The sequence below is a fragment of the Cylas formicarius genome, unplaced genomic scaffold (genome assembly GCF_029955315.1).
Source record: "Cylas formicarius isolate icCylForm1 unplaced genomic scaffold, icCylForm1.1 PGA_scaffold_8__14_contigs__length_24414737, whole genome shotgun sequence".
Taxonomy (NCBI): Eukaryota; Metazoa; Arthropoda; class Insecta; order Coleoptera; family Brentidae; genus Cylas; species Cylas formicarius.
The window spans coordinates 18,657,727-18,946,084 of NW_026844361.1; the positions used below are offsets into that span (position 1 = coordinate 18,657,727).

General features: G+C 34.4%; 6 protein-coding genes across 19 annotated transcripts; 2 read left to right on the forward strand and 4 right to left on the reverse strand.

Annotated features, from left to right (window-relative positions):
- Positions 1-968: 968 nt before the first annotated feature.
- On the reverse strand, positions 969-3,493 carry LOC132706762 (ubiquitin carboxyl-terminal hydrolase MINDY-3 homolog). The gene is made up of 7 exons (XM_060678279.1): positions 3,089-3,493; positions 2,893-3,029; positions 2,379-2,838; positions 2,192-2,329; positions 1,680-1,839; positions 1,469-1,628; positions 969-1,411 (listed from the first exon to the last, which is right to left on the reverse strand). The coding sequence occupies exons 1-7, from the start codon at positions 3,192-3,194 to the stop codon at positions 1,268-1,270; spliced, it is 1,305 nt and encodes a 434-aa protein (XP_060534262.1). The 5' UTR covers positions 3,195-3,493; the 3' UTR covers positions 969-1,267.
- A 236-nt stretch (positions 3,494-3,729) lies between these two features.
- LOC132706761 (uncharacterized) lies at positions 3,730-9,788 on the forward strand. Of its 6 annotated transcripts, XM_060678276.1 has the most exons (7): positions 4,790-4,852; positions 4,918-4,950; positions 5,328-5,643; positions 6,827-7,140; positions 7,472-7,666; positions 7,728-8,249; positions 8,305-9,788. In XM_060678276.1, the coding sequence occupies exons 3-7, from the start codon at positions 5,340-5,342 to the stop codon at positions 9,424-9,426; spliced, it is 2,457 nt and encodes an 818-aa protein (XP_060534259.1). In that variant the 5' UTR covers positions 4,790-4,852; positions 4,918-4,950; positions 5,328-5,339; the 3' UTR covers positions 9,427-9,788. The 6 variants fall into 6 exon arrangements, with proteins under 6 accessions (XP_060534258.1, XP_060534257.1, XP_060534261.1 ...); XM_060678275.1 differs by lacking the exons at positions 4,790-4,852; positions 4,918-4,950 and adding an exon at positions 3,730-4,158 and having other exon boundaries at positions 5,325-5,643; XM_060678274.1 differs by lacking the exons at positions 4,790-4,852; positions 4,918-4,950 and adding an exon at positions 3,730-4,158.
- A 118-nt stretch (positions 9,789-9,906) lies between these two features.
- Positions 9,907-17,185, reverse strand: LOC132706760 (lysosomal cholesterol signaling protein). Its single transcript, XM_060678272.1, has 12 exons — positions 17,020-17,185; positions 16,828-16,959; positions 16,481-16,770; positions 16,108-16,430; positions 14,866-14,987; positions 14,637-14,802; positions 14,336-14,575; positions 14,078-14,277; positions 11,948-12,084; positions 11,363-11,889; positions 11,004-11,305; positions 9,907-10,414 (listed from the first exon to the last, which is right to left on the reverse strand). Exons 2-12 carry the CDS (start codon positions 16,905-16,907, stop codon positions 10,222-10,224), a joined length of 2,580 nt encoding a protein of 859 aa, XP_060534255.1. The 5' UTR covers positions 16,908-16,959; positions 17,020-17,185; the 3' UTR covers positions 9,907-10,221.
- A 304-nt stretch (positions 17,186-17,489) lies between these two features.
- LOC132706759 (anillin) lies at positions 17,490-28,736 on the forward strand. Of its 3 annotated transcripts, XM_060678269.1 has the most exons (19): positions 17,490-17,707; positions 17,773-17,974; positions 18,026-18,259; positions 18,320-18,507; positions 18,571-18,861; positions 19,868-20,518; positions 23,061-23,226; positions 23,319-23,493; positions 23,916-24,012; positions 24,070-24,207; positions 24,273-24,488; positions 25,489-25,608; positions 25,666-25,786; positions 25,847-26,014; positions 26,074-26,312; positions 26,373-26,546; positions 27,967-28,161; positions 28,217-28,389; positions 28,449-28,736. In XM_060678269.1, exons 1-19 carry the CDS (start codon positions 17,690-17,692, stop codon positions 28,546-28,548), a joined length of 3,666 nt encoding a protein of 1,221 aa, XP_060534252.1. In that variant the 5' UTR covers positions 17,490-17,689; the 3' UTR covers positions 28,549-28,736. The 3 variants fall into 3 exon arrangements, with proteins under 3 accessions (XP_060534252.1, XP_060534251.1, XP_060534253.1); XM_060678268.1 differs by having other exon boundaries at positions 17,773-18,259; XM_060678270.1 differs by having other exon boundaries at positions 17,773-18,259; positions 19,934-20,518.
- Positions 28,737-29,169: 433 nt separating this feature from the next.
- Positions 29,170-34,564, reverse strand: LOC132706658 (guanine nucleotide-binding protein subunit beta-like protein 1). The gene is made up of 4 exons (XM_060678125.1): positions 34,304-34,564; positions 33,385-33,745; positions 31,506-31,776; positions 29,170-30,376 (listed from the first exon to the last, which is right to left on the reverse strand). Exons 1-4 carry the CDS (start codon positions 34,451-34,453, stop codon positions 30,199-30,201), a joined length of 960 nt encoding a protein of 319 aa, XP_060534108.1. The 5' UTR covers positions 34,454-34,564; the 3' UTR covers positions 29,170-30,198.
- A 671-nt stretch (positions 34,565-35,235) lies between these two features.
- Positions 35,236-241,448, reverse strand: LOC132706014 (zinc finger protein CKR1-like). 7 transcript variants are annotated; one of them, XM_060677055.1, is made up of 13 exons: positions 241,162-241,448; positions 178,515-179,460; positions 104,694-104,919; positions 75,764-75,957; positions 48,406-48,556; positions 46,608-46,775; positions 45,880-46,050; positions 45,677-45,823; positions 45,394-45,569; positions 44,937-45,095; positions 44,700-44,889; positions 44,497-44,549; positions 44,306-44,387 (listed from the first exon to the last, which is right to left on the reverse strand). In XM_060677055.1, the coding sequence occupies exons 2-12, from the start codon at positions 179,118-179,120 to the stop codon at positions 44,521-44,523; spliced, it is 2,217 nt and encodes a 738-aa protein (XP_060533038.1). In that variant the 5' UTR covers positions 179,121-179,460; positions 241,162-241,448; the 3' UTR covers positions 44,306-44,387; positions 44,497-44,520. The 7 variants fall into 7 exon arrangements, with proteins under 7 accessions (XP_060533035.1, XP_060533037.1, XP_060533032.1 ...); XM_060677052.1 differs by lacking the exon at positions 44,497-44,549 and having other exon boundaries at positions 35,236-44,387; positions 75,773-75,957; XM_060677054.1 differs by lacking the exon at positions 44,497-44,549 and having other exon boundaries at positions 35,236-44,387; positions 48,406-48,538.
- Positions 241,449-288,358: the final 46,910 nt, after the last annotated feature.

Genomic DNA, 288,358 nt, shown 5'->3' on the forward strand with positions numbered 1-288,358 from the left:
CAGACCTGAGACATTAATTAGTAACTATAAATATTCTTTCTCAAAAACGCAACCCTGCTTTTGCACAAACATCCAAAGGACGGCAACGTGGCTAACCACAGGCAGCAAGTTTTCGATTTTTCAGTGAACTCGAAAGCAATTTTTCTTCTTCTGTTGCCACATTTTCAATTACCATTTCTTTGATAATTGTCCATTGCAAATATTTTCCAAATTTCTGGAGGTTTGTACCTTTTCTAACTGTATTTTTCTTAATATTGGTAACTGGTGACAATTAATATTGTAGCTTTGACGCGATTTGAAAGAAAGAAAATAGGAGCGATAAAATAACATTTTTAATACTTTGGTTTTTATAGGTTTCAGTGATGAGCCTCTTCCAAAAATTCGATTGCTGACGAGACGGCGTGCACTAAAACACAATAGAGAGTGCTAGGTTTATGTGCTAGAGATATGTCTTCCTTAAAGATACAAGAACATGGAAAAGCTAAGTTTGTTTTTTGTAAATAAAAGTATATTTAAAACATGGTTCGTTTTTTTCTCATTTGTTAAAAAAGATAAACAAATTATTTCCCTTAAAAAACATGCTTTAACATGAGTTGTCTTTTTTTAAGTCAATCCTTTTGAGCAAACTCAATTCCCTTCATCTAAGTCTATTGAGGTGCAACTTTCATTGTGAATAAAAACAATTTTACCGTTTAATATAATTTCCTGGTCAAATCGAACAAATATACAACCTGGTGGCAATCACAGTTAAAATTTCTCCATCTAGTCTACTACTACCCATCGTCTTATGCTTTGTTTCTGTCCTAAAAATTAGGATCATAGTAGGCGCCGAGCTTTAGTTTTATCATTTTTTGTAGGTTATGTGGAGTACTTTTTATTTTTATAATTTTTCTGTTCGCCAACTTCATTGGCGCGCGAGGTTTACAAAAAATGTAGCAATAAAAAAAAACACTTTAATTGGTTAACAGGACGAAGCAATCTGCTCGCTTCAGATAATACCACAAGTTTAAAGCTCTACAGGTAAATATATATAAAAAATAAAATTAATAAATTACTAATATTAAATGCAATTTCAAGATGTAAGTACAGGGCGATTTGGGAAGTGATACTCATATTTATCTAACAGGGGAAAACTGGTGGGGGCAATCTAAGTGATCAGGAAATATTTTTTTGAAAACCTAAAAATAAAATCAAACGACCCTGTAAATTACTAGTTATTATAAACAAGCTGACGAAATTATGCGAATTTGTTGATAAAGTGAACATATCAGTTCAAAGATGGCGTCGCGTCAGTCCAGTTCACTTCGATGTTTGGCCATTTTGTCTGGAGCACTGTTAGCATCGGATTCGACTCGCACACGGATTTTATGTCAGATTCGAGCAAAATGGCGGCGCCTATATGGTATTGAACCTGCAACAAGGCAGAGGCAATGAACATTTCATGTTGCTCGCTTAGAATAAACCTAACCTGTCCATTGATGTTACTTTGCGCTAAGCCATTATAATGAACCAAAGTGAATAAATCCGGAGTAGACCACTCTTCCCTCGGAAAGAACTCTTCCATAAAGGCGTTTAACAAAATTATCCCTAAACTTTCACTATCTAATTTCTTTTTCATTATATTTACACTGAAAACAAACTCTGAAGTGTAATGTCAAGGCAAAATCCATTTTACTTACTATTCGGGTTCGCTAACTAACTCTAAAGCACTTAGAACGTCCTGAAGTTTATCGGAACTGATGAAGTTATTCCCATCGGGATCAAAACTTTTAAATATCCTACGCGCCTGCTCGCTTTTTGTCTCAGGACTGACCAATTTTCTTTCATCACTAAACAATACTAAAATACACACACAAAAACACCATATGCTAATCAGTTAGCAGGTCTGCGGACATGACCTCAAATTAAATATAATAATAATAATATTAAATAACACCCTTTTTTTAGTAAGAGATCTATGAAATGTAAAATCTAAGTAGAAATTGAGTTTATTATGCTCTTTTACTGACTGAAAACAAAATGGCAGAAGATTATTACAGCTTATGAAATTGTTATGAAAACATTTCATTGTTAACAATAGTCTATTTTATCTATCTGCTTGTTAAAGTTTAGAATTAAATATTCTACTTATTAAAATGGCTACTTCTTAATACCTACACAACTACTACAATTATTAAATAATATATAATACCTGTTAAGTGAGTATCAGATGCCAGCACCCATACTGGATGTATGGGATTCTTGTAAAAAGATCCCACAGTGCAAAACCTATGATACTCCATGATGGTTATAAAACCAACTTGGCTCTGCTTTTCTATACCCTTGAGCTCTAAAAAGGAACGAGTCAATTAAATCACATTACAAGCCATAATACCCACTTAAGCCTCCCACGTCCTGGTAATGATCCCAAACATATGTGCTGGCCCTGCCTGTTATCATGAGATTTATGAGGGATTGACTACCATATCCGTAAGTCTCATCAATTAATGGCTCCTGGCTATCACATTCAGATTTCACCTGTTGCAAGCCCCTCGATAATATCACAGAATACAAGAACAAAAGAACACCAAATCGACCGTTCAGTTTCTTGATATTGTCAAAATAATACTTGGTGACTTCGGCCAAGGTTTGAAAACACAAAACTTCTAGGTCTGTATGAAATTGATTAGGATCCAGAGGCTCAGATAGCTCAATATTTTCGTTTTTATCCCCGTTAAGTTCGGTACTGGAATCAGAAACATTTTCTAAGTGCACTACACAAAAGTTACCATTATTGCATTGTCCTAAGATTTCACTTAAGGCATTTACTAGTATTTTAGTTTGAACATCGGGGCCAACCTACAAAACAAACGATTGACTAACTATGCAAACTGTTTCTTATGGTAGCCATACTTTTTCTCGGAATAGGAGACCATTATACTCCAGAAGCAAATTCTTAATGATAAATGCTTGAACGGGGGCCAATATAGCACACGGTCCCCCTTCCGCCTGCTCCAAAGCGCTTTTTTCATTTGTACTAAAGTAAAACCCTAAAAATAATTTAGAAGTAGAACAAACGTTCCCGTTTAAAATTTGCGGTAATACTAACCTTGTGACCATCTACGGAAAATGTCGTGCTTGATTTCAGCCCCCCACAAAAGATTTCGCAAAGCTAGTAATTCCTGGTCTACAACGGAGGGCAAAGTTTCCGCCATAATTTATAATTCTAAAGCTATTTTTCATAAATTTTCTTCCAACATAAAATAACTAGGTTAAAACAAATTGACATTTTTCCGATTAAAGCGCCATCTCACAAAGCAATTCTGATGAATGTCATCCAGTACCAACACAATAAAAAACGAAATAAAGATTTAAAAACTTTTTTGTTTCTTTTAAATGACAATGCATAAAAGGACTTTAATCATTGAAACCGGTGACATGTGACGTTACAAAAACGTCTGCTTTAAATCGCTTTCTGGTGAAAGAGATAAAATTTATTTTTAAAAACTATGAAGAGCGAATTAATCATAACTGAGCAACAAAACGAATGGATTTAGTAGCAACATTTTTAAATAATACCGCCTCAATTCCTTTTGCGTCACATAAAAAATCAGCTTCTATCGATTTCGTCTATTTTTAGGGAGGGCCAATAAAACAGCAGTTCTCAAAATAATAATTCCCTAATAATTAAAAATAGATCTTGGATTATAGATAAAAGACCAAAAATTATGGCGGCTTTATTATTGCCTCGGTAAATTATTGCTGCGAGAGGCTAAAATGAGGTACAATAAAACACGTATCTAATAGCTAATAGAAATTATTCAATCTTTACTAGAAATTGTTTGATTACTATCAATAAGCGATATTGTGTCAGGATCTGTTTCACATTTTAAGTCGCAAAGACATAACAGACAAGTGATAAAGTGAATTATAACTTTGTATTATTCGCAAACATTGAAAGATCGTTTGGGTACCGCTGATAGACTTGTTCCGCGAACTATTCCGATCGGTTTACCATCGCGTTTTCCTGAAGAATTTTGGAAAATCGTGTTTGTTTATGTGTTTGTTTGCCATGTAGTCTAAATCCGGAGCCTTCCTGGCTGTCCAAACTATCCCAACTCGATTTGCTTCCCATACCTAAAGGACTATCTTGGTTTCAGTCGCAAAAACAGAGGTTGGGTAAGGTTATGTTAAGGAACCTAGTTTAATTTCTCTGCTATGGATGCAATTTAGCACTTTGTGTAAGAAAAACCATCGTCACTTCGTCCGAATAAGAAACGCAACAACTCTCGTTGCAGTCGTGTTGGCTGTTGTGTTTATCAAATTTGTTTATCTGTACCTTGAGAACGATTGTTTTGGATTCGCTGGAATGATATTCCAGTGTCTAATAGTCCCAGATTATTTTTATGCTTGACGTTCTAAAGCTCTAGCTAGAGGACTTCTAAATATTGTTAATTCCTAGTTCTACCTCTAACATGCGTAATACAATGTGCGTGGCCAATGGAAACTTGTATCGTATCACGTAAATATCGGTTCGGTATTCGTCTTTATTAAGGGCCAAGTGTCACAGTGCCAACAAAAATGGCCGCGGACCCTGGCCACAAAAAATCACGGAAATCCAACTTTTCTCCGGAAGAAATCGACACTCTGGTGTCGAACGTGATGCAAAATCAGGACGTGTTGTGCGGCCAAAACAGCAAAATATTCGGTAACAAAGAATTGCGCGATTCGATATGGAACTACGTTTTAGAAGAGGTGAATAAGGTGTCTCTAGAGCGACGTACTTTGCAGGAAGTGAAAAATAAATGGAAAAAATGCCATCACCTAGTAAAACAGGCCGAATTGTTAGACAATTCGATAGACGATGAATTAGGTACGTGTGATCGGACCGCATTTCGTTCTGCCAATTTTAAGTTTTTGTTTTATTTTGTTCGACAGTGAACGTTTGGGGACCGCTGGAGTATTTTCAAGGTTTGAATAATTTCGCATAGTATTATTTATTTTCGTCTCATAAATCTACGCATTAAAGCGAATAAACTTTTAGACGACATTTAATATTATCCGCGAAAATTATAATGTACGAGAAATTTCCTCTTTTAATCTTTTTGACGTACATAAATGACACAGTTCATACTTTGGTCGGTTGGTGCTGGTGGTTTGTTTATTCTAATTCCTAGCTTGTCAAATTCCTGAAATGATTGGTGTTTACGCGGAATGGTATTTAACTAATGGCGGCCGTATATACAGGGTGGTCACCAATAACTTACTAAATATTGTTGCAATTTCATCCATTGCGGGGAAATAAGCAAATATGCTCCCTGTTTTTTAACTGGATGTCTCTCTAGCAGTATTTCGGGAATATGAAGCCAAAAAAGCATCGAACCAATGGGCCAACGAGGCAGGCGACCGTATTTGGTCGCATGGTGGCCCAATACGAGCCTTCTTTCAAAAAAGCGGTTATATTATACGCGGAGCAGAAGAGTACCAGTGAGGCAAAAAAACGTTACGGGATTAGCGAATCCAATATAAGAAGATGGCGCAGGTTGAAGGCTCAAATTCTAGAGAAAGCTTCCCAGGCAGTGAGAAGATCGGCCAGAGTTACTACGCATAAAGCGAACGACTTTTGCGAAGACGATAGCCTTGATAACTCTAATAACAGTTTAGGTATCACAGCTATATTTGTGTTTTATTTGCGTCAATATATTTTTCCTGTAGTTTCTGTTTTGCAAATATGAACATAGACAAAAGGATATATGAATTTACGTCTCTCAAAAAATTTCTCGTTTATACGGCGTTTTTCTATAAAATATCCAAAATTAAATAACCATAAATTATTATTTTTTTAATTATATCATCCTATCGAATTGAACCAATCACAAAGCCGCAATTTAAATGAATAGTGCATAGTACCTACTAAGTGAATTTGTTTTCTTCATGTTAAGAAACTATCTCTTTCAAAATATAATTGCATCCAATTTTTGAGGAAAATTTGTGAATAACGGATGAGCGTCATTAAAAACTCCATTTGGACAACATCAAAAGAAATGGTTGTTTTTTTTAAATTTAATTGATATTATATTTTTTTAATTTTTCTCTTCTAGTTATTATAGTAACAAAATATAGAACATACACAATAGGTTTTGTAGCTACCTTATAGTTATTAGATGATATAGCGGCCCGACTATGGTTAAAATTGATGCGTCTTAGGCAGCTATGATATTTTCGTGGAGGTAGTATTTCATCTAAACAGCGATATCCACACACTTGCCTCCGTTTTACCTGAATATTTAATGGGATCTGGGCACATTTTGAGAAAATACTGCTGTAAAGTTTCCGTATCCAAATTTATTGACATTGTCAATTGTCAGCGGCCATGTTGATTGTTGACTACCGCAAGGTCATTGGGTAAAAACCAAATTTTAAATCTTTCGGATGCGCGTGATAAGTGGGCTCCAAAAGTGTTTTTATATTTGCTTCACAAGTTCTTGTATTATCAGCATAGACGGACCGTGCATATCTTTAGTAGCTATAGGCGGGGTTTTCTCTATATGTTATTCTTGTCATATCACAGAATGTAAAAGTGTTATCGGCGTTAGTTATGTCATCTGCAAGACTTTGGTTAGTTTACACTTTTTTTTGCAATTTTGTATTTAATTCTTCTTTGGACTTCAAGAATCGTTTTAACAAATCTTACCAAATCCCTTTAATTTTGGTGTCGATTTTGCCTTTAATTATGCTCTTTCTATCATTTACCAGGAGTCATAGTAAAGATTTATTTAAAAGAAACTACGTCAACATTTAATTGTTTTTTTTTTAATGGAGGACGAGAATGTTTGAAAATTTTCAGATTCCATGCCTCTGCAGCAACGACTCTCCCAGTCAGCCCAGCCCGACCCTCAACCAGGTGCGTCGCAACAGCAAGAACCCGTTTTGCAGAGTCAGCCCCTGTCGCCTACCAAGTTGAAGGTCACCAGACAAGCGGCCAAGCCACAGCTCCCTCTTCCGAAAATTACCTCACCACAACCGCCCAACGAGGAGGTCTGCTTGAGGTGGAACAGTCACCACACAAATATGCAGGCAGCGTTCCCTAGTTTGCTCCTGAAGGAGCAGTACGTCGATGCAACTTTGGTAGCAGAGGGCAAAACTTTAAAGTGTCACCGGGTGAGCACGGAACAACGCAAACAAGGGGGTTAACTCGGTCCACGTAAAAAAAAAACACTCACCTCCACACTCTTTTAGCAATAGAATGGGGTTTTGTAAGGTAAAGTGGTCCATATCCAAACAATTGTTTTATAAAAACTGTCTCGTTGATACAAGTAATCTATTAAAAATTTGCTTCGTTTAATTTTAGCTTTTAATGCAAAAAATGGCATATTTGTTTTTTAAATACAATAAAACAAAACAGGTTATTCAAATGTATGCCAGAGGTTTTTGGAGTTTCTTAAAAATGGTTTGGTTGGTTGGAAATTGAAGGGATTTTCGTCTTCCTTAGATGATACTGTCGTCGTGCAGTCCGTATTTCGAGGAAGTTTTGAGCGGCATCAGCCCGATCCAGCATCCTGTTCTTTTCATGAAAGACATCCCGTTCTGGATACTAAAGGCACTGTGCGATTTCATGTACGCCGGCGAGGTTCACATATTCCAGAATAGGTTGGAAGAGTTGCTAAAGGTAGCCGAGGCTTTGAAGGTGACCTTTTCAAAAATCTCAACCCCTCATAATCGAAGTTGTAATATCATCCCGATTTCAGATTAAAGGTCTGGCCGGCAGGCCTCATACCAAAGACGATCCCAATCCATCTCCGATCGTAGCGACCGTAAAAGAAGAAAAGGACCCCATGACGCAACCGGCCGTGCTTAAACAGAAAGATCTGAAAGAACCGAAAGACGAGAAAGAAAAAAAACGGGAGGACAAAAAGGTTAAGCTGTACAACCTTACCAAGGCGGAACTTCCAAAATTGTCGCCCAAACCATCGACCTCGAGGAGTCCCGCGAAATCCAGTTACCCGCACTCGCCGAAGAAGTTCGACAGGAATAAGAGCAGTCAACACTCCGATATTCTTAAGGAAAAGGAAAAAACGCCACTGAAGAAGGGCGACATGATCGACCCTTTGGACCTTTTGGAACCCGTCTACGAGGAAATTACAAAGGAACCGCCGCCGTTATTGAAACCCGCCATACCTTTGAAGCTTAGAGAAGTCAAGCATGTGCCCATTAAAAGGAATATAGGTAAAAAGGTGAAGAAGAGAAGATACGTCGAAGATCGGGAGGAGGTAAGATGACGGTTCCTTGCTTCGTAAATATTTCCGGTAAAATGACAAATTTCAGTCGCCGCCGCTGATGTTCCAGTCGAGGAAGGGGACGAGGTCGCGTCCCAACGTCAAAGTACCGAAGTTCTTCCATTCCCACTACGAGCCGCAAGCCAAGGAAACAGGCGACGCCCCCATAGTACGGGAGCCTCACACCGTCCAAAACGATCCCTTGATCCAAGTGGAGGACATCAAGGCGGAGCCGCTCGACGTAGAAGACACAATAATAGACGTCAGCGACAATATGGTCAGTTTCGATGACCAAGAAATGACGTCACACGAGGAAGAAATCATTGGCAACTACGACAGCCCGATCGTTAACATGAAGGGCTGCGATACGCCTACGCCGTTCGCAAAGATCAAACTGCTACCTCAGCCGGTCATCATGGATGTTCACACGGTGACTGAAAACGTCCAGGAGAAATTACTGCTAGCGTGCAACAAAGACAGCGTCAAGTTGGTAGACATCTCGAAGCTGGGCACGATAAACACTAGGCATGAGGACCCCCTGGACGGCTCCAACATTTTAATCAGCAACGTGCAAAGCGTGGTGGAAGACATCGCGGAAGTCGAAACAAGCGAACCTCTTAAAATTAGTTCAAACGAACTGGTCCATAATACGGAAAGCAACGCCAAATCGAATGGACTGAGTTTCCGGATAGAGAGCGTGGTGAGTGAATGTACTAATGAACTATCTCCCAGCAGCAGCCAGGAGACTGAAGTTTCCAAGGAAATTAAAGAAATGGAAAAGGAACTACCTCAGCTAGGCGGTGCCGAGCAACTTAGGGACGATGACGTGGGCGACATGATTCAATTGGAAGCACCAGGTCGAGAAGAGGAAACACCTACGACCGTTGAAGACGCCGGAGGTCTTATGATCGAGGCTATCAGTGAAAATTCAATCTCCCAAGGGGATACAAATGATGATGAGGATGCGAAGGAACCAGAAGGGGAGGAGAAGTCGGCGGTCAGCGACGAAAGTGTCTTGGAAGGTTTCGGGGAGGATGACGTAGTGATGAAGGGTGGTAATTCTGATAAGGGGACGGAAAAGACGTTGGAAATGATCGTTAATGACCTGAACGAAAGTCTGGGGGAGATGATGATGAAAGAGACCGACAGCTGCGTAAGCGAGACTTCGTAACTTGGGGGGGTGTGGTTTTCCAGGTGTTGTGTAAATAAAGGAATTTAAAGTCGATGTTAGGGCGTAGAACGTTCTGTTCGGTCGGTAAGTGTATATTTTTCTATTGTATATTTTCCACCTTTGGGGCAGCCAATTGTCGCTTGATTTTGGTGCGTCAGTATTACTCCGGATGTTTTTATTTAAACTTAGGATCTAAAAGTTGTTCAGTTTGTTTGTCGACTTGAACGTTGTAAATTAAAGGAGTTTTTTGAAGAACTGGCTCTGTTTATGTGAAATCTAATTGGTGACACGACTAAAAGCAGTTCAACTGATCTAACAGCACCCAAAGAGAATATAAACATATGACCCAAGCGTCGGCAAATAAAGGACTGTTGCAATTACCTTTAGGTATTCCACAAGGATTGGTGTTAAGGCCTGTTGGACCCAGTAAATAAAAGAGAACCTCTTCAATTATATAACATTTTTATTCGCACAACATTTTTCTGATTAACTCTATTGTCTGGATCAGACTTAACAACATTGGAAATAACTCTCATTGCGCATAGGGTGGCTGACACTATGCGCCCACGGTAACTTTTTCATTAAACTACGTAAGCGTTTTATATAACAACCGACGTTGCAAAAAAATAGTCTTTTGTGTTAAGTAATGTTCGATGTGGTTTATCTTTGAACTTAGCCTAATATTTACGTCACACATGCCTTAAAAAAATAATTTAAAATTCTGATTATCGCACTGATAAATAAAATCGAAAACGCTAAGAGACTATTGAAACTCGCTTGGAGGTCAAACGCCACCTAAACAAAAGTGTATAACAGACCTCTGTCGTAGAAATGGTACACTCCGTTAATGTGCTTCAAGACTTTGCCTTCGATAAGGTGTCTTCCGTAATTCACAGCCTCGACCCGGTCTCTCGCCAAACCGACCTCTACCATCCAGTCGACGAACCGTGTTCCGGTGAAGACGTTCTTATAAGTCTTCAGCCTCCATCTGGAATAAATAAAACCCGATAATAATTTTTTGTCCCTTTCGCGCACTGGACAAAACATTAAGCGCACGAAATACACGAGATACAGTTAACTCTTTGTTGCATGGATGTTGAAGAACGATAATGGTACGTTTGAACTACTTTTCGGTGATAATGGAAAAGAATGTTTGGGAAGTGAAGATCAATATTATGCACCTGTCAAAAAATTAACTACTACTCTACTAGAAGAAGGTTCCAAGATTGCTTTTTTTGCGTTTGTTAAGTTAATAATAAATATAAAAAATATTTAAATAAATAGAATAAATAAAACTTGAGATACAGTTGAACTACTTTGCTGCATCGACGTTGAACAGTTTTACTGATTATAAAGAACAATATAGTACATTTGAACTATTTTCGTTGCTAACGGAAAAGAATGTTTGGGAAGTGAAAATCGATATATTGCCCCTGCAAAAAAAATTAAATACTACTCTACTAGAAGAAGGTTTGAAGTTTCCTTTTTGCATTTTTTTAAATTAATAATATAAAATAAATAATAAATAAAATAATAGAATATTAGTTATTAGAAAACCATTAGAAAAAAACGCCCACCTCCGATCGGCGGCGATGGTTTGGCGGCAACTCTGCAGATGATGCGTCACGAATTGGTCGCACACGTGTTTAGTTTCGGCACCCAGCTCGTCCCAGGCGGGCAGGGACAAGGTGTTCGCCCCATACCACATCTTGCGCCAAAATTTGACGAGCGGCAGCACCACCTCTTTGGTATCCAACCCGAATATCACGAAAACTATGAAGCTCTGACCGAAGTTCAAAATGGCGTCCAAAAATGACAACTCCACGTATATGCCCGATATCTGCTCCATCACCAGCGTCCATATCGACAGAGCCAAGCCCTAAAGCCAGAGAAAAAGAAAAAATTAGCCGCAAACAACTGAGGTTACGAAATTTACCACGAACATCGAACACAGTAGCAAAATCAACAACACGATGTGCCTGAATATCTGCGGATCGTGCGACTCTGGGTCTTCTTCGATCGGTTCCAGGTCTTCATCGATCTGTTCCCGATACTGCCTCACCACGCCCTTGCACGTCTCCCGTTGTGGCCCCTCGCAACCAAACTTGGTGGGGCACAGCTCGTTCTGTTGCGGACTCATCGAGTTCAGAATCGACTCGGTGGAGGTTCGTTTGCTCTGGCCCGAAGTGTTCAACAGATCCTCGATGTCGACGACCTCCTTGTCTTCGGACTGACCTTCTTTTATGGTCGGCAGGCCACAGCATTTGGAAGTTTTTGTGCAGCTCACGCCGCTGTCCGAGCTGCAAGACTGGTTCGGGCTGACGTTGATCGACGTCGAAGACGCCGACTCGCCCTCTGACGTCAAGTTAGGGTCAAAGTCCGACGTTATATCGTTGACCAGGTCGAGGTACCTGCTGTAACGTCGGTGGTAGCGTTGGTGCAGGATTAGGCAACCCGCGGTCACTGAAAATTAATGAATAAATATTAGAATAGCGAGTCCTGAATATGTGGAAAGACTTACCCACAAAACATAATATGAGCAGGGACACGGATATTATCGCCTGCGGCGCGCCGTAAGCGAAGTTGGGATTGTCCTGGACGGACACCCTCGATGTCTTATCGAAAACTAGCAGAGCGGTACATGCAATAATTGGAACCCTTTAAGAAAAACATTATTTGGTGATGAAAACACCGTTAAATTTTCAAGAGGACTGTACTGATTTGAGTGCAACTACAAAACGTAACACCAATTTGCTACGCTTCGTAACATTTATTTTTTAAGTTCTGCCCCGACAGTGTTGCTCCTCTGATGTTCTAGACCAGAGTTGCCGACTCGTTCGCTCAAACAACTATCGGAAATGGAGAAATACGCAGGTCAGCACACCGCACACCTTTTTAGTTCAACAAATCGCCTAATTTTGCAAAACATACGTAAATGGTTATGAATATTTTGTTGACAAACTGCTTCGTTTAATTAGTACCAAGGAAAAATATCTTATCCGCTATAAAAGTCTCGGCAAAATAATTAAATCTGGGTTAAACTAATAAAAATATTAATAATAATAATAATTATTGAGATATTTTAAATTATTCTTCAAAATTTGGCCAAAAATTACTTTTTGCCAATATAGACTAATATACACTTCTACAGTTATATCTCAAGACTAAGTCTAGCTTATGATCTTACGATCACATATAGAATATTTATTTATTTATTGGAAAAAATTACAAACACTACATGCAAAGTTGAACAGTACACAAAATTATAACAAATAAATCTAATTAAAAAGAGCTTTCAAGTCTTTTACTGTGACGGCAAAAAGATTGATTGAAAGAACACAATACTTAATACTAATAAATTCAATTAATCTTGGTACATTTAAGGAGACATAGTTATTCAGTTTGTCCCTATACTATAGATTATTTTTTCAACAATATGGAGAAGGACGAAGGTATATAACGTATAAATTTCAAATTCTCAAAATTATAAATAAGCGAGATATTAAACTTTGAATATCGACCATCGATTTTCGGGCCGATTTTTGAAACCGATACGCGATTTCGAGGTGATTTCTCAAAACTGGATAAAATTCTGCATGGGGGGGTTTTAGAGGATGAGAAATTCGAATTTGTAATTATTTTTTGAAAGTATCGATAAATTATCGATGATTTATCGATATAACCCATTTTCCCGTATACCCTGCATTTATAATTTTTTTAAATTTTTTCAAATACTTACGTTGTTCTGGGAACGTTAAATTTTTTATCAAAGATAGAGGTCAATGAGGTCTATCTACAGATACCGTAAAATTCCCCCCAGCCCCTTCCATTTAAATATAATTAATTATTCTATATGAATTTGCAACCCTATGCAAAAACCGTTTCTGACGACAAACGGTATAACTTGTGGGAATCATTTTAGTATTCTTTAATAGAGGAAGGACCAAAGTATTTACCACATAAATTTCAAATTCTCCAAATTATAAACAAATAAGATATAAAACATTCAAAATTGATTATTGATTTTTAATTTCATTATCTAAGGGTATCTATTACAATTAAAATAATAATAATAATACAAATTTCGTTACTGGTAGAATAATAGCTTGTTTAGGGATTTTCGTAACTCCAACAAATGGACCTTAATTTGCTTTTCTAAATATTACAGGTAGATTCGAGTTTCAATTTAAAAAAATTATGCTGAATAAATAAATAAAATTCAATTGATTGCATTTAGGAATTTAGAAAAAAATTCTCAAGAAACAAAAAAGTTGAATTTAAAAAAAAAAATCAGTGGCGCACATTTTTGTGTAAAAAATATTCAATAGGGTGTCTCTTGGAACGCCACTTCAATTCATAGTCTTAATTAATCACAACAAACAAACAAAAATTTAAGTGAAAACTGCATTCTCGGACCCATTATAATTTTTTCACATAAAATCATCTCTTAAATTATTCAACCGTTATTTCTAGACATTGGATAAATATAAAAATTGCTAGTAAAAATTGAATCAGTTATTTATTTATTTTATCATTTAGCTTAGGACTTTTTTTCTGGTATATTGAGAAAGGTGTTTAACAGCTGGGTATCATCGGCATATGTAATCTATATAATAGATACAAGAGAGGTATTAGGACTGTGTGGACTTACCCCCACCCGGTGACGAAAAACGCCGGGAGCAGTTTGAGAACAAAACACAAACTTCGGCACTGCAAAAACAACAGGGTAATGGACAAGATGGCGGTCCACAACCTGGAACTGTAAACTCCGGCGGTGAAGAAGACGAACTGGACGTAGCGGTGCCTCGTCTGTATGACGTTCCACAATATCGCTCCTAAGCAGCTGACGAACTAAATACACGACATATTCTTCGATAGGGGGGCGCCAAATTCGACCTTAAGTACTCACGTGTGACACGACCAGACAGGCTGTGATCTTGTGCGGAATCTTGGCTATTTTCTTCGTCAGGACGAAAATCAAAACGACCCAGAAGCAGGCGACCACGCCCACAATGCTGACGTCAAATATGAACGAATCGAGCTGCTTTATGTACTCGGACGGGTCGCAGTTGGTCAGGGTTATCATTTTAGCCGACACAAACATCAGCGGAGCGCTGAGGAACGTGCATGCCACCATCGCGCTAGCTATCTGGAATAGATAACTTTCAAAATATAAAAGAAACATATTTTCGCTGAAACAGTTGACCTACCAAGTCTACATCGACCCCATATTGAGTGGAAAACACAAAAACTCCGGGTGCGGAGGGAAACGTGCCGTAGAAAAAGCCGTAAGTACTCAGATCCAACGTTTCGGATTTGTTGTAGCCTGCGTTCAGCAGGGTAATCATTTCCCTGGTGACCACAGGCAGGACGATCCTTGAAAAATTTAAAATGGAAAGTTGCGAGAATGGGCAGAAATCATATGGCGGCGGAGCTTACAATTTGGCCATGATTAATATGCCGGGAACGACAAGAGTAGCGCCCCGCAGTTGGTGTACTTTGCCTACCATCCGCAAGCCCAACAGGAACAGGGCGCTGGCTGAAAAAGCTGAACCCAAACCCTGCAAACGGCAAACCAATGTAAAAAAAATGTACCCTGTATATCTGGCGTGTAAGTAAATTTTGTGTTTGAGGGTTTCGTATATCATACAAGGTGCGACCAGACCAAGTAAAAATCTGGCAATTGTTACTAAAGATAAACTACTATGTCCAACTAATCGAAATATTTTAAATGCGACCTCCGTTTTTCTATCCCAAGATAGACAGAGACAGAGAGAGAGAGAGAAAAGTTAGACAGTGTGTTTCAAATTATAATGGTGAAACTTTAACAGCGTTTCAGCAGATAAAAATAAGTAAAAAATATTATATAAACTTGTGTTCTAAAATGCTTCATATCGGAGATACAGGGCGTTGAAATATTGCAAAAAATATCGTTTTTATTTTAAAAAAATCTCTTCTAGATTTTGCTTTCTAACTAAATTAATTATTAAGTTTTTGGTATAATTCCTGGAATCGTTTTACATACAAATTTGAACTTTACGAAAACGATTTGTTTTAGCCAAAAAATTGAAGAGACGTTTGTATTTAGAATTGAAGGTATCTAAATTTATAAACAAAATTGGGATAAACCATGAGGGCACCACTTTTTTTTTATTAAAACTGTCTCACGAAAGCCACTGCTTAAACAAAAAGCTGATTATCTATGGTATAAATTTGTTTTTATGTGGAAATAATACCTATTAAGTTTAAAAGCAATATCTAGAGAAAGAATTTAAAAATAAATTTCAGTTTTACGTACCACTTAAACATCTGAAATATCTTTTGCTAGCTTTGTTTAGTTATTATTTTTTTAAGCCGTTCAACATGTAGTGAAAAAAGTGTTCTCAAAAATTTAAACAATAATAAAGTAAAATTTAAAAAAAAAATGTAAAGAGGACAGAGAGAGAGCAGGGCTCTCTTTAAATCCGAAAATAAAATTGATTATGGACCCCTTGCAGAAGCAACGTCCCATTTTTCCGTAGCGAGTAAAACAAAATTGAAAATAAATGGGTAGAATTAAACTATCTACCTGGTCCAATTTTAAAAAGTAACATAACACTTATTATATTATAATTATAACCTTGTAATTCCAGATTTGATAAGAACAATAAAAATTTATGCAATTCATATTGGTAAACTTACATTCAGAATGCCAGCCAGATACAGGGGAACACTGTGCTTGAAAGCATAATTACCGATAATCCCTAATACAGTCATCAATATGATGGGATTTAAGAAAATATTTTTAGCGACGCTGACACCCATTTTACATCTTTCTTTGTGTAAGGCCATAGAGTCAGTCATGTCGCTATGTAACAACAGCTCGTCTGGTGCCACAGAGTGTCTTCTTTTACTAATTTCCATCAAAACAAATGATATGGGATTCAATATAGCCAAATTAATCGGCGCCATCAAATATAAGTAAGACGCATAGTCTGGGTGGGTGTTTTTATACAAAGCCGCCACTGAAACAATCAATTTATATGTGGAGTAATTCATTGAAAATCAGTTTTACCAATGGGATATCCTACAGCAAAGTCATTGCTTTGGGTGCAAAATATGCCAAAAATGCCAGCTCTACTTAAATTTACGGGTCTACCAACTAATAAGGTTACAACTATCACAGAAAAAAACACAATACTTTTCGAAATCAGTATGGATAAAAGAAATATCCAGTTCACAGCATGAAGGTCCAGCTCGGCAAGAGACATAAAAATTAGCGAGGGCAAGGCGAAAGTGCCAACGAACGTGTTTATACCCTTCGCCTCCGTTTCTGAGATTAGATTCGTTCTTCCGGCAAAATAACTACAATAAATGAATAATCACAAAAACGCGAGCTCTGGAGAGTATAAAAGAGCTCACCCGCAAATAATAATCGCAAAGCATTGCGACAGAGCCGGATAGAGATTCTCTATCGCTGCACCGACGAATTCCTTTTCCATAATTTAAGCGAATGGTTCCAGACTCCTCATATTAATATATTAGTTAATTAAACTACGAAAAAAAAAACTGTGGGAGTAAAAATCAATAGATAAACACAAAGCAAACCCAAACCTCTTTGGTATGCGATCGCATTTTTTATCACGAGTCTTTGTTATCTAGCTCAATTTTCGTTATGCTTTGTTGTAAATGTTGGACGATTAATTGCCATAATTTTCAAAATATAATTGTTATGACAGCAGTTTTTTTTGTAGGCATCATGTGTTTTAGGTTAGTCACGTATACCACCGCTTTTTATATTTTGCAGATTTCTCTAATACTGTGTTCGCCTACTGTGCAAGAGATGTCGCAACGCGCAGGCTTTAAGTTTAGAACTACAAATTTAGAATTATAATTAATTCGTGGCGGAATTAGTTACCGGTATATCCACGTCATCTAATTTAATCTTTATTTATTAAGTTAATCAATAACTAATTATTGAAGTTTGTCTAATTTGTTTGTCGCAACTAGCCACGTATTCACTAAGGTAACCTAAATAGAGTACTGGTACGCTACCTGGCGGCGACCGTTACAAAAATTATGAATTTTTGAAATAATCGTTGTCTTGTCGTTTACAAAGACGTTAAAAATAAACAAGCGTGGAAACGGTTAGATTTAACCTTAGCGCTTCGTTGGTTTATTTCAATTGAAATCACCGCAATAAGTTTCATGACTAGTTGACTCGAGACTTGCGGTTTTATTTCGTTTCACGGGCTAATTGAGGAATTAGAAAGTGTTGTTAAAAATGGATGCTTTCACGGAGGTACGTAATATGTTTGCTATTTTTCATTGTTTTCTCGTGATCTGATGCCTATCGTTCTTGATTAGAATATCCTAGCGAGGGCTAGGGAGCGTCAGCGACTCCTTCAGGGTTATTCTGGACAAGAAAATCCTACCCGCCTGAGGGATATAAATAAAAATACGTCTTCAGAGCCCAATCTCTCCGAAGTCATTTCATTACCTCGTAAAGAGGTAGCTTCTGACCCTAACTTACCTTCAAAACTAAGCCCTGTTGATTCTCCCAGTAAAGGTAACACTCCAAAGTTCTTTAGGCAAAATTCTTTAACCAAGGTTACATCAGATATGCCTAGCAGCCCTGCAAGTCAGGCAAAAACTTTAAATATACAGCGGGATAATTTTAATATGGAAATAAAGGTGACTTCGGCTGAGAATATTCGCGTACAAGTTGAAATTGAGGAACAGGATGATAGTATTGCAGATAGCAACATCAGTGATGCTGGCAGTCACTGCAGTGAGAGTGGCCTTAGAGAGGAGTCAAAAAATAGACTCAAGAGGCTAGGAAAATTGTACGCTGGTATGTTTTTGTTATTAAAAAGCTTTATGTTTAATATTTTGCCCTAAAATTCTTTTTAAGGTGGTGATGATGCTGACATTTCTTCCCCTATTCATAGAACAGAGGCGAAGTTTTATGAAGGTTTGGAAAATACACAAAGTGTTTCGACTAGCGATAAAATTGCTAACACAAAACCCAAGAAAGGGTTAAGCAGGCTTGCTGACCTTGCTGATAAAATAAATCATTGGGAAGATGATCTGAGTCACCCTGTAAGTACATATTCATAGTGTTATTGAAGTGAATATAAAAATAGGGCTGGCTTATTTTTCAAGGTTCCTCAGGCAGAGAAACAGGCGAGTTCATCGCGTAAAACCGTAAAAGCACCCGCTCCCCAACCCCCCATAAAATCTCCCTTGAAGAATCAGAAGTCAAAAGCACCAAGTCCTCCGATATTGAATTTGAGTCCTAAAAAGGACTCGGGCATTCCCACGGCGTCGGGGAGCCCTACAAAGGGCGCAAGAAGTCCTACAAAGAGTGCGGTAAGCCCTACAAAGGGCGATGCACAGTGCATTGGGGTCACACCAAAAAAATTGAACTGGGATAAGTCGGTGTTAGACAACTTGGTGAGATTTTTACTTTTTAGTTTTTTTCTTTATTTATTGCAAGTCTGTCAAGGTTATGTAATACATGCCGGGGGGTGGGGGGGTATTTGTCTGGTCATTATAATTTGTTGAGTTTAATTGTTGTTCATTTATCATATCATTTATATTTAAATAATTTCACCCAAGACTGAAATATGAAGGTTAGTAGTTCCCCTTCCACGCGGGAAATTATTGAAACCCCAGACTAACAGGTAGTCGTAAAAGACCCTTTTTAATTGCGGTAATTGCCCCTTATTGATCATTTTATGGTGATGAATGGAATGGAAAGTTCTACCCAGATTAAGAACTTTTAAAATTATTCTTAACATCACCACTGAAATTTCACTAAATGGTTATTGGCACTATGCAAATAGGATTTTATTAATAAAACAGGTCAAGCAAACTGTGAATTATCTTGTGGATTTAGATAGAATCAATATTGTATTATTTGCACCTGAAGAATGCCATTGATTTGCTTTCTCTACTCCCTTTGTTTGCTTCGGCTGCGAGCCCCTTCAGACATTTCGGGTCGTGACCCTCATGTCAGGGAATGGTTTGCAAAAATGGAAAAATTGTCATGGAAAAAGTATAGTGAGCAATAGCTTTGGTAAACTTTTTTACATACATTTGCATAGTGTATTATTAAAGTACCCTATATGATAAAATTTAATATAGAAATTTAACTAAACACACCAAAGAGTAAGCGAGAAAGGCAACACACCCAGCGTGGCCATTTTTACTTGTATAACTGATCCGCCATATAGCAACACCAACACCAGATAAATGTTGATCTTTTAAATGAAAGTAAAGCTGTTTTTTAAAGATTTTAATCATTTTAAATAATAACAAAAAGAATTACCACTCATGGCACACATTGTGAAATTTTTGGTTTTCATACATTGATAAGACGAAATATTTATAAACAAATGCATGCTCTGGGTTACGTCTCGGGACAAATAGACAAACTTTTGCGTTGCAATATTTGCAGGAATCGCAGGGCTTTTCACGTACGACCTCCTCTTCGCGCCTAGTGTACTCCTATAATGATTCGCAGGGGGGTTCGACTACCGCCCCGGGGGCACAGGCCGAGCAGAATCCTCAGTCAGTAACCAAGTCGGATGCCATAGCCAAACGGGCGGCCATGTTCGAATCGAAACCGACGAGTCCGGCGAAACCGCCCAGAGATCCCGCCATGTTGAGCGTGTCCGAACGTAAAGCGTTGTTCGAAAAGAACAAGGGCGGAGCCCTGGTGCCCAAAGCGGCTTTCGGCATGTCCGCCCCCGTCAAAGTAGACACGACCATGAAAGCATGCGAGAGCAAATTTATCGGGGCGCAAAAAGGCATTAATAAGGAGAACGAGCCGAAAGTGTCGGAGAAGAGGGTGATTTTCGAAAAATCGGACCCCGTCGTGACTCGAGGGACCTCGAAACCGAAGCAGCCGGCGCCGAAACCGCCTCCGCAGCCCGTGAATCACGCCACTACCGCCGTCGTTCACCAAGCGGGTGGCATCGCTAGCAAAATGGCCGCGCTCTTGGAGAACAAGTCCACGATATCCGAGGAGCAGATCGCGAACAAGATCAGGGAGGAGAGGCGCAAGGAGATGGACCTGTTGTTGAACCGCTTCAATAAAAACAAGGGGGTAGGTAACATTTGTTTTATTTTTTAAAACGTTTTTTTAATATTAATAAATGCCTTTTAAGACAATTCGAGCGATTTATAACAATAAAAATTTAAACTTTTTAGGGTCAGTATTTATATAAAAAAAATCCTATAAAAACTATAAACATTTGTACGATACGAAAATATTGTTGGCTTAAACTGAGTTTAACACACACAGACTACTGTTATACTATTTACAAATCTTCTGGATTCTTTGTACATCAGTTACACAAGTCTACAGTGATTTTGATATTTGCAAGCTGTTTTTGTATTTATTTTTAATGGGCCTTTTTCCAAAAAACGCTCTATCACGTTATTTTTTTTATTGCGTTCTATATCCTAAAATTGATTTTTATGAAATTAAATGTGATTTGGCAACACTGGATAATATTATATTTCTCTGCAAAGCAACAGAGTTGGCGCAGAAGCGTCAATACAGCGTTGTAACCTGCTTATGGGCAGTTTGGTAGGCGTGCTATTGTGTTCGCCGCTGTTGTCTTCGTCGTTGCATATTTCTAGTGTTCTAGAACGTATAGACATGGAAAGAAGAAGAAATAATTTTGCTTATATCTGTGGTAGTTATGTCATAATAAAGCAAAGGGAAACTTCTTTGCCACGCTGGCAAAAAGATAGAAAGAAATTTAATCTTTGGTGTTTCTATGGTATGGCGAGAACTTAGGAATCACAGTGATGATTGTTATTTTTGTTCGAGTAATGTTCAAGGATTGTGTATCCCAAACTTGACTCTGCTATTCGACCAGTTCCTCATGGACCATACGGCCCCAAAAGAACTAGGAAACGTCATATCGTCAAAATCAGAGAAATCTAATTCCGGCCAAGATGACTCAGATTTCACACAAGATTTCAGAGAACCCGAGGTGTTTAACCAGAGCAAATTAAATGATTTAATTAGAGATTTGCACCTTCCAAAGGAAGCATCCGAATTCTAAAAAAATAGAGCGTATGCAGCGTTAGACGGATAGGTTTTAAATTGGGAATGTCATTTGAGGAAATAAACTATGAGGAGATTATGAAGCTTTTGAATCTGACATCTTTAGAGAGTAGGAGTATATTTTTTGACATCTCTACATTGTACCAAATCCTTAATAACTTGATGGATGCACCAGATCTGGCATCTGTTGGTTTTCATATTTCTCCTATTCTCATATTTCACCTTTGAATCGAATGTGCAAGCTGGCAAATGTTTTACTCGCAAATAACGAGCGTATTGATTGATTTTTTGACTCTCTCAGTAGTTTCAATTGTAAAGTAAAGAAGACTATTTTTGTTTTGTTGTGTTGTTTGAATTAAGTATTACTACTATTTTTCTTATTTTTCTTAGGTTAAACTATATTGTAAATGCTAAATGCGGCAATAAAAATTTTTATTTTTTAAATTTTTCTTAGTCTCTAGGCTTCGTGATAAGCATTTAGTGGCGCCGAGCTTTTACCAGGGTCGCGAAAAAGTATTATGACAATATTTTACTCACTAAGGACCTCTAGTGTATTGCCTAGGAAATGTGTCGGATATAAAAGAATAATGGCGCCTGTTTATTGAACTGGCCTCGGTTCCCGTTGCACATTCAGTACATTTAAAAGAAACTTATGAAAATTTAGGACTTGTTTTGAAGAAAATAAACTGCGAAGAACATTAGTGGATGCTTTGTAGTGACCTTAAAGTGTGTCCTCCCTAGGACAACGGGGTTATACAAAATTTCCATCCTTTATTTGTGACTGGGATAGTCGGGCAATGTCTATCGGACTCAAATAGAATGGCCCTCTCGAACAAGTTTTATAATTGGTAGCAAAAATGTATTAAGGGATAGCTTAGTTGCCCCCAAAAAATTTTTACAGCCTTCTCTTCATATCATACTTGGCTTGGTGAAGCAGTTGGTTAAAGCCCTTGACAAAAATGGACAGTGTTTCATATTTCCCGAAATTTCCAGCCATATCTGATGTCAAGATAAAAGAAGGCATTTTTGTTTTCAAAACGCAATTATGGGTTAGTTTCTTGGGCACTCCAAGGACGAAAACTACGAAAGTATTGTTCAAAATTTGTTTTCACACATGAACTGTTTTCCTGAAAATCTTGGAGCAGTTAGCGAAGAATAGGGACACTAAGGAAATGGAACGGCGATACTAAGGCAAATGGAGCATAACGATGATGGCGGACTACTGCTGGATGTTACAACTGGATATGCCCTTAAAACACACAATGTCCGAACAACGCAGCTTTCTGACAAAAGGTCTTTTTTTAAGTAGGATTCCATTTATTTACTGATTCAAAGCATAAATTATTTTACAGATATTTTTTTCCTTTAATATTTGTAAAACAAACAACTTACCAAAAAAATCAGTTTCAAAATTAAAAAATCTGTCAAAAAGTTTACTTTTATAGACCTTTGTTATTGATGAATCGAAATTGCTCATGTTTCGCCAATCGTCACTAAATCGCCATTAAATTGTGTACAGTTTATTAAAAAAGGGTGTTGTTTTTCTTATTTTGATGATCCCGATTTGCAGACGATCGAGTCCGATGAAATCCGAGAGGTTTCCGATGAATCCGAACCGGACGACGATGCCGACGTCGTGGACGAACGTACCGCCATGATCAAGGAGAAACAACCGACGGTGGTGAAGAACGTACCAAAATCGGCGGAGAAGAGGAAGAGCGGCGACACCAACGGAGGTAAGGTTACCTGGAGGTGCTTTTTTACCAAATAATGAAACATTTTTGGAACCGCGATGGGCCGTTATAACTGAATGCGAATGTAATTCTAGCAAAAGCGGACAGTCCGCATGTAATCTCGGTCTTGGAGGACGTCAAACGGATAAAAGTATCTCCTCCAAAAGCCGGGAGATTGTATCCTAATTTGTCCGACATCGAGGGTACCACCACCGAAGCCGAAACCCGCTCGCCATCTCCCGACGACGATGATGACGAAAACAATACCAGGTGCGCCACTCTTACCGAATGGATATTATTTTGTTTGTGTTTGGCGTGACTTTTGTGGTGATCGTGTGGGTAGTAGGGGCTCCTTGTCTTAGTATTAACGTACCTATATCAGTATTAAGTGTCGAGATTTGTAGGCTAATGTTAAACATGTGTTTAGTTCCTCTTTCGTTGTCGTCTTTTTCATAGTTTTAGTTTCGAGTCTTTCCATTTTATGTGTGCGTACCTCGCCAGGCTACTTTTGGCTAGAATTAAGTTCCTTTTTTGCGTTTTGACGAGAACTTCCGCAAATAAACTTTGTTTTCTTAGTTGCAAACGCTTTTTTTCATCCCGTTCATCCTTGCATGCCTAACTCATCTCTCAGGCATCCCTAACACATGGCGAAACGTTTCTTTCCTGTAAAAACCCCACCCTAATTTTGACAGCGACGGGGATAACCGGTACGATTCGGACGACCCGAATACCAGTTTCGGGCGGGACATACTGCAGGCGGTTATCAAAAATCACGCGTCCCCCAAGCGGGTAAGTGTGCGGTACAAACGAACTACCGCGGGTGTTATTTTTGGCGTCTCATTGCAGTTGCCATACCCGGACAGTACCGGCAGCGAGAATTCCAGTCTCGCCTGCGAACTAGACGAAATTCTGGAAGAAATGGAGGACGACATGAGTAGCGCTGGACCGACGCCGCCCAAACAAGGGCGGCACGTTTCGCCTCCGGTAATTATAAATTCTCTCTAGACGGGGCGTTTTTTTTTTAATTTCAGTTTTTATGTTGGTTCCAGTCCCAGCATAGGGCGCAGCCTTCGAATTCGTTCCATTACAAGAGCTTCAATTCGTCGGTGTCGTCGGCAGGACCGAAAAACTCTAGCTTTCAGTCGCCGATGAAGACGGTTGTCAACACGCCCAGGCAGTCGACAGAGCTCCCTCTCGTGGTGGATGGCGACAACGTCATGTCGTTGACCCACACGGTCAGCTTTTACCGCAAACAGCAGAACGAGGTGAATATCTCGTCGATGTCGATGCGAGTAGTTCAAATGGACAAGTGTTGTTTTATCAAAATTTTTACCCTATATGAAGAGAAGCAACGAAAGCCCGAAAAATTGTATGAAAAAGCTTTAAAAACATGAAACCCAAGGTTTTGGTTACGCCTAACACATGGAAGCGCGTTCTTAATAAGCCTTCACTTTGGGATAGTAGGTGTGTGGTTGTTTCCATTTCTTCATCTGCATTCAGTTATTGCCTCAATTCCCATTAAGCGTAAATGCTTCTTAAGCCGGCAATTGCTCAGTAGGCTTAATATTATTCTTTCTTTTGTTCCATTCATCCATCCATTTCTTGATGGCTGATTTTTCAATGGGTTTAGTCATCCCCACTTTTGGGGCCGTCGTACGCTAGTCGACAGTGTCACTTTATTCTGACGACTTGTTATCTCATTTAAGGTCTTATGACAATCCAAGACTAAGATGTTATTTTGTTGTATTGCGAGCGTTCATTGCCGCTTGACTCTCGGTGCAGATCGCAGTTGGTTGATTAAAGTATTCTAGTGTGGTAATCTCTGCTTAGCACACTGTTACTAGCTTGTCCATTAGAATAGGAATTTGTATTTTAGTCCTGGGTTCATATATTTACTCCTTCTGTTTTTGTCTGTATACCAGATAATTGCTCGCGTTATGGGTGAGCCATTTTTCACCAGTAAAGGTGTCCACAGGCCTCTATCTTCCCGTAGAACCTGTCATGTTTGTTGCTGTGTCCACCAATTGTTGGCGACTAGTTTGCAGTAATCTCTATTCAAAGGACCTTGCTTCGCCTGTATTTCTGAAATATTCAGTAAGATCTTCAGCGCTGCAGTGGGCTGGTCTTTACACCCTACTCAGCTGCCTTGTCGCCCACCTACATGGTTTTGGGCCCACCAGACAACCGCTTCATAAGGTTATCATTGATCTTACTTAAATTTTTATTTTTATTTCTATCCTTGAAAAAAATCTTTACGCAACATAGGTTCACACACCGGCTCGTAGACAAATAGTGAGGCAACCGCCAATAGAAGAAACGTTAACAGAGTGTGGCGGTGGCGATAGCGACGAGATCCAACGCAAAATTAAAGATTTGCAAGACGAGGTACGCTCCGCCCCCTCCGTGAAGCACTCGCCTCGTTTACGTCTGGGTGTGTTTTAGGTTAACAAGCAGCAAAACATCATTTCGCAGACAAGCCAAGCGCTGAACCTGTGCAGCAGCACTCCCGAGTTTTCCGGCTCGACCGAGCAGGTGGAAGCTGAAAGAGTTCTCCTCGTGGCTAGTACGTGTCGGCCGTCTCTTCGAAGTCCCGCGTTTTTAACGTAAATTCCGTTGGTTTCAGCGCACAGACGTCAGGCCGCCCTCCACGAACTACAAAGGCTTAGGGTGGAGGGTACGCTCCGCCCCAGGAAGGAGCACTCGCAGGATTTGCCCCTGGAGAAGGGTACTCTGACCATCTCCAACATAGTGCTGCCGCTGCAGCAGAAATACGTCACGGCTTTGGCCGCAGGTGCGACCTGGTTTTTTCTTTTTTTAACGTTTGCCAGCGTCGATGTGTTCTTATTTCAGCTGGAGGCAAGGGTCACCACGTGGTATGCCTAATCAAATGCGGCGAGCAGGTGGCGTCCACCAAGCTCGTCTCGACCGTCGCCACGAGTTCGAAAAATCCCGATGTCGACCTGTACATCCCCGGTTCAGTGACGTTGAAAAATATTTACAGCGACTTTACCGTCACGTTCGAGGTGTACTGTCTGCAAGCTCACGAGGAGTGCCTGCCTCACGAGGTCAAGTACCACATTCACAAAAAGGTACACTTGAACTTGGGATAAATTAGTAGTTCTTCGACTGTTCGGGCATCTTGTTTACAGGGTTCCAAGGGCGTGACGACTCCGAAGAAGGGCAAGCAGGAGTCCAGGCTGCTCAGGCCTCCTAAGGAGTCGCCGGGAGGCCCACAAGCTGTCAGGACCTCGTCGTTCGCGATGATGGGCTACGTGGTGTTCTCGGTTCGGGCGGTCAACAAGAAGGTGTGGAGTTTGAACAACGTGAGTCGTGATATTAATTTATTTATTCAGATAGTCACAACAAGAGTCATTAATGACCATCTGATTGGTCACTGGTTACTATAGTATCGTAAAAAGCGTTAAAGAAAATAAATATTAATCAAGACAGAACAGTGCAGGAATATAGAACCAATCTTAGGTAACATTAATGTCACAATCAAAAAATTCTCTTAAGAAGAAGAAACTATAATTGAGCAATTGATAGGAAGGTGGTTTAAAACTTTGATAGGAGCATAGAAGCTGTTAGCTGGCGCCCGAATCATGATTCTTGACACCAGCTTCAATAACTGCTTCGATGTTCTTAACAAAAACCCCAGCATTAGCTATATAAATATAAGTCACTGTCATGATACCAAAATCCCTGAAAACCTTTCGACAGGAGGGTCCAGGTTTCTTAAAGCAAAAGGTTTGAATAATTCTCTTCTGCATAGTCAACACGTTATTAATTACCATAATTCAAACTTGACTTTAAAAAAATAATGTTTCGGTTAAAGAGACAAACAGTTGATAACCACAAACTTAAACTAAAATAATGTAAAAAATAAAATATAAGATAAAATATTAGTTTTAATTAAACTTCTGGATTCCTCCTGCGTCGGTTTTTGTTAAGTAGAACTTGCCGACGTTTCGCCAATCATCCTGTTGGCTTCTTCAGAGCTTGACTGAAACTGGCTCACATTTTACTCTGTACCTGCTTTTATATTGTTTGAGGGGGGCGGAGCTAAATGAGGGGCATAGACACCGTCTCGGTGACAGGTAAAAACTTGAGTCACAGTTAACATTGTTAAGTTTCTTATAGATTTCCATAGACTCGGATTTTTACTGGTAGAAGAATTGATTATGTGCAAGAATTTTAGCTTTATCGAATAAAATTAAAATAAGTTTTATCGAATCTTTCATGTTCTTAGAGCTTAGTTGATATTTTTCGTCTGGTCTCTCCAATATAATAATAATAATCCGCAACACACGAGTGGAGACTTCAAAGTCATGAGATTGCATAAGCATAAATCACCACAAATTATTAAAGATTTTATACCTATTTTTTGAAAATTTATTTTTCTCTAGGGGCTAATTTAAGCGTTAAGTATTTTTAGTGGTAATTTTTTAAGATGGTGTTATGCCCGTTTGTATTATTCGTCTGATTTGTGTGCCATTTGTATTTTTAATTTTGTTTTCTTATTATTTTTAAAAAATTTTCATTTTAGTGTTGATCCACGTTTAACCGATGCTTCCATTTTTGTTTTAGATTTAGCGTTTTATATATATTGTTTCTTTATTCAAATTTGCTCTTAATTTGATGCGCACATATTGATTTAAGAATTATAATAAAAAATAGTTGTTTTTGTTTGTTCTCAAATTTGACCCGCTATCACACGTGCCATCTCGCGTCTAATTTTCGCAGACGCCGTCGCTTAGTCCGCTGGAAGGTAGCGTGGAAATGAAAATAAGCTGCGAGCTGGCGGTATCGATCGAACACAGAGGCTTCCTGACGATGTTCGAAGACGTATCGGGCTTCGGGGCATGGCACAGGAGGTGGTGCCTGTTGAAGGGCCACTCGCTCAGTTACTGGAAATATCCGGACGACGAAAGAACGATGGTACCCTTTTCAAAGACCCCATCTACGACTTATTTAAAAGCGACGTTATTTCTAGGCCCCCATAGACACCATCGACTTGAGCGGGTGCGTGACGAAACACGTGGGGCCCGTCAGCCGCGACATCTGCGCAAGACTGCACACGTTTCTGTTGGAGAGGGAAAGGAGGGCGTATCCGCAGGACAAGGATTCGCTCGTGACGGTTTGCAAGGGGGACAAGACTGTGATAAGGTTCGTGGAGATAGAGAAAGTGAAATAAATAAAAATTAATGTGGAGGGGGGTGTTTTAGGCATTTGTTGTCGGCCGATACGAAAGAGGAAAGGATCGAGTGGTGTTACAAGCTGAACGCTGCACTGACGGCCATTCGGACATGGGGCAGTTCCCAATAGGTGCTCGTCTGTGACGTCACCGAAGCCAGCATTATGACATTTAATCCGCTTTTATTTTTATTAATTGAAGCATACGCAATTTTTTGTTAAACACAATATTAACTTATGACCTGAGTTTTTATACATTTGAAGATAATGTAATCATTTACCCTTACCTTTTATACAATTAAAGATTTTATTTAAACCAACAGATGCGTTTTTATTTCTAAAATGGGCTTTCCTCTTTTAGGATTTTCAGTAGTTCCAACCATTATCTATTCAACCATATTTACGCAATAACGAAACATTGAAATGTGCTGTCCAATATAGCGTAACCCTTTTATTTTTCTTTAAGTTGTTGATTGGCTCGGCATTACTTAACAGAAAACGTAAGTATGTTATTCTTACGCATATGTTCAAATCTATGGGTAGTTCTAATGTACCAGTCAAAGATTAACTATTTCTCTCAACATCCATTAAAATTAATCTTTTAATTCAAATTTAAAATTCAAGAATCAATCTTTGTGTTGGAATTCACATATCTTTTGAGGAAGTTCATTCAAATGTTTCTAAGTTTATATTGGACAGCTGATGGAATTTAAGGAGTGATAGCAGCAAAAAAAAAACATCAGACTATCCGGAAACGTTTTATTTTTTCATTACTTTACTAAGAATGGTATATAAAACTGTTTTTGAAAAAATATACGAATTTTTAATCCACTAAAATATCACAATTAAAAATCTTATGACAATTCAATAAAATTTGTAGTTCGCGAGCGAGAGCAAACTTACAAAACCTTGAAAGAAACGTTTAAATCTGGATCGATAGTCGTAAAAAAAACTCCAGAACATTATTTATTGTGTTTTATTCAAAATGGCAATTTTCTTTCAAAAATAGTTGTCTCGATGTTAACTTCCGAACTTTTCTACCTCGCTCGAGAACCACTTGGCATCATTTTTCTCGCAAAATAATTCCTCTCAGTCTAATGCGTAAATTCACTAAACAAACGATGATAATTTTTTTAAGAGACCGCATTCGGACGCAAAAAGTGTGAGAAAAAAGTTTACAAGGGAAAATCAAAAATTATGGGTGTCCCAAACACGCTCAATATTATTATCCTTTTGAATCAATCCCTAAAGTCTCCCACTGAGCCGAAATTTTTGACAGGAAACTTAAGAGGCGAGGGCTTCGAAAAGAAAGAGGGGAATTTTTTAAATTTTTGTGCGAAGATCGTTTAAATTTTTGTTGTTCAGACTAGAAAAATTCTCCTCAAGTTCCGTTCGGAAAAAGAAAGCGGGCGAAACTTGAAAAATCAGGTAAACGAAAAAACGGCAGAAAAAATATCCAGCCTCACTTTCTGCGCGACGCGAAATTCTTAAATGCACGGGGAAATGTGTTTCAAAAAAAAAAAAAAAATGGCGGAAAATTTTGTAAAAACCAAGAAACGCTACAAAGTGAGGTTAGTCCCTACGATTAATTGGCTTTCGAAAGAAAAGAAAAAAAAGTGGGGGAGGGGGTGTGGAATGGACGATTTCGTAAAATCCTCGCGTGGTGTCGAAGAAGGAAATTCCGCGCCAATGGAGAAAAGTCAGGAGGCGGGAAATGCCTCGCGAAATCGTACAAACCTAACTATACTATACCGACCGAACGGTAATGTGGTGACGAGCGTCTCAATAAGTGTAATTGTGGTAGACGTTCCACAGCGAAATCAGACCGTCCTCTCCGCTGGCTGCGATAATGTTCGAATCCCAAAGCCTGACTCTGTGCGGAGAAAACTGAATGTCGGATATCGCCTTCTTGTGTTCGGTCAGCACCACTAATGCCCTGAGAGTTTTCCATGAAAACACCCTGCAAATTTCAAAATGACACCCAAACGCTCTATTGCGTTTTTGTTCCTAACTAAATAGTTTTGGCACAAACTAAATAAGCCCGTAACTGTAGGGTCTATATTGACGAAAAATTTACTTTTATATACTACTATATAGAAAACTGTACCAGACCTACAACAAACAACAAATGTGGGATTTTAAAAAAATATTCTTTTAGTAAAATCGCAGCTGATGGAGCGAAGAATATGTAATTATTTAGTTAGGTTAGTTTAGTCTATATAGATATAGATAAAGATATAGAAACTCTCCCTATGTCAACAATACGGGAACCTATGAAGCAGCTATGAAAAAATTTTTGAGAAATTCGAGATCGTCAATAAGTTTTGATTGCAACAGTATTTTCTAAAATTATGCCTAGATTTCGCTAAATGTTCTGGGAAAACGAGTTAAATGTGTGGAAATCGCATTCTCTGCGAAAATATCACTGCTGAATGCGGCGCATCAATTTTGATTTTGATTGAATTCATGATTTGCTAGGAGTTCAAGAAAACAACCCTGTACAGTTTCTATCTCTCCTAAGGCACTTTCATACTCTGTAAGTGACTAGAAAGAGTAGCATTTAGGGTACACTAGATGAAATATAAAAGGTGTGACACATACATATTCTCAACAAAAAAATTATGCCAAACAAAACAAAATTTTTATAGATAAAAAATTAAAAAAAAATTGGAAGAATCTTTGCCCGAAACTAAATTTTATTTAGATTTAAAACGTTAAACCCTATTAAACAGTACCTCAACTATTTCATTTTCTCAAAAAAGTCACTATTGTTGAAAAATATGCAAAAACAATCAAACATGTCAGATATTTCAAAAATATTTGCAAAAATTTTGAACAGTTTGAAAACTAATCTATTTTTTTAATATTTTTATAAAAAAATGTTAATTTTGCCGGGTAAAGGCAAATGTTTGGGATCGTTCGTAAATTGATATATTACTTTCAATGCACAAACTATCCATAAGAATAAAATTTGTTCCAGAGGTAAGTAGAGTATATAATTTAATTATTTAATGATCATCTTCGAGGAAAAGTGAGGTTAAAAACTACCTAGCCCTTATCCGCATATCAAATAAGCCAAACCCGCTTACCTTAACCTTCCATCCCAGCCACCGGCAAACAACAACTTCCTATCCGGCCGAAACTTGACAACATTGCAACCCTGGTTGGTGAGGGCGAGTTCACACTTGAGTTCCATCCGGAGGCATTCAGGGTCGATGCCAAACACTTGCAGCGCATTCGACGCGTTTGCTACGACGCCACGGCAAGTGAATGGATCGAAAGTCAAAGACGTTAGGAATTCGTTAAGTTTGAGGTGGCCGCACTGCTTCTCGGTGTTGTAGTCAAATAATATTATGTCACCTAAGAAATACATGACTATCAAACAAAGAAAACTATTTTTCGGTCGCTTCATTTCTATCTTAAAATAAATTATTTATTATTCTTATTATTTATTAGAATATATGATACAAACTCATTTATTATGGGATGATACATTTTCTCAGAATCTGTTAAAAATATTTAAAAAACATAAAAGACAAAAGTTCTTTGTATTCATTTATACTTTTAAAATATTATATTACTACATATGCAGAGTATTTGTATTTGAAGTGACTTGACTGGAAGCCTTTGTCATATACTTGGAGTTGATTTCCTTATAGATACTTTAATGGTCTGTGCTGATATTTTAAAAATAAATAAACACAGGGTGATCCAGCACTACACAAAGTGACTTTGGAAATCAATGTTTGACGTATTTATGCCACCTAATATAGTCATTTTTTATTACAAGAAAATTGATCTTAAATCTATCAAATGTTTTTATAAAGCATGGAGAAAATAATAACAAATAAACCAAATTAAAAAGACACTTTATAATTTTGAATATTCAGAAAAAAATACGAATGTTGCATAATTTCTTGCACGGGGAAAATATCCCACTCATCCTCATTCTTGATAAAAATTCCGAACTTCGACTGTCAGTTTTTTGTCATCAGCCAACCATCCTTATAAATTTATATGCCTTATAATTATATGTAAGAGTCCTACAATTTTCAAAATTTTCATTTAACAGTACTTGTAGATTTTACTACATACAATATAGATATTTTTCAGCGAATGTCTAAATGGTTTTGATAAAATTTGTTCCATTTATAGATATTAAACAAATTTAAAAACTTTTGTGTTAATAACAAACTTAATTACCAGGCATGATGTCAAAGGACAGTAAATAGGTGCCATTTCTTCGTTGACTGCTTTTTTTTTCTGCCTGCCATGGGTCGCTATTATCTTCATAGCCCATCAAAAAACCTTTTATTGTTAAACTTTTTGGAAACCCTATATAAAGTCATTATTTGTTTCAAATCCCAGTTGCGATGAAAAATAAAAGTAGGTCGTTTTCAATTTGAAAAATTTACTTATTACGATTTTTTCATTCAAATTTTTGACGTTAGTTTTTGGCCACCCAGTATTTCTGAATTTTTAAATGTCAACGCATACCATTAAAGTAGATCCCGTTCTAAAAGGAAATCAACCAAAACTATATAACAAAGGCTCTCAGTCGGAAAAATCACCTGCAAATGTCACTTTTGACATATGATTCAAAATACATATGTCAGAAACTTTGAAACCTAAGGTTATATAAAATATGTCTAGAAAGTTTTGAGGAATTCAGAAATCTTTTAATATACAAAAAGGACCCTGTATTTATAGCAACATAATATTTTAAAAGTAGAACTGAATCCAAACAAGTTCAAGTTTTTTTTACATCTTTTACATAAGGTATCATCCCACAATAAACAGACCACATCCTAGAATTAAAATTGTTAAAAATTCACAATTTTTGAGCAATTAATTGTGGCAGAAGTTGTTGGTGTAAAACTGTTTAAATGTTCAACATGTTTGCATGTCCAAAATCAAAATTTTTGAGGAGAAATTGTTCACCTTAATTTTCAAAAAAATCGTACAAACCAGTTGCGTATCCAGCCAATAGAAACCGACCCCTTCTGATTTCGATCGGCTGAAGGCACATGACGTTGCCCAGTTTCTCTTTGTCAGGTACAAATTTCTTGACGTTTTCGAAATTATCAACGTCCACAACGTCGATAACGCTATTTTCGCCTGGCAGAATCAGTTGTTGGTTTTCCAGTATGACGCTCTTGCAAAATCCGCCGTAACATTGGAATGTCTTTTGTACTTTGTATCCCGTATTGTTTTCGATGGACCATAGCTTAACTAAACCGCTTTTCTCTTGCGTAATGATGTCGTACTCTACAGAATGGATGGTCTGGATTGATTCTCCCATGCGTTGTTTGTGTTGGAGACGATTTGTCTAAAAAAAAAAGCTCCATACAGCTAGAGGAGATATAGAGAGGCCCTGATAATAGAGGAACTTATGAAGCAACTACGAAAAAACTTTGAGAAGGTCCATTCAACATATGCAGGTGAGAGAAATTACGTTTCATTTTGGATGCCCCATTTTTTTCGCAGCTTTCTCAAAATGTGTCCAGGTCTTATTAAATCTTCATGCAAAAAGTAGGTGAAATGTAAAGGCATGTGTGGATGATCATTTTCATCTCTGGGAAAATATCATAGGCACCTGACCCCATCAATATTTATTGTAGTAGGGCCGCTATATTATCTAATAGCTATATGGTTCATTCTATTGACTAAGCGGCCTAAACTTATTTTAGAAAAATGTCTTTTTGTTATCGCTAAAAATGAAATTGACGTAGTTTTTCTTAAACAAAAAACATTGCGTGAATCAAATTTTACTGCGTTGTTTAGCTTTGGGTAGCACATGCGCCAACAGTTGACCGATGTAAACGTGCTTGGTACGATCGGAAAGGTCCCACGACTAAACACCTAACCGACAACAAAAACCACTTACTTCCAAGTCCCAAAAAAATACGTCTCCCTTTTCGGTGGCTGCCAGAAGTTGCGAAGTGTAGTCATTGTTTATTTTCGTAAAGGACATGCTGTGCACGTGTCCCATGTCTTGTTTGAGGCAAAAGACGGGGTCCGGTGGGAGCAGGGGCATCTCGCCGGCAGAATTTAGTTCTACTCAGCCGAAATCAACCTAAAAATTAACGGAGAAAGAAAAGTACGGTTCAAACTAAGCAGCGGCCATCGAGGGACTTGTTCCGGAGTCGGAATGTCAAAACATACGGCAGCAACAAAAACACGGAAGTCCGTGGCGCCATCTTTGGTTCTATGGTTTAGTCCTACAGTTTTCTTTCGTTCGAAACGGATGCTTCTTGCAGCGGACCATTCGGCAGGCGGAAATTTCAGATTTCCTATAGTCCCGCTGCCTGTGGATAAGAGCTGCAACTTAATCGTGTAGTTTAGAGGACGCCGCAAAAAAGTAACTGCGGCACCGCAATTGTTTGGGAAAATTCTTCCTCGCTCTTTTATTTCGCACTTATACTTCCAGAGTGCGCGCTTCTTCACGTCGTACTTTAGTTATATTCTGTGGATTTAGCTTTTATACGTCGAATTTTAGTTATATTCTGTGGATTCCATTAGCTTTTTCACATAATTGTAATTAGTTATGCGTTTATATTAAAATTTATATTTATGTTAACTGATTTTAATCCAACGTTAGCTAATTTAAATATTATAACAATAGAATTATTATCTTTACAAAATTATACATTACATTATACATTATAATGTTTACAAAAAAAGTTTAACACTTATTCAAATGTTTAACTGCCTTTATCTTTGAAAAGTTTCTTTGCTTCTCCTCGGACTTATTTTTCTTACTTAGTTCCCATCCCATCCCACCTTATACTTTCGGTTCGGAGAAATAAAACGCAAGTGTTAATTTTAATGATTGCTATTCCAGTAAATAGAATTAATACATTGTCACACATACATGTTTCATACATCGAATTTGATTTGATCTTTCAAATAAAAAACATTGCAACGTAATTCTTCTAAAACTTTTCACAATTTCGAATAACCTATATCTTACAAATTATTTTAAATTTTATTTTTTTTATCTCGCGTAATGCCTCGAATTTTCACAGTTGAATTCCGATCCTAACCTATATATAATTGCCGAAATTTACACGGACGGGGGGTACGCGGCCCGCCCGCGCCGCAGCCTCCGCCGCATTTTTTTTTTTCGAAAATACTTCGCCGAAATTTACACGCGGAAACTAATTTTGTACAATTTTTTGCGGGACGCGCGGGCGCGGGCGGGGCTCGCGCCGCCCCCCTCGACCGATCCCACGAATTTACAACCGATACGAACGAAAAAAAAAAAACGTAAATTTTTATTTTTGGCGTCGTCGCAAACGAGTGACCCATTCTTGCAGTCTTTCATTCCAAAAAACAAAAAAAAATTGCTCTACAGTAAAATATAGGAACTTAGAGTAACTACAAAAAAAAAGCGAAAAAATATAAGTTAAATCGAACGAAACAAAAAAAATGGCAGTCAAAATTATATAAAAATGGCAATTGGAGTATAGTAAAAAAATTATAACTCTTATATACGGTATACCTAAAAGTGTAATATTTAAACCGGCATGTCGAGCTTGGGGGGCCCAACCGGACCGCGCCCCGTGCCCGAACTCTGCCTCACATAAGTTAATAAAAATATGTATATATATAAAAAAAAGTACATAATTCTAATTATATTCCGTATGTAACTGTTTTTGTATATGCGAACTGTAGAACATTTTGGATCTGAAAACTAATAATAAATAAAAAGGAAATCGTCGATACGTCGTTATAGATGGCATCTCGCAAGCAAACATAACTATGTAGTCTTAAATATACGAACAGAATACGTTAAAAATGCTTAAGTGTTATCGTTACAGATTAAAAAATTTACAACGTTTTGAAAATACGGCCCCTATGTTCGAAAAGTCGCCGTCAACCCTAGACCCCACGTCCCACTCATAATTTCGACATGGCCAACAACAATGTATATTGCACTCGTTTGACTTTGAGGCAACGCACATAATTTAAGTATAGAAAATGCCGACGTGACGTCACCGAGGGGGCGTGGTCGCGAGGTTTTTTTTGGCGATCGTCGGCCCCAAATTGTCTTAAGGTTTTCGCGGCAGCTCGATATTACGCCCGGTTACAGTCGTGTAGCTGAAAACTATAACTTAAAGTCGTACTACATAAGGGGGTATAACAACAAACAACAACTATGTAATTCTAGCGCAGGTAAGTCGTGGTATGGCGAACAGGATGGGCAAAATATCGAACTACACTTGCCAATTAATTTGACATTTCAAAACTACGAAATGACAATTTCACGTGGCAAACACAGAGCGGATTAGATTTTTTGTAGCCAACTTTAAAAAAATATTATATTCAAAATTGGTTTTTTCTAAGAGTTTTACTTATAAAAAAAAACATTACTTGATATCAAGGTAATAAATATCGTTCTATATGTTTAGAAAATTAGAACAGGAATTACGTAATGAAAATCTCAATTTAGTACGACAAAATAATGTTTTCCACTACCTGCATTGATCAAGCGTTATCATAATTTTAATGATACTCCTGGCAGAGGCAGTTTTTTTAGCAAGATATTTGTTAAAAAATCTAGATTAATGCTAAAATTATGACACAAATTAGAATTAGAAAATAAACCGTTGAGAGGATCTGTTTATAAAGGCTTTTTTTCGAAACAAAAAAGCTTTGCTAACAACATTACAATTTCTTACTAATCCACCCAGGTGTTTTTTTGCATTTAATTAAGTGAGTAAGCGTCATCGTAAAATTGTTAATTTATTTCTCAAGTTAAAAATCGAATTTTAATTTAGAATTGCACCAAAAAAGTGCAAAAAACCTTAGGTACAATTTGTGTGTGGGGGGTGGAGGGGGGCCGCAAATCAACAGAACGGCTTTGCTCAACAAATGACGAAAAAACATAACATTAACAATAATTATCTACTATTACAACTATTTTAAAATATATTATGTGGTTTTATAAATTTTAATTTTGCATTCGATTTCTCTGCTTTGAAAATTGCAAGTGGCCTAAACGGTTTGTGGTTTTTCCCAAAAGTGACTTTTTTTTTATTATTTATTATAATATTAAGCGGTCCGGCGACCCGAGGGGGGCGCAGGGACTGCTCGTCGAAGGTGCCCCCGACGCCGTCCTGCGACTCCCTCTCCGTCGCCGCACCGTACGGATTGTGTAAAATGTAAAATTTCGAAACTGAACGAAAAACACCGGCGAAATCTTAAGCGGATTTTTTTTTTGAAAAAGTGTTAAAATTATCGAAAACTTAAAGCGAATGTCCGATTGAAGTTTTTCGAAAAAAAAAAAAAACGCGACAATTTTTTTTTATTAAACTGTTTTTATATACCCGAAACTGCGTGTGTGTGTTTAAGTTATAAAGATGTGATATATTGATTTATATATTATTGTAAAAAAATTATAAGGTAACTCGTTTTTGAAAAAATATACGAACCCTTGTCAGTGAAACTAAAAAACGACACTGCGTGTATACAGACTAAACCAACCGCTGTTTTTGTAACAAGAATTTTTATATTTCTCCAAAATGCAGTTACGAAAAAACCAGAACTTAAGTATGGAGTATCAAATTTTTTGTATAGGACGTCCCGCCCCGTGGGACAAGGACGTCCGTTTTGGCTATTGCTGTTTTAACTCAAGAACTAAAGAACGCAGACTGACGCTGCCGCGTTTTCCGATGCGGTGGGCTTTTTGCGATACTTTTTTTTATTATTATATTATCTGTAAACACTAGGTATATCATTAAATATTTTACAAATAGCGTTGCGACGTCGCGGTGGCGGTACCGAATTTACTAGTGACGAACCGGTGTTTTTTGCTTTTACGATTTAGTGACCAAAAAACGGGAAAATTTGAATCATATTTACGCCTTTGCCGGAAAATGTTCGTATGACTGTGCTGTGTGGGCGGAGCGATTGAGATTAGAAGCTCTAACCGTGACTAACGACAATTAAAGAACCTAACACGCGTTAGCTCTTATTGCGAAGACGATTTTTTAAAAATCTAAATATATAAAAAAGAATAAACCAAACTCTGAAAGATTTCTTTTCAGCAATATTGTTTTGATCTTTTCTTCAAATAGCACCCTAAAGTGGAGCTTGAGTCCGCAATTTTACGCATGCTCCAAATGTTTTAATGAAAAAAAAAACACTTAAAAAACAATATTTTTAAGAAAACCACATCTGAACTCCGAAGTAACATGGTTTTTATGGCAAACTAGGCGCCTCCAGTTGAACCAAGTGAAAAATTACAGTCACCGTACTAACCAAAATTAACTTGTTAACGAAAACTAAATTTTTCAATGATAAATAACACTCGATTTAAAAAATTGCAAATAAGCCTGGAGAAGTGGTTGTTAGAGACCGGCTCCAGTTGAGCTTCAATACTCCGTATAAATTTACATTAACTTCTGAAGAAGAAACGTTTGTTTTTTTAAAAGAAAACCGGATGTTGTCGTTAAGTTTAAAATTTAGAGAGGTCTAGGGACCAGCTCCAGTTGAGCTCCTTAAAATGCCTTAAAATGTTGGTGATTGTTAGGGCTTGGCTGCAATGGAGCTCAAATTTTATAAACAACTTAAAAAAAAAAGCATTAAAAGCAAGCAATTAATTAAAAATTACATTTGCTTTGAAACATAGACGTTGTTAAATTTAATATTTCATGGTAGTTGACTATAAAACTTCGAAAGGTAGTCGTTTGGAGAGCGGCTCCAGTTGAGGTCAAATTTTTGAAACACAAACAACATCTGTCTATTAAAATGGCGTGATTGTTTGGGCCCGGCTCCAGCGGAGCTCCAATTTTTTCAAAGAATTAAAAAAAAAGCATTTTTCAAAATTAAATTAAGAGAGGTGGACGTTTAGAGCCCGGCTCCAGCAGAGCTCCACATCCGCATCGCACCGCCGGACAGCAGGCCAAATTTTAAACCGCGCATTATACCTATACGGAGAGAGACTCTAAAAAGGAAGCGTTTCATGTGTGACTATCATTGCTGCCGACATCGAAAGCCGAAACTCGAAGTATACATGGTCGAAATTTTGGTCACTATCAATGTCCAATATATATTTATATGTATATATACAAAAGGGTCACTTAGAAAGGTGCGTATATAAAAATTTCGAGGCCGAAACGTGGGAGATTTTGTCATTGGTTTTTTGGATCCGAAAACTTGACACGGGGAAGAATTACATTGCCATTACATAACATCCAGTGGCTACATTGTTGCGGGGGAAGGGGGTTCGTATCTACAGCTTGTTTCTTTTTTTGGTTCCCACCAGGAAAAGGCGCGCGCGCGCGTCAGCCGGCGTCCGAAAACGCTAAAATGAAAACTCGGAACTGAATTCGGTGAGAAAATTGAAAAACCGCGCGCGAACTGATCGGATCAGTTCGCGCGCCTGTACGTGTGGGCTATTGTAACGAAACTTTCGTTTTTTTTTTGCGATGTAATTTTACAATAAATATCACGACGTCATCGGGCAGTTAGTCGTTATATCTTGTAAAATACATAAAATAGGCGTCGCGCGCGGGGGTTTTGATCATGGGCGCGCGCTCCGCCCCGGGTAAATCGAAAACAATATACTGAGATCGAAAGTCGCGGGGGACTTTCGATTTGGGCTATGGAGAATTTTTTTTAAATGGCGGAATTACTTAACTATATGTGTATAGTCGCTCAGCTAAGTAATCGTGGTTAAGGGCAAAAAATCATTTGAAGCACTTAGTGCAACCGGGCTATTGTACTTGTGTTTGATATTTTGTGTATTTTAACTGTATATATTCTGTGGTCACGATCGGTGGATTTTTTGTTTAATGCGGGCGGCTCGCGAGCCGCCACTGTCTACGGCCGGGTGTTTTTGCGTAAAAATATGACAGACTCTCGCGGGGTTTCGATGCTGCAGAAACGTCCCACGAAAATCTGCCGCAAAATTACTCGCTGTGGGTCGGTCCCGGCTCGCGGGGGGGCGGGTAATTCGAAAAAACACCAAATTGCTATTAATTTTTGATATGTTACTATGAGCATGTATTCATTAAAAAGTTGGTTAGCCCCTTTTACAGCATCGGCACGCTGAATTTCATATTTAAAATAAAATTAGACCGCTTGGTATTTGTTTTTCAACGTGGCAACACTGCCGTATCTACGAAACATCTTACTCTACACCTTCTTTGCAGTTATTATTTCCGCAACGTGGCAACAATGTGCAATTTTTGATGTCCTGAAACTGTTTGCTTTTTAACAATTTCTGATAACAATACTATCCCAACAAATGAATTTTAGCTCAGCCGAAAGGTTTTAAAAATAAAATTCAGTTCAGTCCTTTGTTTAAAATAAAATTCGATATATAAAGATTCAGAATTGGACTTAAAATTAGAAAATTGGAGGTACAAATGATTATTTTTCTTTTTTCGACAATTTTACTATTTTTATTTTTTTACAATTTTCCATTACCAGAAGTGTCAAATTCTATTATTTCATCGCAAAAAATTAGCAAAAAATAATGGTAGCCCAAATATACAATTTTCTTTTACGACTAAGCAAACCTTTTTAGTATTTTTTTAAATAAAAAAAATGAAAAAGAAATATTTAAGCAAACCTTTTTAATTTTGAAGATTCTCAAATTCTATTATTTCATCCAAAAAAAAAAGTGGGAAAGAAATCCGAATATCTTTTTTGCGACTAACCACACCTTTTCAGTTACACTGCCACTCAAATTTGTCCCTTATATTTTGAAAATTGAAATTTGTCGCGTTCTAACCTTGCGCGGGCGTTTTCTTTCAAAGCCCCGCCCCGTCGCGAACGTCAGCGGCGCGCGTCGGAACGAAACTATTTTTACGCAGAAAAACAATTGAAATTTTACACGGGATCGTGTAAAATGCGTCAACGCAAATGTCACTTTTATGGGAAATGTTGCGGTCGGCCTTAAATCAGGCCGTGAACTATTGTATTTTTTTTTTGTAACTATTGACTATTGTGGCTATTGTAACGCGACCGCGTACTCGGGACCGGCCGCCGGATTATGTACACGTTCGGATGGATTCGGGTACCATCGGAAACCGGCGACTCGTCCCGAGAACGCGACCGAATGGCTTTTATGTACAGGAGAGGCTCTTACTGCTTATTACGTATTTACAACGGATAAAACCACATTTCACAAACCAAAAATAGAATCGAAACAGTCCAATTAGTTTCAGCGAGTGGGGAAACAAAATTAAGTACGATTTTTGTCTTTCGTTTTGGTTTCTTTTTGTTGCGAAAAAATAATCCGGGTGTGTATTTTATACTCGTTTCACATTCACGCGTCCCTTGTATCCGAATTTAAAAACTTCGTTTTGTACTTTTTTTTTAATTAAACGGCAGGCGGGCGAGAAGGAGGGCCGAAAAAATGTCGGGCCCCGCGCGCGCGCCCGCCGACGCGTCTTCCGATATTTTTCCGTAAAAAATACCGAGAAAATCGTGTTTCAATCACAGCGAAAATTGCAAACAAAACATATAAATCGTTAGATTATTGCTAGATACAAAACCGGCCGAGAAAAAAAAAACGGTAAAAATAAAAAATTAAAACACAAACAAATCACAGAATGGACCGATAATTTCTCATATAAAAAAAAGACAGATATTTTGATATATCGTTTTCTTCGTTTTTAAGAAAGATATATTATATAGCAAATTCTCTATTAAAATCATCCATACGTTCAATTATAATCTAAAAACAATTATATATGTACAACTTAAGTAATACGGGGGGACACTCGGTCCGGGTAGAAAATCCGGCGGCGCATCTGGTATACCCCCGTATCATAACACTTAAAACCTATACATCCTTAAAATGATTTCTGTAGTGTTGCACTTCTAAAGTGCAAATAAAATAACTCTGAGTATGCCTTAGGCATCGAAATTTCTTTTTACTGAGCGCAAACTAGGTAGTAATTTCGGTGGACGAACAAAAAAAAAAGTTTGGCACATTTCCCGTTTTCGCTAAACCCAAACAGAAAGCAATTCCTCAGTACCATTGCGCAACTCAACCGAAACGATTGTTAAAATATTTGTACTCGTTATATTTTTCGTTCGAAATAAAATACTCGCCATCGCGTTCTTCGAAAATTCGGGAGTTTGGCAACGTCGCATTTCCTATCCCGCCCTGTATAGCTCGCATCCAAACACAAGTTTGTACGCAGAACTCTTTGGGCCTAACATCTTTATTCGTGTTTTTGTTCTGCCGCCAAGCTTGTGTTATTCCGGAGTAAGAGTAAAAGTAAAAGAGTAAGTTTATTTTGATGAGTAATCGATGTTTTACTCATCTTACTGTATTAACGAGCAAGTTAATGGCATAAAGCGTGACATTGAAACCGTTTTATTTTTCTACAACTATTTTGATGAGTAATTTTAATTAACCCCTGTTAAGTTGCATTTCAAAATTGATTTATCGTGTAAATTAAAATGACTTTACTACAGTTTATTAATAAATAACAGTGCTTGTACTTAGAATAAGTATAATAATTTGGCTAGCTTTATGAATGAAAAAATGTGTTCAAAGCTGTTTTTAAATAACGTTTTTATGAGTAAGTTTAATTAATTAACCGCTGTTGGGTTGAATTTCAAAATTCACTTATCGGTATTTATTAAGGAATGACAATTTTGCGAGTTTACTCATTATTAACGAGAAATATATTTTTCATCATTTTAAGATTTAAAAATGAAGCTTATTTGCAGAGCCAGAGTAAATTCTGTGTAGTCGCTTTAATGAGTATTGGATATTTTACTCCTTTTACTTCGTTACTAGCAATTTCATAGTAAAGGGTGACATTGAAAATTAACTCTAATTTAACAACTTTTTTGTGAGTAATTTGTTGGGTTGAATTTCGAAATTGACTTATCGTGAGTATACTACAATTTATTAAGGAATAACAATATTTGTAGGCAAAAAAAGTTTAATAATTTCGCGAGTTGTACTAGTTAACAACGAGAAACATCTTTTCGATTATTTTAAGATTTAAGAATGATGCTTACATGCAGAGTAACAGTAAATTTTGTGTGTCATCGCTTTAATGAATATTCGCAATTTTACTCTTTTCGTTAAAGAACAAGTTACTAGCAATTTCATAATGAACTCTAATCTAAGGAGTACTATTTTTCTACAACTCTTTTATGAGTAACTTTAACTGAATTTCATAATTGTGTACTTGTGCCAATTAAAATGACTATACCACAGTTTACTAATAAGTTGGTCCGCACAAGTCTAATAATTTCGTAAGTTTTACTCGTTAATAACGGGGAAGTACTCTTCGTTTACTCATTACTCATAATTTTAATTTATTTTTTGTATTATTTTATTTAAAAATTAAGTAAACTTTATTGTACTCTCTGTTAAAGAGTAAAATTCGGATGAAACATCCTTCTAGTAATCGAACAAAGCAAAAGTCAATGCAACTAACTACGTAGAAAAATTGCCATCTTTACGCGGGAACATTTAACGAGTAAAAATTGATTTTCATTATTAAAGCTGCTTAAATCGAAGCGGAATGCTAATGTTGCGAATGTTAATACCATTTTTTCAAAACACTGTACAGGGCGTAATACTCCGAAAAAAACGTAAATAAATTGCACATTCCGAGACTAGAAAATTTAATTTCAGTCGCCGTTCGCCCAGCCCAGCCGAATTTTGCGTGACGCGATTGCGAGCGTTTACAAAATGGCAAAACGTAAAACTGATACCGTATCACCTAAAATTAAAACGACAAAAATATATATTACTCTGGTTTGTCGCGAGTTCTGCGTTCAGTAGTAGCTAAAACTTCATGGCTGTTGGTTGTTCTGTTGCTGATGGCCGCCGCTCGAACCGCCCAAGGAAAAACCGAGCGATCTGGGATCGCTACCGTGGAGCCTCAGGGCTTGCTCGAGCCGTTGCTCTTGCAGCCTCAGCGCCTCGGTAAGGTCAGGGCTCAGCTGTTGCGACGACTGACCCTGATGACCTTGGTAGTTTCCTGTAACAAACCGAAAAGTGGGCATCACGCGTGGGATGTGATTGGGATTTGTTTTTGACGAAATTTCCGGTTCGAAAACGTAAAGCAAATAAAATCGAATGTTACTTACAAAAACGACAAAACATCCTTCAAGTTATGGCCAAAAAGACTGAAGGTGCTTTTCTACAAAATAAAAATAAAAAGGCAAACATAAATACAAAAAAAAGCAGGAAAAGCTAGACTATTAACAAAAACAAAGCGGTTCTTTTATCGCGCGATTTTTATGACGACGCCCTGTATATTCACGAATTTACCAAGGCAAAAGCGACTCACCATTATGGCGTAGCGGACTGTGGTTGTTATCCTGGCCGGGATTCAACTGAGGTAGAGCCTGGCTCATGGCTAATCTCAGAGCGGCTTCGGCTTGAGATCTGATGACTGCTTCAGCGTGCTGGAAGCGCAAAGCCTCCTGCGCGGCGGCCGACTGCTGCGCAGATTGTTGAGACGCCTGCGCAGACGCATACTTAAATTACACAGTGGTTGCGAGACGTTTACTGCAGCCGTCTATACCTGAGACATGTCCATTACGCTGTTGCGCATCACGTCCATCGATCTAATGGAGTCCATAGACGCGCGCATAGCGTTGACTGCGTTCATGGACAGCGACGACAGGGCCTCGTTCGTAATTGGCGGAGTCGAAGGGTTCGACGAATTGTTCACTTGATTAGCCTGAAAAAACAATCTATTATTAAAATTGGTTCGCACAGTAAGTAAGTGTGCTGCCGTCGAGACACGCCTGAGACTAGTATTTTAAACGGAATTCTGATTGAGATTCTACCGATACTACTAAATTATATTAAACCGAGACAGTTGAGGCAAATTTATTTTTAGATGACAGAAAATTGAGGTAAATAAAGTTCTAACTGAGACCAGTGTGATAGAACCAGTTTCGCTTGAGACACCGCACACCCAAAAGTTTAAATTGATATAAATTAAGTTCTGACTGAGACAAACAAATATTCAATACCTGTGTCACGCCCAGTCTCATCGCTAGATTGGCAATATTGGCAATATTCGCGGCGGGATCGGACCCGAGACCCGGCGGCACACCACCCTGGTTCACCATGTTGGCTATGACGGCCATCCTGTTCGCCTGGTGCAGCTGATCTTCCATGTTATACTGCTGATGGAGCCCGTTGTTACCTGAAAATTCATCCGGCGGTTAGAGGGCTCGTATTGCTTGCGAATCGTGTATGAGACAGCGCCGTTTGACTGAGACAACTAATAAAAATAAGAATAATCTAACTCACTTCGTAAGATATCACCTAATTTAGTATTGCAATTGTTGTTGTTGTTATTCAAACCGCCTGCTTCCGAACCAGCCGAAGAGAGTCTGCCGTTTCCTGAGGAACTATCGCTGTGGGCGCTAGGTGAGGCGCACATTGGAGAACCACTCGCTGGAATCAACGAGAAGCGAGTGAGACGCACCGAGGCAGCAAGTAGGGATACTTACCTGGTCCCATTCCTGTTAATCCGAGCAAGCCGGAACCGGAAGCCGAGGCCGAGACAGCAGCCAACAAAGTCTCGCGTTCCCTCCTCTCGGCGGCCGCTCGAGACAGGACGTATTGAGCGGCGAACTGATGTTTCGGATCCATACGCATGTGTTCCATGTGCGTTAACAGTCCTACAATTAAGGTAACGGATCAAAAAGCGATATTCTGGGGAGCAGCGAATGAGACGACATCGAGACAAGGCGTCTACTAAAAGCTACAAGGCTTTGTGAGGTTTTTGACGGTGAAGCCTTTAACAGGCCATGGTAATATTCTCTTCAGTTCGAGTCCACATATGTGCGTGGTAAACAAAAATAAAAAAGTCATGCAAAAGTCAACGTGTCTGTGTTTAGTTTCTAAATCGCAACGCTTGGGCTTTGGTTAGACCTGTGGTGGGGTGCCGTTCTCTATGCTTTTTGAACTTTCTTAAATCGCGACAGAAATAATATAAATTGAAAACAAAATCACACATATGTGGACCTTTCAGTGATGGGGATCAACTTTGATACCTGTTCCGGTTCGGTAGCGACGCGTTTATAGTGAGGCAAATCGCGTAGCGACTGAGACAACGGCGAGGACACACTCGTCGGTATCAAAATCGATCGAAAATCACTGAGACTATTACTGAGGAGAATATTATCATAAAATTTTCCCTAAAATTTAAGGAGATTTTGCAATTGGTGGCAAGTACCTGATTCGTGTGTGAACACGGCTTGACATACAGAACACGGCCACATTCTTAAGGAACTCGACAGTTGAGACGTTTCGGGATGACAAGCTAAATGTTTGCGCAACGATCCCTCGTTTACGTAGTGCTTTCCGCACACCGGACATGGATGATTGGCCGTCCTTCTTTTCGCTAGATAAGGATCGATGACGTCAACAAAAAGAGAAAAGAGATATAAAGCAAAGCACCCCAGGAATGTTGTCAAAAAGCGTTTCTTTCTTATTTATTCAATGTTTGATGTTAGTCAAATCTAATCAACGTTAGTCACTGTCTCGCCAAATGTTAGCGATTAATCAGCGAGACACGGATATCGATATAACGACGGGTCCCCAATTTTAGGGAAAACGGTGCAGTGTCGGCAACGCCGTTTTATCGTTGCCGGCGTTGCGTTTCTTATATCGATATGTATTCGATCCTATACTTTCAAACGTGACAATTGGCAGTTGAAAATTTTGCGTTTTTTTAAACGGCCAATTGGCAATAACGGTCGTGCAAAAAATAAAGCAACTAAAATAGGACGGGAAACCCGCTCACAAGCGAAATAAATAAATCCATAAACACATGCACAATACGATCATCTAAAACTACACGTGCGACATACAGGTGGCTGCAAATAGCAAATTGCCCATTCCAGTTTTTTGTGTTTACGACGAAAATGGTTGAGACTCGGTATATTTTGGTTGGGGAGAGTGAGACAGACGAGGCAATAGACGATCATACTTAAAATATTTGTCAAATTGAATGCTGGACTGAGGCAAAAACTATTGAATGTACTGTTATCGACATGGCGAGACAAGTGAGGCAAAATGATTGACCCGATCTTTTGGGTATGGGCAGCACCAGCAGATTGTTGAGGCAGGAAAGAGAATATTTAGCTTAAGAAATTAATAAATAACTTATATGACTGAGACAAAGCTCTTTTCTGTATCGAATACTTGTGAAATTAAATAATTCGAATGAGACAATTTTAATATCTGTACCAAGAAATTAAAGCGTTCTCTTGAATACAAAGTAAGAAAAGTAAATCTTTCGGTTGAGACAGGGTGAGACACAACTAGTGTGGTAATGTATGCTGAGAAACGATTTATAAAATTGATATTAATGTTTCAATTGAGACGCCACTGAGGCACATATTTCGAAACTTTCGTTTTTCTCCGTGAAGCACCTGAGAAAAAGACGTTTAGGTCGGTGTACAGTCTGCGAAGTTGAAGTGATCGTAAAGAAGCGTTCGTCACGAAACGAACATCTATTGCAGCGGGTAACATGAAATACTTTCGAGCGCCCCCGCTTCCGTTGTTTCTAAAAGTTGTTATTTCACCTCGGAAAAGGGACCGGCGATTAGCCGCGCATCAAAAGAAAACTCACCCGAAAGAATCAACAAAGAAGTTAACTCGCCAAGGATTAATAATAAATCTCTGTCTGAGGAGCACTTAAAAATATGAAAGGGTTTTTTCTTTGGGGAGCGATCCGGAGTTAAAAGCATTTTTGTTGATCCGGCTCGTCTTGCACAGCCCTCCCCCCCTACACCATCCGAGATATTTATTTTTTTAATCGGCCCACTCGATTCGTCGATGACGCCTATACGATTTTTCGCCGTTTGTTGGTGTTAATATAGTTGTTAGTAAATAAAACTACGTTACGAATCTACGGTAAAGGTGCTCATGCACGCGACAATATAAAGACGGGCCTGGACGTAACGAACAACAACACAGTGTGACGGAGACACGTAGAACGGGCGAGACCACCAAATTTAGGTACTTACTGGCTACCCCGGAAGCGTTGGGATCTTTATGGGTGTGTTTCATGTGTTCCATCAACGCTTCGCCCCCGAGGAACATTTTATGACATAAAGGACACGACGTGGCATTCGGTCCACCGATCAAAGCTGCGTGTTGCTGCAAACGACCAATACACTGTTGACAAAACTTCGGATTAATCTAAAAGGTCTAAATCAAACCAATGGTTGGTTAGTTTTTTAATACTTGTTGTTCGATCTCTACAATCCGTCTAGCTTACGTTATGGGTTAGTTAGTAGACCAGAGTGTAATACCTACCAAGTGTCGTATTGGTTTGATTTGAACTTTTCTTTTATCTCTTTTACTGTTTATTTGATTCTCGAAGCGCGAGTGAATCGGAATCGATGCTTCAATTTTACGTGTGGTATGTAATCAGATTAACCTGATCAACCAGATATAAGAGAATAGTTTGGTTCAAATTACACAGCTGACTTATACTTTGTAGGTCACGTCGTCAAACCGCAATAAGGCAGGCCCGGCTTGAAAATATTTTACAAGTTACAAGAAACTTGAACTTCAAATGACTAATAACCTAACTTTTAAATATGTCTTTCTTCGAGAATGTTGTTAGAGATAGTTGATCAATTTCCCTTTATAATTTTTTTCTTGTAATTGACGCCTCGGTTAGATTGGCGTACAGTGTTTATTATTTGTTTAGCACTGACCACAACTAAATTGGGAACTTGAACTTTTTTTTATTTCTTTAAAATATTTGTTTCAAATTGTGACACCCGGTTATTCCTTTTAAACCACAATAAAAGCGCGGGAATGATCGTGACGTCGAATAAAATTTTTCTCTCTGGCAGTTTATGGTTGAAACATGATGAAATTCTGAAAATTTTTTCAATTTTTCATAGAAAAGTTACTTACATAAATGATTATTGGTAAATAGTGCAAACTAAGCAAAATTCGATGACATGTAAATTTTACAGTGTATTGCAAAATAAAGTTGAAGCTGAAAGTAGAAAGCTCAAAGGGGATATAAATTTTACAATGTTTAATTGTTTATATTTGTTACATAAATCTACGGAATTATTTTTGTGTGAAATGTGGTTTTTTTAATAGAATAAACTTACTTCTATACGTAATATTTTTCAAAATACAATTTTGTGCAAGTTTGTGCATATTGCAACTTGTTGAAAAACCATTTAAAATCAAAAATTTTGCAATTTGAACAGTAACCACAAATTTATGAATCAAAATAATACAACCTGCATCCAAAAAGGTAGAAACTTTCGGGCATTCATGGTCAAGCTGAATATGTAGGATTTCCGACAGCGAAACGATTCTAATTTGAATCAAACCATATCGCGGGCGCGATTATAGTCGAATTTTGCGGAAACTATGAAACAACTCCGGATAATTTATCGTCGGGTGCAAAAACCCGTTATTCCACCTCCCGCACTTTTTTTTCCAGCGCTTTAATTTAAAACTTTTTAATTTTCTATTTTTCAGGTTATGTTGAAGTAATTAACATCGGGCTTATTTCATTTTAGATGGGCGAGAGAGAAACGAGATAAAAAAAGGAAGGTGAGATTTCAGGCCGCCAGCGGCGCGCGGCGGGAAGATCGCTTTGGCCAGCGTTTTATTTGAGAGATGAGCTACGTCATCGTTTCGGCCATAAAAAGGAATCCTGGGAAAATAACGGAAACCGTAAATCTGACATCGCCGCAAAATGGACGTTTACTAACAATAACAGTGATTCTGTTTGCTTTAAACATTACAGCTGGTTAAATGGTCAATACAGACAGTCTTAAGTAGTAACATTTAGAAGTCACATTTATTTTTTTTTTACTTCTTCTTCTTCTTTTTACAAAATTAATTTTAAAAAGGGGGTTATAGGCTTTTGCAAAAAACTCTGGTGTATAGATCATTTAAGAAGTGCACCAAATTCGAAGTAATACTACACTTTCCTAGCTACAACATAGAGAATATGGATTGATTATGAGGTTCTATATCGCCCCCCCGGCGCTACGCTCATGGTAACTCCGCTACACAGGTAATTACTTGTATTCTTTCGGAGATTTGCTTTGCATTTTTTATTAACGAGGAGATTTTTGCAGCTTCGCGCAAGAAATGGGCTACTAATTACACTTTCTGGAAAATACAAGCAACCGTATTCCTTTAATCTCGGCGGCGAAAGTAAAACGTCTGTCTTTGAAAATTAAACACGTAATCGTATTAGACGCGCGCTTTTATGTGTTTTTCCACATTTTCAGAGCAGGCTTCGCTACACTAGAAATCCAGCAAAATAAGTCAAGACTGACTGAAGCGGAAAAACCTCCAAATCATCTATATTCGAAATTACTGAGTATAATTATTGACCATAATACAAAAAAACCTAAAATATCAAGAACATAACCGAGGTTGCCGTATTTGACATCTCCAGGAATTTCCTAAGAGTGAAACATTCTCAAAGTTGTATATATATTAAAAAAATACGTCTAAGTAGATCTTCAAGATCAACACCGGACATGCAAAAGAAAATTGTTCATGGTCAACCCTAACAATGATTAAATTTTCCAGGCACCTAATTCAAGACATATTATATTCTTCCTTCCAAACAACCCTTAAAATGACTAAATTATAAATTCAAAAGTCTGAACCAGAAAATTTTCAAATTCAGAAAAGAACAACTCTAAAATAGATGCATCCCTGAAATATCCTCATCCAGTTTGTGAACAGGACATCCTCAAGACATTGAAAAAATTATTTCAGAGTTTTTCTTATTCTGAAACAATCACAGTCCCAGGACATCTTCAAACTTGTATACCGGACACCTTCAGGATATCCCGAAGGCATAATAAATAATATTTTCGAATTCAGAACAAAACAATGGCTACATCTCTCACATCTGCAGACTAGACATCATTGAGAAAAAGTTTAAATTCAAAAGAAATATCAGAGCTTTATTTATTCGCAAAAAAACTCAAATGATCGGGAATGAGATTTTTTATCGCGGAGAAGAAAACTATAGCATCGACAAGAGATACGTTTAGTTTTGGGCGGTAAAGAAATCGATAACGTTCCCCCTTAAAAAAAGCCTCAGTCCGACAACTGAAACGACCCCCGCAGTCTCGGGCTTCCTTATATCAATTATTATGAATAACGACTTGCCCCGACAAAAAAAAGAAGGGTTAAAAATTGACCTACATGAGTCATTCCGATCAAAGGAACGGCGTGAGTAGGGGGGGGGGCTGTCCCCGGTGGGGGAGAATAAAAGAACCCTGTCAGTGGGTTACCCGAATCTTGCTACCGAAAGAATACTCTTGTTTTGTACATCCGTAATTAAGAAACACGTCAAAACGATGTTCCACCACGACTGGAGGGAGCGGGGGATTTTTTTATATATTTTATATTTTTATTTATTATTTATTTATTATGAATTAGACTTAAAAATTATCCCCTAGAAATATTTTTCAAATTTGTGGAGTATTTAAGACTCTGGAACTGGAGCCAAGCAGTATTAAGTACCATTTATACCAATTTAGTTTTATGGGGGAATCAAATATAAAATTCAGAAAGTATGGAGTCCTTTTATTGCCAGGACCAAACAGGTTTAAATAAAAAGGAACCCGTAGGTATTATGTCCAAATGTAATGGAAGTTTGTTGTTCGCAGAGCTCACTCATTTAGTGGAAGCCACGCATCAAAAGTTAATGCAAAAGTTGACCAGTTTAAACCTTCAACTGTAAGAAATGAACTAAAAAATATCTCTGCCAAAAATTGAAGGACGTGCAAAAATGATTGATTCGTTCAATATAGAGAAATAGAGTCTGTGAAGTGCTTGTGAGTTTCCGTTGAGTGTTATTATTATTATATTAAATTATATTAAATTTGTTTTAAGGGCCGATAAAGAAAATGACGATTTTATCCATATCTTTATCAATAACAAGTATTTTGGTTTATATAACAATTAGAAAACAAAGTTACTTGATAATTGCTCTGTTGCAAAATTTTAAAAAAGATACTTGACATCGTTTGACTGTTTAGAACTTCAGTCCTATTTTTCTTTGGTTTCATTACAGATTTAAAATGTGCAATTGAAGAAAAACAACTAAAAATTAGAAATTTATTTTGTGGAAGCTGTTTCAACATGTGGTCAAAATTCAAGAAAACTATTTTTTTACTGAATTGATTAGAAGATAAAATTAGTGTAATCTAAGTTTTGTTCGTTATTGAGTTTAGAGACATTCGCTTTTTAGAAGAAACAATCATGTCCTACTCTTTTTCGAAAAAATCTTTTTTTATATATAAAAGTATTTGTCAAATTTTCAAAAAATCGAAAACGACATTATTAAGTACTTAAATAGTATTATTAAAACTGAAGAAAAACAAGGAAAAATTAAAAAATAAATTTGTAAAAGCTGTTGCAATATATATTATATATTAATATATTAACTTTTTGATATAGAAGAAACAAGTTTGTCCTCTTTTTTTTTTTAAATCTTTTTTTTTATAAAAGAGTCTTCAGTATCTTTCGTCAAAATATATTTTTATTTTAAAACACAAGCGACAAGTTTCTCCTAAAATGGCATCATCAGACTTATAGAAATGTCAAACGCCGACCTCTAATCTTGATTTATAATATTTTTTTTCCTTTTTTATTAGAGATAAACCGTGAATCTATAGGATTCTTGGTTATAGTTATTGTTCATGTGCGTGCTTTGTTTTTAATTTGTATATCGGATATAACGATAAGATTTAAAGTCTGTATTTGACATTTTTATAGGTCCGATATCTATGTTAGGCGAAATATATCACCCGCTTTTTAAATTAAATACAAAACTGTTATAAATGATACTGTGTTTCTGGTTTTGCCTATAATTAATTATGCTTAATTATATTAAGTTAGAGTAATTTACTTATATTGACATGCGGCTCGATAGGAAAGAAGTAAACCTTGTCCTCGTGCACACCAATTGAATGTATAAACATTTTTTTAAATCCCTTTTTCTTTATTTAAGAAAAAGTTTATACAATAATTTAATGTATACACTTTTTTTAGTCTTTTTTCTTTATTTAAGAAAAAGTTATTTCTTTTCGAGTTTGAAACTGAACTTTTCGAAATGGGCCACTAGCAACAAATCAAAAAACATGTTGACCGGAAAAATTTAAGGCCCAAACGTAAACTTACCCGGAAAAGTTAACTAACCCCCGGCCGCCGCCGCCCCGCCCCCCAACGGGATTAAGAAAAACTCGACGGCCAAAGTTTTCAAAGAATTTTTAATAACTCCGATTCTTTTCTATAAGGATGGCGACAGGTGCGCCCGTTCTCACGCGGTAATAACTGAAAATAATTCTCCCGTTGAAGTCGTCGAAAAAGAATAATCGAAACCATTGGCGCCGTATAAAAAAATTGTGAACCCAATGGGGAAAAAAATTAGATGGGAACCTATTGTACCGTATGGGAACATATATTAGCGAAAAGATATTATTTTATTATTAAATTAATTATTATATTTATTTATTTATTATATTATATATTTATTTATTATATTAGTTATTTTTTTGTCTCTTTGGATTCATTAGGAATTTGTAATATCTTTTGATATCTTTTTCAACAAAACATAGGGGACGTTTCTTGTCGAGTTAACACAAATAAATAATAAGTAGCAGGAGTTGTTTAGTAAATATTTTGGTTTTGTTTGTTTAATAAATATTTTTTAACTTTAGAACATAATATTTGAGCTACGGTTTGTAGACTTAACTAAATGATATTTTAGAGGCACAAAAATATTGAAAAGTTCCATATTTTTTACAAAACTTCTGGATTCCTTTTTTTGCTCACGTTTTGGAAAAAGTATTACAGTAGCCTGTGGAAGTTTCTTTGAAAAATTAAGTTCCATATTGTTATACCTGACTCAAAGTAAGTAAACGTTATTTCATTGGCGTTCGTCCCCCCTGAACGTGCTAAATAATTTCATTTTCAAACCCCCACACCCCTGCCGGTAAATATCCACCTTCGGGGTTTTAAACTTCGCCTGAGGGTTAAGGGAAGTATATATTTTTCTCAGATATTATTTATAACCGGCTACGTTTACGAAAAAACAAAGGTCTTCCGTTTTCCGAGAAAACAACTATTCCGACTTAATTGAGGCGATTTTCCGTCCGAGCCATAGGCGGGTTGCGTGAATTTTTCATCAGCCGCCGGGGGAAGAAAATTGCAGTCTACCCCGGATTAAAGCGGTATTATTTAAAACGTGCACTTTTGAAACCGGCAAGGGTTATTATTATTCTTTTTGCGAGTGCATAGTTTGTAGTAATAGCGCGTAATTTGTCGGAGAAATACGAATTCGAATCGAGTGTATTTAATAATGTCGCTTTAAATTTTTCAAATTTAATCGTCTCGCAAGGTATAAGAAAAAATATTTTTCTTACATTCCTTTTTTTATTTTTTTTTTAATTATTTTTTTTTAAATGTGTATTAAAGTAAAAGTATACTTTGCCGAATGATAAAGAAAATTCCATGTGTTAGTGAAATTGAAGCTACTTCAGACATGTACTGATATCTTCATAAAACAAAGTTGATTCTTCTCTCTCAAATAGTGAATGTTTATGAACCCAATCACAAACAAAAGTTATGTTAGACTAATTTTAGCTTCTAATTAATTCAGTTCAAATTTTCTATTCAATTTTGACCACCTATATTGAAACAGCTTTCATACATTTATTTTTTAATTTTTCGTTGTTTCTCTTCAGTTTTAATAATATTATTTAAGTATTTAGTAATATCGTTTTCGATTTTTTGACAATTTAAGAGATAGAGGAGGAAGGGGTTGTTTATTCTCTCTCAAAAAGCGAATATTTATACACCCAATAACAAACTAAAGTTATGTTAGACTAATTTTACCTTCTAATTAATTCAGTCTAAGTTTTCAATTCAATTTTGACCGCTTATGTTGAAACAGCTGTCACAAATTTGATTTTTTGACAATTTAAGAGATACTTAATATTTATTTAGTCGCCTCGCCTCTTAAATAAAGTTTAATTTTTTAAATTATTTTTCTTACATTCCTTCCCAGAAAATAATTTAAAATAAAATCTATTAAAAAAAAATTTCGCCCGTGTTTTAAAGTAAACGACGAATGATACTGAAGATTTCGTGTGTTTCTTATATTACATACTTAGCGAAATTGTACTGACATTTTCTAGGTTTATTTATAAAAAATTGTTATCCTTTAAAAAGGGAGGACAAGGTTGTTTCTTCTTTCTCAAAAAGCAAATGTTTATAAAAACAATAATAAATAAAAGTTATATTAGACTAATTTTAGCTTCTAATTAATTTAGTCCAAATTTTCAATTCAATTTTGACCACCATTTATTTAAGCAACTTTAACAAATTTATTTTTTAATTTTTCGTTGTTTTTTTTTTCAGTTTATTAATATTGGTCGGAGAAACACGGATCCGATTCGAGCGTATTTAATAATATCGTTTTTGTTTTTTTTGACAATTTAAAAGATACTTTGCGCTTATTTGATCGTCTCGAAAGGTATAAAAAAAATACAAAATATTTTTTAACAATATGTACAGATTTTATCGTCTTAAACAAATTTTAATTTTTGAAATAATTTTTCTCACATTTCTTTCAAGAAAATATTTTTAAATAAACTCTTTTAAAAAAAAATTGTCTCCCGTGTTAGAAAGTAACAATATACTTTGACGAATGATACTGAAGATTTCGCGTGTTTCTCGTATCATATACTTAGTGAAATTGAAGCTACTTCAAATATGTACCGACATTTTCAAGACTTTTTTATAAAAAAAATATATTTTGTTTTAAAAAAAAAGGAGGAAAAGGTTGTTTATTCTCTCTCAAAAAACGAATATTTATACACCCAATAACAAACTAAAGTTATGTTGGACTAATTTTAGCTTCTAATTAATTCGGTCTAAGTTTTCAATTCAATTTTGACCACCTATTCGAGCGTATTTAATAATATCGTTTTTGATTTTTTGACAATTTAAGAGATACTTTGGGCTTATTTAGTCGTCTCGCAAGGTATAAGAAAAATACAAAATATTTTTTAACAATATGTCAAGATTTTATCGTCTTAAACAAATTTTAATTTTTGAAATAATTTTTCTCACATTTCTTTCAAGAAAATATTTTTAAATAAACTCTTTTAAAAAAAAATTGTCTCCCGTGTTAGAAAGTAACAATATACTTTGACGAATGATACTGAAGATTTCGCGTGTTTCTCGTATCATATACTTAGTGAAATTGAAGCTACTTCAAATATGTACCGACATTTTCAAGACTTTTTTATAAAAAAAATATATTTTGTTTTAAAAAAAAGGAGGAAAAGGTTGTTTATTCTCTCTCAAAAAACGAATATTTATACACCCAATAACAGACTAAAGTTATGTTGGACTAATTTTAGCTTCTAATTAATTCGGTCTAAGTTTTCAATTCAATTTTGACCACCTATTCGAGCGTATTTAATAATATCGTTTTTGATTTTTTGATAATTTAAGAGATACTTTGGGCTTATTTAGTCGTCTCGCAAGGTATAAGAAAAATACAAAATATTTTTTAACAATATGTCAAGATTTTATCGTCTTAAACAAATTTTAATTTTTGAAATAATTTTTCTCACATTTCTTTCAAGAAAATATTTTTAAATAAACTCTTTTAAAAAAAAATTGTCTCCCGTGTTAGAAAGTAACAATATACTTTGACGAATGATACTGAAGATTTCGCGTGTTTCTTGTATCATATACTTAGTGAAATTGAAGCTACTTCAAATATGTACCGACATTTTCAAGACTTTTTTATAAAAAAAATATATTTTGTTTTAAAAAAAAGGAGGAAGAGGTTGTTTATTCTCTCTCAAAAAACGAATATTTATACACCCAATAACAAACTAAAGTTATGTTAGACTAATTTTAGCTTCTAACTAATTCAGTCTAAGTTTTCAATTCAATTTTGACCGCTTATGTTGAAACATCTGTCACAAATTTATTTTTTAATTTTTGTTTCTTTTTTTGATTTATAATTATTGGTCGGAGAATTACAGATTCGATTCGAGCGTATTTAATAATATCGTTTTTGATTTTTTGACAATTTAAGAGATACTTTGGGCTTATTTAGTCGCCTCGCAAGGTATAAGAAAACTACAAAATATTTTTTAACAATATGTCAAGTTTTTATTATCTTAAACAAATTTTAATTTTTCAAATTATTTTTCTTTCAAGTCTTCCCAGAAAATATTTTTAAGTAATATACTTTGTAGAATGATACTGAAGATTTTGGTGAAATTGAAGCTACTTCAAACATGTACTGACATTTTCAAGGCTTTTTATAAAAAAAGTTATATTTTAAAAACGGAGGACAAGGCTGTTTCTCCTCTTTCAGAAAGCGAATGCTTATAAACCCAATAACAAATAAGAGTTATATTACACTAATTCTAGCTTCTAATTAATTCAGTCCAAATTTTCAATTTTGACGACTTATGTTGAAACAGTTTTCACAAATTTATTTTTAAAAGAAGCTTTTGTCACCTTAAACAAATTGTAACTTTCAAAATTATTTTTCTTACCTTTCTTCCCAGAAAAACTATAAAAATTATAAAAAATTGAGCTTCTCAGACTTTTTTTCGTCCGATAAAACGAACACAAAAAACCTTGAAACCGAAAACAAGCCCGATTTTATTTACGATTTCCAATAAGTCGGAAAACAAGGCACGACGTCGTGATATCATCGGTGAATACAAAAGAAAAAACGGCAGGTTCGTCAGGAAAAATCACCTATTGTGCCGAAGAACAACAATCGGACACCGTTGATGGAATTCTAGCGATGTTTTTTTTTTTTGAAAAACGCGCTTTTAAAAATAGACGTGACGCAAGTCCGACCCTGGAGTCGCGAATGGTGTTGAGATAGGTTAGGAAGGTTATAATAAAATATCAAGTGAATGAACTTGCTCATTTTTATTACACGTCCTTGCGTTTGCGTTATATATATATGGGTATCGTTATCTCTCTCCGACGCGACCGATTCGAACGTTTTTCATGCAAAAATACAGGGTGCGCCAACGTTTGGAGAAGAGAAAATTTTTAACCAAGGTCGTGGTTGTAGCATTTTACGAAATAGTTTTTAGTCTGGGACACATTGGCACGTAAAACGTATATAGGTTTGTACAACAAATATTTTTATTACATGAAGCTAAAAAAAGGAAAAGATTGTTCTTCTACGCCACTGGTTCAGTTGGTCAGAGTAACAGCTCTCGAATCGCTGCATTATTTTCAATGAATTAGAAAAACTTTTATTATTGGGGTATTCAATACGAATAAAAATAGCGATCTTGAAGATTCGGAATAACTTATGTACGAACATTCCTGGAGACAGTTTGATTTCCATGAATATGTGAAAGTTAAGCAAAGCCTTTTCTTTAACCTGCGCAAAAAGTTTATTCATGCAATAGTGTCTGGCTGAATGAAGGATTATTCGAAAAAGTATTGCACCAATTTTTGTACCGAAAACTACTTCAAACCTGTACTTATCAGCCCAAAATCGCATTTCGTGGGTCCAACGGTAGTTCCGAAACGATTAACTTCCAGGTATCAACATCAAACGTCCCTATCTGGTTCGAATGGAAGCCTTGTAATTTATTTTTGACACCAAAAAATGACCGAAATTTGAATTTTTCTGGTATATTGTGATCAAATTCGAAGAACTAATAAAAAAATTATAGTTACATATCCTTTAAATATATTTTCTTGACCCACCTGTGCATTAATGTTTAAAATTACAATTATAGCAACTTTGTGGCAGTTGTTGGCAAATTTCGTTCTTGAAAATGGCTGGTGTTTCTAAATTTGTACATTCAAGCCTCTTCACCACCAAAACTCATCATCTGGAGTTGCAAAAATAGTTAGAATGTGTTCTAATATGACTGGAGTTGGACAGTCGACACTGCTTGCAGCAATGCTGATTTTATTACTCTTTCGCATTAAGAAACTGAGCTAAACCGGATTACCGTCTTGATCTGCTATTTTATGGATGAATTCATTAGCTTTTCCGCCACTTATTGTAACGAAAATAATAACAACCCTGAGGCTATCAACCTAAAACACTACGGGGAGTCAGACAGAAACAGCATGAGTGGGCATCAACATTGCCCGAAGATGCTTTTAATTGTTGTGCAGTTGTAACGCCGCAAGTTAATCCTCGAAGCAGTCGAAACCCGAAACACCAAGATCTCCATAAGCGACGACGTCATCGACAGCCAAACACGCTTAATCAAACCCAACATGCCACGCGAAACGAACCGGCCCTGAGACAGGACCTTGAGGCGCGCTAATTTTAATTCTTTCAATATTATTATCTCTCCATAACGACGGCCGAGTTAATTTCAATCGGCGTTCGATGGAGTCATACGTTGCCAAAGTGACGGCCGGGCCTTTTGTTCGCCAAAGCGAAACTATTATTTAAACCAAAAATATTACCGCGAAGGTAGTACTCGTACGAAATTCTATGCCTCGTTTAACAACAAAAGACCGGGGAAAAAAATCCCACATTGCGGTTTGCATAAATTGGGGGTGTATCCCAGTTATTAGGTGCACACATGCGTCTTGGGTGCAGAGCGACGTTGCCACTACCCTACGTCCAAAATCATTTAATTTATGTTAAAGAAATGAAGAATGGATACAAAAAGAAGAGAATATTTATTCGAAGAAAGAAAACAAATTAATATTCCAACATTATTTGGTAATTTTTTGAAAAACGAAATATATTTTTTTAAAATAAAAAAACACGTAAGTATTCAAATTTACGACATAAATCTGTAGAAAGCTACTAAAATCATATATTTAGGAGAGAAAATAATTTAAAATATGCAAAAAATATACTAGTAAAATTTTACCTATCATTTCGTTAACAAAATGAATGATTTACACAATTCTCATATTCAATGTCCTAAATGAACATAAAAAGACTTATAATTTCAAACCAGGTGCATCGTCATAAATAATATTTATAAAATTTATGTTTAAAATGCCACAAGTGATATCATATTTTTGTTAAAGTATTAAAACCTCATTTTATGAATGTATGTTATTAGTCAACACATACCATTTGTATTTGTGTATTTGTAATCAGTGTAAATAAAAGTTACACTCTTTGTTCAGACTTCTATTCTCGAATCTCAATGCACTGTTTTGAGAATTTGTTTTATTAAACAAAAATATTTGGACAAGTTGTTTGTTCGTGGAAAAGGTAAGAAAAATGCTAACGTTCTGGTAGCAGTAGCAGTTTCTTGGCATTTGCTATGGTAGGTTCAATTATCGATTCTATCTCTCTATAATAAGCTTTCTCGGTGACTAAAATTTGGTCGAACAGTTTTCCAGTCATTTCCTCCATCTATCCTTCAATCGGAGCTGATGATTCTCAATCTCCCGGACTTGTTTTTGTTGGTAACTTATATTGTAAACGTCTGTCTTCGAGTCTGTATTTAAAGTTCTTTCTGTTGTAAAAATGTAACCTTTTCTTCGTTTCAAATTGTAATTGTAAACGATGAGAAAATGGACGCTCTTTAGGCAGCAATGGTATATCCGTAGAACAGGGTGATCCTACCTAACCTGACCAACATTTTACAGATACATCTAATTTTTTGAAAAAATCGATCGAACTCGACCTATTCTTCTCAACATTTCTTCCATGGTAGTTTCAAAAGTTCCTGCATTATCAACACAGCTGATAGCTATGTGGTTCATTGTAACCAAATTTTTCATTTTGATTTTTTTAACCAAATTTGTTAATTGTTAATTTTCTATTTGTTCACATAATGTACCTATCAATTCCAAAATCTAAAATCTACATCTCAAAAATGAATGTTTATGTCACACATGATTACAATGATTTTGATTTGAAAAAACGATAAATCTAAAAATAGAAAACCGTGGTGCATTGTCAATCGCAGGAAATTCGGTCAACGGCGGCAACGTCGCGCGGAAGCCCGCCCCCACCCCCATCGGAAGCGATTTTTACGGCGGCCGCGCGTTTTTTTCCCGTCTTTTCCACCGGAAGTGGGTGGAGTGGAAAAATCGCGTGCGTGAAAAAATTACAAATAAAAAATTAAGGTACGGTCGTCGGTGGGCGGGGCGTCGAGCAGCGTCCGACAAATAGAAAAAAAGATCCTAGAGACGCAAAATGGTATTCGTGTGAACATTACCGGGCATTGTATTTGCAATTACAGCGTTAGAGATGAGACGCACGAGATATACGTTGCCGAGCGTAAGCGTAATTAGCCTGAAGATGGTTTTCGATTTCTTTTTTGCAGCCCTGGCGGTCGTTACGCGACGGCCGTTCGAAACTGTGCGCAAAACGGCCGAAACGAATGAGATTTTGCGTTTTTATGTTAAATTGAAAGCGGCGTCATGAAAACATAATTTACCAAGTTACAATATACAATATCAAAACCGATATGGAACAAACGATTAAAAAAGAACAACAAAAAATACTTCTCATGTTTATAGAACAATCTATAATAATCAATCTAACCGTTGGTAATAAAATTTACTAGATATTGCTGACGTCAATTTAAACTTATCACACGTCATTCAATCAGACATCATATACTTAATTTAAAGTATTTCTTGTTGCATTTCAACAAAGTTCTAAACTCACATTTTAAAGAAAGCATTGCTATAATTCAACAATGTCGGAATAGTCAAAATTTTCTATATTTTCAAATAGGAACATGACTGCATAGCCCAAAGACCTTGAGGATGCATTCTTGGCTAAGGATGCCTCTCAAGAAAAATTTCCAAAATTTTACATAACATTTTAGTCATCCTTTTCTTAAACTTTTGTGTGAAAAAATTTGTACATAGTACACCTCAACACTCTCAAATTTCACTAGCTTTTATTTTAATTATCTAGAAGAAAAATAATTTTATTACTCATAAAATTTCACATTAAATATAATAAAAATACTTTTTTGCAATAACGCAAGATGTTTTATTCCTATTTTAGCGAATTAAATATTATTCTGTACTAATTGCAAATTATCTATATATACATCTGTTTTGTGGAGGCACGACAGACTTATGGCAATCCTAAGAGAAAAACATATTGACTTTAACAACATGAGAATAATTCGCAATCTATATTATAATCACTTTTAGAGAGGGAGAGGAAATGTCAAACGAGGTAATAATAGAAGAAGAAGCAGGAATAAGGATAAGCGGTGAACTCATAAATAATATCCGTTTTGTCGATGACACCTTTGGTAATAGCCCAGAGTAGCGCGGACCTACAAGGGATGTTTGACAAAATTGTCAATAGCAGTCTTACAATTAATACCAATAAGACAAAAATCATGGTCATCACCAAAGCGAACGTCCATGCCCATGGAAGATTGTGCGTTCGCAATGAAGAAGTCGAGAGAGTGAGTACAAATACCTGGGTACCATGTTAAACTCTACCGGAAGACACTCCCGAGAAATAAGATCTAGAATACGACAAGCTAGAGCTGCATATTTGTTCAATCCTTCTTTATGGACTAGAGTCGTGGACAATGAACAAAGACGACTTAAAAAGATTCATTGTGAGTATACAGGACGCATGCTTAGAGTTTCTTGGACAGAGAGAGTGACAAAGAGATATTAGGACGAATGAATAAAACCACAGAGACAGTGGCAAGGAAACTTGCTTACCTGGGTCACTTTATGTGCGGACCAAAGGTACCACGTGCTACAACTAATAATACAAGGCACGTGAAGCGTGGGGAGAAGGCACACCTCATGGTTGAAAAAGTTAAGAAAGTGGAATGTAAGAATCACCATGATAATAGCCAACTTAGGAGGTGGTACATAAAGAAAAAAGAAACATCAATCTTTGAAAATCATTACGCTTGTTGTTACCGATAAACTTTCGAATAAAATTAAAAAAAAACCTTTTAGCAAGAGTGTAATATCTTTTTCCGAATCAATATATTGGCCGCACTAAGAATTCTTAAAAAATAAAAAAAATCAAGGCATTTTTAATTTACTATTTAATGTAAACAATCTTGTTCTTTGATTTTGCGCAACTTATTCGTTTTCCAGACTTTTCGCTTCGATTTAGAACAATTTTTGCCCCTCTCCCTGCCCCATATTTCAGGAAACATCATCGAGGCACCGGAAACGCGGCTTTTTCAGCTGTTTTTCGCCCACCGCTGCGAATTCGATATCTGCGGCCGTCTGTTTAACATGAAAATCGCCCAAAGAAGTAACAATTAAACGAAGACAAAAACCAAAACAACAAAGGGGCTCCAAACCGTAACGGGGCCGTGCGGGACTATAATACCGCGAGGAAACACGCCACTATATTTTTAATGTGCCCCGCGCACGCATCTTTTTATAAAGTTTTGCCCGCCACCCACCGCCCCCTCTAGACCCTTAATCGTCATATTTCGGATTAATTTACGATCGAGGTTCAATTGTTTTATGAATTTCGGACGTTAAGTAATTGGAGTTTTTCGTGATGCGGCGGGGAAGCGGCCCCCTAAAAATTGATGACGTATACAGGGGGCTGAAAAGTCGCGGGTGCAAGAAATGACCTGCCAATAGCATTTTGATAAAAATTTATTTTTATTTATTTATATTTGCATTATTCAAGATTATTCCCATACACAAAAAAGACTGTAGATGGTAAATCACAAACTACAGGGCTATCTCAGTATATTTCTGAGGCTACTAATGAAGGTTCCCAAATGGACGTCATATATCTTGATTTTTCGAAAGCGTTTGATAGCCTAAATCTAATCTACAAGCTCAGTGCGTTTGGATTTTTCCGAATCGCTTTGCTTTCTTCATACTTGTCTAACCGCGCTTAGTGCGTCTATCTCTATGATCACTCTTGCGATGAATACATTGCTTCCTCGGGCGTTCCTCAAGGCTCAGCGTAGTTGGGAGCAAATCAACAAATAGTACTGCACAAGCCTGAAAAAGCTATGGATTTATCGTACATTGCACCAGGTCAGGTCGTCAGGTCTCCTGGGTACAATTGTCATATTAATATTGAAGTATGTATGGTATAAGTTGGACGGAGTATATCCCCCACAAGGCTTTTCCCATACAATATTATTAAATAGATTTGGTTAGTGTCCCTTAGTGATCGCCATGATTAGCATTATTTAATGACCTTATTTACAATTATTTATAATTATTATATAGACTACATTTTCTGGTTCCCCGTATTAACTCAAGACATAGTAACAGATTCTTTCTGCTCAACTAATATTTTAAAATTTTCACCTATTTTCACAGTGTGCTCCAAATACAATGTTCGACACTATTTGCACTTTTTCTCGCAACCTATTACTAAGATAAAAACGTTATTGCTCCATTAACTATAATTACTAACTTCAGTCTTTTCCCATTCTTTTATTGGAGTTAATGTTTACGTTAGGCTAGACTTAGGTTAAGTTTCGTAATATCATCATTCCTTGTAATGCCTCTGTTATTATTTAATACTTTGTACTACAATCTACCTGTTAGTTTGGCTTCATGCCTGGGAGACTTCTTTAAATAAATAAATAAATAACACCTAGTTCATTGGCCACATGTGTACATCAAGCATAGGAAATTTTTTTTACTATGATATATATGTATTTTTTTGTAATAATACGAGCAATACAAATTTTTGATTTAATATTGTTATGGCATTTGTGTGTGTCGAAAGGAAAACGCAATAGGAACAACATAAATAATTTAAAAAGAGATAGTTTATAAGAAAATAAGCCGAATTTCATTTAGACGTGCTGTTGTTATATCGTTCTCTAAGTAATACAAAGATCGTATTGGCTCGTAGCGGGCTTGTGTCATATATCCAAGAAGGTTTTGCTAAAAATGGCGTTAAAAGGGTTGTCTTATTATTTTCAAATAAATAAACCAAAACTGCAACTTGAAACTTTCCGTTTGTATGTTTCTTATTGTTATTTTATTTATTATCCCCGCTTTTTATTACATGTTTTGATATTTTAAAATCGCATGTTATGTGAATTTTCACATTGTATTCTAAATTTTCCAAAGTAATGTTTAATTTCGGTGTCAATTTAAATAAATATACACAGTACGTTAATTTTTTTCGTATTTGGTTGGACAAATACTCTAGTGAGTGAAAAACAAATGTAAAATCCCCTTTACTTTTTTTTTATCAATGCACGATATTTGAAGGCACGAGTTCTAATGTGCGTAAAAAAGTTCAGTAGAAACACAAAAATTCGAGACTATTCAATTTACAATAAGTTTGGCCTTCGGCGATTAATTATATCATAAAAAACAAGTAACTAATAATACTGTAACAAAGAAATCTAATTCCAAAATCCACATTTTTGAAAAAAGAAAAATTTTGCCAAGGGTCAGAAACAAAGTATAAAGAAATACCTGGCCTTTATAGATTTTGTACTGTTTCATAATTACAATTATTATTCTTATCTGAATATTTAATTATTCAGGGGCTGTTTTAATTTACCAATTGATTTTTCGCTATTGGAAATGTGGGTCAAACGAATATTTCCTTTATCGACTTCTCTTAAATATATGAAACCAGTTGGCCAGTTATGCAAATATCCTCATAGTTTTCTTCGTTAATGCGGCAAAAGGTGGGACATCTTAGAGTCAACGAATTAATGCATTCCCCAGATATTCAAAACGAAGAAAGTTCTAATGTAACTGTAAATTCATGCACAGAAAAACGTGCAGTAATGACAGGTGTTGGCAAATGAACGGTATACAACGATTCGACACGTAGTTTAAGTACCCTGCGGGTACTAAAGAATCAAGTATTTCAAAAGTGGCATCCAATAAATTTTAAATTGAATGATAATTAGAATTTACAATTAAAACAGAGGCAGAAAATGTTTCCCAGTACCTTGTTTATCATAAACTTGAATTATGTTCCAAAAGGATTTGAACTTTCTTAAAGAAAAATATTTTTGTGATTTTATGCGAATTTAAACGAATTAAAGAGAGAGGCTGACATTTACCATAGACTTGGATTATGTTTCAAAAGGATTTGAACTTGCTTAAAGAATATTTATATGATTTTATGCGAATTTAAATGAATCAAAGAAAGAGGCTGGCATTTACCATAGACTTGAATTATGTTTCAAAAGGATTTGAATTTTCTTAAAGAAAAATATTTTTGTGATTTTATGCGAATTTAAACGAATTAAAGAAAGAGGCTGACATTTACCATAGACTTGAATTATGTTTCAAAAGGATTTGAATTTTCTTAAAGAAAAATATTATTTTTATGATTTTATGCGAATTTAAACGAATCAAAGAAAGAGGCTGGCATTTACCATAGACTTGAATTATGTTTCAAAAGGATTTGAATTTTCTTAAAGAAAAATATTATTTTTATGATTTTATGCGAATTTAAACGAATTAAAGAGAGAGGCTGACATTTACCATAGACTTGAATTATGTTTCAAAAGGATTTGAACTTTCTTAAAGAAAAATATTTTTGTGATTTTATGCGAATTTAAACGAATTAAAGAGAGAGGCTGACATTTACCATAGACTTGGATTATGTTTCAAAAGGATTTGAACTTGCTTAAAGAATATTTATATGATTTTATGCGAATTTAAATGAATCAAAGAAAGAGGCTGGCATTTACCATAGACTTGAATTATGTTTCAAAAGGATTTGAATTTTCTTAAAGAAAAATATTTTTGTGATTTTATGCGAATTTAAACGAATTAAAGAAAGAGGCTGACATTTACCATAGACTTGAATTATGTTTCAAAAGGATTTGAATTTTCTTAAAGAAAAATATTATTTTTATGATTTTATGCGAATTTAAACGAATCAAAGAAAGAGGCTGGCATTTACCATAGACTTGAATTATGTTTCAAAAGGATTTGAATTTTCTTAAAGAAAAATATTATTTTTATGATTTTATGCGAATTTAAACGAATTAAAGAGAGAGGCTGACATTTACCATAGACTTGAATTATGTTTCAAAAGGATTTGAACTTTCTTAAAGAAAAATATTTTTGTGATTTTATGCGAATTTAAACGAATTAAAGAGAGAGGCTGACATTTACCATAGACTTGGATTATGTTTCAAAAGGATTTGAACTTGCTTAAAGAATATTTATATGATTTTATGCGAATTTAAATGAATCAAAGGAAGAGGCTGGCATTTACCATAGACTTGAATTATGTTTCAAAAGGATTTGAATTTTCTTAAAGAAAAATATTTTTGTGATTTTATGCGAATTTAAACGAATTAAAGAAAGAGGCTGACATTTACCATAGACTTGAATTATGTTTCAAAAGGATTTGAATTTTCTTAAAGAAAAATATTATTTTTATGATTTTATGCGAATTTAAACGAATTAAAGAGAGAGGCTGGCATTTACCATAGACTTGAATTATGTTTCAAAAGGATTTGAATTTTCTTAAAGAAAAATATTATTTTTATGATTTTATGCGAATTTAAACGAATCAAAGAAAGAGGCTGACATTTACCATAGACTTGAATTATGTTTCAAAGGGATTTGAATTTTCTTAAAGAAAAATATTTTTGTGATTTTATGCGAATTTAAACGAATTAAAGAGAGAGGCTGACATTTACCATAGACTTGAATTATGTTTCAAAAGGATTTGAATTTTCTTAAAGAAAAATATTATTTTTATGATTTTATGCGAATTTAAACGAATCAAAGAAAGAGGCTGGCATTTACCATAGACTTGAATTATGTTTCAAAAGGATTTGAATTTTCTTAAAGAAAAATATTATTTTTATGATTTTATGCGAATTTAAACGAATCAAAGAAAGAGGCTGGCATTTACCATGGACTTGAATTATGTTTCAAAAGGATTTCAACTTTCTTAAAGAAAAATATTATTTTTGTGTTTTCACGCGAATTTAAACCAATTAAAGAAAGCGGCTGACATTTACCATAAACTTGAATTATGTTTCAAAAGGATTTGAACTTTCTTAAAGAAAAATATTATTTTTGTGTTTTCAAGCGAATTTAAACCAATTAAAGAAAGCGGCTGACATTTACCATAGACTTGAATTATGTTTCAAAAGGATTTGAATTTTCTTAAAGAAAAATATTATTTTTATGATTTTATGCGAATTTCAATGAATCAAAGAAAGAGGCTGGCATTTACCATAGACTTGAATTATGTTTCAAAAGGATTTGAACTTTCTTAAAGAAAAATATTATTTTTGTGTTTTCACGCGAATTTAAACCAATTAAAGAAAGCGGCTGACATTTACCATAAACTTGAATTATGTTTCAAAAGGATTTGAACTTTCTTAAAGAAAAATATTATTTTTGTGTTTTCACGCGAATTTAAACCAATTAAAGAAAGCGGCTGACATTTACCATAGACTTGAATTATGTTTCAAAAGGATTTGAATTTTCTTAAAGAAAAATATTATTTTTATGATTTTATGCGAATTTCAATGAATCAAAGAAAGAGGCTGGCATTTACCATAGACTTGAATTATGTTTCAAAAGGATTTGAACTTTCTTAAAGAAAAATATTATTTTTGTGTTTTCACGCGAATTTAAACCAATTAAAGAAAGCGGCTGACGTTTATCATAAACTTGAATTATGTTTCAAGAGGATTTCAACTATTTTAAGGAAAAATATTATTTTTGTGATTTTATGCGAATTTAAAAGAATAAAGAAAGAGGCTGACATTTACAGTATTACATTTTTATAATCGCAGTCTAATAATTCCTCTTTATAGTGTTTAATAAAATATATGCTGCTAATTTTTAATGGTTTATTTTTATAAAACATGCTAAACCACAAAACCACAAAATTATTGAACTACTTCAACATTTTTTATATATTGAATAATAACATTTCTCACCACTGTTATTGTCCTTATATTTTAATTGTTGTATTGTTGTATTTCTTGATTTATTGTTTTGTATAATGAAGTACAACTTTTTTGCTTTTGGGAATTTAATTTTGATAAAACGGCATGGCTAAAGCAATAGTAAAAATTGTAATGTCCTAGTCACTTGTGAAATAATAATAATTGCAATCGCCTTTTTGATGGATTTCTTAAAAGTAGTACAAGTCAAAACCCAAAAATTGGAAAAGGTCCCCCAACCTCAACCATGCAGTGGCGGCGACCAAAAAAAAACCATATTATGGGCCAGCGGCGGCGGCGACGAAATAAATAATCGTCAAAACTCACAACGTCAGATCGCAATTTTTCAACCACTTAACTCGTCACGTAAAAAAGCTCCCGGGGGCGGGGGCGGCGCGGCGTCGGCGGCGGCGGGCCGCAAATTTCGGTGATTACGCGCGGCACCGCGTCCACAAATCATCGGCGTCGTTCCTCATCCCTCCGGGGGCGATATTTTAAGAATTTTTAAGCCCAAAACCGTCGGCGAAAAAAGAGGAGGGTTGAAAGAATCCGGTCTTTCGGGATCGTCGGAGATCAGGTGTTGGTTTAATCGAAAAATCTCGTCGTAATCCCTTAATTATTTCCTTAAAATATTCAGAAGTTTTCGGCGGTATGGAGGAATAACTTCAACGCCTCCACTGGCCCTGAAGAATCGCCAGCTGCGGGAAACCGTTCAGCGCCACTTAAATTACGGTGGTGGTTGTTTAAGTTATCAACATGGAATATTTTTTATTGTCCTAATCGAAACTGATCAGGCCATCAATCAACTATGACTAAAATGCTTGCGTAAACAAACTTATGTGGTAGTAGTTATTCGTTGCTAACCAACTCAGTGTCATAATTTAAATATTCATTGTTGTTAGAAGCATATATATTAGTTTGTATATGTCACTCCATCAGATTTCTTTTATGTAATGTAATGTAATTTCTAACCTCTGATGATGCACAGAAATTCATTCAACTTGTGCCTAGATTGACTGATTAGTCCTTTGGTGGTTGATGACTGAGTTAGGATATTGAGTTATAACAATTAACTATCAGGTTCAAATTGTTGTGTTTTATAACCACATCAATCAATCAACCAGCTCTGCGCAAAATGTTCCTCTTACAGTTAAGTGTAGATAATTAATACAATTTCCCATTTTGTAGTAAATAATAACAACTCAGTAAGCCTTGGGGAATTAGCCCCCATCTCTTTTAAATACATTGCATTGAAACCCAAAAAGATAATTGAAGGCAACATATTTTATATTTCTTTTAATCTTTCAATTTCAAATAAATTGGGTGCTCAATTTCAAAAATCTGGGCCTGGGTGAGGAAACTTCATGGTAATTATTCTATTGGTAGAAAGCATGGAATAAAGGTTAGCAACAATGCGAAAAATGCCACTGGTGAATCAGAAAATCAATTTTATTATTCGATCATAACTAACCAATTTGGGCTATTAGGTTTTCAAATTTTTATGGCTTTTAAACAGTCGTATCACTTCAGTTTAATAATCAGCATTTTCAGTTTTGTAGAAAATGTAGAAAAAATTATCATTTAAAAAATAAAAACCTGATTGACGATTATAATTTGTTCAGAAAGATCTACACCGTAACGTCATTTTGCATTTTGTAATAAATAATGGAATAAAACTAAGTCAGTGAGTCTAGACGAATTAGCCCATATTTATTTTAAATAATACAACCCAAACAGATAAATCCATGCAACATTTTTTTTTATTCATTTTTATTTTCTTTAATCTATTCTCTTGAATCATTTTCTCTTTTTTGTAATATCAAAAGTTTGCGCCTGAGTTGCGTAAGTTCAGTGCAATAATGAAACTTTTGATACGTCACCGTAATCTCAAAAAAGCATAAAATAAAGATTAGCAACAATGCCAAAAATGGTAATGGTGACTCAGAAAAGAAGTATTTTTAACATAACTTAGAATTCTTGTACAAAATGTAGTGACAGTGACGTGGACTTTTCAGAGATATTGAAAAGGGCCATCTCACCGGCTAATATCAATTAATAAAAAAATGTTAGAAATATCAACTCAAAAGTTTATATAATTTTGGTTGACAACAAGAAAACGGAGCCCCAAGTGTCAAGCAAGTGGATGAAAACAATAAAATCTGTGAAAAACTTCGTCTGTTTTTCTTCGCAATTAAAATATAACTTCATGGGTCCGTATATCAACCCAACAACAAAATTTTGTACTCTGTAAATTAATAACTACACAACGTAAAAAAGACATTTTTGTTATCCTTTGGCATTTGATTAAAACAATACAGAAATAAATGTAGGTAGCAATTTTTTAATAATAATATATTATTATGACAATTATTAAAGCTGGTGGGAACTATCGAACTATCGATCAAGCGTCTTTTATACTTTTGATACGTCAAAGTAATCTCAAAAAAGCATAAAATAAAGATTAGCAACAATGCCAAAAGTGTTAATGGTGATTCAGAAAAGAAGTTTTATTATAAGCTTTAAATATTTTTTGTGCATGTCAAACAATATTTTTAACATAACACTCAGAGTTTTTGTACAAAATGTATATTGAAAAGGGTCATCTTCCCAACTAATATAAATTTTTTCAATTATATCAACTCAAAAGTTTATATAATTTTGGTTAAGTTCGTCTGTTTTTACTGAATAGAATTAACTTCGCAATTAAAATATGACTTCATGGGTCCGCGTATCAACCCAATAACAAAATTTTGAGTTTTGTAAATTGATTAAAACAATTACCAATCCAGAAAGGTAGCAATTTTTAAATAATAATATACTATTATGACGACAATTATTAAAGCTGATGGGAACTATCGACCCAGCAGATTGATAGTTACTATGTTCGAATTTCTAACAAAGCATCTCCCAGAGGTTTCTGCAACGGACGTCCTCTACAGGGGAGCATTATGTTTTATCCCAACTTAAATGGCTATAATTGCGTGACTCGATTTTTCAAATGGCCGCCGAATTAAAGAAAACCGTCGACAGAACGTACATTACGCAATTGCCAGCGAGGCAGAAACTATTGCTCAATTTCAATAATCAAAATTTAATCCAACGATCAAATTGTATAAATTATCCCGCCGTATTTCTTAAACGTACAATTAAAATCTATTTATTTGTCGCAAGCGCGCAAACATTACTGCCCCCCCCCCCAGATTAACCGCCTTTAATTAAATTAAATATGTTAAAATACATTCGCGGGACAAACTTTTAAGCCGCTTTTAATCGCGTCAAAGGCTTTTAAAACTGCGCCGAGTAATCTAAAGATCATAGATATATAATCAAGAGAGATGGCATTGTTTTCGTTTGAACGTGATGTAAATGTCTTGGCCAATGTTGCCAATGCTGGTTTAGCTATGCATTACACTAGGGTTGTGGAATTAACTGGTCAATTGAGCGAAATAAGTACGTAAAATTGAGTTTCGGTTTGTGGTAAAACGCGTTATTGTGTGTAAAAAATACTTTATTTAAATTTATATTTTTATTTATTAATATTGTGCGTTACGTCGCCGTCGCGTCGTTCTGGGAACCGGATTGAGTCGATATTATTATCGGGATTCCCCGAATCGCAAAGTATCGTATTCGGATATTCGTTGACGATGATTATAGGTAAATTGAACATCACAAACGTATAATAACTTATTATAAAATACATATTATTCTTCACGGTCTTTCCCGATCTTGTGCTGCATGGAGTAGCAGGAGTAGTTTCTAAGCCATGAAAGTCTCTTACGCCCAATCCATATATTTTTCCATTAAGTATAAATCGAAGAAACTTATACCGAGGTTCTCTAATTATATCGCCTAGCTTTTCAAGTTTTTGTCGCTTGATAACATTCAGAAGTAGTCTGTCGTGTCCCATTCTTCGAAGAACTTCTTTATTTTTGGTTCTTGTGGTCCAGGATATTTTAAGCGTTCTCCTGTATGTCCACATTTCAAATGCTTCTAGCTTATTGAGCATTTCTTCATTAAGCGTCCACGTTTGCCATCCATACATTTTCTTTTCTCTTGTTTTGATGTTTAGTGTATTATTTCAAAGTAGCGACCTGAACTTTTCTTACTCTTATTCTAAATCATATATTAAGTTTTACTTATGCTAATAGATAGCCCACAGTTCTTACAAGCTTCATTGACTCTTTTTAATAAATTTGACAGGTCTACGAGATTTTCTGATATAATTCTTCTCCAATTACAATTACTTTTTCAGAAAAAGCGTTGAAGAGGGTGGGGGAGAGTATGCAACTTAGCAAGATCTAATTTAAAACATTTTTTGAGTCAGTTAAGGAGTGATCAATTGACGGTCATCTGCATTACACACAGAATAATATGTTTATGTATCCAAAAGTAGACGTAAATTAGAAAATTAACTCAACTTACATAAAACAGTCGTAAAATGACAATGGCGCTATTGTTTGTAAAAAATATCTTTTTTACGTGACAACTTTACAAGGAAGAAGCTTCGATTTCTCCTGGGTCTTGTACTAGGTCTAATTTTGCTTTTGTGAGTACGGTAACTTTTTGAAAGTGCAAAGGTGTTTTTGGATATTGCCACTACAACGACTGATGCCACAAAATGCCACAATACTATGAAGTTCGCCCAGAAATAAGACGGTAGTACTTATTTTTTTGTTTTCTGTATTTGTGCTTAGTATTGTATTGTAGATTTCCAAAGAACCCTCAAAGGCATCGGATGTGATTTGGAGTTATTTTCTATCACCGTAATCACCATTGCTTTTTAATATAACAAACCAAACTATATTACATATATGTGTATATATATTAATTGACCCACCTGCCCCCTCTTGACCCGCGGACGAAATCGGTGGAAACTGAACTGGGCGCATAGATCAAAGGTAAACCGCAAATAATTTTGGCTAATAATATCAGCCGGTTTAATTTTATGCGAGGTGTGGGGGCACCGGGGGGGTGCGCGAATTTGCAAGCGTTCTTCATAATTGCCGCCCACCGCAGATCCCCTAACGATAAATACCGCAACATTATAAATACAGGGGCGTATTAATAAAAATGCGATTAGATCCGCAGATGCGATAAAAAAGTGTACAAAACGACCTGTCGGCGCTCGAATTTTGATTCTCGACGGGACACGGGGGGAAGGGAGAGGGGGGCTAATTGGTTCGGGCTATTAACAAATTTTCGGTTTCGTTGTCCGTTGTTTTCGCGAAACGACCCTAAAACTAGGCGTACACCGATAAAAAAAGAACGTGAAAGGAATAAAACTGCAAAAAAAATCAAATCATAATTTAAATTATAAAATAGTAACCACCATGTGTAAATAAAGGTAACGTAAAAGCAGGGTTGGCACGAGACTGGAAAAACTTGGAAATTGCAAAGCAATTAAAATTCCCTAAAATTCCTTTAAACTTAGCCTAAAACAAGACCCATCATGTATTGATTATTTTGTTACGTTTTCTGGAAAAACATATAACTTGTCAGGAAAAAAAAATTAAATAATTTTGAACAGTTTGAAAAAAGTTATATTTCTTTAGGTACTCATTCCGCCTTATGAACAGAAATATTTTTTTAGGTACTCATTCTGCGTTATGAACAGAAATTTTTGGCAAATAAAAACCAGAAGCAGATGTTCCGCTTGAGTAGGTACCCTTATATGCAATTTGTTATGAGTATATTCCCATGTCTGATGTGATTAGACCCTTAGGATGAGTAAATACCCCATAATTTTGGAATCTGATAGTCACAAGACTTCAGCTTCAAAGCTATAGCTACCTTCATGCTTAATTTTATTCAAAAAAATATTACAAACCTAGAAGTGTGATCGTGACACTAGTAAAATGAAAATTATTTTCAGATATGTAGTTGAGCCGAAGTTTCAAACATACTTGTGTTCACCAAACTTCTGTTTTTTTAATTGCGGTGTATGTGGCTCACCAAATGATAGAAGAAATTCGGACGGATATCATAGAGTCCATGGTTAAGCCATTTGCCATACAAATGAGTGGTTTGTAAGCGTAGACGCATCATGATTTGTAACATTACAAGGAAAAAGTTCCAGATGAAGGATATGGCATAGCACTTAGAAATCCTAATACCTCGGCAGAGAAAAGGAGAGTGTAATAATTGAGAGATGTTTTGGGCAACTAAACCGAAGATTTCAACAATGTCAAACAAACTCATCAAAATCGAGACATACTTATTTTTACGAAGTGGAGTGTAAACTCACAATTTAAGCTCATGGTTATAAGTACGTACTCGGATTCTATGGTTTAATATTATTCTCATCTCATTATTTCTTATTATTTAGAAAATTTTATCGAAATTTATACATGTCTGGAGAGAAACTGTGAGGGAAAATATGGAAGGTGTTTTTTATTCGGGCGTACCAACCCCGGCGAAAACTGAACCACGTAGGAACCAAAATTATACGGTAAACGGAAATAAAAAGAAAACTGAGTGTAATACATACATGGCTTACTTTGGACGTATGCGTCCTGAGGCTGGACTCGGTAGCGAACCCTTTTCCGCAGATATTGCAGTGGAAAGGGCGGTTTTTCGCGCGTTCCACTTGAGCGTCGTGATTGCGCAGATGCTGTTGCAAGTTTGACAGCTGGATGAAGGCTCGTCCGCATTCCGGCAGATGGCACTTGTACGGGCGTTCGCCTGCAAACGTATAATTCAATTTAACAAATCGATCCACTTTCAACTAACAAATCAACCCCTAGGTTGGTACCAAACATCATCATGTGATTAAGGCTCTAAAATTAGTTACCCTGGTGTCAATTTTTCAATTTTAGCAAGAAGATTGCAATTTTAATATGTTTATTCTTTGATAAGATAGTCAGAATTCAAAACTATAACCATTGAAATTGCTAGCACTGTTCTCTATTACTGTTTGCTTGTCAAAGTCTGTGGGAACCACATAACTTTAAACTCAGTGATATACTCTTAATTTTCTGTAATTTAAGATGAAATATATTGAAAAAAACTTAAAAACGTGCTTTATATTTTCTGGAGATTGTCTCTATGTACTCTGATGAGTTGGCGTTTATAATAAGATGGTCAGAGCCATCAACATTGCAATTACTGTCTACTTGTAAAAGTTTGTGGTAACTACATTCTAGAACTTTAAACTCAGTGACTTACATTTTACATTCAGTGGTTTATGACGGTCCTCATTCTGTGATAAGTTAAATATTTCAATAAAATGATTAAAATAAATATTTTAATTTAAATTTCAATTCCTGCTTAGAAGAAGCAAAATATATTGAAAATGTATTGATTGCTCGTAAGAGTCTGTGGTAATTAGATTTAATTCTTGTGTACAAAAAGCGAAATATATTGAAAATATGTTGCTTGTAGAACGCTTTGGGATTGTAAAAGTATGCAATAATTAGATTCTAGAATTTACTTTACTCTATACTTTTTATTTTTTGTGGTTTACGATGATGCAATTAGAACATATGTATAATAATCAAAATATATTGAAACTGAGTTGCTTACTTGTAAAAGTGGAGAGTAATCAGAACTTACAACTATCTGTGGTTTGCGGCTATCAACTCAGAACAAAAATCTGTCTCTTCTAATTAGTCGCTGTTTATGATAAGATGGTCAGAACTATCAAAATTGCAATTTGCTATTACTGTTTACGTTTATTATTTGTTTGTGAAGGTCTGTGGTAATTATATTCTAGAACTTTAAACTCAGTGATATTTTCTGTGGTTTATGACGATCAACCTCAGAAATGAAATCCTTATTCTCTGCTAAGTGGTTTTAATAAATAAATATTTCAGTTCAATTTAACCTTTAAATTCAGTGACGTGTTTCTCATTTTCTGTGGTTTACGATAATTAACTCACATGTTACGACGTTAGAATTACCAACTTTGCAATTGCAATGCCTCTGTGCAGTAAACAAAATATATCAAAAATAAGTTGCTTGCTAGTAAAAACTGTGGTAAATTACATTCTAGAACTCAGAAACATACAATTTTTTATTTTCCGTGGTTTACAGCTATCAACTTAGAAAGAAAATCTCCGTTCTCTAAGGTAACTTATTATTTTGACTCCTGTTTGTTAGGGTTATAACAGCCTAAAAAATATTCCCCCTTTCCTGTCGGGACGACGTAACTTGTAAAAAAAAAACGTGGCAGCTGATACGGATTGTCCGCGTACAACTCCAATTAAAAATCTCACCGCAGTTATACCCGGGCAGTACCCGAGCATATGCCGTGCAAGAGTAATTATTCTTTCCTTTAATACACCTTTAAGTAACGTATTTATCTTCGACAAGCCACCCACTACCACACAAGCGGCGTGACCCCAAAAAATAACGTATTGTTTTAACTTGGTACACCTGCCCCATCGGAAAAGTCCAAATTTATTTCGAATCGTATCTCAGGGGTTTCTGTAAGTCGTGGGACAGGTGGTATCCTATTATCGGGCGGACGGGCGCAATTAACTACATACGGAATACCGGGTATTCTTTCGTTTTACGACTTTGGACAGATTTAAAAACCGACAATTTCGTTTTTATCGCGCTGCAATTTTCTACGCCACTGTCAACGGCGAAAAATCAGTTGGTACCAGATGGTATGCCGCCGAAGCAGGAACGCGGCAGTTTTTGTTATTATCAAAGAAAATATTAGCAGTGTACGTAAGTAACAGAAAAATTGGAATATGAACCGCATGAACAAGAACCAAAAATAAGAGATCTAACATTGATGAAAGTCTAAACATTCCATCAAAGAGTGACGTACAAAAAAGACGAAACAACTGAATAATTTATGAATAACTTCATAAGCCAATAGCCAAACCTATACAAACCAACGAAGCAGCAAAATTCAAGCATCACTTAAGAGGAGTACAACGTGTTACAACATGCTACAAAATAACTGGGAATATAACTAATAATAACCAAATTGGAAAATCAACAACTAATATAAGAATATACAGGGAAAAACTATATGATAAGCAAAACAAAAGAGAGAAGAGGAAAGGTGTAGCGGGAAGTATAAAGTAAGTGTTGTCAAACAATATTGGTGATTATTTACTACTCAGCACCACTCTGATGGATTCCAGAGGACATTTTTGAAATAATCAGTGAAGCGTCGATGCCTATGGATTCGCGCCTCGAAACAGCAATATTCGAGCAGTACTTGAGAGGAGTAAGAGGTGTTAGAAAATGTTACTAAACAGCATAATAACCACATTGGAAAAACAACAACTGATATGGTTTCATTACATGGTAAGAGTAAATAAGAATAGACAGGGAGAAACTATATGATAAGCAAATCCAATGCCAAAACAAAAGGAAAGGAAGCCATAGAAAAATTGGGATAAGCTGAAGAGGAACGCCATAGAGAAAAGCATTAAATAAGTGTTGTCAAACAATATTTGTGATTATTTACTGCTCAGCACCAGAGGACGTTTTTGAAATAATCGGTGCACCGTTGGTACCCATGGATCCGCGCCTCATTTTGGACGACATTAATCAAAATGGACTACTACTCTACAGGTGATTCAGTTATCAAATGTTTTTTTCTTTTTTCGTTATCCGTCTCGAGCCTAATGTTTCCATACACCCCGGGGTAAACGGCAGCCGTGTGCCATCAACAAACCGTCAAAGTTAATTAGGCCGATGACACGATGACAAGCCCAAAAAAAAAACCATCATCGGGTTGATTCGACACGCCGAAGTCAATCGATAGAAACGGTATTAATTTTATTTTTTTCCGGTCTCCTTTTTTTGTGCCGTATGATGACCCCCTTTTTGGAGCCCCCGGGCAGATGTTGCGCGCTTTATTTAAAGTAAGGGTTAGATATTACGATGACCATATGCATAAATTAAAAAAAAAAGAAGATCGTTTTAAGCGAAGCTCCCTGCTCGTTTGGTTAATGGTTGGGCATTGTAGTTTTTAATTCGGAAACTTGACAGCTCAGGCGAAGCTCTATTAAATGAATTATAAAAAAAATCCTGGATGACTTGTGTTATTGTTTGTCAATTTAACTTGCCAGAAGTCGAAGGAAGGAAAAATTAAAATAAATTAGCAATAAAATTAAAAAAACATTGTTTCCCATGTTATAATTATATATTATTTTTAAAAAACAAAAAAATGTGAATTTTATAATCTGATTATCTTAGTTTATTTATGAAGACAACAGTTTGGGGCTATAAGTGTTAATAACAATTCTATTTGCAATGGACGATTTACAAGCATCCTTAAACATAAAGAAAACCAAAATGTAAACAACTTAACAGATATAACAAATGAAGGAACAGTGCATAGAGAAACATATATATATTTAGGTTGCTAGGTGAATGAAAAATTAGACTTAAAAGATGGATAAAGCATGCAAAAATATCATTTAAGAAACTGGAACCGGGTTATTTCTCCAAAATATTATTCAATGAAATGGAAACACAGACCGCTCGTGAAACAAAGTCCAAGAAGATTCCAAAACGCATGAACAAAGAAATAAAGGTAATTGATACCAGAAAAAAGAAGAAAGTTGTGGTATTTTGCCTACGTATTGAGAAATACGAATTGTTCTATGGCACTTATCGAAGAAGAAGAACCTTAAGAAACAACTTAACACATACACATATTTGGATTGCTGGGTGAATGAAAAATTAAACTTAAAAGATGAATAAATCATGCAAAAATTTCATTTAAGAACATGGAACCGGGTTATTTCTCTAAAATATTATTCAATGAAATGGAAACACAGACCGCTAGTGAAACAAAGTCCAAGGGGATTCCAAAACGCACGAACAAAGAAATAAAGGTACTTGATACCAGAAAAAAGAAGAAAGTTGTGGTATTTTGCCTACGAATTGCTCTATGGCATTTATAGAAGAAGTATCTCATCTTATGACAATTAGATGATGATGATGTTATGAGTCCTATTTACTTAATGAAATAAAAAAAAATTAGAATAAATATTTGTAAATATGAATCCATTAACTTAAAAAAGTCTTCCCAGTCGCGTTGGCTCAATAAAATCATCTGTGGAATTTTATTTTGGTCATAAACGTTTCAATGATATAGAAATTCGATATCATTTACATACCATAATAATCATAAAATGTTGCAGCTTGTGGTTTGATACCTGTTTTTCTTTAGCATTACAGGTTTGTCGACCACTGAAGATGCCATTTGGCAGAAACACGTTTGGTTATTATTTCATGAATGGAGATTGAAAACTCCTCGTCGCTAAAGTAAACGGCTTCCAAATGTGCCGTTCAAATTTTCCCGTACCCAAAAAAAAAGGGCCCGGAGCAACAATCCCGACTTAATCACAGGTTACGATATACAGGATGAGGTAAGAAACCGCTCGCACATGTGCGTAAGGCAATTTAAACTGAAGAATGTTCAATACGCCCGAACCCTTTTAAATAAGCAATTTAAGGGAACACTTTCGGGCCACGAGGAAAAAATCCAACTTCCTGACGGATCCCCCCGCACCCCGTTTTTTTAATACCTTAATTATAGATCGCGGCCGACTTTTAAATAAGTTTCGGACAGAAAACAATTGAACGTCACCCACAACATGCCTTCGGCCCGCGCGCGCACGTTTACACGTCAGCTTTCACTTGTTTTTTATTTGACGTTCCGGGAGCTTTTGTTTCTTTTTTTTTCTCTCGAGACATACGGCATACGTTGAATAGGTAAAAGAGGACCCGCTTTTTAACCCCTTTTTGGTCTTCTTCGTTGTACCGAGTGATTTTTTATTCGGGCATGTGTATTATACGTGTGCGCTTATATAGGAACAGACCGCGGCAAAGGAAGTGAATTTATTTCTTTGGATTTCGAAATAAGTTGATTTACATAAAATACGGCAGGCTAGAGAGAAGGTTTTCAACGTGAAAGAAATTTATTCGCTTCCTTTTTCGTAAACGGGGCAGCGCGAGGGGGTTGAAAACGCCGATGCGGACGGCTGGCTTCTGTACACATATAAGCAAATAAAGAAATAGAAATAATACTAATGAGTATTATACAATTTTATCCTATATTAATAATCAAATACAAATACAAAAAAGTCACTAATACAATAAACAATAGAAAAGTGTACGAAAAACGCAAAAAAGACAGAGACAAACACGAATACGAACTTAATATTAAAATGAAGAAAGTTTCTCCAAATTCGATTGTGGACTAGTTTTCTGGTTAAATTTTGACCCATTTTCTGTTTAATTGTGCGTCATTTTCGTTTTGGTTATTTCCGAAAAGTGAAGTTTCAAAATATGTCCTTAACCAAAAGAATTGTATAATAATTAAAGTTGCACTGTGTTGGATACAATATAACACAAATATAATAGACTTCATTAAGATTAAAACTAAAAAATATTCATGTCTCATAAAAAACAGTAATGTTTATTCTTTAATTATTATGAGGGGGCAAAATTTGAATAAATGTAATGAAAATTATAATTTAAATATTCCATTAAGATTGTTAAGATATCGCGCAATTGATATCTTCAGATAAGGCACAAAACATTTTTGCATTTTTTGCATTTCTACTTAAATTTAATCTACAATGATTTAGTCGTCATCCTCTAGGTATTTTGTATCATATTATATGTGTATGTGTCTAACTGCGTTAGTCACTAAACTTATAAATAATTAGAAGTTTAAAAGGACGTTAAACTTTTGAGATGTAAATAGATAGTTCTCATTTCTTAACAAGACACCATCTACATTTATCAAACATTTGAAGAAACTTATAAAGAAAATTTGAAAAAAAAACAGGTTTAAGGAAATTTGAATGGTGAAATATAGCAAAAACCGAGTTTTATAAAAAGGGGGTACAATCGACTAAACAGAATTCTTTTGATACTGACAAATAAAATATAAAAGGCAATATTAATAAAAATGTAGGTTATTCTGTAGAAGGATATAAATTTAAGAAATATCTTTTTGTTGTTGACTTAGTATTTCTAGTACACGTCTATACAATTGTATAATTTTCTAGAAGCAATGAAAGAAAATTTCTTCTTCTTTCCTCCAGTAAATCGCATTATTTTTTTGCATTCGCCAAAATCGCATTTCGCTGACGTACAAAAAAGTGCCACGTCCAAAACCCTCACAACGCGACGCATATTTTTACGCAATATTTGCAATTTCAAAATGGCGCCGCCGACGTTGTGGCAGCGATTGCATTTCACCCGTACGTACATCGGCCCCCCAACCCGCGCGCGCGTGTGTGTATGTACGTCGCCCCCCACCCACCCTACCCCCTCGCGTGGGGTGGTTGCATTGCGTCGCGGGGTCTGGCGGGGGTTGTTGGAGGCCGCTATATGTGATCTAATGGGTGGAGCGGTGCCAGTGTTATGTACTGTGCACTAGATAGGCCGTATGTGTAGTTTTGAACCGGCACACACAGACACACACACACGTTCGCGCTCACTCCAAAACGGAGCCTCTATCGGACGCCTATATTAGCCCGTGTTCTGGCCGGACTTGGGATCAAAAGTTGTTTTCGGGCTAATTAGTTGACGCTGCCTGCTTGTTTAGGGTTTTTCCGTGCTTTTCCTTTCCGATCGGATCGGTTTTCCGCCGGAACTGGAAGCAGTATTGGGATTTCCAGATTCTGTGTTCCAGTTGAATCGTTTCTCAACTTTAAGACACTTTTATGCAGTAGATCAAAACAGCAAATGCCCACAAGCCTATTCATCGCAAAAGATTACTTTTGTTTATATTATTTATTAATACATACCAGGAAATATATTTTATATCCTATTAATTAAAGATAATGCCTATGCCATTGGTCTTCTATTTGACCTTTGAGTTCAGAATATAGCTATTTTGTAACGGGATTCTCTATATTTTCTCAATTCATTCCTTTATTTATATAAGCCAAAAGTTTTTTTTTATGTTTACTTTGCTTTCTTTCCATAAAGAATTAAAATGAGTAAAAAAATAATTACGAATTAACAGAACAGAAGGACGCAGGAAATTGAAAAAATATTAAAATTCACATAGAACTAATAAAAAAATACAATTTAAAAACGAAGGAAACTTATAAATTCAACTTTCACTGCAAGTAAATGATGAGAAAAATTAGAAATACCTCAAAAAAAGAAAAAACAAACAAGTTAAAACTAAAGTCTGTTGTATGAAAAGACTCAAAAATTAAACCTAGAACACTACCAAAAATCGATCGTACCGACATAATACAAAACAGTGAAACTGGAAAACTATTCAAAATACTTAAGACAGACACACAAACACAGACAAGGATGCGAATTCATTGACATCATCCAATGGCGGCCTCAGCTGTTTCGTATGTGGATCCCTTTGCAACGGATCAAACCACAGGTTATATCGGATCCTAGCTGAACAAAAATGACAATCAAACCAAACTGCGAAAATCATCGGGTCTATGAAACCCACTTGACCGTTTGAATATACCACGAATCCGTCAGTCAAATTTCTGGGAATTGCTACGTCTACCTTTGCGTAGGTTACTATATCTATCGGCTAATTACATGTTTGATTGCTTTTGATGTGCGTTATAAGAGCAGGAACGCATTGCTATTCCAAAATTAGCTATGGTATCATAGTAACTTTTGTAACTACACAAGGAAAACAATTTATCTTAGGTATATGTTACACATAGCTTAATTTCATATTGAAAAGATAATTTTGCCTCAATATAAAGATGATTTTCATGATGTTTGTTCATTTCGTTCTGCGCTAAAAGAGAGTGATGATCATTGATGATGATGTTATTCAGCCTGGAGCCAGAGCATATCCGGACAGTAGACACGATCCGGGTCCATTTGGAGAACTTTGTGGACGATTTGGGAGGACAATATTACCTGACCAAAAGTCAACCCCTCTGAAATTTCCAAAGAGGGAACTTTGAGAAAGCCGACAGGCCAATATCGGAAAGTAAACGTCAAACAGGCGGATGAAAAAAAAAAAGGGCCGACGAGCAAGAATTTTAAATGAAAAACTTTCGCCACCCTCAATTAAATTCTTAAGGGATTTTTAATTTGTCTTGCGAGAGACGAGACGGAACCGACCAGCATTATGAGAATCAAAATCTTTATTAAAAAAGATAAATTTCAGACCCGATGACCGTCCGATTGGTGTGATCGATTTATTTATCGCCTGAGGGGCAAGGGGGACAGATCATGGCCGACTCGTCTGCGAGAAATGCAAAGAAAAACTTATTGAAGGAAATAGGAGCCTTAGAGCTAATGCTCTAAGCTCTAATACTCTAAGCTAAGCTTTGATGATTGCTAACCTTTCGGAACCAACACAGCAATTGTAGAAGAAGAATTAACAAAAAATATTTTTAAACATTATTAAAATAACAATAAAATAATCAAAATAACAACAAATGTTGGTAATGTCAACCTACAAAAAATAAAACTGTGACACTTTGTATCTCGAGAATTCCACTGCAGACTACACGTTCCCGTTTTTTACCTTACCAAATTAGTTCAGATATCATACAGCAAAATATGCAACGCTTATTAAATAATTTGTTGGTTTAAAAAAAATATTGGTGAAAATCTGAAAGCAAAGAAAAAACGACAATTGAAGTTATACGAAATTAATTTTGCAACTTAATTAATAAAAAAATTAATAAGTTTTGGTAGATTTAACGGACAATAATATAAAAGAAAGGTCCGTTATTATCAGTCTTTGAACTAAGGTGCTCTGGTGAATTAATAAACTAGATAAAATCTCGAGGCATCTTACCTTTACCCCGTCTACAATAGAATATTCGCAGCCTTGGTAAAAATAATACAATAATTTAAAATGTAGAGAAAATACTAAACCAACTTTTAGGGGTCTTCTTGGAATACCAACATCTCCATTTAACAAACCAAAACAAAAAAAATTATTTAGGTATATTTAAAGGACTTTCCTCGTTCATTTATTACATCTACTACAAAACGTATATTTTATCGCAACATCATCTGCACATAAGCTATTTAAAACAAAAATAAAAAAATAATTAGCAAATGTACGTTCCACCTCGGGATGGGACAGAAGAAATATAGATACATTGTACAATTAAAATACTTTTTTTTACGACGATACTACTTTTTAACGGTAAGCACGGAGAAGTGGAGGTGGTCCGTTCGGTAAATTGAGGAAGTAACGTTGTCATTTAAATGCCGATTTTAATGCGTTTTTCTAGAAAAACATTCTGTAATTGGGTATTTGCAGTTTTTAATTTGCTTGATTAGCAGCATAATATATCTGGTATCGGAGAAAATGAACGTATACGTTCGTACAACGGTTTTCCGTTTACTGGCTTTTTTCAAACCGGAATGCATTTCTTAAATTGGAAACATTGTGTGCTCCGGCGACTATGGTTGCTATTTTTTTTCAGATGACATATACTACTACACTTTCAAAAAGTATAGTATACATAAACATGTATTTTTTTATTTAACAGATGCCAGATCTATTGCACTGGTACTCTGAATTTTTACATATAGATAGATCTAATTGTTTGTGTGTTGTGGAATATTAACTCTATTGTTGTAATTATTATTATTCGAATATTGATAACGTTTTTCTGTACAACAACTTTATATGCCTTACAACAATGTAAATCTATTTTGCTTAGTTTTTTTTTGGTTCAAACAGTTTAATGCAATGACAGATTCCATCTACCTGCTATCAAAATTAAAAACCCGCACCTAATAGTTTACCTAATCAGAATCTTAAGCCCCAATGATGCCCCAATTACAGGTGTATGTAATGATAGATGTTACAAATAAATTATCTTGGAATCTTGTCTTGTATTCATGAATTTCATATAAGAAAGTAAGGCGAGAGAATTAATTATCAATAATAACGCAAAGGCTTCTAAGTTTGGAAGCCTTATGTTTAGGACGTAAAGTGAATATAGCTGTGGGCCCACAACTGATCCCTGAGGCACCCCGTGCATGTTGATCGTTAAGTCACTCTTACTGTTGCCTGTCCGACAAATACGACTGCATTAATATATCGCGAACTTCGATATTAGAAAATTTAAAAAATACTTGCTGCAAATCTACAAGTCAGTGCCTGAGATCCAAAAATTGTTATATCAAAAGTAGCAAACGTTCAGTGTTCAGGTTTTATGGGTGAGTTGCAAAATTAAATTTTAGCTTTATTTATAGTATATAATAATATAGTACGGTGGGCAGTATCCGCGACACAGCTGTAATATTTTTGTAATAAAATAAATGAAAGTAAGAGAAAGGGAACAGGAAAGAACAAAAACGAAAATAAATTAAACTCGAAAAAACGAAAAAAAGAAGATCGAGGAAAGAAAATCGAACGATATACGAGGGACGCTCAAAAATTTTACATATTTGTTTTAATTAAAAAAAAGAACAGTCAAATATGATCACTGCACCCGCCACCAAAAACGGGCGAGTATTTATTTAAAACAATCGCGTCGCGAGAATCGATATTGTCCAAAGGGGACACAAAAAACCCAGCGCCCTTCCTCCCTTTTGGGGGGCCACCATACGCATATACGCGATAGATGCATATATTGTTTTTAATATCACCCTCATCGGCCTACCGACCCCCGCGCACACCCGCCGACCCCCAAATGGGGGGAATCCGAGCTGACACCCCCCACACCCCCCAAGCCCCCCGGCGTTCCATCCGAAACCCGTTCCGTCCAATAAAATCTATATTTGAAATGAGGATTGCATTTCGGGTTGCATTGTTGCACCCCGTACGTCGTCGTTGCATTTTGAAAGGGACGACGCCGGCGTGGGACAAAAACCAAACGGGACAGCGATATGGGCCGTAGAAGTGGACGCCGCGTAACGCTAGCGCGGCCGTTTCCGTATATATGTGTGTAAACGGATGTTCGATCAATTCGGGGGGGATTTTGTACGGGGAGACGCAGAAATGGGCGGGGGCGGGGCGGTTTCGTCCCGCGATAGGTGTCTTTGGGACGGTTCAGGACAGTTTTTCCATCGATTAAAATTTAATATTTTCATCGATTTAATTAATTTATATTAACGAAATATTGAAAAAATCTTAAAATGGTCCAATGGCAGAAGATTCTTTTTCAAAATTGACTCATAATTGATCTTGATTGATTTATATTCTCAGCTGACTGTCTACTTTGTCTTCCTGTGAGTTTAGGTCCGGTAGATCATCATTAAGTAGAATGTTAGATCAGATTTATACTGTTTTTGAGAATAAAGAGTGTGCTGGCATAGCCTAATGCTTATTCGTCGCTTTTATTATTCAATTTAATCAACGTTAATGTTTTTTTTCCATATTTGAAGCAATTTTTGATATTTAAATATTTAGTATGTAAAGGACCGGTTGTTAAAAGCAACAGATTATTATTATCTAATTTAATTAACAAATTTTTCTGATGTAGACTGTTTTACCAATTGTCAGCTTCGTCAAATTATAAGACTTAAGCTTTAAATATATCTGAATTCGTTTTGCACTCTGTGTAATGCTCTCAAAAATTGTGTATCACTTAGGGCAGTTTATAAAAATTGCTATGTTGTTATGTTACTGGTAAATCAAATAAAATGTAAATTATTCAACAAAAAATACAAAAAAGTGGAAACATAAATACTGATTTTAAGGTATATTGGCATTGATAACTTAAAGTGTTCTTTATTTTATATAGATCAGGAAGCCATTCCTATGGAGCCTGCAGTAGGATGGGTGCAAGTTCGAAGAATTATAAATATTTGCACGGTTTAGGCTATAGTGACACCTGAACATAATATTAACAAAGGACGACGGTTTTTATTTCCAGGTAGATGAATAAAAAGTGTGTCTGGCGTTTTACGGGTTGTAATCAAACACGATGGCAGGATTTGCAAAATTGTTTTTATGTGTGCACAAGTACAAACTGGCTTAGATTGAATATAAATACACTTTATACGAGCCAAAAATAAACATAAATAATATATTTCTCGCCCTTTAAAGTGAGCATAACATGTCACCGTATCGATCAAAAACCAGCGGTATGACGTCGCCTTTAGTGTCGTTTGCAACTTGCATCATTTATTGCAACTTATATATTGAGTTTTGATATTTGGTTCTGATTTCAACTATGATTTATGTTTGCCCGGAATGAGAAACAGCAGTTTTTAATTTATTTTCCACTGAGAGTTGTTTTCGGCTCTTGTTAAGTAATAACGAATTGTCAGATCTTGTTTGAAAGTTTTCTTTATTTTTATGTATATAAATTAATAGTTTAATTTAATAAAACTACATGACTCTGGTAATTTTAAGTTGCATTTTTATTAATCGATTTTTTTTTGTTATGCAAAAATTGAAGGAAGGTATTTCTATAGCAGTTTTTTATTATTTTGACTGGACCACCTTGACTGACAGTTTTAAGTTTCCTGCAAAACGACACGACCTACGTTAAGATTTTCGATTCTTACGTGGCACACTCAGTATAAAAGCGCTTAGAAACAAGCCCCCCCGCCCCCCGCTTCAACCCCGAAAAACGCAGCACCGTAAAACCGACAAAATAATTCAACTAACGCGGAAATATTCGAACGTTATTAGCGAATTAATTAGTTATCACATAAATAATAAGGATTTTTCAGTTTCCGAAGCCGTATCGCCAATTTTACGGTACAGCGGGGCGTTGAAATGGAATATAAAATTTTACGATTTAGCATTTATCGATTTTATTGATATCGATTTAGGCGTTAATTAGCGAATTCTTGAGCAATTCGATCGTTTCCTTGAAATTCGAGAGATCTGTAATTGGCACGCGTTTATTTTTTGGCTCGGAACGTTCCGGGGTGCAAATTTTGCCGTTATTTTTTCATCGGTCGCGATTAATTTTAATTAACATCGTGTACCGGACAAATCGTTAAGTATAGGTCAGTGTATGCAAATTTGAACGCATGTTTCATCATTAAAAAATTCTACCGGTGAATATGCGTCCATATCGTCGTTTTTCATTATTTGATCGCAATTACCTCGACCATTAATTGGGTCGCGCTTGCGCGGCGATACTACGGTGACGCGACGTGAGGAAAATGTACAAAGAATACAAAACTATGAGAATAAGAACGACAATAATAATAGTTTATGGTTTAAAGAAAATTAATTAATAGGAAATTAAAAATAAAACAAATTTAAAAAATGTTACACTAATCTGCACGCCTATGTATTTGCATAGTATAAAAACAATGTGGACGTTATACAAATTATCCTGTTTTTTCTTTATTTTGATTTTTTCCAGCATTTGTTTCGATGAAATACTGATACATGCAGGCAAATGAGTTCATGTGCGGTGCTTAATGAAGAATAGTGAAATTAATCATCTACGGAAATTACAAAATACGGCTCTCAGAATAGGATCGAACCCTGATAGGTGCATTTAAGTGCTAATAGTATGTTGTTTACATTTAATTCATATCCAGATATAACCTTTTTTTATATTGTTTTTATTGGATAGATCTCTGAAAATGCACTAAAACCTTGATTTTGCTTATTGCTTCAACTTAAGCATGTCCAACTGAGACTATTCAATTAGAACGAGAGAGAATAGAGAATTATTATTAGGGCTTAATGTTTTGATTTTTTTTTGTTGGATAGATCCCGCAAAAACGAACTAAAACCTTTTGTTTCTTTATGCCTCAACTTTAACAATTCATATTAAGACACTAACGATTTTCGTTAAATTAAATATGATCATAGATGATTAGATATGAACTAAAAAGACTTTACGACGCTGTATTTTTCTTTTTAATTGTAAAGGAATTTTAATTCTCATTTAATAATGAAAATGACAGAAATACCAAAATTGATTGATTGATTTGGAAACCCAAGTGTGCCATGGAGAAGCGGATGTTTAACTGTCAAATTCACTAGCTAATTTATAATTTAATTTAATTTTTAATGTCAGTTAGGCACGACTTTAGTCGATGCTCTACGAAAAAACCGTTTCATTTTTCTTTAGTAAGATCTATCCAGCAAAAAAGAATTATCGAAATTTAGCCATAACAAACATTCTACAGGAGTAAGGCTTAAGCGAACTTCATGGAAATTAGTGCAGTTAGGTTTTATTTAATCCTGAATCAGAATTCGTTGACACTTTAATCTAAAAGCAATCCCTAATAGCTATGACTCCAGGTTAACGTAATAAGATACACAAGGTTTTAGTGCGTTTTTGAGAAATATACCCAACAAAACAAAAAACAAAATCAAATCTTAATCAAAGACTCTACAACGATGTATGGCCTTAAGTGGGGCGCAAACGATATTTCAAACACCCTGTATTGAAACATTATAAAAATTGTTATAGTTGGGTTCTAAGAACTCGTTACCAATTTTTTTTTTTTAAAAACCCTAATCGTTCTTCTCTCTTCTCTCTCTTTTATTAAATAGTCTCTGTTGCTCATGACTTTAAGTTGAAGCAATAAGCCAAACAAGGTTTAGTGGATTTTTCAGAGATCTATCTAACAATAAAAATTATCAAAATCGAACCACAAACAAAGATTTTACAAGGATGTAAAGTTGTTAAGTGGGACACACTGTATAATGAGTTAGTTATCTGAAAGTCTTAAAAACGGTAATAAGTAAGTAAAATGGCTACGTCTATATATATGCTTTGTTTTATTATTGGCTGCTATTGGTGTCTTTAGTTTGTTATATTAGAGTCTATTGGAACAAAAAGAAAAAATGTATCTGGGCATAGCCAAGTGATTATTATTATTATTACTATCATTTTTGGGTTATTTTTATTTTTTTAATTTCACAAGACACATTACCAAACAATACAATCATCATCATATATTATAACTTCAAGTGTGAGACCATTACAAATGAAGCCGTTGATTATATGAATTTATATAAGACTTATTGAAGCTATTTTGGTGTGCACTCCAAGACACATAAAATATATTTACGTGTATGACACTATCCTAAAAGTATAGTATAGCAAAGTAGCTCAAAATATATATAATAAAAATATAATTTTTTTTTGAAAAATGGACTACGTCGTTTCGAGTTTTCGCTCCCCCTTCCCCCCACCGCCAAGGGTGTTTCGCTAAAATAAAAGTTTTTCTTCGGGGTTTTCCACTTAAAATTCCGCAGCCAAAACAGCCGAACGATCGAGTCTTAGGGCTTAATTTAAAAATATGGCACACCTAACCGTAAAACTAATGGTTTTTGCAATTTTTGTCACTTTTTCATCTATCACCGCTATAATGGACCGCGACCGGAACGGAATATTAAATATCTCCACCCCCCGACCGAAAAAAAAACCTAATAACATATTCATCGAGGCGAGCGGCGAGGAAAAAACCCGAAAGGGTTAAGAGAACAATATCTCTTTCGCCACCCCTCTGCCCTTGTAAAAGTCTGGAAGAATTAAATTTAAATTTGGGGCATTCGGATACCCCCCACCCCCCCGGGTTCAGTTGCTTGCAGAAAAATGCACGAAGAGTATCGATCGGAATGTTTTTAAATTAAATAGGTCAGATTTTATTCATTCGTCATTTTTCTGTGCGTTTCAATATTGGTATCTTGGCGACGTGATAAAAGCGAAGAGAGACGAATAATTAAATTTAGTTGATTTGGGCATTGTAAGTTTTCTGTGTAGTTCACGTTTTCTTCTTCTTCTTCTTCTTCTTCAATATTAGGCACTTCTGCCTGTTTTACTTCCATGTAATTTTTATCACAAGTTGTCGTTCCATCTTTTTCGTGGGCGTCCAAAATATTTGGTGATCATTACCTGCTCTATAATTTGGTTATCAAGTTCTAGCTTAGATCTAATTGGTTCTTTAGAGATTACTAGTACTAAACTGATCTCTGCAAATCATCTTCATTCTCAGCTATCAATACAGTATCGTCGGCGTAATACAACACTTGTATTTCTTTATTACCCATTTTATAGCCTTTTTTTACTTCTGTAATTATTTCGTCTAATATAGTGTTAAATAATAAGGGGCGTAGCTTGCCTAATACCTGTAGTTACATCTATGGGCTCAGTTAACTTTGAATTTACTCTTGTTTCTATTTTATTTCTTTTGTATATATTTTAGATTAGTTTTATTACATCAAATGGGATATTTCTGTTGTATCACGTCCTCTAGCTGCACTCTATCAAATGCTTTTTCTAAGTCGCTATTTTGTTGGTAATAATTTTTGTTGTCAGTTTCAAAATCGCGCATTTGAGGTTAATTCCTCGATAGTTATTTGGATGAGTTTTCTTCCCCTTTTTAAAAAGTGGTATCATTATGCTTATCCCCCAGTCTTCCGGTATTTGTGATCTTCGTATTAACTTGCTAATAAACGCTGTTGGTTCCCTAATTAGCTTGGGACCTCCGTACTTCAATAATTCATTCTGTATTCCATCTTTGCCAGCCAATCTTCTTTTTTTTTTTTTATTTCTTAAGTGCTTCTTACATTTCTTCATTATTTATTGCTATCTATTTCTTAAATTCTCCGTGGTCTTGTATAATTATTTTAAGCGGTTTGTCCATGTGTCTTTTTCGAGATACTCTACTAATTCTTTCATTTCTTGTCGCTGTCGATGTATCATTCTCCAGATCTCCTTTTGCAAACCATAAAAGTCGTGTTCTGTTTTTTTTCCTTACCGGTGTGTTTGTTTCGTTACGAATTCTTTTATATTCTTCATAGTCTTCTCCTGTGTCTTTGATATTTTCTATTTTTGTATATATCTATATCTTATTCTTTTATTACTGTTTTCGTTTATTTTGTTTTTCAATCTTGTTTGATAGAGATTTTTTATTAATTTTTATTAATTTAGTCTTTGTTCCCCAAACTTTTATGTTTCATTCGCTTGCAACGTTAGCAGAACATAAACATCTTATATCTAGTATTTGTTGTATTTCCCTATTTGTTAAGATATAGTCTCATCGATCAACCTCCTCGTGTATGTTGGAATGTAGATTTATGTTGTTCTTTGTGTCTAAAAAAGATGTCATTTATTCATTTTGCAAGGAAAAAATGGTTAATAAAAAATAACCAAAACTTGAAGCGAAAAAAAATAACTATTACAATTGTATTTTAGATTTTGATTAGAGATTATTTTAACGTTTTTTTTAGCAGCTTTTTAAGTCATCGTAAAGAACCTTCGAATTTATTTTCTATCTTCATATTCCAACAACCATCATTTCGCAGACTGCCACGATTACGAATAAAAAAACATTATCCGAGACAACCAAGAGTTAAAAAGTATTGATAACATTTTATCACAATCAAAACACGGAACGAAGAACCAAGGTTTTATCGCAGTATATTTTACTGATGTGTCGTTGGGCAGGGTGAAAAGTCAGCCAATGAAAGCATTTAGAACTATAAACAGAAATATTCACCAGAAAGCTGCAAGAAACGTTAATCCCTCCCATTTCAAAAAATTTTGAAGGCCAAATATTTTTATTCACTTATATTCGTATACAGGGAGTATCAGAAAAAGAACCCTTTTTCTAAATTTGGCGCGGGTTTAAAATGACCACATAATAATATAAAAATAAAATGCCTCTTTGCATAATTATAAACTAGGCGCCAAGAGACGTTATATTTTCTTAAGTATAATTACCACTACCATTTTTTATTATTATTATTTTAATTATTTCTGCTCGGGGTGTTCCAAAATATAAATCGAAAATAAAAATTATACATCCTGTACCCGCTTGAATGGGGCAGGGGACGGGGGCCTCAAGCCGAATTATTAAATTCTTTTACCCAAAACCGATACCGACCGATGGAAATTGGATTAAACACATCGGCGCGGGGCAAAACAAGCAAAACCGCATTTTGCTTTGTTAATTAAACAAACATTTATTTATTTATGCGTAACATCCATCAGGCGCATTGCAAACCGAAATAGTTTTGGAATAATATCGCCCTTCCCCCCCATTCGCCACCGTCACCGCTCGTTGCAATTTTCGTTTTGCCGATAAATTTATAGTCGCGACGAGCTCTTTCGAAAAAATTTCGAATAATATTAACAATTCCGTACAATATATTGCGCAGCTAAATTTATGCAAATATTTGTCGCAAAATTTAGGATCGATAATACGCTCCCCGGTTTTGCCCTATACGTTCGCAGTGTTTTTCCACCATGCTCGATAACGCCAAATATCTATCGCGATTTTTGAAAAAATCTACGCTCCACAAAGTGAATTTCCTAACCTATAAATTACATGGGGTACAAAAATCAATAAGTGTAATTTTTGACTAATTTTTGTTGGTCTATTTCAATTTTTTTTAAATAAAAAATGTGATTAACGCTTATTTTTACAAGTATGCTATGAATGTTAGTTACTATGACAACCATTGTTATCGCAGTTGTTTTAAGTGCAATTACAAACGTAAGTTGTTATTGCTGTATCAAAAAATTGTCACATTTTGTCACAAGAAATATCCAAATTTGTTCGGTTTAAAAAAAACTAAGAATTATTATGTGAAAATGGTGCAATTTAGCAATGAGGAAAAAGTAGACATGTTACTAGTGTTTGGAGAATGCAGATCCAATTGTAGAGAAGCAAAAAGAGTTTACGCACGGCGTTATCCGCATAGAAGAGTCCCCGATGCAAAAACCTTTTCAAGTTTATGTAAAAACTTTTCACCCGGACATTACACCACCAGATTATTTTCTTTGAGGCTACCTAAAAAACGTTATCTATGAAGAACCTATCGAAGATATGGCTGATCTCATTAACAAAATTAGTGCAGCGTGTGCCGCTATCACAAGAAGGACTCTCCTACAAGTGACCCAAGCTCATCTGTTAAAAGTTTTTGATAGTTGTGTTCGAGCAGATGGACATAATTTTGAACAAAATTTTTGAAATGTCTTATTATGTAGTTAATTGCAATAATAATTTTGGTTATTAACTTGTAGATATTTTACTGTTTTTTCATTTATTTATCATGTTATCAGAACTAAATCGATAAAAAATAATAAATAAAATCATACAAAAATAGTTGAAATCTATTGTTTGTAATTGCACTTAAAACAACTGCGATAACAATGGTTGCCATAGTAACTAACATTCATGGCATAAAATTTTCGAGAGAAAATTTGCATCTTGGCTATACAAATCAGACAATGTCGCTAAGAAATACATTCTTCTGGCATAATCGCCTGGTTCTAGTTTATGAACTAGTTTACTTTTGTAAGGGTGAAAAGAGTTTCTATGTAGAATTCTCCACGAAGAACTTATGGTAACACCGGTATTTTCTTTTATCTCTGATAGGGATATATTGGGGTTATTATCAACCTGCTGAATTACAGCAGCAGTATTTTCATCATTTGTATCCGTCCTGTTCTTATCTCTTTTAGGTTTTATGAAGCTGCCATATTCTCTTAAGTTTTTACATAAACTTGAAAAGGTTTTTGCATCGGGGACTCTTCTATGCGGATAACGCCGTGCGTAAACTCTTTTTGCTTTTCTACAATTGCATCTGCATTCTCCAAACACCAGTAACATGTCTACTTTTTCCTCATTGCTAAATTGCACCATTTTCACATAATAATTCTTAGTTTTTTTTAAACCGAACAAATTTGTGTGTGACAAAATGTGATAATTTTTTGATACAGCAATAACAACTTACGTTTGTAATTGCACTTAAAACAACTGCGATAACAATGGTTGCCATAGTAACTAACATTCATGGCATACTTGTAAAAATAAGCGTTAATAAAATTTTTATTAATCAAGAAATGTGTACTTTAAATCGGTATAACTTAGAAACGGGTAAAGTAAATAAGTTTGAGTAAATAACAAAAAAGTTTTTAAATAATATGTACTTTTGTATGCGCGTATTTCCAGAGTTTCTGCAATCGAATAATTTTTCGACGCGTCGCGACGCCCAGCTCTTTGCAGGCGTCGAATTTTATATATATATATATATATATATATATATATATATATATATATATATATATATATATATATATATATATATATATATATATATATATATATATATATATATATATATATATATATATATATATATATATATATATATATATATATGATTACACTATATTCCGGGATATGATCCGTTCGCTCGTTGAACTGCGACTGGAATCCTGCAAATCCTGCATCCGACTGGAATCCTGCAGACGTTTCACCAAAATCTCACTTGGCATCTTCAATGCTCGCGCTCCCAAAACAGTGAGTGTTCGAAGTGTTTTCGGAGCGCGAGCATTGAAGATGCCAAGTGAGATTTTGGCGAAACGTCTGCAGGATTCCAGTCGGAGTTCAACGAGCGAACGGATGATATCCCGAAATATAGTGTCATCATATATATATATATATATATATATATATATATATATATATATATATATATATATATATATATATATATATATATATATAATATAATATACGAATACAAAGATCACATTAAGCTTTAAATAATGAAATTGTTATTAACAAGTCATATTGGTAAAGGTTGGCTAGTTTTAATTTAATGAAGTTATTTTAGCTCCAAATACAGCTGCAAGAAAGAATTGTACTCCCCAAAATCTACTATTACTACCAACGGTGATCCTCACCTACTAAAACCGAGAAATTTAAGTTAAATAAATCAGACCCATTTATTATTTTAAGGGCGTGTTTTCTCATTTTGAGATGTTGCTTATTGGTTTTGTGAATTACGGAGAAGTGAATTGGGTTGTTTTCTTAGGTGGAACCTAGTTTATCCAACACAATCCCAAAAGGGCAGGAATGAAAGTGGATTTCCTTTTATGACAGATTCTCCTTTGAAACCATGGCTGTCCCTAGTAGGGCCCTACTGACCGGTCAATTGACCGAAATAATTTTAAAAATACAATGAAATTTATATTTATTTATATTGTGGGTGTGTCGCGGCAGTCTAGGAACAAAATGGAGTCGATATTATTCCAACACTAGTGCCTAGTTTATTAGGTTTTCGAAAACCCGACCTGGCGTATTTTAGAGAGAACAAAAAAGGATTTTAGGCTAGTTCGGCAATTTTGAATGAAAAGTGGTACGAAAATACAACAAAATGTCGGCCTGGGGTCTGCCAGTCCGGCTCGCGAATCGAAATTGCCCGAAATAGTGCAGTAGATGTATTTCATCGTCGATATCGAACAGTTCTACGGCACATGGGGGTCCAATTTTGCCACAAATGCACGCGTAGAAACAAATCAGACCGGGCAGGCCGCCGCCGCCGCTCTGCAAATGCGTTATCGAACGGTTTTAGGCCTATTCGAATGCGTTTGTATTGGCCGACGAAAATTTACTGCTAATTTCGCATGATTCATTACGCTTTCGGGTTCGTATTTGGATTAGCAAGAAAAAATAGGGAGGCCGTGCGTTATGTTGAAATCCGACAAAAGGGTCAGTGAGCAAAGGAAAAAAAAAAGAGTTTTCGAAATTGGAACAGATGAGTTAGTCTGGCAGCAATGGCAAAAAATTCTCAAAATGAAGTCGAAATGACAGATAATGTAACGAGGAACTGCACCATATACAACTCTGTGACAAAATTTAATAGAGTAATTTGTTTCAGGGATGCCAAGAGATAACATAGGAACGACTGGCTATGACAATTTTTGTATCAATTTTTCTATTTTACAAAAAAGGAAATTAAAAATTAGTATCTTTTCACTAGAATAATAATTATAAATCACATACGAGATGTGTTCAAAAAGTAAGGTGACTTTTGTAATTGGGCGGGCTCGATATTTTTTTGTTATGTATCCCTGTCTCTAACATATGTTCATAGTTTCAGCCCGTTTACTTTTTTTTCTGTGAGACAGAAGCGTTAGGCGTGTTTTGTGTGTTCTTCGGTTTTCTGCTCTGGAAAAGAAATGCATTTAATTTTGTGTAAAAAATGGAATACAGTGTTACAAAACACTTGAAATGTTGACAACGGCATATGGGCAAAAAAAACTGTTTATCAGTGGTAGAAGATTGCCGCGAAGATGCCCCAGCACGTGAATAACTGATGAAAGCGTTGAAGAAGTAAAACAAATGGTGTTGAAAAATCGTCGAATCACTATCATAGAACTGGCTGAAGACGTCGGCATTTCTATTAACTCGACCATGCAATTTTTTTCGAAGTTTTTGACATGAAACGAGTAGTGAAACTGCTTAATTTTGAACAAAAGGACCGTCGAAGGAGCATTACTCAAGAGGTGTTAAACGACATCAATGATGATCCTGGTATGCTCAAAAAGGTCATAACTGATGACGATTCATGGGTACATGATTATGACATCGAAACCAAAGAACAGTTGTCCTAACGGAAGAACTCAGAATCTTAGAAAAGTTTTCTTTGACTATCAGTACATCGAGAGTTCTTGCCACAAAATTGCACGGTCAATAAAGAGTAACCTTCAAGTTATGGGCCGTTCGCGAGAAGCAATACGAAGAAAACGTAGGGAATTGTGAGAAAACAATTTATGGATTTTGCATCACGATAATGCACTTGCTGACTCATCGTTGCTTGTGTCTAACTTTTTGGGCAAAAAACAAAACCGCAATCATGCCTCAGCTACCATATTCACCGGATATGGCTCCCTGCGACTTTTTCCTGTTCCCAAAACTCAAACCCCTGAAAATCGCTGCAAGAACTGAAGGCTATACCAGAAAGTGCTTACCAGAAGTTCCTCGAGGATTCGAAAAAACGTTGGCACAAGTCTATTATATCTGGGGGGAGGGATTACTTTGAAGGGGATAAATAAATACAAATATTTTGATACAACTTAAAAGTCACCTTACTTTTTGAACACACCTCTTATGATCCTCGATGATCTAAGTCGGACTTATTTATAAATTTATTTTCACCATACTGTTCTAATTAGCTTTGTTAACTTAATTCAATTTCAACAATTAAATAATTAAAAATAATATTTATATTTATATTTATTATGAATTACATTAATCTTTATAATGCCTATTTAGCAATCTGTGAATTACATCTCCTCTTACTTCAACATCAGTATTCTGCACCGGATCAACTTTCCCTTAGCCCATGGGGGTTCCGCCATTTAATCGAAAATACTTTCCAAATATGTAGTAGATGTTTCATAACACAATTCTCTAATTTTTAGCATAAATATAATATAAAAAATAATGTACATTTGGTTAGTAAAGGTGCCTGAAAATGCTTTCTTCAAAATGAGTTGTGTTTTTCTTTTGGTTTCATTTAATTTTTGATTTGTCTTTTTTAGTTAATTAATTTATAAATAAATGTACGTTTTTTTTTAAGCAGTTGCTTCAAAGATCATTTTGGTTTTTCAGTTTTCGATACTTGCGCCATAAAAGATACTTCTTCAAATATTTAAAAATTTTGAACAGGAGCGTCCCTAAAGGAAATAGCCCCATGTGATATTTAATTTTTATTTTCGAGTAATTTACGTATTATTCGTATGTATTATTACGTATTGTTCCATTTGACATAGAAATTAGCGGAAACGCATTTCGAAACACCCTGTATGTTAAAAACTTTATAAAGTATTCATCGACGTATTTGTTTTAGGCGGTAAACCCACACGGCAAACACCGCATGACCGTTCGACCATACAAAGAGTCAATTTTGTTTGTCTTTCGAGAAGGAAATCTGCGTCGTCAAACAATCCCCCACCCACCAATGTTTTTGCGTAGAACAAACTCAAACACGCTTAGACAATTTTTTTTTCTACAATCATTAGTTTTTGGGTACATTTTTGCAAAACACTGACGTAACAGGATTAAGAAAACATTTGACCACCCTTGACGAAAAGGTCGGAACTGTCCGAAGTAATGAATCTGCTGTCTCAAAGTGACACTTTGGTTTGGTATTTTAGAGTATTGAGTAGAAAGAAAAAATATACAAGAAAAACAAAATGTAATACAAAAAATAGAAAAAAAAACATTAAAATTTTAATTTACCCTGAACTTCTGGAGGCATTATGGGGCATACGAAACAAGTGTCCAAACAAAAGTAACAAAAACAATTAGGATAATGACTTTGGGTCATGAAGACTCATTTCAGCCGCTGTAAAAAATATTATTAAATTACATTTCACTTTGCGTTAGTTGAACACCCCACAAAAGCGTGTCCACTAAACGTCAGGTCCATCGCGATCTTGGAGCACTCGATCGCCAAAGGAAATATTTAATTTGTCCCTTATTAAAAATGCCCCGCGCGAGCGTTTGTCCGAAATTCATTTACAGGGGTTGTTTTTTTTTGCCCGCTTTTTTTTTCCCGATGCTAATATATCCCGCCGCCCCTACACAGATTACATCTAACCGATATTGAATGGTTCGTTCGGTAAATTGACTCAGCGGCGTCGTAGTTAATGTTTTCCCATCGAATTTTTTATATCTTCTTTTTCTTTTGATTAATAAACATGTGACTCAAAACGCCTCCTTCTGAGAATGCGATGGTCCCAAAAAATGTGTTTTTTTAATTATTACTGAAACTAAATTGAAAAATTCATCCATGCCCTTGGATACTGAGGATAAGTATAGGTAAGACAAGAAATGCGCGAAATTTAAGGTATCATTTATAAAAAAAATATGAACCTTTCACAATCGAACGTTTACAATTTCTACAAGAGACAAGAGACAATCAAGATACTGCAGAGGATTACAACAGAGCTATCTGATCAACTTATGGAAAAAAAATATTTTGATAATAATCTTGCTGGCGCATACATAGAGTGATTGCATTTTACTTGGTAATAACTTTCTTTTTAGGACTGTAAATTGTTTAAGCCCTTAATAATTAATTTTTAGGAATACAGACAGTCATAGAAATTGAAGTTTTATGCAAAAGCCGACTATTAAACGATGACTTCGACACAAAAATCTGGCTAGCAGTAGACCTGCAACAGGCTCAGTGTTTCCAAAAGGAATGGGGGCGCATTTTACTGATTGGTCGATATTTAGCATGCGATCACGTAACAGAGTACGACGAAGACTACAAGAACGTTTGCAGAATGGATAGGCTTGGCTCCCAAGGATGATACAATTATCGTTTAAAGAGGCTCTGTTGTCAGGTATATTGAAGAAATTCTAGAGCACTTTGTTGTCCCTCATGTTGATGTTATTGGAGATAATTTTATTCTGATTCCATAGTACTGCAAGGACCCACACAAGTCCAGAAGCCTACCAAATTGAACATGTTTGGGATATGCTTGGACAACTTATTTCTGAAAAAGACATCCACTATCTCATTTTATGAATGTCAAGAAGAACGTAGGGAATGATTCAGGCACATTGTTAGTAATACGCCTCAATTTCCATTGGCACAACATAAATTTGTGTTTTTTTGTACTAAAAACATGTCGTCCTTTTTATGTATAAAAAGGACATGTGCCGTGAGTGTCTATGTACTAATTCATAATTTGATTGTACATAGGAAATGAAAAAAAAAACTATTGAAACATTTTTTCGCAACTGTCGCTCCCGCCGAAACGGCGCCGCTGTCTACTAAAGAGCGGGGTATCGCGATTTTTCATCGTCCAAATTGCTTAATCGGCCGGGAAAGTGTATCAAACACCAATTTTTCATATTTCCAAGGGGTCAAGTTTTTCATCGCGAACGATTAACGGGGGAGGACTTAGATGAATGGCCATTGTGGGGAGGTTAAAAAATTACGTAAAAAAGGGTCGCCCGCTTTTTGTCGCGCTGGGGGGGAGAATTTTTTTTTTCATCCAAAAAAGATTACAAGCCAAATTACGAGTTTGATATTTAAGCTGTTTTTTATTAGACGCGCGCGTTCGACGATCGAATTTTAATTAACCCCGTTTTTTTGTTAATAAAATGCGGGGAGGGGCCAATTTAACGCGGTGGACGAACAAAAGAATCGCCGAAAAGTTTTGTAATAAAGCGCAACGAAACAAAAGCGACTTTCGTTTTGAAATAATTAATAATATCGACGGAGATAGTTTTAGTTTTCCGGTTTAAAACGGTACAACGAAAGAAGAAAAAACTTTTGTCTACTTCGAGGTTTCGATAAAATCGGGAAACTATATTTTGGAATATTTAGAAATGAAAAAAATTATAATTTATTAACTCCAGTGAAGTTTAATTAAAACAATGAATAATGGTAAGTAAGAATAAAGTATGTTTTGCATTCAGGAGATTATTCTAACTACTACTATTTACCGGAACAACTGGCGATGACAAAAATTTTAAATACAAATTTTCCTTACATGTTTGATTACATACCTGAATATAATATAGTTTTTTGAAATAGCATTATAGTGATAACCAACATTTTTTAAAACCGGCACCTTTTTTCAACCATTTTGCAACGAAATTTTTGAAAACCGTTAAAAAATAAGCTCACAGAAAGGAAAAAAACCAGATCAGTAAATACATTTTTACAAAAATAAAATATTACATTACATGCTTCTGATAATACGAGGAATGCAGAAAAAATTCTCGACAAGTTCGTGCAATGAAAAGAAAAAAACCACGTCGTTTTTCTTATTAAATTACCGGAAGCGTTGCTATGATCATCTGTTGAAAGTGCTTCATTATGGTAAAAAAGTTTATATGCTTTTGGGATACGGGGAATCCAGTAAAAAATTTCAACTAACTATTTCGTCTGGAATGAAAGTTTGTTGCTTAGTAAAATTTCCAAAACCCAAAAAGCTTGAATAAAACCAGGGAGGAACTTTATGAAGCAACTTCAGCTAAAGTGCTCGAAAGTGCTCTCGATACATTTACTGTAAATCCTATATAAAAACTGATACTGATACATTCCGATAAAGGCTACAAATGCGAACTACTAATTCGGTATATCCCCTATAAAGCAGAACTATAACCTTATAATTAGTAGACCCAAAAAGTCCCAACAACTATTTCGGTACATTCACTTGAAATCCCAAAAATGTGACTAACTTTCCCAGTATCCCCATAAATCCGAATTCCATCGTCCGTATCAATCTGAACCACATCCTCATCAGACCCAATAAATCCCAACTAATTTCTCTGTACAATCGATGTTAATTCGATAAACCAACCTACTTTCTCGATACATCCCAGGTAAATCCTACAAATGTGAGCCACCTTTTCGTTACATCCCACATAAAATCCCAAACTGCATTGCGGATTCTCCAAATAATTCGTACAATTACAAGCCAAATCATCAACAGATTTCATAAATCCCAACTACTTTCTGAGTACATTCACTTGAAATCCTCTAAACATGACTAACTTTTTCAGTACAACTTCGGTAAATCGTACAAATACGAACTACGATCTCAGTACATCCCTATAAATGCGAATTCCATCGTTCGTACCCTTGCGATAAATCCTATTAATCCCAGCCACATCATCAGTAGGCCCAATAAATCGAAACTACTTTCTCAGTACATTCACTTGAAAGCTTATAAATGTCACCAAATTTCTGGGTACATCTTTGGTAAATCTTACAAATGCGAACCACGCGCTCGGTACATCCCCATAAATCCGAATTCTACTACGGCCTCAGATAAACCCTCCCATAATGACCTACATCCTCAGTAGCCTAAATAAATTCCAACTAATTTTTCAGTACATTCAGTGTAAATTCTAAAAATATAACCTACTTTATCGATACATCCACGATAAATCCAACAAATACATTTCAAATAATTCCTATAGTTACAAACTAAATCCCAACTAACTTCTCGGTACATTGACTTGAAATCCTATTAACCTGACTAATTTTTTCGGTACATGTTCGGTAAATCGTACAAATACGATCTACGCTCTCGGTACATCCCTATAAATCTGAATTCAGTAAGCCCGATAAATCCCAACTACTTTCTCGGTACATTCACTTGAAAGCTCATAAATGTCACCAAATGTCTGGGTACTTCTCTGGTAAATCTTAAAATGCGAACCACGCGCTCGGTACGTCCCCATAAATCCGAATTCTACGGCCTCAGATAAATCCTACCATAATGACCTACATCCACAGTAGCCTAAATAAATTCCAACTACTTTTTCAGTACATTCAGTGTAAATTCTAAAAATATAACCTACTTTTTCGATACATCCACGATAAATCCAACAAATACATTTCAAATAATTCCTATAGTTACAAACTAAATCCCAACTAATTTCTTGGTATATTGACTTGAAATCCCTTTTAACCTGACTAATTTTTTCGGTACATGTTCCCAATAAATCCCAACTACTTTCTCAGTACATTCAATTGAAAGCTAAATAAATGTCATCAAATTTGAAATACTTTCTCGATACATGTCCGTAAATCCCATAAATACGAACAGTACATTCCCGATAAATCATATAAATCCTATCTAAAATGTAGGTACATCTCGGTAAATACCGTAAATCTGAATAATTCTGAAGAGTTTATCAATATATTCTTACTGATTTACAGTATTAAAGTAATAATTTGATAAGTTATGATGGATATAGTTGAATTATTCGTTGAAACGTTCGGCATTGGTTGGTTGAGCGTTTATATGACATACCTGTGTGGAGTCGCGTGTGTTGCTGAACGTGGCTCAACTGCTTGAACCTGCGGTCGCAATAGGAACATTTGTAGGGTTTCTCGCCGGTATGGACGCGGATATGCTGGACCAGCTGATGGTTCGAGCTGAACGATTTTAGACACTGCTGACACTGGTGCGGCTTGACCTCGGAACGTCCTCCCAGCTCTCTCGCGTGCATCTGCATCGCGCTCTTGTGCATGAAAATCTGGAAATCGAATGGTTCCGGTCAAGCGCGGGGGTGCCGAAGGCGATTCGGGTGGTGTTGTGTTGCGTGGCTGCTGGACACGTGACTGTGTGGTGGTGGACTAACGAAAAAAAAAACTGGCGAACGCGCGGCGGACATTTTCAACTAATTAATTCGCTCGAATCGAATCCCAGTTCGTTAACGGTTCTCGATTTCTCTCGTCTTTTACTAATTTGCGTCGCGAATAAGAACGAAAAAGAGGCAAAAACGACCGGAGACGAAAGAGAAGAAAAAAAAAGGCCGACCCGCTTAACTCCTAATGAAATATTAAAAGTGAAGTATTATTTTAATAATGACGAATTAAAACTGGAATCAGGTAAAACGAAGAAAATGCCCCGGATAGCTGTGATTAAAAAGGAACGGCGCGCGCGCGAGAGAGAGAGAGAAGAGCGCGGGGTGGTTTCCCGTAGGAAACGTGCAGGAATTGCCGGCCAGGTGAGGAGAGCGGAGAAGAAAATGGTCTCGATTTTTTCCTTTTTTGTATCAGTCCGAAGGCGCGTTTAATTAGTAGCATAGCTGCCAGCCCCCGCCTAAATTATGTACTCTAAAATATCTCATTATGCAGAGGTTAAGCGTGTGCAAAGTTCCATTTTAAGACGTCAGTTTCGTTAGCCACGATCGCGAGTCATTTTGTTTGTTTCCAGTACTTTAGTCACTTCTGATGGTTATGTGAGATGTCGTAAACGTATTTGTACTGTTTAGTACTGATTTGTGCAGTATCAGAGGTCGCGATAATCCATTATCCAACGTATTCACCAATTGGACACAAGGAGAGAAGTTAAAAGGTGCTCGAACCGCCCGAAATCAGCCATTTTGCATACAGGTCAAGTACCAGGGATGACTTTCACGATCAGACTCTAGCAGAACATTTCCTCAATTACTGATACTTCACGACATACTGCGCTTTAACGACATTTACTGTTTTGCACAAATGTATCCACAAACGAATTGTTTATTAAAAACTCGCTCAACTCGTGCCGAATCATGTATGTATGTGTAAAAAGAAATACTAAAGAGTTTTGAAAATACGAAGAGACGAGTGCAAAATAAAGGTTAGAGGGAAAAAAAGAAAAACCGATTTTTGAATCTTGCAACTAAGTAAAATTTGTGGATTTATTTATATGAATAGAAAAGAAAATGTCGAATTAGTATCATATTTAAGCACGTCTCGCGTCTGACTAAAGCACCGGAGACACTTGCGACAGTGTTTAATGATGCTGACAACTGGATGCACAACTGAGTATTTTAGAGTAAGCAGTCAGTATATCCGGTAGGTTTTCGAAACGACACGGTATACATTCCAACAGGGGACAAAATCACCGGATTGAAAAACGTCCTATAACGGTCGAACCCGGCGATTGTGAAGCTGAGCGAACGGGCAGTCATCAGCGCTGTGTAATGACACAGTTAATAGTGTTATAATTGCCAGGTTACGTATCGATTCCGAATTAGCTGGATAGATTGAAGAAAATCTAATTAACGTGTGCGTGAAATAATATGCTTGAGGTCTGCGGAGACTGCACACTCGCACACACACCAAAGCGGAGGGTTGCATATTTGCCCGTAAAGCGCTCCAGAGGCTGCGAAAAGTTCGCTCTACACGGTGTGTATAAAATTGGTATTTTTTTTAACGACCGTTTTTTAGGAATACGTTTGGGTTATTTCGACGTTATTTTTAAAATATCCACATAAGTCTAATTACTTTAATTGTAGTGGCATTATTGAATATAATTTTTTACAAATTTGTTGTAGTATATGGAGTCTTAGAACCATGTTTTTCCTCAAATAACAAAATGGTACAATTTCACTTCGTGGCCATCAAAAAATAATAAAGGCGGCCAACTAAATAGAAAATTAAGCGCAAAGTATTGCTGTTATCTAACTTGCCTTTAAAAATAACAATAACGAATGAAGATTAAACTAACCAACAGTAAATTAGTAGAACTAGAATTAGTAAATTGTGTACACTTTTCAAAATTGGGGTTTTCTATTTCCTTATGTCATGTCATGTTAGTAAATGTATTCGTGTTGTTATGCAAAAATGCACCCAAAAACTAACGGTCATAGAAAAAGTAGAATATGCAACACGTTTGACAGACTTTTTTCGTATTCACAGGGTGCGTTTGATATTTTAAGGTATGAAACAAAATAAACCTAATTTATATCTTCTGGACGTAAAAAGGCGTTCGTAGACTAATATTTAAAAATGTAAATATATTTTATCATCTAACTTCAATAAATCAAAATGTATAAATAAAATTTTACTTCAAAAATGACTGGCAAATCCTCATTTCCTATCTAAAACTTAAAACCATTCATTCCTTCATTAGAAATATTTATTAACTATTTTTATTCCTAGCGTCAGTCAAAACTTTTACACACAACACAATCCAGGATGTGCGCTCCTCATGGCTAACTGAATTTTTGTACAAAACGCTAGGACGTGCCACCTGTTTAAGATCGAGCAAAGATATTCGGAACTTAAATCAACCTGAGTAAAGCACTATAGATTTGGTTTTCTTATTATTTACGATTAAATGCAAAAGTGGTCAATAACTTACGAATGGTTGCTAACTTTGGGCACTGACGCTGTCAGTAAAGCTGAGAAATTTGAATTTTTGAAACCCCTTTTTAGAATTAACAACATTTTTAATTTCATAGAATAAATTATAATTATCGTATTTTTCGTATTCCCAAAGCTTCAACGATTCATGGAAGAAAATCCTTTCAGTGCCATTAATATCTTCGTCTCTCTCTCTTTCTGTCTCTCCCCATCTTACTCGCTTTTTTTTTTCGTGTCCTTCGCGATCGCATCCTTAATGAACAACAAAAATCGCCGCGGAACATTAAAATTATGATTTACAATCAACCCTTTTGGGGTCCGCGTCCCCCGAGATAAAAAAGACATTATGTCCCGCGGTCCCCGGGCAAATGAAAAAAGCAATATTTAAAAGCGAAGGGGGAGGCGGGGGGGACCCGACTCGAAATATATCATGGCGGGTGGACGTTTTAAATGTGGCCGCGATTTAAAACCCGGTAACCGTTTCGGTGACTTTTTTGTCGGGCAAGTTAAGGCCATTAGTGTCGTCGGGAAGTTTCCGAAACAATGTGGCGGTTGTTTTTTGCGTTAAACCGGAATTTATCGGCGCTCCAATGACACGAAACGATACGTCCGTACGAATGGCATTATTATCGGCTGTTCGGACAGACATTTAACGCAAGGTGACATCTAAATTTAAGTTAGGAGAGACTTTCGCTTGCACGACTATTGAAATCGATCCCCGGTTAGTCTAACGTGCACCCGACTACATCCAACCTGAAGATTCTGTGCACAATATACTTTACCAGAATTACTAGTATTGAAACGGACAATTTCACTTTTTTTAACACGTTCGCTGCCCTGCGACCGATATATTATAAGTCCCGCGAAGTGCCATCCATATGAGCGAAGGTACACTCAGAAAAATAATGCGTTATATAAATCAATAAATAAATAAATCAATCCTTTTCTAGAACTTAACTAATCAAAATATAACATTTTATATCGGTTTATAAATATTATGATATCGATTTGTTTATAAATTATTAGTTTAGTAACTTTAACACATCAACCATTTTCTTTGTTCCCATATTTAATGTAGCGCTTATTTGTTTTAAACGGCATTATGTTTAAAATAAAATATTACTAGCTTATTACAAAAAGACGTTTTTCCGTCCTCCTGACTATATTGATCAAAGTGGAACTTTTTTATTTTGAGGACGGTCGGTTGTTACTTCTAAGAGATTTAGTAACATTTTAAAATGGAAAGAGGGTCTTCCGTCATGTGACTTTTACCAGTCAATAGAATTTTAAGTGTTCTCAAATCTTTGTAACCGTCTGTAACCCAGTAGTTCATTTTTTAAAATGTTGGCTATAAGCAAATACATATGTAATATATTGGTCAACCTTATATGCTGCAACCAAGAATGAGTGAAAGATCACACTTAAGCATTCTCAATAATTGTCTTTCTTTTTAGTACCAAAACCTAAGTAAAAGCTATTAGATAGGATTAAAAAAACCCTGTTCATGTAATTTTAAGTTAAACGATTTAAAAATTCGATTTTAATTCTCTTTTTAAAGTGTGAATCTTTCACTAAAGCGTAAACGCATAAAAACATTATATTTTATAACAAATTTATTATAAAACCAATGGACAGTAAAGTGTTGTAATAACAAAGTAAAAAGTAATAAAAATGATCATCATGCGCAGGTTAATTTGAAGAATATTATAGAATCATATTAAGTCTTATTTTTTCTCTGAGTGTAATAATCAATAATAACTGATTATTTGGGTACAAAAAGGAATCTCGAGAAAAAAACATGGAAAATTTTGGTACAAAATACCCTTATATTACTGTAAATTGAAGAAGCTCAAAAAATGTAGATATAGCTGTAACTAAAAAATAAATTATTAGAAAAATGACAAAATGCACTTAAATTTGAAGAGTCCAGACAAAAAGATCGCGGATCTGCCCAGTTTATTAAAGAAATTGTAACGTTAAATCTGAGAGCAGAGATAAAGATTGGTATATAATGGAAAAGACCATCGATTCGCACTGTTTGGATGTCCTCTAGCTCGTCCTCAAAATTTAGGTGCTCCCTAGTTAAGGGTAGGTTGGTGGGAATGGCCGTATATCCAAAAGAAGTGTCTAATGGTCCTTTTTGTAAACACATCCTAAAAAGCAACAACCGGTTAAATAAAGGTTTCACCACAAAACTGGTGGCATCCAATAGATGGGTCAACCAAACCCCTCTGAGTACTATTTAGCAGACATTGCTTGTGCATGTTTGATCTCTTAGATCTACAATTATACTGAACGGTTTGTTTCTAACTAGTTCCAGAATCGAGACCTCGCCGTTTCTATTACTTCGGCCACCAGGATCCTCCGATCTGTTTTCCGGATGAATGGACGCTATAAATTTATACTACTGCTGACGTGCGGGACGCATATTACACCGGTGTGAAATTGATTGATTCTTCCGCCCTACATAGTTTCCCGCCGGTTCTGCCGAGTGATCGGCGACGCGTGCCATTTTTTCTGGCCGATTGGTGCTCGCGACGTGTGAATTTTAACTTTTCACGTCTTGACGGACAAGCAGGAAGTCGTCACGTAATTGGGTTCGCGCGACCATACGGTAGGAACAGTTTAGACAGAATTACCTGCGCTCAGATGCGTGACGCATGTATAGGAAACGAAATGAAGTCCATTCTGTACATTGTGTATACTTGTGACATTTAATCCACTTCTATGGTGTTGATTCTATCATAAGAAAGAGCTGGAAGTATTACACTCTGTATTCTGTCCAATTTTACAATCTTTTCCGACAGTTTTCTTAATTAGAAGGTACAAAATAGCAAACCACTTAGTTTGGAAGAAACCAGCAGTTTATGCGTTGGATACACTCCAGAAACACCCAAATCACTCCTTTAAGTTTCTCAGTCATAATAGAAGCAGAAGTTAAGTCAAATTCACTTTTTTTATAACTCAAAACCAATAGGGTTATTGACAATTAGCAACTCAACACTTGTTTTTTAATAATGGGTATGACCCCCTCCCGCTCTAAAAACATCTCTCACTCGATTGGGTATAGATCTAATCAAGTTCGCTATTGTATCTTGTGGAATGTTCAACCACTCTTCCTCTACAGCAACAATAACCTCTGCGATTGAGGTTGGGGTACGAAGTCTAGTTCGAATTCTCCGTTTAAGCTCATCCCATAAATGTTCGATCGGATTGAGGTCGGGCCTGCATGCTGGCGACTCAATAACTCGAAAACCGTCTTCTGTAATGTAATCTTGCACGGTCCTCCTTCTCCAATATAGTCTACATATGGTGTCACGTAATCTGATAAAATATCCTCGGTGTACCTTGAAGAAGGCCGCCCCTACAGGATCGGTACGTGCGTCCATAGAAATTGCACCCCATATCATGCAGGGTTCTGCTCTTCATTGCACCGTTCTGCAAATCGCTCTCTTTTTTTCGTCAATCACTAACAAAAAGGCATATTCTGGTCCCATCTGAGAACAGAACAGAGCCCCATTGGTCCAATATCCAATCAGATGATCCCGTGCAAAAAGTAGGCTTCCTTGTCGATGAGCTGGTAAGGTTATTTTCCTTCAGTCTTCTTCTCACTGTCTACCGACTAATAGCCATTCTTCGAACTTCACGAAGCTGTTGTTATACTTGAACCGTATTAAGGTGACGATTTCTTATTATTGTTGTCACAATAAAGCGGTTATCATCAGCCGTTGTAATTCGCCTTCTGCCTGTTCCAGGACGACTAGTAAAGGATCCAGTCTCCGTTGGTAGAGTCGTCGAACTGCTGCGTATTTCATATCCAGTTGTCGATTAACAGCTCGCTGACGAAGTCACCATGCATCAAGCTAACACTATGAAAAGTTTGTTACTATCACTATAACTACTGCTTGGACACGTTTTATTTCTTTAACCATAGTAGCTATGCATATAAAAGATCAACACTCTGGACAAACAAATATTAAATTGAATTGAATTAGATGAATAGCTTCTAGGAAAAAAATACCAAAGCCAAAAATTTACAGTGCTCCGCAGGTTTAGTTATACAGGTTCGATAAGAATGGCGAAACTTTGCTGCCAAAGCCTGGAGCTCAAACATTTGACGGCGACTGGTGGCCCTAATATGTTAATGCAGGCTGAGAGATACTTTACCTGGGGATAATCAAACGGCACGTGCATGCTGGGATAGGCAGCGAACGGGAACACGCTCGTTTGAGAGGAATAAACTCCAGAGGTGCTAGGTCCGGGATCAAAGCCGGCGTAAGGCAAAGCCAAATGGTTGGATGCGGCGGTATACATAGCACTAGGTGTTCCGGACCAACCGGAGGACGTCGTAGGTGTGGAGCCGGTAGTGATAGTGGCGGTACTGTTCTGCCCGGTAGTGTTCGATTGGGGATAGCTGTACATATCGGTCGCACGGGGATGTTTTTACGCTAAACGCTTCGCGACCGCTGTGGGATTGAGCGGGTTAGGTAAGCGCGAAGCGGCGGTGCCAAACTGACCCGTCGCGTCGTCCGGGATGGATGTTTTTGGAGGCGGCGAAAAGCGGCAACGGCGCCGAAGATGGAAATTATACGATCGCGCCAGAAAAACAAACGCGTGACGAAACAAACGAATGCACTTACGACTGACGTGGCCGATAATTTTATAAATTATTAAGATTGTGCCGTTACGGGCCACCAAGGGACTTGGCTTAATATGTGAACATTAAAACTTGAAAATTATTATGCGAAAAGTACGAAATACTGGGTGATTCGTGAAAAATTGACAATCTCTAAACTGGAGCTCTAGATACGAAATTATGATTGTCGAATATGGCCGACACAAATGTCGCTGGTTTCGGAGAGAGAGAGAGTTCAATGCTTAAATGTTATTCTTAGTTTATAGTAAAATAATAAAAATTGAAAGTGTTAGAATTGTTTTACGTAAAAAATAAGAATTTCAAACTTATTTGCAAGTTGCTCCTAGAGAGCAGTATTTTTATCGTATTATTTAGATAATTCAAATCATGTTTTTTTAGTGTGTGGAGTTTTTATCAGTTTTGGTTAGAAAAATGAGGAAAATATGAAAAAATCTTCAATTTTACATTGTTTCACGCCGTCTTACTCTGTCGGGTTTGGACTTATTTGCATTTGAAAAGTTCAAGGAATTTTGTCTTATAAAAAAAATTGCCCATTATTTATGAATCACCCTGAATATATTTTAACCTAAACGTCCGAAGTTTGAATTAATTTTTCGGCAGACCTCGTCACAAAACATCCAGCCAAAACGACGCTCCGCCTATATCAATAAATTGAAACCTGAACTATTAAAACAGACTTGGAAAGTTGGAAACCATGGTTTGTCGACGTATCTTTTTCGTTTCATATCTTTGACAGTTCTGAACAAAAAAAACAAAAATAGTCCTACGTCAAAATGAAAATTACTTTCCATCGATTTTAAGCATCCATGATACAAAGTATAAAAACATAAATGAAATGTAGAACGAAGGTAATGTTTTTTATCCAAAGAACTTTAAATTCAGTTAAAAATTTTCTAATACCTCCACCATTTTCCATTCACGGATAGAACAAAGAGAAATAAACAAAGATATTTCAATTTGTTTTAGCTTTGAAACTCACTCTAACTATGGTAATATATGAAAATTTTGAAAAAAGATTGTCTTAATAAATATTTTTTCTGGATTTCCCGTTTCCCAAACACCTCGTTGCCCATATTGGGATACCCGGCCTATTATAACGAGTATTTGATGAATACCGATTTCCCCTTCGAATTCGGACCTTCATTTATGAGACACCGTGTATTTTTATTAAGCTATTTAACGTTTTTAGGAATTTGGAACGGTCATCGTGGTTAGAAGCGTGTTTCTCAAGTACGTGACCAAACTTAAGGAGATTATTTGAGTGATTTGAACGTATAAACATAGGTCCGGGTATGATTTGTTATCCTAGACCTAGATGAAGGGTGTCAAACAAAAAATAGCCATTTACTCATTCACGTCATATTAAAGAGCCTAAAGTGTTTAATATCTGGCTCCGATTCCGATTTAAAAAACAACCAAAATCTCTTGTCAAAAAAACATTATTTAATTTTTTTAAGATGTCATATACATAGAAACCGTAAATAGAGCAAGAAAATACAAAAAAGTGAGAAAAATATTGAAAACACTGATTGTAGTACGTAGAAATTAATAATTTTTATTTAATTGTGGCTAAATTAGCACCCCCTCCTGTTTTAAAGTTTGACACCTACATTTCCATATATTAAAAAGAATTTTTCGTTTTGAAATCACACAATTAACAGCACCTTAAGGTTTGAAAACGTACTTTTACAACGCCCTGTGCAGGATAAGTGGCGCCCTCTCTGCGTGCATCTAATTTCAGACGTCCACTTATTATATTCACCGAATATCGCGCGCGGATCAAACGCGGAAATCGAAGTTTTTCGCTCACACACACTCGCACATTTCGCGCCCCGTCCACATATACGACACGTAATACAGCGAAACTTTTCCGAAAATAATAATCCGTTTTAAACAAAAGTTAACAAAGAACTGTGCAATTAATAAAACGGCGTTTGATATTTATAATTTAATAGATTTGACTGGGATACATAAATATAAATTTTCTCGTTTTATTTTGTTGATATTTACGCAAAATTCGTACTTATGTCCGTCGGGCTTTGGTGTCAAGCGTTTCTAGTCGCTCATGTAAAACCGTGATTATTTATTAAGTCTAACTGGTATTTAAATAATTATTTGTGTGATTAAATTTAGGTCAATTCAAATCGTATACGGCCGGCCAGATAAACTGCACAAAATGCATTTTAATCGCGGCGTGACGTCACCTTTTTGGACTGCGCGCGGCCGCTTTTCGATTTTCGAATTGAAGTTTGAACCGCCGGAAACCTACCGGGACGTCATACCTCCGTCCCGACGTCATCTTCGATATAACAATGTTTTGTTGATGCACGTCGCGACCGGGATAAGGATTTCTGATGATTCGGGGAAACGTCAAACAAACCACTTTCCTTTTCGACGATAAATATGGCCAGTTTTATACGAGGGATAGGAGAAAAGAAGACTAATAGTTAGAAGATCATGTCATCGGGATAATTAACAAAACGATCATTTTCTCAGATTCTAAAAGCAACAATAGATCCATGATGTCGCATTAACATTGACATTGCCGACCAGGTACTAAAAGATACCTTAAGACCCAAAAATTGAGATTACAGTTCCTAATTTTCTGTTCCTTCAATTCAATTCTATTAGCTATTATATGAATGAGTAATGAGACTGAAGCCCCACAAGAAAGTCACTGGGACTCGAGTCGGGCGAATAAGGAGCTACCTGGTTTTCTTGATGTTGGGTTTCACAGAAATTCTCTATTAACCATACACGTTTCAATTTTGCAGCTAAACAATCTGTCGCTCTTTGTGAGTTTTATTATTTTTTGTCCGGTTGGATGATGGTTTCATCAAGATCCTTATCACTGTCGTTGTTTTCGAAAACTATTTTGGAGAAATGGTAAAGTGTCTTCAAACAGACTCCGAAAAGATCATTCACAACGCATGGAAAAAGCGCCAATAACTTCGTCTTGGAGAAAACAAGAAATCATGACCAACATTATTGAATTTGAAGGAAACAAAGAACGACAATCGTTTTTTAAAACAAGTCGAGGAAAATGTTTTATTATGCAACAAGTGCGGTAAACGGCATTTGACTCACGAGTGAGTTAAAAAGTTGACCGAACGTGATGCATACTATACTTTTTCTACGACCGTTAGTTTTTGGGTACATTTTCGCAAAACACGAATACATTCACTGACACGACTGTCAGAATTGACAAACGTCGAAATTCAAAGCCTGGGAAATATCTCCGAAAACATCCGATTGCACCCAAAACCGTGCGGTAAAATCCTGAAAATGTCCGAAGTGGCTCGAATTCGTGGGAAACGAAACTGAAGTGGTAAAGCGACGCTTCGCGCACTCTAGATCGGTGCGTAATTATGTCTTTTACAGACGGGAGTAGAAAAACAAAATATCACACGACATTTAAAATGAAAGATGTGCAAAGTTGCTATTCGATAAAGCCAACATGAAAGTGACGTCCAGAGATTTGGCGAAAAGCCCATCATGGTAGAAAAAAAAGAGAAAAAATATAATCTTGATAATCTGGTAGACGCTTCGATAATAATTACGAGAGGGAAAGGTAGTTCCTCCAATGAGGAAGAACATCACCTCTATTAATATTTATTAATTAATGTTTTTGATTGGGCAGTTTGTCCCGCCATATCTAATTCAGCAGTTTAATTTAGCACAAAATCCTGGCGTATCGTATTAGGTTATAAGAAAAGCCCGAAAATAAAAATTGGAAGCGGCATTTACAGCCCCGTAAAACAACATTAAAGTAATTAATATTTGTGTATATCGTAGTCTACCGAAAACTACTTTATACGCATACGTATTCCGCGCACTACGTAAAACGTATACGCTAACTACCCGTCAATTAACGTATAAGCGGTCGAGACGACGTCTGCGCGAGCGAGAGAGAGAGGCGCGCGCGCCGACGACAAAATAAAGACATAAAACACGGCGCGGAACAGAAAAGAAATTAAGAATGTACTAATTGTAAGTTTAATTCGATCCCTAGAATAGAAATCGTCATATTATCGCGACAGAGCTCGGGTTATAAATCGTTGGCAGTGTTCGAGGAGACTCGTTCTCTTGGTCTCGCTCTCTACTCGTCGCCGCATGAAACGATACGAACGACGAAGAAAAGACGAAATGGGGTTCCGGCACTAAGCGACAACGCCGACTTGTTTGGGTGCCGGTTATAGCCCCATATAAATTTCTATGCGCAGAGCAAAAAACGACCGATACGGTATTTTAATGAGGTTTTATACGGATAAATCGGAAAAATGCAATTAAAAGTGATTTTTATGGTTCGGTTTCTTTCGCGGCATCCGCAACGTTTTTGCAGCTTGGCCGTTATATATATATGGCGCTGTTCTCTTGGTCCATTTATGGGGAACCACGTTTGCACGGTTAATGTTATTGTTTTTTTTTTTTGATGTCTTAACGCTCAATCCGCGCCCTAATGGGATTTGGTGGTACTCCCGCATCACCTAAAATGGGCGGAAAAAGAACTACAGCAATGGTGAACAGTCATGACTAAGAAAAGAGGACAAAAATCCAGATCGTCTCACCCACAGGCAATTAGTTAGTGTTAGGGAGCTAATAACTGAAGCATAAAGCCCCATGGCCACACCAAAGAGTTTACGGGCTACCAAGAGGAGATTAAACGGTCACTCAGTGGTCACCTCCCATACCCGAAGCAGATAAACCTAGATAAAGCCCCACGAAGACATATCTAGTATTGATAATTGGTTAAATAAGAGAAGCAAAAAAAGACTTCGTGAACAAGACTTTTTCATAAAAGGTGATAACGAAAGTATACGTCCCGTCCCACAATCTGGAAACATTGGATTGACATTTGACAGCTCATTGCGTTAAAAAAAAAAGAAAATTAAAAAAGAACCTTCAAAATTATCAAGATTTAACTACGGGGATGTTATTTATGAACAATACTAAGATTCTGAAGACATAAGGAGAATTGAGGCAGTGCAAAATTCATGTCTGAGACTCATTTGTGGTATCCCACGAAGACAACATCAATTATGGGCCAATAAATTCAAATGGTTGAATATGAAACCGAGAAAAATGTTCCACGCAGCGTGTTTGTTTCATAAGTCAGAAACAAAAAGCCTGTATAACAAAAGTTGCCTTCTAATAACCGCCAATCAAGATTCCTTCATAGATTCAAAATTCCTAGACACAAAACAAATTTTTTAAGAGATCACTTTCGATTCAAATCAATAAAGTGTACAGCAAAAAACTTTGTCACGGTTCAAAAAAACCTTAAAAAAGTCTTTCTTATCAGAACAGTGTTCATCAACTGCAGTAATTAGTATTAAAAAAGACAATAGTATAAAATGTATTAAAAATCAAATTTGAGTGCTTCAAAAATTCAAAGCTACTTGTTTCATTCATGATTATTACATTTTTATATTTATATTAATCATTTTAAATATTAGAATTTTAATTAATAGTTTACATTTTCTCCGCTTAAAATGAAAAGTAGGGCCTTTGTTACTCACAAAATAATCAACTGATCTTTAGCGTTTTTTTTTGTGTTTTGTTGAATTGTTCTTATTTATTTTCTGGACCGTAGTGACGGACAGGCCCAAGACCAAGACTGATTTGATAGAGGAGAATATTGTTTGTTGTAAAAAGTAATTAATGTTCTGTCCTGCAACATCAACGCAATATTTTATCACAACCATCGCCTGAAAAATGTACAATGTAAAGTTTGCAGATGAATAAACTATAAGTTCACCGCTATGTGGTACACTCAGCTTGTCAACCCATTCCTGTGGAAGGCAGCACCAAAGCATCAGCTCTATCATTGATTCTAAATTACAGCACCACTCCAACTTTTCATCCGCAACTTTATTCTATTCAATTTTTAAATGACCAGTAAATAAATTAATAGCTACATTTTCCCAGTATATATTCTAGGCGAAACTCGGGGAACACGTAACACGTAATGCGTTAGAATTCACCCGAAAATTTTGGACCCATCATTTTCTTCTCACTTTAGAGAATCTCTAGATTGCAGCAACATAAAAAAAGGGATATTTGCATAAACTTTTATAGTACGTTGTTGCTAAGGTTACTATATCGCTGATATTACATTTAACGTAAACAATTATCTCATTAAACGCACGGCTCGAATCTAGCACCGAAATCGAAAACAGTCCGAGGCGAAAACAAAAACGATAACCAACCGGCCTTAACAAGGCTCCGAGCGTTATCGAAAACTTATTGGCAAACATTGCGGCATCTGCGACGGAAGTGATTCGGTCGAAGGCTCATCCTTTTCGACGCCGACGCGATTAGATTCGAAAGCGGCCGATATTTCCGCGAGATATCCCGCGGCTAACCGAAACCGAATAAACCGGGCTTAAGGCGTATCGACCGAAAAATTCGCAATGTTTATCAACAAATCTTTTGACCTTTTTTTTAATAGCAACCGCTTTGTTTTCCAGCCGGACGAGAGGGGAGAGTTGCAAGGAGGGTCGTTTAGAAAAAGCAATTATTTTGGCGAAAACACCAAATATGTTTGTGTAAAATTACGCGTGATTAACGCGTGAAAACTAGGATCGAAGTAAACAAAATGTAACTAAATCTGATAAAATAGTGCACTTTGGTTTCGTGGGGTCGTGTAGTAGTCGATTTTTTTATATTGGGTACCATATAATACCAAATTTTAAATGTATATTTACGAAGTCCATGATTTCAGTGATTTTTTTCATTTTTTCAATTAAAAAAATTTTGTATTAAGAAAATGAAGCTACATCACAGTATGCGAAGTTTGATAAACGTCACTGGATTTAGTTTTTCTACAAACGGGCAACAGTGGAGCGAGTTTTTAATAAACGAGTGACTAAAGAAGGTTGAACGTGTGACTAAAATGCCGAAAATGTACGAAGTGGCTCGCGCCTGGGGGAATAAAGCTGACACCTTAAAGTGGCACTTTCCACACGCTTTATAGATGCGAAATTGGTATATTAGAGCAGGGAGTTGAAAAAAAAACAAGGTTACTATGTGGCAAATAAAAATATTTAAAAGACTAGAAAAAACCGTAAATGTATTAAAAACATCTAAGAGTTCTTTTACGCCATATTAATTCCTATTTAATGCAGGAACCCAAAAATCCACTTAATTACGTCACAATTATTTTATGTTTTATATTGCTGCTCGTTTCATTAACATTTCTGGTCTCGTGATATTTGGACCACCATATTTAAAATGGCCATCTTTTCTAATTACACATATGCACCGGGTAAGGCGAGATATATACCCTACTTCCGGTTTTGCCTTTAACCCTAATCTAACTAAATGTCTAAAAAAATGGGCTTTATGCACTTAAAAGTCAAATCGAATCAATCAAAAGCTGTAGAAAAAACTACATCTTGCGCCACCCGGTATACAAGACATTAATAAATAAAATAATTTCCTTCAAACGTCCGTAACATTATCAAAAAATAAGATTTAGGCATGATCCCACATCTAGATTTAAGGCAAACCTTTGCACTTTGAACGTTCAAATACGAAAGATCATTTAAATACCAGGACCACTGCCGTTACAATGCAGTAAAAGCTCTCAATAGTTTGCAATGTAAAGAGATTCATCTCATCACTTTTCTAGAGTATGTTTTTATCTTTGTCATCCAATACCTGTTTTATTTATAAGCATATTTGCGTACTTATCCGATATAACGTTGCCATTAGGGTGAGGTTAGATTAGGAAAATAGGAAAATAGGTTAGTTTAGGAAGCTAAACTTCAACTTCGCCTTTTGCAGTTTTACATTGCAATAAAATTACTATTATTATTATTATTATTATTATTACTATTTTCTACAGCTGCGAAATGGATGCATGTTGAATAGAATTAACTAAAAAAATGAAGAAAAATGAAAGTTCTATGGGACACGCGTGCTGCCGCCGTACTCGTGCCAGTGAAAAAAAAATGGCGCAGGGTCAAATATTTATTTGACGGGTTCCTGATAACCGCGACGCGAACGATTGGTAAAGAACCGTTATCATCGAAAACGTTTAAATTTATCAAATTTTTTTCGGCCCGATTCGTCGCGCGTTCGTCTGAAATTTTGAGTACGCCCATCGCCAGCGACATCCGAATCGTCGCGTCGGAACAAGTCCATTTAAATGTTGGAAGTGTGATTAAAAATATTGTATATCTGGGGTATTACATCTTTAAAAGAAGTAGGATCTTGTGTTTGCTATTTAAAAAATACCTAATATTGCCTATTGTGGGCAACTTTAAATTCTACAAGAAGTTATACGGGTTTTAAATCTGGAATATTTCAAAAAGTAAGAAAAATTGAAATGTAAGATAAATTACAAACATGCCTTATTATTTTTATCCTACAATTGATATCCGAATAAAAATATTGAGATTTTGTTAATCGAATTCGCCAAAACGGCACCAACTATTTAGAACACCCTGTATAACATGAGACGCATCTGTCAAAAATCAGATCAAAATAGGAAAAAAAACAATCTCAGTTTCTGCCTAAACTATGCAAAATTAGAACAGGGATTTCTTAAGAAAGTGACCTTTATTTTAACCAAGGATTCCATATACAGGGTGTTCTATTTAAAATAACAAAGTTGATGTCGGAAACTTTTGTACGAAACTTTTCTTTATCTCTATAAAGATTTAAAAAAGTAAAATTGCCGAACGCTCTTTCGAAATTTTGAATTTGTTATAGACTTTTGTGATAACCTCAGAATATAATAAATACTAAAAATTAGAACATTGTATAGATACTATTTAGTAATCCAAGAGTTATATTGAGTTAATCACTTTATTGCGTTTCTAACGTTAAATCTTTAAGTTATAAATTATACCTGTCAATAAATGGCTTTTTAATATGCATATGGTCAAAGTTTGTCTAGTTTCAACAGATGATAAAAGAAACGTTGAATCATGTCCAATGAAACGTCTGTTTCGTTCGACTGGGCGCGCGTAGTAGTAATTACTAAACGCGATCGGGTTTGGGAAAAATATAGCGTTAAATATGGGAGGCGCAACATTTCTTCTCGTAAGTAATTGGAAGAAAATCATCTATTTTATGCGCGTCTATGCCGGGTATTCGGCCACTTATCGAGCGGTTTTTTCGAACGGTTTCCCGGAAAATGCCAGACCGAGCGAATATTTTCATATATCTGTGGTTATTATATTCCTTTTTAAGAATCGACCGTTTTGTATCTTATTAGGCGTCGCCGACGACGGCTTACGGCGTAGCATCGACGGAAACGTCACTTAAATGTATTTTGTTCTTTTCAAAAGCCTTCGAAAAAAAGCCAATTGTTATATTTAATATTAATAATATGTATGTCTCTCTAAAAATATTTATCAGAAAATAGGAGTATATACTTTTTAAAAAGTATTATTTCAGAAAAGACGGAAAATACACCATCATTTGCTTAAATTCGTAGGGCAGGGTGAGGCAAGGCGGTCCATTTAATTATTTTTCGTGGCTTTTAACCATCAAGTCGATTTATTTTTCACTAATTTTAGCTAAATTTACCAAAGCGAAGCTTCTGGCCGTCGTGCCCCACTCTCTCCTATTTATAATTATAATTATTTTTCTATCGATTAAAAATGTTGTTATTGGTATTTATAAACTTTTCTAATGTTCTGGCTTTAGGCTAAATCCATAGCATTATCCAAAAAAAAAAATAAAAAAAAAATTATGATTCGGTTATTTATTTATGGAATAACTATATGGAAGTTTGGTTAATTTTTGAGGTGGGCCGCCTTGCTCCATCCTCCCCTACATTTAACCAAGACATTTTATTTCTTGAAAAAGGAAAAAAAAATCTTTTTAAATTCTTGTGACAAATAAAGAATACCAAAATATTGATTTAATTTCCATTTCTAAATAGTAAGCACAAATATGCATTATTATTCCATAACATATGTGGAAAACCTTATTTATTTATATTTCAGATCAGATATAATATATCAGAAATAATATAAGCAATGTCTTGTAAGAATGAGAAAAAGAAAAAAAATACTACTGAAAATTATTATACTTCGAGAAATGAAATTTGCTGATTAAAATCAAAATACGCTGTAGAACCACAAGCTAACTAACTGTATTTGTTAGCTGTGCAGCCATTGACCTCTACCGATATTTAAGAAAAAAAATTGTAAAATGATGTTACTCAAGAACAATTTTTGGATTTTTTGTCCATATAATATCTTCCGAATTACAATGGAATTTTTCACTTGTTAAACGGAGTTTCGTTACGCATATTATGAAAATCCGTTAAAAAACACAGGTATAGGTAGAAGAAACGAGAGGACGCCACTGTGACGCAGAGGGCGTTCTCGAACGGCCATGTCAGAGTACTGCTGTGCCTCGATACTATGATATATTATTGTTGTTTATTTGCGTCCTTTTTTCTGCTCGGCGCAATCTCCATTTGAATTTCAGATTATCGATTTTTATCGCCGATCCGCTATCGATCAAATCTGCAGAAGAGAAAGAGACGAGCTCTCTCTCGATGGGCTGGGCTGTCAAGACGCATTAGGCGTCGCTTTTATGGTACCAACCGACGAAGAAATACGCGTATTGTTGCTTAACGATGACGATACCGGTCTCTAAAAAAATCGATATACGATCGACACGGTGTCGATACTCGTTGATTTGTTATTGATTGTTTATTACAGAATTAACGCCGTAGCAAATATAATTATCTTTATTTACCGTATAACCCTACATAACAATAAAACAAAAAATTGAACTTCGTAAAATGAAAATATTATATAAGAATCGATAGTGACGTTTTATAACCTACAGTTAAAAATAACATTTGAAGTATAATTAAATTAAGGACGAAACACTGACACGTAAATGAAAATTTTCAAAAGGCAATGAAGGAATATTTGGTATACTATGGAAATCGCAGTATAGATCTACCAATCATCTACTTTTATATTATTATTACTATTACATCTTTGTTGCATTTTTAAAACTTTCCTAGTTTCAAATTCAAAATTTAGCTATTGTGAGTTTTTATAGCTATAAAGCTATCTCATGAATTATTACAATTTTGTATCTACTTGGTAATTGTGTTAAATATTACTATTAACTATTGCAAAATGCGTCCCTATAAAATAAAAGTAAAAATAAAAAACGCTAATCGCGCCCTGGCTACGGTACGTTAATTCCCTGGAGAGTTTGAATGTTTTACTACAGGGTTGCCAATCACTTTCTCAAATTGGATTTTATTAAAACGGAGATACCGATCGAGATTCCCAGCATGTTTTTTTTTGACGACCCAATACCACACCTGTCAATTGTCGTTATCCAAGACTAATCCGTTGTAGACTGCGGTCGCTTATATTTAACGCTGGCGAAGAGAAAAAGGCGAATTTCTCTCGTAATATTTCATGGTTTTGGCCAATTCCCGCGTGAAATTGAAATTTTCGCGCCTGCAAAACCACCTAGGTAGTTGTCTTCGGTTGCAGATTATCTATGACCTTGAAAATGAGTGAGTTTCATTCTTCTAGGAGTATTTTTTCTATTTGCCGCCCTACGATGGTGCAAATTTGGCAGGAGTTATCGTTTTAGGATGAATATGTCATTGGGGACAGTTTCCCTAATGGGGTTCCGAAAATTGAAATTCAATGGAGATCAAAGCTAGCAGCAGTTGTAGTTAGTTTCCCTATACTGCGTTTTCAAAAATTTTCAAAAAAAAAGTGTTAGTGAATTAACGAGGCACAGGTTTAAAATAATGGAAATTGATCTCTATTTTTAAGAAAACCTGAAAATTTACTCAAGCTTTATCTATATAGGTAAAATACGAAAAATAAAAATAAGTGTCATCTGATAGAAAATTGTAAGAAACTTTATGTCTAACGTTTAAAAAACTAGAGGAAAATTAGTTTAAAGTTTGTCTAGTTGGCTTTGGAAAACTCCCCTATACGCTTTGCTGGACGCTTCAACTATACTAAGGTCCAGTTTGAATATAAATATTGTATAATAAAAACGATCATGGTGCCATATAAACATTACATAAATATATACTAGACGCTTTACAATTGTGAATATGGTTCAAAGCTTTTTTCAATTTTATGCCCCAAATAAATAAGGAGATACTACTCTGCCACCCTATCGCGTCACCCTGTATATATATGACCATTTGGTTATTTTCTTATAATTAAATAAAAAAGATTAAAATTCTAAAGAAGTTCAACGACTTATGGCACCATTTATGGTTGCTCTGAAATCCTTTTTCAAAAACAGTAAAATGTGGCAGTCAAAAAAGTAAGGTTACGTTATTTTAATTAATTAATAAAATTAAACATTTCATTAATTAATTAAAATAAACTAACCTTACTTTTTTCCTATCGACAGCACGCCATTGGGACTGAATTTTAAGGCGAGAGGAAGAAAAATTAATGAGAAATTTGCTCATGATAATGAGGTGCATAACCTAAAATTATTTTCATGTGTACACGATACACAACAAATATTTGTTATGGATTCTGGCCATTAATTTATAGCCTATGCGATAAACCTAACAGTTTTTCTCATATTTGCCATTTGTGATTGTTGTGTGAGAAAAATGAAGGAATTTAAACACATCGTTGCTTATTTTTTGAAAATTAATTAATAAAATTAAATATTTCATTAATTAATTAAAATCACCAACCCCTTTTTTCCAATCGACAGCACGCCATTCGGACTGAATTTTAAGGCGATGGGAAGAAAAATTAATGAGAAATTTGCTCATGATAACGAGGTGCATAACCTAAAATTATTTTCATGTGTACACGATATACTACAGATATTTGTTGTGGATTCTGGCTATTAATTTATAGCCTATGAGTTAAACCTAACAGTTTTTCTCATATTTGCCATTTGTGATTGTAGGTATAAATATAACAGACTGTTTCAAACATCACTGGTTAATTTTTTCAAAAATTATTTATAAAATTAAATATTTAATTAATTAATTAAAATATCGTAACCTTACTTTTTATACTATCTACAACAAGCCATTGGGACAAGATATATTTAACTTTGGCATTAAAACATTGAAATTTCGAAATATATGTCTCAATTTTAAGGCCAACTTTGAGTTAAAACACGAAATTTTGTATTTCGAAATAAATACGCAATTTTTAGGAGTTAAAACAAAAAATTTTCAAATTGCGAATTTATTTTTGTGGGCTTCAAGATTAGTTATGATTTTTATAAATTTCTGCGTGCCCTGAAAGACGTATTGCGTAACTACGTGAAAATGTGCGTGGGTGACGGACGTAGGCGCGAGCACAGACGATCCACCGCCCCGTCTCGAGCGAAAAAAAAAAAGAAAAGAAAACCTCATTGATATTTTTAAACGCGGCCATGCAAATAACCGCGCACGTTTTTTCCTTGAGATGTTATAATTTTATTATGTGCACTTTTATTCATTATTTTGTTGTCGTATGCGCTTTTTATACACAAGGCCATTACATTGTCGGGTGACTGTACCATGCAAACACCATGGACGTAGGGCGATGCATATTGAACGCCGCGCTGCCGCTCTACTTTGTAATATTAAAATATCGACGACGTATATTTTTCCATCGAATTAAAATTATTAACGAAGCGGGCGCGAAAAATAAAATAAACGAAACACGTCCCAGTGGTGGGGGGGTTCGGGGAGAGTCCCTGCGGAACACCGCGCGGGCGGCCGATTCACCGCGACGCCTATGGGATAATAAACACTCGGCGAGCCGCCTTTCGCAGTTTTATTTTTGCGAGAGTTCGCGGCCTTTTTTTTTTTCAAGCGTACGAGATTTTTTTATCGACCGTATTTTTTTTTTTGCGCCATTCAAGGCGATTTTTATTTAGACTGTAACGAGACAGACGACGTGGGTGATTCACAAGGGCAACGACGCACCGCAAATTAGGATATGTGCGTCAACATGGGGCTTTCGTTATGTAGGTACAGACTGGACAAAGTTGGAAGTTTCAAAAATGAAAAATGAAAATAGTATACAACACAAAACCATTATTTTGGTTAAGGAACGAAATTTTTATTTTCGGTAGTACAGGGGGCGGGGCTGAACTTTCATTTAGCGGAAATCATTGACACACACAAGGATTGTACTTTTATCTTTTAGAACATGGTTTTTCCTCTAGTTCACGCGCGCTGATTAAATCGTATTTTTAAAATCGAAATCAGAAAATATACAGTGATAGCAGATATTCGAAAGAAATTGAAATTTTCTCTGGGGTGCCGCAAGGTTCCATTTTAGGGCCGTTATTCCAGGCGTATGCCGACGATACTCAGTGTATTGCTGTTTTGATTTTAATAGTAGCAAGGATGCAGAGGTATTTATAAATCAAGATCTTTAGAAATTAGATATTTAGAAATAAAAATACAAATATTAACATAATGTCTGATAATATTAAACTTTCCGTTGTCGATTCAGCAAAAAATTTGGGGGTGATGATGGATTGTGATCTAAGATTTCGTGAATATTTAAAAAATATCTTTCAAAAGGCCTATTTCTCACTGAAAATCTTATATAGTAACAGGCATATTTTAAATTTAAGACTTATTCTCTCTCTCTCTTGTTGTCACTTGTTCTCTCACATAACTATTGTGATGTAGTGTATGGTTTTTTTTATTGATAACGAGTGTAAGTGTATCACCGTATTCAGGTACAGACTAACGATGCCACATTCAACGCAATTCGTGTTTATAATTATTTGTCGGGGGAATTCAGTAACTTAAATTTATATTCATTTAAAAAAAGGTACAAAGACCATTTGCTAGAAACACGGTTTTCCTAATAATGTGTTACTTATGTTATTGAGTTATCAAATTCTTTATCTGCAATTGCATTTTCTGTAGTATATAGTAGAGTTATGCGGTTCTTTCGATTTGGCAGGTATTTTTTATTTGAATAAATAGTGCGCAAATTAATTATGTAAATAATTATTTAGCCGTTTAGTAGAGTAGCTATTTAAGGCTAGACTGCGCCGCTATTGAGCTATCTGTTTACTTTGTTTGGAAAAATATTAATATTGTATATTGTTTTTTTTTGTTATAATAAAGGCTATTTATTATTATTATTATTATTAAATACAAAGATTTTTTGTGACAATGTAACATTTCCGTTTTCCGGCCTTCAAATCATTAAAACTGCAGTTTGCTCTCAATTCTATGTACTTGGTTACTAAAGTCCGAAAAATAAAAATGGTACAGGAAAATTTTTAATTTTTATATGTTTGTAGGGGCTCTTTTGCGCAACTAACTATTTTACCTAAATTTGAAGTGTCAACATTAACTAAAAAAAACAGTACAAAAATATACGTCATTGATTTTTTTAATAAGGCAAGATTTCGTTTTGTGCATAACCAGAAAGCGCAAGAACATTTTATTTTTTCAAAATGCCTTCAATCTTTCTTATCTTTTTTTGGTTAATTTGGTTTTTATGTAGTTATTGTTCCATAAAAACAATTCTCGCGTTCCGATCTCACTCGGTGACTTTTCTAGCATTTAAATCGTGCGAGAGAAAAAAAAAAGGAAAAACGCAGCGAGACGAGCAACACAATGCTCCTTTTTATTCATTTTTTACGTGGCGCAGCAGCGCCTGTGTGTGTGTACCAGATTAAAAGTTATTTTTAAATCTAGAAACAACATTTTCGAAGTTAAGATAGGTTATGGTTGTACAGTCGGCCAGTTGTGCGAGTCGCGTAATTGAATACGGCCCGTGTCGACCAACGAACCGCTCGGCATCGGGTTAATATACTGGAAAAAGGCTAGCAGTTTAAAATAAATAAAAATAAAATGGAAAAAACCTCGCGCCGCACTATCGCCGTCTCTTTTCAGCCGGGCTTCGTTCAGGGGCGTGTGCGGAATTCGCCGAACGAGAGCGTCGTTAAAATTTTTATTTCATTTTCAATCGTTTCCTCTTTGCCGCCCCGTATTTTTTAAAACAATCCAGAGTGTGCCTTAATGGCATGTCAATACTAAAAAGGGCTAATTTTTGGATCCGTTCCGAGAAAAAAAGAAACTTCGTATCAACAACGTATATCCTAAACATTTCAACTTTTGGTAGTTTGCCGGAAAAAATCTTTTTTTTATATTAACTAGAGAACGATTCTTGATATCATTCTTAAATTTACTACAAACTTCTGATTTCAGATGCGCAACATTTTTTTTTAAATCTACCAGTGGCGTCCGTCCGCGATATTTATCACGTATTTTTCAAAAAAAAAGTCATTATACTAACTTACATTGCATATCTTAAGGCACTTTATGAAAGCAGGATTCGCTTTTTACAAAATTTCTGGATTTCTCGTGCGTCGGTTTTTGCTTAGCCGAAATTGCTGACGTTTCGCCAATTTTTAGAATATCTGTGTATGTCTTTTTGTGTATATTGGAACTTAGTTTGTGGATACTGAACTAGAATCTTTTTTAAATTGAATTTCAGGGTACTTTTTGTTTTTTTTTGTTATAGATATTACTTTCACAGATTATATCAAATCCTTACAGCAAAGAAACTATTAATATTGTTATGATTATTATTTTTTATACACGTCATACATTTTTTTCTCCTCCCTTCTGTAAAATAGCTAATTATACACCGATCCAGCGTGCGTGCGATCCACATGAGTTTCTTGTGTCGCCGATCCGAGCCACTTCGGACATTCCCGGCATATTATCGCACGGGTTTGGGAGCAATCGGATGTTTTCGGAGATCTTACCGCTCAGCTTGAATTTTGACGTATTCGTGTTGTTTTGCAAAAATGTACCAAAAAACGAACGGTCATAGAAAAAGTACAGTGTGCAACACCTTTGATAAACTTTTTAAGTCACTCGCTTATTAAGCACTCGCTCCGCTCGTGACTCAAATGCCGTTTATCGCATTAGTTGCATAATATACTATTGTCAAAGCATTTTATCAATAAATAACGATCTTTTTGTGTAAATTAACTGACATGGTCTTTGACTTTGTCACCCATGCAATGAAAACAGTGTGAAGAAATATGTTCGTAAAAATAAATAAATTGCAGAGTTCCAGCTTTTTTTGACTTTTAGTAAAATACTACATATTTTAGTGCTGCTTTATTATTTCTAGTGTGATCTGAAACTCACTATACTTATCTAGTATATAAACTCCATAAATGCTAATTATTTGTGGATATAATAAAAATGTTGAACCAAAAAGAGTCTGCCAATGACGGATACATGAAGGCGATGTAAAGCTAAACGAATTTACACCAGAACAACTTAATTCGTTTTCCCGAAAGATATCAACTTAAGGGATTTTGAATTATGCTTTATATTCAAGAAGTTCGTGGTAATTATCGATCAAAGTTAAAGATAACACACCAAAGTCGTACTTGCACGATTTTCAATTGGTACAACTCCATGTTTGATGTGAACATTTTGTATTCTCTGCATTTCGTATACCGGAGGTTTATCAAGGTGGTTAAACAATTGCTTGCTATAGATCGCGAGACGGACCATAGGGTGTAGCAAACTTGACAACGCAGCTGCAACACCTACGACTAAGGAAGGCGCACCTAACCATAGTCATTGGCCGCATATAATTAATTTTAAAATAGCACACTAAACTGCATCTCTCTCTCTCTCTGTGAGAGAGGCTGGTTAGTTAATTTCTATTTTCTAGCCATTAACGCAAAAGTTGGCAATATAACCCAGCCTCGTCTTGAATATATTTTCCGATTCGGATTCGCCGATGAGAAAATTTTTTGAAAACCATTCTAGCGAACTGACACTGCACGCGTGTCAGTTTTCGATGCTGGCCGACGATAATGTGACACACATAGACCCGAAGAACGATAAACTATGATCTAGTTTAACAGTAAAGTTATCAGACGGGTAAAGAAAACAACGTGAAACTGTCGCGACTATATAATATCTCCCCGTACTTTGTAATGTCGTAATTGGTGTTAAAATTAAATAAACACTACCGGAAAACAACATTTTTTTAATGCCGGCATTGACGGCACTCACCTTTGCTTCGTGAAAAACAAGAAAGATAATTACAGTGGTAAAAAAATGAATGATATACAATCAGAGCCTTGGAAAAAAACTCTTTAAAAAAATGGATTAATGGATTAAAAAAACTAAACCACAAACCATTTTTGTAGCATCATAGTAGAATCTGCAGATTAGTTTCCCCTCTCCCTCTTAGTTAGCTTAATGAAAGTATCTTTTAACTCTGGCAAATATTAAAAAGTCAAGTAGTAATCTTATAACTCAATAGGATTCCAAAAATCTGGAGCTTTGAGAAAAGCTCACAAGTTCTCTTCCTTCACAGAAAAAAATAGACTTTAAAATATCCAGACATCAATCACATTCCTTAAGATCTGGCTGGGGTGTGTTGACTTCTGGGAACAAACAACAAAAAACGAGGTAGAGCAAGTCCAGTTGTTGCAGAAAAAAATGGATATTTGAAACTTTAATGGGAATGGGATCCATTCAATCTTACTTAACATGTTTCCCAAATTTGAGGACAAGATGGCCTTACTTTCCTTTTCGTTTTTAAACAAGAAAAAGTTGCTATCGCGCGTACTCAGAAAGTTTCGCCCCTGAGGAAGTCACTTAGAGATGAGCCTCGCTACTCACTCGCAATGTCCTGATTGAGATCAGAAAAAAAACGCGTCAAAGACCATCTGTCGTCTCACTCGTTAAAGGCTAATCCTTAAACTGCTGCGTGTCGCAAAACCATGAATATGCAAAGGGACATTCACGACCATACGATTCAACAATCGAGCGATTTTTTATGCGCCTGTTCATTTTTTTATCGGCGTCTCGGTATTTAGATTACGGTCGAGCTTTTAATCCTTTGTGGCAGGTCATGGAACTGTTATCAGTACAATGCCGCTTTCATTTTCATACGCTCACGCCGGCAATATTGTTTTTGCGTTACGCATTTGTTTACTTTTTTCCTAGTCGATGGGTCGACCTATAGGGCAGACACCGACCGACGTCGCGATCCTTGGTGCCATCTTGGAGCATCATTTGGTTGCCGGCCCAAGTCCAACTTCGTAAAAGCATTGGCATTAAATATCAAACTGTCAATTGGTCTGGCCAAGAGTTAGTAGTTCTTGAAGACTGGGGAGATATGATCTTGTGAAAAGAGGTCCATACTATTGAGGAGCATCTAGGAAAAATTATCTTTTATCCAATTTATATAACCCTGGTGTATTTTTTACGGCATTGTGATGCTCTGAAAGCATTGGCATTGATCATCTTGCTGTTGAGGACCTCTTGGCAAATTTATTTTGAAATTAAGAGAATCTGCCTCGAATTCATAAACCTGTTATCTTCTACTTGCATTCTGTAAACGTTCTCAGTTCTCAGTTTACTTGTGGCTATCAGTAAGAAGAACCAGGTCTATGTCATTTACACCTTACTAAAGGCTTTGGACTAAATTGGCCACCATATAATTACTCGAGAAGGCTTTTCTGATGAACTTGTCTCAGTATTAAAATCATACCTCTTCAATCACAGTCACTTTTTTGTGTTGGACGGGTTCGGGTCGGTTTTGTTTGTGCACCTCACTTAGGGCCACTTCTTTTCGACATATTAATAAAAGATCTTATTGTGAGGCTGAATTGAATCCCTCCAACAGAGCATTGATAAGCAGAATCTCCAAATGTAATACTGTTTCTTACTCCCAAATAAAAATTAAACTTTATTTTAATTACTCTATAAACGGCTCCAACTTGAATAGACCTACTACAGGAAGGGATCTTGGAGTTGTTTTTGAAGGGAGGTCCACGTTTATCCCTTACATTGACCAATTGATGGGTAAAATGTATTTATGACTGCCATAATCAGTCCCTCTGTTACTAGACGATGTTATTTTAACCTTATCGGGTAAAGGACATAACTACTATCCACGCCAGACATCCGCCTCGTTCTCCTTCGCATTTTCTTCATAAAATTTGCTCCAATTACAGTCATACCTCGAATATCTCAGTTTTCCATCTCTGCTATGCTTATTGAAATTGATTTACTTGTTTCAATTTCCTTTAAGTATGTGGGTATATTGGAAATAAATCGACCATCAACATGCTCTTGAATCTGCCTGCTGATTGGAGCTCGCACTATGATACCCTGAAGAGTACCAAGCGTGTTCTATTCGCGTGGTTTTTGATGACGAAAAGGAAATTGTGAATACACATAATTGTGACCATCGAAGGGGACACGAAGAACGTAATGGAGTATTTTACGCCATGCAAGTGCGCCGTGTTTAATTGCTTGTATTCGACGCCGCGTGGATGGGAAGCGATTATAAGGTGAATGAAAATGCCAACATAAAAATTAACCTTGTAGTATACTAAAAACAGTAAAACAACTAACTGGCACGTATGTAGTAAATACTTCTGGGCAAGGCGGTTTCTTTTCCTTACGAGCAAAATCAACCGACGCGGTAGGTATAGATAATTAAAAGTTTATTTGTTAGAATTAACAAATTAATTGCTTATTTTCGCGGATGGAATGCAAAAAAAAGAGATACGGAAGAAACCGATCCCGCCTATACGCCATTAATTATGCTAAAATAATTGTACGCGTTTTGTTGTGCTTCGTTGATTATTTTCTCCCTCCATTTCCATGTTTACGTTTCTTATATATAACCAATAAAATCATATAATTTATTATAGATTGTTGGTAGAGTTAAACTTTTTTAATTTTTGCTTTGATTAGTTCGGGTTGTTATATTGGATATATACATCCAATATAAAAAAAATATTTATTAAGAATAAACGTTTTATAATAATATTATTTTTTAAATATATTTTTAACAAAAATTTTAATATATACACATTTTTTTTTATAAGCTTGAGAATTTCAACAAAACTTGAAAAACTTTTTTTATATTCTATGTCAAAAATAGGCTGTCTACGTATGTCTTAAACGTTATTTTTTTATCAATTTTAAATGTAGATTGATTTCAACCAAACCACACTACATTTTTCATTATCATTTTGCACACTGATTTCAAGCAAAACAAAAGACATTTTTTGATGTGAAAAAAAATAATGAATGACTTTATTAATGAAAAGTAAACATGATTTATAGTTAACCAGAGTGAATCGGTGAAGTATTTACTTTTAATAATTTCATATAAAAAAGTGCATACGTCTAAAATTCATGCTAAGGCAATTTAAATCGATGGGAAACATGATAATACTTTCTTAAGTATACCGAAAGTTGGGATTTCTTATATTTAAAATGAGACAAAGCTAAGGTTTCACACAAAGTTTTGCTTAGTTTGGAATTTTTGGAAATTTAAACTATAATTTTTACTTAAATCTAAATCAATTACGACACGCAAGTTTTTGCAACGACTAAACTAATTTTAGTATTGCTTACCTCTATATTGCTTTTAAGAAAATCAACTTAATATTGCTCCCAAAAGCCATAAAACGAAACTTCATTCAGCATTAAGTTTCGAGTAGCGAATTATAGAAACTTCAGTTAGTATTGTATCGACTTAAGTAAATCCGGCGCTTAAGCATAGCCCTAAGACGGAACCTTGTGGAACCCTAGAAGTTATATGATCAGATCAATATGTTTAGAGTGAAACAGAAGGAACTAAGTAGCAACTTATAACAAGGACAGCTGCGTTATCGAAAATATAATATTTTTATTTAGATAGCAGAAGTAAATACTGTTCGTTTTCCTGTCAAAACTAAACAAACCATCACTCATATTCATAAAGGCAACCGAAAACCGTATGCAGTTTTTGGTTTACAAAAATCTTTAAAAAATTTTAGATAAAACCGGTAATATGTATGAAATATTTTTTATTAGAAAAAATGCGTGGCCCTGCTTGTTAAGAAAATATAAATTGTTTTTAAAAACTCACCGTTTCCAAGTAAAAAAAAATAAAAAAATGATTTGCTCATAACCAAAGTTATGATAAAAAAAACATTAATAATCTAAAGTGACAATTTATTTTTGTGAAGTTTATAGTAGCATAAAAAGAATTAAAAAATATTTCGCATCAAAAAATATTTTTGGTGCCTTGAAAGCAGTGTTCCAAATGAAATATCTAGAGTGATTTGAAAATTATGATAAAAAAATATATATATCTTTAAAATTTCGGCACCCTGCCTTTTCCGAAAATATAAATTGTTTTTAAAAACTCACCGCTCTCAAGTAGAAAAAAAAAACAAAAAAAATTATTTGCGCATAGCCAAAGTTAAGATAAAAAAAACATTAATAATCTAAAGTGACAATTTATTTTTGTGAACTATATATTAGCATAAAATAATTAAAAAATATTTCGCATAAAAAAATATCCTTTCCTGACTTGAAAGCAGTGTACCCAATGAAATATCTAGTGTGATTTGAAAATTATGTTAAAAAAAATAGTTTTTTTTTAATTTCAGCACCCGTAAATTATTTCACATAAGTGAAAAAAAAAAAGAATAAAAAAAAACGCTTTGGCTTTGGTAATTTGTATGAAATATTTTTTAAGAAAATAAATTGCGTGCCTCTGCCTTTTCCGAAAATATTAATTGTTTTTAAAAACTCACGGTTTTCAAGAAAAAAAATTGCGCATAGCCAAAGTTAAGATAAAAAAACATTAAGTTTATATTAGCATAAAACAATTATAAAATATATCGCACCAAAAAATGTCGTTTGCTGCCTAAAAAATAGTTCTATCTATTTTCAGCATATGAAAGAATAAAAAACAACGCTAGCATCTAAATTTTTCTAGCTTCCAAGTCTAGTACAAAAAATATTTTTTGTTGAGACTCCCCCCCCCGCTGCTTGACCCACCGTCCGTTAAAATTACAAAACGGTTCCAGCGGCGGCGGGCCCGAGCGTTTCCAACGTACCCACCCCACTCTTAAGGCACCTTAAGGTCAAATTGAATTAATTAAACGGTAACCCCTAGAGCGGCGAAAAACAGCAGAGAATCTAAAAGTAATGCGGCGGTGCGCGGCGCGGGCAGCAATTCGTACCCGCCCATTAAGAACCAATTTAGTACCATCCGACATCGCGGTCGATATATGGTACCAACTCTGTGGTACGCGGGCTTAGAATAAGGCATAATATTTTCCGTTATACGGTGCGAGATAAATGAGTTGCCGATGAGTTTTGTTCCTTTTTCTATTAAAATTACGTTCCACCGCGGCCGTGGTTTCCTATCAAGATCTAAAGCCGCTGCGACGTTGCCACGTGTACGATTCTATAGACGAGAACCGTTTCGAGTCGCAAAGCGTACAGTCTGTTCCAAAGTCTTGTAGATCGCAATGGAGACCCGACTTACAGGGTGGCTCAATGCTGAGGGATTTTTTTTTATTTTCCTTTAAAAAGATTCAAAACAAAAGTTATTCTTAGGCCTCTCACAGCGCTTAATTTCCTTGTTATAGCTGTTTGCGACTCGTGGAGAACGCATGTGTGGTAAATAGAAACACAAGAATAGTCCTGATATTGAGACAAGAAAATTTTCCCATAAATCACAATATTTTTAAAGGTTTCTCAAATACGACTTTTTGTCTACAATTGGGTTTCTCAGTAGTAATGTCATATTTTTTATTAAAATTAAATCAGATTCAAGTTAAAATATGATTTAGAAAAATTTTGACATATGCTTTTACGGGACTTTGGAAATGTTATTCTGTTCAACCGTTGCTCTTGAATTTTCCCATTACCCATTGATCGTTTGGTCTAAAAAAAAAAAAAAAGGCGGAGTTGATAAATTTAGGTTCACAAAAGCAATACAAAATACGAAGAGAAGCTAATGAGCTGAAATCTCTATACCGAATCGAAAAATAAATTATAACCTCGATGGTGACTTGCTTTTTGGGAGCTAATTATAGAAGAAGAGGGGACAACTTTTCTTCAAACCATAAAATGAAGATTTTCTTAGGATATATGGCCAATTCTGGATTTCAAACTGAGGATGGATCAGTTTGTTTCAAAAACGATTTCATCTATTACGAATAATATCCCATTGGTGGATCAAAGTAAAAAAAGCACTGTAGACGTGAAATTAGAAGATAAATTTATAAATCATGCAAACAACACCTTTTAGAAAGAAAAATAAGAAAAAAAAGAAAAATAAAGAAAATAAAATTATTATTCACACAAACTAGAGTAAAGGCCCTTTTACTCGAGCATTTCCTTATGCTCATTAGCATTTTCCTTTCTTTTTATTGATACGGGCCAATGACTGAATATAGAATATGGACTAAATATAAGAAAAATTAAACGATCTTCCTTTTCAAGTAGTAAGGAAAACTCTTAATTCGTTTTTAACGTGAATATTGATAACACCATATATTGAAACTCAAAAAATAGTCGCCATTACCCAATAAAGTGGCTCGCCAGTGTCAGTACTTTTTTCTGTTTTTTTTTTTATTTATTTATAAAATTTCAAACAAATAACTAAAAAATGCATCGGGTAAGGTAACATTTTAAAGGTAATCTTTTCCCTGCCTTTTTGCTCGACGTCAAAAACTTTCGAAGCACACGATTCCGACGGTTGGTAAGAAATCACACCCGGAAAACAGAAGTGCAATGGAAACCGAAAATTCCCACGGTCATATCTGTAGAATTAAACGCGAGAAATGTTTTGGTATTTATCTTCCGACATTACGAAGTTAAATCGGTGTGCTACATTTCACCGAAACTAGTTTTGCCGCGGTAGCGCAAAAACGCACCATGTGAATATTTCCCGATATAGGAAATGAGATTATTACGTATACGCTAATGAAGTCGTAATGTTGGTCGGTAAGATGTACGTCTTGTATTGGTCCAATTACGTTGCGCTTTCGATGCGATGGTGATCTTGGGAAACATTAGTTTTGTTCGGATTGGACGCCAACATCCTATTCGAATCGTTTAGTGGTATACCGTTTCCTATATTGGAGGAATATCGAATCAAAATAGATATTAAATTTTGATAATGCCTAAGTAAACTTTCACTATCACATTAGGCATTAACCGAATTGAACTGTACGTCCGACGCACTGCACAATGAAAAAAAAAAGTCTCCGTACACATAGCACTCCTTTCTCATTAAGAGTAATAAAACTTAAAATAAAAATCATTTGAGTTTTAGAAGCAAAGTCAAAGAAGTCTCCATACGCTTTGATAAATCACTATTCGGAACTGCAGGTATCAAGTCCGCTTGTATCAAATTGGGAAATTCCAATTGCGCTTCGAAAAATCATAGTAGATTTATTGAAAGAGAAAATATCCTTGAGAAGTCTTCTGTTGTGAAAAAAATTCAAATTAATTCTAAAACAAGCGCTCCAAAACTTGCACAGGACATCAGGGAAGAGTTCTCAAAAAACGATTAGAAACCATTAATTTCGGAAAAAATCGAACAAAAAGTTTGGAATTTGCCCGAGAACAGATTAACAAAACCAGGTAGTTTTCGGAAAACGTTATCTTTAGTGACGAAACAAGAATTAATCTATTTGGGTCAGATGGTCGGGATAAAATTTGGAGGAAAAAAAAATGCAGCTCTGGAAATCGAAAATGACTGTCCCACGGTGAAGCATAGTGGAAAAAACATCAACTAACGAGTAAGGAAGTCCTCAAAAATAGGATAAGAGAAGAGTGGGAAAACATATTGCCACAAGTTACGAGTTACAGTTTCAAGTCTTCCAAAAAAACTTATTACAGCAAATGGCAATTGTACAAAATATTATACGTTCAGAAACCTTTCAATTTATTTATTACTTTACTACTACTACTTTACTTTATTACTACTACCTTTTATGACACACCACAATAAAATTGAGGTTCTGATGTTGACGATTTTTCGCTTTTGCTATTCAAAATCGATAATCATTTTCCGCCACCGTTTATTTAAACATTTTCAATTGCGTTTCGTCATAACTTTGGACAAGACAACGAATTTTTGCGACTAACACAGTTAAACCTATATCTAAAAATTTAATACAACAATGGCATTGCAATATAAGAATTTTGTCATTTTTTTCAAATTCGATTTATTAACCACCAATCCAGAAGACTTTTGAAATAGCACAAGATTCTGAATTGAAGAACGACCGTTTCTATAATCGACACCATTAGCGGAGAATATTGATTTTCGTTATTTTTTAGGCCTACAAGGTTTAATTTGATACGAAAACGTCGAGTTTTGAAGTTATTTTCGATACAGCGAGCTTGAACTCTTGAAAGATCATGATATAGATAATGATTTAAAAAATAATGACCGACATACGAGTCCAATAATCGAAATTCCATGCAATTAATTTAAATAGTTCAACTATTTAACCGGAACGGTATCAATATAGGGACCAGTGGCGTGGCGGCTCTACAAAATACTCCGGTGACGATGTCAATGACTATATTTATCTTTATATGTTTTCAGTTCAATATATTAAAGAATATGACCATAAAACCACCCTTCTAACATTCGCATAATATAGTATAGTATAGTATAGTATAGTATAGTAGTATAGTATATTTAGTATAGTATATAGTAAAGGCGTAAAATACGCGTCCAAGAAGGCAGCGTTTTAGCACTTGTTTTGTTTAAACGCCATCAAAGCCAACTTGCACTAACTGAACTTACAAGGCAACAACATATTATTTTTTATTAAAAAGTAAAAATATTAACCATATACAAGATTAAAAAAATAGGTAGTTTCCATAAAAAAAATCCCAAATGTCCCAAGAAAAACGGCCAACCTTATACAACCAATTGCATAAATATTTTTTCCACATCTGACAACACAATCGCGATCAACAAACACCCAAAATTTCATAAATAATAAATGAATATTTCATAGGAAGAAAATTACCAAAATTCGCCAAGGGTCACTAAAGACATTAATTACGTCATTTGAAACGTGCAGCTCATCTAGTGTATGTTTATTGATTTTTTTTTAAAACAATCGTAATTATGACGTCAAGAGGAGATGACAGTTGCTCAGATGGCGAAGAATTTTATATTTTCATATAATTTAATTTCTATTTAATTTCGTTTTGTATAACAAATAGATAAATAGATATTTATTTACTATTTTAAAATAAATAAAATAAAGAAAAATATCCATTTAAATGTTATTATAATTTACAATTTACGGATATAAAAATTATTGACCAACCCAGGGTGGTACTACCTGCACTCAATTAAAAGAAAAAGATTGCAAATCGATGGCAAATAATAAATGTGGCTTGAGTATTCATTGGGTCACTATTTAGCCCCCTTGCGTACCTTCCTGAAATAGACTTTAAATACTTTTGAAATTTGTTGTTGTTGGTTGTCAAATTAAAAAAAAAATGGTCCTATTTTTTTTTTAATTTAAAATAAAAATAAAAAAAATAAAAACATAACCCAGGGGCGCTTTCAACATGAAAATTAAATCAATAAATACCGTTCTGTGCTTTTTTTTATGGAAAAATCTCGTTTAAATAACCGAACATAATGGCGGCGACCGTACTTCCGCGTCTAGGCGAGTTTCGCTCGCGGGACAGCAGCGCAAAACGGATCAAACGAAAAGCGAAAAATACGAGCCTTTCTTTTCGACCCCCCCAGGACCGATTTGTTCTCAATTTGTCCGTTTATGTACGCCGCGACGACGTCAAAAATGCGATAATTTATATACACGCTTTAATGGTCGATAAACACAGAATTTCAGAATAATTTATCCGGTCGGAAAATTGCTCGGTTTCGCGTGGTTTTTGCTTAATTCCGCGGTTGCCCCCCCGCGGCCCGAAAATTTATATAAATAAATACGGCGTGACGAACGGCGCAAGGTCCATTGGCGTAGAACTGGCGTTTTTCCGCGGGAAAAATAAAACCTTAATACGACCCTGCTCGAATTAGACGTAACGGTAACAGATAGATTAAATTGTCTGTTAAAGTGAAAAAAAAAGAATAATTAAGCAAAAAATACCGACGCGTCCTTCGACGTATTCGCACTATTTATCGACGTAAATAGAATAATTACGAAAAGCGGTCTAATTGGAAAAACAAAAAAAAAAGGCGGGAAAAAAGTCGGAAAAGTGGAGAACTCGAAAAAGGCGGCCATGGATAAAGTATAAAATTAATAATGAGCCATTTATATGCTAATAATAATAAATAAATGGGCACTGGGAAAAAAATGCAAATTCCGTGTACATTTATTTAAAATAAAGAAAAAATAATAATACGAAACTTAGAAAAACTAGATAAGAATGTTTTGATATTTGCTATAAATTTAAAAGCAAAATAAAATACTAGACTGACCTAAAAAGTGAGCAAACAAATATTTTTCTAGTATTCTAATTTAATTTTGCATTAAAAAATAAAGATTAAGCATTAAATTTGATTTAAAATTCAAAATGAAGTTTTCTACTAGAAATTCAAGAAAAGATGAGCGTTTTTTTTTTAACTTTTCCCGAATTCCTAGAGACGCAGTTCTACTTGAAGCCTCCAGTTGTAGTTAAAAAAAATTTTTAATTTCTCCCACGAGTTCTTACATATTTTAAGTAATGTTTTTAATGGCAACTAAATAACGAACTAAAACTAATCAAATCCTTTAGCAGAAAGTCATAAAAAACATTGGAGCACGGTGCAACAGTTATTCTGCATATTGCATTTTTTTTGCGTCATCAAGGTAACTAAAACTAACCGAAACTGAGCTAAGGGCTTCGAAAAAAATCTTTTGGAGCTGCCAAAACGAAGCGCAATTATTGTACTTTTTTGTGTCGTCCACATATGTGTTTTTACGAATTTTCAAAGGTCTCCGTGAAGCCACTCGTATTTTTAAATGAAATTGTTTATTGATTCCATAGTCCAGTGCACTGTGTTAGTTTTTATTATAACCATTTGGTGACATTTTGGCAGCAAAAAATGCCCGAAGAATGGCAACCTAACCACACTTCATACGTTCATAAACCGCGTTTTTCAGATGTCAAAACGCAGACCACAAAAAATTTCAATTCATGGGCCTTTTTGTGTCGTCCCCAGATGGGTTTTTCCGAAATTTCAATGCTACTTGAAGCCCCGCTTTTATTTTTTAAAGAAATATTTCATTATATATTTCCACCACTTTCATTCTTTTTGCGAGGTTGGCTTTAACTACACTCAGTGAAAAAAATGTTAGGAAGAGATACAACCTAACCACACTTTATTTTACACTCAACCCTTGTAAACGGAGTTCTTTTTCGCTGTCCTTGGCACGCTTTTGCGTCTCTCCCAGACGAAATGTTAACCTGGTAGGCATTTCGGGTTTCTTTTATTATATTGTTATCGTTTTTATTATGGAGCGGACAGTTTTGTCCTCGCGGCTTTATCGCCGACCGCGCCGCCGCGGCCTTGAAACGCACAATTTTTTCAACTCTTTGTTCTCGATTTCGCGCTTATATTTTTAGGCGCAAGTCTGACTTTTCTCCGCCATTTTCGATCCAATATACGCACAACACCCCAACAGCACGATAAACAAAAAGGAGGCTTACCGCCGGATCCGTGACGTCCATTTCTGCAGATATAAAAAAAACTCAGCGACACCACCGGGGTAAAAAAAAATCAGCTTACCCCCCGCACTCGCGCACTTTCTACGCGAAAAGAAATTACATCGACGGATCGCGGGTGGCCGCGTAAAGCCGCGCGTCGCGTTTTTTGACAGCCGCGGCCATGGCTACCGAGACGTATTATCCATTTTTCTACAACGGCGAACGAAAATGAGCACAGAAATCGCGGAAGGCTATGGCACGTTTAAGCAAAAGATGCGTGTGCACGCCGCTTACTTATCGTTGTGATGGTAAAATGCAATGTGCGTTGCATTCATTCGCAATGAGGTTGCAGTCAGGGCGGCCTTGCATCGGGATCTGAACCCTGATGAAAAAGGCGGTTTTTTTCGTGCTCGAGAGGGGGAAACCGTGATTTCAAGGGTACGAATTATTACGTGTTGTTGGTGTGTGTGTGTATGTACGTGTGGTCGATTTGGTACACTCGAAAAATGTCTCATTGTTGATGCGAGACAAGTTTCGTTGCGTTTTGCGGTGATGCTGGGAGCGTTTCCTGGTGCGGTCCCGAGATCCGGGTGGGGGTAAACGCGAGGGCACCTCGGGACGAGACACACGAATTTGGGGAAGAAAAACATTGAAATGCAAGCGTCAATCTTTCAATTGACTAGTGAAATACACAAAAATTAAAAAAATTATAAAGAAAAAATAGAAGTTATTTTTTCGTTAAGATTGTCCCTTAGTTCTTGGGAGAAAATATAGTCAAATATTACTTGGAAGTCTATAGGTCCCGTCATTACTTACTTAATGTTGTAATAGCTACAACGCTGGATAATTCTATTTCTGGGAATTTTGGAAAAGAATGAAGAAAAACTGACATTCTCAAATACAATAACCAGTGACCTATAAAATTGCAATAATGCTTTAAAAATGAGACTGAGTCTTGATGGTTGTTTATTTTTTGATTTGTTGTTTTAATTCTCTCTGAATTTCCATTTCTGGAATTGAATCGCAATAACCAGTGGCGTATCGTTACAATGTTGTTTAAAAATATTATCAGTTGCTTCTAATACCTACGACACTGATTAGTTTTTCTTCTTTTCCATCAAACAGTGCAACATCCGTTTACTGTGCCGTATCTGATAAAAATAGTTTGATTGTTTGAAAATTATCAAAGAAAAACTATAAAGTTATCAGTAGTAGGCAGTAGAAAGAAATTTTGTAGAAAAAAATAATTGTTTCTTAAGAACTTTACAGTTTGTATTAGTTTTAGAGTCACCCTATATATTAGAATGTTTTTGTCAATACAAACAAATGTCTTAGAATGTACTTTCCGAGGTACAATAAAAAAATGCTTTTTCATTGATATATATCTCAACGATGCCTTTTTTGAGTGCGTAGAAGACTTGATGATCATTCAGAACTCCATTCATTCATGAGGGACATTTTTTTTTCTAGAAATCAAAGTAAGGTACGAAAGCGGTCTATAGACAAAGAAACAAAACAAAACTTCTTTAAAAAGTCAGTTTTTTGTTTTTTCAAATAGTGAATATTGAGAGTCATATTTATTGTATTATGACACAAATGGCCTACTTGATATTGAGATGTCCATATTTAAATAACACCCTGTGTAATATTACAATAATATTGCGTGTTTATCAATGTCTTTTCTATCGGTATTCGAAAAATGTTCCGTAACACAATCGTGCAAAGCGAAACGGATCCGGAATTTAAAAAAGAAAAAAAAACGAGCAAAACGTTTCCATCGAAAACTTTTCATTTGTAAGCGCGGAAATTCGTCGAGTTCCGTTTTAAAACTCACAAAAGAATTAAGAGTTTACTTATTTTTAAGTGGCCGAAAAGAAAACGCCACTTAAGGATAATTTCGTTACACCGAAACAATTCAGTCGATTTCCTTTGGGTTTCGAAAAGCCTTTCTTTCCCGAGAGAAAAATTGGAAAAACCAATAACGGCTAATTACGCGTGCCGAGTGGCGAGAAGGTCTTTTTAGAAAATTGAGAAAAATATTAAAAAATTCTACACAAGCAATGACGATTGTACCTGTTTTGGTCAGTTTAGTGGTATTTAAACATCCAAAAGTTTAGTAAGTTTGGAACGTAAAAACATTTTTTTAGGATGAAATAATCTGTCGATTTTACAAAAAATATGTTTAAAGTGCTTTAAAATATTAGTTTTTATGGGTAGCCGTGAATGTTTGTAAAGGGTGCAAAGATAAACCCAAAACCCCAAACGCTATTCAAAATTTCATTTTAATTAAGTTTTTTTTCAAGTGGTATTTTTAAATCTGGTTAATTAAATACTTTTTGAAATTGAAATTTTTCAAAAAAAAATTACCACAATATTTTATATTCATTTTGACCCTATCGTGCGGATCTCACGATTTATCAACGACAAACGTTCACATTTGTTTTTTCTTTCAACCTGTTTAGTTGTACCCTCCAAATAATATTCTTAAGATAAATAAGACACGCATTTTAACATAACTTGAAAAAAGGGGACAAGCTCATTTTGAACAGTTTTAAAAAATTTGGATTTACGGCTGCCAGTTTTGGTTAGGTTTGGTTAGATCTTCATAATTTTAAATGGCAATATGAATAATAAAAAGCAAGTTTCTGGTTTCTTGCATCCCCAAGCAAAAACATTGATTCAAATTTGGTAGACCATTTGGAACATGAAAGAGAGTGCAGAAAATTTTCAAGCAATATCCGGGAAATAGTAGCGAAAGCGAATCAGGTTATGTAAAAAATTGTGCATGATAAAAACAAGAAGATAAATGAAGTAGAAAAAGTATAAAAGAAGACTTAAGATTTGGTGGAAGATATGAAAATTTGCATAGATAAAAAACCAACATGATTATTCCAGTTTTGAAAGAAGATTTTTATGCAAACAACCACAGATAGTGAGCGATTTTTTAAAGAAATACAGTAACAATGACACAAGAAAATTTCAAAAAGTAGTACTTTTTGACGAACCATGGACAAGCATGATAATATAATTTGTTCAAATCTTAAAATGTCGGTGTCACCTATTTTATCAAAACTAGCAGTCGCCATAAAAATTGAAAGTGGCCCATAGGCGTGCTGCATTTTTTTTCGTAGGGCCGCATTAACATTTTTTTTTTCTAGAAACAATAAGGGGTTTGCCAGCAACGCAAATATCTCCGGCAACGGGCGCATGCCATAAATTAAACAAATTACAAGAAAAACCCCCAGTCCGGTGAAATATTATCGGCATCGTTGGAAAACGCAAAAACAATTTGTCCCGAATCATCACGACATCGCCGAAGAAAACATTCTCGGAAAATTAATGCGACCGAAAAGATTTATCGCCGCCCCACCCCCCGGTTTGCGCCGTAGTGTATAATAAATTTTAATGGCAAAAATGGCTAACAAAATTTAAAAAAAAACAAAAAAGACTCTCGGGCGTATCGTGTAACGGACAAAAATGCGGGACCGAAAATGGCGTGCCGGACGGCCGTTATTAACTCAAAAATTTTCAAATTATAACTTCGAAATGTAATTTCGTCATATCGCATGTCGATATCTTTTCATATTAGAAAATAAAATTAGCGTCTATGGTAAAACTTCGACGCCGTCATGGTGGTAGATTTGGAAATTACCCCGTGACGAATATACCGTGTCTTCGGCTAAAATGTACGTAAATGAGATGGCCGACTTCCCCCAGTTTAATACCTGCGTAAAAAAATCGTAAAATAAAAAATATACAAAACATAAGAATTTTTTGTTTTGTTTTTTTAAAAAACTTTCAGAGGATACTGTAATACATTTTATAAAACTTCTGGCCAATCATCATGTTGGCTTCTTCAGAGCTCCGGCTCCAGTTTCAGTTAAGCTCTGAAGAAGTCAACAGGATTATTGGCAAAACGTTAGCAAATTCGACTCAACAAAAACCGACGCAGTAGGATTCCAGAAGTTTTATAAAAATAATTTTTCTTTTGTAAAATTTGAAAAAAACCTTCTTTTGTATTCTGAGAGCGCAAATATACAGCCGGTTTTCTTGTGACCCGATGAGGCCCGACAGATATCTATAACAAAAAGACTTTTTATCGGAAAACCTAACAAATTTCCGACAAACATTAATTTTTTCATTATCGTCATCAAAAAAGGAATTTTTAGACAAAGACAACAGTTAAAAATTATTTAAAAAAAAAATTTAAAACAACTAAATAAAAAGAAATAGTTGATGCTTAGGTCCCCTTTTCTTTCCCATTTGCAAATTTTATGCATTTCTAATAATAATAATATAATAATAATAATAATAATCCAGTAAAAAATGCAAAAACACTTTTTTTTTGGCCAAAGGCTTATTTAAAATTTCCAAAAAAGTGAATCTTCTATTTATAATTGCTTGATTACGGTCTCCATTTAAATTAAAAATTTAAATCTTGGTAACAAAATTAATAAACAGAATATGTTTGAAATTGTAATACAATTTTGTTTTTCGGCTTGGGATTATATTATTTTTATTACTTTTTAGTTTTGAAAAAAATTTAAGTACGTAACGTAAGTTCATTGAACTCAGCAGATAATCAAAATTATTCTCAATCTCAAAATATAATCTACGATTTTTCGACATAAACAAAAATGCAAAACCCGACAAATGGAGAAGTCGATCGTGACGAAAAGGAACCACCTCGACACATTTTTACGAGCGTCCTCGAGAAGTCAAAGACCCCCGAATCCAAACAATCGGCTGGCCGATTCTGTCGTAGTACGTCTGCTAACGGAGCTCATTGCCAAAATACAACCCGAGTTCTTTTTTTATATAACCGACCGTCTCGTGTATATACATGCTGAATCATTCACTAAAACTATGAAATTGGTATGGAATATGTCATTATTTACGTTTAATTTGCACTGAGTATATGTAAAGTCGTATCTGGATCTAAAATAAAATATTCTAAAGATCTATTTTTTTCAGGACTCTCTCATTTTGACCCTGCTCTTAGTCAATGAAGAAGATAATCAATAACCACTTTTTTAAATACGTAATGTTTTTACTAAGGTAACAAGACATCTACATACAGTTGCATCACAAAAAAATTGCTTTATATTTAAAAATCTTGCTGACGTTTCGCCAATCATCCTGTTGGCTTCTTCTGAGCTCAACAGGAGGAATCCAGAATAGTTGTAAATAGAATTGAAATAGCCCTTGAAAGTTTCTTTGAAAAATTACTTTCTATTTCAAAAACAACAGAATAGAACGAAATTTAGCAATAATACACACACAAGGTGGCCATTTTTTCAGTAGGTTATAACTCTAACTCCTAAAACAATTTAATGGGATAACAATTGCGAATTTAGATACATAATAGCCATTTATTATTTCGAAAAAAAGGTATACGAATAAGATTCTTCGTTATTGACTTGTTCTTTCAAATTTTAAACATTGCAATTTTAAGTAACACTTTTGTGTATTTTTAGATTCTTTATAAAAAAACTAAGTCCAGTCAGAGCAGTTGTGCAGTTACGTCACGTATAGTGAAATAATTAAAACGATCCGCATGCCTTAGTTATATTGCTACAATTTTTCCTAAGGACTAGATAAAGATGTCATGCTATGGACGGAACTGCGCAATTTTAATTTTGTAATAAGTACTTTATGTCTATTATTACTATTATTAATCTGTCGAAAAGACTCGAGACTGGAGTAAACAGTTTGCATCTTTTGATTTTAGCTTTTCAAGTACCATTAAAATGAGGAAAAAAGGTACTTCCTCTTTAAGAAACTATCCAAAACCGATATGCAGCAGCGGTGTGTTACTTTATGGTGATATTTAATTTTGCGAGTATTTGTATGGCAAGCATACGTTCACTTTAGGTCGCAAACATGAAGCATCAAGCCTAAAATTTAAAAATACACAACAATAATATTTAAAATTGCGAAGTTGGTATTATTAGTTCAAAATTGGGAGGCTCCGTGCATTTAGAGCTGTTAAACTGGATTATTTAGAGAATTCGAAATGAATGTGTTGTAACCGAAATACTGAAATGAAGGATTTTTTTTCTCAACACTATATCCCAACTATGCATCTAAATATACAACTTAACCCTCATTTAAGTTACCCGGCACCAATAATTTAAAAGGTAACTAATCTTTTCGATGTTACAAAACTATTGGCTAATTATTATTAATATTGCAATGGCCCGTAGAAGTTTCTTTTGAAATTACTTTCCAATTTCAAAAATAACAGAATGGAACGAAATTCAACTATAATAAGTGTAAACACAGTGTTCATTTTTTCGGTGGGTTGTAACGGTAGCTCTTAAAACAATTTGATGGAATAAAAATTGCGAATTTAGATGCATAACACCCTAAAGCTACCAAAATTAAATGATCAGAGTTACATTAACAAATATTTTAGAAAAACCCAATTTTTTGATTGTAAGGGGTGTTTTTTTTCGATGTATAGAACCTTAAGTTGCAATAAAACAACGATTGATTATTCGATTGATATGAATTTTATTTATCCGAAAGATAATCTTGTGGCATTACATTTTAAATATGATTTCTGGCATATGACCGCTACGGCTGGCGCGGACGTCCAATTTTCGATGACTTTTTCCAACATTTGTGGCCGTATATCGGCAATAATATTGCGAATGTTGTCTTCCAAATGGTCAAGCGTTTGTGGCTTATCCACATAGCCCCACAGAAAGTAGTCTAGTGGTGTTAAATCACAAGATCTTGGAGGCCAATTCACAGATCCAAAACGTGAAATTAGGCGGTCACCAAAAGTGTCTTTCAATAAATCGATTGTAGCACAAGCTGTGTGATATGTTGTGCGGTCTTGTTGAAACCACATCTCCTGGACATCATGGTTATTCAATTCAGGAGTGAGAAATAGTTAGTATTCATAGCTTCATACCGATGACCATTGACTGTAATGTTCTGACCATCATCGTTTTTGAAGAAGTACGGACCAATGATTCCACCAGCTCATAAAGCGCACCAAACAGTCAGTTTTTCTGGATGTAACGGTGTTTCGACATACACTTGAGGATTAGCATCGCTCCAAATGCGGCAGTTTTGTTTGTTGATGTAGTCATTCAACCAGAAGTGCGCTTTCATTCATGATGAATGGCCAAACCAAACGGAGAATAAATCACTTGACAGTTGTTAAATCGGTCGCCATCTGAACAATAATGCCAACTTAAAGTTCTATACATCGAAAATAATAACCGTATAGTATCCATTTCTTTCCTTTTTTTTTTCGAATTTACAAAAATTGTGGGGTCAAATGAGATTCTACGGTATTTACTTGTTTTGTATACAGTATACAAATTTCAAACATTGCAATTTTAAATATCGCTTTTTGTATTTTTAGATGCTTTATAAAAAACTAAGCTAATTTTTTAATTAGTAATTTATGTTAATCACCACTGTTTTTCGCGAAGAAAAAACAACAATGGAAAAGATTCGAGACTATAGAAAACGCTTTGCACTTTTTAATCTTGGCTTTATATGGACTATTAAAATGCGGAAAAAAGCTACTTGCTCTTTGAGAAACTATCTAAAACGGACATACAGCAGCGGTACTTTATGGTGATATTTAATTTTGCGAGCAAAAAATCTAAATATGCACAATAACAGGGAATTTCATTTAAAATTTCAATGTTGGTAGTAGCAGTTCAAAATTGACCCGTTCTGTGTGTATAGGGAGACAAGTAAATTCATTTTGCACGCTAGAGTTTTTGCATACCTTGATTATTTGAAGAGTTTGAAACGAATGTGCTAGGAAGGGAATGCTGAGATCGAGGAAATTGTTTTTCTTTAAATATTTCTTAGTCCACCCATGCTTTTTTCCTAGTTTCAGGGTATTATGCATCTAAACATACAACTTTTATCCCATTTACTCAAATTCCTATTAAAAAAGTGACCACTATGTATACATGCGGACTTTTGCTAATGGTTCATTTTGACTAAAGTAACTAATTTTTTCAATAGCGACAGTGTCCGGCAGACGCGACCGTACCATCAAGGAAACCAACTCTCGAGAAGCCAACACTCCCACATTTTTATTGTGTCGTTTTTTTACGCCGTCCTCTACATCGGCGGTCGCGTTTTTCTTTTTATCTTTTTCGGTGTGGAGTTCGTGTGTGCCGCGCGTCCCCCCACCCCCCTTTCCGCCTCTTTTTTCATCGCCCGCGGCGTCGCCCGACCGGTTTTTTACTGCAGACATTTTCGAAGCAGGAGAACGCATAGGCAGCACGACCGTTGACTCCGCTGCAACGGTCTAAGCCACATTATATTGTGCGGGTCAGGGCGATTCCGCTCTTTTTTTCTTCTTCTTCTCTTCTCCTTTGCGCGATATTTTTATCGCGCCGCCAGCACTTTCGTCTCTTCGCGGTTGCACAAGCCGCGTTCGTTATTCAAGTCAGATTCGGAGGTATCTCTCGCACACGAACATGTTAAGGGTCGAGTAATTCACGTATATCGGCTTCCGGAAGTTTGAAAAAAAAAGTCAAGAAAATCAAGAGGAAAATGGTGGACATTATTTTCGAACTTTTAAAACGGCCACCGGGGCCGTAATTATCATTCGATTTTTACTGAGTTTCCTGTTTTAACCATATAGTCACAGAAAGGGCAATCCCTGAAAGCAACCCTCATGGTTGTAACAATTTCGGGAATAAATGTTTATAACTCAATATATAATTTTCAGGAAAAAAATAAACAGTCTAACTAAAATATAACGTCAAAAATAAAATTTATTTTATTTCGCTTTCGCATCGTCATAATGATAAGAAATATGGATTTGTGGATGTAACAAAAGACGTTGTTTATTGGTTTCCCTGCTTACTTCTTGGTTTGAAAATAAAAGGACATGCAAGTCCTAAATTGTATGGAATTTGCGTTATTAGAGCTAACCAGTATTAGGGCTCAATTAGATTCTGCTTATTGTGGACATGGTGAATTAGATACATCCCTAATTGCGCACCTAAAAAATTCTTAGAAATTTAAGGACACTTCCAAAAAAAAGTTTGGCAGGAACAAATGATTGAGGGGTTTTGGTTAAATAAATTTTTTTTGGAAGAATTTCATGACACCTTAAAATTTTTCCGACCAGCCGCCACTACATCGATGCATATAGAAGAAACCTACTAGCACTTGAAATGTTTTAGGAAACTTTGCAATGGGAAAACTCTATTTTGCTTTATAGAAATGTAGTGTTTCTACTATTCGTATACCTTTTTTTCGAAACAATAAATGGCTATTATGTATCTAAATTCGCAATTTTTATCTCATTAAATTGTTTTAGGAGTTACAGTTATAACCTAATGAAAAAATGGCCACCTTGTGTGTGTATTATTGCTAAATTTCGTTCTATTCTGTTGTTTTTGAAATAGAAAGTAATTTTTCAAAGAAACTTTCAAGGGCGATTTCAATTCTATTTACAAATATTCTGGATTCCTCCTGTTGAGCTCGGAAGAAGCCAACAGGATGATTGGCGAAACGTCAGCAAGATTTTTAAATATAAAGCAATTTTTTTGTGATGCAACTGTATGTAGATGTCTTGTTACCTTAGTAAAAACATTACGTATTTAAAAAAGCGGTTATTGATTATCTTCTTCATTGACTAAGAGCAGGGTCAAAATGAGAGAGTCCTGAAAAAATAGATCTTTAGAATATTTTATTTTAGATCCAGATACGACTTTACAGTGCAAATTAAACGTAAATAATGACATATTCCATACCAATTTCATAGTTTTAGTGAATGATTCAGCATGTATATACACGTGACGGTTGGTTATATAAAAAAAGAACTCGGGTTGTATTTTGGCAAAGAGCTCCGTTAGCAGACGTACTACGACAGAATCGGCCAGCCGATTGTTGGGATTCGGGGGTCTTTGACTTGTCGAGGACGCTCGTAAAAATGTGTCGAGGTGGTTCCTTTTCGTCACGATCGACTGCTCCATTTGTCAGGTTTTGCATTTTTTTATGTCGAAAAATCGTAGGTTATGTTTTGAGATATACGGTGATTTTTTTTTCTGCATTGAATAATTTTGATTCTCTTTAAGTTGAGGTCAATGAACTTAAAAGTTACGTACTTAAAAGGTAATAAAAATTAAAAAAATATAATTCCAAACTGAAAAACAATAACAATTGTAAAATTTTGTCCTTTTTAAAAAATATATATTACAATTTATATGCAAAACAAAACAACATGTCCTGCTATTTCCTGTTTATTTATTAATTTCGTTGTCAATATTTAAATTTTTAATTTAAATGGCTATCATAATCAAGCAATTATAAATAGGACTTCTGTCTGTTGATTTACTTTTGTTTGGAAATTTTAAATAAGGCCAAAAACAAATAGGTATTTTTGCATTTTTTACTGGATTATCTTGTTTGCAAAGAAAGAAAAGGCGACTTTAACATCAACTATTTCTTTTTATTTAACTGTATTAAAATATTTTTTTAAATTAATTTTTAACTAAATGTTTGTCGGAAATTTGTTAGGTTTTCCGATAAAAAATCTTTTTGTTATAGGTATCTGTGGGACCTCATCGGATCACAAGAAAACACGGTGTATATTTGCGTTTCCGGAATACAACAGAAGGTTTTTTCTGATTTTACAAGATAAAAAATTCTTTTTATAAAACTTCTGGATTCCTCCTGCGTCGGCTTTTGTTGAGTCGAACTGGCTAACATTTCGCCAATCATCCTGTTGGCTTCTTCAGTTTCTGTTAAGTACTGAAGAAGCTAACAGGATGATTGATGAAACGTTAGAAATTTCGACTCAACAACTGTGGAAGTTTCTTTGAAAAATTAATGTAGTGTTTCTTTTTTAGCTTTTTATAATAATTAGTTTGATCTAATCAAATTGATAGAGCACCGCGGCTCGTGGATAGAGAGAATCGAAACCATATCTGACCATAGTCGCAACCAGCGATCAGATTGAACTGAGGTGGCTTTAACTTGATAAAAATCTATTTATCAAAATAAATAAGAACTGAAAGTTCAGATTTTCACGAAATTATATATTCTTACATGACAATTGTTTTTGACATTTGATCAGATGATTTAACGGCATACATTTTGTATGTTTCCCACTAGTAGCGTGAAGGTTTTAGTTTTTCAGTCCAATGTTTCATTATTTTTATAAGTGTTTTACTATACTTTCTATTTCGTTTGCCTAAGAACAAGCTATATTAATAGTGTGTGTATTTTCTGTTTTATGACATATGTTGAACTTATTAACGATACAAAATATACAGACATGTTTTATTGAATAAATTTGAGTGATATCGAACAATCGTCGATGCTCCAGAAACATCGATGTTTTTATTCGTTATAACCAATAATAACCACCAATGAGACGAAAAGAAATGACTGATGATTGATGAATTACTTAATTTCCTATAATTAAACAGAGAATTTTGGATAATAAATCCGGGACATGTCGGGATTTTTTTTTAATTCCATGACTTTTCTGGCTCTTCCACCTTTTCGAGGTTAGTATGAATCCACTGTTTCTTGAAAATATTTGTCAAATTACTACAATTTATACATGACACGAAAATATATTATGCGACAGTTTGATAAACGTCATTTCAGTCACGACCATCGAAGACTGAATACTTTGGACATACTTTATCTATGGCCCTTAGTTTCTGGGTACATTTTTGCAAAATAGCACGATTATAATACTATCATTGATGTAACATAATTGAATAACGTCAAAATACCATCGCACACGGCTACAGCAGTCCTTCAATTGAGGTCAAGAATAAAAAAAATAACCGGCTTTGGTGTCCAATGAAATTGAACAGCAAATTTTTTTTTTTTGAAGGTTAGGTTTAACTTAAATGATTATGAAAATGGTTAAATAATAGTGAACTTTTATGCTTCTGCTCAATCTATTTACACCTGCTTTGAGTTGCTTTTTGGGAACAAATATGACAACGTGAAAAAAAAAAAGAAATGCATTTTAATGATAATTTGCTTGAGAAAGTTGACTGACTACCTATATAGAAATAACTGATAAGATATAGGATGTAAAAAAAATATTACAACTTAATTAGATCGAGACATCTAAGTTTATATAGTTTCCTTTTTGTAAAACTATCAGTTAGTATATCACAGTAACTTTTGAGGTAGCAAGTCCGGCGTACATGGTGAAAAAAATATTATAAAAAATCAAATTTGAAATTTGTGAATCTGGAAGAATGCTTTGGACATCCGGTAGACATTTTTTTTTTGTAAGCAAATACTTTCTAGGGATCGGAAATTATTTATGGACATACCGCCGTAAAAGTTAGTCACTTTGTACCCTTGGATACGTCGCGAGACCTCGAATTAACCCGCAACTTTTCCGATTTTCCTGCTGCAATAATTACTTCCCTTAACCTCCAGACGTACAACGTCGTTGCTTAAGAACGGAATCGACACGAGAGAATCGAAATTGTGATCGCGTTTTGTAGTATTAGCGGTACTTCCCGCAAAATTGTTACTTTATAGAAATGTAAAACTATTTCGAAAATTGCCGGGGCAAAATTCGCCAACCCCCGGGGTAATCAGGAGCACTTCAGAATGGGCTGCAGACACGAATATTATTAAAATCTGAAACGTCACGTTAAGTAATGACCGATTTCCACAAATTAGGGGCTATTTAAGTTATTGGTTTTGGATGAACCGCCACGGATAAAGCTTGTAATTTGATCGCCAATCCATAACCGATTGCCAATAAAACGCGGATCATTTTTAAAACGATCGTTACGGTGCGAAAAAAAGTTACCGTTCAAAATCGTCATTTGCGAGTTTTCGAGCGACACTAGTGATGATATAGCATAAGGCCGTTTTGGTTCGCAACTGTCGACGGACGCACAAACCGAATTGCGGGGTGATGTTTCGAATGATGTTACAAGTTTTGTATGTTTTTTAATTGTTATTAACTACTTAAGAATAATTACTATTGGAATTGGAAATGATACAATACCAGATTTCATTAAAAATGAAAAGAGAACTTACAAACGGAAGTATAATTTATCAATTTTATTTTTTTTCGGAGTTTCTTTTTACCAAAATAAATAAGAACTAAAAGCTCGGATTTTCACGAAATTATATATATATTTTTTTACATGACATTTGTTTCGACACCGTTTCTTTTTCAATTGTAATATTTACAAGCTACCTGCTACTATATATACCGAAAAATGACAATAAAACCTTAATTAATGTTGTGAGAATTTAAGTTCAATAAAGGAAAGGTATTTAAATCTAATTGATCGATAAGCAATACATTTGAATGTCTCATTTTGTTAATCTCCATGGCTTCCAATAAATTTAATTTTCTGCTTTTTGTGGCTGTATGTAAACCTAATACAGAACACAGTGAAAAAATTTCAAAACATTTGTCAAAATGTGGTTTAAAAATAGCTTTCAGAACTAACAACACAATAGGAAAATTTTTAAAAAAGAATAAAACGAAATGTTCAAAATCTAAAAAATCAGGTGTCTCTACAGGTTGAAATGCGTATCTTGTCCTAAAATTTATATTGGACAAACCTATAGATCCTTTAAGAAACGCATTAGCGAACATAAAAGAGGGTTTAAAAACAATACTCTAGATTCTAATTATGCTACACACTTAAACACAGAAAAACACATTTTTGACGACAATTTTGATATTTTACATGCAGCCACAAATAGTAGAAAATTAAATTTATTGGAAGCCATGAAGATTAACAAAATTGAATTAAAAAACAGGTAGCAAAAACAATTGTCATGTAAATAATAATAATAATATATATATATATATATATATATATATATATATATATATATATATATATATATATATATATATATATATATATATATATATATATATATATATATATATATATATATATATATATATATATATATATATATATATATATATATATATATATATATATATATATATATATATATATATATATATATATATATATAGTGTTCGAAGTGTTTTCGGAGCGCGAGCATTGAAGATGCCAAGTGAGATTTTGGCGAAACGTCTGCAGGATTCCAGTCGGAGTTCAACGAGCGAACGGATGATATCCCGGAGTATAGTGTCATCATATATATATATATATATATATATATATATATATATATATATATATATATATATATATATATATATATATATATATATATATATATATATATATATATATATATATATATATATATATATATATATATATATATATATATATATATATATATATATATATATATATATATATATATATATATATATAATTTCGTGAAAATCTGAACTTTTAGTTCTTATTTATTTTGATAAACGGATTTTCATCAAACGCCACCTCAGTTCAAGTTTCTTTTTACTCTTGGTTACTGTGGTTAAGCCGAAATTTAAAATATAAGTTACTAACAATCCGAAAACGTATTGGGACTATTAATATTGTAAACAAAGCTTGGTCATGATGTTTTGAAAAGGAATAATTTCACTGAGTATAGGACCGCTAAATTAAAAAAATAAATATAGATAAATAGGAAATCATATCTATTTCTAAACCCCCGCTGACTAAAATTAACTTGTACCAACTACTTTTCCAAAAAAAAAGGAACTTACACGTATACCTAACAAATCATTTAATAATATCTTAAGGAAGGATAGTACCTTTTATCTCTGTAAATTTTTAACTTTTTTAAGATGGTCATCCATAACGCCACCCCAAGCCAAAATAAATCGTTTTTTTGTTGTCCTCTTATTGTGTTTTTACAATATTATACAAGTATTTGATTAGTCTGCGGATTCCATCTCTGTTTTTTTGCGTGTTATCAACGGTGAGTGTGTCAAACTCTGGTTCTATTTTGTTGGTCCAACTTAATGTGGCATTGTTTTTTGGTGATTAATAGCCAATAGCGTGACGAATACGACGAATTCTTAGAATGTTTTAGAGATGCTTCAAAAAGAGACCGAGATAATGGATATTATTACAAACACGCAAATTAGAATATTCAGAACACATAATGAAACACCAAGAATACCAGTTGATACTCCAGGGAAAGATCTTAGGACAAGAAGATCTGGAAGATGCAGAATCTCCTGCTTGAAAAACCTTAGAACTTGGTTCTCCCTGTGTAACGGAGAGCAGTAGCCAGTAAAGTTCAAATCGCTTTGCTCATCGCCAACATCCGAAATAGAAAGGCGCATTCAGAAAATCTTGTGAAGAAAGCAATCAATATCTTTTCATGTTTTAAGCTCTTTCAAGTCATCTGCTGTGAGTTATATTTATATTACGGTATTATATGAAAAACTTATCACGTATACACGAGATTCATTTAGTCACGGCTTTTCGAAAATTTTAAAGATATTTTTTTTGACATCATCATCCGAATATACTTTTCGCAATGTCAGTATACCATTTCTTGTTTAAATTACAATGCCTTTGAAGTCGAAAAAGGAAGTTGAAACAAAATGACGGTGGGTAACGATTGTTATAAGGTTATTTTTATTGTTAAAATAAAAAAATAAGACAACTAATAACAAGCTTGACATTGGTGTGCAGCTTACAAATGCTCGAAAAATTGAATAATGGAAATTTATTATAAATAAATTATTTATACAAAATAATGTTAATAACAATGTTATCAGAAATTGGAGGGGACTGGAAATGTTTAAGATAAAACTTAAATTTCACGTGGTTAATAATGAAATGAAAGAATTTGGAGCACAGAAAGACGTATGAAATCAAATCGCACTGTTAAAAACTAACCGAAACTAGGAAAAACCATTTCTCAAACTATAACCACTTCTCTCCTAAACGCGTGGGTCATCCCTTATTCTGCTTAAGCCTAAAAGCTGTGACAAAAGAACAACGACACTGAAAATCGGTGCAATTCCGAAAATAAAATCCAATACTTTCACACCTCGACGCATTTTAATTCTGTTCCTGTTCAAATAAAAGGGGGCGTGTTAAGGCCGCGGGGTTGTGAGGGGGGGACGTATTTTTTCCTCGAAGTATCGTGTTTGCTTTAGCGCCCCGGCTTAAATTGGGGGGTTAATCTGGCGATAAAGCGATTTTTAAAAAATATTTACCCAATCAAAAAAAGTTAGACTTTTTATATTATCGCGTCCGACGACTTTGCGGTTTACCCCACGTCGGTGGGGGTAATTTATTTTATTTATTTTTTTAAATTTCGCAGTAAATATGTCGGCATCGAAACGATCGATCCCTCGGAGGCTACGAACTCACCCTAAAACCAAGACCGATACTTATTGACACCCCAATACTGCGACCCCTCGCGATCTGGGGTGGTCCCCGAATTATAGCGGCTCATCGAATTGTGTTCGATTTGTATAGCGTGCGAGAGGAAAGAGAGGAAAAAAATATGGAGGGCATTCGCTTGATTACGGCGTTTAAAAACTTTTTTAACGGGGTGAAAAATGGCTCTAAATTCGATTGTCAGCGCGAGGCCGACGCCGTAGGGGGGTGTCCCCTAAAATGATTTACTTATCCGGTCGAGTTGAGCGGCTTTATGAAGGCGACCGAAAAAATGAAGAAGTTATAATTTGAGACTTTTTTTTTTGGCAATACAATGAAGGGAGTAAAACACGATCGTATCGGGGGAGATTGAAGAATTGTCAATTGCGGTAATTTGACAGCCTTTCTTTTAACCTAATCTTCATCCATTCTTTAAATTTTAATGATTTTTTTATGACACTAAATAAAATCAAGGAATTCAATAACAATAATACAAAGAAAACTGCACGCAATGTTAAATTATTTAATATCTTACCCAAAAAATTATTAGTAGTTGAAAATTAAATTTCTAAGTGGTAATAAACTACTAAAAACTATCTATAATTTATCAATTAAGATGTTCTTGTGTTCAACGAAGTGCAAATGGGGTTTGTAATTTAGATTAATTGAAATAAATCAGCCTAAAGCCTAACTTTCCTTGTTACCTTAATTATTTATATTTAATTATGGAGCATACGCAATTATCGATTTAAGTAGTCGAAACTAATTCTGAAATCGCATGCAATATTAAAATAATAGTCCTATAATAATCATTAATTGTAGTGCCTGAAGGAAACTTTAATTGCTAGATGGTGAGATAGTTTATTTAGTGATCCTAATGATTTTATCTTTTAAAATTTTATTTGTCCCTTTGTCACGTTTTTTGTTGTTTGTTACAATGTGGATAAAACAAACTTCAAAAAAACTAGCTCATCATAATGAGTAAATACAATTTACCAAAAAAAAAAAAATTATCTGCAATTAAAGTGCTAACTAAACCTACCAACTTTATCTGAAATCTTATAATTACTCTCTTTAATTATTTTTTATATGATTTTATATCTTTTAAAACTTATTTCTTAATTCTAATTTCATTTTTTAATATTTGATTGAATTTGATAGATTTTGATGGTGAACGGGTCTTTTTGGTTTGGAAAATGGGCGTCCCGCAAAAAGGGCGGGCTTTGCACGTTAGGCCAATAGAAGGCGAGCGTAGGGCGTGGCTTGAAAAAGCCCGTCGAAGTATTGGCGGTAGAAGTGGCCTGAGCGAGGACATTGGCGGAGTAAATTTATCAACAGTGACGTTCGTGCGAATGTGATTTAATTGACGCAGTGAACGTTAAAAATTCGAGGTGATCGACCCGCGGTCTGGGGGGGGATTCCGGTCGAAGCCGATACCGAAAACAAACGCAAAGACAGGCTGTAAATGTAGTTTTATATCGGACGTTGTTTTTATAGGAGCTATAAAACGTCCTGAGGTACCATCCGAGTATATATATATTCGCCATAGATAAAATACTAATTTATTAAACGAAAATGTGTGCCTGACTTTTATTATTGCTTTTTATGGCGAATTTTATTGCGCGCTCGGTGCTGTTCGGTTTGCGCGTTTCGGTGGCGAAAAAAAAAGTTTGTCGATGAGGGGGGAGGGGGAAAACCCGCCTCTATGTATGCAAAATATCGCATATAGGGTTCGTCCAAAACTAAATCCGTTGAATATCACCAAAACGTCGGCATATTAAATTTCGTACTATTCTACTAGGTATTGTTATTGTTTCTTTTTTTGACTCTGCACATAGATATACTCCTTTTTAAAATATTATATTATTGTTTTCACAACTATTTATTTGACGGTTATAGATCGTTAATATCAATTGGTTTGTCCTAAAATCTCTTTCAAAAAAGCGAAGTCTTACAGTTAGACTGGATATTACTGCTATTTGTAATGTATTGAACTGCATTGTTGTTATGTAATGTTAGTATGTTGTCTTCTTGAATGTATGTATTAGGAATACCCCAGCTCCAAATAACATCGACTATATGTCTGAAGAACATGGTCGCAAAATGCAACGCCTCTCTTCCCATTCCAACTACGTGGTATTAAAGAATATTTATTTCAAAGGAAAAAACAATTAATTTTACATTATATTCAAGAAACTAGACCGATCTGTTTCTAAATACTAATTAAATAGTTATTTAAAATGGTTTTGTGCTATGTAGTATGTGGAATAACCAGTTACAATGATCTTAATTTCCAAGCGTAGAACGCCATTGGCTGAATCGAATAATTGAAAATCTGTTCTATGGTCACAAGCATAGGAACCAAACCATTCATAAATATTTGTTTATGTTGGTTGCCGGTTTCGACTCATTTTATCCTTCGAATATAACGTCTTTTGGCAAGAAATACTCCCAATTTTAATTATTGTTGATGATCATATTGAATCGGGTTTTAGTTCCCAGTTAGACTGAAAACCAAATTACTGTTAAGTTTTTATTGTATTTAATTACTGATTATAACTTTTATATTAATCTTTCGTAGCGAGTTGAGGAATTAATAAAATAAATTAACACTGGAGTAATGGGGTAAAGGGTAATATCGATTCTAACAGAAAACCTATGGGAAAAAAAGTTAGATAAAATAATCAAAATAAAAAAAAACAAGATGTTAATAATAAAAAGATAAAGGTATAACCTGATTTGTGAAACATTTTTCCGAAAACCACTAAGAAGGCAAAAAAAAATATTGATTAATAAGAAGCGACCTACGTTTCAGAATGGACCTCAACCCTGCACACCCCGGTTCAAGGTGTAAGATTGTTCAGTTTTTCCACAAAAAACTCCATATCTTTAAACAGGATAGTTCTAACCTGGCTATAAGGTGGCCATCTAAACAGTACGTGGAATAGAGTTTCATGTTTGTGGATACTACGTACATAATAGTTGGGTTTTTGTGACAAACCTTTATACCAGAATTTTATGAAAGGATTATTCATTAGTCTAAGATGACAGAGATGAACAGTGATAAATTAGAGCTAAGGTATTTTGGAAAACAGTCACGTTGTAAAACACCGTGTAGTGAGAATTTCGAGTGAAGTCAACATTTTTTTTTTTATTTAATAAAGAGGTTATTCAAAGTGAATTTTAGAATGCTTGGATTCGAGTTTACAAGTCAAGCGTAGACCAATTATTTTGTTTGAAAGTCTTCATTCTAAATAACTTCACCAGAAAGTTTAGATACATTTTAATTTTGACTTTTGAATTTTTGACTTTTTCAATACCAGAATAGTGTAAATCTTAGACAGCAAAGTTTCCATAAAAACAACACAATTAAAAACTGCATTATTGCTCTCCAGGTGAGAAAGTTAGAGCACCGTTGGATTCTGGTTAAGAAAGATTCTGCCATTTTCCGAAGAAATGGAGAAGAAGAATACTCCCAAATATGTGTTATAAATAACTATTTCAATAGGATTCTTATTTAGGAAAAAGTAAGAGTATAGTTTAATAAATTTAAAATAAGGAAATTGTTACTTAAAATATTGTATTGCATTGTATTGTATTGTATATCAATATAATATTTTAAATAACTGAATCCAACTTTGTATTTAAGTTTTTTGATATTTTTACATGTTCTGAGACGTCACCGGGTACAGTGCGCTTCATAATTTTGAATTTTGGTCCTCACGTTATCCTATAATTAAAATATCTGGTGAGGCCTTCTACGAAAGAAAAAAAAATGTTTGTTTTCGACGTTCTTTTGTTGTCGCCTCGTGAGAAAGCATCCGAGATGCACTTCCGCGTCTTTCGACGAGATATACACCGGGGTGTGTGAGGTTACCTGCTGCCTGGCGGTCCCCGATTTGCATATTAAAGTAATTTGGGGTTAATTTTTTGCTTGAAACAACGGGACCCGCTGCGGGGATTTCTCACCCTTGCGCGCATACATTAGGAAGCGATTTTTATTGTCTTTTCGTCCCGCGAAACTGTATTATCTTTTCGGGATACTGTTTTTTTCAAGGATTTTATTGTTCTTTAAGTGATACAACCGGTTTTTCGACGGACGCGTTACATGGGAAAAGGCGAAGCTCCGCTACCCTGAACGAAATTTGTTTCGAAAACAATAGCCGTTTCACTTTATAACTGATTTCTAATTACGTCCAACTCCCCAGCATTTTATTTTGAACGTGTCAGTGCGTTTCTCATAAGTAATTTGCAAAGAATAAGAGAGAAAGCATTAAAAGTAATTTTATCGCTATCAGATCTGACTCCTAAAAAAAATTATCCCTTTTTAGAATGCTTTGAGCTCGTTAAACTAATATACTTGTCACAAAAACACAAAAGGTTGGAAAATATATTATTGTAAGAGCCCGAAAAGGACAGGACTAGACTGCCCGAAGTAACCAACGGGAGTAGACCGAAGAAAACGAAAAATAATTTGAAGAAACATTTAAATGGCAGAGATTAAGATTTCTATTTATGAACTTACAGTGAGCTCATAAATATATAGTAAGTATTTGCCCTGGTTTGGCGTCTGGAATAAAACATAATTATAAAACAAATAGTTTTTTATTTTTCCTCATCTTCCTCATTGAAGTTAAAAATAAAACTCCAAAAACTATTTTGATTTCAATGGTATTAGAGCTAAATTCAAAAAACTGACATTAAATTTTCTGTAACTAAAAACGAGTAAAATTTCTTTACAATTCTTGTAAAAATTTCTGGAAATACATTTTGTAAATATCGAGCGAGCGATTTTTGGGTCCCTTTTAAAAAGAAAACTTCATATGAACATATATTCTAAACGTTTGAACGTCTGAGATATAAGGAGATTGAGCCATTGATGGTACGCCACTGATTTCTCTTAAAGTAAAAATTCTTCTTACACACTCCAATCATTTCTAGAGAAATTTAATTAATTTATTTTTTTTCAATTCGATGTTGGGTTTTCGCTTAAAAAGTAAAAACCTCTTCATGGTCATAATTGTTAAGTTGATACCGTGCCAGAGATGAAATCTGCTCATACCTGAATGCAGATGTCTTTTTTAAAGGAAATCAACAAATAACATTTTGGTTAATTAGGTCGCCACACTGGTTAAAGCGAGAACTTTTTTTTTGTGAAAAATAAAATATATATCTGAAACAAAATATCTAGTTTTTAGTTACCAACTAGTGTCCTTCAGAAAAAAAAAATATTAGAAAAGTGTACTTTTACTTTTACCGCTTTAATGAAAAAACATAACATCTTAAGGACTAGATAAATAAGAAAAAATTCTTATTTAAATTTATTTTATTTATTTAAGTTTACGTACTTCCATTTTTTGAAGCATTTGAATAAAACAGATAGATAATTACTTATGTAAGAAATAATAATTCTTTGCGTTCTGTCATACTAACGATATTTTGAATTATTTCCTAATTCGAGACTTATTTTTTTTTACTCTACTATAATAAAATGGCCAATTATGTATGAATAAAAGCGTGCGGAAAGTGTCACTTTAAGACATCAAATTTGTTACTCACAGTCAATTCGAACGTTTCCGGTATTTTAGTCACGGCTTTGGGAGCGGCTGGGTATTTTCGGCAGATTTTAGCCATTCTATCTCGACAGTTGTGAATTCTGATAAAGGAACAGTACAGTAATCAACCCCTTGATAAACTTCTTCTTCCGTTTATAATTATTAGTTATATTGTATTACTATACTACATAAAAAACTTTTCTTCTTCATGACAAAATCATTATGATTCCTGCTGTATAAAGCTAAACATAGAGCAGCAGAACAATTTTGTTATCAATTGGTTGTAATTCCAGGTATTTGCATTTCTTTTTTGTTGAAAAGATTAGCTTTTGCAAAGATATAGAGTTGTATTCGAATTATTTCTTGAAAAGAAAGAAGAAAAGTAGTTTTTGACATTTTTACGAAAGGAACAAGGGCAGACAAGTAATTATTTGGGTGAGTTGGCTGGCAACCATCAAGTTACCAATAATAATATTAATATAGGTCACACAATAATATAAATGCTAAAAGTCTTTTGAAATAAAAAAGACTTAAGCGATCCATGGCATCTCGCAGAAAGAAAATGAACGGAATTGTGTATTTTGATAATGCGAATATAATTTGCAGTTGTAGCAGTGGCGCAGATGCCGCGTACATTTTTATAGGAAAATTACAAAGAATTACGAAGATTTAAATATGATGAACAATCAAAACAAAACAGAACAGTCGGCAAGGGCTCTTGACAGCAAAATAATAAGACAATGAAAAAGGAACTAGATGGATAGAACTCGGTGAACAATACTCGCTGAGAATCCTAAATGGATTCTTTCTGCACAACGAAATACATAAATATACGTCGTCACATAAAACAAAAAAAATTAAATCAATAATTAATTACGTAGTAATAAAATTACACACTTCGATAATTCCCTATGATGTAAAAGCTTGGAGAGGCGCTGAAGGTGCTTCAGATCACCTATTAGTAAAAAGACCCATTGAAATCAGATACATTAACCACCACACATATCAGGAACAAAATAACAAGAGGAAGGTCACAAAACAATACAACAGAGACAGTTTGAGAGAGGAATTCCACTAAACGAAACACAAAACTTCTTTGTAGTAGAACTAGCAGAAGAAAAAAGAAACTATACTTAAGATGGTTAAATACAAAATACAATGAAGACCGAAAAAACTACAACAGATACAAATATATTGTAAAAAAAGAAATCGAGGAAACAAAAAACATAAATAACTGTGCTGAAATTAGTTCAGTGGTAGGAGGATCCAGGTCTAGAGCAGCTTGGAGAACTACAAAAAATCTCAAAAGTATCACCAGCAAAAGAAAAAAAAATGCAATCAAAATAGAGTAGTGGAAAGAAAACTGCAACAACTTACTGAATGAAAAACGCGAAGAATATTTAGACACTCAACTGAACATAAACGAAGCAGTAGTACGAGAAGTAGATGACATCAAATTAGAATGGATACGAGCAGCATTACGAAAAATGAACAATAATAGAGCTCCAGGACCAGGGGATTTGCCTATACAACTAATTAAATACGCTACCACAAGAACGTACAAAGTACTATGCGACATCCCAAACAAATGCCTCAAAGGAGAGCTGGTTCCAAGAGATTGGAGGAACTCTTACATGAACTCCATTTATAAAAAAGGAAACAGAAGCGACTGTAATAACTACCGAGGTATTAGCATTACATCGTCCATCGGAAAGCTATATGAAAGAGTTCTAACAGCTCGAATAGAAGAAGTCTCAAAAATGGAATAACAAAATGGGTTTCGACCAGAGATCCTCCACAGACAATATCTTCATAATAAAACAACTAGCAGAAAAGAGACTAGCAGACGGAATGGACCTTCGCGCTGGCTTTATAGAGCTTCGCAAAGCGTTCGACTCTGTGCCCTTACAGAAATTGAGGATGGCAATGAAAGAAGCTAATATATATAATGTATATATAAACTGTACAGAGAAAACGAGAAATCGGGACGATAAAAAACGTTAGACAATACCTGGGGGTTATAATAGATGAGAACGGAAATGATAATAAGGACATACTAAAAGAAATGTAATGGAGTAATAACTATGATTCAGCCTCTATTGACGTATGGATCAGAAGTGTGGGTTCCAGAGAAAAACTTTACTCAGAAACTTCTTTCAACCGGAATGATGTATTGCGTAGCCTTAAGAAATGAGACCATCAAAGAACGCAAGTCGAAAGTACTATATAATGGACGACATAAATGCCAAACAATTGAAACGGTATGGACACCTGCATCGAATGAGAGAAGAAAGGCTACCATTAAAGCTCTGGAACTGGAGACCAGCACAAAGATATAAACGCGGAAATGCAGGTTTCAACGAAGGACACTGGAATGATAGGAGACGCTGGTGATGATGACGCCATGATGATGACCAGTAATTTTTCTATACGTAACATTTACGACCGGCATTTGGATAAATCCCACACTGTGCCCCCCCACACACGGCCCCCCGTCCCACCCGTCCCCGCGCCCGTTTCAACCCCATTTTTCCGCGATCGAACGCCAAGACCGAAATTATTAGCCGCACGCACCGCTGAAAAGTTTTAAATAGAAACGCGGCAACGGTCTTTTCACGCGTCCGAGTGAAACAGACTGATTCCGGGGGATTTAAATTCACCCGGTGTTGTGATATACGCATGATATTGTACCATTTTGTACCAACGTAAAACAAATGCCAAGAAGTCGCGGAGTTCGATACGCGAGGTATTTGGAATACGTATAAGTGCCGTTAGTGAGTTTTGAGGTCGCTGTGAGGAGGATAGTTCGTAGTGGTCAGGTGCATGAGATGGAAAGGTTCTCCAGATTTCATACCAAATAACTGTTACTTATTTAAATGTCCTCAGTAAAATTTTCACAAGCAGGTCGCCATCAGTTATGGCAAAAACTGAGGCTGGCAAAAATTTAAAAACTTTTTTCCAATTAAGATTTTTATCAACATGCCTTCTCATTGTCCAATTCAATTTTTAATTTATTTGCATTTTTTTGTGCAGGATGAAATCGTATAAGCGTTGTTTTCGATGGGGTTAGGCAAAATAGATTTATTGCAATCACTTTCTAAAACTATACCAGTATTACCTTAAATTAAACAGGAAAATCCTCTGAGAAAGCTATAAATATCTGAAAAAATAAACAAAATATTTTTATTTGTTTATTAATTTAGTTTTAATTGTTAATGTACTATTCATTATCGAAATTTGTCGTTAGAGAGTAATTCATAACTAGTGCGAAGATCAACTTTAATTTTAAATTCCCACTTTTTTCCCGGTCCTTATTTTCATTATTGTAAATAAAAGTGTTTTTTTCACCTGTTTAGGGGTTACTCAACGTGAACTGAGGTGGCTTTTACTTGATGAAAATCCATTTAACGTCCCTTGGAAACCTTTTGGACATAAACTGTAATGGATATGAACCTGATACAGATGGTAGCTAATTGTATATCAAATATTATACTATATATATATATATATATATATATATATATATATATATATATATATATATATATATATATATATATATATATATATATATATATATGTGATGACACTATATTCCGGGATATCATCCGTTCGCTCGTTGAACTCCGACTGGAATCCTGCATCCGACTGGAATCCTGCAAATCTTGCATCCGACTGGAATCCTGCAGACGTTTCGCCAAAATCTCACTTGGCATCTTCAATGCTCGCGCTCCGAAAACACTTCGAACACTGTGTTCGAAGTGTTTTCGGAGCGCGAGCATTGAAGATGCCAAGTGAGATTTTGGCGAAACGTCTGCAGGATTCCAGTCGGATGCAAGATTTGCAGGATTCCAGTCGGATGCAGGATTCCAGTCGGAGTTCAACGAGCGAACGGATGATATCCCGGAATATAGTGTCATCACATTTTTCCATCCGTGAATCAATACGTGAGAATATATATATATATATATATATATATATATATATATATATATATATATATATATATATATAGGTTACCTCCGTTATTTCAATTCCACTTTATACTATAAAAAATTTGTTAAAATATTAAATATTTGAAAAACTATGGAACGACTTCAAAATTTGAAGAATATATAGGGTGGGTGTGCCAATTAAAATAAGCACAAAGCAAGAATTATTGCCACCTTAAAAATATATGTTATTTTCGATTTTTCAAATTTTTGCTACTCGCAATTGCCGAATAAGACAGAGACGAAGTTCCCGGCAGCAATAAGAAATTTCGGGTGGCAAATTTTTAGACCGTGCGTTTCATGTTAAGCCAGAACAGTTGCCGTTCATGTTCACACGTCCTAAAAAACTCCCCTTTATTAGTTTTAAATGAAGGGGTTGAAATTTTTTTTCTCTGGAGATTACCAGCAACTTTGCCGCGCCATTGTTCCTGTCATGAATATCGTTCGATTTAAAAATGTGCGCGGCATAAAAAAATCTTAAATAAATACTCTCCCGGTGACTATGAGATTTCGTTCAATTAAGAAAATTTGATTTTAATTCTCGTTCACCCTTCGACGCGACCCCCCGAAACAATACGCCGCTGTCCGTAAAAAATAATCAACTGTTTGCTCTGGGTATAATAATTGTGAGTGTGTGTCTGTGTGTGAGTGTCGATGAACTCTTTCGGTCATTTTCAAAAAAAATACTTACCATTTTTTTCAATTTTTGACATTTTTTATTTCCAATACCCCAGAAATGTCATTCTATTCGATAAAATCGTCGAAAAAATTATTAAATAAACGCAACTAGATCTAGTCAGCCAGGCATGCGAGAAAATCGGGCGGGAAAATAAACGAAAATAATAAAAATACATTCCAAATGTGTGAATAATCTTCGACCTAATCTAAACGTAGTGAAGAAAAAAAAAACTTACGGAGTATTTTTTTTTTTGGAAAATATTTAGGTTTATCACTAAAAAACATTTTGTACTAGTATTGTTTATCATGATCAATAATGATGTTATGTTATAGACTATTAGCTGATGAATTAATTTAGATTTTAAGTCAATTACCATTTTGTTCTATGAGTATCCTTCTTGATTTACAATTAATTCCAAAAACTAAGCAAATCTACAGGGTGCTCTTAAATAACTGCCGGATATTTCACATAGGGCTAATCCTCAAATATTTTTAAGCGGCTTCTAAGAAAAAATACTCTTTTAAGCAAAATTATGATATTACTTTAGATCTTTGTTATCAAACTTATTACGCGAATCTTATAGGCTTCAAAGGGCCTTTTTTGATCCAAAATATTTTTTAGCGGCGGTGTGGAATAAAGATTCTCGAAAAATAAAAAGGTACGCCACTTTGTCTATTAAAGTACAAATTTATTTGAATACTAGTACTGAATAACTATTTGTAATAATTTTTAAAAGTTTTTTGATCTCTCTCTTTTTCATTGAATTTTGAAGACGCTTTATCTGAAAAGCGAAGGGCTTATGGAACCTTATTTCTATCACTCTTTTTCTTAAAAATGCTTGAGGAACCACCCATTGTTAAAAAAACACCCCACGTAGTAAGCCAGATAAACATTGGCGAGCAAAATCTCGACTTCTAGAGAAGCTTGGTTTAATTCGTAGCAAACTAGTCGTGAAAATGATGAAAACGAAATCGCGGTAAAAAATAAACGATCAAACCAAGCGGTAAGCATAAACCAAATAGCATGGACGAATACTATACACGGTTGAACAGAATCCAACTCACTCGCTGCAAGGTGGTCCAGCATTCTTCCAGCGTCCGTTCGGAGATGGCGGACGAGTTCCGTTGCAGTTGGTTAAAATCCGGCAGCGTTAGTTGTGAAAGAAGCTGTTTAGTTACGTGCGTTAGTATTACATAGTATAAGTTGCAAATCGCAGGCAATTGGACAAAATTCAACGTGTGTATGTGATATACACATGGCATGCGCCCAAATACGTTTCGACTGATATTTTAGCTGCGTCTTTGTTAAAGGTACTCGAAAAAAAAAATTAAGTTTTCAGTGCATTTGTGGTAAATAGACCTGAAGACATCAAGTTAAAGTTATAGGTGCCGTTCTCCTTAATCGGTTATCGAAAGGTTCATCTAAATAACCCTTAAAATTATTTTAATTAGTTTTCACCAAATGATATACATTTTAATTTGAATTGCCAATCAAAAAAATGACTCAAATTGTCACGGAATGTTAATGTTAAAATACAATTTTTTAAAAAAAATATGAAAATTCAAACAATTAAAAAGTGTTTTAAGGGTGCGTTTACAATAACCTTCGAAATGGTTCACCTAGAATTATTGACAAGAATGTAACAATAACCCAGATGATTAGTAAACATTTTAACATTCTTGCCCAATTTGAACTTGATATATCCAATATGCGGAGGGACATTATTTTTATGCGTGTTTATATAACAACAAAAATAATAAAATATTCACAAATTTAATATATTTGGTTGTATAACAAATTAATTCGATAGCAAGAATATTGTAAAACTTCAAATGTACACGGCGCACCTATACGAGTTGTGTTCAAAAAGTAAGGTAACTTTAAAGTTTTATCAAAAAGTATTTATTTATTGATCAAAATTAATGTTGTCCCCTTCAAAGTAATCCCTCCCCTTGTGCCAACTGATTTCCAATCCTCGAAGCACTTCTGGTAAGCACTTTCTTCTATAGCCTTGAGAATGTTTTTATCTCCTCAATCGTTACAAACCTATTTCCTTTCATGGGTTTCTCGAGTTTTGGGAAAAAAAGTCGCAAGAGACCATATACCGTGAATATGGTGGCTGAGGCATGATTGTGGTTTTGTTTTTAGCAAAAAGTTAGACCCAAGCGACGATGAGTGAGGAGGCGCATTATCGGGATGCAAAATAAATGGATCGTATTGCTTCTCGCAAAGGGCGCATAACTTCAAGGTAATACTCTTACTGTAGGACTTTTTGTACTACGCCACGATAATCAAAGAAAACAGTAAACAAAACCTTGACATTTGATCGAACTTGACTTTTTGACATTTTTCCGTCTTAGCGATTCTAAGTTCTTCAATTGGGACGACTGGGTTTTGATTTCGACGTCGTAACCATATACCCATAATTTTTCACCAGCTATGAGCATAGCAGTTTCTTAACAAATTTTGGTGCTACAAGTTTCATGCCCAAAACTTCGGAAAAAATTGCATATCGCGAGCCAATAGAGATGCCGTCTTCTTCAGCCACTTCTCTAGTAGTAATTCCATGATTTTTCAACACTATTAGTTGCACTTCTTCAACTTTTTATTATTGACGTGCTGAGGCGTCCAGAAAAAGTGTTTTACACAAAATATTAAGCAAATTCTTTTTTCCCATTTTTCTTTGACAGCAGAAGTTCGAAAAACAAAAACGTCTAACCCTTCTGTCTCACAAAAAAATGTAAAAGTGCAAACTGGCTGAGACTGTTAAGGTATGTTAGTTACATGTGTAACAACATAATAAACAAAAATATCGAAGATCGAATGTACGTAGCCCGCCCAATTCGAAAAGTCACCTTACTTTTGAACACTCCTCGTAGTCTGGACCAACTAAAGGTTCTAGCACATAGGATTTTTGCTTTTAGTGCATCTAATTGCGGACTAGAATTATATATTGGAGATTGCAAAGACGAAATATCAGTCTGAAACGGAAACATTTTATACACAAAATACGAATTAATGACACACATCGGATGCACTCGCACATTACACTCGTAAACAAATAACGAATTAAACTAAACGTATAATTAAAACGAAGCAACGAATTAAACGGACAACCGAACGGAACACGAAAACAAGAAAAAATGAAATTATTGAATTAAACTATGGAAGGAAAAAAAAGGAACGTAAAGTGCCGCATTGTCGGGGGATTTCCGAAGTGTAAAAATAAGTTATTAAAGGCGCCAATTTTCCGCTCGGCGGATTTGAATGAAGTTTAAACCATAAAAAACCGCCATTATGAAGGCTTAACACCACGTAAAAATGAGTGTGTGTATGGTCGAGCTCCCCGCGGACGTCAGTCTGAAAATTTATGGTCGATTTTTATACGGATTTCACACCAAATGCCGATTAACCGCCTATCTCTTTTTTTTCACTCGAATTTTCCGCAAGAGTTTTAACGACATAAGGACGGAATTATTCTGAGACCGCAACCTTCGACGATATGCATTGCAAAATGATAATGCCGCTGTATTTAAAAATAAACCTGTCCTTTAACCGACTTTACTAATAATGTCGCCTGTATATGCCTTTAATTGAAAACGAGGAAGTTAATAATTATTTTTTTGCGAACCATAAATTCTACCAATAGGCTTTCGTATTACGACACGACATTGCGTTCCGTCGATATCTACAGGGTGTGTAAAAAAATTAAGTTAGTGTCTTGCGCCTGCAGAAGATACTCAATAAAAAGGGCGCCAATTGAGCCACCTAAATGAAATGTAGGCCCCCAAATAACTTTGACCGGGTCACAGACAAAATTTAATATAATTTACAATTGGTTTGCTTGCTGCAAATAACTTCAAAACTAGGACTTTTTTGATTTAAAACAAAAGTATTTTTTTTATGGGGAGCTGTTTAGGGGAGCTAAATAAGTGTAACCCCCTATAGCAATGCTGCTGTACAAAATATAAAAAAATTGTCAGCAGTAACTTTTTTCGTTTTGGCATCTCAAGCGATTTTAGAAATAATTAAAAAAAAAAACGGTTTTTTGCGACCTTCTTAGAAGGCGTTTTTTAAAACACCCTGTACACAACTTTTTTTTCAAATGTTGGGGAGAAGTCACACCCTGTATTTAGAAGACAATCCGATATAAAATATACGCTCGGAGTGACTTTTTTAATAAAAAAAAGGGTTCCTATCATATGTTTATCCTGGTGCACCCTGTATAAAATATAAATATTGTGGTATTTTTCAATGTTATATCGAGAATGAATGTTTATACGGAGTATATTTTAAGTACGTCAAGAAACTAAGATTGCTTGAGTAATTTTCAAGCAAAAAGTTGTCAAACTTTGAAATAAACTTCATTGGACTTTGTTGAAATTTGTTTTTTTGTTACTAAGAGACCAATTTTCCTAAATTAGGTTTATAATGATTAATTTTGTTAGTGTAATATCAATATTCTTAACGAAAGAAGTTCGGCACTCAGTCTTTAATTTTTTCAACTTTTAGGATTTGGCAACCGTCGTAAAATTATGTTGTTTATACAAGAAAATGGTTTTAGGCGTTTTTGCTATTCCATTTATATTTTTCACTAAAACGAATGGATCAAAAACGTTCTATTTTGAATTATACAAAAAAAAATATTTAAAAGAAATAAATAAAATATTAGACACTTTCTCAATAAAACATTTTTATGCACGACATATTTAATATAATTAATAATTAGTATTGCGATTCTCTTGATAACTAACTGTTGATTTTTGCTAAAGACATTAACATACAACGCATGGGGTTTTTATCTCGTTTTGGAAATTCCCGTCGACATTTTTTCAAATCTTTCGAATCCCGCGACAAATCATGTGCCAAAACTTATTTCCGCGGGCAATTCGGACGGGCTCGACGTCGCTGCGGGATAGAAACGACGCTATTAAGAAACGCGTCGTCGCATAGATGGCGCTGACTATCACGTTTGTGGGAAATCGGCTATCACTTCCATTATATTTGATGTTAAGAGGTACTTCTGTCAGTATAACTATAAAAAAAAGATTTTGCGCGAGCGACAGTTAAATGGCCAATGGACCTCGATATAACAGCATTCAAGCGGGGTCAAAATTATTAATTAATACATATTAATTATACGGCATCTGCCAATAAATCACATCTACCATAAAACCGCAGTCATAGAATTATGCCATTAAAAGTACATTTGCATAACTTTTAACTACTCACACGCAGATGTAGCCGGTAAGAAATAATTGTTTGGAGACCCTAGAAACACATACTATTAACACATTTAGTTTACATCCCTTTGTCTCAGACCACGCTGCAAAAATTAATGTTCAAAAAATATTCACGATTCAGGGGATCTTAAAATTAGTTAGATGAGTATTAAGTTGCTTTATTTTTGGAAAACTGAGTTCCTTCCATTTCTAATTAGTGGCTTTGATAATATTATGCTGGGATAAAAATAAAGGACAATACGAATAGCGAGGAATGTTATAAAAAAAATATTTTCTCTACACGGATAGGGTTACTATTGAAGCTTCCATAAAGAACAATAACATATCTTCTGTAGATAAAATACATTATGAATCTATGCAGGAAAAAATTATTATTATTATTAAAATTTTCTTGGCTCAAAATATACTGGCGTTGTTTATACAGCAGATCCTCCTGCGTGGTCCCTTTGAAAAAACTCCACAAATGTTCACCCACAAACATTCAATGATTTTTTAGTTAATTATTAAAAATTAATTTGAAACGTTACAGGTAGCTCTATAGTGCTCAATATCGAAAATAGTAGTATCCTCACCTCCTCGTTATGGTTTCCCAAAGCAAGCAAGATAATATAAAAAAGGAAATTATGCATGTTCTTCTAGGCAGACCAATTTTTGATTTATCTACTTTAATTCTATTTGATTAACGAATCTAAAATCAGTAAAAAAAATTTCATAGTTTTGGCCGATTGTTCTCTAATCCAAGTTTATCCACCTGTTAGACCTATGTGACACATAAATATTAAAGATTTGAATCAAAATAATTTTAGTATAGTGGGATGCAAATAAATTTAAAGGTAATTAATAATTCAGTCATAATATTATTGACTAGAAAACGCGAAATACAAAATTCGATCAGGTTTCAATGATTTGGAACGCAAATACGGGTCAAATTCTAGTTTAACTCCAATAACTAGAATATAAAAAAAATTACTAATCACAATTAAAAGTGAAAAAACTAACTTTTTGATAATCACCCTTATATTTACATTAAAAAGTGGTACGTTTAAATGCCAAAGACAATTCTTCCTCCGAATGTTCGCACATTTTGTTTTGTAAATGAATTCAACGACTTATCATATATAAAAAATATAATTCTATAAATAAAATTTCTATGTAATAATATGCTATTTAGATGAATAGAAAATAAATCAGATTTAAGTATCCTATTGATTAGAAAATTTAAAGAAAACATTTGTCTTTATTTTTCAACAAAGAAAACGTTAGAAAAGACTTAAATGTTTAAGCTTCAATTCAGAGTATATAAATTTCCATGCGATTTGGCGGAGTTTTTAAATAAGGTATAAAATTATAAATGTTATCTTACAAAAAACACTAGCATTTTGATTCTTTCACTACCGCCGGTCCAGCCATTGAGTTGGAACTCTGGTTCTTTTAATTTATTTTATTTTATTGTTATTATTATATGTTTTTTTTTGTCTTTAACTTCTAAGCATGAGCTTCAGATTTCGCTATGATGCCTTCCAAGCGTTGCTTTTGTTTTCGTATTGCTACTTGAACCTTCAACCTCTAAAATTTGTATTGAATAAATAAAGAAATAAGTATAAATAAAATATTGTTTAATCATTAAATAATTATATGTAAATGGTTTTAGTAAGAATTATATCGTCAAAATTATTGCGAAATTTGCCGCATTTTCTGGGAAAACCACAAATGCTATAAAGTGCATTTGTCCGAATCACCCGAGGCACCGGCGACGAACACCCGAAAGCGGCCGAAACATTTATCCATATAAAGAGAGAGGTTAAAATACAAGTGTAAACACGGCTCAGATAGCAAATTAATTTATAATATGCTGTTAAATTATTTTACTTTGGTAAATTATCTATATAGGTGGTTTACACTATACAAACACTTACAAACAAAATAAAATTAACAGTTCACAAAATAAAGTACAGGTTATTGGACATGATATAAAGAACAATTTACGCTATTGTTTAAGCTAAAAAAAACTTATTTCATTGGCACCTAAGGGATTTTTATTTTACAGTTTGACCTCCTAAAAAAAGGTCTCTTTAATGGGCGCTGTTCTTTTCTAAAATTTTAATGCAATTTCAATTTTTTCATGCTTTTTATCGTGTTAACTACTTAGGTAACTTTTACTGTTTGATTCTTGGGTATACTAGATAGCTGATTAATTTTTTGCATAATCCAAAGTGTTTTAATTGACTACCTTGTCCTCAAAATAGTCGCAGCTGAAGTATTGGATAAAGATATTGATAACTCATATTGCTTATTGAATAAATGTAAAAATCATCAATGATTTTAGCTGCGAGAACAATTGGGCACACGTTTTTATTAACCTTTCATGATTCGTGATATCACCGTGTGCAATTTTCCGAATAAAAGTACCCAAAAACAATTTTACTATGACCGCAATGATTTTTTAAAAATAATTGAAAACGTTTATGACAAGTTTGGCTGCGCTGCCCCGAACGAACCCCGAACGCACCGAAATAAAATTGCACTGTTGTACGCAATATAAAATTAAAGAACGACCGTTAAAAATGCTTATTACTCAAATTCCGAATTAAACTACCTGTCGTAAGGAGGCTCGCGCGCGGAGTATACTCGTAAAACACATTTTTCACGCCTTAACAAGCAATCGTGGGGGATACGCGTCCCGGTGGAAAGAAACCGGACAAAAAGTCGCAAAACTCCGAGTCCCATTATTAAAGTTATGGAAAATAATTAAACGCGGCGTGCCTGTACAGTATGGCCGCTGAATATAGCGGTTTTTTTTTTCCGCGCCGGTAAACGATAAAACTTTTTTGCCGGCTCCGTGGGGCGGAAAAAAAAACAAACGAGAAATTTACAGCGGAGTCTCCAAACCATTCCCACGGATAGAACGCGATCCGTACGTCGGTCTATCCCGGAAAAAAAGTACTCTAAACCGCTCGGAAGAATTTTTTATCCTTGAGAAACCCGCAGCGAGCCGTCGAGCCTTTGGGGATGCAAATACGAGCGACGTTTTATGGGACGAGTTTGTGACCCACATTGACCCGCGCCTTCGCCAAATCGAGGACTCGAATTTTCGGTTATGAAAAAATATTGTTTTTCGAAGCGTGGGCGAATTAAATCGAAACGATGACAACAATGTTGGGGTGTAAGGCAACTCTTTTGGTGTGGAATGACAAATGTAAAATATATGTTTTTGAAAATTAATAATATCTAATATTAATAACAAAGAAAATGCGACAGTGGGTTGAAATTTGCAAAAAATAGTCGATGTCTGGTATAATAAATATACACAGTGTAGAAAATGAATCAGATTGCTAAAAAAAATTCAAAACTATTTCTACTAAATGACCTCCGATTCTAATCCTAGTTTTACTTTGTTAGAACAACGAACTTTTTTCGATTCTTTTTTTAAGGAACACGTTGCTTTTAGACACCCGTATACTATTCCTTCTTGTTGCTTTGTTTGTAATAAAAATGAATCGAAAACTTTCTAATACTCGATGTCGGTTATAACAAATATTATAGGATTTTTAAAAAAATGTGCAAACCACAGGGTGTGGAAAATAAATCAGATCCCTGAAAATAATCCAAAAGTATTCCTGCTAAATGACCTCCGATTGGGAAAATTTTCAAATCAGAAATCAGCATTTTCCCGTAGTTTATTCTCTCAATTCTAGTTTTTATTTGTTAGAACAATGAACCTTGTTTCGATTCTTTTTTTAAGGAACATGCCACTTTTAGAGACTCGTATAATATTCCTTCTTGTTGCTTTGTTTGTAATAAAAATAAATAGTTAAGTTTTGCTAAGTCCATGTGGTATAATCTATTACTCTATACATCCTCCTTTTATTAATCTTGTTTGCAGAATAAACTAAAACTCGTTAGTATAAAAGCCATAAATCTATTGCTTGTCTGTCTGTTTTGCATTTTGTAAAATTTACTCAAAAATAACTGTAAAGCTGCCATTTTTTTTTGCAACAACTTTACATTAAGACTTCTTTGAATTTTAGCCATCCTGTGTACATTGTGACAATTTCCGACTTCATGTTTATATAGTAGATCTCGCTCACTTGGGAAACTGCTTTAGCTGGATGCATTATGCCATAACCACAAATTGGTGAGATTTTATCTACATTTTTCTGAATATTTTGCCAATATTTGGGTTTTCTCTGTTTTGCCGATGTGAAACATCCAACCTTTAAAACTGACAGCATGTGCTAAGGAATTTTTCACATATTTTGTTGAAATTTGCTATGTGCAATTGGATTGCTGGGTTACACTTTTGATGTCAAATGGAGGAGTGTCCTGCCTGCAATACAACTCCCCCCCTCCCCCCCAACGTCAATGGTTTTAAACTTACTTTGCACGTATTTTTCTTACTTGTTTATTGTACATTAATTATTAAATTAGAAGTTAATAAATCGTCAGTTTCGGAGAGTTTCAAAGAGTTTCAACAAAACGAGCCCCGGGTTTTATAAATAAAAAGGGTAATTTTAAAAATAAAGTTCAATGCCCTATTGAAAAATGAAAAAATGGCATAATAAAAACCTTGGTCCTGTATAACCATTACAAAATATATTGGTATGATACATACAGAACTGAGTGTACAGATACTAATTAAGAATTCATTAAAAAGTTATATATTATAAAGAACTATCTGCGTTCACGTTTAAGAATCGGAATGGCGCAAACAAGTTGTATAAAATAAGAAAACTCGGAAAAGTAGGAAAACGCTCGGCCGATAGTTAAAAGCCGAGCGAAAAAGTTCTTTCGAATTAGTATTCAAAACTGAGGCGGCTTCGAGAAAACAAGCAAAAAAAACGCTTAATTGGTATACCCGACTTTAGTATGCCATATGCTTCGATGTACCATGTGCTTAAAGTCTCTCCGACACATAGCCATAAAGGGTTATTATCATAGGCGTACGTTTAAAACACTAATTGCATCGCAAGGCAATCAGGCGCTACCGGTGCGTGAATTTTAAACGTATGTGCTGCCCGCGCGTAGCTTTCGACCCGTTATCGACGAAATAATAAAGAAATGAACCGCGGCAAAAGAAATAAAATTAAAAAAAAACAACCGTGACGCAAACCATGCCCATTCGCTCTCTCGTCACCACCAAAATCACCTACCTGCAACTCATTCACCAACTTCTCGGTCATCAACTTGTCGGGGGTGTTCTGTCCGCTACCGAATTGCGGCACCATCATATTCTGCTGTCCGAAAGGCAAACCGTGGGACTGTTGGGGCGTCGGACTACCCATGTGACTCGGATTCGGACTACCCATCTGGTTCTGCTGGGCGGTTTGCTGATGAGCACCGGAACCGTTACTCTGCGGGCCCATCTGCGCAGTGGCGTTGACTTGCTGCTGCGCGGCCTGCTGCTGCGCGTTCTGTTGTTGCTGTTGAGCGTGCGCTTGCTGATTGGCCGCCTGCTGCTGCTGTTGTTGCTGCTGGTTTTGTTGTTGGCTCGCGGCCTGTTGCTGCTGCTGCATTTGCTGCTGGCTGTTCTGGTTAGCTTGCTGTAAGGCCATCGCGCCCGGGGTGACCACGTGGATCTGGCTCGAATTGCTCTGCTGGCTCGGCGAGTGAGCCGGCATCGAGTTGGTAGACCCGGGGACAGGTGAATTTTGATTGGAATTGGATAGGTTCTGAGGCATCTGCTGAGGCGGTCCGCGCGCCTGGTTCCAAAAATCGTTGTTCATCTTGAATACCGGCCGATTGTTGACCTCGGCCATCGGAGGTATCTGCAACGGCTGCAGCGGTGTGGCTCTAAGGTCCAACGCGGCACTCTCTTGTATCTTGAATGAGTTTTGTAGCCACTTCGCCACTAAATTCTCATGTTCGACTTTGAGGTTGTTCAGTATGTTCTGTTCCTCCGTGGTGAAAATTTTGCTGGTTATTTTGATCGAATCTGGCGAATTGGCGCCGTGAAACGGTAGTCACAGCGTTCGACAATGATACCAGCGAATCCCACAGCGTTTATGGATCGTTGGTAAGGAACTTGAGTCGTATTTTAGGCGATAAGGAAAGGCATACGTACGGGTCCTTTCCTTGGTATGGTAGTTGTTGAGTTATCTGAAATTGTTAAACGACAATGAAACATTCGTATCGATTTGGCGGTTCTGCGACTCAATAGAAAACGCGATTTCAGAGTAACTTTTTATTTATTTATTAGACAGTTTTATAAAAAATAAATAAATTTAAGGAATTGCACACTTTTGCGTATACGACATACCAAATTACAAACGTCTTTGGTTGGTTAGAAGAGTTTTGAAGGGAATTTTAATATGTTCACAGAAGGCAAAAACATCTTTCTAAAAAAAAATAATGTTTTCATTAATATTATTATATCGAAGGGTTTTTCTTTAATTTTTTTAATAATATTTCTAAAGAGTTTTTTATTCGAATAATAAAATACCAAGGTCCAACATGTTGCAGTTTTAAAATATATCTTATTTTGAAAACGTAGCGACTGGTGCATTTGAAACTATTGAAATATTTTTTCACACGCTCAATGCCTTTCTATTATTCTATTATATAGATATGTTTTTGGTATCTGAACGCAACAGTATTAGAAAAAGTGTCATTTAAAAACGTATCCTTTTTGTAATTTTCCGCTGTTTTAAGATTTCTTTAAATATTAAATATTGAAGATTTTTTTTTAAATGCATTCCGTTCAATTATTTTTCAACGTCGATTTGCAATTATTTTAAAATCAATCTTGCCGAATTCAAAAATTGACCGGTTTCAAACACCGCGCAAATATTTAAAGAAATTTCGTTAAACCTATAAAAACGACCTTTCAAACCGCATCGAGAGAAAACTGCTGCTGTTTGTCAGAATAACAAAGAGCAGACAGTAACGGCAAGTAATGAACTTAGATTTTCGATTCCAATTAGCGTTGTTTGGAAGAATTTTAAATAGTACGCCGAGGAAAAATACCACGAGAAAAATCACGCGCCAAGATAAACTGCAAAAATATTCATTTAGTTTCTTTGGAAACTGTGAGAAGTTCTGTTTAGTTAGTTGAAATAAAAATAAAAATTAAAAAAATTATAGCTTCCTGAAAAGAAACTGATCTTCAAGACACTAAATTTAACGCGGAACAAGATGAGTTCAACAGTTAGGATTTCCGAATTTCAAATTAAATTTTTTGGAAGTAAATTTCTGGTATGTTGGGTGGAGTTAAACAACGGAAGCCGAGATGGCATTTAGCAATTTAGAAATATATTCGAATAAGTCCTCACCCGAAGGGAAAATGAACAGGACTTCCAATGTTCAAATTAGAGCATATAAGTACAAAAATTACAGAAGACGCGGCATCTTGGCATTTTCCACTGTATTTTTCAACCCGTCGAAGTATGTATGTATTCGAAGGGAAATGACAACAATAGCAACCATATTTGCGTTATATTTTGAGGCTGTAACAAAGGTATAACGGAAGAAATAGAAAAAAGATTGGCAATCTCCGATTTTCTAAAGTTTTAGTCACTTTAATAGTATTTAAGTATTTTTCAACTGTTTAAAGCGACGGACTAAATAACAAATTTAGAGGAAATCGAGAAATGTTGGGGTCATATATTTTTTTTAATAAATGAGGTCTATACTGCAAAGAAGGGGTCGGCAACTTTGAAAGATTGAAAAAAAAGCAGCACTACTCCACAATTACTGGGCCTTAGTGTACCGGTGGAAATATTGGATGAGCAGTAAAGCAAAAGCAAAACATCCAGGTAACAATTATATCGAGAATTTTTTTACGGCTGTCTTGCAATTTATGCTCGTAGGAAAAATAAAAGAGTCTTAAATTCGGACATTAACTAGATTTTAAAAAATCGAAAAAGATGAAGATTTTTGACAGTTTTGAGAAAATGGAGAAGAATAAACGGTACTTACAATTATTAAGCCTTAGTAAACTGGTAAAAATATTGCACGAAAATTAAAGCACAGTCCTCGTCGCTATCACAGCGCGAAACGAACTTTTCCGCGGCCGAATCCGAAAAACAGACACCGTCACAAAAATCGCGTACCAAATGGGACAAAATGACATCCGAAAAATCCCACGCACTCCTAATATTCTCTTCTTCGACTCGTGCGATAACGTGTTTGTGTTTGCGTGCGAGTGTGTTCGTGTGTGTGTGTGTGTGTGTGCGGAACTCCGGCGTCGGCGTCTAACTTTCCCGCGAGTCTTTCTTGTAAGAAGCACCGATGATAACTAAGAAACCGGCGTCGCGGCGCCCAAGACGTCCATCGTCTAATTTCGGCGCTACAAGACTAAGAACAACCACTGTAAAATTCTCGAGACAAGGACCGCCTTACCCAAGTGCAACGTTCCAGATAGAGACGGCCCGCGTCTCTAAACAGAGATATGCTTATATAACTTGTAATATTTCCAAGTGAGAACCACGATTGCTTCTAAGGGTTGGGAGCGGGACGGGCAGATGCAAGACGTGCGGGAGCGACGAGGAAGGCACATCCTTAGACCTCTATCTTGGATAAAACACGCGTGCGCGAAGATTTAAGGAATATCCCGTGCCGCATCCCCACTACTAAAAACGAAAGAGGGTAGAGAAAAAACGCTTCTTGTTATTTTTTCCGTCCGCCCCACTCCGGAGGAGAGGTAAGAAGGCGGGGAGGGTAGGGGGAGGCGGCAAGGGTGGTTTACGCGCGCGGAGCGTCGATCAGACGCTGCCGAGGCTGCCGCATGGTAAAGTGAGGTTATGGCGGCGTTGCTCTTTGCTCTGAGGGTGTTTTTTTCGCGATCCTGTGGTTACGTTGGTGCGTTGTGATTACCTGTCGTTATTTTTTCTCGAAGTGTTCGAAATCCGCCGCGGGATTTTTAAATATTTTTCTTGGCGCCGCGTCAACGCTGAAAATACGACGCGCGCATGCCAAAAAAAAAATTAAAAATCCGCGCGAAAACTACATAAAATTTTCGCGGCATTATCATGTTCGCAATTGCATACGATTTTATTTTTAAAATTTTCAAAAACGCGGCGGTCGCCGGTCGGGTTTCAAGATTTCGGCTCCATTATGCGCGTGCCAAGAATATCCAGCCAATTTGCGATGCGGTCGTGCGTCTGGGAAACCGAAAAATGTACGGGGTGTTCGTCGTTATAGCTTTTTTGAGGAGTGTTCCGAAATCGAAAAATTAGCGTCTTATTTTTTTGTGCTCGCTGAATTGCCGCTCAAAAAATGCAATTTTTTGAGCGAATAAAAAAAATAATTTTCCAGATTCATTAGTTTTCGCTTTGGTTGGAAAATTATATTTTAAAAATTGCGAATGGGAAAAAAAAGCTGTCGTATGCACCAACATAACCTACAAAATGTCTTGAAACATTGAAAAGCGCCATAAAATCAAGATCAATTCTGGAATTAAAGGAAATTGTGCAAGCTATTTGAAAAACTTCCATATTCAGTAAGAAATTAACTTTAATTTCGACGGTAATCTACAAATTTTCGTGATATTTATATAGGAGAGGGTGGGGCAAAAATTAAACGATATTTTTTTTCGTTTTTTCTTCTAATTATTATAAATTTTGGCTATTTGTACATTTTTAGCCTTTTGCGAAATACCAGGGGTAAAATGGACCGCTTAAAAATTAAAAGTTATTTTTGGATAAAGCTATGGATTTAGCTTTCTAAAATCTAATAATAATTTTTTTAATCTATAGAAAAATGGTTTCAAGTCAGTAACGTTTTTTTTATGAAATACTTTTTAACAAATAATTACAATTGTTATGTATAACATTATAAATACGGGAGAGTGGGGTAGGACGGCCACCCTGGAGCATAAATAAAATAAAAAATAACAAAAAGCTTAAGGCTAAGATTTTGTTACGCCCCCGTTTGGAGAAAAAAACTTACCCCCTGCTACAGAAACAAAACTATCAGCATTGTCAGTATCTGATACTTCACATTCGCATCGATAAACTGAAAAAAAAATTCCCTCCGGCCCCACTCGCCGAGGAAACACCCCTTCCACCCACCGCGCGGATAAAAATTTATGAATCATCCATTCATCCACCGCCTCCCCTGGAACGGACCGTCCCCACCGGCGCGAGGAAGTTAGTCATCTTAGGAGGGAAATAAAAATCCTACCCACCCACATTTTTAACCCCTCCTTATCTGGGCGATTTTTTCCGACAGATCCCTCCTCGTCCTATTTGATCGGCCTCGTTTTTTCCGGGAAGTGTTTAGCTTAGGGTGACTTTGGGGGGGGGGGTGGCACTCCCCCTCCCCGTTGCGTTCGCCTGATTTACGATCCCGCCGCCAGGGGTGGTTAGGGCTCGAACAGATGGTTAGGTCAGGGATCAATGTACAGGGCGAGATTTCGTGGAAATAGTGTAAAAAGTAATTTAATATCTATACAGGGTGTTAGGAAATTGGGTTCGGAAGGAAAGATTCGACGTGGTAAAATAATGAGCGAAAATTCGAAATCGTAATATTTTCCGAGCTATAGCTTGTCAATTTTTTTTAATTTTATTTTTTACGCTGTTTGCTTAATTCTCAACAGAATAAGGTGGTATTTTACACACAGCCCTCATGTAGCAAAAGTCATAGTGACAAAATAAAAATGTTTCAGAAATCTGTCACTAGAGGCCACTTTATTTTATTTTTTGCATTTTATTTCACATTTTAATCACACATTCGCCAAAATTGTTACGCTTGTTTTAAGTCGATGACTGTTAGCGTTTAGCCACAAACCGACTTTTTTATTCTCGGAAAGGTGATACTGGATATCGCGATATACACTTCTGTTACGGAAAAGCAAGTAACCCGTATGCTACAAATTAAAAAAGTGGAAGTGGAACATAAACATATTTAACATTTTAGAAAATATAAATTATTAAGAATAATCGAGAATTATTTTTTCCTAAAATTTGATTGCATAAAATTACTCTCAATTGAACATGAAAAGTCCGAACACCATTTTCATACAAAACTTCCCAAACTGTGTTAAAAATGAAATTTAAAAAAATGAATTTTCACAAGCTGTAACTCGTAAAATATTACAATTTCGAATTGTTGTTGCATTACTTACTGCTATTATTTTACCACGTTGAATCGTTCCTCCAAGTTTCCGAACTCAATTTCCGAACACCCTGTATAAGAATGTTTATCAATAGTATGAATGTTAATATTGGAATTAGGCTTTCTGGCATTCTTTAAAAAATAGCCTTTTTATCTTCACAATTCATGTGGGCTTCTCGTTTAGCCAGCCTACGCTGTTGCCACTTGAATTCGGGTTCAAATTACGTGTAAGCCCCGTTATCATATCGAGATATAATATCGCTTATCTTCTAATTATATATTTTAAACGATTACGGTTGGTTGGGGACTTAAAAAATGTGTTTTTACGGATTCTAGACATTCTGGCACTAGACTGGATAAACTATCCGACTTTAATTTGAGCGAATGACTTTCAAAAACTGGTGGTTCTTTCGAAAAGCCATGGTCCAAATTAATAGAGGTGATTTTCGATAGCAAAATTCATAACAGATATCCTAAAATGTTTTTTTTTTTCAAATGTACAAAGCGTTAACAAGTAAGGAATGTACCCTAAACAAAAATAATTCTTTGTGGTATTGCGTTTTTTGATTCTCAGATCACAGATAGCACATGTTTGCATAGTACCGAACTGTAAACATAGACTTGTAAAAAGTAGTGAAGAAAAACAAATTAGTGAGTAATTTTAAGGAACCGAACTATGTTTTGGGGACAAAAATGAGCCCCCCTTATATTAATATTGCTAAATTAAGTAGTCGAAAGTAGGGGGGCTCAAGTCGATTTATTTTTGACTAAGTTTAACTAAATTTACCCAAATTTTGGCGAACGTTCTGGCAGTCGTGCCCCACTCTCCCCTATTTATAATGTAATGTATAATCATTATAATTATTTATTAAAAAATATTTAATGAAAAATAACATTTCTGATTAGTAACTATTTTTCTATAGATTATTGGTATTTATAATATAAAATAACACTCTGAATAAATTACTTATGATTCGGTTATTATATTGAGTAGCTTGTTTTAGAATTTTTAAGCTTTTTAAAGGCTAAACATTAAATTATAATAACGAAAAAAAATTTTTTTTAATTAATTTTAGAGGTGTGCCGCTTTGCCCCAGTGGGTCGCCTTGCCCCACCCTACCCTATTAACAAGAAAATAAAATTTTCGAATAATTTTCGATACTTCGCGATACGCCTGCGGCGTTTATGATACATTACACTTTATTATTTTTTTATAATTTTTATAGTTGGTGGTTTTCCAATCACGAATCGAGATTGTTTTAATTATTCCCCTACATAAACATAACCCAAGACGCGCAAGAGGATAATTAATACGGAAACATGGATAATACCTTCGAATTATTTTAATTACGAAATTATATTAATATAATAAATTGTTGCTAAACGATGGTCTCGTTAATGTTGTCGGCATAAATTCGCGATTTTTTCCCCATACGTCCTTATTCGGAATTTATGAATTTTAATAGCATTCAAATTTATTTGTAACTATTTTGAAAATAAATTATTTATTTATCGGACGCCCATTAATGGCGAGATTTCCCGCGAAATAATTGGATCGGCTTGAAGTAGATTGGTTTTGTTTAGCGGTATATATGCCATTTTTTATTTTCCGTTTTATTTTTCTCGAAAAGTTCGCGTTGATATCCAGTAGTTCTATTCGATCCTAATTAATCGTATTAATGTATTCAATGTTAATGAATGCTTAATTGAATATTTTTATATTTCAAGTTTTATGTTTGTATTTTCAGTATACGTCGTTAATAAAGGAGCTTTGCATTCTGGGTAATGACTTATTGACCAAGTTAATTAGCATGTCTAATTTTTAACGATATATTAAACTACTAAATATTATTCATCAGAAACCTTATGCATCCTTGTAGCAGTAACAAAGATATTTCCTTAAAACTGACAAATAAATGCAAAAGTTGTACAAAAGGAAGAAAAAAAAATTAGTTTTTTTGCGATGAATTCATAATAAAAGTTTGTTTTAAATTAATTATTATATATGCGTGCCTTAATGGCATAATAATAATAGATAATTGTTTTTCAAAAAATCGGAGTAAAGTAAAAGTGTTACATGTCACGCACCGATTGCAATTTGTAAAAATTGTATTTATTATATTATTATCTTGTTTATTTTTTTCGCTACTTAATACAAGACCCCTCACGATTAAGACGCTCACTTAAACTTTTATGACGTCGTAAAAGAAAAGCCGCGTGCAAAAATGAGACGTTGTCCGGCAAAAAAAGGTGTCCCAAACGAGGCCCAAACAGATCAAGTCTCGGCCGCCTGTTTCTTTCCTTTATCAGACGCTTACGTAATATTTATAAGCAGGTGACGTTTGGTACGGCATGTTCATGGAATTTATTATGAAGGAATGGTCTTGGTTTTAAAGCGGCCCCATACGCTAATGGGTCGTAAAAAAATGACGAGCTTGACCTTACACATAATACATTATGTTAATTTAAACGTCGCTACCTTTTGGTGTAATTTATAATTAATTGAAGGAAGTCGTTTTAGGGGTGTCGCGTGCTACTGAATTATGGGTTTACTAAAATTATAGGTAAATTGTAAACAAAAAGCTTCGAAAAACGTACAAAAAAAGTTTAAGTACAGTGACGACGCATTTTTTTACTTTTAAAATTGGTATAAATGTGTGTGTTCTTACAATATTAGGGGAAAATTCTATGCCCCTCAAAAATTCAACAAGAATAATTATTGTTATAGGTAGGGCTTCAAATTAAACTTAATGATATAAAATGACTTTTTTATTTATTGAAATCATTTTGTATCCTCCTGTAGCATCATTTGTTTTATAATAACCGTTTTTTTTTGAAATTTGGCATTTTCATTGGATGTAATAAAAAAATTATTAATTCCAGGAGCGTCACAGAAGGTAATCTATATAGTAGTCAGGAAAAGTCATTGTACGATACGACCACTGTTTCTAATTATTTTTTCAAAAAACAAAACCCGGAAAAACTACAAATGGCGGAAAAAGGTAATTTTAAATAAATTAATCTAAAACAGAATGTTAAACATACAAACGGTAGCATTCAATGAAACTTCCTAAACATCAATTCGATTACCGTCTGTGACGTCACTGGGTTTACCACTTTTTTCTAATTGCCTTAAAAAAAGTCCTTTATTATTGCAAATTAGCATGCTGAGTTCAACCAAAATCAGAAAAAAAGGTGTTTGACATATGTTTTTACCTGGAAAAGCGATCTTAGACGTTTGGCATTATCCTGTATAAACAAAACTTGCGTTTTAAATTCTAACTCGATTTTTTAAAACTTTTTATTGTGAATTGTATATTTTTTCCGAGATAAGGCAAGTTTCCTGATAAACGCACCAAGATACACCGTGCCTTCAATTAATTATATCGATAACATGTTGAATAGAAATTTATAACTTTTTTATTTTATAAGATAACAAGGTAAACAAAGGAAGCAACTTTTGCCTACCTAATATTTTTATTTCATTGTACTAGAGATTATATAACATTTTATTATTTTCGCAAAAAAAGTAAGTTAAAAAATTATTTAGATATCTTTTTAAGAAACACATTTTTTTTATATAAGCTACAAGCTCATGAGTTGACGTGCAATAATTAAAAATTCTTTCTTTGGTTCCTACGTTCTGAATTTTTTTTGTTGTTTTTCTCACTATGGTTATTTTCTTTTTTTTTTTCAAATAGTATAGTAATTTCTGAGATTCATCACTAAGATAACCCAACAATATATAATTAAAAAAAAAGTAAATTACATAAAAAACTAATCGAAACGTATGTCTCTTAGTCAATCCAAATAATAAATATACATATATTCACTGAAATTATGCTTATTGTTGCCAAAATTATATCGATAGAACAAAACCTAAAAAAGGTATTCCACACAAAATAAAACTAAACTAAACTAATCTTCAAAATAAATGAGAACTAAAAGTTAAGATTTTCACGAAATTATATATTTTGACATAACAATTGTTTCGACAACACCGTGTCTTTATCAAATGTAATATTTACAAACTATTTGTTATTATATATACCGAAAAATGAACATAAAACCTTAAATTATGTTGTTGTGAGAATTTAAGTTCAATAAAAGAGGGGTATTGATCGTTAAGCAATACATTTTGTTAATCTCCATGACTTCCAAGAAATTTAATTTTCTACTTTTTGTGGCTGTATGTAAAATATCAAAATTGTCGTCAAAAATTTGTTTTTCTGTGTTTAAGTGTGTAGCATAATTAGAATCTATTGTTGTAATGAATATCTTGATATCCAATTAAATTATGAATAATTATGTATAATGTTCACAGCTTTGCTGTGCACTTCGAATACTGGAAATAAAAGCCCCTATTATAGTTATTGTTAATAAGTTAATATCTAATATACAGGGTGTAGGGAAATTGTCTCCAATTTTCCGCCTTAATTGTTTTGTAAAAAACAAAAGACGCGCCACTGGACCTATCCGTGTAATCCGAATGCTAATGCGTCATTATCAAAGTTTTGCATCGAAGACTTTTATATGTATCAAGACCTCCCTCGCAGGAAGTGTACCATTAGCGAAAAATTAATACAGTTTAGCCATGTGCGCGGGTAGGCGAAATATGTTTATCGAGCCGTGTATATCAGAGGCCGCGTTGAAATATCTCCAGAACAAATCGGGCGGGAGAGGCGGTGCCGAAAAAAAATACTCCGGGACACCACACGATAAGCATCGACGCGACTTGGTCGGTTGGTCCAAGAATTGGTAACGCTGATGGCGTTAGAAATGAGGAAGCGTTTATTACCGCGCTTGTTACGTCAGATTTGACGGACCGTTCGAAGCTCGAAGGGCCGTTAAGGCGGATCGCGAAATCACTCGCAGCTTCGGCCACAGATGGCGCCGCGCGTTGCGAAGCAGGACGGGGTAGAAACCCCGGATTAAACCGGAATATGAGGTGTATTATGTTACTGTCGCAGGCATTTTAACATTTTCAAATGCGATGGCACTTTTAAGGTTTACCACTTGAGCAAGTGTAAAAAGTTTATTGTAATTGTAATTATAAAAATTAATTTAATTTTAATTAAAGCATGAGCGAAAATATTTCCTCAAAATCTGGTTTGTTTTTGGCAATTTTGAAGCTGAATATGGAATCAAAATTTTTAAAAACCACACAACGTATAGGGATTTTTTTTTCTTCAAATTAGCTGACTCTCAGAAATTTCACGAAATTTCGTGAAAATCTAAACTTTTAGTTCTTATTTATTTTGATAAATGGATTTTCATCAAGTAAAAGCCACCTCAGTTCAATGTATGTTTTTGGCCATACAAACAGAACTTCGACTTCATGACATTAATGCTAATTTAAATAAGTACTTAAAATTACGTGCTTGTAGTTTTGGTTAGTTGTCAGATAAATTGGTTATGATAGTTAATTTTATGAAAACCGAAAGAACACAGAGACAAGAAGCAATTTGTATTAGGATCACCATCTTGAAAGAAAACAACCATTTAAGTAAATTTCCGGAATTTGCGACATAACCAGTTTAAAAAGTAGTGGCCAAAAAGGTAAATATTAACTCCCTAGGAGTTACAAGAAATAGCATTAGAAACTGTTAAATATAATTTTATAATGTTGAAGACATCACGGTATATGAACTTAAAAAAAATACATACACACGCTATGTAGTACCAGTTGTTGTATTTTTTTCCAAGAAAACTTGTGCAAAATACCAAACATGCTATATTTTTGGAAAGGCAATTTTAAGTTCTTCTCAATAAATAAAATATATTAAAGAAATATAATTAAACCAAAAAATGCTCTGTAAATGTTTTTATATAAACAGTACTTAGTTAACAGACACCTTTTCATATGAAAAAAGTTACTGATTTTTAAAAAAACAAATCTGAAATGGAAATAGATACCAATGTCTAGTTTTTACAATTATTATAGATAGTGAAGTTTCGATTTAAAAGTGTTCCGATTGGGCGTCTGTGTGCATTAAATGAATGAAAAAATAAAACAATCCGTAGCTAACTACATGGCAACTTTAATTTTTTTTCTAGTGTGTGATCCAATAGGACACAGGAGGAATCCAAAAGAAAAACAAATTGTCGACTTTAGAGTTACAAAATCCATTTTCGCGTGTTACTTAAAGAATCAAAATAAAAAACCATGACGCAATATTTAGTAATTATTGGCATATCATTTGCGGAAACTTTTAACTTCGCCAAAATCAACGATTGTAACGCGTTCGGCCCAATTAATTTTATTAATTGCGCCGTCAGTAAAAATATATGCTAAGTATTCCGGCAAGTCGTCGGACCGTAAACAAATCCGACGAATCGCGCGGTACCTGGTTAACAATTGGTACCGCCCCACTCTTTTTTTTTTAATTATTACGCCTACATTTTCACCGGCGATATAGAAATTATAGAATATGCGCGTGTCCGAGAATATAACCTGGAAATTTTTGCGTTTAATCTAAATCCGAATAATACTTTAGTACCACTTTGAATGATGCAAAATGGTCGACAATATACCATGGCATGGAAGGAAACAAAAGTATCGAAACTTGGAATTGGTTCGATCCCTGTCCTTATCTTACACGGACCAATATACTTTGTGTTCCATTTAGGAACCGTACACCCTTGTCAAACCTTTTTTTATGGTTCGATAAGTTCCTGAAAAATGCACTACAAAAAATGTTTCGCTCATTGCTTCAATTTAAAGTCATGGCCAACCGAGACTATTTAACAAAAGAGAGAGAAGAAAGAAGTACTCTCAGGGATATCTTAAAAAATAAATTGACAACGAATTCTTATTCAGTAATACTTAGAACCCAACTATCCCAATTTTGTAATGTTTCAATACAGGGTGTTTGAAATATCGTTTGCGGCCCGCTTAAGGCTGTACATCGTTGTAAAATTTTCGATTCCGGTTTGACTTTGATATTTTATTTGTTGGATGGATTTCTCAAAAATGCACTAAACCTTATGTTTATGGCTGTGCAATAATAATCATAGCATTAATGTCATGAAGTCGAAGTTCTGTTTGTATGGCCAAAAACATAAATTGAACTGAGGTGGCTTTTACTTGATGAAAATCCATTTATCAAATTAAATAAGAACTAAAAGTTCAAATTTTCACGAAATAGATTGAGCATAAGATGAACATAGATTGAGTGGTTTGGATATGGAGAGTGTTAATATTAATATAAATGGCGTTAATTTGCGGTATGAGAAACATATAAAATATCTGGGAAATGTATTAGATCCACAATTAAATTTTGATGCACATTGTGGTTATATAATGAGAAACTTTTCACGAAAGATGGGTTTTATATCTACAGCAGACAAAAATTTTTATACAAAATTGTTACTTTACAATAGCTTTCTTCAATTCTAAAACGTAATAGATATACGCCTGCGATGACTGTGTTAAATGTGTTACAAATATTAACTGTAAAGCAAAAAGTAATGTTTGATGCCTTTATATTTATATTTATTTATTTATATTTAATAAAAAAAAAATAAAATGATTCCGTCAATTACTTTAAGAATGTTCATGACTATAACAACAATCGATGTAAAACTACACTTATGTTGAATACCGTTTCAAATAAAGGATTGTTAGAGTTTAATAGGCTACCAAAAAATATTAAGGAGTGTGATCATTGAAATGCTTTTAAAAGATTAATTCAAACTTGTATGTATTGTGGGAAATTTTATTCTGATTTTTCTTTTATAATTGCTCTGCTGTTATATACTTTTGTTGTGTGTACTTTTATAATTGCATATTTAAAGTTTGCTATTGGCTCGTATATTTAAAATGTAAATATTATTGTTTTCTGTTTTAGCTTCGTGCTAAATAAATAAAGTATTTGTTGATCAACCTAACTGGGACTAATTTTTGATGTTAAATATCGAGGAGGGCTATTAGAGATTTTTTTAAGAATACAGTGTCAACGAATTCTTATTCAGGCCTACATAAAACCTAACTATACTAATTTCCATGAAGTTCGAATACAGGGTGCTCGAGATACTGCGGACTCCTCGTTTAAGCATTATTCCTGTAGAATGTTTGTTTATGGCTCGATTTTGATAATTCTTTCTTTGTTGAATAGATCTTACTAAAAAGGAATGAAACGGTTTTTTCGAATAGCATCGACTAAAGTCTGACTAACTGACACATTTTTTTTTTAATCGAGAGTAGAGAAGTACTGTCAGAGATTTATTTCAAATTGATTAATGGTTTTAAAAAAATAAATATTTTGTAAACCTTGTAAATAACGATTGTTTTTTTACAAATTTTAAAAATAATGATAAAAAAGACATTCATTTTTCGTATCATCTTAAAACGCAGCAGAATTTGCCCGTCGAATATTCGTTTCTCCATGGCAAACTTAGTTTTACAATCAATTTTGACATTTCTGTTACTTTCATTATTAAACATACCCCGTTGTAAAGTCTAAAGTTCATATCTAATTCTCTCTAATCATATTTAATTAGTATAGTTAAATTTTATGTAGTCCTAAATAAAAATTCGTTGACATTTTATTTTTAAACAAATCCCTAATAGCTTTTCTCGATATTTGACATCAAAAATTGGTCCCAGTTAGCCATGACTTCGGGTTGACGTAATCAGAAACATAAGGTTTTAGTGCATTTTTGAAAGATCTATTCAACAAAAACAAAATCAAAATCAATTTTACAACGATCTACAGCTTTAATAGAGATGCAAACGATATTTCAAACACCCTATATTAGAACAATATAAAAATTTGTAGGGCTGAGTTCTAAGTACTCCTGAATAAGAATTCGTTGCCAATTTATTTTATGAAAAATCCCTAATAGCACTTCTCTGTTCTCTCTCTTTTGTTAAGTAGTCCCACCCTGTATGTACTTTATATTCCATGATACGAACGAAAACTGTAAATGGATATTGAGACCGTGAATAATTATTTTGAGCCCTGTTATACAGAGTGTTTTATAATTAACGGTACACAGTAAAACTCCAGGTTCCTTTATTTAAGGTTTGTTTGAATTTGCAAATAATTGGAATGTAGATTGCTTTCTGCAGTACTTCGATTAGTAGTCATAATTTTTCTGTACCTTTTTATATGTACTTGCTTTTTCTTTGTTAAAAATATCACCCTTATACGTTCCAATACATTTGGATTTTCAGAACTTTTTTTCAAAGTAATTAAATTAAAGTAATTAACTTCTCGATATGTTAATACTTTTACTAAAGAGATACGTGCCTAATAGCAATTCAGTACTGTTTTAAACAAATCCTTAAGTAAGGGTGTCCCTTCCCTTATCTATACGATAATTTTAGTTACTGCTTTCGATAAAACAAATGCAGCAGTACTTTAGATGAAATAGGTAGTCAAAATGTACTCTTAGCATGGAAAACTACAATAAATTCTACTTGTTTACTTTTTTAAAGTCCAAAATATAGCATCACACAGAAGAAAATGGAAAACAAACCGGAAAAACGAACGAATATTATAAGTGTTTTAGTAATTGAAATTATTCCGGTTTTGGTTTTGACTTTTAATAACTCTTATTACAAATTCAAATAAAAAAATATGGCGTCAAACGTTCGTAATTAAAAAGATACAGGCGGTTGAATATAAAACTTAATTGTCGAAAAATTCCGAGAATGTTAATACGGATAAGATATCGAATTTTTAAGTGGTGGTGGTGGTAAGTAAAGCCGAGACTATTTCTAAATAATCCATTTTATTAATGTGCAAAAAGCATGAGTTTCACCTTTAATATTTCGAAAATGAAGTTTGCCACCACATTTATCGCACAAATCTTTTTATTTTGATGTTGCTCTGGTGGATAACTTACGGGAACACCCTGTCTGTTTAAACATATCAAAAATACGTACCTCTACATTGTTTAGTTTTCATCGCATGCCGAAGAAAACGAAAAAAAAACGAAGAGAAAAAAGAACCGAATAATCGTCCAATATAAACACCGACCTGACCTACGAAACTCCGGTAAACGTTTCCCCAGGAACGAAAAAAGCGACCGAATTGGCGAAAAAGCCCCCCTCCGGCCCGCGTAAACCCAGAGTTTTTTTCCCCGCGAGAGCTGGTCGCCGACTGGCGAAAAAAAACATTTTTACGTCCATGTAAATACGCGATTTTTCATTTTATGAACTTAAGACTTCTGTTATCAGCGATAAAGGAGTTTTCGAAAAAAATCACCCCGATTTTTACGAGATAACAGCCAGCGGGGAAAGTAGTTTTGATAGCGTACGGGCGCCGTTTGACCTCTATTTAACATTTTTGTGTTGAGAGGCGGCAGCTGCCGCGTTTTATTTTCGGTATACTTTTAATATAAATTATTTGGGCGTTTCGAAAAAAGCGATCGTCTCGATTCAAACCGGATTGTTTTTTAAATAAATCGCCGGAACGATTGAAGCGGCTCGAAAGGGGGGGGAGGGGAGCGCGAAAAAAATTTTGGCGCGCAATTTTAAAATGAAATGTTGGCAATGCCGATAGTTTACGTTGGACCCGTTCTCGATGGAATCAAAGCAAAATATCGCCTTTTAAAGGTTTTTTTTTCTCATTGTTCTTCTTATTCTGCACTTTATTATCTTTTTTGAATTTAAAACTGACTATATATGGATTTGGATTTTCAAAATTTTATATAAAATTACGCAGAACTTTTAACAACGATTTTACTGGCCATTGCCCATTTTTTGGTAAGGACTTTACTTTAATTAGACTATTTTTCTTAATTTTTACTCTTCTCTTTCACATGCTCTTTCGGTATGCATTTAAAAATATATGGCTATGGTTTTTGAAAATTTCATCTTAAGTTCGGCAGGATACGCTGGTTTTACCGGTATGCGTTTGGCTTTTCATGAAGTATATTTTGAAAATTTTATGACAAATTAGGTTGAATAGCTATAAAGAAAAGCTGCCTTTTTCTTGAAAAATAATGTTTTTATATTCTATGTATTTTTTAAGAAGAAATTCTATTTTTTGGCTGTCTTGCACACCTATTTCGGACAATACTTTAGAATTGGTTGGTTTTGATTTATTTTATATAAATATTTTCACATTCAAATCGATATTTAATTCATTGCAGTTTCCGCTTTTGAAATAGACAAGAAACGCAGAATAAATGTTGTGCAATTTATTTAACAGAAAAAAAAAGAAAAAGCAAGGAAAATAAGTAACGTAAAGTATGTAATCAAAATACAATAGTAGTTACAAGGTGTAATGTAACAAATATATAACATAAACCAAATAATTGAAATAAAAATTTCTTAGTTCGCAAATAAGTTGTTAATGTAAAAAATGTGGAAGAACACGAATTAAAATAAAATTGAGAAACAATCAACAAAACCAAAAGCAATTGCAGAAGAGAAAGCAAAAACCTTGCATCTTCGCTATGTTCACGTATGTTTACAGCACATCTCTGGAAAAAATATTTTTAGAAATATCTGCAAATGTTGCAAGAAAAAAATCCGACACGGTACTTTGCGCACTGTTTACTACGCCATTACAAAAATAACTTGTTTTTAACCATTCTTATTTTTAGACATTTTTTAAGGCGTTTTTAAATTTAATTTATAACCTGGCAATGTTACAGAGAGAAGTCCGATTTTTAATTCCTACTCGTTCGTTTGTTTCTAGTTAAATTAAAGAGCATTAGTCATCGATTCGACTCTCCAGCATGTGCGATATATCAGTGCCATTTAAACCTATACAGGGTGGTCACATTTCAACAACTTGAAATTTGATTTTTTGATTTTCATAATTTAAATAACTTTTTGTCCTGTATCATAGATAATACTTTTAACAATAAACTTTAATTTTTATTTTACATTTTCGCTTTGTTTTGCCCTATTTTTAATAAAAAAAATCTTCAGGTGTAGGACTGAAAACTTTATTAAATATAAATTTTTTGCAATAAAATATTGATCGGTGGCTTTTTAGGTAGGTTAACTTAAAAAAAGAAACATGCGAGCTACATTTAATTTTCACCGCCAAAATGAAAATATTGGGGATTAATGCATTCAGTGGCGATTTATTTTTCCAAGTTCGAGTAACCTAACTTTGGTAATAATAGGTATTTGTGACGATTGTGATTCTATTGGCGTTAGAAAAAAAAAAGATAATACACTTTTGCGAGTTAAAGTATAATGGTTTAATTAATTTTGACTACCGAAAGTAAATTGAAAAGGTCCAATTAATTATTTGCACAATGAGATTAAAAAATTTAGTTCCGAATTAAATTTGCAAAAGCATTTCGCTCCAGCGGGATAAGAGAATCAATAAATAACAGTTATTAAAAAGTTAATAGAACCTCCGAAAAGGTGTATTTTAGATTTTATTAATTAAACATATCATAGTCGAATTTTTCCTTTGCCTTTTGGCGATATATAGTGCATTTTTGCCTTTTTTGTGAAATAAAAAATAATCTGTGAATATTGCTAATTTCAATTCAAATGATCCTGCTGATTATTTTCACAAGCCATTTTCTAAAGCGAAGTAGCATCAAAAATTAAAAGAGAAAATTAGACTAAATTTATAGGAAGATGATATAATAGAAACTTTATTAAATTTTTGAGAGCTACGAAAATATTAATTAAAATTAAAAAAATATTGAGATTATTTTAATTACAGCACTCATTTTTTGGGGAATATAATCTTAACTTGTCCCTTGTTTTAACTAAATTAAAAACTACAACTTGAACGAACGGAAACCCCCTTCAAAAACGGTCCGATATCGTCCCCCACCCGATGCCTGAAATTTCCTAAGATGCAATTATAGGTGAACTTGACATTGAATCATCGGTGCAGTATGTATCGGAGACGATGAAGTTCAGCGTACCCGATCCCAGCCTGCACATTTTGTTTACTTAAATTTTATCGTCCTCGACGATCATTCGGTTAAATTCACGGTCTGGATCTACATTTTAGGTGGTAAAAAACGTGTGTACTTAGTTTAGATTAAATAGCAACGAGCTCGTTTGTCAAGGTGAAGTAACCGTCATTTTCCTATACAACCGAGTTTCTTATACAGAGCCAAAACAATAAATGAGATAAATTAAAAAACACTTGTAATAAATTGTTTGTTCCTTTCGAAACATTTTATTAGAAACCAAATTCTGTTAAACCTAAGCAAAGTTGACGTCTTTAAATTTTTGTTCTTAGTCGTCTAAGGTGAACTTTTTCAATTTTGAGTACCTTAAAGAAATAAGGGCGGCAAGTTCCGAATGAATTATACTTTTTACAAAATGTGGAGAGAAAATATAGGAATAGAGAATACCAAAACCATTTTTTAAATCACATAACAAATGTCAAATGTCAAAAAGTCAGTTGCCTTCAGTGAGTATGGTGGAGTAATGTTATTTTTCGTTTTTTAGTTATATAAACTAAGTATTTGATGTTATTAGCCCAAGCTAATTGGGTTACTAAAACCCACGAGTAGTTGGATGTCAAAGTTTGGTTAGATCAAATTGCTTTTTCTCTGGAATTAGCCGGAATTTCTCAAAAATATACAACGTAGCTCGCTTTTTACAGCATTGTAAGGGCTTAATAAATGAGTTCTAGTGGGAGAGAGTGCTAAAATGTATTTATTTATCTTGAATCTCACTTAACCTGAACCAATCATATTCAACCATGTCATATCTTCAATTGAAGTATTTAATCATAAATTATCCTTTGCGACAAATAACCCGGTTGTGTAATTTAATATTTATATACTCATTACAAATATCTTAAGATAGCTTGGTTGTTATGCCTTTTATAACCGTGATAATCGTTTATTGGAATAATATTTGATTTATCCTTATATGGCATATATACTTATGTTACAATTTTTTGATTCTATATTCAAACCTAAACAGAAATAAATGTCCGCCGTGTCCGAAAAGAATTTGCGTTAAACTGGCATAAAATTTACATATTTTAATTTTCAATTATTGTTAAATCGTTATTATTTGATGTAATATTTTTCTTTCATTCTTTTTTTTATGTCTCAGTATTTTTAAATTAAAAAAAAAGTTGAAACTTGGTTTTGAAGTTTTAAAATTTGTTTTTTATATACTATTCTGATTCTAATTTTTGGCATTTCAGTTAGCCATAAGTTTTTTAAATATTGAAAGTTTTTTTTTATTTTTCGGTATCGTAAAAGATTGATTAATTATTATTTAAAAAATTTCCTTAGGTATTGTTAAATTTGATTGAGATTTTGAATGTTTCAATGTGTTTTAATTTAAAATTGGCAATTTGAAGCAGGAGCGGAAGGAGGGAGGACGCATTTGTAATAAAACGCGATATTCGGCTCACTTCCTTTGCGGCCATATTCACACGGTACGCCTGGAACTAGTTTCGTACAGACTCGTTTTTTTTTTTACGGCAACCGACGCCTAACTGTACATACGTGGAACTAGACAACATGCAGAAGCAGATTTTTCCCGCGTATCTGCTTAATACTTATCGGTATACGTTATTTATTGATGAAAATTGCCGATTTAATTATTCCGCGATTAATTATTAATCAGCGAAAGAAAGTTTCTCACGCTTGTCGCGGAATAAATTTCGCTAATGGACGGAAAAATGTTTTTATTTGTTCGACGCCGACGTATTTGCAATTACAACGATGCGTCGTCTTTCTTCTTCGTTCGAGAGGGATGGCGACCCACTACTAAATCTTAGAAGAATAACTAAAATGAACGATAAACAAAAAAGTATGTATATATTTGTTCGAAATAAAAATAGATTCGATAGATTTTTTTTTTAATTTTTATTGCCAGGGCTCTTTCCAAATATGAAAAAAACCACCCCTTTAAATTGTGTTTAATTAAATGCTCAAATTAGGCTTCAACTTAAAATTTCTTCAGAGCTAGCAAATTATTAAAAAATGACAAGGGCTCCATTTATGAAAATTATAGGTGGTTTTTAAGGGATGTCATTTTATTATTATAACTTGGACGAAAATATCGGCGGCTTTAATTAAATTTACCCAAATTTTGCCGAAGCTTCTGCCCGTCGTGCCTCAATATTCCCTATTTATAATGTTATATCCAATAATTATAATTATTATAATTAAAAAAAAAAACACCGTTACTGATTGCTAACTATTTTTCTATGGTTCAACAAAGTTGTTTTTGATATTTATAAGACTTTCAAAAGCTGTGGCTTTAGGCTAAATCCATAGAATTATCTAAAAAATAACACTAATAAAATAATTATGATTCGGTTATAATAATATCAAATAGCTTTTTTAGAAATTTTAAGGCGTCCATTTTACCCCTGATATTACAGAAAGGGCTAAAAATGTACAAATAAGAAGAATTAATAATTATAATAACGAAAAAAAATTTTGGTTAATTTTTGAGGTGTCCCACCCTCTCCTAAAAAATATCGTCATTTTTTTATTACGACCACAACCGATTTTGTTTTTAGTTGTCACATTTCAACTGGAAATTGTTTTTTTAATAATTTTCTCATTTTATATTACAGGTTATAGTTTATTATTTTTAATACAAAAATAAAATTTACTTTTATATAATTTTTTTCTAAACATTGTCTTATATGCTTATTGTTTTTTTATTTTTTCATGTTCTTGTTTTCGATGTTTTGAATAGTTTTCCCTAATTGCATTTTTAAAATTTTTGCTGATCGTATATGGACGAAAGAAAAGGAATCGTTTTTCATTTTTGTTGGAAAATATTGCTTACATTTTTAATTTGGTCAGTGTGAAATTATTATTTAATACTCTTCCTCATAATATTTACTTTACTTTAAATTTCAATAGTTGTTAAATGTTCTTAAAGACACTAAAGAAGATTCAGTTGGGTTTAATTATTTTTGTTATGATATTATTTTCTCATAATGAATTCTTTATTTCCTATGTATCGCATGCCTTTTTTGATTTTTTTGTAATTTGGGTAGTTGTCGATTTCGATTAATTTTGTATTCAATTAATTCCTAATGAAGGAAAGAGACAAGAGATCGGAATTGGTACATTTTATTTGCATTGGAAAAGTAATCCTATAAAAAATTGATGTTTGGTATTTAGTTGCAGAGTTATGATTTTTATATTGTGAGTTTTCCAGTTAATTCTTCCATTCTTTATTAACAATAATTAATAATCGTAGTAGAGTAAGCGTATTTCTTGGCGTTTTCTTTTTAAATTATATTTTTCTTTTAAATGGAAAAAAATCTCCTTCATTCGAAGCGATTGCGAAAATCGGTAAAATAATCGACAAAAAAAATCATGCAAATGAAACCGTAACGAACATAATGCAACAATTAAAAAACGCACTCCTTCGAAGCGAAATTATACCGTGTGTTGGTTACTCCGGGCATCGTTGTTTCCGTATTGCGTTTTCGCGACTGCCCCCCGACGGCCCCCGCCTCTTAAACGTCGGAGAGAAGAAACGAGCGAGACGGAACGACGAGTGAAAACGATTGCATGTATATATATATCTCTTTTAAAATAAGACCAAAAAGGAACAAAAATGCCTCTACCTACGTATACTCGGACGGCCATTATAATTATTAGAAAGTTCGTTATTTATTATTTCGCGGAGCAAACTAAATATTTGCACCGGAAAGTGTTGGGAACGATAGACACGGCGAATTTATTTTTCCCTTTGCGTTTTGGCGCGTTTTTCCTTCAATCATAATTGTGTGGGAACTGTAACGAGGAAAGTGCCGATCGATTACATAATTCGTGATTGATTTTCGATCCTATAATGAAGCTATTTGTACTGTATTCTTGTACTTTAGGCCTCCTCAAGCCACAAATTACACGGGTCTACAAAATTTAACTTTTTGACAGATGTTTTTATTTTGAAAACTGATTTGATACAATTTTGGTAGGCTGTTTTTTTGCAAATATTGAATTTAAATTAATTATTTTTTTTATTAAGTAAAAGAGCGGAGTCGTAGTTAAAATAGGAGAAAAAAAACTTGACTCAGACTTTTTGATTGAAATCTTTGTCTTTTTGTCAGAAGGTTGCGTCGTCCGGACATTCGGTTGTGTGTTTTTAAAGGCATATCCCGTTTTATCATCCAGCATTAGTCCGCCATCATCGTTATGCCCCATCTGCCTTGTTATAGCCGCTCCATTACCTTAATGTTCTGGTGAAACCTCTCTTCCTGTTGTTTGCTAACTGGTAAAAGATTTTCAGAAAAATAGTACAAAAGTGAAAACAGGAAACTTATATTGCAACCTAGACGATGAAAGTGTTGTTACACATTGTGATCTATTCGTCCTTAGACTTCCCAAGAAACTTATCAATTACTTACGTTTTTCTCGACATTGGTCATTGTGTTTTGAAAAAAAAATGTTCTTCTCTGCGGCCCAACAAAAATACTTTCTTTTACCTTGACATCAGATATGGCTAGAGATTTCGCGCACAAATATTTGAAGCACTGCCCAGTTTTGTCTAGGACTTTAACACACTGTTTCATCAAGCCAAGTTTGATACGAAGAGGAGGCAGTAAAACTTTTTTGGGGTCAACTAAGCCATCTCTTATAGGTTTTTGCTTCCAGGTGTAAGGCTTGTTCTAGAGGGCCATTCTATTCGAATGTCTATTTCAATGCCTTCTTTCCATTTTTCCATTTGTTCTTGAACAGTAGAAATAAGCAACAATGAACACAGTATCACGACGACCAATACAACCAAACCAAGATTACAATACAATATTGACGCTTCTGCGCCAACTTTGTTGCTTCGCAGAGAAATCACACTTAATTTCATACAAATCAATTCATTTTAAAATCGTGCCTAACATGGAACAAATATAATCATGTCATAGCTATGTATGTTAATAAAATAAAATTTTTAAGATATAGAACGCTAGAAAAAAAAAGTGTGTATGCGATTACAGCCAAAAGTATAATAATTTAGTTTATATTTTTCAGCATTCTTTTAATATTTTAAAACCTGGTAATGAAAGTTGAAATTCGATCGCTAGTGATAAAATCAGTGTAAAAAAATGAATAGGTTTGTTTTTATGGCAAAGTTCAGAAACCGTGTGGAACGTGAAAGAGTGTTTTTTCTTTCTTTAATTACTATTATTGGCCTCAACTTCCAGCACCCTTGGGTTGCTTAATTAAAGAAGGAACTGTTATTTGAACTTTTTGTTAATCTGAATCCAATTTCCTAACTAACCAAAGCTTCGAAAGTCACCCAACACAACTCAAAAGTTCGTTAAGGGAGAAGCTAAAATATAATAAATATTTAAAAAGAGAATATAAAATTAGATGATATTTTTCTCCTAAAAATGTTATAAAATCTAAAAACGCCAAAAATTCGTATTTATTTTTTTTAAACCTAAAGCTTATGCCGAATTTGTAAGAGTGCAAATATATACGCGAAGATCCAGTGCATATTGACATGAGATGAGAGACTTTTATGGCCCCCCTGTATAATTTAATTATATGCTTTATTTACTATATAACTTTTTTGTTTTGATTGATATTGGCGATCAAACGTTTCGTTTTTATCTATCAGTATCTGTGAGGGCAATCTGTTAACATTATCAAAATAAAAAATGGCGGAATATCGGATTTTTCACTAATGAATGTTACACGCAATCTGGCTCATAAAACGCATAACTTAGTAATTAGGAACTGTTGTCATTCATTTAACATCTGTCAAAATAAGATCTTTTTTAAAATCCATAGATAAACGAAATGTCTTAAAGATTGAATAGGTAAAAACTTTAAAAAGTGTTTATTGTTAGGCTTTGTAAATATTGGATTTCCGGTAGTGTATATTGAGTCAATATTAAATTGTTATCAGAATTTATACTTCCAACACTTAAAATGATAATTAAAATTGCAAAAAAAAAAGATTATGAAATATTATTATTAAGATTATCTTAAGATTATGCACACAGCTAAACAAAATAAATACATAAAAATTAATTTTAATGTTCACCAAAGAAGAAAGCGACTTTTCCCGGATATCTTTCTTCCTGTTGAAAATCCAAGACAAAGTGCACTAAAAAAATGCGCGTAAGCGCCGCGTGACGGCTGTTATTTGGGTCGCTCTGTACATATTAGCTTTTTGAAAAAACGATACGGAGGCACACTCAACTTACGACCGGCAACAGGACCCATATTATTTTCCCGCGGGCGCAGCAGGAATTCGTTCGATACGGTGACGTTTACACCACACGGTACAAGAGTGGCCCGATTTTCGGCACGATCCGAACCGCGTGGACAAAATGCCGCGGCGGAGATAAAAAAAAAATGGGCGGCGCTCCCGCACAAAAATCTATAAAAATATTGGCCGATTTTTTTAGACGCAAACATGGCTGTTCAAATAATTCTATTTTTATCTAAATATTCGGTTTAGATACCGAGTGTGTGTGCCAGTGTGTGCGTGCGTGAACATGTGTGTTCCTCGACGACCGGCCGTCCGCCATTATTATTTACGAGAATAGCTTTAAACTATGTCGGCGATTTTACGTTCATCGGCGTATTATACAGGCTGTATTTGGTCATTTTTTTATGATGATAATAAGTGTATTGAAATCATTTTAAGGAAAATACGTGCATTAATATGTGGCATAATTATAATAATAATGATAATGATTCAATTATCAAAATTATTGAAATTACATCAAAAATAAATTCTGAATAGGTATGCAAAAAGCATTGTGCAATTGCTTTGTGAATTATAAAGTTAAGTAATTTTTAATGATAAATGTGAGCGAACGAAAAAAATTAAAAAGTTTTACTCGTATTACAAGTTGCGGATATATATAATAAGGGAAATTCTGAGAAGATTTTCAATAATTCCGAGGAATTATAAGTAATTAAGGGAATTGCGGTGTACACTCTTCAACCTGCGGTTAAGTTCTCACGAAAAAATATTATATAAAACACAAACTCGTTTAACATTGTTTCTTGAACTGAGGTGGCTTTTACTTGATGAAAATCCATTTATCAACATAAATAAGAACTAAAAGTTCCGATTTTCACGAAATTATATATTTTTATATGAGAATTGTTTCGACAACACCGTGTATTTATCAAATTTGTCATGTAAAAATATATAATTTCGTGAAAATCTGAACTTTTATTTCTTGTTTATTTTGACATTATTTCTCCTTTTTTTTCATTCTTCGAATATTCTAAAGACAACCGGTCAAAAACGCATCTAAAGAAACATATCAGGTCCGCGTATGCTATTTTCTTCCAAGAAATTGGTACTACTACTATTCGAATAAACTTATAATAAACATACGTATACTTTATATGCGTCAGTCAATATGGCAGTGGCCTGTAATTGCCACGGGCAACGATATCCAGTTAATTAAAAGTCACGAAAACTGTGCTACATATAAAGTTTTATTGTGTTTTTTCTCTCTACATATTTGAATAATTATTAGCTAAATGCCGCGAGTCCTTGAGATTTGCTGCCTAGTTTGTGAAATATACTAATTGACACGATTGGCACCAGCTAATTAAGATAAGACGAATTTCACATGAGCTTTGGGAGGGATTAATAAGAGATTTTCTGGGGACGTAAACAATTAGTTCAATTTAAATTTAATTAGGTAAATTAATTAATGAAGAATGCTTCTAATAGTTTTGGGTCTAAGCTTTCAATTTGGCAAAGTATTATGCAATTTTTTTAATACTTTCTTGAATCCACACTAGTGTGGGTACGAAAAGTAAAGCTTCATTTGTTCAGAAGTTAATCAAAGTCAAAAATCACAAAATTCTGCCACCGAAAAAGCAAAAAAGTTGTTTATATTTTATTGGATGAAATTCGAACGACGGTAATTTTATTGCAAAGATCTTCTGTTCGGTGTAATTAGCAGAACTTCGCATACAAAAATTAACATCACTAATCAGAAAAATCAATTATGAAGTAATTACAAAGAGATTTTAACAATATGCAACAAGGCGGATAGATTAATAAAGAGATCAAATTATTTAATTCACAAGTGTGCAATTTTGAACCTCAACATTGATTAAAGGGACAGAAAAATAAGTGTTATACTTACGATTGTATATTTGATTTTTTTAGACGTTGTTTATCTATCATTATTTTGTGATTTTAATTTCTATCATTAGCATTTTTATTAATATAATTGACAGGTGTAGGTAGTAATAATTAAAATTACCCCCAGTGTTAAGAGTGATCCAAACTCGGAAAATTATCGTTCGACCTGTACAATAATGTACAATGTACAACATAAACATTTTAATTTGACTAAAGTTATTGCTATCCTGTTTTATTTAACTCGAATAAAGAGAAAGAAAAAGTACATAAATTTCCATTTCTGTTACTTAAAGTTTTTATTGTCAATCAATTGTTAACATTCCCAAAAAGATTAAAAAGAAAAATAAATTGTTTTTGAAATTTTCATGTTAAAACATTCCAGGTTTTTAACATTAGTTTTGGTTAGTTAAGTACTAAATTAAAAAAAGGAAAAATAATAGCAAATTATTTGAACATGAAACGCTGCCATATGAATAGGAGCGTTTCAAAAACTTCATTGGCGTAGGAAGCGTTAGTACGTTAAGGTTAAGGTTATGTACATACATCACAATGATGGTTTATTTTATTAAAATGGTGTGGCGGAGATTTTCTACTTACTCTTTTTGAATACGTAAGTGCGGAATGATGGAATGTTCTATTTTTCGTATTTATCCAGCTAGTCGTTCGTTTTCGAATCCCAAAAATCAAGAGGGGACGCGAATTTTGAAGCTTTGGGAACTCATTCCGATGATACGACGTATAATTTTGTTAAGGTGGAAAACGCATATTAAACGAATCGAACTAGGCACAACAAAATTAGCAAAACTTATTCTTTAAAACGCGTTTTGAAGTTAACGTAACATTTCTAACCTCAATCTCAAAAATTCCGGGTAGCCAAGAAATTCCTTTTTAGTCCTAAGTTTTCAAAATGTTGGTTTCAACTTTTTGCGTTCAAGCGGCAGGACGTGGGTAGCAAATAAAAGAAGTAAAAGTAGTCCAAACCTATCAAGGTCTCCGGTCCCCAGTGTCGGCAACCTCCAGAATCCAAAGCGGCGCCGCGCGCGTCCAAACGTCACAAAAATCGGCACCCAGTCTCAGCGTCCTAACCTCACAAAACAACAAAACAACCCGCGCGTAAATCAGAACGACGACGCGACGTTGGGAAAAAACCCGTCGAAAATGGCGTCAGTAAAGGCGTCGCTGGCCGTACGAAATCTGGCGGTTCGTTTTCGAAAAAACGCCGTGGCGTAGGCGTAGAACAATCTTACACATTTTAAAAGAGGAGTTATCAGCGTATTAGAAACAGCACATCTTGGGTGCATAAGAAAGCGCAACACAGGCCCCATTGGAAGGCGGTGCATTTTGCCGTCGCTCGCGTTCGAGGGAGGGGGGGTTTAAAAATTGCATAAGAAAAGGCACTATGAGTCGGGTAATGACTGTAAGGAGGATAAAGCCAAAGTCTGCGAGACCGCGTGTACATATATAAAATAGTTTTTAGCGGGGTTTGATATGTGGAGTCCGCAGACTCGAATCGCACGTTTATGCGAGGGGGTTTGGGAGGCATTTTACGTTTATTTTTACCCCCACTCCGCCATTTAATTTTGTTTTCAGAATACCATGCGTTCAATTTACCTTGGTAACATTTTAATTGGCTTCAACTTTTTTGTCTGTAGAGATATCAAGGTAAACAAAAAAACAAAATGTAGGATTAGTGGCCCCCTACTATTGTAAAAATTATAAAAATATTTTCGGGTATATCGGTAAGTCCTATGGGATCGCCGTTGGTACAGTTATTATTACCGTCGAAAAAAATTTTTTTTGTCCGTTTGTCCGTTCTCCGTTCTCGTCTTTTGATTTTTCCTGAATAACTTTCGAACCGTTGGAGCTACAAAATTGAAATTTTCCTCCATTTTAATCCCCCACGAGGCACATAAGCTTATAAAAAATGGCCCTGATCCGAAGCCGGTATCCATCTTTTTTTAGCGATTTTCGACTGTTTTTTGGACCTTGCTATGAAACACGATAAGTGTCCGAAATTAGAAGTAATCGACTTCATATTTGGCACATATATGCAGCTTTGCCCCGTGACGGAACCTATTGACAATGGGGAGGGCTGGGGGGTCGGGAAGTATTTTTAAAAAAATAAAAATCGCGTGTGCAAGGGCCTACAAGAAAGACCATTTTTCAAAAAATGTTTACAAGATCGAAAAAATGCTTGAACCAGAGGATGCCTCCATAAACTTTTATTGTTGACAATTTTTCAATAATATACAGGGTGCGCCGCAAATTCAAAAAAACTGAAAAATTGGTCCACCTATTATTGAAAATTATCAATAATTTCAAATCTTTTGTACTTACGGTTTTTAAGTATTGTACAAGGTGTTCGTGATATTCCTTGCAATATTAAAAAATAAGATAAGTACTCCAAATTTGCAGCTACCGACTTCAGACTTGCGAGAGAAGTAGAAGTCTGGACCTCCATTTAGACTCTTTAAATTGTGAGCAATAAAATAACGTGAAGTATTTTTTTAAATTTTTGATTTATTTTTGTGATCATTTTGGCATCTAGAAAAACATCTTTTCCTCCAAAAGACCCTGAAAATTGTTCTTTGAGAGAGCTATAGCTAATCCGTTCAAATAATGTTATAGGCACATACGCTGTTGAAAAAATCCAAATGAAAATCACCATTTTGACCCTCAATCTAGATGCGATGACGTCATTTACTATTACCACGTACTGCATGGTTTCAGGAAACAAGTAGTTTTTTGAAAACCATTTACTCCATTAGAAAAATTCGGATACTATTAACGTTGTGGGAATTATATACAGGATACGTCGTTTGTTGGCAAAAAATTCTAATTGATCCTAGAAATTTCCGCCTTTGTGAACGAATTATTCGCGATACACGAAAAACTTTTTTAAATGTGATAATCTGATATGAACAGTATCGTAAACTGTGTTAACAGAAAGTTTAAAGTTTCGTCTATAATGCAGGGGAGGCAAGATATTTGGGAAAATATAATTTTAAATTGCAATTACCAGCACAAATTTTAATATTTATCGAAGTGTGTCGTAACTTTGAAGTTCGACAAGATGTAAATGAAGGACACTTTATACAGGGTGTATTCACAATCAAATTACATCGATTTTGCGAAAGTTCCATAGTGGTCCAATGCGTCTCTCTAGGACAAGCATCCGCGAAGCACCTTTTTTAAAAAATAAAAAGCTGATTTGCGCGTTGTTAACATACTTCACATTACTAAAACCAAAACGATGGTAATTAGAAGCACAGATCATAATAATAAACTGCCAAAGAGTCGACGAGAATAAGTTCAGATATTTTGGAACCTTCGTTAGCGACAAATGTTACTGTAAATGAAGAAGTAAAAACACGAAATATCATTTTTTAACATGTATAAGGATCTTTGCTTAAGAGTAATCAAGTGGATATGGCCGGTCTTACTACTTGGGGCAATGCGGACCCTTCACAAACCACTAAAATTTTCACACACGGATCACTTGTCAAATGGAACCATGTTCTAAGAGGAGTGTATTTTCTGCAAGTGTATATTTTGCAAAGTGGTCGATATGCTGTGCCTAAATTAGTATTTAAGGGTAGAATTTAATGCCGAAGAGGGTTTTGAAGAAATCAACATTATTACGTGTATGGTAATTCGTTATTAAATTATGAATTGTAGGGGCAGATCTACCAAAATGTACAATTTATTTTACGAAAAGGATCCTTTAAATTACCTATATTGGGTTTATCCCGGCAGAATTCATATAGAAATTACTTTGCCAGAAAATATTCAGCATGTATATCCTAAATGATGTCATACATACATATGTACCGTGCGTTCAATTTATCTTGGTAACATTTTAATTGACTGTAACTTTTTTGGGCAACAAAGACAACAAAATATTTCCAAGAGACGTATAAAACGAAACACATATAAGCCCATATCATATTTTAGATAGAATATCTTAATTTACTTTATATTTTGATGCACTCGTTTTTGACAAATCGGCAAAATTAGGATTTTTTTTTTATGTTTGACAGATTAGTACAGAACGTTGATGATTGAATTATTGTCCAGGTCATTATTGTTAAAATGTTTTTTTGCGAATTTAGCACCCTTGAAAGGAGTGACATGCTTCAAGTATACTTTCTGAATACTAAAAGTGCAACCGCAAGACTTTATCCAGAGCGCCGAGCTCCTTCGAAACAGATATTTCCAAGGCTGGCAAAGAGATTCGCAGAAAACGGTAACGTATTAAATGCTAAAAAGGTATGCCGAAATCATAATGTGCAAATGAAGAAAATAAGGCAAACATATTAGGATTCTATGAAGCAAATTCAGTTTCCTCTATTACTAGAGTAAATGAAGAGACAGGCATTTCTCGGGAATCAATCCACTCAGTTTTGAAAGAATATAAATATAACACACTTAAATTTCGTAAAACTTAAATTCTAAGAGTAGAACGATTTTAAAGGAGGATGCAGTTTTCTTTGGATTTTTTCATAACATGGAATTTTTTCTTCTGGGGACACCTAAAAAATAACGTGCACAGAACTTCTTGTGATGTCGTGGAACTTCGGCAAAGGATTTATAATATATAATAGGATATATAATATGGTGTAGTAGTACATTCCACAGGGAAGAATATAAAGCTCTGCTCTCTTTATAATTTATATTAACCATTGATATTTTGAGTTGAATAATGAAGGTTCTTGTTAAGTGCATATGCATAGAATTTAGAATTATAGAAAAAAAGTTTGTGATAAATTCAGAGCTAATGTAAGTTTTATACATTGGAAAAACTGGTTTGAGCTTAATACAGAAAACTAACTCATAGAATATAGAGTAAACAAAACTTCGTAGCAGGGAAAATGTTATGGAGAAAAACAACGGAATTTCTTGGCATTATGTAGTCACAGTAATCCATCTCGTTGGCAAACTTAATCGCATTTCTTATTTACGAGTCAACTATCAAACGAAAATTGTACTTAGCACATTTTGAATCTGATTGGAGGTTTGGAATAATATTTTGAGGCAGCAGATTTTCGTTATACCGAAGCCTAAGGACAGTAATAATAACATTGGATCCTTTAATACTAAATTTTAAAAAAAATCAGTACTTCATTTGTTTTTGATAATTACACTCAAGAGAGCTAGCTACCGGGACGCTACTGGCCATATTCAATGTAGTTAGCGCTAAATTAGACCCTCATTAGTTAAATAAAGCAACTAATTTTCAACTCAAGCAAAATGTTTCGAAATTCTATTAATGCTTAACGGTGTTGTTTAAAAAAAAAAATCGATTTTATTTTGTCATACTAATTTTGATTTAGACAATTTAAAATAAAAAATATGAAGGAATATTTGCCTATTGCGTTCAAGTTTTGCAGAAAAATCTAGCGTATTATACAAATTTTCATCAAATGCATTAATAATCATAAAATAAATTGAAATTATTTAACTAGGAGCGATAGAACAACCTCACATTACATGTAAAAACAAATCGCATTAAAATCGGACCTATTATATCACATTATTATTATATTAAAATTAAATTAATATTAATAACTAATTATCATTCGCCGCAAGTATTAATCATTATTGTATTATGTGTTTTCAAATAAAACCTATAAAATATTTTAATTATATCATATACGAATTAACTAAAACCCATTCAAATATGCCTGGTACGATTTGCGATGGCATAGTCGATAATAAAACCAAGAGAGAAGGTGAGAGTAAGCGGATTATTTACTCACAAAATGGTCTAAAACGTAAGTTGTAAAAAATTGTAAAAAATTACAAAACAAACTTGCCGTATGCTACAGATTAAATAATTGCTGAAATGGGTCATTAAGTTTTAAGATTGCCTCCTTACCATCGTATCTTTAATACCATATAATTGCAAAATATTTTTTAATAAAAATGTTATGTGGGGCAAGGCATGATGATACTGTTTCGAAGGCAGCTCTCCAGATATCTACCAAAGAAAATTGGATCAGTTGTATAACACATACAGAAAATATAATAAAAAAATACTGGGAAGAAGAGAATTAACGGTACCACCACTTGTTACTTTGAAAAAATCGACGAAATCGAATGTTTCGGAAGTATACGTGCTTGGTAATAATCGTAATAATCGTTTTCGATTTTTTTTTGTTCGCCGTTCTCCGTTCTCCGTTTCTCTGTAGACGGAGCATTAATTGGCTATAGCTTTTGAACGGTTGGCCACACGACCTTCGAGTTTGGCTCCTTTTAAGCAGTCCAGGAGATACATAAACCAGTAAAAAATAATTCCGATCAAACCCCGGCGTCCATTTTTTTTTTCGATTTTCGGTTGTTTTTTGTTATTAATGTAGACGAAGGATCATTTTCTGGTAGTAGCAGTTCCAATTTTGGCTGTGATGAGGAAGATGTTTCATCGTAAATACAAACTAAATATGATTTACTTGTATATTTACTTTAATTTTGGGATTTTTTTGGTATTGTTTTAATTTTTATTTTATGAACAGAGTTTTTGGATAGTAGTTTATTTAACAAATTATCTTGATTTTTTCACGTAGATCTACTTAAATATTCGCGTATCATTAAGGTTCATCCTGATCTATTATTACATAGAAAATACATGAATATAAGAATAAATGTTCCCTACAACTGATTCTGTCTCTCATTTAGGACCGAACAACATCTGTTCAAGTATAAGTGGAAGCAAGATAAACAATCTATTTTACTGTGTCACAAATCGTATCGACTAATATATTGTAATAACTTAGTTTAGTAATTTTGGTAAGGTCCTCACTGCTTTGACTAAAAATTTTCCAGAGTGGAGACTACGTCCTTTCTGTCTCTACAATTTCCAACTTCCTTAAGAGACACTGTCATATCATACCTGCATAAGTTCCGCTCACAATCTGGGTTACTTTAACGGGTTCAAAAAACTGAACATAACAGAGTTACCCTACGAAGAGAACAAAAAAGCGGACCTCTTAACCAAGAAATGATCGATACGAAAGGGCAAGAACACAAAATCTTGACGGGAAAACTGGAAGGAACAGTAAGCATCTTTAGAAGTTGCTGAGAACTCTGTACGTTTTGTGAAGAGCTAGAATCCGGCGTAAATGTCTCCCGATTCTTGGTGAGAAGAAAGAGAGTTGTATGTCGCGGACGATAATTCTTTAAGTCCGCACGCGGGGAAGGAAAAAAGCTCCTTCGAAGTCGCTAAGCTGCGCCTGTTATGCGCGTTTAAATTATTACTCGTACGTGTGTATGTGTGTGTGTGTGTAATCGTTCATCTCGCTAGGAGTCTTCTCTTGCAGGCAGATTTTTCGCGGCCGCAGTTCGCAACGCAACTAGAAGAAGTAGTTTGACACCAAAAGTTTAAAGGTCTTGGGTTCAAATACCGTATGGTTCTTACCTTTTTTAATGGTCGTTTTGTTTTAATGCGCCGCGCGCGCACCGGCGACTCGCAGACCCGTCTTGCCTTTTCGTCCCGTATACAACGGACTTAGATTAATAGGAAGTTTATATATTATAAATGGTATCTTATTCTTATTGCTCATTATTTTCCGTCTATGATATCTGACCAATCCTTACAATTATCTCCCGCGGTCGGAGCAATATATAAAATCTCTTCCTGTATATTAAGAATTCCATCGGCGTTTGTTGATCTCTCTCGCCATTTTTGCTAGAAGAATCGTCCCTAACCCCCTCCCGCCGTCGCCCGCCCGCACGGCGCACAGTGGTCCAGATAAACTCTAGGTGTTTGATTAATTCGATTTTTTCGGTAATGCCAATAAATTTTACTTAACATTAATAAAAACACATCAATAAAAAGAAACATCAAACTTTAATACAATATAATTATTATACAGAGTGTTCACAAAAAAACTCTATATTTACAAACAGTTTTTAATTAAATCATGAAACTGTTTAATAAAACTACACAAAATGTAGAAGTATTTTGAAATAATTAGATTTAAGTAAATTGAAAAAAAATATAGGGCATTCCAAAAGTAACAATTTAACAAAAAAAAGATATTTATTTAATATAGATTAAAACACAACATTGTTATCGGATTTCTTAAAAGTTTGTTGCTTGAAACTAAAAAAACAGTAACAGGGTTTTTATACATCTAAAGTATCATTCAGTTAAGCACTTTGCTCTGTTTTTATTACAATTTTCATCAATCAATCATTCTCAAAATGACACTGACAACAAATGTTACAAAATTATTGTTGACGTTTCCATGGTAACAAGACGACTTAACTCAATGATAAGGAAAACGTTCACTGTACGAGATGTATCATGGATTCATTTCAACAGTATGGGCTGTTCCTGACCCGCGGTGCCAACTTTTTTTTAATATTTATTTATTTATTATATTCTGGACAAAAGAATTACTCGAATGGAGAACCCGATCCGCTATAAGAAACAGAGGGAGAATACCAACCAATTGGACAGACTACATTGTAGCACTTTTTACAAAACTTCTGGATTCCTCCTGCGTCGGTTTTTGCTCAGTCGAAATTGCTGACGTTTCGCCAATCATCCTGTTGGCTTCTTCAGAGCTTGACTGAAACTGTTCACTCTCAGCGAACAAAGTTTTGTAAAAAGTATCACAGTAGCCTGTGGAAGTTTCTTTGAAAAATACATTGTAACAGTTACGAAAAACTGAAGAGAGGAAAGAATCTACTCAACTAGGGGAGGCCTATGTTCAGTAATAGACACAGTGTGCTGATTGAAGATTATAATGGTGTATTATTTAATGTTACGGCAAATAAACTTATTTATCAATATTATTAATAATTATTTAAGTTGTGTAAGCGAAATTACCACACGGGGTGTCACAAAAATTTGAGTCTAATAAAAATTTTGTTTAAATGGAAAGTCATATAATTTAAAGAAGAATGTAGTTTTCAATTAGGGTAAAAGCGGGATAGATGCCCCACTTTTTGTAAGCTGACTATAACTTTTTTTTAAAGCACTATTCGAGTGAGTTAACTTAGCTTTCTTAGAGTTAATATGTTCTTCTGAATTTAAAACGGCAGCACCTTGCTTGCCTTTTTTGTATAATGGAACAGGAATTTTCGGGATAGGTGAACATTCGTTAAGATATTTACTTGGAGTTTTCCCAAAAGCTTTGCAATGGGCTTCTTCAGACCTAGCAGCACAAACGGGTGCTCCTATTTTCCTTTTTTATTTTCGCCACATTTTGTCTAAAATAAAAAATGAAATTAGGTGATACGCTGCATTATTTTTTACAAGTACAGTGAAGTACGACATATAAAGGTTTAAACAGCTCATAACTAGGTAGGTTATTTAAAAAAATCTTACCCATAGCCTAAGCACCTGTGAATAAGCCATAGAGGATATATGCCTCTAAGGGCGTCTATACTCAGTCAATAGTGGGGCCTCTATCCTTTTTAGTAGGGATAGACGCCCCAGCAAATAAATAAAAATACTTAAATAATTTCGTAATTTTATAAACACACCATAAATATAAATGATACATACTATTTAAGTAACAACACACACTTAAAACTTACCGTCGAAAACGAAAGTTCTGAACACATCAAAATGTCACTGTCACAAGAATCATGCAAGCGGGGTAAAATTTCGCAACGTTTTTTTAACTCAAGTGGCGACACGTGCAGTCCTGTTGCAACGCGTGCGCAGACTGTGCTGTGCGGGGCGAGGTTTGTCCGAGGAACTTGGTACTAGAGCGTGAACTTGGTTTTAAATTCTCTTTTTTTAAGGTGCGGCGTCTATCCTCCAAGGGCGTGTTCTATAGCTTTTTGCTTTTCCCCAGAAAACGCGAAATTATAATTTTTTCAAACCCCGAACGCCTCTAGCGGTATTTTTAACAAACTCAATTACTGTCCCACATTCTCAACATTAGCCTTGTGTAGTATAGCATCTTGCGGAAAAGTCATTTTGGCCTCAAAAAGTCCCCCGAATATACAGAGTGTCCGGCCAGTAAAGGGATTCAGCTTCCATCACAGGTCTATCACCAATAGGAATAATGCTCAGTTGTCCTCAATCCTGTATATCGTTATATCAATTTGCGAAATACATCAGTCAATGAACCAATTGAAACCAAGAAATTTGTTCTTTGCTTCATTCAGAAATAATTTGTCTATCTATAAAGCGTCAAGGATTTTCAATTGAATATTGATCTGTCTTTTAGGTTTAGATTTGATTAGTCTGTTGCTATAGTTGCGCTTTATCTACCTATTTATTTTATTTGATTGGACACCAGATCAATTAAAAAACAACATTTTCTTATGTGCGCCATTAATATTTTTACTATAAAAAGCAAAAGGTTGGTTAAAACTGTGTGACTCCTCATTATGAGTCGCACACACTCTGTTCAATACATTGTTTAGATCCATACCGGTTGTTTTTGGTTTATGCAGAAAAAATTCTTACCATTTGGATATGAGAGTTATTCCAAGAAACGCTTTTGACCTTCAAGCGAGTTCTTGTGAATGGCATAAAAGGAGTACCAAATTCCAAACTATCAGTTTGTATTCCAACTCGGTCGATAAGAAATCTGTCATTACCCACCACAAAAATTATATCTGCTCGAATTAAAATGCACTTGCTTGAAAATGAATTAGCGGAATAGAAGATGCTCAATTCCCGCGTCATAGGCAACGCGTCACGTATGAAATCATTTTGCTGTATGTCTGTACATAACAACACAATAACTCTACTAATTGCGGTACATGTCCTGCGCTCTGTTTTCAAGATCAAACACTTTTATATGTCTTTCGCCGAAGTGCTAAACACACAAGGCAGGTGTACCTACCGAATGGGTTGGATTTATCGAGACTGTAAGAACAAAGAGACATAAATAGTCGGTAACTCGTAGTCATGAGCGCTTTGGTACATAGGATACCGCTAGTTACTGAACCAGGTTAATGAATTTTCACAAATTTAACATAAAATTAAATTGCGTCATTTAGTAAGTCCTTTGTAGAGAAAAATTTCCCAGTTTTGGGATTATACTTTCACTGTGCTGTGATGTACAGAGTATGGGCAAATGGTCGTTCTTTCATTGTTGTTGGATGCCACATTATAGTATAGGACGTGTAAAGGTCAGCGATCTCGTTGCATCGATTTATCAATCGTCGCTACCACATGTTTTGATCCACTACGCCAGAAATTCCTCGATATACCCTGGTTTTCACTGAATCGCTAAAATAGAAACCATTCGTTCTCCCCAAAGTCTCCGGAGGGACGGCGACATTGATCGCACCGTCTCTGCGTTTAATTATTAACGACGGCGAATTATTTTGACAGTTTGCTGACCAGTTCGTTCCAGTTCCACCGTTTGCGAGAGATTTCACTCGTCGAGAGCGTGGAACGAAATTTTTCCATAAGTGCGTATGCAAAAACTCCTTGATATTTTAATGCCCAACCGTAAACGCATTATCTTTATGCGCTCCGAAAAAAAAAATGGCGTAATTATCAAACAAAATGAAGCTGATTCAATATTTATCGTTGTTTAAACAAAGAGGGAAAAAAATGAGCCCGGTGTCAACGAAGGACGTCTAAAAATAAAAACGTTTTCGCTCGGAATTTTATAAATCGATATTCGCGAGCGATGACGGTTTTAATTGGTCGATCGTGTTTTGTTTTCTTTCCGTCGCGACAAGTTTCGATGTGTTTTAGGAAAATTTGATGTAAAAATTGCGTAAATATACTAAACACCAACACGTAACCCCAATGCAAAGTTTCTCTAATTAATACAACGCTCTAGCAAGTTAAAGACGCAAAAATGTTGACTGTCGCTGGCAATTACTTTTTTTTTTATTTCTCTAATCCGTAGGAACATACCATAAAATAAGTTAAGACAGGAAATTTTAGAAAACGGTACCTGGTATCCAACAAGAAAAGCGAGAAAGGAACTAAAACAGTATATTTTGGACTTCCATTGTGTTTATGATTTACTGTTCATAATATCTCATTTCATCATTTTTCCAAAATTTTTCTCCAGATATTCAATATCTTCTTTATTTTCCTGAAAAGTGCATCTCTAGTGAAGGTAAAATCCCTACTATTTTAGTCACATATTCATTCATCATCATATTTACCTTACCTTCACTGAAAAATGTACTTTACTTAATTTTCTTTTAGTTTAGTTGAAAATTTATTTATTTTTTCCTTTATTTATTCACCCTATTGTTAAATAAACAAATATTAAAGCAAAGGAAAAGCATTAGTCAGCAGTTTTAGTAAATTTATATTGCATTTATATTAATATTATCATTTTTTCGATATTGGCGTAGTGTATAAATATATTTTGTAAAATTCTATAAAGAAAGTATGCCCTGGCTTTGAAAACATGATAGTAGTACTCTTTTTTCTTTTTTTCTTTATGTAATATAACGAAATACCAAGAAAAGTCAACCAGTCAACAATGTCGCCAAAAGAATGGTTAAGACAGTAATAAAAACAGTTTGAAAAGTTTTGAAGTCCTGTAGAACAAATACATTTTCGACCATATATTTATATTTGAATTTGGTTTACTTTAAGAAAAAATATATATAAATAGATGAAAGCTCAGTATAATTCTACTAAGTCGGAAAGATGTGCTCAACAACACAAGACAAACCTTGCCGGTTTACACTCAACCAATGAAAAAACATTGAGCAAAATGAGTCTGATCTGCTCTCGAAGAAATGGTGAAAATACAAGCCACAGTACGAGATGCGTATTGGCATACTAAAAATTTTTTAAAAAAAGACCGATTATTTGAAACATTAAATGTAATTCTTAAATATTTATATACAATGTTCCTAAGTAGATGTTAAAGAATGTATATAAAATAATTCAAAATTACAGAACACATATTGTTATTTTTCTAGTGCCTATAATTCTTTGTTAGAAAAAAAAAGCAGTTTTTTCTAACAACTAATAACTAACAAACAAACTAACTAACGTTTCCTGGATCAGTATTAACTATAAAAGTTCTTTTTTCCTTCTCAAAATTGAACTGAGCCATAACAAAAAGACAAAAACGTTACTTATTACTCAATGTATTGTCTACCCTGAGAAAACATTAGAACTTTTCTACTTAAACTTGGTCCACTGTCAGTAATCCGGCGTATCGGTAAACGAAAGTTCGTGACATTCTTCAGAATCTGAACGATATTTAAGAGAAACCTAACGCAGTCTAAGCCCAACCAATACAAAAACCTTCAGAGTATTTTATACTAGTAAGAGCTTTTGTAAGCAATAAGTTTCTAGAAAAATGCCAACAAAAGATCATTTTTCTGGATCGATATTAATTAAAAAACTTTTTTATTTCTCTTAGAATTATGCCAAATGAATGTTTCTAATATTTAACTAGGCATTTTGGAACACATATTTATTTTTGAACTTTTCTAATTGAAATTTTGAAGTTTTAGATCGACCATTACCAACACATTAAGTGCTTTGTTCTTCCAGAAAAATGCCAAAAGTATACGTTGACACAGGTGTCGTTCTTATAAACGCTGAGACTTCTGAGAACTCAATTTTGGGTTTCCTGGTAGTTAATTGTTTTCTAACCGGATGTCACCTTACCGTAATGTACGAAACATGTAAATTCGATGATTTTTTTTTGCGGCATAATGCCGTTTGTCGCGTGCGTGGGGACCAATTGACTGCTTAACTGTACTAAAAACACCTATACGTATGATTTGACATATGACGTAATTGCGAGCCCTACAGGAATATCATACGGTATATTCGGCCTTCGACGCGTGCCGGTGACAGCTTTGCGGACGGGATCGTTTGTGCGCGACGCGGGGCCCGGAACGGTACCCTGAGGTGCACATTATTAGGCGGCCGTGTTTGGTTTTAATTCTAATTAAATCGCCAATTGTATTTCTGAATAATTGCCGGGGTAACTGAACTTGCGTTACCGCGTCTAATAATATTTTTGTTCGTTTGTTTTTTTTTTTTGTTAATAATTGGTACAATTTGTTCGTTATGTTCGACTGCGTTCGGAGGTTGTTATCTTTTCTATAGCCATTAGCAAGTACTGTTTAATTTATATTTCTGTATACACCGCAAATTAATAAGCGTTCCATTTAATTGTGAAACTTAATCTGCATAATAACGCCAAAAAGACAAAGTTTTATAATAACCGAAACTTGGGTGTTCAATAAAAAGAATAACCGTGAAACAATTCTGCCGCATTTTTCGGGAATTTGTTTTGAAGAACTTGATTAGGAGAAAAAATAATCGCGACATTTAAAAAAAGAAAAAAGGAACTAATTTTAATTTTAAACAAATTTTCTTAATTTTGTTGTATATTTCAATATAAAGGAACATTTTTCTTCAAATTTTGACTTATATTTAAATCAAAATTAATTCGATAAAATTTCTCTTGCCACCTGTTGCATTCCATGAATTTCATAATATTTTTTAATGGCAACCCCTGCATATGACATCCCATTTTTAAAAATTAAAAGACCTTTCCAAGCAGGAATTGTTTTTTTTTTAATAAATTAATTAACAATATTGACTACATAGGTTTTATCTTCCGACTATTTATTTATGTCACCAAGTTGATCTTTTCAAATTACAATATCTTCTTTAACCATTCTTGTTTAGCTTTAGTTTAAATGTAAGCTGTGTATCGGTACATTATCACAAAATTTCTTATCTTCTTTACAAGTTTTCTTTTGACAATTTTGCAAATGAAAAAATTATTAGAGAAATGTATGTTTTGTCAAGCGCAAACAGGCTTAACAAAAAAGATTATTTAGCGAATTTATGTTAATTTCAAAAATATCCAAAAACTAAGGAAAAAAGTCAATAAATCCAACGCCGGAGGATGACACATAATAATAATAAATTATTAATTTAATAATAAACTTTACATTAAACTTTTTAAGTTCACGATAATACATCTTCATACTTTGTTATTTGTGAAAATAAAGAATACCTAGTCGCCCTGCTCGTTTCTTTGCACTCAATTTTGATCAGATACTGCCGAAACGTTGCTTGAAAAAATCTGCAATGCGATATAGAAGGCGCGGATCCAATATCCTCAGACTAAACATTGTTTTGATTAAAATTCTTCATCTTTGCGGTCTATAATCAACTGCTACGATGAATTTCGAAAAAAATCACTTCCTCGTATTACTATAAATAGTCCATATGCAACTCCAATGGCGTACCAGTCTTCGCGCGTAACTTCCCAAAAGCAAAACGAATTCCCCTCTTACGATATATATGTCTATATAGGAGAGGGAAAACTGCTTATATACTTGTTAATCACTATAATACTCTGATTGTTTTCAAAATTGGTAAGTTATATAGAAAATGTGACGTCGATTTTTTATCAAAGGATGTCCATTCTCCGCCACTGAATCCAATAATTATCGCGGATAGAAATACAAGCCGAACGGCGAAAAAAAAAAGAAAGTATAGAAAGAGGCAGAAATATATTAAGATATACGGCGAGGTTTATCAGATAATCTCAAAATCTAAATTATATGTACAGATTAATGGCGGCTGTAATGTTACTTCACTGCGTTTTTTCAGAAACCGGCGTAGACAGGATTTTTGTTCGTCTCTGTCCGTCGAAGGGTAGGGCTGACATGCGATTTTTTTCTTGCACGCCATCTTATATTCACGCTGTAATTACTGACAGGTAGCAAAATTCCAAATTATCAAAAAGTTTTCACCACCAGTTAATCATTAATAAGTGTGAAATGACTAATGATTTATGTTCTTAAAAAATAACAAAACCAATAAAAAAAAAATGGAAGAAATCGTTAACCAAACTGTTTGGAAAGGTCGACGACTCAACCGACCAGTACACAAACCACGCTACCGACAGTTACAGAACCAGAGTAACTTCTACAATCATATTTGTAAATGCAAATGTAACAAAATTTGGTTCTGCGCTTTTTGGGCACAAAATTTTGGAAAATTTATTATTTTATTTCGATAATAAGAAAATTTCCGAAAACAAATTAAAAACTTTCAAAATTATTTTTGCATCCATGGCTCATACCACAGTAAACTAATGTATCTCTCCTACATCCCCGGTCCTAGTCCCCCAACCTTCAACTTTTTGTTTATTTACTCCTCCCCGACACCCTTTGACCCTCAAAATTCCTCCCGCCGACTCCGGACGGTGTTCTTCGACGCGCCGCGCTGAATCGCAAAAATAAATAATTCCGAACCACCATAACCTATCTTAACTTGAGTTATTTCAGTTAAAGTAGGCTGTAAAAGAACGCAATAAGATAGAAAAAAAGGACATGCAAATAAAGCGCTGGAGAAAGAAACCACCGGGTCATCGACATCGACCGATATCTTTGTCTCTCTCCCACACACGCGGCGACCGGGCGGGATGCCAGTGGCGGAACTCGCGGGTACCTCACTCTGGTCGAACGTTTCCTCAACAATAATCACCACCACCTGTTGCCCTGCGGCGACGTTAGGTGTGAATCCGAACTGCTTCGATCGGCTCCATCTTGGACGGGAGATGTTTGAGTAGAAGGCATGATAAAAGGCTTTTGAAAGTGTCCGATGTTTGGAAAATGAAGGTGGAAAGGGCGGTATATTGTTCCTTCATTATAGGCCCGACAACGAAGCCTCTTTGTGGTGACATTAAAACCGTAACACAGTAGAAACTGATATATTAAAATGAGAACAGAAATGATAAGGACAAGTCTTGATTTGTTGGTGTAAGTTTGAACCAATATTTCATGAAAATCTCAAAGTACAATTTAATTTAAGGAGAAGCAAATGCAGGAAATCACTCCTGGAAACGAAAGTATGGTACATGGGTAAAATATCTGGTAATTCCAAGAAACATTCTCGTTCTTTGCTACGACAATTTATAGTAAGTTTTTTTTTACATGAAAAGGAGCCAGTAAATATTTTTAACATTCAAATATTCTGCTAACCCCTAAAAATATATGAAGATTTTAATGTGGTACCAGAGCAACGGAACATCTTAAAGCGCTTAGGGAATGGAAAAGAAGCAATTTCATATTCCCCCATAAGATGCGAATATGAAATGTCTTCCAATTCACTATTATATATAGCCTTTTGCTGGAAAAACATCCCAACAAAAAGTCTTTATTGTCTAATTTCTTTTTGTTTCCCATGTTGACACTTTTGGAGAACTAATTTTCTAAAGTATATGACAATTTAACTTATTTCGAACACGCTTTATAATAAGTGTTTTTTTTCTTGCAATTGGTAGCCCTAAGCATGCCTGAATATAAAAAAATACGGGGAAATTAAATAGCCTTCGCTGATGGTCGATCAGATCTTTCGAGGAGTTAAATCTCTGAAAATCTGGGCCAACGAACTCACAGGCCGTCGTGGTCGACTCTACGCCGCTGTGCTGTATGTATACATGCACACAGCCTCCTATACTTAACAGAATCTGTGTAGGGTAGGTCAATGTATTTTATACTTGTTTTATTTTCCGACCAGAAACATACTCTTTCTTAGTTCTTTTATAAACTTTTTGCTCGGGGTTTATACACCGCGAAATATAAGGTCTATCTTTAAATATATATATACGCGTTATTTAAAACAAGAAGAACTGGGCGGGTGTGCTGGCCGCTGAGGCGCGATTTGAAATTCGACTTTTACGTTTTTCGAAAAAGGCGATCGGTATATAGTTCGGTAAACACATTTACTTAAAATAAGTAACGCGGGGAAAAATATACAAGGAACGTCTGGGCCGTGTTATTTGGCTCTATGAGATGAACTTCGGATGGTTCGACGATCTGCTTATAGGCTTTTGATAGCGTTGAGGAATTATGAAAGGATGCCCGAAAATGTTTTTTTTTTGGACGTTGCGTTTTATTTCGGCCAATACCGGCTTAATTATTTGTAAAAATGTACCCGGAAAAATCGTTTTTTTGTTTTTATTTTTGTAGGCGAAGTTGGAAGTCTACGAATATGCCAATTTCTAGATATTAAAAAAAGTTTGGTTGCTAAACGTGTGTCTGAAATAGCTTCAAAAATCGATTTTTAATCGAAGTTTTAATGCCTTAATTTTGCCCCAATTTGTTTTATAGTGATATTTTTTAAACCATAAACTCTAGTTTAAGGTCAAAGATGTGACTGGTTTTGGAATTATTTGAATTTTTATGTTAGGCAATTATTTTAAATGATTTTCATTCACGAGAAGGTATCGTAGGATAATGATTGTTTCCGAAACCAGTATATAAATTATGTTTAAATTGACGTTTACATATTGTATCCCTACAATTATTTCAAGTGTTTCGATTAAGAATACAATTAAAAATTTTCCTGTATTTATAACCACCCACAAATACTTAAATTTTTATTTTTTTTTTGGATAATTTTAGCTGCTGAAGCTGGAACATAACCAACGATGGTATAATAATAATCAAAAATGTTTTATTGTTATTTTACTTTATTGATTTAATAAAACCATCAAAAACATTTGTGTAATGTGATTATAATATTATCATTTGTCCTCGATTATTGATTATTATTAGATTTATTAATATTTTTTTAATTTAAATTATCAAGCTAATAATGCTGTTTTGAAGATAAAGTGTTTCTCCATCTTTTTTCGGAAATTTGACATTTGAAATGTGCCATTTTGATAAATTTGTGTTATGATATTATGTGACGAAATAATTAGAATTTACGCTCACTGCATTTGGTTTGTCAAATTGAGATATTTGTTGCCCCGTGAAGGATATTATTACAAAGGATTATGCTTCATGACTGTACCAAGCCGAAATCGAACCACATTCTTATTCACAGCGGAGTGTGTAGATGATGACTCATTATAATTAAAGAAAGTTCATGGCGTGTCCAACAAATATCAACACCATGCACAATTTAAAGGATCATTCACTTACCAGGTACACAGCTGGTACAATCAAGTAGATTAAAATTGCATGCATTTATTTCTTTTATAGTGAAATAATTAAAAGGTATTTTTCTTTTAAGAAGCTTATCTGCCTTATAATTTTGCCACAAGGTTAGGTTATTTTAGGGCAAATAGGCTAACATAGGAAGCTGTAGCTCCTCCTTTTGTAAAGTACAATAAAATATAATAAATATATTATTATCTTAATATTTTAGAGACTCAGCAGTCTTGCACCAGCAAGATTGACATTTTTACAATTACATTTTTATTATTTTTTTATATTTATATAGATATTTATTCATAGTGATTTTTTACTTTTATTAAATTTGCTCGTATAATCTTAAAAGTTGTCGTACTCCTGTGGTTTTGTTCCGCTGGTTTGCGGACAGGCTAAAATATTATCAAAAATGCGGAACAGTTGAGGCGATAAACTCGCATGCAACGAAACAACGTCTTTGCGCCGCGTGATATATGTAAAGAGTTCGAAACAGCAAAGTATCGAATCGTATTAAATACCCACGAGTTTTTATGGTTCGTTAGGCTTGTAGCATTTCTAAATAAAATTTTCTCCTGCAGCGCTCGAATGTGAAGTATATTAAAATAATATAACTGTTTATCACAACACGGACTATACGGAAGTGCATTAGTATATACGATTAGAAGTGAGCCGGGAATTTTTGAATTAAAATTCAACGATTGGTACAGCCATCTTTAAAGGAAAAATGGAGTCATAAATTAAGGAAACTATACTGTCAAACCAATAAAAAATGTAAGGCATGTAATACAATAAAAAAAAAAGACGGTAGGATTAATAGAAAAATTATGCATGTTACAATATATCTTTTTTTTTTCAATACATAACATATAACAAATTATAAATTTCTAATTATAGAAATATGGTACATTTCCATACCTTTCCTTATGTTTTAAAATTTTAAAATCACGTTTTTTACAAATTATACCGATTTTCACAAGATAAATTTACAAATTTATTATAAAAATACGTTGTCTGTAGCAATATATACAGTATTTCATATATATATATATATATATATATATATATATATATATATATATATATATATATATATATATATATATATATATATATATATATATAGATATATATATATATATATCGAAATTAACTGTTACTATTTTAAATATTTACTTATAATTATCGCACATTGCTCGCGGCTGATGCTATTTAAAAAACGTTTTTTGCAATCGTCAAATAATAAGTAATTATTAAAATTAAAATTAAAAATATATTAAACCAGCTTTTTTCCAGAACGTTTAAAGTGAAAAAAGGGGCAGACTCAAATTCAATATCGTATTTTTCAGCGCCTCGGGCGGCTTGCGATTTGAAAGTTAGTATTTTTAGAAGTTCTACAACGGCTTGGGATATTTTCGAGCGAACGCAGAACACGATTACAATGTGCTAAATAGGGACAGATCGAAAAATCGATAAAAAAATTGTATTTTAACTATGAACATTGAGAAAAAGAAAGATCCTAAATTTGTTCTTACGCTTATAAAAAAATATGTTTTGAAATAAAATTTGGTTAGAATAAATAGGTAATTGCGTTATAAATTTATTGACTTTTTAAAACGCACATTGTTACACTGCATTTTTTGTCTGCGTTCAGTGGAATCCATTTGGTCGAAATGCGGATAACGCTGGGGGCAATCGGGATGACACGGAAGATAATTGGTTCTTAATCTGTCACCTTTGACCCGCGGTGGTTTTGGATTTCTTCATTTAAGAGGCCGATCAAAAAAATGAAAAATTTCCGATTAAAAATAAAGGACGGATCGTTGGAATCGCCGAGATAGGAAACAAGCACGAACTTAGAAAAAGGTTTTAATAGTTAACCATAGACCCGTGTACCCAACAATCAATGTCGTCGAACTTCGCTAATATAGCTATTTTTTTCAAAAATAATAAGTACCTTCGACAATCGGAACATCTTATCAAATTAGAAACAAAGGATGGTGGCAGAGACAGTATCTAATCGGTATAATAAAAAGGCGATATTTTTAAAGCAAATATGGCAGTATGACGAAAAATTATGAGCAAACAAATATTTTTTATCTTCGTCCAATTACTATGCGGCGCCCGATGTCGAATAAGTACGCATACTTAAAAATAACGATCGAGTGGTATAAAATTAAAGCATTTCTCTTGCTATATTCTTGCTATACAGGGTGTCTGAATTAAAAGTAAATTCCGTTTATAAAAATTTGCAGACCAAAAGGTCTGTTAAAAATATAATATTTCATGTCCTCAAAAAAATTTATTTTTTTTCCTATTCACTCATTGCTGGCCAGCTTGTCTGCTTGTTTAATAATAATCAACTCTCTTTATTGAAAAAGAAAACACAAAAAAGTTACGTATTCAACTGATCATAACACTCTTGAAATTAAACAATACAATTTAATAATAATTAATAGAGATGATTAATTACACAAACAAAAACAGAAATCGGTGTTGAGGTGTTATTTAACAAGTGTTAACTCAGTAAATTTCCTTTAGTGGGTAATCAATATTAGGGAGATTTTGTAATGGTTGTAATGCTAGATCATTTTTTTATTATTAAAATTGTTTCAATTTTTAACACATGCATCGTTAATTTAAAACCAAAATATTTCGAAAACTTGCTCCCAAACACTTTTAATAAGAGTAAGACGACGTGTTTCGACGATTTTGCTGAATTTTAGACCCAAATAAATTAAAACTTTATGCACGTAGACACTGACAGACACTTTGGTTAGCAAAGAAAAAAGAAATACAAAAGAAAAAAATATTACTTCTTTATTCTTCAAAATTTAAACACCTTCTTCACAATGAAGAAGCGATTAAACTTTTTCCCCTGTACGTATAATTATCATGCATTCATTATACATTAGCAGATATGAGTTGACATCAAATTGTTTGATTTCGCATTCGATAGTCAAATGTTTACAAGCGGCTGCACGAAGTGCTTAAAAACGTACGTAGGCAAATCATGGTCGAATTTTTATCAGCATCTAGCAACAGCCTTAAAATCTAAATTATTATTTTTCGCTGTTCCCTCATATGGCGGAGACCTAGAGATTTGTTTGCGCATTTTATCTATACATACGAAATTCGCGATAGCACACTATCGTTAAGAAAACAATTTTTACTCCACAGAGATGCGTAATGATTTGAAAAATGCTTCGCGTTTAAAAAAAAATGGCGAAACTGTTTTAGAGGTCCTACGCACAGCTGAGGCGGCATAGAGAAAAACATTCAAATTCGTAGCAAATGGAAGGATGGAAGGAAAAATCGTTCTAGGGTTCTAAGTATCACTTTAACAACTTAAAAAACGAAAAATGTATACCCAAATCTTTGTTACAACAGAGTTCTTAACTTACCATGCAAAAGAAAGGGTGTGTCAAAATTGGAAGCCTTCTACATTATTTTATAAGAAAAGGTACTTTTTATAGTCGTTTTTTACGCTACGGCCACAATTAGTCAAAAATATAATTTTTATTTACCGCACCAACCGCACCGTCTTTTGTTTAAGTATGACAGTGGTGACAAATCGTGAATTATTGTTTAAAATTTAAAAAAAAATTTTTTTCACTTTACGTGAAATACGAAATATTGTTGTATATAAAAGATGCTTATATATGAATACTTATATATTCCTAAATATCCAAGGCAGTTAAGCGCATACCATCCAGAAAGACATGCAATTGGCGAAAATTATATGGCAACACGTTGGCGCATCATAGTTAAAAAAAATCTACATATTCAACATGGATTGTGAAATACGACCGACACTTTCCTTCCTTCCTTCAGATACCTTTTGGAGGTATTTAAAAAAAAAATGGGCGGCATGGCAATATAGATCACATTAAAGAAATAATTTTTAGTAAAATTGATAATGTTAGTCATCTGTATCTTGTCAGCATAATTACTCCTTTAAATAAGTTAAATAGATAGTTTATTATTATGTGCATTCAGGAAAAAGGAGTGCATTTTTAATACTTAGCGTAGTAAATTAATGTTTATCTAAATTTGTATTATTTATATATTTTTTATATAATATATTCGCTGACCCTATTTTTTGTGTATAACCACTATTCGAATTTTTGCTCAAATGAAAAAAATATTCTTTCTTATCAGTTTTTGAATAACTGTCATAGTTAGAGAAAGTGACAATTAATTTTTTGGCCAATTCTCCTTTTTATGAAAAAGCTCTACAGAGATTAAAATATTATCTTTTTGGAGTTTTTTTATCTGAAGTACCCAGTTATATTTGACCTCCGGACTTAAGAATCAGCCTTATATTTGAGGCAAAAAATATTTTCTGGGAACTCGATTACTATCTAAAAACATTTTAGGGTAACATGAATAACCCCTGACCAAGATCAATCCCTAATATAGCTGCGGGAGTGCTAAAATTCCCCGAAAAATATTGCTAAAAGAACAAAAATAATTTAAAAAATAAAACCAAACAAAAAACTGCATTGTAATAAACTTAGGACCAACTTCAACCTTCATGAAACAAATTTTGTTTAAATTTAAGTTTTAGTTATGTTTAGAGTGTTTGAAGAAAAACCAGTTTTATACTCAATGTTCGTGGGAATTTTGCGTCAACACTATTAGCTGCCTATTTGGTTTTTTATTTACGATTTAACCCATTTTACTAAATCAAATTACCGAACGAATAAATTTTCTATATTATAAGAGGAGTTTTATAAATATACATCACATACTTCAAGCATCGTACAGAAAATGCGCAGGTAGGTTGTTCGACATCATCACTTGCCGTTTTTCAAGAAATATCGATCAAGCACAAATTAAACGTCTGGTTCTAAGTATGGGTCGCCGATGTAATGGCTAGGGGAGGAAACGATATTGACTTTTTATTTGTTTATTGCCCAGGATTTAGTTTCATTTTTTTAACACTAAATTCCGTATTTCATTCAGTAACTAACATAGATACGTGTGAAATTTCCCGCAGAATGTGAGTGTTTTCTCTTTAAACACTTCGTTCATGCCTAAAACTGAAATTTAAATAATTTTTTTTTGTAAAATCGTTACTGAATATTTAAGCTTTAATTTAAAAAAATTACTGAATTTATTAATGGCGCCCTGATTTTGATACGAAGTGTATAAATATTATATTACTATTACTATTACCACATTATCATTATTGCTGGAACTTAATTCTTGACACGTCTTTCAATATTGCTTATAGGGATATTCATAATTCTGATTTAATGTTTTCATTTCTTCTTTGATTAATGTGGTTTAATTTCTCCTCTTGGCAATAAACTACTATCTATTAGTAGGAGAATGGTCGCACTAGAACAATTAGGACTTCAAGGACTTAATAATTAGCAACAAAGTTTATTTGATGAATTTGAAGAACCGAACAACCTTTACCAATAATAGCTTTAGTTTTAGTAACAGGAAAACAATGAAAAAAATAACACGCTTATCGCGTGGAGTTGCGTTACAACCGGAAACGTGCCAAATCGCAGCGTACGACCGTGAACACGTAAAAAAGACGTTAAAGCACGAGAGCGTCGTAAAAAACACGAATCGCAAAATTAAGTCGTCGCTCTTTCGTTTCGAGATTGTTTTAAACGTGAGTCACAAAGCGAGATCATATTTAATTCGTTGATCACAATAACTTAAGCGATGATCTGGATTATACGGTACGCCCTTAATCGCCTTATTCCTAGATATGGTAAACTAATCACACCATTATGTATTTAATGAAATTGTAAACATGGAAAATGTATATGTAGAACTAATAGAGAGATCAAATGAGAAAAATGGACATCCCTTATCTACGAACAAACATAAAAAAAAATTCAGAAAAAAAATCGGTCGCTACGGCTACTCCATTCTACTACCTTCTTTTCTAATTAAAAACAGTTTTATTCTTATTTAGATATAAGTATCTCGCTTCAGAATTAAATAGTGAGTGTTTGAGTTGAGTGTTCCTCCCTAACTGAAAAATAATTGTCATCTGTCCATTCTCTTGACAACACTGTTTAATAGAGGCAAGATCCCCACAGAAAAAAAAAGGGGAAACAACTAACCAAAACTTGATTGGAGAAAAAAAAGTACAAGGTACAATCTAGGCACGAAAAAGAAGACGAGGCTAGATACCAGATAACGTGAGTATGAATCAGTTAAGTTTCACTAAACGTCAAATAGTGTTCCTCCCTAACTGAAAAATAATCGTCATCTGTGCATTTCTCTTGGCAACACTGTTCAATAGAGGCAAGATCCCTACAGAAAAAAGAAGGGAAAACAACTAACCAAAACTTGATTGGAGAAAAAAAGTACATGGTACAATCTAGGTACGAAAAAAAAGGCAAGGCTAGATACCAGATAACATGAGTATGAATCAGTTAAGTTTCACTAAACGTCAAATAGGGCTATTGAGTGTTCCTCCCTAACTGAAAAACAATCGTCATCTGTGCATTTCTATTGACAACACTGTTTAATAGAGGCAAGATCCCTACAGAAAAAAGAATGGGAAAGAATTAACCAAAATTTGAATGACAAAAAAAAGTACATGGTACAATCTAGGCACGAAAAAAAAGACAAGGCTAGATACCAGACAATGTGAGTATGAATCAGTTAAGTTTCACTAAACGTCAAATAGGGCTATTGAGTGTTCCTCCCTAACTGAAAAATAAGCGTCATCTGTGCATTTCTCTTGACAATACTGTTTAATAGAGGCAAGATCCTCACAGAAAAAAGAAGGGAAAACAATTAACCAAAACTTGATTGGAGAAAAAAAAGTACATGGTACAATCTAGACACGAAAAAGAAGACGAGGTTAGATACTAGAAAACGTGAGTATGTATCAGTTAAGTTTCACTAAACGTGTGTATATACGTTTACTGAAACTTAACTGACTGGTGACTGGTTCATAAATCATAGGCGAGATGTTAATACAGGCCATTTGCAGTAGTTTTAACTATATATGAGTCTATATAATTTAATTTCTGTGTGCTCTTTGAAATACGGATAGAAATATGCTCTATACTTTAATCCAATCAAAATATAACATCAATAACCTCCTTGTATAGTCTGTCTCAATCTCTATCGGCTGGCTTTTGCCCGCATTTATGGAAGTTACCCCCCGATGGCTCGGATCCGGTAGGTATAAAAGGACAGAACATTAGGGACGGACTCTCAAAGGTTTTGATAATAATAAATTTTTTTGTGTTTATTTCGGTGGGTGTAACCTTATTAAATTACACTACGGAAGAACAATGACATTAAATGTATACAATAAATTCATAACTAGGAATATCTACGCATAATTATATTTTTATTCAAAATCTCCAAATTTTCTGTTTAACTATTAAAGTCGTCATTGAGATTAATTGTAATAGGATTTATGTTGTTTTGTACTGAAATGTTCCAGCTGTCAATTGGTATGTTATTAATTACATTTTTATTGAAATTTATAACACTGGAACTTAAAGTAAGGGTAACATTTTCTGCTTCGACCTTTAATCTTAGTTTGTTCCACAAATGTTGTATGGAGTTAAATATGTAATGATATGGAGGAAGACGTAAAGCAGTATGCAAAGCCTGTTCAGGCAAATTATCGGATACGGATCGAATTTAGGACTTTCAAAATTTGCGCTTTTTTTTAACCGAATTCAAAATAAACACCATTTTCTAACAAATATTCCTGGATTTCGTTTTTTGAACTTGATGAGGCTGCTGTTTTACGTAGCAGGCGGCTGTGGTAGCATTGCGTTGTCCATGACAATAACACTGTTATTGGGAATATTTTTTAAAAGATTATTTTGAAATCAATTTTCAAAAAGTTCGGCACTTCTTTCCTCATGACAATCAGAGTTGGAATCCTTAATATTCTTTGCAGACAAGAGCAACCAACAAATACGTCTGTGGGCTTCTTCAGAGCTTGACTGAAACTCGTATTTTACTCTGTACCTGCTTATATATTGTTTGAGGCGGGAGGAGCTAAATGAATCGAATAAAATTTGTTCTTTGAGTCTATTTGATTTTTTTCGTCCGGTCTGTCCAATGTATTCTTTGCCGCATATGCATGGAATGCTGTACACTTCTGGCATCCCAAATGGAATTTTGTCTTTGACGGACCGAAGATGTTGAGAGATTTTTGGACAAGTGGTAAATCGGGTTTTGACATTATACTTTTTTAGAACTTTTGATATGTGGTCAGTGATGTTTTGAATGTAAGGAACGACTACAGTGGCAAGCGTTCACAGAAAACCTACGCACACAGACCGATACCTTAATGCATGGTCACATCAAAATAATCGGTTATCAACTCTCTTCTTTACAGAGCCGTAAAACTATCTCAGGCGGAGTCACTGAACCCAGAATTAAACACCTTACCACTGCTCTTCTCTCTAATAATTTCCACATTAAAGATATTAAGCGTTCCATCAAAAAATACATTTCACCACAACCTTCCAATAGCAATGAGGTCGTGAGGAGCGATTTCAAAACTTTCATGATCCATCCTTTTACGATCAATGTACAAAAAAAAAGAAAAATGCTTATTTTCTAATATACGGGGTCTCAAATATTAAAAAAGTTATTTTGCAAAGTCTTTGCGTCGTGCAATGAAGCTGATTTTCCTTATTTTTTAGAACTTACTTCACGATGCATCCAAGGGTCCAAAAACAAATGTTCATAAAATCTCGTTTTGTCAATTTGGCAAAATTGGAAAAAATTCAGTGGTGTAAATCTCTTTAACAATACCAATCGTCAGGGATCTCACTGAACTTTAAAATTTTAATGCAGGAAACCGTTTCTTATTAAAAACCTTTGAAACTGGATATTCTGGAAACTAATCGGTCCGAGGACCTACGTTTGGGTTTTTTTGGACGATGAATCTTCAGGCGAGCATTGGTGCAAGTTTTTTGAAACACCCTGCATGCATTTATTAACCTGTCATACTTAATGAACATAATTGATGAATAAAATGGATAGATGTCTCTCATAGAGGCGTACTATAAACTCCGGTATTTCGACTAGACCCCGTACTTCGCCGTAATTAATTGTAAGCCCCGATTTGTGGCAATTTAAATAGTCTTATAAAGAAATAGCGCGTAGTTTTTTCTGCCAACCGATCCCGGTCACTATAAAATCTTTAATGCTAATTTTCTCGCCACGACTTTTTGCTAGGACCGGTTTTTGAAGCTCGAAATATCGCCTAAAGTTCAGCGTTTTGAATTTGTCACGTGAATTAGCCACGCCGGCGCCGAATTGCGTTGGTGTTACTTTGAGGACCGATTGACAGCTGACGTCACCGAGCTGGGCGGTTCTTTGACATTCTTTCCAAAGACATAGGCCGAAGCGAGCAATAAACTCGGCCCACATACCCTCAGGTTGGTGCTATTAGCTTTCTTGGACCCCGGCCAATAAGAAACCGGATTTCCTTCGAGGGACTCGGTTGTGCCTTATCCGTTGGATAGTGATATGGTAAAAACGCGGCCTAAGCCGAACAGCATTGGCCCGCGATTTAACTAGGTCGCGGCGAGCCGAGCAAAAGTAAAAGTTATCTTTTAAAGCTATTTTAATTTACATGTGTTTGAATATTTGTTAATAACAATAAACGGACTGTGTTTTGAAAATATCGCCAATCGATGAATTTCGCAAGCGGATTTTTGCCGCTGCAGAGGCGGCCGCCATTGCAAAACTTTCTGGTTTTTTCAAGGATTTTCTGTAATTATTTTTCGCGCCTGCCGTGGTGTCCGGTAGAATTCGATCACGAATGGTGATTTCGTCGCCACAATGAGAAATTTTTTAGTTATAATTTGATGAAACTTTGGGTTAGTCTTAATTTGGACTAGGTCCATTAATGACATGTTGTCTATTGTGTCATTTCCTTTTCTAAAAAGAAAAGCAGATCAAACAGAATGTTGACTCATAAAAGGTGTCGAACTACGAGTTTTAAAGCTGATTTGCCATAGCTCGCAATTTTCAAGCCAAGAGTGTCAATACAGCACAGCCATCACAAAAAATTTATGAGTCTAGCTAGACCTTCCCTAAAAAATCTCTCAACCGGAAGGTTCTAACAGGAAGAATTCATATAATCAGGTCCACGAGTCATAGACAACATTTCCATCTTTGTGGTGTAAATGCCAAGGGTTCCATAAAACTCCTAATTGCAATGCTTCAATAAGACATGTCTACAACAACTGATAGATGACACAGACAGGTCGGTTTGCCTCCTATAACACCCTCAAAGTTACTGACAATCAATGAAAACTTGAAAACCAGGCATCACAAACCTTGAGTCATAACAAACGATTGAAAATAAGAGTTCCCACTTTGGCCACAAGGCCAATTCTTCCACCATTTCTTCTATTAGATGGCTCATATTTTATTGCATTTGCCAGATGAAGTCTTCATTTCAGTTAATTGTCATTGTTCCATAGCCTTCCTTAATTTCTCCTATTTACTTTTTTTCATAATTTATTCATATTCCTGTGCAGATGACTTCTTCAAACCTTTTCTTTTGATTCAATTTCCACGTTTCCACGGAATATTTTGCTTTGGCTCCACCACCAAGCTAACCAATACCAAACCAATCTTTTTTTTTTGTACACTTTTTGTGAATCAGTTTTCATCTCTTGCTCTACTTTTTCTATTCTTTGGCTCATCCGTATCGGATGAATCAAACGTTCTTCAATTTGTTGCACTGTCTTTTACTCCTTAACGATGTTTCTTCTTCAAAGTAAATTTACCAATTCTAAGCTAATCAATACCTATCAATTTTTATTTCGACTTAGTCTCCACCATATTGTCAAGAATATTTGAGCATGCCTTTTAATGTAAAAAGAATTTGGAAAAAAACTCAGTCTAGTTACTCGTTTTTGTTCCCACATTTACAAACTCGTCAGGCGCTTAAAGGAGCAATATTTTTGAAATTTTCGTATGGAATTAAATAAAATTGCCGTTCCTGTGAAGCCGTCTGTCTGCAGCCTTCTGAGAAACTTCATTAACCAAAGCAATTCGTTTCAATTTTTCAATTCGTTTGTCGAATTAAGAAGGCGTCCATAGTAACTCGTTCATTCCCTGCGTCAATGCCGTTTAAAAACAAATTACTTTTTAACGTCTGTATTCGGTTCGATTCGAGACATATTCGTTCCCCTTTATTTGTCGCGAAATTGCAGTCGCATCGGTCGCGTTTTTCTGTGGTTACGTCAAGATATGCCGTGTAACTCTCGCGTTCTTTGCCCCGTGGAAGTTCGAGAAAATACTGACGGTCCGTCTAACGTCGGACGTTCGTATTTTTCATACTTTAAGGTTAATTTTAGTATCCGTAGTGTCGCAGGAGCAATTTGGCAAAGGTGCCAAAAGACGGGGGTGGTTTATTTTTTCCTTCTAGCCAGATGGGTAAAGAAGAAGACGACCGACTCTGACGAAATATATTGTTATTTTGGACTAACTAACAGTTTTTTTTAACCTCAAACCATAGGCAATTTTGACTATCTATTAATGTTTAGGTTTAGGTTTATTTATTTTACGAAACACAGGTTTAAAATTTGAAATTTAGGTACTCATTAGTACTGTAAAAACGATTTTTTTTTCGGTAGATTCTTGTCAGCTCTCCTTAAAGAATTGTTACCAAGGCTTTTTATATTAGAAGTTCGGGTTTAAAAAATTTATGATCGATTTATTAAGAAGGTGTCGGGGACAAACCGATAGCAGATAACACGCAGATAACACAGTCGACGGCCTTTGATATATCAAAATGAAAGAGAGATACATGAGTAAGATCATGTCATTAATTGAAGCTCCCATTTGCCAGTTGATCATAAAAACTTAATCTATATATATTTTTTATAAGTACTTATGATGGAAAATTGATCCCCCCAAACGATTTTTTAAAATTTTGTTTCTAACAACATTTTTTTTATCATGGAAATTTTTAGCACTTTTAATTAAAAAATGGATTAAAAATCAACTGTAAGAGATAAATTTTTGAAATTTTTTGATCTATGGTCAAATGTCTATACTTTAAGAATATATTGACGACTTATTATTATTTGTTTATTTTCGTATTCTTAACTAACTTTTAAGTTAACAAATGAAAATTTAAATGATGACTTAAGTTTAAGATTCCTGAAGAAAATTTCACTGCTCGTCATTAGTTCAAACAAAATGAATTTATTTATGACAGCGCCAAGGGCGCCGAGCGTCTCGGACTGCATTATAGCTTTTATCAGTAATAATTTAAAATAATAATACAAAATTTTATTATAAAACAAATTTTATTATTATGTATGTTATTTTAATATAATTATCATTAATAAAATTTTATTTTTTTAATAATGTTATATGTTTTAAAGAATACTACGACGTAAATTTAGAAAAAAATAATCCACTTCAATTTTTTAAAACTGTTATGCTCTATATATATTTCTTGATAATAAAATTATAGAGTACGATATGGAAGAATAAATACTGAACTGAAACAAAATCCCGCATATATGTAGTTCGACCAGTCATGACGTATACCGCTGAAACAAGTCAGGAAACATCTAAGACTCAGAAATCCCTGGAAACAAATGAAATGAAAACATAGGACACAAATGTGAAAACATTAACACCTGGACAAGAAGTAGAAAGCAAGAATGAAATCAACTTATAGATGGAACAACGGATAGTGAGAATAGCCTGTCAGAGGAGTATAAGACTCTCATGAAAAAGATGGAACGATAACTTGTGACAAAAACCATATTGAACTAAAACAGGCAGAAGTTCCTAATATAGAAGAACAAGAAGAAGAAGAATTGGGTTTAAGTCTGAAAAAGAAATATTATGTACTATATTATCTCCAAAGGTAGTAAAATATGAGTTAAAATCATAGCAGCCGATATGACAACTAGTACATCTATTTAATTCACAATTTATTACTGTAAAAGAATTCTTGCCATTATTATTTGAATTCAAAATAATATTATTACTCAATGTTTGGCGATTTGGCGATTTAAATAGCCGGGTGATGGATCAGAGGGTCCAAAATTCAAGCAAAAAATTCGTGTAAAATGTTGAGATCTGCTTCAGAAAGTTTTGTTTCAATACATTCTAAAATGTCATTCTTTTGCCGTCTTTGAGTAATTTACGATGGATTACTCCACCACTTCCAACTCACGAAACAGCTCTCTAATCTGACATGCCCAGTTGAATTTGGTGTGTCTTTTGTGCTTTTGATCAGAGACAGCTGGCGACCAAAATACTGTCTCGGAAGACGACTCTCGTCCATTCTTAACACTTTCATAAGAAATGTGAGGCAAACTTTGGTAAACTAAGTGTGTGAACCCTGTTTCAAGACAAACAAAGTACTTCAAGTTGATTTAGGAAGAAACAACAATCTTTTTAAAAAATTGGTCTCTACTCGCTGAAGTATATCGGTATAAAGTATGCCCCAAAAACTGGAAAACAACCGGAAAAAATATTTGGTATTGTTAAATCTTCTATATATTTTAGGCAAAAAAGCACAAATACATTCACTGTGTGACGTGTAAATTAACTGTCAAAGTTGACAAACGTTAAAATACTGGTGCTAAAATCTAACGAAAACATCTGATTCCTCCCAAACCCGTGCCTAAATTATCGTCTAATGACGACATAAGGCAAAGGTAAGCGACGAAGTACCTCGACTTTGTGTTTCTATTCGTTTTAATATTAAGGTAGCTTCGTATATGTAATGTTATTAAAAAAATAGTGTTTCATCCTCATTGGTTTACAATTTTCAATAATCTAATAAATGAAGGTGAAACCCTCAGTATTAGCTATAATTACTATAACATCAAACAAATAATAAACCAAATTCTCATTGTTTACGTTATTTATTATTTCAAACATTTTTAATTTACTAAGGAGTAACTAAATATGATTTCAAGTAAAAAAAAGCAATTTCTCGCGCTTTAGATAGATTGATAGATATTTATTTCGATACTACATATAACACATATATAGGTATATTAAGCACGTCACATCACATTAAAATACAGTGTTTAAACAATATATTTAAAAAATACATTTAAAAAAATCATCTACCTATCAGTCAAAAAGATCTTGATTCTTTTCTGAAACACAGATAAACTCTCAGTTTCTTCGAAGCATCTATAGAGATTTAATGCTTTGTTATATACTTTCGAGCCAAAATACCTTGGGTTTTGCTGCCCGATATGCAGTCTAGAGAATGGAACCCCGCAAGTCACATCTCTTATTCTATCTTGTCATGTTACTTTGGACGTATATCAAAACGAAATAAATATATATTGACGGAAGTGCCATGATCTGAAGTTCCCTAAATAAATGAATGTTTACTAGTTACACGCATCATGTAACGAATAGATCGTTTTTGTGCTAGGAAGACCCGGTATGCACCAGTGGCTAGACTCCAATACATTATACCGTAACCTATCACTGATTTTATTAGCAATATTAACATATACATATGATCGCTAAAGGCAACGGATTTTCTCTGGTTAGTTTTTTAAATTTTTGACATTTCATAGAAAAAAAGTCTTGTAAAACTATATAAAGCAATTTTTTTATTTGGTTTCATGAGTCATATCGATTATACAACTTATACAACTGTGTATAAAATGACCCACGATATGTGTGAGTGTGTGAACGCCACTAGAAATGTTTTCCAGGCGCGCGACTATTTGTCAACGCGCCCCGGTAACAGAGGGCACGAGAATAAAACACCGTCTCTCGTTCTTCTTTCTAGCGGCCGCCCCGCGCCATTCGTATCGAAACTGCTTTCCGCCTTGGACTTATTCGGACGTATCGCCTTTTTCGCGTTCCTTAGAGTGCGTTCCTTGCGACGTGTTCTTTCGAACCGCTTTAAAATTGCTGACACGTCATCGAATCCCAATTTACGCATGGCGAATTTATATAAATATCGACACATATCGGGCGGCCGGGATGGTAGATTTTTTCGAAAGCCACCCGCAGGGGGGTGCGCACGTATGCGGGGCAAAATATCAATACAACAAATTGGTCGCCGGGGTGTGGCCGGTTGCAATAAATTCTATATTTTTAAAAATCGCCGCAGATAACGACCGGACCTCATTGGCCGGCCGTACTCCCCCCCCTCCCCGTCGCAACAACGATACGTCACGCGCCGTTATATATACGCTGGTCGTCGGCCATTTTGAAATGCCGCTGCGCTTTGTACATAGGCGATCGGGACGGACAGGGACGGTGCCAACTGTTTTAATAAATCGGGATTCGATTGTTTTAGTTTTTCCGATCGGCAGCGTCGCGACGCATGCGTCGCCGCTGCCGGCCGCGCGAATATGGATTTTGCGGGACGATTTCGGAAAAATGATTCCTAGCGAGAGAATCCGGGGGATCGATATACATTGGACGTGAAGAATTAACGATTTTAAAAAATATTGAAACTTCAAGTAATTTTCGTTCGCTTGGCAACACCGTTTTGAACTTTCTAAAGCTGGAAGTTCGATATTTCTGAAGTAATTTTTGTTAATTTTATTTTTGTGATATTAAGATAAGTTTAAACAGAGAAAAGAGAAAATTAAATGTTGTATTTCTCACTGAATAATTGTATTTTCTTGAACTACAATGTAATAATAATAATAATGATAATGATAATAATAATAATAATAATAATAAATAATAAACCGGTAAAGAATAGTCATCCACACGCTGACAAGACGCTTAGTGGAGGAAAGGTTCCTGCAAATCCCTACATTGACATCGCCTTGTGTCGTCAATATCTCTATTTCTCACAACACTCCTTAGTTGATTTTGGACTAAAATCACAAAGTACTTGATGATTTAAATTCAAATGTTTAATCTCGGCAATCAAGAATTTCCTCGTCAAGAGAAATTTCAAAAATACGGCAGTCGTTGTTATTACACCCACACTTAACAACGGAAAACGTTTTGTTTTGTAGACGCCTTTTTTGTTTTCATTCTACAAGTCTTTTGAACGTCCGAAACTTTAAAATTGAAAGTGTCCGATGGAAGTGGAAAATTGAAATGTCCGCCAGAAATTCTATTGCACGTTACTATTTTAAAATAGATTTCCAAGGAACGAAAAACTGAATATTTTTACTAATTGCAAATTGCAAATTACGTAATTATATTAATGTAATGCAATTTTAACTTCTAAGAAAAACAGCTTTAAAGGGATCAGGAACACCTAATTATTATATTATATGCACCCACCATTTTTGAATTTCTCACTTGCCAATATGTACTAATATTAAATACATGAAGGCTTATACTGCCCCAGTAGCCATTGGAAGGCAAAGCTAAAAACTTATTGAGTCGCAGAACGCTGAACAGAGGTTTGTTATGAAATACAAGCATGCAATAGTCTTTATAACTTTCCCCACCTTATACATGATTCATTTAAAGGATGAAACACTCTTAATTTCAGTAAGTAATGTTGTGCAGCCACCAATTATCAACAAATGTAGAAATTTTTGCCATGTTTAATTTTTTTTGCAAAAAACACTAGACTGACGAACAAGCAATTCAACTCTAAACATAGCCTTATCTGCAAAACCGAAAATATGCGCTTCACTGATTAAATAAAAATAACAAAGAAAACCTCTTTAGGAAACTTGAAAATGAAATACTGATGGCGTTTTTATTTTTTTTATCGGCACTTTAGAATTCCAATTGATTGCATTTAAGATATAACCGGATAACAGCTGATAACGTAAGTATGATTATGTAAGGGTTTCTTTCAATTGGGGAAAATTACAAACCTATAATCGGGTGACAAAAATTCTTTCTTTCAACAACGAAAGATCGAATTTTGTGGCACTTTAGAAAAAGACCAACATCAAACTCACCGGTAAAATCCACTATATGCCGACAGTAGATATTGTCCCAATATAAAGGTCTAAGTCGTCTTGTCCGGTTGAAATCGTAACGCTCGGTATATATAGTGTAGTTGGTGCGTGTCACGATTGGGGGGTATAATTTATATTAAAAAATTTTTAGTCAACAGTCGTTAGAAAAATTTTCTCAACAATTTTGTACTAGAGTGTCCGAACTGGGTTTTAAGCCACGATCTTCTTTTTTTTTGTTATTTTTTTATTTGTTTTTTAATTATTTTTTATTAATATACAAATTTTTCTAATAGGATACTTTAAGGCCGACACGATAAGGCACATACGTCAATTCTTGGAAAAATACTTTTTTTTTTAGTTTCTGGTAAAATAAGTTTAAAATACTTTTGCTCCTTTTTTTATACACCTAAATAGTAAAGAATTCGATCACAGTTTAATTTCCTTTTATTTTTCTTTCTTCTTGTTTCCTTTTTGTTTTATTTTTAATGTCGAAAGTTGAACCGAAAAATTCGTTTAAACTGCAAAAACTTCGTTCGAAACTGTATTCACTTAAAGAACTGAACAAAATTATCCGGTCTATTTGTGTTTGAATATACGTAAACTAGCCCGTTTGTTTCAATATATATTGCCCTGTAGTGTTGTGGTTAAGTTAACTATGGTTCAAACAAAACTGCGGATGGTAAGCCCTAGGTTTAAAATGGTTAAAGTTAAAATATTGATCCTGCCAAGATGTTATCTTTATGCCCGACGCAGTGAACAATACGTTTAACTTTAAAGCTTCAACGGAACATTTGTGTTGTGGGAATATCAAAAAAGTGTGTGTATGTGTTTGTGTGTGTTACGCCCTTCTTTGTTGTAGTAAAAATTAAGCGAAATCCTTGAGTATAACAATAAAATGCTTAAACAAAAAAGTTCTTGATCCTTTTGGTCTTGTAGCTAACTGCGATCACTCGATGAAGGAACATTATAAGAATCGTTTTCCGAAACCGTATGCGGATGTGTGTTGAGTCACGACGGATATTTTGTACTGCCGTTCGAAATTTCTGCAATGCAAAACGTATAAAATAAAACATTTAGGTTTGAACACGTTTTAAAATTTGCTTGCGCCCATCAAACGCACCAGATTCATCCCCGCCACTTTCACGCTGAAATAATATTAAGCAAAAATCCACTTCACTTCCAGATGACATTTACACGCATCCATGTTGAAGATAACAAGTCGAAGTGGTTTAGGAATATTAATTTAATGCGATTTGGAACATTTTTGCTGGTTGCCAATTTTCCAGTATTCATTTCAATTTTTTGAAGTAATTTATACTGATTGGGTGCTAACCAAACAAATGCGATTTGGAACATTTTCGTTACTTGCAAACTCTCCAGCATTCATTTCAATTTTTTGAAGTAATTTATACTGATTCGATGCTAACCAAACAACTGAGGACAATTTTGGGCATATATTTAGAAGATTGCAGGTCGAAGTGGTTTAGAACTTGACAGCAAAGTAATTTGATGCGATTTGGAACACTTTTGTCCTTTGCTAACTCTATAATATTAATTTCAAATTTTTGAAGTAATTTATATTGATTGGGTGCTACCCAAATGACTGATTTGGATTTTGGTGGCCTCTAGAGGACATTCTTAGGGATCTATTTAGAAGAAGTGGTTTAGAAGTAGTAATTTAATGCGATTTGGACCGTTTTCGTTACTTGCAAACTCTCAAGCATTCATTTCAATTTTTTGAAGTAATTTATACTGATTGGGTGCTAACCAAACAACTGATTTAGATTTTGGTTGCCTCTAGAGGACAATTTTGGGAATATATTTAGAAGATGGCAGGTCGAAGTGGTTTAGAAATTGACAGCAAAGTAATTTAATGCGATTTGGAACGCTTTTGTTCTTTGCGAACTATCCATTATCGATTTCTGATTAATTGCTAATCAAACAACTGATTTCGATTTTTGTTGCCTCTAAAAGACATTTTTAAGCAATGCGATTTGACATACTCATGACATGGTGATAACCAAACCACTGGATTTTCTTTGCACCTAAGCGATATATACAGCGAAACTATATCTTTTGTGATTAGAATATTCCTGACATTGATAACATCTTTTTTTACCGATTTTGGTTTAGGTCTTGGATAAATTAAAGATGAAAAATAGAAGTCGTTTAAAAATTGATTGAAGGACAGTTTAAACCGCTATTTGAACGTTCCTTTCACTTACAAGATGTTTGTGAAATACCCTGTATTTATCTGAAATTTGGAAAGTCCTTTTTATTGATTTTTTAAATATCAATTGATTGCTTCCAATTTTTAGATGGCAAGTAGAAATTTATTTTAATCTCCAATATCAGAAATTGCAATCGTCCAGTTTTTTTCTTAATTAATTTGACGAATTTAAAAGAGCTGAACAAAAAGGAGCATTCACATATCCTTGAACAATTTGAACAAACACATTTTAAAACGGGATAATCAGGATCGGAATAAAATAAAACAAATTAGGTTAACTTTTCTGTGGCGAAAAATTCGAACATAGTAACTTTGACGAGCCAAATTCATACTTCAGAGAGCCAGAAGCACTTTTATAAAAATGATTAGTCACACCTGGATCGAAATATAAGGTGCTGCCATCTGTAGCTTCGCAACAAAATTAAAATAAATTTGTATTTTTCCACTATTTGTTAAATTGAATGCATTATTTGTGTTAACTATTATATCTTATCGCGTTTTAGTTTCAAGCGTAACTTTTGCACAAGTATTCATTTTAATCTCGACGAGCATACTTGCATACCTCATACAAACGTTTGCAAAATATGGACATAAAAAATATATGCGGACCCTCAACTTCAACAGTGAGAAACGAGATTTCGAACAACAGCGAACAAAATAAATGTAAAAATGTAGCATAAATGGCAACTAACAAGCGATTAAAAATAATAGCGGAATAGAATGTAAATTAGAAACTAAAATTCGAGTAACAAACGAAAAACAAAAGGAACGAGGGAAAGCGAATATAAATGAAACTACAACCGAATCATGGAAACTCAAACCTCATCCCGCTTTGCAAACGAACGAAGTAATCCAAAGTAACAGACACTCCCCACACCAATCCGGATTCCTTATACTTAATCCTACTTAAACTGCCTTAAGTGTACTTAAAAAAATACGCATCGACTCACTGTTATATCCCGCTGCGTGTGGGTTGCGAATTTTTTTTCTTTTTGTAAATATTTTGAACTGTAGGTATAGACTAGGTATGGGGGTTTTGTGAAAAGGGTGTTCTCGCAGTCAGCTAGTAACTGAAATTTTCAGGGGCCCTGAAAATACCAAACGGTTTGACTATATAGCGAGTTTAGTACATAGGCCTGAAGTATATAAGCACTTGGTGTACGGCCTATGCGCGTTGGATGCCATATCCTCTCCGACCCCTGCCAGAGCGGACGTAGGGATGGACTCGGCTGACGCTATCTGTGGGGTTGTTTGTCATCGGGTGGTGTTCCAGGGGATGAGGCAGTGAGGAACTATACGCGAAAGTGTCGCCTAGGTGGGCCACTTAAAGGGATCTGGTTACTCTATATAGCCTCGTTCTAGTTTTGGGAACTATATAGTCGCTAGTTCGGGCTAGGTTTCTTTGGTGGGGTCGGGGGGTGTTTTGTCACCCGATACGAATCGCGATCGCGTTGGAAAAGGACGGAAAATAATCTATAACAAACGCATACGTATATGTATATATATGTTTAAAACGCGCTTGTGTAGATACTTGCCAATGCGACTGGGTGGGGGCTGGGGGTTGTTTTTATGCGCGTGTGTCCCCGGAAAAATACGGTATCTGTTGCGGGACGTCAAAAATTTTAAAAATCTCCCGCATTTTTTACGTTCGCGAACGGGGCATGGAAATTTGGGGAGTCCGAAATTCGGCTGGGGCACGTTTTAAATTATTTTTTAACGTACGAACGGGGCGGGGTCGCCCGATACCGAATTGATTGAATAAATACCGCCGGGAATGCTGTCGGAATACGAAATTCGCATTCGAAAATATATCGTGGGCATACCAACATTAAACGCACTGTGTGTAATAATTCGAAATACCCACAAAGCTTCCGAAATATGCTTCACATTACTGTTACTGGGGCGGTGCACAACTTAATAACATAATAATATGGAAATATATATAGAAAAGACATCCTCAATAATAATAATAAGTAATAAATAAAATAAATAATAATAATAATCTATATCGTATCATATCATCAGAATTTATTTGTTATTATATTAAATGAAGGAGAATAATGGAGATAATGCATGCGATCCAGCAGCCGATCCATCCATTAAAATTATTAAACTAAAAATACATAAATAAAGCTTCATCTTATCTGCCTTATTTTCTACATCAGACGGTAAAAATACAAAGTGCAGCTGCAAATGCATATATTTTTGTTATTTAATTAAATTAATAATAATTAAGGACTTTATTGAAGGTGCATAATAGTATTAAGAAACAACTATAAAAGCGTTGTTTAATTCAGTATTCCAGGAATACCGGACTGTTACACTAAGGTAAGGTACACAAAAATAGTATATTATGGAACAAGTGCGGTAAACGGCATTTGACTCACGAGTTTATTTGACCCGAGCGGAGCGCAGCGGAGCGAGTTTTTAATAAACGTATGAGTTAAAAAGTGTACCGAACGTGTTGCATACTACACTTTTTCTACGACTGTTAGTTTTTGGGTACATTTTCGCAAAACAACACAAACACTTTTACTGACATGACCGTCAGAATTGACAAACGTCAAAATTCAAAGCTTGGGAAATATCTCCGAAAACATCCGATCGCTCCCAAATCCGTGCGGTAAAATCCCGGAAATATCCGAACGATCGTTGGGTAATTTGTTATTTTATTTTTATTTATTAATATTTTAAGATAATTAGGCAAATTTCCGTTTTGTGAGTTTGAGGCGTAACAGAACTTTTAAATCTAACATTGACTATGCGTACGTCAGTGTGAGAGTTGATTTTGAAGACCCTTTAGTGTATTTAAATTAAAAAAAAAACTATATTCAATTACTAGATTTGGGGTATAGAGTTATCTAACATATTGATATTTGCGAATGCAATAAATGAAATATATTTTGTAATTTTTGAACTCTATTTGTCGCAGGATATTAAGCAGGGTCCATAGACAACATCGCAATACATCAATTGGGATATTTTAATTAAATTAAATTTCAATTTAACCTTAACTAAAAACTTAAAAAGAGCGCATATATTTTTCCACTCCTTTCTATAAAATATCTAATTATACACGCCAGTTTCCTGTCTCACGTATTCGAGCCACTTCGGACATTTCCGGGACACTACCGCACGGGTTTGGGAGCAATCGGATGTTTTCGGAGATTTCACCGCACTGCTTGAATTTTGAAGTTTGTCAATTCTGACGGTCATGTCAGTGAATGTATTAGTGTTGCTTTGCAAAAGTGAACCCGTGGTTACTGTTATGCATTCCTAAAATGACAAAGACTATGACTTAATTGAAACTTTGCAAAAAATTACCTTTGAAACATTAATTAAATTATTACTTATTGCAACTTGTTACGTCTGTTTCAAAATTATATTATACTCTCGTTTTATCTAGCCTATACCTATACCATAAGTTATCCTATTTTTTGTACTTCCTACTCTAAAAATCAAAATGATCCAGAATGTGCAAACTGTGACTTTAAGACCTCAGCGTCTTCAATTTGACGCTTATGAGTTGTGTTGGTCACGTCACGCGTCCCTCAGTTTATTTAAAGAATTTTTGTTTAAATTTTGTTATTCTCTAAAAATTTTTAATTGAAGCCTGAAGCTTATGCTTCGACAACTAAAAGCCACTTACGTTCCAGGAACAAGTTTGGGGCGACTAAATGGTAGAAGACCTTTCAAAATGTATCACAATGTTAGATGCTGAAAAGTGTAGCAATTTTCAGGTAATAAATTCATAAATTGTGGTAGTTAAATTTTTAAAAATTCTTTGACAACCTGCACCCATATTGGTATGAACGTTTTTCGCATTTTAGGAGCAACATATCCCTAAGTTGGGGCCTCGTATTAATGTATCACGCTGTATGTTTCGCAATATAATATACACGACATTGAATTTCAAAAATTGCCCACATTGAAAATTGAACATTTCTTCATCTCGTACAATAAAGCCTGGTACCTTAATTTATTTTTCATCGGCCTACAAAACTTACTAATACAGCGTGTTAGCAGATCTTAAGCAATTTAAGAGACGATAATAGTTCATAGTATATTATGCAAATGGCATTTGCAGAACTTTACTGAAACAGTTTCAGTCGAGCTCTGAAGAATCCAACAGGATGATTTGCGAAACGTCATTAATTTCGACTCAGCAACAGCCGACGCAGGAGGAATCCAGAAGCTTTGTAAAAAGTATTAACGAGTGACTTTTTTGCAAAACAACATGAATGCATTCACTGACATTACAGTCAGGATTGATAAACGTCAAAATTCCAGCCGTGTAACAAAATCTCCGAAAACATCCGGTTGCCTCCCAGAGCCGTGCGGTAATATCTCAGAAATGTCCGAAGGGGCTAGGATCCGTGGGAAAAGAAACTCACGTAGTAAAATGACGTTTTCTGCACGCTAGATCGGTGTATATTTAGGTATTTTACAGAAGAGAGTAGAAAAAATTGTTTCCAACTAACGACAAGCAATCTCCTGTATTTATAGGCGAGTCCATGATTGAACTGCAAAGGCTATCACTTGTTGTCTCGAGTTTTCGAGACGCACCTTTATCGATAACACGCCCCCAGCGATCGATAACGTGCACGACAAGTCCAAATAATTATTTTCGCGGACCGATCAAACATCATTACGGTCTCCCGACATCCTCATTTTCCCCGTGAACTCATACGAGCTTCCAGCCGTGCGTATACGGTATCCCTTTATCGCCACGTTTGAGTCCGTCCCTCCGTCCCTCCGTCAAAACACCGCGTCGAAAATCCAATAACTTTCAACCGACCTCTGCTCGGTCAATTTGACGTGATCCCGACGATTATTCGTGAATCGAACAGGTTTACGAACGGATGCACCAAGCCAATGTTGAATGGGAACCAGTTGCATGCTTGTAGGGGTAAAATGGGTTTCCCAAAAAATTGTTCCATTCCATCCGATCACCTTATATACAGTATGTCCCACTTAAGAACTGTGCACTCTTCTAAATTCTCTGTTTATGGTTCGATTTTGATAATTTCTTTTTGTTGGATAGTTCTCTGAAAATGCACAAAAAATCTCGATTTCATTATTGTTTCAACTCATGTCATCAAGTCATGGCCAAGAGAGAAGTACTTTGAGAGAAATTAAATTGGCAACGAATTTTTATTAACGAGTACTAGGAACCTACCTATACGAATTTCCATAATATTGCAATAGGGTATTTGAAATATTGATTTTTTTTTTGTTGGATAGATCTCGCTATGTTTCCTTTTGCATTAAGTCATCAAGATGGGCTATTAGGGATTTCTTTAAGAATAACGTGTCAACGAATTCTTATTCATAAAACCTCACAGTACTAATTTCGATGAAGTTCACTGAAGCATTACTCCTGTAGAATGTTTGTTTATGGCTCAGTTTTAATAATTCTTTTTTCGTGGATAGATCTTACTAAAGAGAAATGAAACGGTTTTTTCATATAGCATCAATAGAAAATGACAGCAGTTTAGTATTAAAAATGAATATTGTAAATCTTGTAAATGTGATTTTAAGATCAAAGAAATTTTAATTATACAAATTTCAAGAATAATGATAAAAAAGGTTTTTTAAAGGACATTTATTTTTTAGTATCTTAAAAAACCAGCATTTATAAATATTAATATTCGACAGGTAAAATGTAAACAAAATTAAAATATAAATTAGGGAGGGAATTTGACAGTCGAATATTGGCTTCTCCATGCCAAACTTGCTTTTATAAATTTGATATTTCTATTATTTTAATTATTAGATGAGAATTAAAAATCTGTTTTAATTAAAAAAACACGGCGTTGTAAAGTCTGTTTAGTTCATATCCAATCTCCTCTAATCATATTTAATTTTAAGAAAATCGTTAATGTCCTTCAATGAAATCTATCCAACAAAAAAAGATTTATGAAAATTAAGTCATAAACATAAATAATTAGGTTTTATGTAGTCCTGAATAAGAATCCGTTAATAATGCGTGTTTTTTTTTCGATGTATAGAACTTTAAGTTGGCATTACTGTTCAAGATGGCGACCGATTTAACAGCTGTCAAGTGATTTATTCTCAGCTTGGTTTGGCAATTCATCATGAATAGACTCACGCCTGAACAACGCTTGCAAATAGTGCAATTTTATTTCGAAAATAACGGTTCTGTGCGGAATACGTATCGCGCACTACGTCCATTTTATCGCCGACAAAATCGTCTATCAGAGCAGTTAATTCTATTTACCATGGAACGTTTTCGCACCACGTTTTATTGATAACTCGCATCCACAGAGACACCGTACGGTGCGTACACAAGAAGCTATTGCTGCTGTAGAGCGTAGCATTGAGGAAGACCCGAATGAGTACATCCACCATCGAGCACAGGAATTGGATCTGTGCCCATCCACTTTATGGAAGATTTTGCGGAAGGATCTTGGTTTACGTGCTTACAAAATTACAAAAGATTCGTCGAATGGGCCCAAAACGAGATTGCCGTTGTTCCCGATTTTCATAAGCGAATTTTGTTTAGCGATGAAGCGCACTTCTGGTTGAATGGCTACGTCAACGAACAAAACTGCCGCATTTGGAACGAAGCTAATCCTCAAGTGTATGTCGACACACCGTTACATCCAGAAAAACTGACTGTTTGGTGCGCTTTATGGGCTGATGGAATCATTGGTCCGTACTTCTTCAAAAACGATGATGGTCAGAACGTTACATTCAATAGTGATCGGTATAGAGTAATGATTATTAACTCTTTCATTCCTGAATTGAATAACCATGGTGTCCAGGAGATGTGGTTTCAACAAGACGGCGCAACATGTCACACAGCTCGTGCCACAATCGATTTATTGAAAGACACGTTTGGTGATCGCCTATTTTCACGTTTTGGACCTGTGGATTGGCCTCCAAGATCTTGTGACTTAACACCGTTAGACTGCTTTTTGTGGGGCTATGTAAAGCCATCGGTCTATGCGGATAAGCCACAAACGCTTGACCATTCGGAAGACAACATTCGCCGTGTTGCATGTTGCCTATTGCCATTGCATATAAGAAATCATATGTAATTTTTTAGGTGCTCAAATATTGCGTCCCCTTTTTTATAGGCAAAGTTGTAATATAACATTTTGAAGGGGCCGGTATGATTAACTCATGTGCCGAGTTTGAATAAATTTTCAAAAGCCAATCTTCAGTTATTGAATTCAATATGATTGCAAAATGTACAACAAACACCAGCGAATATTTTCCATGACGCTATTTCCAAAGCTTGACGACGTCAAGCTGGATAATGACATATCAAATAAAGGCTGGTTTACAATAAATAAAAACAGCACATTCACACATTCAAAATAAGGTAAGTATGTATATCATTATATTATTTTTAGAATCAAACTCATAAACGGTTATTAAGACCTTGTCCCTTAATAAATATGCTCTAAGAATATTTAAAATCAAATGATTTTATATATTCTTAAATAGGACGCTCTATGTATCATCTAATCAGAAAGAAAAAGCTTTGCAGTCTTTGTTGTGATTAAGGGGTTTATTTCGATCAACATAGGCCGTATAAAACTCAAGCTATAGTATATATAGTATATACTAGAATTTGATATGTGCAAAATAGATTATACAGGGTGTTGGTGGTGTTACAGCTGTACAAATTTAAAATAATTAAAACTATATGTGTCTGCTTCATTACAATGACCTAACAAAGCACTTTATTTTTGATTAAATATATCAAATACCGAAAACCCTTACTTTTTGCAAACGATGCCAATAATGTTAATTAAATTAATAGTTTTGCAGTTATTCTTAGTTAGCTTAATAGAAATACAGGGTATTTCGTGTTTACTAGTCGACATGATGTACGCTTTAGCCTCGAGAATTTATACCCAGCGTTATTCTCAAAAAAGTCGTCCACAAGAGTTCCGAAAATTTTAGAATAGATTCGAGAGAACAAAAAATGTGATATGGTACAAGTGATGAAAATATGATGGCGGCAGCTGTTAGTGTAGTTCCAAATCCACCAGAAAAGTACTAGACAATCATCCGTCTAAATGATTTGTTGTTGACCCCTATGGTGATATTTTAAAACAATATTACCTTTTGGCTTCTTCAGAGCATAACTGAATCCAGAAGATTAGTAAATAATATTGTAGTAGTCAGCGAAACTTTGTTTTTAACAATAAATTACCTTACTTTGTTTAAATTTTTATTTTTATATTTGCCACTTATTTACCTCCTTTTTTAAAATCTGCAATAGTTTATACAATTTCCCTTTTTTCGTTTCTAATATGTTTGTTCCATTTTATTGAATTATGAAAACTTATTTCATCCTATAGGAAATATAGTTAAAACATTTTATTATTATTTTTTAATATTGTTTTACTTAATTTCTAAAGGAGCCAGCAGGATGATTGGCGAAACATTAGCAAGTTTTGTAAATAGTATTACAGTAGATTGTGCAAGTTTCATTGAAAAATTATGTCCTTTTAATGTATTATCTAAATATTAACTTGTTGGTCCTAGATGGCTAACTGGCTTTCAATTTTTCTTGAATAATTTTTATTTCGCGTCTTGCTCCTATAGACCACCCCTAACTCGCATGATATTGAGCTTAATTGTGATAGGCAAGAAATTTGTATGGCGTGCTATCGAAATCTCCGAACGAAAACCCGACTTCTATTGCGTATGTTTTGTCCCCGCAGTCCTAAACGCCAAACCTAACATTCCATAAGGGAAAAATCAGATTTCCCGACCCTCCCCAGTTGCATGTTCCCGTCGGATAGAGAGGGAATCACGCGGCCATGGTCAATGACAAACGACATCCGATGCCCGCGAGCGAGATGAAATGAACGGCCATCGGCAGACGGGGGGACAGAGACAGAAGAAACACACTCGATGTCACATGCATTTTCAGTGCGAAAAGATGACCGCCATTGGCGTCGCACCCCGTCAGCCTCGGTTAGTTGTAGTTCACATTAGTGGTAGTCCTACACCCAGTATAGTATTTTCGGTGTTCTATTTTACAAAAATATATATTAGAAAATTGAGCATCCTAGCCAATTTTCCCGCGTATTATGGATTAGTTGGGCCACGAATGTATTTCATTGTTCAAACAATATTGACGGCTTTTCTAATTAACATATTTTTATAACACCGATCTTCCGCGGCATATCATCAAAAACTCTATTTTTGGTTATTTAGTATTTTCTTTACTATTTTTAATTGAAATTCATTCTTTTGAAAGTTTACTCTGTTCTTCTTCTTTCTTTTTGGTTTGGGTCGCCTATCCCAAAAATCTGGGAAACTTTTTACTGACATTATCATGACTTTTTAGATTTAAATATTAAAAATAACAAAAATAAAGTAATATTCTTAATACAACTTATTTTTTGAATATACACAAGCACAGCACAGTGATACTGTGATCTCGTTCTGTCAGTAAATACTTGCAAATTTGAAAAATGTATGGTTTCCGAGATTACTATGAACGGTTTTCGTTGTTGGGCATTTATTGTTTCGTTTAATTTAATTTATTTTCTGTAAGTACTTGTGGAAAATTAAACAGCGTTATTATTGTTAAAACATTTTACGAAACTCAATAAATATATCTTTGCTTTTATAGTTTTTCTGGTTGTTTTTTGATAATATTTTGATATTGTGTCGGGGGTACGCCGAGTGAAAAGTATGTCAAACCCCGCAACACACGCCCATGGGAAAATGCATTTTCGCGTTTATCGAGTTCGAAGCAGGATGCGTACAACACTTCTGTCGCCTGGACCCGACTGTTGTGCACTAATGGCGCCAAATAATTTTATTGATTTATGGTGGATGCACTTTTTTTTTTTGGATATTTTCGCAAATTATGCTCGGCGTTAAGTTTTCCGCACGGATGGGACTGAGCGAATGCAAACACACGATGGAGTGACACACGCAATTGCGGAAAATAATCTCGATTTCCTCAATTTTCAGCACACTTAAAAAGGAAATTGCGATGTGGGTTGCATAATGCAGTTCGTTTGCCTTGATTAACTTGGTCGATCTCGGTGTATTTGCGACGAACAAAATTATTTGGGCATTGATTAAATGCTTGTAATAAAGAACTATCTTCAGTTGGTATGGCACTAATTTGTTATTAACATGTAATTAACAATTTTATAGTATTTACAAAAGTTTTCCACTTAAATATTTTATTTGCTTTTTTTTTATTTCGTCTTCCAACTAATGCAAACCCAAATTAATTATTGTTTTTTTTATTTTACAGATTCATGCATATAAAAAATTTGTTGGGGCTAAGGCATGTAAAATCAGTAAGGGCGAAAACTGCCACAAGGGGAACCCTCCCAGCGAACAATACCACAATGTCTTGAAGAGAAACCAAAAACACAACGCAAAAGCTCTGTTCGATGATGACTTATGTAAGGCAATCACTGCAGCCAATATAACACTTAAAAAACTGTTCATCCGCAATTTAAGATCATTTTTGTAAATTTAACATACCGGACTAGTCCACTGTGCGTAAAGGTAGTGCTGGTGTCATTTACCAGCAAACTGTATAATTGAAAATAATATTTCGTCACTGTAAGATTTTTATGTTTTAGATTTTACGTTTCGCAATTTGCCATTTTGTGTTGACTTTATACTTTTAGAATTCGTTATCCGAAAAAACAATTGAACATCGATATACAGTCTGTTTTTTTAATGAACCACCATGTTAGATCGTTTCTACTTTCACTTAATACAGTCGAAACTCTATATAGCGAAATTAAACTGCTTTATCCACGCGCTTAGTGGCTGATCATCTTCCAAGTCCTGTTCGCCATCTGTCTGGGTAATAAGGCCTGCATAATGGTAAGAGTGTTGAATTGTTTCTGCTGTCACTTCTTTCCAAGCTTTATTACGCATCTAGCATATCAATGGAAAATATGTCTTCGGACTCGGTCATTTCCATTAAAAGGTTTTTCCTTGTTGTTTTGGCTGTTATCCAAGAGAATATTTTCCTCCCCTTCAATTCTGCATCCTATTTCCGTATCTCTACTCTAAAAATTTGCGATGTCATCTATATAGACTTGTTTGCCTTGTAAGTGACCAGCAAATGCTTGATGTTTTTCAAACATCATGGGTTAGTTGATTTTCTTTTTTCTCTCCCACCTATATTGGTAGCTACTAACATTTTAGAAATTTTGCACCCACACACTTTTAGCTTCGAATTTTAAAAGTTTTATCTGGCGTCATTTTGTAAAGAATACCAGTTTCGTCAACATTAAAAATGTCGTCAGCAGGGTCTTCTCCAGCCAATCGTTAGTGTCATTTCTGTGGACATCACGGGCTTCGCCACTTATCTGTCCATAATTTATACCATGTCTCTGTTTGAACTTTCGCCACCATCCTTCCGAAGCCTTGAAATCGATAATGTCAATTTGTTCAGCAAACTTTTCTGCTTTTAGTTTTACGATAGGTCCAGAGATTGGTACATTTTTAAGACGTTGCTGTTGGAAGCACTGCAACATTGCCCGATCCAAGTCTTCAAATTTTGGCTTTCTTAGTTTTTTACTAGAACTGCCTGCCGCTTCAGCCTGAATGATGTTTTCTTTGCACTTACACATCGTGGATAGAGTCGACGGTGTAAGTCCCTATCGACGTCCTACATCACTTTTCTTTTCTCTTTTCTCTATCTCCCGAATTAAAGCAACTTTATCATCTGGAGATAAAATTTTTCGTTTATTCGCCATGCTCGCCGTATTCACTAAGTGAAATTAGAACTGATTGAAACAATGGCGTGCTTTTATACATACCGATAAAAGCATTAACATAATCGCGAGAAAAACAAAAAAAACAAGGTAGGGTAAGGAATTCTGAGAAGGTAAGAGATTATTAATTACAAGTAGGCCTACATACCTTACTTTGCTACCTGATGTGCCCTTTTTTCTTTCGGTATAGAGAATGAGAAATTCGTTATACAGAGTGGATTAATACATAGCTTTGTATGGAGACCTAATAGTACAACAAATTTTGTTCGTAATACAGAGTTTCGCTATAGGGAGTTTTCACTGTATACAGTTTGTCTCGACAAGCTGTTTTTGAAATTTTGTATCCTAAAAAAGTAAAGGTAGGGAACATTAATTTATTGATAAGCAACTTGAAATTACCATTTATTAAGAATGACCCTCTGCGTAAAATATTTTGTACTTTGTTAAGTAATGTCTAACAATAATAATAATAATAATAATAATAATAATAATAATAATAATAATAATAATAATAATAATAATAATAATAATAATAATACATACATACAAAATCACTATAAAATGGTGAGAGCGCCAGAATTTTTAACTATATTTTTACTGAAAACTACTGATATTTCGTTCATTCTTTAAACAGAATAGAATTAAATGGTAGGAATTATATATAATGGTTATAAAATATACTATGTAATACAAAAATAAAATACATATACCAGAAACGAAATGCATGCTTTTACCAAAATAGTAAAATACAACTTTGGTGGGAGTACCAAGTTTAATATTCGTAGTTTTAATATGCGTATTTAGTATTAATTTCAAGATCTACTATTTGAATCAGTAAAGTGATGCAAATGTGACCCAAACTTTAAATCTTTAAGTACTTTAAAAAGTATTTAAAGTATGTCTTCTTAGAACTTTACATAGACGTAGAAAATTTTTATTTTCCTAAAAATGATCAAATTTCAGTAGTCACATCAGCTGCCCTTAAACTATTTCGGGGCTATTCAACCGAAATTAATAGCGAAACATTTTACCCGATACCAGAAGGAAGGGGGGTGGGGGGATTGGCGTGCCTCTCGCCATCAGGTAGCTTTTTTCCGACCAATGGCGTTTAAGCGTTATTGACACAAAATCGGCATTTTAAGCCAATTACGGATTAATTGTCGTCGCTAACAATTCCATTTATATCATTAAATATTTTAGGGGATAAAAATAACCCGCTGGCTAAAACAATTGACAGTCGTCGGGGAAAATCGCCAACGAAAATATTACCCGGACTTGTTTTATGTCTCGCCGATTCTGGCCGTTGCCCATGAATTATAGAAGAATAAAATGGCATATGAGTGTTGGGAAAAGTGCACTTTTAGTTGAATCGATCGTGTGTCCGTTTCGACGAACGCGACCGTGACAGGTTCGCAGGTTTTTTTTCCATCGGAGCTATTTGCGTCCACGGGCACGTCACGTGACGTCACAAAGTCGCGTCGCCATTTTAAAAATTGCAAAGTTTCCGCTGAAGCACCTCGAAAACGCTACTTAATATGAATTTTTTTTAGAACTGTGGGGGTATATTTATTAAATATTTTTGAAATAAATATTTTCAATTGCAATTATCAATAATAACTTACGATAAATAAGCAATTACATTTTAAACATTAAAACTAAAAGTTCTTTTCTATATTAGAAAGAGAAATAAAAACGTATATTCTTACTTAAGTTGAATTTTTTTAGAACTGTGGGGATATATTTAGTTCAGCCACCTTTGAAATAAATATTTTCAATTGCAATTACCAATAAAAACTTATAATAAATAAATTTTTTCTATATTAGAAAGCGAGATAAGAACGTATATATTTAGTTCAGCTATCTTTGAAATAAATAAATTCAGTGGCAATTAGCAATAAAAACTTACGATAAATATGCAATTAAAATTTTTTTTTATATGAAAACTAAAAGTTTTTTCTATATTATCCATATTTTTACTTAATATGATTTTTTTAGGAATGTGGGGGTTTATTTGAAATAAATACTTTCAGTTGCAATTACCAATAATAACTTACGATAAATAAGCAATTAAAAGTTTTCTTATGTCAAACCTAAAAGTTTTTTTTCTATATTAGATTGCGAAATAAGAACGTATATTTTTACTTAATTTGATTTTTTTTGGAACTGTGGGGTTATATTTAGTTCAGCTATCTTTGAAATAAATATTTTAAGTTGCAATTACCAATAATAACTTACGATAAATAAGTAATTACAAGTTTCCTTATATTAAAACCAAAAGTTTTTTTCTATATTAGAAAGCGAAATAAAAACGTATATTTGAATTTGAATGTGGATAAAAAAGAAAGTGAAGATGTAAAAAGAATCTATTTATTCAATAAAAAAATTAACAATTTTTTTTTAAGTTTCGACAATATATTTTAGTTAATTAATTAATAACTTGCAATTTATTAAAAATTCCATCCATTTGGCACTTTAACTCAATTAGAAGAAGTGTCCCCCATTTATTTGCTGTTGGGAAAAATATTTTCAATATTTTATTAAAATTAGTATAGAAGATACGTCAATAATTGTTATCGCCAATTATTTTTCGTTTTTGTTTGAACATATTTTGTCAATTGGTTGTGTTAATCTGAAACAATAAAAACTATTTATTGTAAGTTTGTTTTTCCCAAATCACAGTTATATTTGGCGAAAAAATCACCACTAACTGAACTTTGAAAATATTCAATAAAATGATTATACTGGGTAATTTTTTAGCGTTCCAATGGTAACTACGTTTTTTTTCTTCTGATTAAGAAATTTTTGATTATTTTTTTTTTTTGGATTTTCGATTTTTTTTCGCAATTGTCAACATTATTATATATATATAAATTTGAAAAATATTTTCAAAATTTTTCTCACATAAAGGCATGATAGAGAAGATAAGATACAATCAATCATAATATAAATAATTATTAGAAAAATTTTTCAACAACCTTTAAGGAAAGCAAAATGAATTTAACTTGTATCTTAAGTCGAGATCTGAGAAAACCTTTAAAGAAAATTTCAGGTGAATAACCCTGTATAGCAATATTTTTTGGCCGAAAAGCCAACAAAGGGACACGATCGACAAAATCGTAAGAATAAAGTACTATTGATTTAAAATTAAGGCATTGTTCCGAGAAGGAAGAGACATCGTCAAAAATAACAATGATCTAAGAAAAGAAGCCATTATAAAATTATAATGGGCTGTGATGCGACCTTCTTTTATTTTAACCTTTTCATTTAATGACACTAGGCCTTTGATGAGTGCTCCTTTTGAAAATAATTATCGGGATACTACCCGCCTCGCACGGTTCCCGATCAAATTAGGAAATTTTCGTGGGCGGTATAAAAAAATGTTTTGTTCGATAGGCAAAAGTTAATTTGTTATTTCTACATTTATATACTTTTTTTTTAAGTTTCTGGGTGCATAGATATTAATTATTTATTTTTACAATCCTTATTAGTTAATTGCTTTGGTTTCGGGATATAATTTAAATATTGCTGAAATATTAATCCGCAATGTAACAAAAACTGAATTGTACTTTGTCTCTTTATTTCCCGTCCTTTATTTATAGAAGACTTTTCCTTTTTTTTTTTTCATTAATTTTACCTGCCTACACTACTTCGGCCGTTGCTGTGACCTGAACTATACACGCGAATCAAATATTTTTCTACTACTACTACTCGTCAAATTAGGGTGCGGACTCTTGGTGAAGCCATGTTTTGCAGTCCTTTGAAGCCGTTACATTCTCCACAAGAAATTTGATGTAAGTCGGGGTATGACCATTACTTTACGAACTGGGTAAACATTCAAGGAACAACCAAGAAGTACGCCCTTTCTTATCTTATTTATCTAATTTCATATTTTCTCAATTTAACAATTTTTTTCTCTTTCTATTTCAATTTCGCATTAGTATTTTTCTTCTTCTGTGTTAAAATTTTGATGTCATTTTATCAACAAAAAAAGTTTTTCTCGGTGATCACCATTTATAAAGACAAGAACAGTAATGGAAACTTTACTATTTACAAATCTTGTGGATAACTTCTGTTTCGCTTATCGTCCTGTTTTTCTTCTTCAGAGCTTAATTGCAACTGCTTCGCGTTTTACTCTGTACCAGCTTATATATTGTTTGAGCGAGGCGGAGCTAAAGGAGTGGCATGAGCATTGTCTCGGACGACTGATTCCTATATTGAGCAAAGATAAAGACCTGAGTCGCGGCTAAGAATGTTTGGTTACTTATTGTAGTCTTATCGAATAATATTCGTGATTGTGTAGTACAAAGACTCTTCCACGTTCTTTGAGCCTAGTTGATATTTTTCGTCCGGTCTCTCCCATATATTCTTTACCGCATATGCATAGAATGCTGTAAACTCCTAGTATGTCATGACATGTTTGAGTAAGTGGTAAATCTGATTTTGGCGTTATATTTCTCAAAAAAGATCCTACGTCATTTATGGAACGCAACCTGAAATCAGTTGTCAAGGCTTCTTCTCTATCAGAATCCGTGAAAAAGCCACTCCTCATTTCTATAAAATTCCTCGTCTCTACGAACTTCCTAAGATTCACAAACCAGAATTACACCTTCGACCTATTGTCAGTACCAGTATTTTCTCTAGCAAAATATCTGGCTTCTATATTAAAACCATTTATAAGGAAAACTGATAGCTTCGTACTCAATTCATTTCATTTCGTTGAATAATTAAAAACCATTACATTAGATCCACATGATATTCTGGTTCGTTTAGACATAGAATCCTTCTTTACTAAAGAAACTCTCAACATTATTTCTCACTTTCTTATCTTACTTGAAAATTGCTTTTTTGCAATATATCTTTCTCATAACGGTCAAATTTTTGAGCAAACGACATCTTCCACCTAAAACCAATATTATGGTAACGCTACCTTAATGACTCCTTCGTTATTTGACTTCATGGTTTCAACCCGAGTCACTGAACCTAAAGTTAAAATACCTCACATCTGTTCTTCTCTCTAATAATTTACACATTAGGGATATTAAGCGTTCCATCACAAAACACATTTCACCACAACCTTCCAAAGACAATGAGCCTGAAAGCAACGCCACACTTGTCACTGTTGTGTTTCCTTACAATTAAAACACATCGCTAACAACATATCAGAAGTTCTTAAATAATATAACGTCAGATTTACCACTTGTAATCAATTCTTCTACCCACGAAAAGTCCGGGAATCTATTGAAATTTATAAGCAACCATCCAATCTTAACCGCGAGTCAGGTTTTTATCTTTCACCAATATGAGAATCAGTTAGCCTAGACAATGTTCCTCAAACATTACATAAGCAGGGACAGAATAGAATGTAACTCAGTTTCAGTCAAGCTCTGAAGAAGTCAACAGGATGATTGACGAAACGTCTGCAAGCTCCATTCAACCATAACCGACCCAGGAGGAATCCAGAAGATTAGCAAATAGTATTTCCATTGCCTGTGCAACTTTTTTCAAAAATTAATGAAAACTTTATTCGCATCTTAGGATTCTTTCTTGCGGATTAAAAAAACAATAAAAACTGTTTATAAAACTTTATGGAACTCATGGTTTCTTTTTTGCTTTGCTTTTGATTTTGACCCGATTGCTCAAAAAAATGACATTTTTTCATTTCTCTTTGTCTAAACGTGTATCAGCGGTTGTGTCATTGTGTTGATTTTTGTTTTAATTTTGTATTGCTAGCGTTTCTTGTATTTATGTAGTCGATTACCTCGTTTATTCTTGTTTTTATGTTGTTAATGTTTGAAAGTACCGTTCATTACACATCAATATTCTGCCTAGGAAATTCGGCACAGTACTATTTTAAATTCATAGTTTTTTTATATGAATGAATGAATGAATGAATGAATGATGAATGTAACTCTGACAAAAATGCGAAAAACTGTACCGAAACTTGGCGGCCAAAAACAATTTTTCACTCGAAGCTCGACGAAATATGCGTCGAAATTGTTTCAATAAAATAGCACGGTTGCCACGGCAACGCTCGTCGTTGGACGAAATTTAGTATTGACCGCCATTTTTTTTATCGAATATTGCCGGAATTAAATTGGAATTGCACATTGGAAATGATAGTGGCACTGCGTATCGCGCGAAAACGTTTTTCTGTCCCGAGCAGATTTTTAAACTCCGTCTGCGGTTTGGCAGGTAATTTTATTTGTTCAGCGTAAGATGTCCTCTGCAGAAAACGTCTAGATTGATTATTTTGATTAGCACGTTCGCTGCTAATTAAAAATGTAATTCGAGAAGATAAAAATAAGATTTTTTTGTTTGGATTGTATTATTTGTTATTTGAGAAGTAAAGATTTTCTAGGTATTTTTCTACTCCCGTCTGTAAAATGCCTAATTACGCAAAATAAATAAACACTAAAAGTTCAGATTTTCACGAAATTATATATTTTAACATGACAATTGTTTCGACAACACCGTGTCTTTATCAAATGTGAACATTTGATAAAGACACGGTGTTGTCGAAACAATTGTCATGTCAAAATCTATAATTTCGTGAAAATCTGGACTTTTAGTTCTTATTTATTTTGATAAATGGATTTTCGTCAAGTAAAAGCCCCCTCAGTTCATCCTAATTACGCACCGATCAAGCGTGCGGGAAGCGTCGCTTTACCACGTCAGTTGCGTTTCCCACGAATCCGAGCCATTTCGGACATTTCCAGGATTTTACCGCACGGATTTGGGAGCAATCGGATGTTTTCGGAGATATTGCCCACCCTTTGAATTTTGACGTTTGTCAATTCTGACGGTCATATCAGTGAATGTATTCGTGTTGTTTTGCGAAAATGTACCCAAAAACTAACGGTCGTGGAAAAAGTGTACTATGCAACACGTTCGGTAAACTTTTTAACTCGCTCGTTTATTAAACACTCGCTCCGCTCGTGTCAAATAAACTCGTGAGTCAAATGCCGTTTACCGCACTTGTTGCATAATATACTATTTTCTAAGGGGCCAGAATATACTTAAGGTGAAAAAGTTACCGGTAAAAAGTTGCAGTTTCACATTTTCACATTTTCTTATCAAAAAAATTCCTTAAATTTCTAAAGTATTAATGACGGCGAAGTGGAGAGAAATGAAAAAAAAAAAAACAAACCCACTCATTTAAGACACCTACTGTGGATTTTATCTTTTAATGTTAGTTAGCAGAATAGATACACATTTTTGTGGCAAGCCTTATAGAAAAATACACGCATTGAGATTTTTAGAAATGAAATAGGATAAAACATTACAGAACTTTTAAAGAGAAAATTAGAAGTCTTAAAAATGATTTAAAATTACTTCTAGTTCTCCTAGATATCCCAATGTCAAAAGTGTGAAGCTTGAACCGCACTGTGCTGCTCTCAAGTTCCAATGTTGTCATTGATTTGTCGTAGATCTGACATCCCCTCATTTACGAAAATATTTCTACAGTACAGTATTATTGTCGTTTAAGTCCGGTAGACACCTTGCAACTTTCAGCAGATAAAAAATGCCATTAAAAATGCATGCATTTGTAACTGGCGCTCTTTGGTTGGTCGATTGGAATCAATTTTTCGAGCAAAATTGGATTGCTAATTTTGGTGGCATTTTGTTCTTAAAGAATAAAAAAAAAATAAAAATAATTTTGATACTATAAACCATACTTTTCAATGTTTGTTAGTGGTAAATTTAATGCAAAATTATTTTAACCATGCATATATTAACTTGTGGGTGTATAAGAAAAAAACCATAATTCCAATATCAAAAAGAAAGAAATTATATTAATTCATCTTTCTCTGCAATTCTCTAACATTTAGGTTACATATTGAAATACAGTTTTTTTAAAACAAATTGTTAATTGGCTTTGTTTTATCATAGCTCTTAATTTTCTTCATTAAATTTTGCAGTTTTTTAAACACATTTTCCATTGGCATTTTTTAAAATCGAACTTACATCTGTAATAACTTATGATGAAATTTATAGGAGGTTTCTACAGTTGCTCCTTTTCCACTTAGATTTTTCCTATGCAATATTGAATATCGCGTAGTTTTATTGACACTTTTAAGAGTTATATTTCGTGATTTTTACTTTACTGGCATTTTTTGTAGTTTATGAAAGCATACGCTTTGCACTGATTTACACGCACAAATTTGGAGATAAATAGCTGGAAATTTTAGCTGCCAAATTGGTGGAAGACACGTTGCAATATTTACATAAGAAAATACATGTAGAAATTTCATCGTGTCTACCGGCCGTTATTGCAATAATATACTAAATTTGGAAAAAATCATTTTTTTACTCTGTGAAGACGTTCATTTTCATCGACAGCTAAGAGCACTTTACTAGAGCAGCTAAGCAGCAGTCACTTTTCCATTTTCCAAGATGGATCCAACCACTCCCGATTGAAAGTTTCTCCACACGGATGTTTTTAAACAAATTTAAGAAATTTGTGTTTTGTTTGAGGAAAAACAGAAAATTAGAGAAAAAACCTGCGTACGCCACTGCATTTGATACAAAAATGTGCCCCACTAATAGTTTTGTTGGATTCCAAAATTTCCAGAATTCAAAAACGTCCTATAGCTCGATCCATAAGATATCAATTTAATGGCATGTAAGTCAGTTTTGATCCATCTAGTCTAGAAATTGTAACTTCTAATTATGACGACCCTGTACAACCAAATTACTAATCCGCCTCAACCTTCGTACCCAAACGTTATCAATCTCACTTATGCGAAGCGACGTATGTAGTTCTCCACGCGTCCAATGACCCTTCGGGGCCCTTAAAAACTGGCCCAGGTCAAAAATAAAGTTAACCCCTTCGGCGCGAGCCGCTGCTGATAAAAAAAAGGAAAAGTATAATATCAAACGGGCCACGGAAACAATCGAACATCTGCCCCATGGCCAATGTCCCTAAATTTTTGACCTCATTGTCAGCGCCGGCACTCGGCTGACCTTTCTCTCGCGTTTTTTTATTCGTCCCTCCGTTTATTATCGAATCGCAGTTACCTGGTTTCGACGTTCCCTTGTTTCGTTAGTTTTTTTTGTGTGCCATGCGGAAGGGCGGAAGGGGATCGACGAACTTAAATCGGCTACGATTATCAAAGGCCATCGGAGAACAGAAACGGGATAGAATAGAATAGAATTTTATGTGACTTCGTTTGAAAGCAAAGCAAGACAATAATTATATGGGACATCAAACATATCAATTAATTTAACCAAGAATAAAGTGTAAGTAAGATATTCGCAGCGAAAAATCATTTCTAAAATATCCTTTTATGATTAAGGTGTTTTTGAAGTTTGGAAGATTCGGTATCCTTTTTAGAAGCAGGAAAAGTAAAACTAGCCAACAATAAGATGTAAGGAAACTTGCAGCGTAAAATCGCTTCTTAAATATTTTTTTACAACTAATTGGTTAAGTTTTGATTGACCTATGAAACGTTTTTTCCAACTGTGAAAACCATATGCCAAGTTTTACACCACCATCTGCAAGGTCTAAGGTCTATAAGAGCTGGCTAATGTACGACACACAGTAAGAAAGCTGTGAGTATATAGACCATCACACAGTCTCAGTGACACCTGAATATATACAGCGTGTCCCGAAATTTGACGTCAATATTTTAACCACGTAATAAACTAGACTCCAAAACGTCTTAGCTTTTGGCATACAGGGTGTTAAATTTGAAGAGGTGATGGTTATTTTTGCAAATATTTTCCAAATATATTATAATTATTATTATTAATATTTTTAAATAAAATTTGGCACAGTTACTAAACACTAAAAAACTTCTTTAAAATGCTAATAAAAGGATTTATAAGAACCATCTAAGCAAGAACTATTTTTTACCAACAGTAACAAAACTGAAAGCTGTCGAATAATTGACATTTAATTTTATTTAACCAGTAAGGCTTACTAATGATTATTTGCACCTCGATTGTGAACATTAAAATTAAAAAGAAAGATTTTTAATTCAATTCGGTATCTTCTAGCGGGGTGCGACGAGGGTACCTTATTTACGTAGAAAACTTCATATTTTCAAATTCTGCAGTCCAAATTACGAAAATTCGACAAACAAAAATTTTGAGACAAATTTTTCCCACGCCTCCCCTGTGTTACCCACCCCTGAAAACAATAGAGCCTAAAAAGTTTAGTAACTATACCAAATTTTATTTAAAAATGTTTACGTGTTTCTAAAATATATACAAATATCACCCCTTCAAATTTAACACCCTGTGTGTTAAAAAGTAAGACGTTTTGGACCCTACTTTTTATGAACTTTTTTCTTTTTTATCTTGGGTCATAGAATACGTGGTTAAAATAATGACGTGTAATTTTGGGACACCCTGTATAATGGTAAAGTTTCCGCTAACTTCATTAATACTATTAATTATGTCGATCATCGGCAAACTGATGAGTAAGAGAACTTGGAGGTATAGTGCTTTCACAGATAAATGATTTTGGATTACTAAATGTAATAAAGGACATAAAAAGACAGTGCAGGATGGGATTGCAGTATAGAAAACGAATGAACAGTACTGGCATAAAGTTAATTTAATGAAATTTAAGTCATTTCGCCAACCAAAACAAGTTTAGAAAAATTATTTATGCCTACTTTATTAATTTGTTATCCACGGGAGCCTCATTAACACATTTCGTAAATTATATTTGTCCAACTAGAAGTTAACGTGGGGGAAGAATGTTTAATACTCTAATTTTAGTTGCTGCCACATGCGCTTTGAGACACAATAACAATATGGTGGGAGCCATGACACTGTGTGTCCCGTTTTCTCTGCTAAATCGTCATAAACTTTTTTAAGCTGAATTGTTTAATTTTTTTTTTAAAGAAATTTCATCATTTGCTTAGATGTATAGTTTTGACTTTTCAACTTTGTTTAATATTTGGCTCTGAAATCTTATGGAGTTGACTGTGATGGACTCTATTTTCCATTATTATAACGCTATTTTGAAAAAAGAGCGAATTATTTAGAAAGCCCTGGCTTTGTATTTTCACGGTAGTCGACCCATGAGTTTTCTATCCCTGCATGTAAACATATTTATTTTAGTTTGTTATTTTTCTCTTTAATACGGAGCTGTTGGTCTACACCATTCAGAAGAATTGCAATATTCTTTTGTTTAGAGTGTTATGAGGGTCAAACCATGTATCATCAAAGTAAATCACTGAATGATTCTCAAAACGGTATTTTATTTCATGGAAATATACTTATCCCGCCAGTCTGCACATGCCTAAAATTTCTGGTTAGGTAGAGTTCTCCAAAAGATATACCGTTTTTCACAAAGTTTTATGATTGTTGTTGTTTAAGATGTTAGCCGACAAGAACTGTGCCGTGCGGACTGTTGTATTTTAATAGAAATAAAATTTGCTTTGATTAAACTGTTATATTAATTCATATTAGTGTGCTTTTTAGAAATCTTTTAAAACAGTCCCTATTTGAGGTAGTTTGACTTAAACTTGGATTTTCCAATTAGATAAGTTGATCTCCCATATTAAAAACTCGTTAGAATGCTTAAACTGATTTGGCTGTAAAACTTGAGTAATAATATCAATATCCGTTGATAACTCCGTCTTTATAAAATTATCATCAACAGTTGGGAAGCTATCCAGCTTAGGAAGATAGATTTCAATGTTGGTTAAATCTTGACCGCTATTGCGCAACCAATTAATTAGAGGAACCTCCCAGCCATCGTCGTCATTATTTTTGTACTTCTAGAACCACTGAACCAGAGGTAAGTCATAAGGTTCCTTATTTTCAAATGACTGGATCAAACGATACAAAAAATACCTGCGGTAATATATTTTAGGGCATTGTATTTTACCCTTGCGATTAGCATTCTGACGTTTTAGTTTTTCATCCTAATCCTTTAAATAATTACAAAAAATTGCTAAATGACAGGTAGATTTTTTACATTTTTCATGCATCTCGGTCGTTAATATTTACCAATAACAAGAAGTTGTCATTTTTCGCTTCCTGTCATATTTGCGCAAACCCAAACGGTGTACCTCAACTTCGACTGCTTTCCACCCAAACACTTTTCTCCTCTAAATTTAAGGGTACGATCTGAAGTTATCTTGTAAAATACCCCAGCCTCGTCACCATTGGTGGAATTTAACCTAAGACCATTGGCTCTACTTAGCTGAGATAACTTTATTGACAATGTTAAATTTGCTCATTATCAGTAAACTAACGAGACAGACAATTATTTAGGAAGTTTGAGAAGTCGGCAGCATATAACTACAAAAATCAAAGGACCCAAAATACTTCCTTGAGGGACTTTATGTTAAGCTATGGCTAAATTAATGCTATGGAATCTTTTAGAATTCGGAAATGGCGACTGGAATATCTAGAAAAAAATATAATTTCCAGAAAACAACAAAAGCCAATTATTTACATGGATGAAACCTGGTTCGACACTTATGATAACCCCGGAAAAGGGTTGGGTTGACCCAACTGATAAGTGTAAAACAAACGCGCCATCAAGAAGCGGTAAAAGAATAACTATTTTGCATGCTGGCTCTAAAGACGGTTGGATTCCAAATGGACTTTCTCTGTCTGCGAAAAATATTAAAGATTCTTCTCTGGATTACCATGAAGACACAACCGCTGATTTATTTGAAAGTTGGTTTAAAAACAAACTAGTTCCAAACAATCCTCCTAATAGCGTGATTGTAATGGACAATGCAAGTTATCACAGCAGACAGTTGACTAAAACCCTTTCCTCGTGTGACACAAAAGCAACAATCCAAAACTACATGTATAATAACGACATTTATTTTCACGAAGATTATACCAAAAAGCAATACGTCGGTGATAATTATGACAAAAATCTAGGGAATACAGTTTTACCACTGTATATTTAATCCAATTGAACATGTTTGGCACCAACTGAAATCTGCCATTCGTCGTAACAATGTTTTTCCCCGTGTTAACTCCAATGTCCTCAAACTTATAGAAACCGAAGTTTTTTAACATCCCTCCACAAAGTTGGGCAAATTCAGTTAAACATATAGAAAAAGCAGAACAATCGTATATCCATATTGCAAATAATATAGAACAAATAACAATTAGAACAGGCGATGATAGCGATAGTGATAGTGATATATTATGTGAATAATTTTAAGTAATTTAAGTAGGTAATAAAAATAATTTATAATTTTATTTTAGATTTAAACATAAATACATACATAAATAAATAAATATGGTTTAGTATCTTTCCTAACAAAACTCCAAATAATTAAATTCTAAGCAAAGTACGGACCTGTTGGGCCATATTTCGTTCTTACAGCTTTCCCGGGTCTTTCCTTAATTCGTATCGGTTAGTCACTTTCTTATATCTATGAACAGACTTTATCTATTTAGTTTTTTCTTCGCGTCGCTCGCGCCGACAAAACGAATGTTTGACGCAGCAAATGTTGCACCACATTAAGCGAAAATCGCGTTTCACAGACTGAAAATAACGAAAATTCGCCAACCGCGGGAAATGGGAATTAGATTTTATTCCGGGGTATAGTCTAATTATGTGAAAACGTAGTATTCGGCAATAACGTTGTATGATCGAAACAACATTCAGTTAGCCGATCTGCCAAACGAGTTGATATTGTTAAAATATATTAGTTTAAATTTAACATAATGCCGTGGTAGTCTATTATTGATTTTATATGCGGGAGAGTCCTATGTTTTGTAATTAGTTCCAATAACTAAATTAATTATTTTAATTTAAAATCAATACTCACGCACAGGCGTGTCCCCATAGATTATTGCTATGCTCTCGTAAAATACAAATAGATTTCGTGTTCCCGATAATACGCTTTTCCTATTCCGATTACGTTGGGTTTCGATTAAAATGGTACTGGGTTATATTACCAAAAAATTGGGAAAAGCACCACAAATTGTTCTTTTAGTTTTTTTTTAAATATTTTTTATACGATCTGTTTTAAGATATTTGTTGAGATGTTTTTCGAAAGGTACTTTGATTCTCCATGCAGCACTGTTTAAATTTTTAAAATCGGATGAACAATGACAACTTTTTATATAAAAAAAGTAAAATGATATCTTTTAAAACATAAAAACAGGTATAAAATATTAAAGAGCAAAGAGTGATATGTGATAGTTTTTCCCAAACATTCTTTATTTTAAATTTAAATGTTAACAATTAAACTAAATTATTGTAATTACTAACTACCTATCTCTCTATCACCTAACCTATCAAGGGTTTGCAATAACTAATAGGCATAAAAAATGAATTTATTATAAAAGAAAGCATAAAGCATATTTAAGCAATGTTGTATAGAGAATACCTTTCGAAAAGGGTATTACGTGCTCCTCCTCCCATTTAGCTCAAATATCCTGAGAAAAGAATTAATTAAAACGAGTTTTTACCAGAAATCCACATATCTTTTGATTCAAATCTTATGAGGGTCTATTTACGTTCTATTTGTAAAGATAGCAAATATTTTGAACATCTGTTGCAGTTTGGTTATTTCAAGGTGCAATTTAAGGTGCCCATAGCCAAATGAAGCTAAGGAGTTTTTGAGTATAGAGTGTGATTTTGAAAATGGACCTCCTTGTTTAGCCTATTGAAAAGATAGTAAAAACATTATTTTTTCTTTGTTATTTTTTGTTATAATTTTTTTTTAACCTTTTAAAAAATATACAATAGTGTGCCCTTTTTGTCAGAAGCATAGAAATACATGGAGAAAAATAAAACATAAATCAAATAAAAGTTGGGTCATTAAGGGATTAAGAACGTCTTGCAAGCCAAAACGAGTGCTTCTGGCGTAAAGGTAAATATATTGCTCAATTTTGAAAAAGAGAAAGAGAAGAATTGTTTGGTGATTATAAAATCTGGCATATAATTAATTGAGAATCCAAGGGTATGAATTCTGAAAGGTTTAAATGGCTACCAAATAAATAAGATAGTAGGATAAATTTCGATAAAATCAATTCATTTTAAAATAAAATCAGCACTGGGAACGTTTTTTTTATGAATGTTGGTAGTAAGGACGAGGAACTCTGAGGGATACGATGGAATTTCTTCAAACTTCTTAAAACTAATACTGGAAACTGTCCCTGACGAACTTCAGGGAGGATCCCTAAGACAACAGACATGTTTCGTTACTATCGGTTGTGAGTAATCTTTCTGAAAAATATGTAGTAGGATAACATCTGATAGATAAATTAGATAACAAAATTTTGACAATTTACAGCTGTTTTGAAAACTTTTTAACTAGTCAGGATGGGGCGAGGTTCAATATGGGATACCACAGGGATCCATTTTCGAACCCCTGCTATTTTAAGTTTACATTAATCACATCTCTGCTTGCTTCGAAGATTCAGAAACATTTATTTTTGATCATGACGCCGTTTTTATCCTCCAAGACCAGTCATTAATCTGTCTAAATAGCGTCCTCAGAAATTTACAAATATGGTGTTCAGCAAACAAAATATAATTTCGATAAATCCCAAATTATAAACTGACTACAGGGGGAAAACATTTTCTTATGATGTTGGAGTAGCCAAAAACTCTAAATGTTAAGGGTTTTACTTAGACTCATCTCTATCATGGTAATGGTAGACTGGCAAAAGCTTGTCATTCTCTAAAAGCGTTAACTAAGAATGGATGATGATGCTAAAAACTGTTATATATTATGTCGCCTATTCCGTATGGAATTGTTTTTTGAGGATCTGGAGTGGGGTGGTAGTTCTTTTATCCTACAGAAGACAGCTACTAGAATATTATTAATGCGCCCCGAATCATGTAAAGAAACATTTCGTTGGTTTAATTGCGCTCTTGTTTGTGCATCGATAGAAGCACTTTTATAATTTTAGTAGCTTGATTATGACATAAAACAGCAACACTATTATATTTCCGTTACACTCTACCACGAGGTATTGAAGACTATTTAATAAACAACCAATTGAGTTTCGTGTTAAACCATAGGCAATTCAAAGAAAAAGTAAATAAGGTGCTTTTCGCAAAAACCTGAGCATCAATTTGCTACTTAGTGTGATGTCTCTGTGTATCAATCTCTCTTAAGTTATATTGAAAATTACATTAACTAATATTGAAACTTAAATTGTTACTTATACTATGTATAGATGGGGTCCCCAATATTGAAAACATAAAAAATCAAGTTTGAACTACAGATTGAATAGATTCAAATACCAATTCTGAAAAATATGATTTACTGACACTCTGTCCCTGAAAAATTATTGTAAAATTGTTGAAATCACCCTCAAATCGCATGAAATCCACGCCAAATTTCCAATAGCTAAAGAAAATTATTAAAAAAAAAATCCGGAGGACGAGACCAAAACTTTTTCCCTCTCAAACGTGGGGGCGTTTAATGAAAAAAATATATCGCGCGTCTGGGGATAAAACGCGGGACCCGAAAGTGGTAAATTTTTCGGCAATTCAGACCGAAAAGAATGATCTAATTATTTTTTCGCGCCTCTGATAAACTGTCTGTCAAGGAAGATCCACCCCAATGCCCGTAGTGCGTTGCTTTATTTCTGCGAGCGGCAAAAAATGAGACTTGAGCTTTCTGTATTTCTTTATTTAATTGAAAGGAGTTGTTTGAAAACGGAAATTAAGGTTTTAAATGTTTATTTACGTCCATTTGAAACTGAAAAAAACAGTTTTTCTTTCATTTTAGGTAATTTAATAATATGAGTTAGGTCAAGGTCAAAGTTATACTAAAATAAATTAATGAAATTATTAAAATGTTAATAATTAAAATGCAATAAAACCTATTTATAACAACACATTTGAATAGCGACAATGTTAGATTCCGATGACAATCAAATGTCGATTATTGGCGAAATTATGAATTAAAATTTGTTATAATCAAATTATTTCATAAATAAAAAAAAATTAAACCAGTTGAAGCTACTAATTATAAATTTTAATAATATGTTATTTATAAATCAACCTTACTGATTTTTCATCAATCATCCTGTTCGCTTCTTCAAAGCTTGACTGAAACTGACTCACATCCTACTCTGTACCTCCTTATATATTGTTTGATGGGGGCGGAGCTAATGGAGGGGCGTGAACATTGTCTTGGATGACTGATTCCCAAATTGGTGAAAAGGAAAGACCTGAGTCTGAGAAGTTGCTTATAGATTTCTATAGATTCTCAGATATTTCGTAGGTAGAAGAATTGATTACATGTAAGAATTTTAGTTTTATGGAATAAAATTTGATGTCTAGCCTAGTTGATATTTTTCGTCCTGTCTCTTCAAAAAGAGCAGATGTAAGGTGTTAATTCTGAGTTGATAATCCTTGATTTTTGGGCCCGATGTTGATGTGGCAATGCATTAAGATAGATGTAAACAGAGTGGACCAATGTTAGGTCTAATTTTCTATTGATTGATTTGATTTTCCATTGATAAGAACAACATTTATGCCTTTCTATTTAATATCGAAAAAAAAACTTGATCTTGTTTTAAATATTGAAAAACAAGCTTCATCTATTTACTAGAGTGCATATATGTCACTGCTCTGGTCTCAATGGATATATTAAAAAAACTTTCATTAACACTTAGTATGTAAAAGCATTTTTTCCCTATTTTTCGTCTATCTATATGTAGGAATTGTGTCAGTTTATATTATCATTATAATTTATATTTTTATTATGAAAGATAGTTAAAAAATTTGCTAGTTAAAACTCCGAGCAGCCTTGGGAACATAAAAGTTACTTATCCTTAATAATTTCCTTTCCAAAAATTGATCTTCAAACTGATGCAAGTCAATTTAATAAAACCTATGTATTATTTACTGAATAAAAAAAAATTATTGAGTCAAAAAAGGACGAAACAGTCAAAACTATCAATTTCAAATTTTGCTTACAGGTTGCTTTATATTTCGGCCGAAAATCAACGTTTCACAGCCGGGCATCAGCTTCGCGTTACAGTCACAACATTAAGTAGTGTGATTGTCCGCTCGGTACAGCTAGTGAACCCGAGGAAGTGTTCAAAACTCGACAGCGTATTTCTTTAAAAGGCTTTTTTACCGCCCCGGACTCACTTCCGGCACCCTCTCAAGCGAACCCGATTTTTCCAACGTCTCGACCCCCTCCCCCGCCCCTCGCACCCGCCCCGCGTCCCCCACCCCCGGCAAACGTTTTTAAATCGTCGATGCCGCCCGCTCTTCATTTTGATGAATTAATTTTGTATTTTGTGTCATTTGCATTTTCTTGATTAGTTATCGATTTCTTATTCGTTTTTAAAATATGCGGAAAGAAAAACAATGGCAGCAAGATAAACAAAGCGCCGAACGCGGGAAGGAACGAAAGGATGTTTTGATGCTGATAAAAATTCTTATTATTAACGTATTACGTTTTATTTTATTGTAAATAAGCTCGTGGGATCTGGAATTATTTTAAGGTAACCTTAAAATTTTCGATAGTCACAGGTCACGGAAGGATACAATCCTCCACATATCGAACCAACCTAGTATTTGAATCATTATTTTCAATATAAAATATAACAAAATTAAAATTACGTTAGGCTTTATGTCGTGAAACACAGTGACTTGAAAAAAACCGCTATTTTTTGAAATATTGTAAAAATTTTAATTTTTGTTTTATAGTTTTCCTTATTGTCATTGCATATCATTTTATTTATAGTTGCTGGGTAATATATTGCTGTGATAAATGTAGTTATTTTATTCTTTCATAAAGATAATAACGTATGTAAACAATTTAGGCAGCCATTGAGTGCAATTAACAAACAAATGTGATAACAATTATGAACGAAAAAATTGAATATTTTTATGACAGACTAGCTGCGAAACTGGAAAGTATAGAGGAATTACAAACAGAGGAAGAGAAGTACCAGAGAGTAAAGATGTGCATCCACGAAGCAGCAAAGGAAGCTTTAGGATATTGCCATGAGAACAAGAAAGCGAATCCTGAATGGTGATTGGACAACATAAAATATCTTGTAAACGAATAGAAATATAGAAATATGTCAGACTAAACAGGAAGACAAAAGCAGTATCAAAAAAGAAAAAGGAACAATGGGAAAGAAAGTGTGAAGACGTAGAGAGATATATAGGAGGTAGCGGAGTAGCACAGGCATGGGAATGTATTAAAAATATGCGAAGGGAAAGAAAAGAAAAGAGAAATATAAACCTGATTCAAAACAAAAAATAAAAAAAATAATAAAATAATAAAATAATAAAAAAAATAAAAATAACGGGATTGAAATTGTGGCAATTAATAAGAAGAAAGTAAGAAAGGAGCTAACAGAAATAAAGAATGATAAAGCTCCAGGACCGGGAGTCGTTCTTATACAGTTTGTGAAATGTGTGTAAATATTTTTAATAAATGCCTTATAGAAAGACATGATATTCCGGAAGATTGGAATCTAGCACATATTAGCTCCATCCACAAGAAAGGAGACAGAACAATAGGTGAGAATTACAGGATACTGAAGAAGCGCATTGAACTGGAGTGCCGAGACAACGAAGAAGAGCGGCTTCCGAGCAGGAAGATCCTGTATGGACAATATATATACTCTCCAACAAATTATAGAAAAACGTGTTGATCATAACCTCACTACTCATCTTGTCTTTATTGATCTTGAGAAAGCCTACGACACGGTATCCATAAAACAAATTTTTATACCAGAAATATTACAAAAATAAAGACAAACATAGTAAGGTATGGGAATAAAGGTTGGAGACCATTGCTGATGATCAGGTACTTATTGCAAATGGCGAAGAGGATACAGATTATATGTTAAGGAATCTACAAGATGAATATAATTTAGCGGGAATGAAAATGAACATGGCTAAAACAGAATACTTAAGATAGGGAAATAAGACGAAGATCCCGAGTTGTGGTTATGACAGGTTAATCAATGAAAGCATAACTACCTTGGTTATATCTAACAAAGGCTCATCTGTACAAGAAATATAACGCAGAATACAACAGGGACAAAGGAGCGGACGAGTTTTGAATCCTTCACTTTGGTCCAATCAAATATCTATAAAAACAAAACTGACCATGCACAAATCAATCGTAGAACCAATAATGACATACGGATCAGAATGTTGGAAGCTAAAGGAATCGACGAGGAGGAAAAATGGATTTTCCCAGAAGATCATGTCAATCATACAAACAAATACAAATCCAACGATTTGAAACAAGACAACTGGTATAGTATGGGCACGTTAGACGAATGGACGAAAATAGATGAATATGCACCACCAAGTAAAAGAAAACCAGGGAGACCAGCTACCACATCGCTGGATGTAGTTTTGACAACTCTAAGGGTCCGAGCAATAAACGGTTGGAGAGACAGGAACATGTAGCGATGGAAATGCGGGATGCGTCAGTAGCTTTTATATTGTATATATTTCTGTAAAGTTCGTTCACGTCCGTTTCACGACAGTTGGTTCTTACATTTTTTTTTTTTGACAGATTTGGACAAACAGCAATGATAGTTGTCAGCATGTCAGTTTTAAAGATCCACACATCTCGAATCGTTTCTAAATTAGGATCACACTAATTTGCATTCCATAGAAAGATGAAATTGGTGAATGAAAGTAATGCCACAGCCGCGTTACTTCAGGTAGTAGTTTATTAGAATAATAAGTATAGTAATATTTATACATAATTATAATTATAGACACGAGCATAGCACGTGGGTATTTTTTTCGAATTTTTGATTGGTGATTTGATGAGGCAGCATGTATCTTCAGATTCGAACACTTTTCAATTATTTTCGCCACTCCTCATGTTGTATTTTGTAGCTTTAAATACGTTAGGAATAATAATTTTCTCATTTTTAAGAAGAACTAATCCATATGTCAGCAACAAATTCATCAACACCACCAATTCCAGGGACCTTGACAATCATCATAGGGCAATACTAGGCGTGTGGAAAACCAGTAAGTTTAGTAGGTCAATAATGTTTTATAGCATTTAGTATTGAGAAACGGAGAATTAGAGAGTTATGAATAAAAATATCCGAAATAAATAATCCGCTGTGACTTTTTGTTTCCTATACTATCCTTTAATTATGAATATTTTTGTTCTATTTTATACAGAAGTAAAGTTGCTTCGAAAGAAGCTTGAAATTTATTTATTGAATAATTAAATTAATTAATATAATCACTACAAACATTCTTATTAAAATTTCCAAACAATTCACACTTTCGTCGTCAATTTACGAATTTCTGTGGGTATAGTTCACAGTGGCATTTCAAAATCATTAATAACATGTTTCTCTTTGGTGATAAATAACATAAGCGCGGTATACTAGGGCGTAGGAAAAGAATCTGCAAAATATAAACCAGGCAGCGTCGACACAGGACCACGGTATAAAACAGACACTGTTCGCCTAAAATTTTGGCGATGTTTTCCAGAAATAATTAGTTAATTACCGTCCGCTGTATAGCGGCATAATTTATAATTTGTTAATATGCGCAATTAGATTTATTTCGACTCTCGATAAATAAAACAGTTTCGAGTTTTAAAATATCCGGTTTTCATTTCCGACTACATTTCCATTTCCACTTTGCGATCGCATCAGTAAGGTCGTCTATTTTAGCAATTAAAAGATACTCCGGCGGTTTTTCTTCATACAGTTGAGTAGAACATTTTTATCTTTCACTTACATTGAATGAGAAATATATTTCAAGTAAATATCGACATCGACATTAAGAGGAATAAAAATAAAATAAAAATAATTTGAGAAACTATGTCAAATAAGTCTATATACACTTTAATGAATCACTATTGAGAACTGCAGGTAGAACTGTTAATTATCAATATTTTATCAAGTCAGCTTGTATCAAATTTCGCTTAAATAACTGAGTTTATTTATTTTTGACGCCACTTTTAAGTCAGTGGTTTTAAATTAAAAGCAAAATGAGGGCTAAAAATTGCGAAATTCCAATTGCGCTTCGAAAAAGCATACTAGATTTATGGAAAGAGAAAAAAATTTATAGAAATATCACACAATAACGCGTTTTACCATATATATATATATATATATATATATATATATATATATATACATCGGGAAGTGGGAGGGGGAATTAGGCACTGTTCACGCAACCAATCAGCGCGTATAATGGGCTAAATGGGATTGGGCCTCTGTCCTTGTTCAGTGCCTAATTCCCTCTCTTAACAATTTCTAAGCTATCGTAGGCATATCTACCTTATGATTATTGTTGAACATATGTTCGGCTACACTTGACTTTTCTAATCTAGCAAATTTTAAATGAGCTAAATGTTCCATAAATCTAACATTAATTGATCTTTTGGTTTGCCCTACATATGACTTATCACAATCGTTACAACATATTTCATAAATTCCTGACTTTTCAAGGGTATCTAGTTTATCCTTGGGATTACACAAGAGATTTTTTAATTTTGATCCAGACTGATAGACACTTCGAAGACCTGCGGCCCTGAAGACTCTATCAAGTCCACTTGTATATTGGGGAGCGAAAGGAATTGACATTACTTTTAAATTTTCCTTATCAGCTTGAAAAGTCGTTGATTTTTGAAGTTTATTTTAAAATCTAAATTTCCTAATTAACTTATCGATAAATCTATCTTCATAGCCATTGACCCTAGCCACCTTTTTTTATAAGGCTTCTTTCCACCTCAAACCTTTCTTGATTTAAAGGAATAAATGGAATAACTGTACAGCATGTAATAAATCAATAGAAATCCACCGAATCTTATAAAGTGCGGCCGCGCTCTGGTCGTCCCAGAAAGTTAACTGGACGAGAGGAGTCCTCTGTTGAGAAAAAAATTAGAGTTAACTTAATTAATTAATTAAAACAAAGGCTCCAAAACTTGCAGAGGAAATCAGGGAAGAGTTCTCAAAAAATGTTAGTCATCAAATGATTAGAAAATGTTTGCATCGAGCATTAATTTCGGAAAAAATCGAAAAAAAAGACGTTTGGAATCTGCCTAAGAACACATTAACAAAACGAGTGAGTTTGGGAGTTGTGTTTAACGACGAAACAAAAATTAATCTTTTTGGGTCAGATGGTCGGGATAATAATGAATAATTTAAACCAAAGTGAGGGGCGTTATTTATTCCAAGAGGTTACCGCTACGCTTGTACGTCATTGGATGATCCATAATGTCCGCCAATCTTCAGATGTTAATCCCATAGAGAGAAGAGTGGGAAAACATATCGAACAAAGTTACAAGAAAGCTTAGTTTGTCTTCCAAAAAGACAATGCCATTATTAAAGCAAATGACATCACCATAAGAATCATAAGATATATTAGTGTACGGAGACTTATTTGACATAGTTTCTTGATTCTAAAACGGCCTTATTTTTTTATCGTTTAATTAAAGTGTTCCAATTGATTTTAAATTTATTTTTATTACTCTTAATGAGATTGCCCATATTTACTTGAAATATATTTCTCATTAAATATAAGCGAAAGAAGATACTAAAAGAAAACTGAAAAATACTATGTGTACGGAGACTTTATGTTTAAATTTTTACAGAAAAAAAATACGTTAGCTATCTAACTCGTAAATATATTATTTTTAAGAAATAAATCATTAAATAGTAGATAATATATGACAAAACATTGTGGAATGGACAGTATACTGTAGTTTGAAGAGTATCAACCTATGAAACTGTTTATGCATGGTACCGATGCGATGGTCTGAAAAGGATACTTGCGGTACATCTAAGCTGCTATGTTGAGGGGTTGGGGGAATGAGAATTCGGCGCGCAAAACAAAAAGTGAAAATCTTTAATCAAGTCCCGAAAGAAAGAACTTTTCGGGATGTTAAAACGCGAAAGATTTATCTATGCCCGGCTTATTACTCTTATTCTTCTCCACTCCTGACGTTCATTTGTTTTCTGGCGGCCTGTTTTTAATCTCGCGACAAGGAACTTTTTAAAAGTTGCCTAATTTATCGCCTCCGGGGGGCGGGGCGGTTTGCCGGGTGGCGAACCCCGCCTTAACTTTGTTAGCGGATAACAACAGGATCCGGCTTGAACAAGTGGTTTTATCGCCGTAAAAATACAAAAAGTGTGGGTGACGGCATTTCGACTCGCAAATTGGTTTCTTCCTTTTCCTTACCATCCATATTATAATCCGGTTGACTGCTGCCCTGAGTAACTAAGGTGAGGTTGTCCTGAATACCTTACCATTACGTTTTAAGCGTTGTTCTTCACAGACTCTGATATTTCCAAAGATGAATGAACTATAGCTTGGAGTTGGAGTTTCCTTGTCTTGTTGTTCGTCATGGATCCTTCCCTAGCCATATTTCAGTCATTTTCTATTATTACATTCCATTAATGCGGTCAAAAATCTCAAATTTGTTAATTACATCATCTTTACAGAACTACATAATTACACTTGCAATTTTTTTCTTTGTTTGAAGATTTTTACATTGTCGCTGCTAATAAAAGCATATTCGGTCAGAAATAAGTTTATGACTCAGGCGTTTCGCGCTTTTACTTTTACACCATAAATCTAATTTTAAAAAAACAACGAAAAAGAATAATGCCATGTACGAATACTAAAGAAATACATTGAACAGAAAATAAAAGGAAATTGATATAATTCCTAGATAAAAAGAAAAAGTCTTCCAGACCAATAAGGCCAAAATAGTGATTCTTTGAGGAACAAACTGTCGTATTGTAAGATATTCAACATATCTCTCATTGCCCTGGATTCCTTGGTTTATCTAATTATCTGATTTGTTTCAGACACGAAAAATTTCAATTTAGTCGATGGCCATTTAAACCAAAACCTCGAAATAAAAATATTACCAATTAACAATAATTAAATACTTGCGAATCTATGAACATTTAATGTTCGATCGAGATAATGATCTTGAAGTTGAAGAATAACATCAACTTTTATTAAAGATTATATTTTGTTCAAGAAAGATCAGTACTATCTGGAACACGAAAGTCCTCCATCATTGTTATCATATAAACAAGAATAATGCATAATTCGTCATGCAAATACAATTTGAATATAATGAAATAGAATAAAATCCAAGATAGGAGCGACTAAATATCAAGGTGAGTTTAATAAGCAACTTGCTAACTTGCTAAATTCTGTATGATGTATTAAATTACGTTACATCGGCTATTAGATCATTTTAAAGCAGTCAGTGGAGTATATTGGGCCCATTGTTGTTGATTTTCTCAATGTCTTAAATTTTGTCGGCTTCATCTGTATGCGGATGATACTCAAATATACTACTCGTTTCTGTCCGCTGACTACCGGATAGCAATAAATAACATGAAATTAGTAATAGTGGTAGTAGTTACACTTCGATCATTTTCCATTATTCCATTCCATTTACTCATAGATGGAATGGATATCGTAACCTAAAACAAAACGCCTCTAAACCAACTAAAATCCACCAATTATTCAGGAGTTATTATCTTGATCTAAGATAATAAAAAATAGTAATCAGTTGAATGGGGGTTTATCATTATTTTGGTTATGGGCATAATTTTAACAGAATCAATAACCTTGACATTTTGAAATTCGCAGGTCTGATGAAAACATCTTCGGTCAATAAATATAAGTTTTTGACTCATGTGTTTCGGGCTTTGACCAAGAAGGAGACATCAAAAGATTTTTAAATATCTATTAATAATCTATAGCTCAGGGTGATGGAAACCACTAAAAACATAGAAACCATTAAAAAAAATATATTCTCGTATATTCGTCATCATGTTAATGCCGTATCATAATGATGATGATGATAATATGATCCATTTTTTTCTGTTTCATGATCTAATAAATATTTAAATTTTTATTATTATAGCAAACTGCCATAAATTGAATATTTTATTTATTTATTTATTATTTTGTTGAAATAAGTTTTGTTAGTTAGGTTAACAACTTTCCGCATGTAGAGAGAAGAGGATCTGATACTACGGCTTTTCATTATCGTTTTCATTATCATTTTCAATTTTTATAAATTTGTTTAATCCTATTCTGTATTTGTGTTGTTATTGTTATTATTATATTTGAGTTATTTTGAAGGTTTTATTAAGTTATTTAATTGAACTGCTAATAATTGTGGAAAATTGGATAAATGTAGCCAAATATAACGCTACGGGTTGTTAAAATGCCACGAAAATTATACGCATTTCCATTAACGTTACTTTTTTCGACCCTATTGGGTCGATCGTCTCCCCAAGTCTCCCACCCTCCGCGGCGATACCACCCTCCGCGTCCAGAGGGACGTTACTGAATGGAAAGATTAGGTACACGCCATTTTTGTACAAAGAATTATTACGTTTACGGTCGAACCCCGAGCGTACGCTTCAACTCGGGCCATTATGGTGTCGAATTTCTCGTGGCAGAGTTAAAGGATTACGACTTTAAAAAAATATATATGTATATAGTGCCACTCTTTCCCCTACCAACGTAGAATTATTCAGTTTAAGTTATAAATCGAAAATAAATAAGGCCGTTTAAAAGGCGGACAGGCGATTGGTCGTGCTAAATTCGACGGAAAGGCAACAACGCCCAAAAAATCCCACGACGAAAAATTCAATTATGAAATGAAATTAATTTTCAGCCTTTTAATTACAAACGTCGAAATGGCTTACAAGTGTTAGAAAAAGAGTCCGGTTTCAGATTGGAAGAGGTCCGGGGACATTGGCGTCCGCGCCAGTTTTTTTTTCTGTTTAAAACGCTCCCAAAAAAATGCCAAAAACTCTTAGTACATAAAAATATTCAAATAAAAGATACACTGTTGCATACTAATGCAAAGTATTTATCATAATCATTCGTTGATTTAGTTTTCGTGATCATTTGTAGTGGCAGTGTTACACTCGGTCTTACATTTCATAAAAATTATTTTGTACTTGAAAAATCTACAATCAATTATAACGCTTTCAAAAATAACAAAATGTAAAGTACAGGGGGAAAAAGATGAGGGTGCATTTTTCATGCTCAAATAAGTCTAACAGTTATTTCGTATAATATATCGACTATAGAATATTATCAGATAAAAAGAATTTAAAATGTATAGTAGTGAGAAAAAAGTTAAAGATGAAGATGAAGAATGTAGTCCCTAGTTACCGACTTGTTACTATTGACGTTGAAGTTTATTGGTGTAATTATTGATTATTTAACATTATTATGCAACAAAAAAAACAAGGAAAAGAAAATCCCATGGAAGAATGCAGGATGTAACTAAAAAGTTACGCTTAAGTAGTAATCAAACTGGACAAGACTGCAAATGTTCAAAACTTAAATGTTTCCAAAATCTCATTGCAGCAGATTTAAGCACGATCGAGTCTCAGTTTAGTCAACTACAAAGTTATGATGAACAATCCCTGAGTGGTTTAATAACGTGCAAACCTGTAACGCCCCATCGTCCCCGGAAATCTGAAGATGAAGCTGAGTTTTTTGAGATATTTTAAGAGTCAAAAATGTCACTATGGCTTGGCTAAAACAACAAAGCTTTATTTACCTGCTGAGATCAATATTAATAAAATGTACTCTATGTATAAAGAAGAATATCCTGATAAATTAGTTTCTTATGAAAAATATAGAAAAATATTCAACACCAAGTAGTATATGCGACGAATTGAAAAAAAATTGACGACATTGAGAACAAAAATCAAAGTGCAGATGATCACAATGCACTGCAGTTACACACAGAATTGCGAAGCTTGCAAGTTGAAAAAGAAGTGCATTTAAAAAGAGCAGACGCTCAAAAAGACAAAAATCTTTATCAGACGGATATAACAACTAATGACACGTATTATCGTAAACAATTTTGGTTCTACATGTTCAACATACATATCCTTTCGACCTCTGAAGCTCTTTTCTATACTTATACTGAAGTTTCAGGCAAAAAGAGTGCTGATGGTGTTTCTTCACTTCTATGGGATTACATTTTTAACAATCTGGATTTTGATGTCAAAAATCTCACAATATTTTGGGATTTATGCTGCGGATAAAACAAAAATTTCACGGTGTTTACAATATTGCATTTTATTGTTCATTTTGTTAAAAGACTTAACACAATCAAAATGGTTTTTCCTGTTCGTAGGCATTCGTATCTAGAATACGATAGAAATATGGGTTTAGTGAAACAGAAGACGTACGTTGAATTGCCTCAATTCCCAAACAAAACCAAGCCCTTTTAAAGTCATTTCTTGGGAAGATCGGTACATTTTTAAGAGTTAGACCAAATTTCTAGCGGATATCTATATGCCCAAGTGTCCTTTTCCTACAAGATCGGTCAAAAAATTAACTGTAACCGAAAATCACATACATAGGGAAAGAAAACTTGAAAATGTTGTCATAAAACAAAGAAGAAACAGACTTTCGCTACCTGAAATGTGTTTGTTGTTTCCAACGTTAGCTTACGATGGGCCAATACCTGTATATAAAGCTAAATTTCATCTAAAAAGATTCTGATCTCAAAACGAGAAGGATTTTTTTACAGCAATACCACATTGATAAGATTACAATAATAGTTTATGGAGCTTCATCTTTATTGCCAAGTTTTTTTGTATGGGAATCAAAGTTTCTTTTTATACTCCTTAAAGACACCTGGCTGCATATTTTTTTATGAGACCTTGGCTTGGGAGTCTACTTAAATATAGATAGGGTTTAGTTTAAAGTAAAATATATTAGAAATGCAACGTACAACAAGCACTTCCATGTTTGACTTCACTTTTTTTTTAATTTTCTTTAATTTGGTCCATAGTGTTGTGAAGTTTTATCCACATTTCACTTTCAAGCCTACACCGAATAACTTCTTCTGTAAGATCGTTATTGCTTGCTATGGAAACAAAATATTGAAATAGTTGTCGCACTCACTCTCAAATGATAAGGATTAATTAATAATAAATTAATTAATTAATAATTAATTAATTTACGAAAGTAGTAGCTAAATTACCTAAAGTTTATCATTTATTATGATTTATAATTTATCCGTTCAAAATTAAATTAAAAAATTAAAATTAGTAAAGTGATTGAAACAAATTAAGTTTTCTATTTTAAGAAAAAATGAAATGAGAATTCGATCGAACACTTTGAGTTATCCGAACTAAATTTGAACTAAAGCATATATTTCCTTGTTATCATATAAACAAAATAATTAATTTGTATAATAAAAATAAAAATTCAAAATGTTATTAGTCGTAATATTGGATAAGGGAAGAAACGGCTAGACTCTTAGACCTTAACACAGATAAGAACATTAAAAATTAAATTACTTTTTTTTTAGGTTTGTATTTTCATTTTTTGAAAAACGAAATGCAATACAAAAACTAATCTCATTAACCACAAAAAAAATTTGCTTTTTGTTATTAATTTAAAAGGCACCATACTTTAATCAGCCTTTCATTATTATTTTGTGCGATGATATTCATATTAAAATTTGCTGTATATGATTTAATTATTCATCGATTAATATTAGTAGCCAATAAATGTCATTGAAAATAATATTAATCATGAAATACTGTGTATGATAAATAAAAAACGAATATGTGAAAAATATTTAATTTTGTCTTATTCTCATCAGTATATAATACATATTAACAGCCAAGTCGGAATTATGCTTCACATGCTCACATTGTCGTATTTTTAAATTGTGGGAAATTGGTAGTCATTCTACGCCAATGACGCCGCGGCGTTATCCCGAAAGGGAGATACGAGAGCTCGGCCTGGAGACATAAGAACGCCAAATTATGAAATGACTCCAATTAATTCTCGATTGTAAAGAAATCTCGGAAAAATATTTAAATTTTAAATCTGACAATTCGACAACTTCGGGTGACGGAAAAAAAATTAGGGGAATAACAAATCGAACAGGGAAAAAGTGATGTTGGCACATAAATAGCGAAAAAAATTGAGCATATCTGCCTTACAGGCTTCAAAAATCACGTTTGACAGAAGAAGAAAAATTCTGCCAAACAATATATAATCCCTAAGACTCAATTGGGTATCCAAATGTGACTACTATTTTTATTAAAAAATTATTTGTTAAATATGTTTATGGTTAAGATTAATTTTAATGTATTAATTTCTCTATTAATTAGGATAAATGTAATTTTCATTTTATGTAACCAAAGATTTTTGAAGCATTAGTTGTAAATGGGTGGTACTACTTAAGCAAACAATCGACCTAATTAGAAAAAATGTATTTTAAATGAATATACGTTCGTCAGAAAAACTACAATACCCCGAGATTGTTTTTTTTTTTTTTGAAAATCATATAGAACTGTTTATAAAAGAACATGATATATATTAATATTATTTATATATTGAAGAATAGAAAGTAAAATAGGGATAGTCTCAAAAAGGATGTTTCACAGATTAACGTTAAAATTCTTTTAGTTCTTTACTGCGTACTTAGGATTCGGCGATTTCCCACGCTACGAGAACTCATTTCCGCGTCCAGAAAAAAGCAGAGAAAATAAAAATCCCCCCCTTTTCCTTTGAGCCACTTCGTCGATTAATTTAATACCCCAGACCCCTTTCTCACTTCCTTCAAGTAACATTTCTCACCCCTCTTAATCCGGCGTTTTTTGCGGACATCCGCGGCGCTTACCTGGCCGACATCTTTTGTTTAAACTGGGAAACGTTGCGCCCTTAAATGAATAGTGTAACCCAAACTTTATTTATTTAAGCGGGGGTCACTTTTAATTAAAATAAAAAATGACCCCTGCATTATGATTGAAAGGGATAGAGAGGATGTGGTGTCCATTTTTATAATCTATTGTTTTTTCGAAAGGGGTGAGTCGCGACGAGGCGAGGGGAGGGGGTCGGTTCTCTAACGGTTTTTGCTGATAAAAGACGCTTTACAAATAAAGTACATTTTTAATTTAATTTTTATTATTTTTAAGCAAGGTTTTTGAGTAAATCAGGAATATAAAAGTGCATAAATTAACTTAAGGGTATATATACGCAGCTAAACACAAGATTTACAAGATATATCGATAGTAAAGTTAAGATAGCATCGGTAGTAAAATCCATCTAAATTTTTAATTTTTATAGGATGAATATTTTAAATGTTTAAAAGATCCAACAAGGGAGATGACACTTTGAGAAGGAAAAAGAAAAACCATCGTGGATGGCGGCGATTATTCAAAATTCAAGGCTTTTGTATACCCAATCGATTTCCACAATCTACTTGACTGGAAATTTTTCTTTAATTTGGCGTCAGCAATTTGAAACTTATTTAAAAGCTACTGAATTAACAATTAATCAAGTTTGACTATCAGTGCACAGTTTTTGAAGATAAGTATAAACATTTAACATTCATTTACCATGTCGCAGTTTAGGTGCACTTGAAATGTTTCCAAATCAAACGTGTAGGTCATAAAATAGAAAAAGCCCACAAGAGTAAAGTACGATTATTGCGAAGAAAACTTTAGGAAAATTTTATAAGGAAAAGTTGTTTAGAGGCAAAAGTTGTATCCGCATTCCTCCTGACCATTAAAAATGGACGACAGTAATTTGGAAAAAATGTACTTATAACCTAGATTGTTAATCCTTTAACCGCATCTCTAAGATCTGTGAATAATTCTTCTGAACAAGAAAATGAATTTTGAGCTGGGTTTATCAAAAAAAATCAATTTCTTATTTAGTTGACATTTCGGCAATTTCATTGCCTTCTTCCAGCCTAATGATGTGTTCATATATCATTAACTTAAACCTAAACTTTTAACTACTTATATAATATATCACGCAGAAGGCAATGGATATCTTTAATTCACTATTCTGTTTGTATATATTACCACTCTATATATCAACACTGATAATTATCCTTATTTGGCCTGAAAAAAGTAATAAAATTGCGAAACGCCTACTAATATTCATTAATTTCTTAATCTCGAAAGAGAAGTAATAGCAATAATAATAGAAGTACTAAAAAACTCTTATGCAAAGTGCCAAATCTTTATCTTTAATGTTTTTAATAAACCCACGTTTAAGTGGCCGCACTATATATAATTTAATCAAATTACAAAAAAATAGGCCACCCAAAAACGTTACTCAAGAACGTGGTATTCCAATTTTTATTTTGGAAAAAGAAAATATTTTGTTATATTTCAGTAATGCGACTCACCCGACTTCTATATTTTTATCTCGAAAATTATTGGCAGAAAAGTTTCTGCCACGAAAATTCGTCGCTGCGAAAAAAAAAAGAACAGATACTCCTCCGATGTTGCAAACGAATCAAAAACCCATTTGCAAAACGAACCCCCACGTCCGAGCGTCTGCCTTCGCGCTCCCCCCGCCGCCCGCCGACCTTCCCACCGCGCCGCTCCGCTGTTCTTTTCGGAAAGCTCCACTGCGTCGGGTAATTAAAAATGATCCAAAAATAACAAACTGGAAAACTTAATTGGCAAAGAAAAACAGGCTTTTATTTCGTGCCAAAACGGGCTCGCCGCCGTCGCCCCGTTTCCCCCGCCGTAGTTTTTATTTCTAATAAAATTAACTTTTTTTTACGCCCGCCCCGCTCGCGCGCCCCAAAGAAAGTTCCCGTTCCGATTAATTTTTAATTAATGGGAATCTCGCCCTTTTTTTCACGCCGACCGTTTTCAGTTTTTTACCGCAGAATAGTTTAACTGTTTTAATTAAATTAACAGTGCGTCAGCGACCAGCGGTATTCTGTATACCCATGCCCGATTAGTTGTATAAAATACTCGAGATATAAAGGCTTACGATCATTTAATTGTTTTATTTTAGTATTTTATCGAGCTGTTTACTAGACTTACCGTAATAATTGGGATATCCTCAATTAATATTTATACCCCCTGTATAAACAATAGAGTAAAGTCCATTATCACAGTGGTTTCAAAAGTTTTTTTGTGATTTTAAAGTATACAGAAGAAAACATATATTTTTAAAACGGAACACCGTATTTTTAAAATTTGTTTTGAGTTTTTTTTTATTAATATTATTTATTAATTTTAATTAATATTTAATTATTAAAATAATTAAATTAATATAATAATTAAAAATTAATTTTAATTTATTAATAATAATACATACCTAAAGCTAATAGTTTTTCCAGTATTTTAATTTTTCTAAAAAATACTAATTCTTACACTAGCGATACGATAGCGCCATTATTGTTGAAGATAGATCACTCGTATTTGGTATTTGATATTAGCGTTATTCGAAGTTGACGTAAAAGATATATGCAACAGAATTTGCATTGGCATTCAAAATAAACGAATATATTTGAAT

Excerpts from the sequence above, each read along its gene's own strand:
- LOC132706759 (XM_060678268.1), top strand. Across the intron at positions 18,508-18,570 it reads AAGATGATCTGAGTCACCCT|GTTCCTCAGGCAGAGAAACA; the intron begins GTAAGTACATAT and ends TTATTTTTCAAG. Across the intron at positions 28,390-28,448 it reads GGGGACAAGACTGTGATAAG|GCATTTGTTGTCGGCCGATA; the intron begins GTTCGTGGAGAT and ends GGGGTGTTTTAG.
- LOC132706014 (XM_060677049.1), bottom strand. The coding sequence starts at position 179,120 with ATGGCCGAGGTCAACAATCGGCCGGTATTCAAGATGAACAACGATTTT. Across the intron at positions 48,557-75,763 it reads ATACGTCCAAAGTAAGCCAT|TGTATTGGTCGTTTGCAGCA; the intron begins GTATGTATTACA and ends TTTTGTCAACAG. Across the intron at positions 45,570-45,676 it reads ATTAGGTGATATCTTACGAA|GTAACAACGGGCTCCATCAG; the intron begins GTGAGTTAGATT and ends ATGAATTTTCAG.
- LOC132706761 (XM_060678273.1), top strand. The coding sequence starts at position 4,561 with ATGGCCGCGGACCCTGGCCACAAAAAATCACGGAAATCCAACTTTTCT. Across the intron at positions 4,853-4,917 it reads TTCGATAGACGATGAATTAG|TGAACGTTTGGGGACCGCTG; the intron begins GTACGTGTGATC and ends TTTGTTCGACAG. Across the intron at positions 8,250-8,304 it reads ACGTCGAAGATCGGGAGGAG|TCGCCGCCGCTGATGTTCCA; the intron begins GTAAGATGACGG and ends GACAAATTTCAG.
- LOC132706762 (XM_060678279.1), bottom strand. The coding sequence starts at position 3,194 with ATGGCGGAAACTTTGCCCTCCGTTGTAGACCAGGAATTACTAGCTTTG. Across the intron at positions 2,330-2,378 it reads CCAGGACGTGGGAGGCTTAA|AGCTCAAGGGTATAGAAAAG; the intron begins GTGGGTATTATG and ends GTTCCTTTTTAG. Across the intron at positions 1,629-1,679 it reads TTAGTTAGCGAACCCGAATA|TGTAAATATAATGAAAAAGA; the intron begins GTAAGTAAAATG and ends GTTTGTTTTCAG.
- LOC132706658 (XM_060678125.1), bottom strand. The coding sequence starts at position 34,453 with ATGCCCCTGCTCCCACCGGACCCCGTCTTTTGCCTCAAACAAGACATG. Across the intron at positions 33,746-34,303 it reads TATTTTTTTGGGACTTGGAA|ACAAATCGTCTCCAACACAA; the intron begins GTAAGTGGTTTT and ends TTTTTTTTTTAG. Across the intron at positions 30,377-31,505 it reads GGCTGGGATGGAAGGTTAAG|GGTGTTTTCATGGAAAACTC; the intron begins GTAAGCGGGTTT and ends TGAAATTTGCAG.
- LOC132706760 (XM_060678272.1), bottom strand. The coding sequence starts at position 16,907 with ATGGAAAAGGAATTCGTCGGTGCAGCGATAGAGAATCTCTATCCGGCT. Across the intron at positions 16,431-16,480 it reads TGCTGTAGGATATCCCATTG|TGGCGGCTTTGTATAAAAAC; the intron begins GTAAAACTGATT and ends TGATTGTTTCAG. Across the intron at positions 14,278-14,335 it reads CCTGTCTGGTCGTGTCACAC|TTCGTCAGCTGCTTAGGAGC; the intron begins GTGAGTACTTAA and ends TCGTGTATTTAG.